Source organism: Carassius carassius, chromosome 8 (genome assembly GCF_963082965.1).
Source record: "Carassius carassius chromosome 8, fCarCar2.1, whole genome shotgun sequence".
NCBI classification, from domain to species: Eukaryota; Metazoa; Chordata; class Actinopteri; order Cypriniformes; family Cyprinidae; genus Carassius; species Carassius carassius.
In genome coordinates, this window is record NC_081762.1 from 22,201,645 (window position 1) to 22,455,685 (window position 254,041).

At 37.7% G+C, this 254,041-nt stretch overlaps 2 protein-coding genes and 2 long non-coding RNA genes across 7 annotated transcripts; 3 read left to right on the plus strand and 1 right to left on the minus strand.

Moving 5' to 3' along the window:
* Positions 1-24,416: 24,416 nt before the first annotated feature.
* Positions 24,417-32,505, minus strand: LOC132145544 (uncharacterized). The gene is made up of 3 exons (XR_009434476.1): positions 32,004-32,505; positions 26,393-26,584; positions 24,417-24,813 (listed from the first exon to the last, which is right to left on the minus strand). It is a non-coding gene; the product is annotated as an uncharacterized LOC132145544 (long non-coding RNA).
* An 8,812-nt stretch (positions 32,506-41,317) lies between these two features.
* Positions 41,318-43,271, plus strand: LOC132145545 (transcription factor SOX-4-like). The gene has a single exon (XM_059556654.1). The coding sequence runs from the start codon at positions 41,731-41,733 to the stop codon at positions 42,787-42,789; it is 1,059 nt and encodes a 352-aa protein (XP_059412637.1). The 5' UTR covers positions 41,318-41,730; the 3' UTR covers positions 42,790-43,271.
* Positions 43,272-47,218: 3,947 nt separating this feature from the next.
* On the plus strand, positions 47,219-172,623 carry LOC132145548 (uncharacterized). 4 transcript variants are annotated; one of them, XR_009434479.1, is made up of 7 exons: positions 47,219-47,388; positions 70,745-70,803; positions 86,752-86,901; positions 152,993-153,083; positions 157,947-158,106; positions 171,576-171,709; positions 172,199-172,623. It is a non-coding gene; the product is annotated as an uncharacterized LOC132145548 (long non-coding RNA). The 4 variants fall into 4 exon arrangements; XR_009434478.1 differs by lacking the exon at positions 157,947-158,106; XR_009434480.1 differs by lacking the exons at positions 157,947-158,106; positions 171,576-171,709; positions 172,199-172,623 and adding an exon at positions 153,670-154,901.
* Positions 172,624-239,725: 67,102 nt separating this feature from the next.
* nrsn1l (neurensin 1-like) lies at positions 239,726-244,924 on the plus strand. The gene is made up of 3 exons (XM_059556655.1): positions 239,726-239,850; positions 241,635-241,823; positions 243,177-244,924. The coding sequence occupies exons 2-3, from the start codon at positions 241,644-241,646 to the stop codon at positions 243,576-243,578; spliced, it is 582 nt and encodes a 193-aa protein (XP_059412638.1). The 5' UTR covers positions 239,726-239,850; positions 241,635-241,643; the 3' UTR covers positions 243,579-244,924.
* The last annotated feature ends 9,117 nt before the right edge of the window (positions 244,925-254,041 follow it).

The following is a 254,041-nucleotide window of genomic DNA, read 5'->3' on the forward strand; positions in this document are numbered from 1 at the left end:
AAATGATTTTCACACAGAGGCACATCAAGTTATTCCTGGCGATTCTGAAGCAATCTGTCTTCCTTGATTGTACCATCATTCCAATGTGAGTTCATGTCTTCCTCTTTGACATGTTTGGCTGTCCTCGGGCTGAAAAGCCAGCGATAAGCCTGTGTTTCGCTGCTCTATATGATCCCAGGGGTAATGTTTGGCCAATGTTCTGTCACTGTTTTCTGCAATTTTATCTGATGACCATGAACACTGTCCAATTTCCACTCTCTCTGAGATTTGTGTGCTATTTAGTGACACGTTCACGAAGGTAAGCTATGTCCCAATTTACTGATAATGTGCACACATATAGGCTATCTTGTCACGTGTAATGTAAAGTTATATATGATATAGGTCTTCTGTAGGTCTAAGAAGGGGACATGAAAAAAAAAAAATAGTTGGCCTGTTATGGTTGAATTTATAATAGAATTGGACAGGCTGTTTCTTTGTCCATTACCAAAACCCCAAATTGTCACCCTTCTCAACTTTCATATGGGCTGGGAATATGGAGCAATTAATTTTATGTAATTTCCCCTTTTCCTAGTGAATAATAAATGGGGGGGGGGTTGTTTTGATGTTAAAACATTCAAATGTTTAATGTTTAAAAAAACAATATATGTGTATGTGTGTGTGTGTGTGTGTGTGTGTGGAATATTGTTATTTAACATAAATGTTTTATATCTAAATAGATTTAAAAATACGGTTTATTCCTGTGAAGGCAAAGCTGAGTTTTCAGCATCATCAATCCAGTCTTCAGCATCACATGATCCTTCATTTGCTTCTCAAGAAACATTACTTACACAAAAGAACAGCATTTATTTACAATTTAAATATTTCATTACAAATGTCTTTACTGTCACTTTACTGTCAATAAATCAATCAATCAATCAGTTTTATACAGTAGATACATTCTCACATTCAGCAACATAAAATAATTTGAAAAAAAAGAGAAAAAAAAAAGAAAAAAAATATTATTATTTTCAATGTTTAAATAAAAATCATGTGATGCATAAAACAAATGCAGTGTAAAAAGATTTTTAAAATAAATAAAATAAAAATAAAACAAAGCCTTGGAGTACATTTCACTAGAAAATGCTATTTTAGTTTTTCCACTTCAAAATAGCACAGTTAATCATTGTGTTAACTGCTGTTTCTTTGTAATCATTTGAAAAGGTTACTAGCAATTTCTGAGTGAAAACATGTTTCTACACCATGTTTTGTGTGTACTGATTTGGGTCCTTTAGCAAATGTAGCCACAGTTATGCTAATCAAGGATACATAGTATTTTATAAAGTTCCAACAAGGTCACAGTTCTCCATCCACATCATAATTCTGCACTCTTTGACCTTGTAGGGAGGTGTCTGAGCCGGGATGGGACAGTCGGGGCCAGTGGTGCTCCCTGGTGTGCTCTTTAATTAAAGGCCACCATTAACAGGATTACTCACTGTAGGTACCCAGCATCCCCCTCTAACACCGTATGGGCCTTATCTGGTTCAGCTGCAAAGGTCCACCAGAACACAGCATCCTCAGCCATGCGGACAGAGTACCAGGGCTGCTTAGAGAACGAGAGTGAGCGAGAGAGAAAGAGAGTGAACTTCAGATAATCAAGCAGATGGAGAGATACAAAGAGAGAGATCTGGAGTGATGGTGTGCGACAGAAAAAGCCAGAGAGGAGAAAGAGAAGGTCGGAGAAGGGAGGGAGGGAGGGAGCCGGATTGCATCCTATTGCATCAGTCCTGAGTAACGAGATGGGAAGATGCTGGGCTGAGCCGCACAAATAGCTTTTTGCACCGGCTGTGTGCTGAGGAGCAGGAAGGGGAGGAGGAAGATGCATCTAACCCTATGACGTTATAACAGATCTCCACCCCGTAGCGACGTCCAGTTGATTCTGCCCTCAACAGCCCCTGGACTTCACTCAGATTTCACCCATCAGCGACTCTTAGACATGTAAAACCAATTAATTGATAAATAGAGAGAGGAGAGAGGCACTCAAAGAAAAGCCAATCATTTCAGACTCTTAAAAGGAATGTCTCAGACATGTACAGATATCTTATCAGACAAAAGATACAGAGCCGTCTAGGTTTAAAGAGTCTTGCAGGCGTATTGAAACTGCACCGCAGCAAGGTCAGGTTTAATTTGTGTTTATTTATGCTTTATGTTGCTTTCAGAGGATTTAAAGGCCATGATTTTTTCATTTAAAGTAGCGGTTTTCTAACAGGCTTCAAGCACCCTCAGGAGATTTGAGAGATAAAAAGGTTTTACCAAAGGTATTTGTTGGGATGTCAAAGTTAATAATTTTACCACATTTACATAATTTGACATTATACGCTTTCAAATTTCTTTCTAAAAATGAGATAAATCAAAACTAATTTATTCATTTTACAGCCATTGTTTTTTTTGTTTTTTTTACAATAAGCAATCAAAACCAAATCTGCATATTTTGTATCGTTTTAGAAAGGGATTTTGGCAGTGTGGTTTGTAAAGCTGCTTTGGAGCAATGATTGAGCTCATTATTTAAGCATCATCTATCTCGCTGTTCTTTAATAGTGGGTAGAAAAAAGAAACCCTGTCAGCCTTATGCAAGGTAAATATTTTTATTATTTAGGTAATATTTTTTTTTACATTGTTACTTTTCTTTAATGACAATATTAAAGATTTTCTAACTCTGGAATATAGTCTATGTAATATAATTATCGGTAACAGTATAGGGACCAATTCTCGCTATTAGCTGCTTATTAGCATGCCTATTATTAACATATTGGCTGTTTATTAATATTTATAAAGCACATATTCTGCATGACCATATTCTATATCCTTAATTATACCCCAATACCTAAACTTAACAACTTCCTTACTAATAATAAGTAGCAAATTAGGAGTTTGAGACAACAGTCGTAGTTGTAATGGTTTATTATCAGTGAGAATGGGACCTTAAAGTGTGAACCAATTTGCTCACACCATATAAACAGGAGACATTATACAGTACTGTGCAAAAGTCTTTGGCCACTAGTGTTTTCACCAACAAAAAATGGTTTAAAAATGTATATCTTTTGCTGTAGTGTGTCATTAGGAAACATTATTTTTGCCATTAATTGTAATAATCCAGTAAGATTTTTGTCTGACAGCAGCCAGTGCTCCACACAGAGATCTGATCTGATCATTATTCAACCTGTCTGGAATAATATGAAGAAACAGAACAAACTGAGACAGACTCAATCCAGAAGAACTGTGGCAATGTCTCCACGGTGCATCATGGTGTGGTAACACCAAATGCTGAATTTAATTTAGCTAAGTTAATAAAAGTTAATTAATAAAATCTATGTATGGCATTATTTTTGATAGCATCCTCACTTTACAGCATTTTTACACAAGTGCCTTAAACTTTTCACAGTACCGTAGCTTTATAGGTTTATTGAAGCATTACAATTAATGGCAAAAATAATGTTTGGAAATGTAAACTGATATTTAATACTGACAAACTAAAGCAAAACATAGAAATAATTGACTTAAAACCATTTTTTGTTGGTGAAAATACGAGTGGCCTAAGACTTTTGCACAGTACTGTACATTAAATATGTAGTATGTACTGTATACAGGCATGTATAAATATTGTCATGCAACGGGAAAATAAATGCATGAAGAAGATTAAGATAAATGCAAATAATCTTTAATAATCCACACGAGGGAACATCATCTCAGTGGTCATTGGAAAATACATAAAAATGGAATTAAAATCTCTGAATTAAAAGTATGTATTCTGTCTATATATTAGTCTATATTATTTGTTTTATATAACATATATATTATTTAGTACTGTTTATTACATCACTTAAATTATTTATTCCACAAAATGCTTTATTTTCATTATTAATATAATTACTATTATTATTGTTATTATTTTTTTTTATGTGGGACAGGAAAATATTGGTAGAATTGTTTTCTATATAATGACAGTTCAGTACACTGTAATATATATATATATATATATATATATATATATATATATATATGTATGTATGTATGTATGTATGTATATAAAATCCCAGTAAATTTTCAGTAAAAACGGTGGAACTGTATGCAATAAAATTACAGCAGCAACATTTTAAGTTCTGCAGACTATACCTATATTTAAACAAATACTGTGCATTTAACTTTTTTTTTTTTTTTTTTTTGTAAAATTACATGTCCCAGTAGATCTATATATGTTTGTTTTTGGCAGACATGGTCCTCAAAAAAAAAAATGCACTGGTTTTCCACAAAGAAATGACAATGAGTATAGACCAACACGATGCCAGAATTCTTATTTATATGTGCACTGTCTCTTTAAGAAAGCAGGCTAATAGTGCAGAATTGCAGTGGTTAGGGGGAATCTCAGTTCTTCTCTAACTTGACTTGGATAGCAGCCATGTTTTGTTGTGTGAAGCCAGGGGAAACTAAATCTGTTTTTCAGTATGTAATGTATTATTTTTCTGTCATAACAGGCTACCTCTTTCAGATCATATCTGCCTAATCCCTAGCAACAGCAGGGGTTGCTCAAGTGTTGCAACATCCTTCATCAATTAAAAAAGCACTCGCTGCCATTTTCCATAAACTGACAGAAATTACATAAACATGCATCATTAGTGAAAGCTGCCAAAGACCTTATTACACTACAGAAGCCCAGCCCATCACCATCTCCCCTTCCTCACATATTGATCCATTATAAATAGACCACAGCGCATTGGGACCCGGAGCCATTTGGTGTCTCTTGTCTTTCAACCTCTCCAATCATTTCCTCATGTTTGTTTTTACCATCTCCATCTCCTTCTCACAGATGAAGCTATTGATATTAATGAGATGCAAACAACTGAAAGTATTACCATCACATTTGTGAAATTTTATTTTCTTGAAATTGACTTTGAATTGTTTGATGTTGACACACCGCTGCTACATCGTAAAACACGATTTGTCAGCAGCAATCTAAAGTTTTCACTTCCTGTGAGCTTTCCTGTCAGAAGCTCTCCATCTCACTTTTAAATGTAAGAACATCTATGCCACCTCTCTTTCCTTCCAGAAAAAAAAGTGGGAATCGATAATCAAAGTCTTTTCCAGACCGAGCCCAAAGGCTGTACATTCTTCATGCTCTCTGAACTGTTTGGATCACTCAATCTATGAAAAAAAAAAAAAAGTTGTTTTTTACATGCTGTTTGACAGGAGGCATTCCATGAAGAACATATGAAGGTTTCACAAATCGTGCCTTTGTGGTTAACACAACATCATGAAGCTTTAAATCATTACCACTATATGGTAGAGTCGCTGATGAAAGGTATTCCACATTGTTTTTGTGAGAACACCTCCATACAGAACACTCTTAGAAAATAAAAGTCACATATGAGATTGTCTTGAAGGTTTTTTTTTCTTCTTCTTCTTCTAAATATCAATAAGAATAAATGGAGAGTAAAGGAGAGTCTAACTCAAGACATTTGCTTCTCAGGCTGCATTTATTTGATAAAAAAAATACAGTAAAAACAGTAAAATTGTCAAATATAATTGCAATTTAAAATATTTTTTTCTATTTTAATGTATTCTAAAAAGTAATTTACAGTATGTGATGCAAAGCTGTACTTTCATCAGCCATTACTCCAGTCTTTAGTGTCACATGATCTTTCACAAATCATTCTATTATTATCCAACTTTTATTAATGCAATTACTTATTTATTCAATGTGTGATACTTTTTTTCAGGATTTCTTTGATGTATAAAAGTTTAAAAAGAACAGCATTTATTCAAAATAGACATCTTTTGTAGTAATGGCTTATGAAAATTTGAATATGTATTCAAATAGGAAACAGTTATTTTAAATTGCAGTAATTCACAATATCGCTGTTGTTACTGTATTTTCTTTTTATTTATTTTTTATTATTGAGCATAAGAGACATTAAAATCTTAATTATTCCAAACTTTTGACCTCTTTAATATACAAAATCAAATACTTCCAACCCTTATTGTGTAAGCATTACTCTCCACATTAATTTTTACTCCTCCTATAAGCACTTTTAGGAAAAACACCAGAGATTAAATTTATATCAAGAACTTGGAGAGATTTGAATAAGCAACATCAGAGCAATAAAATGTTCCTCTGGGCAGTTGTGCATAAGCTTTAGCCATTCTTAAGAAACAAATTAAAGATCTTCTGCTGCTAATAGTTGGGCTTTTGGGAATTTAGCATAATGAGGCCAGATAATTTGGTTAGAGTTTTGGTGGATGGAAATAAATTTGCACAGTAAGTCAACCTCTGTCGAGGCGTGTAGTTGTAAAATATTGTTATTGTAGTTGTGAAATGTTATCTAAGTTTCTCTAAGCATAAATCCCAGGTGACGCTATGCTGGCTAGCACTCTCTTTATTGCTGCAGGGGTTAAACAACAGAAGCTGCCCACACTAGCAGGAGAAAGCATATGTAATGGTCGAACCACCGATGTACTAGTTGTCCCAGATCCATCTTTAAGAAATTATTGTCTGCATGCTGTTATCATGATACCTTAAAGACCTTACACGGATATGTCTATATTTTTGGACAATAATGTTGATCCAGGAACATGTCTTCAGTGTTGGGAAAGTTCACTTTCTACATGAACTAGTTCAAAGTTCAATTCACAAATTTTAAAATGAACTAGTTCAGTTCATAGTTCAAACTACAACATTTTGAACTAAAGTTCACAGTTCCAAAAATGAACTAGTTCATAGTTCTTTTTATCCATACGTTGCTGCGAGCAATTATTTTTCAAAATTATTGCCACAGCCCATATAGAATCACAGACAGCAATTATTTTATCAGTTTTAACAATGAAGCTATGCGTAAGATTTCATCTTCATATCCAATTTTGAATCCTTATCCAACCAGGGTTTACATTAGCATTGAGGGGACAACATTTCCCCATTGTTGCTTTAATGCTTTGTCTCCCATTCTCACCAACCTTGTCATAAACATCATGAAATTATTTTAAATGATCATACGCCTTCTTGCTACATGCTGCTGTCGTTTGCTGTTTTTTTTTATGACGCGTCATGCATGAGGCGGACGGCGGTGCGACACTGGTGGCTGGTGTTGCCAGATTGGGTGTTTTTCCGCTACATATTAAGACCTGTTTACGGTGTGTTTTAGCCGGGTTTTCGCCTGGAAGGCTCTATAGTAATCTGGCACCCTATTGAACGAAGTTAACCTGAGAGAGCGTGCCGTTCACAGACACCAGAATGAACAAGTTCACAGTAACGTTCATCAGGCATTAATACAGCACGTTCAGTTCACGTTCGCCCAAAATATGAACGAGTTCATGAACTATCATTCAATGAACGCGTACAGGCACAACGCTGCATGTCTTACATGGCAAAATCTATCTATCTATCTATCTATCTATCTATCTATCTGTCTGTCTGATGGACGGAGCAAAGTTCATAAGCAAATTGTTGTAATTCAGTACAGTTATCTATATCTATCCATCTATCTGAAGTATCTATCTATATGCCTGTCTGTCTGTCGATCTGTCGATCAGTCCATCCATCTGTTTAAAAAATGTCCCAGTTCATGATCACATTATTTTAATTCAGTACAGTTATTTTCATTGAGGGCCTGCAGTCAAACAAAATGACCTGCAGATACCTGATTTTTTATATGTCATCTGCATAAGTGCTGAATGTTTATATATTTGAAAATCAGTCACTGACTTGCACCCAAATGCCCCACAGTCTCTGACCTTTATTGGTGCTCGGGGCAAAGGCGAAGTCTAATCGGTGCATTACTATTCCAGGCATCTCCTTCCTGGCATTTGATCAAATGGATGTCCATTTAGACAAGCAGCCTTGGGACCCTGTGTCAAAATGTCAGCTTATTATCTGTTTGGAGACCACCGAGCTCCAATACAGGCTTTATTCATCCTCCACCTTGAAAAGGACATCACATTTTTTCATGCCTCTTTGTATTTGTTGCAGCATTCCTCTCGCTATAAGGACACTTTAACTTAAATAACTGAACCTGCTACCAGCTATTGACTCCAAAGTTCACCATTGTTACTTTTTTTCTCGTGAAGCATTTGAAACTGTTATCAGTTCTCTTCTTGTAAAGCATTTGACTTTGTCAAATGTCTTTGGTGTGCTAGCACGTGTGTGGGAGTCCATTTCTGTCCGTTTGATTTCTCTACACAGGCATAAACAAGCTCTCAAAGGAGAGCAATAGATAGCATCTTCCAGCGCTCACCTCTTCCCAGCTGATTTAGTTTGGACACAAAGCGTAAAGGCACTGACACTACAAACCAGTGTCTCTCTCCATTAAGAGGATAAATGAATCTATCTCTTCATGTCTATATTCATTCTCTGTTGTGTAGGAGAAAGGAAATGCTCATTTCTGTTTACCCAGCCAAGCTAAATGAAAGTGGATGGGGCTGAATTGGCTCTCCTGAACAGACCATCGTGCCCAAATCTAAAGGGAGATGCCACACACACGTGTGTGTGTGTGTGTGTGTGAGTGTGGTGTGAACCAGGGTCAGAAAGGCCCAATGGATTCAGTGCCGTGTTAGTATAAAGGAAACTAGATGAAATCTGACTGTGATGTCGTCATCTTTTTCATGTATATTAACCAGGTCCGTCCTCAGAGATGCTGAGTTGATAAAGCCATCCGATATAGCAGATTCTCCACCCATGCTGCGAGATAAGAATTATTTTGCAGTTTTTACACGCGCATGTCTCTTTGTGCGTATGTTTAATGCATTTTGAGTGACATTATCAACTCTATATATCATGGATAGTTATTAGAAGATACTGGAAGGGAAAGGGAAGGCGCCATTTCCCAATCAAATTCCCAAAATGCCACTTAAATGCACTTAAAGAGCATAAATACATTGTTTCTTACAGTAACACACTAGTATATATTTCTTAACACACTTTTTAATATTTTGAATATTGTCAAATTACGTTTTATTTAAAGTACTATTGGGAAATCTATTGGGAAGTACTTTTAACTTTAATGTGTCAATATTTATGGAACCTTGTTTCCACCATGGAATTAAAAAAAGGTAATTTGTGTCTGTGACGATACCTTTTTAAAAGCTCATTATCATCAAATGTTTCGAAATGTTTCTAAACTGTACACATCGAGACATATTGCTGGCAACAGTTTGTGGTTTGGTCTTAGTGACCTAAGAGTCCTCTTCACTACCCCTAACGTTTCACAGATTTAGGAGCTAGTTTTAGTGCTAAAACGTTTTTTTTAGCAAACATTTAGCTGAGCCTAAATTTAGGATTGAAATGCCCATTATTTTTAAGATTGTATCCTAAATCGGTGAGTTATGATACTTTTAGCCTTAAGATGTTTTGTGAATACGGGCCCTGATTTTTATGAGAGGAACGTCTTTTTTACAAGTTATTTTGTATTGTGATGATATTATTTTGTGTATTTAATATGAAAAAAGAGGTGTTTAATTTATTTCTTCTCATTCATGTTGGACTGGGTGACTTGGGACAGCAGGTTGCTTGATCTCATGCCACGCTCCTCAAGCATTTTCATTGCTTTCATGTTTTTTTGTTTTTGTTTTTTTTTTTATTATTTATTTTGTGCTTTAAACCTGTTCTTTTTGTTTGTGTTTATCATTCCATTATTTCCACCCATCTGTATTATATCCCACTCAACCATGGTTCAAAACAATGTTTCCATGGCCAAGGGGCAATTTTTCCAGCATTTCGGTGCCCTGCTGTCCCCATGGCATTGTGCCGTCTCGCAATGTGACAGGATTACAGTTAATTTACCTCTATACTGTATGTGGTGGCTACCTATATACTTCAGACCCCCTCCTTCTGTCTTTACCATAGTTCAGTGTGTGTGTGTGTGTGTGTGTGTGTGTGTGTGTGTGTGTGTTTCATGGAGATGCAGCCTCTCATTGAGTTGACATATATGGGCTCACGGGTGGTGTAATGAATTGTGGAAAATTGTTACTTGTGTCTGTCAGAGTGACAGTTTCAGATTAATATCAGTCCAGCTGTATCACTGCATGCTGAACGCTATTTATTTATTCCTCATTTATTTGAATTTCAAGAAAGATAAATGGGTTTTGGACACAATTTCATCGTTTTTCTCGACTAGACGCTCACAAAACCACCCAGCAGGAGATACAAATGTATGCATGATGTGTTTGTTTAGGTTATTTATATGGATTTCTGTCTATAATAGGATATGAAATGATTCAGTGTTTTCATTAGTGCTGTTGATAATTGCGTCATGTGTACCGCAGAAGTGTCATCCCCTGTAGCAGCTTGAGTTTGGCAGGCAGACGGTGAGAGAGGAGCTGTTTTTGTTTAAATTTGTGTTGAAGTTTCCCCATTTTGTTCTCCATATGCTGACCCAGGAGATAATAAACCATATGGCTGTAAATTATGCTAATTGTTTTGGAGTATGTTTATTAGTGTAACTGCAGAAAGAGTTTCATTTCATCAAGGAAAAGCTTGTTGGATTATTGGGCCTTACTTGAGGTTTTGTTGCATGATATCACATTTGTTGTTTGGTCTTTACTGCATTATTATTTGGTGAAATACTAGCTTGACTATTTCTTGACAGATGTTGAATAAGTGAATAAAAAGTCTCTTTCTCTGTGTCTTACTCTCTCAGTGTCAGTACAGCTCAAGGACAGGTCCATTTATTTGCTTTGTAAGTGTTTTTTATGTAATGTGTCAGAATATTCTGTACAGGTACATTGTTGTCTGCTTTTTGTGTGTGTGTGTGTGTGTGTGTGTGTGTGTGTGTGTGTGTGTGTGTGTGTGTGTTTCATTGTACTCTTTCTTTTATTGTATATTTTGATTTATTTTACAGTTTTTTACAATCATTTTTTGCTCTAATAACAGAAACTTCGTGTAATTTTTAAAAAACTCTAGACACATAATTCACAACCGATGATCACAATGCACATTTATTAAAATACTTTTTTCCAAATGCTTAGATACAGTACACATGAACCAAAGACCTTTTGTTCATTGAACTAAAATCACTGGTTCAAAATGAAACAATTTAACATCAAAGTATTGCTATTTCAAAATGCAACTCATTACATCTGAATTCAGTGTCTGTGTTTTAATTACAATGATCTCAATATGAATTTATACAACTGCTCAAAATGCTACGTAACTGTTGCATTACTCTTGAAGCATAGTTTTTATGAAAAATGATGAACCATATTAAATGTTTAGATTATGAAGGTGAAGCAACTGAGGACTGAATATGTTCAGGTATGATCAGTTTCAAGATGGGAGAAAAAAAGTCAATATCATTGTTATCAGAATTAGTTTGTCCTACAATAAATGTCTTCTTAGAGGGTGATAAAGCTGAATGCTGATAAAAACCATTCATATTTTTGGATGAAGTAGGCTTTATTGACCTTGCTTCAACTTCCAACCTTCCAATCTTGGTTCGGTGGTTTGTTTGTTTTTGTTTTAGTTTTGTTTTTTGGTAGTATGTCACACTCTTGTTTTTGTTGTTGTTTGTTTGTTTGTCTGTTTGTTTGTTTTGCTTTTTTGCTTTACCTTGCTTCGCTTTGCTTTGTAGTGTGTTCCATTCTTGGTTGTTGCTTTTTTATTTTGATTTTTGCTTTTTGTTTTGTTTTGCTTTTTTTGTGTGTTTGAGTGTATTTCATTCTTGTTGCTTTGTAGCTTAAATTTTCAGACAACTCTGAATTCTTTCTAATGGCACTAAGCAGTAGGCTTGTATGCTAACATTAGCATTAGCAGTGGCATCGGACCCCCACAAGTGGCTAACAGAAACTTTCCTTTAAATGCTGTGTGATGCATGGGCTGGCAGAGGCGGCACAGGTCGTCCCTGGAGTCTGTGTGCTGTATGTATGAGACGGGCGCAGTGCCAGCAGGTGTGATTGGCTTGTCCCCTCACATCAGTGTGAACAGGCGTCCTCATCATGCGTGTGTGTGCCTGGGGAGCCGTATGCCATCTGCCGCCCTCTCCTCCTGCAGTCATATACCCGGCCTTCATGCCTTCAGCTATGTATGCTTCACTAGTTTCACAAAGATCACTTCAGGACGTGAGTGCCGCACACTCTGCTGTCTATGACTTCTATTAAAGCATTTCAGGCACAAATGTTGCTGTTGTCGTTGTTGTGAGAACATGAGAATATTACATCTGATAAACTATTATCTAACATAAAGTTAACCTTGCATGAAAAGAAGCTAGTTTAACAATGAAAATATGAACAGTAGTCTAGTTCTTTTTGAAAGATGTTAATAATTTTATTCAGCAAGGATGCATTAAATTGATCAATTGTGACAGTAAAAGCAATTTATGTTTCGAAAGATTTACATTTAAAATGAATGCTGTTCTTTTGATCTTTCTATTCATCAAAACAGTCCTGAAAATCCACAAAACTGTTTTCAACATTGTTCATAATAATAAGAAATGTTTCTTCAGCAGCAAATCAGCATATTAGAATAATTTCTGAAGGACTGTGTGACACTGAAGACTGGAGTAATGATCCTGAAAATTCAGCATTGAATCACAGGAATAAATTATATTTGAAAATACATTCAAAAACAAACAGTAATTTTAAATAAGAATAACTTTTCACAATATTACTGGTTTTACTCTCTTGGCATAAATAATGATTACATACATATATATATATATATATATATATATATATATATATATATATATATATATATATATATATATATATATATATATATATACTTTTAAAATAAATAAAAACTATTTAAGATAAATAAATAAACATTTTTTACAATTTAAATTGAGGAACCCAAACATTTTTATAAGGTTTTTGTATATTGATAGTTATTGTATAAAAATATTATTATTATTATTATTATTTTGTATAATTTTACAATTGCACTTTTTAATATGTTTACTAATAAATTCGTATATGGATATTAACTTGTAATTATATATCCATATTTCTCTTTTTCATTTTTTTTCTAAATTGTATTTTATATATATATATATATATATATATATATATATATATATATATATATATATATATATATATATATATATATATATATATATATATATATATATATATATATATATATAATATTCAAGTTTTTGAATTGAATTGAATTGAATATATATATATATATATATATATATATATATATATATATATATATATATATATATATATATATATATACTTTTTTTCAGTATTTATTTATGTATCCTATGCATTTAGTTTTATTCATATTTAATGGTGCTAGAAAACTGTATGTAAACATTTTTGGTAATGATTAAAATAAAAAATAAAAAGTATATTTTATTTTACATGCACTGTAATAAAAAATAAAAAAAAAGTGGAAATGTCCTGGTAGAAAATTACAATTCAACGTTCAATGCAATGTTTAATTAAAAAACACACAATTCAGAAAAAAAATAAATACAGAAAGTTTTTTTTTTTTCTAACAGAGTACAGGCTGTATTTTTGAAGACTTTTCTGAGAGTGTGAAGCAGATGATCAACATTTACCTGAAAAGCAAGAACCTCTTTCGCTGACCATTTGCTGAAAAAAGAAAGTTTTATTTAGGTTCAGTAGGCTGATGTCCTTCTCAGAGGAGTTGTCTTTGATTCTCATTGTCCTTTACTGTGGTTCCTGCAGAAGCTGATCTTGGTTTTCTTTGCTGTGGGTTTGTTTGGATGGCTCTGCGTGAGGCCTGCACATGTGTCTGTGTTTGTGCTTGTCTGCTCGAGTCAGGTAGCAACCGTGTCTGCCGGCATTATGCTAAAGCTGGTCATGGCAAAGGCAGAATGAGGTTGCTGGACTATAGAGCAGCTTTGACCTTTTCAAGTGCTATTACACAGAAAGCAGGATCCCTCTCAAATCTAAAAGTAACTTACACATGGGGGAGCAATTCAGCCGAAAGGGTGACCTTATTTATTTTATTGCAAACTGGTGTGTAATATATGGGAGTGTGCGCGTGCAAATGTAAGTCTTCTTTTAGGTGGCTCATCCAATATTTGGTATCGATTTCCATTGTGTTTGAGCAAGCCATTCGTGTGTGTTCAAGTCTCCATGCTAATGCATTCAGCATCTGGTTCCTTTGTGTGCGTGTGCGCTCACGTCTGATTCTCCCATGCTGTGGATGAAGCTTGTATCCAGCTAGGTGGTATGATTAGACTAAGGGCTGATAATGAACATCAAAGCGGGTGTGATGGAGCTGGTTTGATCTTTGTCTGTGTTTAGGAAATAGAGATGAGTTTGTGTTCTCCGTGTGTGTCTGTGCGCTTCACTCGCTCATTCCAGACACACGCTTGCACCCTTTAATCTCAGACCGCACAGGAGATCTTCACTGTCTTTAACAAGCTCGTCCCTGCTGATAAACAGAAATTAATCAAAGATAATGTTGTCTCTGGGAGGGCCTTTGAAACAAACCTAGCGGTGGCAAGAGGTGAGCTGTAATGGCTCAGTGGTGCAATCCTAATTACAGGACTGATTCGACTTACTTTTCGAACATATTTCTTTAATTTGTGTTCGAACACTCATTTGTGGTGTTATAAAATAAATAGTTGCCATCAGGGATGATTTTATAAAAGCAGGTTCTATATAACCTATAAGGTTTTACAGAAAGCAGTATTCCTTTGTATAAAAAAGCAATCCTCATGTGAAAATTTGCTTTTAACAAAACCAAAAAAAAAAAAACATCCTGCAGGACTGCAGTGCATTTTTAGGTGTGCAACTGCATAAAAGAAGTATGTTTTTGTATGTTTTTGCTTTAATATCTATTTGAACAAAGCAAAGCAAAAGCAAAACAATACAAAACAAACCCAAACAAAAGGAGATGAGACAAGACAAAACAAGATGATGCAAGAAAGACAAGACAAGACATTTTTAGGTGTAATATTACGTATAAAAGCAATGCTTTTATATGCCTTCAACCAAAACAAAAGAAAACAAATAAACAAATGGATTGCAGTCCTGGATATTTTATTTTATTTTATTTTATTTTATTTTATTTTATTTTATTTTATTTTATTTTATTTTATTTTATTTTATTTTATTTTATTTTATTTTATTTTATTTTATTTTATTTTATTTTATTTTCAGAATTTTTTTTTCAATAATTAAAGTGCTCAAATGGAATAAGGATTTATTTTTTTTATAAAACAAATTTGTATAAATTGCATTTGTTTAACAAAATGTATTATTGAAACAGCACACTTATGTTTTTGTAATGTTATAAGTTTGTACGTTATATATTTCACAACAGTTAATTGGTAGCAGACAAACCTGGAAACATTAAATCATAATTTGAGATGCTAATGAAAAACAGATGTTAAATCAACACATATTAAATGCTTGTTCTCACCTACCTTATTGCTTCAATAACTCACGCGTTATATTATTCCCAGAATTCATCACTTCTACTACTGCCCACATTAACTATCCCTTGTTTTTACCCATATAGCACATTTTCACCCACATTGCATTAATGAGGCATTACTGGCAGGTGAGGGGATGAAGGCAGCGTGTAGGAAATAAGGGCCGAGTTTAGGGTGAGTAAAGCCCAGCTTTTCACATACAGCCAGAAACAAACAGTGCCAATTAGTCCCGTCTGCCTCACACACATAGAGGGAGGCCACGCGTCCCTGGAGGCGCAAGACTCTCTGTCTGTGATTCCCCATGATGCCTGTCCCTAACACTCCAGATGACAGCGGGCTCCAGAGTCCACCTGATACCTGTTGCTGGGTAATGGCCCTGTGAGGAGATGTAATTAAGTAATAAAGCTGGCTGGAAATATGCAGTGTATTGGCTGCCATGCTGTACTTTTTATATTTAGCAGATACATATTTTTTAATGATTGGAATCATGGGAGTCTACCGAGAACAAAACCATTTAGTTTGCTGCCTACAGTAATTCCTTTGTGACTTAAGGCCAGCATATTTGATTGTGTTACATGTTGTGTATGGTCATGTTAAGGGCCTGCACATTCACATCAGCAACTTTTCAAGGTTTGCACCTTAATTTCAACCTTTTATACATTTTTTGTTATTAGAAATTAAATTAAATTACATTAAATTAAATGAGAGTAATCTATATACCATTCAAAAGTTAGAGGTCAGTAAGTGTTTTTTTATGTTTTGAAAGAAGTTTCTTATGCTCACCAAGGCTGCATTTCTTAAATATATAATACAATAAAAATTGTAAAATTGTGAAATATTATTACAATTTAAAATAACTTTCTTTCTTCTTTTTGAATATATGTTAAAGTCCAATTATTCATGTAATGCAAAGCTGAATTTTCAGCATCATTACTCCAGTCTTTAGTGTCCCATGGTCCTTATTAATCTTATACTGCTGCTCAAGAAACATTATTATAATATATATAATAATATATAATAATATTATAATTGTCTTTACTGGCACTTTTGTTCAGTTGAATGTAAAATATTACCCCAAAATTTTGAACAATAGTAGCATATGTACTAATAAATAAACAAATAAATAAATAATCATTGTATTTAATTACAAAAATATTTGTCATCAGTCACCAGTGCACAGTATTCCATACAAAAAGTCCAGTTTTACATTATTATGTTTAGTTTTGTTTGTTTTGCTTTATTTTTGGATGATGCCACCTAGGCCCGAAAAGCTATTGGATTATGTTAACCAATTGACAAATAGAATTTTAGTCATATTTTTGGATAAAATGTGGTCCTTTTCTACATTTTATATTCATTATACATTCAGTTTCGCTAACGTCACGAGTGTGTCACATTACAGCTGAGTGGTTGTGAATATTGTTTCATGTTTAACATGACTAAATTGTTTTTAGATTATATTTGGCTCATCATTGGCTGGTCTGAGAGAGATAAACAGCAGTGCTGTTATGATCAGCCTATCTTGAAATTCTAAGACCATTGACGGTTTAAATGCTAGCTTGTTGCTGCCGCCAGATAAGCGTATTAAAATCCCAAGAGCGCTGCTATTTAGTAAGCCTCTAATCTGTTTATTTTTGTATTAAACATTACCAATACTTCCTCTCCCGCCAGCAGTCAGCCTGTGGTCAGTAATAATATCTCCTGGAATGTGAAAGGAAACTGGTCAATGCTAATATTATCTGTTGAAAGCAGGTTAGCATGGAAGATTGCAGATTATGCGTATTGCGGCTCATATTAAATTACATGGGAGATGTCTGGCTTCACTCAATGACACTTTATTTGAACCCTGTATTAGTTGAGATTCACATTATGCTGAAAATCTCTTGCTTTTGAAGTGCTGCTTTTAATCTTCAATCTGTGACGTTAAAGATGTATTGAATATCCTCAGGCAAGCTGTAAAATAAATAACAATGTGTATCTACACAGCAGATATTTCATATTGTCCATTTTTCAAATGTCAAAGCACGCCTCATGTATGACGTCTGCATCATTTGGATGATATAAACATCCAGGCTAAATATATAACCCAATGCACATGTGGGATTTTCAAATGTCAGTATATTTATGGGTAAACTCATGAGACAGGAGGGTCTTTCTTTTTAGATCTGCTGTTAAAAGAGAGAAATGGAGGTGTTTTGGTGGCGATTATTTGTTATTTATTTCAATGTCTTATTAGTTATGGTGATTGTGGTTTGTGATCTGTGACTTATGGTGTAAAATCTCTCAGCACTGAGAACAGAAATGTTTCTCATCTGTAGTAATGTATATATATATATATATATATATATATATATATATATATATATATATATATATATATATATATATATATTTTTTTTTTTTTTTTTTTTTTTTTTTTTTAATTAACATTAATAATGGAGAAGCAAAAAAAAATGTTTAATTGAATATTTTTAGACCTCAGAGTTTCATGCGGTTTCACTGTTAATGGAAGCAAATTTCCATTATTCAAGGAAATATATTAAAGAAACTTTAGTCAGGATAACCATAAATCTGAAGGTTAATAGTTCTTTATTCATAAGTACAGAGAGAATCTGATTAAAGGTCTTTTCATTGGATGAAAATTTCCTTCTTCTTTTTATTTTCTTCCATAAGTATAGCTCACCAAAGAATTGAAAAGTGACATTTTGTTTAATACAATGTGCTAGTAAATTTGATTTTCCAAAACCATTTGATTTATTTCATTGGCCTGAAATAGCAATATTGGTTGTATTGAAATGGCCATTAGGACAGAACAATGGAAAACAGATGAATGAAAACCTGTTTGGAAACAGACATTGAGCCTCATTCATGAAACACAGAATTCATTGTTGTGTGGTTTATAAAACCATTCATATGTAAAATGTTTTTGTGAATTTGGAAACAATTAAGTTTTTTTATAGCATACTGTAGGCTTAACCAGTAACAAATTAATTCTGTTAAAGAAAAAAAAAAAGAGAGAGCGAGAGAATTGTATACAACACAGTGGAGACTGTACTGTAGGGTAGGATTATTTAAAAAATCAATTTCAGGCAAGTATTGGCTTTAAAAAAACATCTATTGAACATTTCCAACTGTTATTGCCTAGAACAGAGTTACAGTTCATTTAACAAACATTGACCTATGACAGCATGGTTTAATAATAACTGTCACAGTGTGTAAAAATGCCTTTAAAGAGCATACTATACGCTTTTCAGCAAGTAACATATTGTTAACATAAAAAGTTTCATAAAACATGTTACTGAATAGTAATTCAAAAGTTTGGGGTCAGTACTTTTATTTATTTATTTATTTATTTTATTCAAAGAGGACACATTTACATAACATGAATTCTGAAGGCACATGGCATGTCTATGTGGTGGCACCCGCCCCCCATCCCCTGAAATTTGTCTGGCCACCCCAGATACACCCCCCCCCCCCAACAGATTTCTTGCGATAGGTTTGTTTTTAGGAAATTTCGATATGACAAATATCGAGAGTGCATACTTTAATGTTACATGATCCATGTAATGCGCAGATTCACTCACAAATTTAATTAATGTATTTATAATATTTATATTCTCCTATCTTCTTCTATTATACAAAATACTGATATACAATATAGTTCATGTCATTTTGAAGATAACTGTAATTGGTTTTATTATATGATACTATCTTGTTGGTCGCCGTCACTTCAGTGTTTGTTTGTTATAAGCACATTTTGTTCCTAAAGCAATTCCTATATTATATAACCTCTACATTCAAAAACAAGAACAGCACACATGATACCCTTGTACTCATTTATAGTAATTGCTTACATTCACGATACACATTCTAAGCCCATACTGCTCTAATCCATTGAAACTGTGGAATGCAACACTCTATTGGCTGAAATCCAAGGTAGTTTTTAAATCAATACTCCTTTGAAAATGTTTTCCCCCTCTTAAGCTGCTTAAGGATTTCTAGCACATATATAATGATTCTGCTGCTGGACATAAGTGATTTCTATTGATCTTCTAATGAATTTCCAGCAGAAGGTGAATACTACTGCATAATTGATAATAATGCTGACCGTAAACTCACGTTTGAGAAAGGAAGATGGCTCCTGGCTAAATATTGTTATGGAAAACTGCTAACGCACTGGGAATGCAAACTTTGTTCATTCTGTAGGTATTCATAAATGTTTTAATACTGTTATTCTCGTCATATAGATGGAGTTTCCTGAAAATCTCAATTGCCGTATGAGGTTCTGGATATGAAGCAAGATTTATGCATATTTTCCCGTCGCCATGGGATCAAAGCGTAGATTTGGGTCAAGGGGTTTGGTTTATTGGTTTGTGCGCACCTCTGCTTCTTATCAATCTATTTCAGATTACATATGCAAACACGGCAGCAAATATCTCGCTACAACAGTAATGCAATTGCAGATACAACTATTTTCTATCAGCTGCCGTTTTAATACCATGAAATATCTTCACTTGGTTAATACCTGTGGTTTCCAGAAGAAAAGACACGGGCAAAATGAAAGCAGAGATGATTTCTTTATTTGATTCCATTTTGATATACACAAGCGCTTATTCGGTTAGATTTAGCAATGCTAGAAGAAAAGCAAAAAGGCAGATCTCTGCAGGAGTGGAAGTGAAAAGACATCTCGATGGCTTTTGGATTCAAGGGCATGCTTTTCATTACATACTCTTTATTTCATACACCCAACAATCTGTTTGAGAGGAAGACGGTAAGATTAATGCAAACAGTATATATATATATATATATAAGGAAATCTAGTTATTGTTCACCATTGATATGTTACTCTTATCAGATTTTATATTCACCCAATTCCTGTTTTATTGTGGTGCTGAGTGAAGTTTATCACAAAAGTTGATGAAAAGCTTTTTGTGTGCATTTGAGGTGAATGATCAACCATTCCGGTTTTGAATAATCAGCTATTCTCAATAGTCCATCATGGCTACGCTAAAAGCAGATTTGCTACAGTGGCTTAGAGTGCAGCGATAACAGTGAAGAGTGACTGTAACCTTGAAGAGTCCCTTGAGAGTTTAGAGAAAGTCACTGAAACACAACGCATTGTGGGAACGCCGAGTGGAGGCATTTGGCCAATTAGAGGCGATAATCTCCTCAGGCAGCCCGGACCCAATCCCCCTCCCTTAGGGATCTCTCTCTCCTTCCTTTGCTCAATCTCTCTCGGCCTCAGTCACTCTCCCTCCCTTGACTCTTTCCATCTCCTTCCTATTCCAATGCGGTTTGGCTCTTAGTCTTAAACTCTATTAACTCTGCCTTATTTTATGCCTGTTCTTTACAACAGAGAGGCACAGATTGAGAGGGTTCAATCATAGTTGAGCCTGTATGGCTGGGAAGGAGAAACTTTTCTGTTTCAATTCAAAGGTCTTTGTGGAAAGGAGTTTCACTTTGAAATGCTGATTCAGTGGCCTCTGTAGGCCTGGAGTTATTGAGCTCCTTTAGGACCTGCAGAACATTATTGAAAATTGCAATACGTCTTTAAAATCCTCTGGCAGGATGTGACACGTAGGGTTATGTTGAGTGTAAGAGAGGGACTTGGTGTTAAGGAAAAGTACACTAGCATAGGGGATGTTCAGGCACATATCATTATATTATTGCCACTATTCCACAGTGGCAATGGGCTCTTTTACATAGACTTTTGTGTAAACTGCACAGAATTGTATTCTGTTCAGAGATCTTGTGTGAGCAGGAGCAGTGATTAAAGTGTCTTTATACAGTACCTCTCCAACTAGCTATGCCATTCAACAGTTTATATTAGCAACTTTTCTTTGGGAAGTAACTATCTAAAAGTAGTAATTAAATTTATCAGTTAGAGTACAGCAGAATATATTACATTTCTTTTCAATATTAAGGTAAATCCTACTGTTTAGTTGTGCAAATTAGATTGTATTATAGTTTTTACTTATATTTATTAAAATGTATACTACTGTTCAAAAGTATGGACTCAATATAATGGTTTTCATTTTTTATAATTATAGTTATGATTTTTAATTAATATCTTAATTCAGCAAGGAACCAAATGATATAATCAATCAGAGCCAGAAACTAGGTCAAACAGAGCACATGGGGGAAAAAACACAACAAAACAGGTCCATGAGGAGTGAACAACCACAGTGATTCAGTCCAGTGGTGTCTGGGAGGTCCACGGGGTGATGGTTATTCACCCCGATCTGGAACAGGGACTTCATGGTCTCGTCTTTGTACAGTGACGTGACGGCAAGCTAATCTGAGGGCAAACAAAACTAGAAAGTGGCTCTCTGTCCGATCCATAACGAAATAAACAACAACCAAAAATGTAAAAAAAAAAATAAAATAAAAAAACGCAGGGAAGAGGCACCGCTTACTATTTCTCTTCTAGGTCTGGTTTTCTGTCATGCTACAGTAAGATAAATGTACGAAGAAGATGATAAATGCAAATAGTCTTTAATAAATCGACAGGGGTAAATCCAGGACAGAACAGGCGGGAGACACATGTAGGGACGTAGTAGATGGATGACAAACAGCGAATAGAACACAACTAATATAGAGGAGCAAATGAGGATAGAAAATATTATTAGAAAATACGGAATTAGCTTCCACTGTTATGCTGATGATACTCAGCTATATATCTCAACGAGACCAGATGAAATTTCCCAATTATCTAAGCTAACAGAGTGTGTTAAAAATGTAAAAGATTGGATGACAAATAATTTTCTCCAATTAAATTCGGATAAGACAGAGATATTAATTATTGGACCAAAAAACACCAAACAGAATCTTGTAGATTACAATCTGCAACTAGACGGATGTACTGTTACTTCCTCTACAGTCAGAAATCTGGGTGTTATATTGGACAACCATTTTTGTCTTTTGAAAATCATATTTCCAATGTTACAAAAACTGCATTCTTCCATCTTAGAAACATTGCCAAGCTACGAAACATGTTATCTGTTTCTGATGCAGAAAAGCTAGTTCATGCATTTATGACCTCTAGACTGGACTATTGTAATGGACTTCCAGGTGGTTGTCCTGCTTCATCAATAAACAAGCTACAGGTAGTCCAAAATGCAGCAGCTAGAGTCCTTACCAGGTCAAGAAAATATGATCATATTACCCCAATTTTACAGTCTCTGCACTGGCTATCTATTAAGTTCCGTATCAGTTACAAATTATCATTACTTACCTATAAGGCCCTAAATGGTTTAGCTCCTGCGTACCTAACTAGTCTTCTACCACGCTACAACCCATCACGCACCCTAAGGTCACAAAACGCTAGACTTTTGGTAGTTCCTAGGATAGCAAAGTCCACTAAAGGAGGTAGAGCTTTTTCACATTTGGCTCCCAAACTCTGGAATAGCCTTCCTGATAATGTTCGGGGTTCAGACACACTCTCTCTGTTTAAATCTAGATTAAAAACGCATCTCTTTCGCCAAGCATTCGAATAATGTATCTCTTAAATTGTGAGTGTAGTTGCATCTGCATTTTTATTCTTTAGCTTGGGTTAAACTAATTTTACTTTGTTGGATCAGCAGCTATGCTAATGATGTCTCTATTTTGTTTCTATGTTTTGCCACGGGATTTACACAAGCTCCAGTCTGGATCCAGAACACCTGAGAAGAGATGATGCTGACCCTCAGAGGACCCCAGATGATCCTAACCTTGAATCAACAAACAGAACTAACAATTATTGCTACATGTGTGACTGCATCATATAATTACTATTAATTAATAATATTGATAGTTCATCGTCTAGCTGACTACGTCTTGTATTATTATTATTATTTTTCTAAAATCCTGTCAAACGTGCACAAACTACTAGCTACTACTAAATATTGTAGAAACATAATTTTCTGTAAAGTTGCTTTGTAACGATTTGTATTGTAAAAAGCGCTATACAAATAAACTTGAATTGAATTGATAGTTAACCAGACACACCTGAACTATGTGAGATAATCAAACAGAGACAGAATCTAGGTCAAACAGAGCACATGGGTGGAAGAAAACATGAGGTGTGACATGCACAAATGTTTTCAATCTAATAAGAAGAAGAAAGCTTTCTTGAGCAGCCAAACAGCATATATTTTAGCTGTATTTTTCATCAAATAAATTCAAGCCTATAAAAAATAAAATAAAATAAAATAAATCTTACAGACCTCCAAACTTAATCAGGAGTTTCTATGTTTGATATGTTTACTCTCATTGTACTTTCAAGCAAAAACCTTATTATCTGATTGATCAGCTGTATACAAAAGAAGATATTTTGTTTAAATATGTTTTTTTTGTGTGTGTTTTGTTTTACCATATAATGAAAATCAGTGGTTATCAAAACTCTTTGGCTCCTACTGATCTTCAAAACCCTGTGTCCGGCAGAAGAAGGAAAGTAATAAAGGTTTTGAACAAAATGAGGTTGATACACATTGACTATTTTAAATGTGTCTTACCTTGGCAAGCTAGTTTCAAAGTCAAACCAAAATTTATTCAGACATCTTCAAAATTTCTCATATTATCACAGTTTATTCTCTATAGTTCAGAAAATGGTTATAAAATCTGAAAAAAAAGAGGATATCGTCCTACAAAGTAGTTTCACTTTCACAATTGAACACATGGTGTCTCAACAACATAGCGGTGGCGGCAACAATACTACAGCGAGAATAAAAGTTACGCCTTCTTTCTTTGCGTGAACATTTGGCCGGTGTTATGCAAATCTTCCCACATAGTGATGTAGACATGTGGGGACGTATTTAAATGAGGCGTTTTAGAAGGGCGTAGACAAGTCTTAACTTTCATAAAGAATATCTCTTTGGATTTGAGGCTTTAGTCTTTGCAACTTTACAGATCCTCTTTATGCACCGAGAGCTTGCAACACTTCAAAGAGAAAGGTAACATTTAAATCACATAATTTACCCCTATAAAATACACAATTAAATAATACCAATTAAGGTCTACTAATTACCAAGCAATGCTTAATTTTGTACAGTCTGTGGTATAAAAGGTCATATTAGCAATTAAGGGAAAAAACTTAAGCAAAACATGGTTAGGTCAAAGTGATAATAATTTTTGGTCCCAAATTTGTTGGGTAGTCCCCTGTAGTAGAATTATTAGATATAATATGTCACAGTTTACTTTATTTTGCTATCCTCACTTAACATAAATGAACAAGTGTACTGCACCCACTAGTAAAAAAAATAAAACAATAGCAAAAAAAATGGTATCTGGTGTCTGAATAATTTTTGGTTTGAATATACATTTCTTGGAGAGACATTATGAATTTATGCCTTCATATACTACTCTGTGGACAGAACAAATAAAGGTATCCTTTCTCCTTCCAAAGCCCTGTCTTCTCCAATGACTTATGGCACACTGGAGCAGGATTTTCTCACTGAAATAAAGAAGAAAAATGCTTGAATATGAAAATACAGTCTGTCATCTCATGTGATGTAGCCTCTAGTACCATTTTTAAACAACAATAATAAACAAATGTCTTGGATATGGTATGTAGCAATACATCACTCAGACAGTAATTGAACCAGCTATGTATTACTTACATGTAAGTTAACAACACGGGGTGTAGTTCTATAGGTGTCAGTATGTGTTTATATGCAGAGTCATTATGGGTGACTAATGTGTTGCTTGTGCCAGCAGAACTCATTCTGTAGAAAACAGTTTGTCCTTCTTTCTGTTGATGGAGAGTAGGGAGGAAGTTTGGCCCTGCAGCTCGATTCATTCTGCTCCAGTAGAGCTGGGCTTCATGTACTGCATGGTAAAATCAAGCAGAAGGGACTGCTTTTGAGTTTGGTTTGATCGTGGATCACCTCCGGGAACATCAGCACATAAATAACAACCAATGAGAAAGACCCTCACAGGCCCTGCACTTCGATTACAGCATCACTCTTTCTCTTTTTCACTGGTTAGGTGACTATCCAATTCTCTTGTATCACAAGGCTTGTATAAATACTCAAAGTGTGAAAGAAAAGTGACATTTTCAAAGCGAACAGGTGCTAAACGTGGCCTTTCATTGCTTGTCTCTTCTCAGGAAGCTTTGAAGGCTTTCAGATTTATTGACTTTGCTCTCTTTGCCTGTTTGTACATGTTGTTCTTATGGGTTTGGAGTCTTTCCATCCTTCTGGTGGAGTGTTTATTCGTGCGCTGCAGGCCACCGGTGGAACACAATAACACGCCGAGCATCCTAGCGTGGGAGCAGCCAGTATCTGTTAGGCTAGACAACTGACTAATACCTTCGTCTCATTATGGAGTTGTTGTGTAAGCTATGCAACGTGGTGCGAGGTCGTCTGAAGGTTTGGCCATGCGTTACCATCCGCAAACGTGGGCATTCGACTGACCCGACGGTGAATATTAAACACCATAAGAATAGCAGTGTGCTGATATGGATAAAAACGTCCAGTTGCTTTCTAGGGTAAGGAAAAATGTGACTGTCCTCAATTAAAGGGCATAAGTTGGAACTTGCAGATACTTGTGAAAAAGAAGTATCAAGGAATAAAAATAAGTGTATTTATTTAAAGCACAACAAAAGATTATTAAAATAAAATAAAGCAATGTACTTTAAAGTAAAAACTGTTAAAAATAGCACTTTTTTAAAAAACGTATTCTTAAGTATGTAAAGAATCATTCATGGAAGTGAAATATCTAATATCATAAGTAGTCTTTATTTCATTAAAATGACATTATCTGCAAACACACTTTTGTGTGTATATATATATATATATATATATATATATATATATATATATATATATATATATATATACTTAGAAAATTTGAAGTACACTACAACTGCATGTTCAACTCAACTAAGCACACTTCTTTTTCACAAGGGCATCCTTTCTTCAGTGGAACTGTTTTTGGCGTGGCATGCAGGGACAGATGCCACATGGCCTGACAATCTGACATTGTACTAAAGCAACAGCTGCATCATGGCGCCCTTGGGATTTGACACTAACCTTGAAAGATATCCCTTACTTTCCCAGAGTCTCCTCCTGTACAGTAGCTTGTTGGTGACCGCCCAAAAACTGCATCTGCACAGTAGCACACATCAAAACACCACAGCGGTAGCAAAGCAGCAGAACAGCCTGTGGGTTTGGCAAGGCCTGTCTGACCAACTCACTTCAGCCCGCCTTTTATCCAGTCGTTTACTGTAAACACACAAACACAAACAGAGCGGTTCTCGGCTTCAGTGGGAATGGGTAATGATGCTGGTGTGTGTATGGACTGCTGTCAGCGATGAGCGGCAGATCGCACAGCATAGCCAAAGTGTCCTCGTAGGAAATACTGCTCAGATCTTAGGCCCTAATGCCTCGTACTGGATCATGAAGCGTGCGAAGGAACGCCAAGCAGCCTCTGCAGAGAGCTATTCTGGAGAAAACCGAATCGTGTTTATGCAGGCATGCTGTGTTGAGCTCTATCAACTCATCTATTTATATAAACAACATTTCTGGGAGTCAACTGTGAAGGAGTTTATAGTCAGCTGTAACAGAGCAATGTTTTTTGACTTTCTCCTGCATCTGCTTTTGGTATGTCAGGGACAACTGAGAATAAGCAGGTTATTATAAACCAAAATAAACCCCAAAATGCCCATCAGGGTTCAGATATGAGGTGGAGGTTATCATTTGTTATTAACTGTAATTGCGGTCAAATATAGCCTCCCTTTGTTTAGTTTAATCAATAGTTAACCTCATTCTAGCATTCCGGAATAGCATACTGGAAACTAGGAAAGGATCTATCTATCTATCTATCTATCTATCTATCTATCCATCCATCCATCCATCCATCCATCCATCCATCCATCCATCCATCCATCCATCCATCCATCGAATAAAATTGACAAAAGCACATAACAAAATTACTACAACCTAAACTAAATGTACATTAAATAGAAACTAAAAAAATAAAAATAATAAATAAATAAAAGCAAATTCAACATATTTACTACAACAGTACATAATAGTACACATAATAGTACCTATAATAACCATAATAGTACATAAATATAAATAAAATAACAATGGTTAAAACTAAATTAATGATCATGAAATATTGTTTTATTTAAGTAAATTATTTTGTATGCACAAACGCTACATAACACAGCTGTTTAAAACTATAGTTATGGGGCCATTATGCAAAAACATTTGGCCGCTAAATACCATGATTGTCCAATCAGAATTGAGCATTCAAAAGAACCGTGTAATTAGCATTCTTAATGGCTACAGTAAACATCTGAACTAGATTTCCAACAGTGTTACAAGTCATGATTTTTAATAAAAACAGTCTGTGTATCTGTGTAATTCAATTTTGATTCAGATATTGAAGCGAGTTAGCTTCAGGTGGTTATAAAAGGAAAAGCTCAGGGGAAATAACAGGCCCAGTGACCGCAGAAAAACACAGAGGCACAGTACACCCCATGCCAGCTTTAAAAATGGACATGAGCTCGGCTGAATATTACACAGCCATAATGAAGCCATGAAAAGCGCCCTGAAGTGCATTCCATGCATTTGCTTACTGTCAGTGTGTAATAAAGACAATAACAAAGCTAGTCAGAGCAATACTCCTGCTTATTTATGCATTCAAAAGACACTGAACTGATAGGAACAGCACGACCGGGCAAAAACATGCATTAATATAAACAATGCGCTGTGGTTTTAGATATAAAAATGCAAATCAGTTGCATGCTGAAATTGTCCGCCTCAAACAATTTAGCAAATGTCTATTTTTGCGCTACATTGCATTTGAAAATGTTTGTCCCCGGTTTTGATGGCAGCATATGATTACATGTGATCTTTAGGGTGGTAATTCAACAGAGTGCGTCCTCTGTGATTTCGCAGTTCGTGTGTCACTGACCCATATATAGAGCAGAGCAGTCTGTTGTCGGTTAGAAAACATTATCAGTGACATGTTAATGGCAGCTGCAGGCTATGGAGTGAACACCACAACAATGAAAAAGTGTATTTAGAGGAATGGACCGAATTTCAGTTAAGAGATTTATTTTAAGCTCAAACCGAGTGAATTTAGTGTGCAAACAGATTTGGGGAACTCAACAACCCCTAAAAATGTTTGAAAAGTGTTTGTTTCTTCTTGGTTTTTGGTTTCAATAATAATCCACAACATAAGGAATCCTTCTGGAAACCTGTGGATAAAGGGGTAAAGCTATTTACAGCTTGTTCGGCTGTAAATTCTCAAGTCAAAAGGACTTCAAGTGCATTCCGATGTGTGCTGTTTGGTGCGGCGGGTTGTGCGTGTGGATGGGTTGGCGGCTCAGTCATTTGAAGTCATTTAAGAATGATTGAAGGCAGTTCAGAACAAAGGAGGCTTCAGAAAATAACCAAGCATCAAAGCTGATGCTCAAATGCACTGTATTAAGCAAAAAGGGATATAATAACTGTACAAGAATGGAGGAGCTGGCAAACGCAAGTCTTGATTGCATTGAGGGAACATATGGAGATGAGTGGGGTCTGGCACAAGCTGAGATGCATGACCCACTTTCTGCTATGAAAAGCAAAGAAAAGCAACAGATTAAATGCATGTAATCCTGATATGAAATAATACACTTGCAATAAATGCTAAATTGGGAGTACTTAGGAATCTATGATGCAAACACTTAAGGATCAAGTAAGGAAACCGTGCTAATGTGGATAATACTCTCTTACTGTAAATCTGACTATATTCTTGACACAGTCCATGACGATGTTACTGATGCAGTGACACTGAATCCTGTGTGAAAGTTGGCATGGAGAGAAACGGCATTAAATAAGTCTAAAAATCTATTATTTATAAAGGTAAACCTAAACTCATTCACCACAAATGACTTGTTGATCGCAGTGACAGAAATGCTATAGCCACAATGACCAACTTTTCTTACTTTAGGCATCAAGTGGGGATATGAACACCACTGGTACAAATATACCAAAGCAAAGCAAAACGTTTGAGTCAAATACAAAGTTCTGTCATGAAACTCATGCTGAATTCTCAGAGAGTATGACAGAAATATGTCAAATGCATTCATTGCAGTTACGAATTGCAGGGTCAAAACACTGCAGTTACAAAACTATCAGTTTTGCAATTTAACTTTTAGTGCTAATAGAAATATGGAATACATTTGTTTAACTGGCACTTCATTAAGCCCCACCTTATAAATGTTACTGTCCAAAAATATGAGCCATAGGGCCAGATTTGCTAAAAGCTTGCACAAGTCTATGAAAAAGTGTGGACAGTCATTTTTGTGGCTGATGTTATTGGAGAGTTCCTTTCAGATGCAAAATTTATGGGAGGAGACTATTTAAATGAATCACGCGGTATGCTGTACTAAGGTTTGCAGTAGTCAATTTGCTGCTATTTGTACCATTATTTACCCCCCCCCCCCTTTAATATATACAAAATCTGCCACAAAACTTTCCATCGCCTCTTTTATTTTAACACTTTTAAAAATAAAGACTTCAAAAGGTGTTTTTCCCCTTAAAAGAACCACAGAAGAAAAATTTTGGGTTCCCCAAACTGAACAGTTCTTATATAAATGTAATATAAATAAATTCATTAATTCATTCATTAAAAAAAAAAATAGTATAAAAAATTTTCCACTTTAAAGAACATGTTAATGTTATTTCTGTTTCTATGAACGTTAAAGTTTCTTGATGGTACCATAGACGGTTATAAGAACCCTTATTTCTAAGAATGTAAATAAGTCTAAGGGAACACTGTGTATTTATCTAGTTTTAAATGAAATGTGAAATAATTTATTGGTTACACAAGATATCAAAAAAAAAAAAAAAAATCTTAAGAAGTGTATGCTATTGATTAACCTTTGTTCCCAATTACAATCTCTCCTTTTGGATCCCTAATTTCATGCTTTGGATGTAGCATTTCATGTAATCTTGGAAACAACGTCAATTAGGTATCGTAAGGTATCACAGATAAAAATGCACTGTTGATACTAATGTTCTTTTATAATTCCTAAAGTAATTCATTTAACATTAATAGCTTCTCCCTCCATGTTTGCCGGTTGGCAGAAAGAGTGCTATTACAGAAAATATGGGGGAGGAGCTAAGCAAAGAGTCAGTTGTCTCTTTACTCACTTTGATGTGATCTTTAATGCTTAATGCTTGTAAACAACAGTAATAAAATTATTAATATAATATAATATAATATAATATAATATAATATAATATAATATAATATAATATAATATAATATAATATAATATAATATAATATAATATAATATAATAAATAACCATTATTAAAATACTTCATATTTAACAAATAATTGTTATATATTATAGTAAGTATTCCATCATCCATAAAGTGTTTCATCAGCTTGAGTTAAACTACACCTGCATGTAGGATGACGTTACTTTATGCCCCCCATGCAGAACAGATGGGCCATCTGACAATGTTGTTCTGGTACCATGCTGTGCTCCCGACTATATTTGACACTGAAAGAGCATCACACAAGATTACAGAACTCACAGCACTGAAATGTAATACAACACCTGTAACTTTTGCCTGAGAGCCTCTTAAGAGAGAAATACCTCAAAGTACCTTTGAGTTCTCATCAATTACAGTGAGAGCCCTTACTGTGGCTCAAAGCGCAGGTGGATGAGACTGAAACTGTGAAGTTGTACTTTTCCAAGCGGTGACTAATAAGTAATTTGCTAGCCGAAGGAATCTGAGTGGACATGTTCGAGATATCAGTCTCCTGCTTATGGCTAGACTGTTGTCCCCTGTGATCAGCATTGTGTTCCTGCTGAGCGTGGGATGATTTGTGCCAAGAAAATTATTGAGGCGTTGGCGTATGTAACATAGTATTTGTTGCCAAAAGCAAATAAATAATAGCATACATTATACACTTTCACTTACTTGAACTCACTTACTAACACACTTAAAAGACATGCCTATCTTCGTTTAACTCTAAAAAAGGCTTTGTATTTCCAACTATACTGTAATTAAACTACTATCTAATGATTTTATTAACTGTTTTTCAATTTGAGAGGAATGTGCAATGCCAGTACAATCTACCAACTGCAAATTCACAATATTCCCAAGGAGTCTGCCCTCGGGAGGAGGGGGATGTGCTCTTGTTCACGATCTTGGATTTTAATGTGCATCAGATTCACCAAAAGCAAATAAACGTAACGCACAAAACCACCTGCCAGCCCTCACGCACTCAGACTAAGGGGTTCGCATATTTGGTTGTCGAAGACGAATAAGTGAATGTCTTACCTGGACCCAAAAGTGCAAACGGGGGAGGTGAGGGGGTAAACGACTCTGCAGAAATTTCGCTGTGCAGCAATGGTGGAGATCAGCACAGACATACGGTGAATATGAACACCAGCTAATGGAACAAAATAAAGCGGTGGTGAAAAAAGAGCAAGAGAGGGAGAGAGAGACAACTATGTCTCCCCCTCCCCTTATAGACTCCTTCGTTTCTCTCTATCCCTATAGCACAAAGATAGAAGCACAGCTACAGACAAGCTAATCTCATCTAAGGACAGCATCAGCAAGAACTGAATGCCAACGGATGGGAAACAAACTACATTTCATTATAGGCTAATTCCAAACCTACCGTAGTGTGAGTATATGTTCAAGTCGGTACGTGTGGGTCGCTCTCTCCCTCTCTCTCTCGCTCTGTCTTCCTCTCTGTCTGCCTTGCTCTGGCTGCGTCCAGACATGACTGGGGCTGATTTAGGTCACTGCGTCTGTCTGGCTGAGCTCTGCTCAGCTGCTGCATCGCTGTTTCTGTTCGCCTCTGCCCTGCCCTCTGGACAAGGACTAAGTCTAGAACCGAAAGCCACCTTAACCTTGAAGCGGAGGAGCCACTTTGGATGGTCGGCACAAATGTAAATGCAGATGGGCCCGACTGACTGGACGTCTCGTGTGGGACGGGTTTATGACGGGACGGAGAGGTGACGGACTGGAATCCAAGCTTTTAGCACCGACTTCTTAGCCTAGGAACCTGGTCTGGTGCTCGCAAACAATGGCGTCAGCAACCCCTAAAAAATTAAGATCCAGCTCGCTTCTCCAAATTTCCTGTCTACAAATGAGACCAACGTTAATTCCAGGTTGTTGGGCTCTACTATCTGCCCCAATGAAAATGATCCCTCAACGGCAAAAATAAGCAGAGCGACGGTATTTCGAGAGGAAGTGCTCAGTTCCTCTGCCTCCCCGAAACAAGCCAGTAGACTGCAGCTGTGAGCTCCTGTGCCTCCACTCTAGTCGTCTGGCTGTGCCGCAGTGCGTCTGGGAGGAAAAAAAGACTCTACGTCTGTAGCCGGAGCGCTGCCACTCGCCTAAAACCATTGCCGTGACACAGCAATCAGCTGACTTGTGTCAGCAGAATGATACGTCAACATTTGCTAGCAGAAGGGATGCTGGGAAGTTTTTGGTGTGATGTGCCACCTTAAAACCCTGTCTTAATACATATCTTAAGTGCTGGGCAGTAACAGCAGCGCTACTGATTAATAAATAGGACACTGTAATGCATCTTGTTTGCCCTTCACCCACCTTTATGTTCTGTCTGTTTGTGTTCTCAACTTTTTGCTATCTGACTTCCCTCTCTGTGTCCCTTCCAAACTTCCTATTTGCCGCTCTGTCTTTCTGCCTCTCTGTTCCCTGTGAAGTGCATAAATGAAATGAAAACGGCTTCCAAGTTTCCAGTTTCCAGTATGAAAAGGGTCTCTCATCCTTCAAATGTCACATTCTCCTCTGATGGAACAAACACAGACACATAAACACACTCACATGCCCACCCTCCCCACATCCGGATTTTCACATTTGTGCTATGGCATTCACAGTCTCTTTATCATGGTACAGGTACACCTTTGCAGTCCTTTGTCTCCACATGGCTGTTGTCATTAGCATAAACGTAATGTCTTTGTCCTCAAATCCATATGGTTGAGAGAGTTAACGGAGAGACAGTAGAAAGGGAGCCATTAAGTGAGCACATGATAAACTGCTGGAGTGATCTGCTTTCTCCATCTCCAACACTAATGCCCTGCTGGCTGCAGTTGTGAAAACAATAACTGTTTGGAGTCCAAGAAAAACACCTATCTTTTCCTCATTTCACCAGTCTCACTCTCTCTTTCTCTTGCATATGTGTTTATTAAATGAATAGTTCACCCCCCCCCAACCCCAAAAAATTCTCCTTATAGTGAAAAACACCTAAGCGTACAAAAAGAGTACTTATTATAGGAATTAATGCACAACTGAATGTAATGTTTCTTGGATGGTTAATTGCATGTTAGCTGCAATTAAATGAAAATGTATTACAGTTTCCATTTAAATTAAATGCTCTTGCTTTTTTGAGCCACTTAAGTAGGACTTAAGTGAATCTTCTTGCTTTTTTGAGCCACTTAAGTAGGACTTAAGTGAATCTTCTTGCTTTTTTGAGCCACTTAAGTAGGACTTAAGTAAATCTTCATATGTAATTTCATAATTCATGTTGTCTTTAATTCTATATATGGTTAAAATACTGCCAAATATACCGACAAGCATTTTTGGTCAAGTAAAATTTACTTTAATGTAATATCTATTAAAACTTGCATATCATGTATTTAAATATAGCCTACGTTTAATTACACATTTGTAATTATCAAGTTCCAATATTTTAAATATTTTAACTTCAAGTGAAATATCAAACAACACACTACAGTACAGTTAAAATTAAAGTCAAGTACTTCACATGTGCTTTAGCATGTTAATCGACCCATCAAATTCAGTTCACTTCTTTAAGTGCAAAAAACATATATAACTAAAAAATAATGATACTATACATTAAAGTATATTATTTATTTATAATGGACGTTAGAATAAGACTTTTAATTTGACATTTATTACATTTTAAAAGTGTACTTAGGTGTGTTAAGAAACATAGTCTTTCATTAATATTACATTATCTGCAAGTACAGTTTTAATTGTGAATAAATTATGACAGAATGTTTCTTTAAAAATTCTATGAATTCCTAAAAAACAAACAAAATAAAAACATGAATTATGTATGAGTGACCCTTGATCACTGTCTAAAGTGTCAATTTTTCTAAACTGAGATTTATACATCATGAATAAATAATCTTTCCATTGATGTATGGTTTATTAGGATCAGACAATATTTGGCCGAGATACAACTATTTGAAAATCTGGAATCTGAGGGTGCAAAAGAAATTTAAATACTGAGAAAATCACCTTTAAAGTTGTCCAAGTTAATTGTTAGCAATGCATATTTGGTTTTGATATATTAACAGTAGGAAATGTAAAAAAATATCTTCATGGAACATGATCTTTACTATTATCATGATTTTTGGCATAAAAGAAAAATAATATAATAATTTTGACCCATACAATGTTTTTTTTTTTGGCTATTGCTAAAAATATACCCCAGCTGCTTAAGAATGGTTTTATGGTCCAGGGTCACATGAGGGATTTATGTTAACATTTGTTAAATATCTCTTTTGCATGTGTTTGTGTGATCTGTATGGTGTTTGATACAGCACCTGTTCAGTCAGTGATGCATCCTCTTAATCTCCAACAGACAGGAAAATGGACTTGAGCCTGCCAACAAACACACACACACACACACACACACACACACAAACCAAGAGTCAGGTGTCAGCTAAACCACAACCTGACTGGACAAAACCTCCATTGAAGTACAAGGCTAAACATGCCTTTCCAATAATCACTCAAAACATACTTCACTTTTGGTACAAACCTTGAGCCAATTTCCATAGGTTTCAATGCAAAGTGGCCATTCACTCTTCATAACTGTATAAATTTAGCCATTCTTTCTTCACTTGCTTGGCTGTCCACAACAGCATTTCCTTCTTCTGTTATTTAAAAGCATAGACCACTTACAATAACCCAGAGAAAATCTACTGCTCAAGGTTGCTTGCAAAATATAAACAAGACCTTTCTAGGACTGAATGCACTCTGTTCATCAAAACACTTTTTGTTGCAAAACATTTGGTGCGCTATTTAGTTGGGAAAATCATTCTCAGAAGGTGCCGTTGAGTTTGCTGTTTACAACCCTACACACGCTGAAATATTAAAAGAAACATAATATCTAACGGTTCTGTAAAAAAAAAGATCAGAAAAGAAAAGACAAGATCTATTCATAACCTTGAGTAAACCCTCCAGTGTTTACTAAATAACAGATCAAGTTTCAGCTGCTGGAGACAAAAGTAAAAAAAAAAAAAAAAAAAACTGAATAATGGGTTTTTTTCCAGGTCACATTCCACCTGAAAATCTATGGGGGGGGGGTTACTTTATTTTGCATAATTTTTATATTTCACAAAATTAATATAATACATCTATTTACCTTTTACTTTTTTCCATAAAGAATAATTTACATTATTCTTAATGCTGATTCTCATTAGATTCTCATTAGATTCTCAGTTACAGTGATTTTATTACTTTACTAAAAATAATAATAATAATTCTTAGTAGGCAATTATGTACATCCAAAGCTGCAATGATACACAAACACTTTACAATTCAAATAATATCTCATTCTTTTTAACATTACAATAATAAGAAAGGGATTTATTTTTTTCTGACATTACACTAGTGACAATTGCGGGGAAGTGTTTAATTGTCATGCAAATAATAGCACAATGCAAAAATCTTAATGGTCCTAATGGGCTTTGTTGCTTTCGTTTAATTTCTTATGTCTTTTCCCTTTGGTTTTAGAGTGAAATAAAACTCAGGTTTTGTGATTCACCCACTTAGTAAACAACATGTAGCTGAAAATAAATGAACTGAAGTAAACACGTCTCTGGGTGAACAGTGATACTGGTGTCATTTTGTCGGTTGCTCTTTAATTAGCATCACTTCAGTTTACAATCCAAAGGTTGGTTACACTTTAAACAAATGAACATGATTATATCACGCCTGGAATCCTTCCAACAAACGCTGTTCAGTTTTCCTATGGTCTCTTTATCGAGAAAATACATCGGCTCATAATTAACGTGAAACTACTTTTGAGAATAGTTGTGCTGATGAAGTGATTGCTATAGAGATAAACGTTACTGTTCTTGGAAGCTCTTTTCACGTTCAAAACACGTGAAACCTGAAAAAGGAGGCGTGTCTTTGGCCCCCCTTCCTGATTTATTGCAGCAATGGGGAAGTAGAGCCGTGTGAAAGATAAGCCATCAGCCGTTCACTCCTGAACTCTTGTCCTTACCTCAGTGTTCAGCTCGGGGGGAAATAATCTGCTGAGCTGGACAATTGGCTGGAACCGTTTTGGCCGTTTGGTGCAAGTTATCTGGGTGACCTCACCACAAACAAGTTCCCACTAAAGCAAGAGAAAGACATCTGGGTGACCTTTTAGAACAAGTTCGAGTGAGACTGTGTGAACTTAAAGCTTTACAGATGGCAAACACAACCTTAAAGGCTAAAAGGAATACTTGCTTGGGTAAGGTTGGACAGTTACAGTTGAACACGAGCTCAGCCATCTCACACACTCACACACACACACACACACACAAAGGCTCCATTGTGCGACGGCAGCGCCACAGAGGGGCTGGAGAAATTAGCCTGGTAATGAGGAAGGCAGCAATGATGGGAGAGAAAGAATGTAATGAATAACTCAGAGGCACGTTCCTCCAGACCGTGTCATAACAGCTCCAACTACCATCTGACCTCAGTGCACACACTGCACTGTTCCTCGCGCCAATTCATCTTTCTGGCAAACTGCAGGAAGAGCTCATTTTCATAAACCCTCCATAAAACCCAAGCCATTTGATTGGCATCTATGCAAATCCATTAATATTTGTTTGTGTGTGTGTGTGTGTGTGTGTGTGTGTGTGTGTGTGTTTGTGTGTGTGTGTGTGTGTGTGTGTGTGTGTGTGTGTGTGTGTGTGTGTGTGTGTGTGTGTGTGTTTGAGATTGGCTGCAGAATTGATAAGGACGTTCCCCTCGTGTGGTTCAGCTCCGCTGGGCTAAGACTGGCGAGATCATGTACTTTCTTGTCTGGATGTGTTTTGAGAGCAAACAGTCAGGATTTCCATGGCAACACTAAGCCAAGCTTGAGGAGTGGGGTTTGGACTGATAGTGGGGAGTGAATGAGTGAATTAAGCATGCTGCCGTCGGTGCGCCGTGTCACCAGACCATTACTAAAGCTTCGCGTTTCAGCCTATGAGATCAAATACTGTCATTATGAGTGGATTTGTCCATCTTTGATCCTTCTGTTGAAGCTCTTTTTTTATGGCAACTGGATGAGAATTTTATCCTGTAGGTTTGATTTCTAAAACGACACCCCAGGTTAATGGTAAAAACAAACAAACATAATAATAATAATAATTGCATTTTTCTCCAGTTGATTTATTACATTAAGACTTTTTTTTCAAAGTTTTTCTGAAATGATTAATGTTTAAATATGAAAATGAGGAAATGTTTAATTAAATGTGCACTAATTTGCATACATTTCCAGAACAGAAAACTGAACATCGGATAACGGCAGATTCATAATATTTGTTATAGTTGCTAACTTATTAGTATTTTTTTTAATGTTTTTATAGAGGGAATTTTGTTTGTATTGTTTAATATCACTCCCGATTTTTTTTATATCAGGCAGAAAAAACAACTCATTCTTAGAAATAAAATGTCGCATAATTGGGTAAATATTATAACCCCTTGGCAAAATCCTTCAGCATTGAGATATTAATATGAAAATGTGAAGTTTGATGGATGTAAGTGGAGATTTCTGGCTCTTAAAAACAGGGTTATTACAGTTTTTCTTAGTCGCTTTGGTACATTTCTCGAATCATCCTTGAGATTTGCAAAACAGTAAGTGCATTTCTCAAAAGAACTCGTACAAAGAGCAAAACACCATGGATTACCTGGAAAAGCCAGTCTCCTGCTCAAAATCCTTAGTTCATCTCTCAAAAATAAATATCTGTGTAAATGAACATGTCAGTGCCATTGAATGACAAGTCCTTGTGTCATATGTATGTCATATGTCCATTTCAAAATTAGAAATTTACACATTACTGTATGTGGGATATTGATTGAAAGAGACTGGATAGAATTCCCAGTTACACTTTTACTAGTGGTCTGTCCCAAAAAATTATAATACTGTAAAAAAAAAAAAAAACAATGTCACTGTGCTATATAATGGAAAAAGAAATATGGGCACAAAGATGAAAATAAGTCCATTTTCAGAATGTGTAATTCTTGTGTTGTCCTCTGTCTATACAGTATAAGCTTTCTAACTGAAGATTCATGAGATGAACCTTTGAGCTATTTCAGAGAAATGGTTTATCATTGGTTTATCATCTACATTCTCTTCATTAGTCAAGATTCACTTGCACAATTCATGCCAAATTGACAAAAAGTCTAATAATAATTTGCAAAAATAAAAATAAAAAGTGTGCTTAGCAGTTTATGACAACTAGATGAACCATTTGGCATTTAATGACTTATACGATGAACTAAAGACTAGATGTTTTGAGCGGTAAGACTATTGCACAGAAAACTATATAATACATTTTGAGCAGCATGACATTAGCAACTGATAATGTAGGAAACCACCGATAAATGTGCGTAATCAATTGCATGAATGTACAAAAGCAATCTTTTGTTCAACTTGTTCAAAAGAATGAGAAACTGGTTTTGTGATGTGTATAAATGACTAGATGATGTGGAGGTTGTACAAGTAGTTTTGAGAATTTCATTTCTGAGTTGAGAAATGCACCAAAGTGACTGAGAAAAACTGTAAATACATAAAACTAAAATGAAAACTTAAAACCAAAAATTACATGCCAAACACAACAAAATGGCTAAACCTTTAACTAACATGAAAATGAAAATGGGAAATATAAAAACTGATTCAACAAATTAATAAAAACTATAACAGTATCTGAGGGATAGTAACAGTTTAAAATTAATTTTTAGAAAATGTCATTTGATGATGCATGCGTTTTGAATAAAGTGCAATAAATTAAACAGCAACACTTTAAAATAGGGAACACATATCCACTATTAACTAAGAATTCCCCCTCGATAAACTCCTAATTTGCTGCTTATTAATAGTTATTTCTTGAGTTTAGGTCTGGTGTCTCATAGAATAAGACATTAATATGTGCTTTATAAGTAGAAATAAACAGCCAATATGCTAGTAATATGCCTGATAATAAGAACCTAGTTAATAGTGAGAATAGATCCTTAAAATAAAGTGCTACCAAATAAACACTTTGGATGTATTAAAAGAAAGAACCCCCCCCCCTTTTTTTTGCAGTTTTCACAACATGTTATGAAAAGCCAAATAGCCCAAAACCCAAAATTCACTAGTGCATAAAAAAATGGTTTTACCTGTCTTAAACAACATGTTTACTGATCTACAGCAACTTTTGTGGTTATCCAGATTATAAGCAAATGAAACCATGTTAACATGGTGAGACAAATTCCAAATTTTACAATCAATTCAGGCAGGCATCAGTACTCACCTTTGACTCACCTGGAGAAAATAGTGTTTGTGTGGCCTATAGCTGTGTGGCCTATACTGAGGTGTAACTGCTAAAGTAAATAATCGTAAGTGTAGCAGGGTGGCCATCTGTCCCTGTGATGAGGCACGATAAGGTAAGCTAGGGTGCATTCTCTCCCAGCACACCTGTTTAAACAGGCAAGGGTGTTTGATTACTGTATTCAAAATCATATGGCCTCAGAACTGCCTTAGAGAATCTAATGCACACTGTGTACTTTTAGTGTTGTAAATGGTTAACAATTCATCAAACTCAGAATACTTCAGCTATGAGGTCACCAAACTATTGATTCCAGTTATATTGATTCAGGGTTTAGGAAGTCACTGTCTGCTTAGCAGAGATAGTAGAGAGATTCATCACTTCATCTTCACATCTCACAATAATGTGAGAATGGACTTGAGACACTTGCCTTTTGTTGATATTTTCTGTTCATGATAGATGACTTGATTACGTAATGCATATTCATATCTGTTTTATCTAGTTAAACAGTTCTTCAGAGCAGACACTTTCTGTGATGAATAACAACTAGTGCTTTCAGCCTTATTTTGGCTCTACTACGCCATCTAGAGGCATAAACGAGGGCGGAGTCCTGATGCCAAATGCTGTTTCTTCACCTCTTGCATTTGACTCCTGTGTGACTGCAGTCTGGTATCACCCTCATTTTAGTAGCTAGAAATACACAATTTGGAAGAATGGACTGTTTAAGAAACCATCGCTGAAAAATAGGCTATCCATTATATATATATATATATATATATATATATATATATATATATATATATATATATATATATATATATATACATACATACTTTGAAATCCGTCAACCAGAGCGCAGGCTACCAACACAAACAAGAACATGCTGCCTTTGAATGGAGAAGCGCGTGGCTTGTGGGCGCGCACTGTCTGTCTTTGTGTAAATCGCGCACGGCTCTGCGTATGTCTAATATTAATGAATGAGCGATTATGATTTTGTTTTAGCGAATTTACATTCATATCGCAATTAAATGTTGTAAATAATAATTTTACATATGGTTTCTGCAAGTCAAAGCAAATGCTTGATTGAGATTTAACAATCCTTGGATTTAATCCGAGTTATCGCTCATAATCGAACATTAGAATTGCTTATCCTAACTTAGGCACCCCTGCCAAATTCTGCTTGCGATCTAGGAAAGGGGGAGTACATAATGCGCCTTTAAAACTAAGTTTGCAGTGTAGATGGAATGAGGTCAGACAGAAAGCTTCTCATTGCACGCGCCGATTATTATTAGATACTATATTCAGCCAATGAACGGCGACGGGGCGTGGCTTTGGCTGAGGATAGGCTAGTGACAGCAGTTGATTGGCTGGATTCTCTTTCTTTATACCTTCGGAAAAGGATAAATCCTTGTGAGGCGGTTTAGCAGAAGTATTGAAAGTTGTGTAGGGTGATAGGAAGCTCAGAGCATGAAAAAGTGCAGTCGCCTAAACCTACCGCATGGTCGCACGACAAACTATGCTGAAGACACTTGTCCGTTTCCACTGAACGGCTTCAGATACTTCGCGTCCAGAGCGCACTCTGGGTTCGTTTTCAGTCGAACCGGCAGCTGAACGGCAGACTGTTGATTTTGACGACATTGCCGGGACTTGACAGAGCTCCTGACGGGGATATGCGCCTTTGTGGAACCAAGAGACTGTCGGCAGCAGCAACTTTGTTTCCACACTGACTAAATCATATTGTGAAGAAGAAACTCTTAGCGCTCTCCAAGCGTTTCAAACTGCAGCACGTGTAGGATTTTCGTGCGCAATTAAAAGTTGAGACTGTTGTAGTGAGTGTGCATGGGCACAGACCTGACTATGGTGGAGCAGACACACATCAGCAACAACAGCGACGTTCTCCCCGGCGAGTCCACTGATTCTGGGGAGATGGACCTAGACATGGACGCCTCCCCGACTCCCGGCTCTCCAAACTCGGCTGGGGATAAAATGGACATCGCCTGGTGCAAAACCCCATCGGGACACATCAAGAGGCCAATGAACGCCTTCATGGTTTGGTCGCAGATAGAGAGGCGCAAGATTATGGAACAGTCGCCGGACATGCACAACGCGGAGATCTCCAAGAGACTCGGCAAGCGCTGGAAACTTTTGAAAGACAGCGACAAGATCCCCTTCATCCGCGAGGCCGAGCGTCTGCGGCTCAAGCACATGGCAGACTATCCAGACTACAAATATCGACCTCGGAAGAAGGTGAAGTCATCCAGCGGCAAGACTGGGGAGAAGACGGAGCGCGTGAGCGGCAGCCCCGGCGCGAAATCTGCATCCAGAAAGAGCTCGAAAACTCTCAGCAGGACGCACAGAAAGTCCACGGCGCTGGAGCTGACCTCCCACTCCGTCCCGGCAGACCACCACACTCTTTACAAGTCCAGATCCGCCGCCAAACAGATCCCCGAGAAACCAGCAAAGCGCGGGCATGCGTTCGGGGGATGCAGCTCCGATAGCAGCCCGCCCTCTGTCGCCGTGCCGGCCAGCCCCACTCTGAGCAGCTCGGCGGACTCCATTGAGTCGCCGAGCCTCTACGACGACGGGCACGCGAGCGGAAAGGAAGACTTCAAGTACACCCGCGCGCCGTCTCCGACGCCCTCCGCTTCGCACTCGTCCTCCTCGCAGTCGTCCTCATCGGATGAGGAGTTCGAGGACGAGCTGGCGGACCCGAGTCCCGGCTTTGACAGCTTCAGCACCTTTGGCACCGCGCCTCTGGACAGAGATTTGGAGTTCAACTTTGAGTCAGGCTCCGGCTCGCACTTTGAGTTCCCCGACTACTGCACCCCAGAGGTGAGCGAGTTGATATTAGGGGACTGGCTCGAATCGACAATATCAAACTTGGTGTTCACTTATTGAGCAGATTGAAGAATGACTGGGGGGCTGCAGAATCCTCCGAGACGAGTCAGACAACAAGTCAACGACATGATTCCTCGTGTTTATCATGCATCAGATACTGTGGGTTCTCATTATCCACTGACAAGAGTGCAGATGAAAGTGCTTAGCTTGCTCGTTTGGTGCTGGAAGGAGGCGCGCTTTGGACGCAGACGAAGCATTGCGCGGTGGCGAGTTCACGCTGTGCGCCCTCCTCGACTTTAAAAAGGGACGTTTTTAAACAGAAGACAAGTCTGGTCATATGCTTGTTTCGATGGAGGTACTGAATGGAGAGCACGCGAGCGATGATTCGTTTGCTCGCGCTTGAGGTTGTTTACCAGAATCGTGTGTTAGACCAGCATCGCATGCTTTCATTACGATTTAAGGCTGAGAAGCGTAACTGGTGTTGATTCATTGAAACTAAATGGCAGCGCCATATGAGACGCAAAAAAAAAACACACACACAATCACCAGCTTTCCTGTCGTCATGACATCAGGATTCAGACGCAACTCAGATGATTCGACTCTTTACACTACAAATCAGGACCAAACTTCATCCGAGGAGCGTTTTGTCTCTCTCTCCTTCTCTCTCTGCCTTTTACTTTTTCATCCTTGTAACTTTTCAGCGCTGGCATTTTTGTATCGATGTATTTATAATGGCCAACGATTGCTCCTTTCCTCCCCTCCGTCACTTGTGTGCTAGTCAGTCTGTTGTGTGTATAGGCTACACATGCACATGTCCGTCTGTCTCGCGGAAGGGCTAGACTTGTTTCGTATTATTTAATTGATGACCTCTCACATGGAACGGAGATTAAATGTTTCATTATTTTCTGAGTGTATTTTTGTACAAAATATATCGAGGGGGTGTCAATCGGTGAATATCGCTGTTTGGATTTCCGATTTTTTAAGCCAGGGGGTTGGGTTGTCTCCAAAATCTGCCCCCTAAACATGTTTACAGTGTCAATCCAGAGGCTTCTTAAAGAGACAGTATCTGCATTTCAACGACCAATCGTTATTAGCCTACGATGCGCGCGCTGACTGAGGTTGTGTGTAGCTGCAGCAGCCACAGCTGCGATTTATCGCGTCCTTATTGGGGATACTGTACTTTTTGAATACCAATTTCTTTGTGCTTTTATAGTGACACGTTTCGGTTTGAACCACTGGATGGAATTACAGATACGGTCGAAATGCCTATAATTCATGAACAATGAAGTACGTCTTCACTCCATAATTGTACAAGGATATTTAATCTTTTCTACTTGTTGGCTAAATGTAGCTAATTGTTTTAGTATAATATGGCATGGCGAATAGCATTTTGTATTTCTGAATTCAGGTTTATGTAGAGCAGTTGTGTTTAAGGCAGAGGATCAACATGAAGATTTCTATGTACATTAAGTGTAAAATAAGTAAATGATTGCGTGTCTATGTCTGACGATGATATATCATGACAGGAACAAGAACATATATCTTTATACATCCCTATGTTTAAGAGTGTTGTTCATGATTTTTAGAATATATAGATATGTTTTATTGTTTCATTTTGTGCAATATGCTGTGTACAATATTGTTTTGTCTTGCCATACCATATCTCAACATTTGAGTAGTGAACTCAAAAGCCAGCCAATTGTGTCAAGTCACTGCCTGTCAGACCTCTGTACAGAACTTTGTCTTTTTCCAAGAAGGAAATAAAATCAGCTGGAACTGAACGTCAGTTGTACGACTCTTTCTCTTCATATTTATTTATTTTAATACAATTGTATACTACACAAAGGTAAAGGATATTTGAGAGCAGTACTGCCCCACAAAGGTAAAACACAGCAACTACGACAACAGTAAAACAGAAAATGGCTTCACAATTTTCTGACTGATTCAGTATCACACTCTGATTCACCACAAAGTAGCCACAGGACCACTCTTAACAATAAAAGTTATTTACTGGCATTAAAGGTTCTCCACAGAAACTTTCCATTCCACAAAAGGTTAATTATAGTGGAAAAAGGTAGTCTACTTAATTATATATATATATATATATATATATATATATATATATATATATATATATATATATATATATATATATATATATATATATATATATATATAACCATTTCCCACTATAATGAACCAATTCTTCACACTAATAAAAAAATTGTTCTTAAATTTGTTTTTTCCCTTAATGGTTCTTCTTTGGCATCACTGCTAAAAATCACTTTGGATCCTTTATTTTAGAATAGAGTTTTTTGTTTTACCTTTGCACAGCAGAGTAATAAAGAAAAGGCTAAGAGGTCAATATTAGTACCTTATTTACCCCCAAATGGTACATATTAATATTTTAAATGTGTATATTAGTAATTAAAATGTTCATATTAATACCTTTTGAAAGCATACAAACCCAGTGCTGCTTTTTTTCAGAGAGTGTATGAGTACTCAACAAAGTAATTTGTGTATCAGGATTTTGATGCTTTAAAGATATTTTACCCTAAAATAGCTGTTGATTAATATTATTTATTACTATATGTGAGACATATGAAGCGATGCATGGCCAAAAGATTGATAGTCAGGCCTACCACAACCTGGAGTCACAAGAAACTATCACATAATAATATTAAGACACTGTTTCATTCCTTTGGTTCATTCCTTTGGTCTTATTCCTTTTTCACAATAAGACACAGACATGTGTGAATACAGCTATCAGAGACGATCCAGACATTACAAACATGCAATAATCACATTACACGCCTGCAATATGCCATGTTTACATGAGGGGGGAAAAAAGAGATCAGATGGTTTGTCCGTGTCATTTTTTAGCATCATCCCAACTGATAGCGCAGGGTGTGAACCTAATGCCCTAGTCGAGTGTGAGCATGGATGCACACTGCAGCAAGAGGGTCTAGACATGGGCTCTGTGGGGGAGGAGTGTGAGACAGATGAGATGTCTCTGCCGGGAGGCTACATTGGGGGCGCTCAAGTGGATTGATTGTTCAGCAGGGATGACTGCTGAAACCAATTAATTCCTTCTGGGTGCACTGGTTTGTGTCGGGAATGGGGAGGGGGCTCTCGAAAGATTTTGTGTTAATCTGTTTACATCCCCCAAATGAGAAAAGAGACAGGAAGCCGTTTGAATACCACAGTTGTGCAAAGTTAAGATATGAATGTATCAGTCTGTCAAGCAGGCTTGGATGATGGAGTGTGTTGGTGTGCCGGTTGCAAGCTCATGTATCCATGTTTCTTGCAATGTACTGACTTGTTGTCTGGAGTCAGTGACACAGGCAAAGTTTGAAGCTGTGCGTGTGTGTGTGTGTGTCTGTGTGTGTGTGTGTGTGTGTGTGTGTGTGTGTATATATATATATATATATATATATATATACATACACACACATACACAAATCTATCATAATTACTTTAAATAAAAGGGATAATAAATATTGCACATTGTTATTATTTTTTTCTTATTATTACTTTTAGTAATGCCCTGAAAAACTATTCTACATAACACAAAACTTTTTTTTCAATATGATCAGTGTTGTTCTTATTTTGCCTTCTGAGAAACATGCAAATATCTTCTGTAGCTTTTCAAGTAGAGTAATAAATTACTAGGTTAATATTAACCTCCTTATAAAAAATAAGAGCATGAAGTCTTTTGAAGGGGGTCTTTTTTTTACTCTTTTTTTATATATTATTTTGTCTTGTGAAATGTGTAAATTAGTCTATTCAGGGCAATACAAAATCTTTATTGGAATTGTTTTTTTTTTTTTTACCATTTTGCAAGGTGAATGTACACAGTGTGTGTGTGTGTGTGTGTGTGTGTGTGTGTGTGTGATTGCATATATATATAATCCATAAACCTATTTATGTGTTAAATAAAATTAATTAAAAAGATACACACACACACACTCACACACACACACACACACACACACACACACTATATATAACTTTATAACATTAACAGAAGGCAGCACAGATGGTTCAAATTGGTGCACTTAGCTAAATTAGTAATATTTACACTTATCCATATACTATGGTTGGCACTACAGTCCAATAAGTTGTCATAAATGTATATTCATCTATATATTCACCCTAAGGCAGTTTGCTCAAAAACAAAGCCCTCAATGGACTCAGTGACCTCAAGTATATTCATTGATGTAGGCAGAAGGTGAATCATCATCACATCACATCTCTAAATATACTGTTAAGAAAAGATAAGAGTGCTCTGCTATCAAATGTATCATCAATAACAACAACAATAATAATAATAATAATAATATTATTATTATTATTTTTATTATTATTATTATTATTATTAATAAATTAATTTAAAAAGCAGACAAATTTCACAAACGTCTGTAGGTGTAATTCCGTTAAGTGTATGGTATTGGACAAGGGGTGGGGTCATGGGTGAAAGGGGCGTGGTCAAGCGAGCTGTCTAGCACGTGCAGACAATGCACTATCATCAATACAAACCAAACATCCGAACGCTTGAAAGTTTTGCGCTTTTGGATTATGACGACTAAACGGGATCAAGCCTCAATGGACTTTCACGTGTTTTAGATAAAACTCTTCGAGGATAACTTCCTGACATAGGTAAACGATTTTGGATTATTTTAGCGGGAGTTTTGCTACGTCTGCTCTCAAAGTTGAGCACAAAGGGGGAGTGGAGTATTCCTTTGTTCACCATGTTATGAACTTAACTTGGCCACGCAACAATGGGATGAGAACATAATAACAGAATGGAATATCATTAACTTACTGGATGACTTTTCATAAACCTGGCCTGATTTGGAATTTTATTTACTCACAATTAACGCGAGGAGTAATCAACAAATGAACTCACGCAGCCTACATTTTAGTCATATCTGTCTTAAACCGTATAATCATATTAATTCGGGGTTTTAATAATTAGAAATCATGTTATCAATATAGGTTTAGATGAGAATTAGGTTAGCAACAGGTAGTTTTTTAGTAAATTTGAGTAGCAGTTCTGATTTTTTTTAGACAATCTGCGATGTATTTCTTTTCATGATTGTACTTTGATATCTGGAATGATTCATCCATTTTAACTTGTCTCAATAATTAAAATAACAAGGCTATATATTTTTCGATTTATTTGTTATAATTGAAATACTTAATAATAAAGGTTATTATTTTAACATGTATTGCAATTGTAATCAGGAAAAAAATCAGAGAAAGGGGGAAATGGGTAGTTTGAAATATAAATGATCACAAAGTGAGTTAGATAATCAGAAGGTGCAAATTCAAGTTTAATTGCAGAGCAAATCTCATATTGCTTAATAAAATATTGAACCTTAAGAGTTTTTTTTTTTATTCTGCAATGTATTTATAAACATCAGGATCATTTAAAAATCACATAGAGGTCACTGTTTGTACAGTACAGTATATGATAAATGTGTGTTCTTGGTACTTTCTAAAGTCATAAAAACCATAGGTCACAATATACAATAGATAGCTTTTTTAATATTGATGGCACTGGGGCCTATGGAAGTGTCACAATGAAAACAGGTTGTCTTGTTTAATAAGAAAAGAGTAATGTGCAATACAAAGAGAGCTGCAGTAGCCAGATAACCCTGAGAGAAAGAAAAGAGAAATAAAAGCAAGGGTCAAAAGTGTCCTCACCACAGGTATAGTTTATAATGTTCCATTAATATTTGACAACCACAAATTTAAATATGCATAGCTACTTCCATACTGTATAGTAGGTAAAATAAGAAATAAAATAAAAACAATATGTGGGAAGAATAGTATGTCTGAATTTCCAGTGTTAATAAAACAACAAGCAAAAAGTATGTTATTGTCCTACTATTGATGAAATTCTTAAGTGTTCATTCTTTAAACACTGTGGTACAAAGGGTACAAAACCTGTCACTGGGGTGGTATCTTTAAAAAAAGTACTAATATGTACAATTTATGTGCTAATATGTACACTTTGGTTAATAAAATGTACCTTTTGATGGTGCTGCTCCACTGACAGCTTTTGTAGACTGTACAAAATAATCTGTAAAATATACAGTAAAAAAACGGCAGCTGTGGTTGCAAGAACTATACCGTAAAAAATACGGTAAAACCGTTTTAGGTTTAACAGTTTTACCTTAAATTTACAGTTTAATACTGTAATTTAACTGATTTAACTTATTGAAGTACTGAAATCTGTTTTGTACCTTTGTAATACACTGGTAACCACATGCAGGTGGTGATGAGAAAGTCACACGATGAAACAAAGCCCATCACAAGCAGCTTTTAAATAATAAGATGCATAGAAGCTGCACAGTGTCATTCACACAAGCATTAAACACCATCATGGTGAGACTCATTAAACTGAAATATGCAATAAACATTAATTTAACAACATTATATTTAACATACAACCCTAATAAATATTACAGCTCAACACAAGAAGAAACAGTTATTTCAAAGAAAAAACATCAAATTCAAACAAAATTTGAAATGCAACACAGAGAATTCTGGGAATGTTAAATTAAAGTTAACTGGTAAATTTTACAGGAAATTAGCATTAACCATTTAACAGGTTTGTACTGTAGCATTTTCACAGTTTTTTTTTTACCGTTAAAAATCACAGTCATATTTTTCAGTGTACCTTTTTTGTTTTTCTGAGAATGTAAGGCCACGGGAGCGGGTTTGTGTATGGCAGTGAAGCAGCACAACTGGTATGTCACATGACAATGACAATGCGAGTGATGTAGTACTTCTGGATTAAAATCGGACTACACACATTCATATAGGTCTGATTTAACAGTAATTACTAATTCAGAAGTTAACCTACTCAGAGTGTATGCGATTTCAGATGCAACCAAAGTGTCCAAATACTTTTTTCCCCATCATGCACTGCATTTGTTCTCTTAGCAAACTGTTTAGAAGCCGTCTGCCGGGGTTTAGTGCTGTGTGTGTGAGAGAGAGAGAGTGCAACAGACATGCTGTATTAATGTATGCCTGCTTAGAAAGGTTGCTACAGAGATAGCTGCGTTGCATTGGGATGTTGAAATGTCTTGTTTTGACATGCCTTGTCTTCCATAAAAAAGAAAATAGAAAAAAGACATTGCAGGCATCAGAAGACAGCACAGCTAATTAGTCACTTTTGTGCGGGAAGCGTGGTGAGATGATGTCACCGGCAGTGAAGTAATTACTACCCATAAATCATAGTGTGTGAGAGGTAGTGGTAAAGAAGCGAATGCTGCTGTTGGCAGCTCTATTGTCTTGAACTCATGAGCCCACTTCTGTCTCCTTAGTGGAAAGGTAAATAGACACCTTGCTCGCAGACGTACTTTATGAAGAGGCAGATGAACCGAAAACGCTTCACCCCCCCCCCCCCCCCAACGGTTCCCAGTGCATCTGTTCAGCACAAGGGTCTTTATTTCAGAAATTAATTTCAGATTTCAGAGGTTTTCTGGAGTAAAAGCGCTCCGGCTGCGCCGTGACATCAGGCATCATCCGCAGCATTAATTTTCTTCCCAGCATCGCAGCAGTTGTTTTGGCACACCCGTATGTTTTTAATAGTTTGGTATCATAGGGCCTTGTCAAGATCTTGGTGGAGGCCTTTGAAATTAGACTGAGTTTCTGTCAGCGTATGCTTTGATTTACTTTCTCCCCGTCTATCTCTCTCCACGTGGCCAAGAAAGCCTGATGTTTTACTGTCCCGAAACTGAGTGCGAATTTGCTGACGGTGCTAAACCGTAGGGATGTGCAGGCTGGGCTCCACAGGCTCTGCCCAGCCGCACCACTTCTGAAGTTCTCCTGCGCTCTCATGTGACAAGCTGTCGGTTTGTGACTGGAAGCAACTGGAATATGTTTGTGTCATGTTTATGTGCGGTTTGAATGCGTACATACACCGAAGGGTAGCTTTGTGTCACGATGTGCGCATTGATGCTTTGTTCTGCGAGAGTTTGTCATAAATTAAGTGTTGTTTTGAAGTAGGGCTGCCCTGTGTTTCTCACACTTTTGTGCATTTCGAGGGCCCATCTGGGTCTCCATAGGGTTTTTCAACGGAGCTGACAGGGTTTTGTGAGTGTGTTGGTCTATTTAATGTATATGTTTATCGTGCAGGACCTAATTAGGGTGAAAAAGAAAGGAAGCAGTGACTTGAATTGCACGTGAACCTGGTGCTCTAGTCACAGCTGAATGCAAATACAACACAGATGTTTCTCTACTGTACTGTGAAGTCTTCTTTCCTCTCTCTTCCCATCCTATCTCATGCTTTCTCATCAGAATATCCCTTTATGGTTCAGATTGGCACACGATACGCACAGCCTTTTCTTGCCTGTTTTCCATTGCTGCTCCTCATTGACACCCAGACACCTACACATTACTTCTGTTTTCTTGAATGTGTTCCTTTGCTATTCCATTTTCCTTATTAGTCGACTCCTGTGGAAAATGTAATTTGAGCTGAATGAGATAAATTTCTATGGTTTGGCACTTTGGCCGTTTTGTAGCTTGCAGGCTTGCGAGACTTCATACTTTTCTTCTCCTTTACAGTTTCCAGCAATCAATTCAGCTTGAACTGCTGTATTTAATGTCTATACAAACTTTGCAAAATGCATGCTTTGCAGGACTATATAGATGATTGAATCTAAAATATGAGATGTTAGAAGGTGTGATTTACAGATAAACAGAAAGGAAAAGGCTTGCTGAAACTTTCTTTAGGTTCTGTGAGTACCAAGCACATCTGTGAAAGCAATCACTGTATATTGCACTTGAGGATGAAGGTCAATGTCCTGTGACAGTTGGAGATTGGCTTCACTCACTGTGTGTGTGTTTAAGCAGTTCCACATGGTTCAGGGAAGATTGAATAATGCACTAAGGAGACCCAGGCACAGAGAGCCTTTCACAGGGTGGAGAGAGACTAAAATTCTTTACTGCAATCTAAACTCACAGTTTACAGTAATCATCGCTGAGTACAGTATTGACAAGGAACTGGGCCGCCTAAACTGGAAGGTGAGAGACATTTTCCCATGAGAAGATTTTAGTTAATGAGCAGTGGTTTGGAAAAGATGAGAAGACTCAGCACTCTGAGGATGATTGTGAGAGTAAGATCTGAAACGAGAGCTTTGAGGTGGGCGACACAAATGAGAGAGTGGCAGACCTTGGGAACATCTGCCAATGTGCCTGTGAATTATAGCAGATTCATTAGAGCAAGTAGGCGGAGGGTGTTTCTGAGTACTGACAGTTCACAATCCGCAGGAGGTCGCGCCACTAGTGAGGGTGTGGATTGTTCAACACTCTTTCCTGACCTCATCCAGTTGACTAGTGTGCTAGGCAGCTTAAAACCAAATGTGCATTATTTCTTTACACTAAAGAAGGTTAAATGGGGTCATAGCATTAGTATGAGTTATAGCCATTACCTGGTTTGTTGGAAGTGTCCCGGTCGTGACACGCAAAGTCTCTGAGACTCTCTGGCCATTAAGAATCACATATCAGAGATTACTCTTATTACTCTTTCAGTTGGGGTCAGTGGAAAATCCTTGTCTTAGGACTTATTTATTTCATAAAGACAGTGGTGCAGCCCATAAATGCTCATGCACCAAATACCCCATGTGTGCAGTACATGGCATACAACAACTTGAATGCACATATTCTCTGATGAGTGTGTTTTTAATATCTGAACAGCATCCCCAATGATAAAGAAAAGAAAAGAAAGAAGAAAAAATGCCTTAATGGGATGGTTCACTCAAAAAAAAATCTAAATTTACATATTTTACTCACCCTCATGTTGGTCCAGACCCATAAGACTTTGGTTAAAGTGTCCCATTTTGGATTTTTTAAAATGACCTTTCATGCACTGTGTAACACAGCTCTAAGTGAATGAAAACATCCTGCAAAGTTTTAAATCTTAAAGTGCACTGTGTATATACAGGTAGTTACTGTCTTTCAGAAGAAAGAGTTGATTCTGAATCACTGAAACGAGTCATTTTTAAAACGAATCCCAAATCCGAAGTCAACATGAAATATTAGTATATTGCCCGCCCACTTGTTGGTCTTTTCTTTTTGTCTGAATGAAAATGCAAATTCATTCTTTGCCACTAGGTGCCACTTTTTGAGTGGTAAAAATATGTTTCCCCAGTAATGCTGTACACAAAGCACCACTGCGCTCACAAATGCTGCTTTATCAGGCATTGCTGGTATGATGAAATGAATATGTGCAGGGGTGCACGATAAATATCGGCCGATAATTAATGCGCATCTCGTCAGTAAAGAAGAACTGAAAAACTGCCAAGCCATGCAAATTCACGTTCATTATCACCACTGATTTGCGCAGCTTGTCAGTTAACAATGGCTCTGTGTAGTAACAGCTGCTCTATGGGAAATCATGCACCTGATGGAATTTACTGCTGTTTAGAGTACCGCCTTTTCTGACGAGATGGGAATAGTGGGAGATGGAAATGCATTTTGCAAATTTTGCATTTTTTAATTCCGCCAAGCGCATTAAAAAAGTCATGTGACTTTGTGATATGGGATGGAAAATCCTGACTAACCAGTGGAGCAATCTTGTTCCACAGCATCTGAAATGTTGTTATGCTCATTCGGAAATGCCTGAGCAAATTCTTTCATTAAAGCATTTCTGTATAATTGCCTCACAGAGCTGTTAAATGACTGCATTCCAGCAGCATCCACCTCCGAAAGCGATAACCGCATTTTGTTTCTTCTTCTCATTCTGAGGTGCAAGTAATTTTATATATATATATATATATATATATATATATATATATATATATATATGACAATTATTATATTCAGTAGCTTCTCCTACTTTTCTTAGTGATGTATAGTGCCAGTTTATCAGGAAGTGACGATTTTGTTCTCTTTGACTCGTTGGATGAAAACGGTGCTTGTTTGCAAATGTTTTGTGAGATATTCCAATTGCGCATGAGTTAAATTCACAACTTCGAATAGAAACCCAGCTAATGAGAGTGTTTTTTGCCATGCAGGCATCTTAAGGTTGTTGGGGACTCCCAAAACCAAAATATGAACATTTTATTCCTCATAATAGGGGCTGTTTATTCTTTGAAACCAAAGCTGATATATTTTTAATGAAACCTGATATGTTTCTGTTATTGAATGTGCCGAGGCTAGTTCAAGTTAAATCAAGTTAAGTCATGTGATGCAACCCCTGAAAAATATAATGTGAGAAAAATATTAAAGAAAAATCTGAATTCAGAATGTATTTTGTTTGTAAATTTTGTTTTCATTTTTTTTATGTAATGTTTAAATAACAGCTACTTAAATAATACATATGTATACACTCAAATGTGTATAATGTATAAGGCAAATATGTTTACTTGGTTAAACTACATTTTTTGTCAGTAAGTGTGTATATATATATATATATACATGTGTGTGTATATATATATATATATATATATATATATATATATATAAATAGTATAAAAGATATTCAAAACCTTATGAAACCAACATAATCAACAGATCCCATAATATACTTAAATAGGACTTTCAGTGTGAAGTGTCATAATCTTTTTTTTTTTTTTAAATGCCCTGTTTCTCATATGGTGGATGGAAAAATTATGGGCCACATTCAATTGCAGTGTGAATGTTGCCTTAGCTGCTCTCTACTCATATAATTAAGAATTTGTATGTGTAAAAGTATGTGCTAAAGCTGTCACTTCCAGCGCTTGTAGTGGACTGTCAGCGGAGCCTTTTACTTTGGAAATAATGGTCTTAAGCTCTTAGCCTCTAATTCATTAGTGGCACCTAATACCTTCAGTTGCTTCATCAATATTCACTAATTGGTTTTAAAACTTCTCATGGAGTCTGAGCTGGCAGTATTGGATGGAGCTGTTCTTCAGTCGGCTTTAACATTTGTATTCCTAATGCTGCAGTTTTAACGACTTCTCTTAGGATCTGAAGAGTGTTGGTGCCATTTACCCTTTTCACTTGTCTTTTTTAATTAATCCCTTTCTAGCCGTGGTGGGCCAAAAAGAATCCTGTCTCATTAAGTGTCTAAATTCATGTTGCAGACTTGTGCTTTTACAAAAGGTACCAATCAAGGGTGTTAGGGTGGTGCTTCTTTTATTATTAGCAACTAATGCATCACGGTTGGCTTTAGCAAGGTGTGTAATGGCCAACTAACAACAGCCCATGTGCTTTGAAGTAAGTGCAGTCATAGCTGATTGCTTAGTTATCTCTTCTTAATCATATGCCACATAGGCCTAATACTGGAAAAAGAGGCCAGCGTAGTTTAAAGTGTGGTCTAATTCTCAGGCTGATTCCTACACACATCATAATCTACCATCGGGCTTAAACACACAGACACACTTCCACACTTGCAGCTTTGTAATTTAGCAAATGAAGTGTCATTTGGAGGCACAGCATATAAAAAAAACGCTGTTCTGGCCTAAAGACTTTCAGCTTTCAGTCATTCAACATTTCGGGCATGATGTAGTTGTTTAATACTTTTATATTAATGTTGAGAATGACCCCATTATGGTGCAGCAGAAACAAGAAAGAACCGTAGCCGTTGTATGATGATAAGTCAGCATTTATTTTCCTAGTGGTTTGATATATGGACTAGATGTTTGATGTATGTGCTAGGTGGACATGTTCCTCATTAATTCTGAAGGTATTAAAACACAGGCCGTTAGTGAAGTATGATGAAAGTCACCGTGGCCTTTTCCTGTCTGCGTGCAGATCCTAAAGCCGTCCAGTCTGGGGGTGGAATGCAACTTTTGGCAGCAGTAACAGTGGCAGCCTTTGACGAAACACACCCTGCATCTCGCACAGTTGCATTCCTTTCTAAAATATTTTGGTTCCAGTCAGTTGCCCGTTGTCAAACATGATTATTGATATGCAGCTTTTATTTTCATTCCGTCGCACTCTATACCTCCCTTATTCCCTCAGACGTATGTTATCCATAAGGCAGTGCTCAAGCGGGGAGGTTGCTCATTCAGCAAGCGTCCGCACGAGTAATGATGCCTTGATGTTTTTCTTGGGCACCGACTTTAAACAAAAATACACAACCTTCTGCTCACCTCACACATGCAAGGAAAAGAGCACACCCACCTCCTCTCACTTTAGCACATGCACACTTCTCAGCATGCTGCTGGTTTCATCTACCCCACGCTCATGGGTTTGATGCTAAACGAGGCTTACGTTTCTATCTGGTTCTTTTCCTGTGACAGGTCGTAAAATAATCTGTGACTTAAAAGCACTCCGCTTTCTTCATTTCAGCCTCTCAAAAAGGCCTTGTTTCATAAGATGACTTGGTGGTAAAAGGAGACATCAACAAACATGGCAGCAGCTGAGCCCAGGAGAAATTTTTATTCCTCAGATGTTGTGCTTTCGTAGCTTAAGAGACTTAATGGATTACTCGGTTAAGTTTTGACCTTTTCTCAGATGTTTCTTCTAAAATTCCTTAGGAGGAATAAAATGGATGCAAATAATATACTGTGTAGAGCTAAAAAAAATGTGAAAAGGTAACTTCGATCATTTGCTATTAAAAGTTTGAGAAGTGTTCAATTTCGTATTGAACCTCTTGATTTCAGATGACGTATATTTGTGGGCAAATCTGAGCTTGGTTATAGCTTTTCGAGAAATAAATAAAATAGTGAAGAATTGGAAGCATTTCTTCTCCATTTAATGAAATTTCTGTCTGGCCAGAACCTCCAGAAATGTTGTTGTTCTTGCAAATGATTTCTAAAATATACAGTCTATTTTTATATAAGCTTATTTATCCAGTTTGTGAAAATATTTAAGTGATATTTTAATGATATTTATACAATATAGTGTGACATTTATATTGTTACTGTTCTGAAGCCAATACAAATAATATATATATATATATATATATATATATATATATCTGGAGAATGTTTACTTTGTATGTGAATAGTGTATCTTTTTTCACCCACTGTTAAAGTGAAATAAGATATCAAAACATTAACACATAAATTGATAATTGTTTTTTGGGTATTTGAAATCTAATGCTCTCAATACAGTAAAATAAATAAATAAAATAAAATTTCACCTTATTTCTGACTAAAAAAGAAAAATGAAACAATGGTACCAAATTTGGGGATTGTGCTAAAAGAATGTTGAACTTTTAAACTGATGTTTAATATGGGAGGATTATTTTTTTTAAATCACATGCTTTTGTTGTTGCGCATAGATAAATCACACTTCCTGTTTGTCAATGTGTGTGTGTGTGCATGTCCCTGTATATGTGAGTATTTCACATATAGATTTGACCTTTACATAAATGTTAAGTCATTGGCTCCCCTGCGAGGCCACACATATCAAAAGGCAGTGGGTAGATTAATGAAAACTAGCACAGTATTCCTTGTTCTGTGCTTCCTTACCAGCCTTTCAGTCTATACATCTCTCTTTAGACACACTTTCTCCATCCTTTCCCATGACCCCTCTCTATTCTTCCCCTGAGAGCACCTGCATGGTTTGACGCACCTGTGTGAGCACACTATGTTTGGTAGCTTGTTGTCATGGTGACTAGTGAGCTATCTCGCAGTGGAGGGCCGCCTGATAGGATCGGCCAAAGTGGACCACCCTCAGGGCAGCATGTGAAAGACCTCATTGTGCCAGGAACCACAACCAAATCTATTTCTATTATCTATTTCGCTATGACTAAGCGTTCTGTACTTCTTTTTTCCCCTCTCTGTTCACATATGCTTGTCTGAGTCTTTCACTGTATAACCTGACTTCCTGTTCTTGGCATTGATTTTGTGCCAGTGCTTTTTAAAGAAGACTCTCAGGATCTGAAGTGGCCTCTAACTTCCTGTCTCACTCAGACACTTAGGTCAGAAACATATTTAACACAGTGACGCAACTGCAGATGCGATTGCTAGCCAACTGTGTCTGAAAGTGGTCTACTTCAGATAAATTCAATTTTTAATGGCAATCAAGTCAAGTTCAAGCAGTAATTAACTCCTGATTATCCTTTAATAATTTATGGCTGAAATCCATATTACCAGAAATCCCTTTCCCCCACTTTTTTTTTTTATAGAGAAGCAGTTCTGTTTGTCAGCAGACAAGTTGTAGGGATTTTGAATCATTTGAATATGTTGAAACAATTTCAACTCCGAAATTGCTAGTAAATTTCAATTACAAAGGAATGGCAAGTAACGCACTAAATTAACGAATAAGAAAAATGCATAGTGTTAATTGTTTTTACAGTGTGTAACTGTTTTAAAAGACAAAACAGTGTACTCATATGCTTGACTGATTAATTCAGTAACTTAGTAAGAAATAAATGAACACCACAACAGGTTATCTGCTATGAAAAGTGAGTCATTAAATTATTCACTCAGCGTAAGTTATTTGAAATGTTGGTTATTCTAAAATTTGTGTTTTCAAATTGTCTATGAGACCTCAGAAGGTGTTTTTAAAGGTGCTGTATATAAGTTTCTGACTCTACTAAAGCATAAAAATACCATAATTTTTGCAGATATTTAAGAAAGATGCTAAGTTAACATATTTGTTTATCTGAAAAACAATGCTACTGTCAGTTATTCTCCTTTGAAAATTTGCATTCCGGGCCGGAACGTCTGTCTCTGTTTTGGTTTGTGTAACCCGCCCACTGCCAGTTTAACTAATTGTATTTCAGCACCCCGGCTTGCCAGTTGGTGGAAAACACAGCGTATTTCATTTCAGTCATGGAAGCTGGCAAATGAAAGTGTTGGTGTCGTCAATCTGGCTGCGTGAGCGTCAGGTCTGAGGAGGAGGAGGAACCAGATTAAAAAAATAAAAAATAACCTCTCCAATATTTTGTATTTGGGCTGCAATACATAGTTCAACCATTCGGTGTCAATTAGGGCTGCTCCGATCACGATCCGCTGATCGTTATCCGCATCTCGTCAGTAAAGCCGGTTCTCTAATCAGCGGTAAATTCCCTCAGGTGCGTGATTTCACATAGAGCAGCTGTTACTACACGGAGCCATTGTTAACTGAGAAGATGCGCAAATCCACTTCATTTTCAGCATTTATTTGTGCATCTTCTCAGTTAACAACGGCTCTGTGTAGTAACAGCTGCTCTATGTGAAATCACGCACCTGATGGAATTTACCGCTGATTAGAGAACCGGCCTAACTGATGAGATGCGCATTAACGATCGGCCGATCGTGATTGGAGCAGCCCTAGTGTCAATCCTAAATACAGCTCCTTTAAGCATCATTAGCATCTTACCACAAATGACAACAAATTAGTCTTTAAAAAAAAAAAATAATTATCCAATTTTCTGAACTGGGGCAAATACTATGCTGTCTCTTCATTCAGTCAATCACCAGATCCTGTTTTGTTTAGTTCATTCACAAGCAAAATGCCTAATTTAATACCAGTCCAAGTCTCATTTTTACACAAAACACAGTCAAAAGCGTATTTGTATTAATGGTGGGACACATTTGTAATCTGATTATGTTTTATTCTGGAGTCAGGCTGAAACTGTTAGTCGACATTATCGACTACGTTTAATTGATGATAAATTGTATTGTTGATTATTTGTCTGATCTCATATGACCTAATGTAAGAGCCTGCAGTAATGCAGTTTGAAGTGTTTTTTTTTTACTTTTTATACAAAACTACAAATATATATATATCTTTCATTTTATTTAAGGCCCCAATATAATCATGACAAAGTGCTTTTTAGTTTTTTTGGTTTAGGGTAAAAAGGAGTTTGATATACAAGAGCAGTGTTTTACAGTTTGTGTACATCCCAACACTGCCGAGAGCAGCGTTTAGAGTAGATTTAGATTCTTCTCAATGACAGAATAAACACACAACAAACATGACATGGTGAGAAAACAGCAGTTAAGGAAGCATCTGTTCATAATGATGTGGATCGGCACTCAGTTAAAGTCACATCACCTTTATTTGTATTACTCTTTATGCAGTAAACTGCTTTAAAGCAAACAGTTTTACAGTATTAAACATGGGGGAAAAAAAGTGTCGAATTCAGTTAATTTACAACTTAATTTTCTGCTAAAGCAACTCTGCATGTAAATTAATTTGTATAGAATATGTATTACTGCATTTTAATGAATTGCAAAAGCAGAATAATCAATCAATCAGCTTACTGATTATTTAGCAAAATAATCAATGATTAGTCGATTAATTGTTGTAATAATCGCTAGACTTATCGACTATCAAAATAATCTATTCTTGAGGTCGTCATTTGATTCAAGTTTCAATTCAGTATAGTATAAAACTTTCAAATTTTTTTTGTATATTTGATTTCTGGATGATCAGTGTGAGTCTCAAATTGACCTAATCTTGTTAAAATGTACTTGTGATCTTTTATATCAAATCTTAAATTTTTTTATTAAATTAAAATAATAAGACACTACAGTGCCGTTACCAAAACCAGTGTCAACATGGCTGAGGCTTCAGTGGGAAAAGTCTAGTGGATGAGAATGATTTGTTCACAAACGAAAAGCTACTAGCTGAAACCGTGCCAGTGTGAAAGCACTGCAGTCATGCTGCTGCTTTACTTATTGCTTGTGCATGTGCTGTAAAACAGACCTTCGACTGTCCCCACACATGCTTTCATTTATTATCTTCATTTTCTTGCCTTCTCTGTTTCTTTTTTCTTTTTCTCCCACCATCTCTATCTCTCTCTCTCTCTCTCTCTCTCCCCCTCTAGGGTGTTAAATGAAGAACTTTTGATGTGTGTTTAACTCAAAGATGGCAGGCAGCTGGCAAGAGCTTCAAATCATGTGGCTTTTTTAGCCCTTTGCAGCTGCTTGCAGGATTACAGCAACTAAAAAGCAATGGATACACAACAGTTGTGAGGGTTAGCAGTGATGGACAGATTGTTTAGATGGAAAGAACGTTAGAAAAATATTGTTGGCACACAGACTGCAGACAATACTTTTGTTAAAATAGCTTGGCATCCATATGCTTATTCCTACGTAAATTGTGTCTCTTAGCGTTTGCAGTTACACTTTATGAAACTGAATTATATGTTGCTTTGTTTGTAATCATAATGTGCTTTTTGTAGTTAAAGATGGCTAATTAATTAGCTCGATAATGAGGTCAAGTGGTCTTTTTATGCACTCACAGGCCGTGTGAAGGAACTTTGAGAATGTGCTTCTCCGACTGTGTGGCGGCACAACCTCAGTGTTGAGTGCTGAGAATCCAGCATCAGTCACTGTAAAGAGCCGCTTTACTGCTAAGGGCTGGGAATGCATCATCGGCCACTTTTAAGAAGTGTTTGGCTGTTGTGCTGAGGGAATGTGGGCTGTCACAGAACTGCTTTGGTGCCCTGCTCTGCCTCAGCTGTTGACCGCTGCCAGCTTGGCCCAGCTCAGACGAGCAGCACAGCTGTGAACTCAGAGAACTGCCATAGTGTGTTCAACTTCAGCATATGTGGGCTGGAGATACTGCCAGTCTCTGATGGTTTTTATCTTGGACTTCCCTGCTGGAAAATCAAGGTCATAACTTCTAAAGCTGGTCAAGCTGGTCACAGGTTTTTTGTGTGTGTGTGTGTGTGTGTGTCTTATCCCTGCCTACATCATGCAGCTCTTTAGAAGTAAATGTTTCTTGTAGTCTAAATATTATGTGCAAAATCCAGTCATTTCAATACTAATTTCACCTGGTCCAATTTGACATGCAAATTCACTGCACCAACCAATAGCAAGTGAACTTTGTGTGGGCGAAGATTCATGACTTGTCAACAAAGAAAAATTGTGTGTGTCAACCAGTTTTATTTAAAAATCTATACCTCATTATTATAAAATGATGCATTAAGTGAATTTTTGTAAAACAGTTATTTAGGGTTAGTTCATTTGCTAGCCAGCAGAATAGCTTTGGATGTTTGTTTTGTTGTCATTGTTATTCAGTTCATGGTCACTTCCAGTCCTGTTTCCTTTTTCAGAGTAATGATAAATGTGACCTTACTTTTGGTTCAACTTCACAATGTCAAACTGTTAATTTATGAATTTTGTATTAAAAAAAAGAAAAAAGTTTTTTTTTTTTAAGGAAAAAAAGTAATCGTAAAAGTCTCCCTGTCTCCCTTAACCTAACCATCAAAGTAGTGTAAATAGATTGCATGAAAATGTACAAATAATAAATGTACAAATTTTGCCACCAATTCACCAGAATTTAAATAGTTACAAATTCCCATGGGAGTGTGTTGGACTGTCACCAGTAAATCTAGCTTTTAAGATGTTGTTGCTTATGCAACACTGCTGTAACTCTTGGTCCTACATTAATCTACTGGATTAAGTAGTTGACCATTTAAACTAGCACCAATTAGGGATCTAGCTAGATTGTTAGACCATCTTTCTTTTGAATCCCTCCAAAAACTGAAGCAGCCAGAAGTGTTTGCTGATTTAAGATGGTCTTCCAGTCTTGGCAAGCTGTGTTGAGCTGATACACCATATGGTCTTCTAGTCTGACCAGAAAAGAGGTTTACCAGGCCTAACCAGTTTGACCAAGATGGACTACCAATTCAGCCTGTTCCAACCAGCTGCTAATCTTGGTCAACGTCCTAATCCTGATTTGGATCCATGTAACCAACTACTACATTTAGCAGGTGGTAAGTTTGTGCTCAATCTAGAAACGGTTGAATTTGACATACTTCCTTGAGATAGAATCCTCTGTGTATGTTTATATCCAATATTGTGTTTGTATTTTTCAAAGTCTGTGTTTGGATTGAAATATTTGGCTGTAAGATTGGCCTGTTAAGGTGTGTAAGTCTAAATGCTATGGAGCAGCAACATACAGCACAACGCTCATAGCCTTGGTTATTAAGCTCAGAGAGAGATGATAAGTGTATAAATGTGGGGGCATATTCAAAAATAATTACCGGAGAGGCATTTTCACACTTCCTTTCCTACTATTGAGTCCTCAGAGTGCACTTGTCAGTGACTTGTGGATAAACTTAGCTAGTGCTGATAGGGAAGAGGTGGGAAAAAAATCAGCAGGCAATAGACAAGTGTTCTCTCTCTCTCTCTCCGTGTTGAGTCATGAGCTCTGCTACAGGGATCAGATGGGCTGAGGGGGAAAGTCCCGAGTCTTTTCCGTCTGCACCTGGACACATTCACATTCCACAGCCCACAGGCCTGAATGAAGGTCCTTTATGAGTTTGTGGATGGGTGTGCACTGCAGTTTCGGCCCTGAAATGTTAAGTATGCTAATGTTGTATGAATCCTGTAGTTCCTAACCACATGAAACACCTTGGAATGACATACATTTAGAAGTTCTCTGTTGATATTTTCATTTGATTTTTTTTAAAGGGCATGGTCTACCTTAATGTGTGTCTGACTCAAATCAGTCTGTTTATGCAACCTCTCACCTGTTTTAGCACAAAAACACTCATAATCATGCAACCATACACACACATTTACATATCTTTCTTACTGGGGACTTCCCATCAAGTTTAATTATAGTTACAGTAACCTTAATGTGAACTTTCTCTTAAAATATCAAATTTGACCTTTTTATGACAAGGCAAGCATAGTTCATGTTCTTAATTGAGCGATATTTGTAAAGTAGTAATTAATGATATTTGTAAAATATAATTTGTCTAGAGATTATTTACAATAAATACTTGCATCTTTTTGTATTGTTGGTGTTGTTGTTATTTCACTTGAAACTTACAAACCATAAAACAAGGCACATAATCAAATCGCTGAATATATTACATCTTGTTTAGCCTTTATTTAAGCATAAACAGTATCTAATCAAAATAAAACGACCAAATAAAAAAGTAAACAAACAAAAAAGTTATTTACTGACAATGTTGATGTGCACGCTAGGGGAAAATTATCTGTAAATAACAAATATTGCCACACAAAGTTGTCATATGGCTTTAGAAAAGTCATTTAGACTTATTTTAAGATTCTTTTATGATGCTTTTAGAATGTGAATTCTACAGTGCCTATTTATTGTAAGGGCATGGAAAAGAGTGACCAATACACTCTTCAAAATTTATGTTTTGTTGAAGATATGAAGTCTGGAACATTGTTTGGAATGACATGAGCGTGAGTAAATGGCAGAATTTTCATTTCTGGCTCAACTAATCCTTGGGAAAAGTCCCAAGACTCCCTGAGATTAGTCTCTAAAATTATAGCTTGTTAAGAAATGCACAGGTCTTTCTCCCTGCCTAGCCTTTTGACTGTTTGTGTAAGTGTTTGAAAGCCCAGAGCTTGGAAGGAATACTCTCCTTAAAATAACAGTTGGACAGGGTTTTTGCGCACACTGCAGGCCAGAAACTTGTTGTTTCCGGAATCATCTCTGACCTTCTCTCTATTGTCCACGCCACAGGTTCTTGTGTGGGAGCTGAGGCCTTTCCCAGACACAACAGAAAGCAGAGGCTGTGGTTGATTTCATGACTTCCTCCTCATTGTTTGCCTGTCTGTGAGACTGGAAACCGGCAGTGACGGACAGATGACTCTGGTCGCTCTTAAACCGGGCTTGTAGAGAAACTGGACCTGGCTTCCCTTTAGAAGTAGCCACTAATCAAGGCTGATGGCAGAGTGCCATGCTTTTCCCACACTTCTGAGGCAACATAACCTGTCATGCTGACCTTGTTGCTCAACTCTGTTTTCAGCTTGATGTCCAAATTATCCTAGCACACTGTTGCCAAGTTGCGGAAGTGGTTTACATAAAACCCTGTACCCAGTGGTCATTGTGAGTAGTTTGCTCTCCCCTCTATTTCCTTTCTTCATTCGGTTATGTGTGTTGTAATAAGAGTTTGGCTGAACAGCAGGAATACGCTGGCCATATTGAGGTCAAAGATGGGGATCTGGCCTCTTCAGCTGCACATTTAAAGCACCACAGTGAGCACTAACTTCGAAAAACAGGACTCGTAAATTGACAAGAGACGTTACAAGAGCACTGATAGCTTAGCCAGATGCATGAATGTCTGTATCCCATGCTCTGTGTGTGCTGTGAGCTGTGTCCTGAGTTGACGGCGAGGTCAGATGTCATTCACTCCATTAACCCTTTTGGCTATGCTCTTTCAGTACAAATGTAAACACACACAATGCACACTGAAGTGCGTGTGATTTATTTGTATGTAACCTGAGGCGAAATAGAAAAACGTGTTTGCCTGTCATTCACAATTGTTTTATCTTAAGGTGGCTTCAGGCTGTGTCATTACTATTGATTATTGTATACAGGCTGAATAAGGGAAATCTTAGTTATACAGGTGCATCTCAATAAATTAGAATGTCATGGAAAAGTTCATTTATTTCAGTAATTCAACTCAAATTGTGAAACTCGTGTATTAAATAAATTCATTGCACCCAGACTCAAGTAGTTTAAGTGTCTTTTAATTGTGATGATTTTGGCTCAGATTTAACAAAATCTCAACAAATTAGAATATGGTGACATGCCAATCAGCTAATCAACTCAAACACCTGAAAAGGTTTCCTGAGCCTTCAACATGGTCTCTCAGTTTGGTTCACCAGGCTACATCAATCATATCAAACATGGGGAAGACTGTTGATCTGACAGTTGTCCAGAAGAAAATCCTTGACACTCTTCACAAGGAGGGTAAGCCACAAACATTCATTGCCAAAGAAGCTGGCTGTTCACAGAGTGCTGTATCCAAGCATGTTAACAGACAGTTGAGTGGAAGGAAAAAGTGTGGAAGGAAAAAGATGCACAACCAACCGAGAGAACCGCAGCCTTATGAGGATTGTCAAGCAAAATCGATTTAAGAATTTGAGTGAACTTCACAAGGAATGGACTGAGGCTGGGGTCAAGTCATCAAGAGCCACCACACACAGAAGTGTCAAGGAATTTGGCTACAGTTGTTGTTTTCCTCTTGTTAAGCCACTCCTGAACAACAGACAACATCAGAGGCGTCTTACCTGGGCTAAGGATAAGAAGAACTGGAACTTTTGCCCAGTGGTCTGAAGTCCTCTTTTCAGATGAGAGCAAATTTTGTATTTCATTTGGAAACCAAGGTCCTAGAGTCTGGAGGAAGGGTGGAGAAGCTCATAACCCAAGTTGCTCGAAGTCCAGTAGGGGTGCTAACAATGGCTCTGTGTAGTAACAGCTGCTCTGTGTGAAATCACGGACCTGATGGAATTTAACGCTGATTAGAGAACCGGCTTTACTGACTAGATGCGCATAACGATCGACCGATCGTGATCGGAGCGCCCCTAAAGTCCAGTGTTAAGTTTCCACAGTCTGTGATGATTTGGGGTGCAATGTCATCTGCTGGTGTTGGTCCATTGTGTTTTTTGAAAACCACTGAAAAGTCACTGCACCCGTTTACCAGAAAATTTTGGAGCACCTCATGCTTCCTTCTGCTGACCAGCTTTTTGAAGATGCTGATTTCATTTTCCAGCAGGATTTGGCACCTGCTCACATTGCCAAAAGCACCAAAAGTTGGTTAAAAGAACATGGTGTTAGTGTGCTTGACTGGCCAGCAAACTCACCAGACCTGAACTCCAGAGAGAATCTATGGGCTATTGTCAAGAGGAAAATGAGAAACAAGAGACCAAACAGTGCAGTTGAGCTGAAGGCCACCGTCTTAGAAACCTTGGCTTCCATACCATTTCAGCAGTGCCACAAACTGATCACCTCCATGCCACGCTGAATTGAGGCAGTAATTAAAGCTAAAGAAGCCCCTACCAAGTACTGAGTACATGTACAGTAAATGAACATACTTTCCAGAAGGTAGGGTGACCAGACGTCCCGATAAATTTGTGACAGTCCTGAAATCTAACCTGTTGTCCCGAATCCCGAATCTGGCCCTAATTGTCCCGAAAATTATACTAAAGCAAAATCTTGAGTAGTAATTGTCTAATAAACATTAAAAACTGTCTGCGGAGGTTGAGTCGTCCTGCAACCAGCCCCCGCCGGCTGCTCATTGGCTGCAGAATCTTTTTTCTAAGTTCTAAAAAAATACCGTAGGCGGCTAGGCACGAATTTAGATATTAATTTATCTAATTAATCTATATGCACAAAGACAATATGACCTTTTTGTCCCCTTTTTGTTTTAAAGCTGGATTGATAAAGCTTGATGAAGAGAGCACAAGTTGCTGCAGCTGCGAGGAGGACAGCGATGCACGCGTAGAGTGATTGATAGTCTTTAAGCCACTGTGTACAAAAAAAAAAGTGTTTAGTTAAGGTTTGAAATTCATTATCTTTTATTATAGGCTACGAAGTCTAATATCATAAGCTCCCTATCCCATCACCCAAGACAGCAGACATCACCTTTACCCACCAGTCTCATCTGGTCACCCTACCAGAAGGCCAACAATTCACTAATAACATATTAATTGGTATTATGAAGTATTCTTATTTGTTGAGATTTTTGTTAAATGTGAGCCAAAATCACAACAATTAAAAGAACCAAAGACTTAAACTACTTCAGTCTGTGTGCATTGAATTTATGTAATACACGAGTTTCACAATTTGAGATGAATTACTGTAATAAATGAACTTTTCCACGACATTCTAATTTGAGATGCACCTGTAGATTGGTATACAAGGATTCACATAACTCTATATTTGAGGACTGTTAGTGAGTATAAATACATTTCATGTCATACTAAATGGTAAGTGGATGGGATTTGTTTGGTCTCTGAATGGTTGTTTACAGAAACGCTTTTTAAACGTAAAAAGTTTTGGTCGTTCATTTACAGCCGATGTTTTGGGAGCCTGAAAATGCTTTATGGTTTTGAAACTGTTGAAACTAATTTTTAAGTGCAAATTTTTTTTAACTATACCATTGTTTCTGATTAAACTACAAAAATGTGCATTTGTGAAAACAGTGATGTCGTGTGTGCATGTTACGTATTCACTCTATATGCATGTGTGTAGGCACATAGTGTTTCTTTACATCGCCAACTACTGGCCTAGCATGCATAATACAGCATTTTTTGTCCTTTTCATGAATCATTTCAACAATACTGTCATTTGTATGCAAAAAAAGTAAAACGTGTAGTTGAATTTAATACATAATTTTATTGAATGTATTTGTTTATTTGATTATTTAATGATTTATTTATTTATTTTTCATGTTGTTTGCATTGCATGATTTGTTCGTCATGAAACAATTTAAGATGTTTTGGATGAAAACCAGGAGGCTTGTGACTGTCCCATTAACTGCAGAGTAAATTACACTGTCAAGATCCAGAAAAGTATGAAAGACATCGTCAGAACAGTCCACCTGCCATCAGTGGTTCAATCGTAACGTTATGAAGCGACGAAACTGCTTTTTGTACGAGTAGAAAACAAAAATAACGACTTAATTCAACAATTCATCTCCTCTCTATCTCTCCGCATCACTGTTGAACTCAAACTGCGTAAGCTCTTCTGTGTCGTTATATTTGTTTTCTTCGCGTACAAAAAATATTTTCGTTGCTTCATAACGTTACGATTAAACCACTGATGGCAGATGGACTATTCTGACGATGTCTTTCATACTTTTCTGGACCTTGACAATGTAACTTACTTGCCAGTTAATGGGACAGTCACAAGCCTCCTGGTTTTCATGCGAAATATCTTAAATTGTGTTCTGAAGACGAACAAAGCGCCTTTTACAGGTTTGGAACAACATGTGACAAAATGACAAAGTATCCCTTTAAGTATCATTGAATGGTTTTGTGCAGCACAAACTGTGATTTACGTAACCAAGCAAAATACTTGTCCAAAAACATGTCCAAAAATTTTTTATTGTGCTCCGTGCTCTTCTTTCCTGTATATTTGACAGATTTGTGTTCTCTCAGCTGTTTGGAGTCCACTGACCCACTTGCTCACAATGACAGGGCTCTTTCTTCCTGGTTGTTACAAACTGTGTACGGGGGTCATCCTGCAGGCTTGGAGAAAGGGTGATGTATGGGACTCCCACCATTACTCTTGCGCTCTCTCTCCTACCATCTATTCTTTTGTTCAGGGGCCGCTCAGTTACCCAGCTCTTTCCCCTTTGACCTCCCCCACAGGAAGAACCAACGACAGACTCTGAAATGCAGCCACTCTCTAGAGACTCGTGTGTGTTACAGCTTCATCCAGGCAGTGTTAATTAGGCCCTTCCATGCCTACAAATACTGAAGCTATCGGTTTAACTACACATTTCTCAGTAGTGATATGGTATGGCTTTAGAAAATCTTTAATGATATCTGATATGCAAATAAGGCCTTAGAAATATTGAATGATATTTCATATGCAAATAAAGGATCATGTGATACTGAAGACTGGCATAATGATGCTGAAAATTCAGCTTTGCTTCAAAACAATGAATTATATTAAAAATTATAAAAAAAATTGAAAACCAACATTAGAAAATTCAATAAAATTTCAAAAAATTACAAATATTGTAATTTTTATTTTCTGTATTTATGATCAAATAAATGCAGCTTTACTACAAAACATTTTACCTGACTATTCTGGCACTCAAAGTGTCATTTTTTTTTTCTTAGAATTAAAGTTAGTGATATCCGATTCGCATATTCTTATTCGATTTTATTTACGATGTACTGGTCAAACATGTTAGCAAAACAGTATGAATCCGTTTACGATTCAGTCTGAATCATTGTGATGGCTCACTCAGGCACTGAATCATTTGAAGCCATTTCTCACACAGTAAAACAATAACAGGATTTAAATAACCATGACAACTTTTAAAGTTAGTAGTACATTTAGTTATTTAGGGGAACAGCAAAGGAAACGGTATTTAACTGAAAGCTGAATTGAGCACGCATTGCTGTTTCTCATGTCTAAAAGAGTTTCTGCATTTATAATGTTGTCTTCTGAAGACCATGCACAGCAGAAATTGTCAGCTCTCACGTCTCTCTCTTCCTCAAGCACGTACTGTGAATTAATAACATAAGAAGTGTACGATCAATAATAGATGCCACTATGACTTTTGCCCCCCAGACTAGACTGAAGACTATGAATTATGGAATGTTTTTTCATGGCTAGGGAGGTTTTTATTTTCTTGTTTTGCTTGTGAGATCACCCTCTTATCACGTATCTCTGAAGGGCTTTTTAATAAAAAAAGTCTTAAGACTAAGTATTTCATTGATAATCTTGAAAGAAAAATTGTAAAATGGTTTAAATGAATGTGAAGAGGTCTGTAGAACTTCACACAAGAAGTGATTTTAATTATGTACGGGTACTTCTGTCATTGCGCCTTTACAGGCCTCTATTGATTTCTTTTGTAAAGAGAAATTAAAATAGTTTTTTGTTTTTTTTTCAAATAACAATAACATAAATGACAAAAGTAGCCTATACACTTTATTCCATGTCATACGCTCTTGTCAAACCAAAATTAAAGTAATCATTTACTGAACTTCACATTCATGAGAGAAATATCATTGTCCCTTTTGTGAACACATTGTTCTGAGTTAAGTGAGTGATTTGATGTTGGCAAAACTTGCAATTCACCCAAAAATCATACTGAGCTGATTTATGGATTTGAATCACCAGGCAACTTAATGAACTCGGTGTATAATAACATAAACGTCTTGTAGAAAGCCTTTTCATAGATTCAGAAGACTTTGAATGTATTGCAGATTTGAAATGGAAATGAATGGGAAAAAAATTTCTTGATACTGCACCCAAACAGTATTTATTTATTTATTTGTTTATTTATATTGTTATTTTATTTTTATTTTTTGCGGTATCAACCTTAAAGTTGGACCATAACTTTTTAGACTGTATGGATTTGATTTTCTCATAATTAAAAAAATAAAACTAAAATATTTAAGATTTTTATATTTCATATAAAATTAAGTATTTTGTGAATTTTCTTCCACAATAATAAACTTTTTTTTTTAATGAAATTTTAGTTTATTTTTTCCCTCCCACTTTGGCAACAATCTTCTTTAAAAATGGTCTTCAAAAAGCATTGAATATTTATGTCAGTTGGAAGTTGTACATTTCATTTTCAGGTCTATGCTCAAAAAGTGGTATGCATAAATATAATTTAGTAACTAAATATTTGAAACCGTGAAATCTTCAATCCCCATTCATTTCATTTCCATAGAAAGAAGAGTTGAACATACAGTAAAAGTGAAAGGCATACAGATTTGGAACAACATGAGGGTGAGTAAGTGATAGTTCACTTTTTGGTGGCTTTAAGCTTGCATGCTTGGCTTTCATCAGTCTGCACTTAAGTTTGGGTTTCCATATGCTCATCAGAATGTTAAACATCAAAGGCAGGCATGTTTTAAAGACTATTTAGGAGAATTTGGAAGCCCTGCAAACAATAATGATCAAAGTTTTGCATGTCTTTCTTGGTTGTCCGGCATGTTTAGTCAGAGTGCTCCTCACTTCAAATGCTGCAGATTAAAAATGTGCTTGTTAGCGACTGCGCTGTTCATTGAGTCACCCACATGTTCAGAGCAACCCAAACACTTTGATTGAGGAACTTCAGGCATTTTCTTTTATGTTTTTTCAGCATGTGTATTCAGCGATCCTGGATTCCTAAAGAGTTTTCTTGCCACTTAAGTATTTTCCTCTGCAGCATTTTGCCTGCCCTGATGTGACTGACACAATACCTCCACCCTGCTCCCCACTCCATCACTCTCGTCACACTGATTTACATTCTAAGATTTTTGCTGAGTAAATTCTGTGTCATATCCAAATCCTCCTCTTCCCATCCTCCCGACACTCCCTCACTCAGATGGATTTATACAGATTTAAGACTTCTCTGGGTTTGTAATTTCTCTAAGCAGACACTTAACCAATGCAAAGCTGTGCTGACTAAAGATGGTTGGGAGTTAAAGAGTGTGATCACAGCCACAGGCGTTCACAATCATCAACACACACACTCATATGTGCATATCTATACAAATGCATGCACTTAAGGATGTGCATGTACATTCACGTGATATCTGCATGAAAGCCTCATGTTTAGTCCATCCATCCATCCATCCACAAAACAATTTTTATTTTTTAAATCAAAATGTTTATAAATAAATCGATTAAATGAAGTATTCATAAATATGTGTAACCATGTTAAAATCAATGAATATATATATATATATATATATATATATATATATATATATATATTAGTGATTGATTATACTGTGATTCAAAATATTTCATATTATTTGTGTTACAGTATGTATGTTATATAATTTATGTAACATAATTTTATGTTTGCCATGTGTTTTCACTTTCTTTCTTTTTTTGGATTATTGTTCCTTTTATTTATGGTGAACCAAAATATTACTCTAGTGACTTTTGTGGCTAACATATTGGTGGTATAATGTCATTGAACATAATTAATATATGAAATTGAATCATTGCATGGCTAAATAAAAGGATAAACCATAATCCAATTACATCAGTTTATCATTTCCTTTCTAGTTCACAAGCCTTTCTTCCCAAAGCTTAAGTCTTACCGTTCCACTGCCAAATAAACATGTAGGACAGAGGCTGTTATTTGGACATCTCACCACACAATTACTGATTCTCATTCCAGCTGAAAAGGCCACAGCGAGCCTAGAGAGAAGAACATTGCGTTCGTTCAGTGAAGATAAATGTCTTTATTTTCACAACCATGCAGAGGGCATGCTTCATAACTGACGAACCAGAAGTCAGTCTCAGTCTTTTAAAACTGATATTCATCCCATCAAACAAACAGACTGAACAGGCAGACGCGTCTCCACTCAAAGGCTTGTTTGGAGAACGGAGAGTTCCTTGTTTGTCAGCGTGTTTGGGGAGTTTGGAGGGAGAGGGAGCGGATGTACGTTGAAGTCAGTTCCTCTTTTTGTGCGGAACGATATGAGGTCTGAGTAGAGCAGTTAAGGGTGCACTGGTGCCAAAAGCATTATTTGGAGTGAGCTAGACAGTAGCCGTCAAAACAGGAAAGGCAAACATCAGATGCCAAGATCTGCAGCACGCCATGACTGTAACCTCAAGCCTCGGCCCTCAGCTCTCACAAACTCAACTTCCTGTTTAGTAGAGCAGAGGGGGATGACCCTGCGGTTAAATGCAAGAAGTAGAAACAACTGACCAGAATCCAACAGTCATCTGTAGCGTATAAATAGTGACGGGTGCGACCTGAAAATGTGCAGTTTGGGCTACTTTTATGTAGTCATTCTCTTCTGAAAAACAATAGTATCAGGTTTTTGTACATAGTTTTGATTGATTGATTGATTAAATTCATTATTTTTTTGTGTATATATATATATATATATATATATATATATATATATATATATATATATATATACACATATGTATTTACACACACACACATTTTATTAATACATAAATATTTAAAAGCAAATATCTTTAAAAATACAAACATTTTTTTATTGAAATCAGTGACTGTTATGTTTTTATATTACAAATATTTATAAATGTTTCTATTTAGAAATAAATCTGTAAACAAATAAAAAATTTTTTTTAAAAACAGTAAAAACGTGTCTGTACATTTATATTTTGTGATCAATAGATGTGTTTATTGATGTATAAATATATCTGGAAATTAATAAATATATTTAAAAAATACTGGAAACAGTAAATGTATGTATTTATAAATATGCATAATCTTTAGACAAAAAAAAAAACTATGTATGTATCTTTTATTTTTGTCTAAACTAATGTAGCCTATCAATTCTAAAGGCCCAAATAGTCTCCAAACAAATAAATACACCAGCCTTTTCTAACTTTAGCCAAATTAGACTCCCAGAATGAAAAGCTAAAAAGTGCCAAAGACTCAGTCAAAAGACAATGCTAGAAGACCAGCAAAGATCAGAAAGCCAGCTTTTTCAATATATATATATATATATTTTCTTTCTTCCCAACAGGGTGGACCAAATAACAGCCATAATGACCCGTTTGAAATCATGTAAAGTAAGCTATGACTTTGAGTTGTGTTTTTCAGCAGAATGTCTTCTCAAGACACACCAAGTTCTGTTAAAACATTCACAAACCCTGTTTTTTATTTATTTTATTTATTTTTTCTTCCCATCATGAGCTCTGCACATCATTATTGCTACACCCTAAGGCACTTTTGCGACTAGAAATGCAGTTATTACATTCACATCAGTGATATTATGTACTTGGCTCATTTCAAGTGATATGGCAGAGATGGTGAGTAAGAGCCCAGAGAAGGATTTGGGTTTGGAATGATGTGGTGAGGCTGGTTCTTATGGTTGCCCCCTGCTGGCAGGAGCAGGTGTCTCCAGTATTATTGTGCTCCCCTACTGCTTTCAGCAGGACAATGGAAGTCGGGTCTACCTCATTAGGAAGGGTGGCCTATAGCGAGCAAGAAATAGAGAGATCCTAATATTGCTGTGATCGTGTGCTGCATGGGCTTTTCATTTTTCAAAGCTTCTCTAGACACGAGAACTCTGCTCAATTAGGCTGTCGACTCATGAGTTAATGAGGAACCAGCCATGACGGCGTACTCTAATTCATGACAAATTGCCTAATTGTTGCTGGCTATTCACATGCTCTGGACTAGGTTTGTTGAATGTGCAGAACCACCATCACTGCCTCTGTAAGTGTGCATGGTTTAGCGGTTCTTCTCATCTACTGACCACTTTTTTGCGATGATCATTCTTCAAACTAACCCTTTTTTATTTTATTTGGGTGGCACAAACCTTGCATTAGTGTAGGTAGTGTTATCCTAGTTTGAACCCAGTGTCTTAAAGTTTTGGTGGTAAACCATATTCTCAATGCCCTGGTTGAACATTGCTGATTGGCTGCTCCTGGAGGTCAAAAGAGGTCAAATGGCGGGACATATGCATTAAATGAAGAGTTTATCATTATATTAAAAATTACATATTACACTTACTTGCAATACACCCCAAACACACACTCTGCTGAATACTGCACCGCACAATGCAACACTCAACTTGACATTCCATTTGCAATGTGATGAATGATCTGGAAATAATTGCATTTTTGACTCATTTAATTGGACTGCTAAAAATGTTTATTTTAGATGCAAAATAACTCATTGTTGCTTCCATATGATAGCTGGATGGCACTTGCTGAATTAAACATGCAACATCAGGACTCCAGTCAAAAAAATTGACTACAGAACCACTGGCTCTTAAAATGCAACATTTAGGAACCAAATGTCAAATTACAGAATTATTTTATAAAGATCTTTGTTCATATGATTCAATGAGTCATTACCAGTTCATCTGAACAATTCACTTATAGGGCTTGGGCGTCGTGATGTCATTACTCGACGTGGCCGCCATGTTGATGGCCTCCTTTACTGCTACTTGGACTACCCCCTCTCCGCCGTGTGTCTTAATTTGATTAATTAAAAATCTACTTCAACCATGGTAAACCGTTGCTGAATTGTGGGGTGTAATAGCGCAACACATAATCGCCATGGGGAAAATAAAATGAGAATGGATTAATTTTGCACCGCTTTCCTGCTTGGAGGCGCGAACACTGAGACCATGGCTGGACTGGCCATTGGGCATACCGGGCATTTGCCCGGTGGGCCGACGTGCTTTTTGGGCCGATATCTCATACTCATACTTTTTTTTTTTTTTTTTTAACGGCCCATAAAATTTGTACATCGGCGGCCCATTCGTTTTATTTTGTTTTGCTTAATTGGCGGCGCTGGGTTTGTGCCGGTGTAATGCATTGGTCAAAGTCAGTGTTAGTTTTTTTTTCTGACAGACCAGCCCATGAAACACGTAGATCAGCGGCCCATTGGCTCTTTTCTTGATTGACACTGGGCTGGCCCAATCACAACTTTAAACGAGTGAGCGAGCAGCAGCAGTGTCAGTGTGTATCTGTAAAAAAAATGGAGAAGAAACGCAAGGAATGTGCAGATGAATAGCGTGAAAAAATAGAACCAGGCCCTTAAAGCAGACACTGTAAACTGTGTCAAAATAGCCTATATGTTTTCTGACCTTCATCAGCTCCTGTGGCAGATGATGATAGTGAGGACGGAGGATCAGGATAGAGATGAGAAAGTGTAGAGCCTGCGGTAAGCATAACTACTTTCAAAACACTTAGGCCATGTCATGAGTGTAGATTATTTCCACATCTGCATAGTTGACGATTACCGCAATTCACTAGAAATTTAATAAGAGGCATTTGTAAACCATGTTTTCCGCCAAAATAAAAGCTTGATGCAGTTTGCGTCAAAATAAAAGATCATGTGCTTATCTCTTTCAAGTATAGAAACTAATTAAGAAAGTTTCCTTTATTTTTTTGTGCATTTTGTTTTACAAAATATGGCTATTACTGTCATTGGATTAATATTATAACTATTATTATGTATAGGTGTAATGTAAATAGACACTGTAACTAAAAGAGGTTTGAATTTTTCTTTGTTTAATTTGCACACTGAATATGGGTTGGAGCTTTTAATTTTGAACTCTCAAAGTGCACCAGATTAATGAATTTAACATTTAAAATGCAAAAAAATTTCTCGCGGGGGGCCATGCCCCCGAACCCCCCTAGGAGGACCGAGGACACACCACCATAGTTTTAACAAAAATCCTGTAAGAAACACTGGTATTGCTATGCCAGAGCCGCTTATAGCTTGTTTTAGGATTCACCGCTGTGGAGTATAGTTCAACTGTATTAATAAATATAAAATTTTGACTTATTTCATCTGTTAACTCTCACTCGTTCCTATACTCACTCATTACATGGCATTAGTGGTTTTAATGAATAGGAGTTGGTATGCATATGAGCAAGGGCGTGCAAAGATGGGTGGTGTTTATGATCATATAGTGGGCCGGTCTGGGCAAAAATGCCCGGGCCGATTTTTTGTCCCAGTCCAGCCCTGACGGAGACCATAACATCTGAATATTTACTTTATATATTTCAACATTGAACATAAGGGAAATTTCCCGGGTTACTCATCCAAAATACGGAAAATTGAAACATTCATCTTTCTGTTGCTATCCCTCTGCTGACATAAAATGTGTACTACAAAACTGCTGCATTAACTAACGTTAAGCGAGTTGTGAAGCTAGGTCTGACATGACTGCTTACAGATTGGCATGAAATCGTGCTCTCACAACAACCACGCTATCTTAAAAAGCCCAACACCATGCTAAGGTTGCTTTCAAATAGGCAAAACAATGCTTTGAAAACATCTGTTTCGCTGGAAGGTCAAGGGGCTAATAACAGGACAATGGTAACGTTACAGAGACTGACAGGTCCGACGGAAGGGCTAACGAGATATTTTACAGGAAAATACTAAAACGGGAAGACAGCGGGAAAAGAGCTCAAATACGTGAAAACCCCTGAAAAAAGCAGGACGGTTGACAGCTACTAACTACACTTTTGAAACCCATAGTTAAAAGTACATGTGTGAATGGTTGTTAGCACTAACTGTTACTAAACTAGCAGCTAGGTGGACCGCAGCTCACCTTTGTCCGTATTACTGTATTCCCACTGTTTGTGGCTTTATGATCTGCAGCTCCTAAACCCATCCATTTGTGAACTGCACATGAGACTCCAATGACTTGTAGCTTCGGAACTGTTCTGAAGTGTAGGCGCTCACAAAACAAACAAGGTAGCGAAGATATCTGTAATGCAAAAGTGCGGCAGCAAGTCGTTGTCGGTGCTCCACTCTTTGTTGGAAATTTCATATGGATCCAAACCGTTAATAGTGCCGTTTTTGTCCACATACCGGTCCGTGGCATCCCTATTTAGCATATCACTGTAAATCCCACAACCTTTTCGCGATTTTAACATCTTTTTTCTTTCTCCTAACTCTGCTTCTCGTTCAACTTGCTGTATGTTTACATTCACGAGGCCATCAACATGGCCGCCACGTCCCAGAATGCAACGCGGCGCCCACGCCCTATTGAGTGACTGATCAAACTGTTTTGAGTGAGGTTGACATCTTGTTCTGAAGGATTCATTCTTGCAACCTAATATCTTTAAAGCATTTACCATCCAGGGTAAGAGTAGATGAAGGGACCAAAAAACTTTTCCTTGGACCGCACTTCTGCATAATCTTGCCGAGCCAGTTAAGGAGGCGTCACTGTCACATAATTAAACCTGTACAAATAATCATGAGTGTGACGTCATCAGTTCTACTCTTTGAAATCTTTCAACCTTTGAAGTGGCAAGATAGGAGGCCATGATCATTATCACTCCAAAGTGCCCTTCAGAGGCAGATTTATCCCATTTGGAGACACAGAATGAATCTTTAAAAAAGAAGCTGTTCGTAAGAGTCATTTAATTGGGGTTCGGACATTGCAGCTTGTGCTGAAATGAACTCCAAAGATTTAATTAACTAACGGCACATCATGAGATAATAAAAACTGGGTAGGTGATTTGATTCAAAACTATTTTTTGCTGGTTGAAAGTCTTTTCACATTCAGATAGCAATCACTAAGGAAGTGGTCTAAATTATTTATATGTATTTATATCGTCTGTGGAAGTATGAATTGGCATACCTCCATGCACCCTGTTTGCAAAGACATGATACATCATCAGCGTGTTCCGTTACACTATTGCAGACCGAGCAAGAATGGATGATGTTATTATTGTAATATGCGCTTTGTACTATGTTTTCTCACTGGTGAATGAGCTAATCTGACAGCATTGCATTCGTCCCTAATCGTGTTTCTGGTTAGCCTGTGCTCTGCACGTTCATGTATTTTGGAGGAGGCGTGGCTTTGGAGAGTGATTTGCTTTCAATGCTAACTTGCTTTTGTTAGCCTCTCTGAAATCACCTACCCTAACTTTAATTATTGTTACATTTGTTGTATTTCGTACCAATTTAGTCACAGCCCTGTGAGATCATGTGATGACAATAGAACATACTGTACTACAATTTTAAATATTTCCATTCAAAATATTGCCTCTATATATTCCCTCAAAGCCTCTGGAAAAATAAATAAATAAATAAATAAATACATTCTGGTGATAATGATAAAAGTATTTGAGGAAAAACAACCACACAGTAAGAGTAAATTGATCTGTAGCTTACAAACAAGACTTTTAAAAAGTGTGCAACCACTATACCCATGTGTGAGGATATTGGCTCAAGCTGAAGGTCACTGCATGGCTGCAAAGCATTTCCAAACAGTCCATTGTTATGCTTGCACATTTCAGAGTCTTGGAAACACAGAGACACATAGAAATGTGTTTGCGTAACCCTTCAGTAGACCTGAATTGCTTTTTCACCTCATTGAACAATACCCTGAATTCTGACGCATTACCCGTGGCTTTAGTCTTTTTTTTTCACTCTTCTCCTTTCATGCACACATGCACATCAGTTAGAATTAAGCCCTTAAAGGCTCTCCCTGGCTCTGTTTCTGCTTATACATTCTCTCCTGTGCTCTGTTTCAGTCTTTGGCAGACATGCAGCCAAAAATCGCGAAGAAAGTTCTCTTGATCAGACACTCACTGGTACCTCCAGATACTGCTTAACCGCTCCCTGGCACCCTCCCCGCACACAGCTGTGATGGTGACCCAGTAAACTCGCAAATGAACCAGCGCTCATGCCATCTCATTGGCTGGATCAGAGACGCATGAAAAGCAAAGAAACACGACTCAGCCTCTCCGTCTCTGTCAGCTTTTCTTTAATCCCATTCCAAAAAATCCTCCTTATTTTTTTCTCTGCTATGCCCGCAGCAGATCCATTTCTATCACAAGGGGTCATGTCCCCAAATAATATCATTTTGACTCCAGACATGTGGCGATTTCTTCTAAATCTGTCAAATGAAACAACACAAGACGGATTAGTTCTCTCTGTTCTCATATGCTTTCCACTTTCCCATTGGCTCTCTCTCTCTCATTTCTGAAGGTCTGCTCCCTCCCTCTGTACTCTTACTGTAAATTGCTATTGTTTTTATTTATATACAAATCATGGGAGAGCAGAGTGCTGGGATTCTATCTCTCTCTCTATGTCCTGACCATTCTCATGAGCAGTGGGCGCAGTAAATGGAGGTCTTATTAACTGGAAAGAGTTTCCTAAGATTCTTTATAACCTGGCTGTGAGCCGGACACTCCTGTCCCAACAAACTTTGTGATTACATGGATGCTGTGTTTGTATATGATGATTACACTGATATATAATAATCATAAGTGTTGTATTTTTTTAATATTGTATAGTAAATATACACACAGTTTTTGTGGCCACACCCATTATGAGACTATATAGGCATATTATTTATATAAAGGCCAAAGTTGAGTCAGAAGACTTTCCAAGGCTGCATTAATTGGTCAAAATTTAGTAAAAATGTATTTATATAATGTCTAATTGGAATGGCGTTTGATGATAAAAATACAGTAAAATCAGTGAATTTAACTTTTTTCTGTTTTGTTAATTTATCTTTTTTATTATTATTTATTCCTGTGATGCAAAGATGAATTTTCAGCATCGTACTCCATTCAGTGTCACATGATCCTTCAGAAATCATTCTACTATGCTGATATTCAGTTCAAGAAACATGTCTTAACATCAATGGTGAAAACAGTTGTGCTGCTTCATATATGGAAAACATGATTCTTTTCTTTTCTAGTAAAAAGTTTAGAGCTAATCGATCGTTAGATTTAATCCCCATTGATAGCTCGATTTATTGTAATGCTTTTTTCCTCAGTTGGTCAGAACAAACGTGGCAGACATGTTACTTGTTCAGATGATAATATCCAGTGAAAATCCTTATTTGGGTCTCATATTCCAAGACACAGGTGAAACTCTGTGATTCTTAAGTAACGTTACAGTATCCACACCAGTGTGACTGACAGCTGGAGCCGTGTCACAACCCATGCAATGAAAATAATGAATAATAAGTAACTGCAATTGCAGGTGAAGGTTGAATTTGAGCTCGTTAAAAAAAAAAAAATTATTTGATGAAAGCTATTGCGAAAATTGATGATATCAAAGTATAAGTATAAGTTGTCAAAATGTGACCCATGGGACTACCAGGGTATTTTACTCTGAAACAGAGCTCTCTGTTGTTTTAGAGAAACAATTCAGACATTAAAGTGATCTCATTTGTGATTTTTCTTTTTGGTTGGGTTAGCTTTAGCCTTTTCCAGAGATCCAGATGCAACAAAACTGTTCATGTTCTCCCTCAGGTCCTGCTCCTCAGGAGAGGCCAAGATAGACTGTTCTATTTTCATCGTCTTGATATTCCACAGTCAGATCTCAGGGAGACAGTGAGCACTCTTGGGAGATTCAAGAGAAGATGCGTTTTCCTCTTAAACAACTTGTTGATATAAAAATGATCAGAATTGACATAATCTGAAGAAAATTAACACCAGTTCATTATTCGGGGGTATAAATATTGTTCCCTGCATTTTGAAAACTTAATTCATGCCCTTGATATGTAAATATTTAGAAAGGGGAAAAAACAGTTGGTCCCACTTTTTTATTAGGTGGCCTTAACTATGTAATTACATTTAAATTAATAATTTGATACAATGCGTTCTGTACATGCATATTTTTACATTGTACTTACATTTTAAAAAACCAGCATGTATTTCCATCTGTAATTAATTTCTGTAATTACATTTATAGTTACTCTGTTGACCCTTCCCTTACATCTTAACCCATCCTTAAACCTACCCCTACCATCAAACCTCTCTCTGACCTTAACCATATTCCACATCAGTAGTGTTTTGCAATACAATATAAACACAATAAGTACATTGTGCTTATTTTTGATGGAAGTACATATTACCTAATATAAAGCGGCACCAAACTGTTTGATTGGATTGCCACAAAGGAGGCTATTCAAAAGATTCTCCATGCTTTTTCATTACGTGTTGCTTGAATCTCCTCACTCTAAAACATAACAAGAACACCGTACTTGGTGAAATATAAAATAAAGTTATAATACATCATTAAAAGTCATGTGCCTTCACATTCATCTCGAGTCCTTTTTTGTGACAATACCCGACTGCAAGCTCAAACTCAAGTCATTTCCTCTATTGGATGGGAAGTTGTTTTCCATTGACTGAGGTCTCACTACTTCCTTTTGACGGCCAGTTAGAGATAAATGAGAGGGAAAAGGATTGACACCCCTCATCCTTCCTTCCTTCTTCCTTCCACGGGCTGTCACAGGCCTGTGGGTTATTCGCACATGCTCCTCTCCTGCTCCCTAGGCACGGTGACACATGCTCTTTGAGCATTGGTGTTGCATTTACCCATTTAGAGATCGCACCTATCTGTCCATCTTCTTAACTGTGAATGATGGCGGTCTAATAATAGAGAGGCTGTCAGCATGGAAATAAATGACATTTTTCTATTCTATTCTGATTCTCTAGTAAGGATGCAAGCCACAGGTCTGGTAGCTCTTGCGACTCTTTCTCACTCGGTGTTCTCCTGGCCGAAAACGGGTATGAAGATAATAGAAATAGTCACACTTACTGATTAATTTATGATCTCTAGGTGTGGGTCAAATGAGGTGAGGTATTTTCACACTAGCGTTGGATAAACCTGAGAGTTGTTCGTGGAAGACTGTTACAACTTTTTTTTTTTTTTTTACTCTCCAGATTTTATTACCATCAAGTATCATAACTCTTCTGAAAGACCTGATTAGTATAGCATGAATTTCCAAGCCGGGCAGGAACCTGCATCCAAAACATAGTCTATTAAAAGATGACCTGATTTCTGAAATTAAAACCATTTAAAATCACATTTCTAGGTTAGCGGTCAACATATAATTGAAATGACAGATTTAACTTAAAAACAAATTTTGACCATCTTAAATGCTGGACTGTCAGCATGTTTCCACCTCTGAGTAAATTTTTTTTTTATCAGATCAAATTTTAAATAAGAAATTGTCACATTTGAGACACACAGTTGGAAGTATGAAAAACAGTTGTATATTAATATAATATTATATAATATAATATATTTTCATATGTGATCATTTTATACGTTTGTATTTTTGTGTTTTAATGTTTTTGAAAGATGTCTATCCTCAACAAAGTTGCATTTATTTGATCAAAAATACAATAAAAACAGTAGTGTTGTTAAATATTACTACAGTTTAAAATAACGTTCTCCTATGATGCAAAGCTGAATCACTCCAGTCTTCAGTGTCAAATGATCTTTCAGAAATAATTTTAATATGCTGATTTGCTGCTTTAGAAATATTTTTTACAGAAGTCTTGTATAATTTTTGAATTTCTCAAAAAAGAATCAATCTTTCTTTCTTTCTAGGCACCAGTGAGCAGTTAGTTTTATTTCCTTTAATAAAACCTCTAACATCTCTGTGGTAGGCCATCAGCGAGCGACCGAACAAACACATGAACGCTAAACATCCATCATAGTTTCTTTTGAACTTAATTTTGAGACTAAAGACTGGAGCCTAAATCCTTCCTGAGCTGAGAGGCAGTAACTGCTACCACAAGCCTGCTGTAGAGTCACGGCGCTGATTCAAGATGTACCTCCTCATGCGCACATTAACTCCGGTCTCTGCCTGATCTGCAACACCACAAAATACAGTCAGTCATCAGTAAGTGCATAGCGCGCCTCTTCCAATTACCACAGCGGTGACATCATGAGCACATGTGCTCTGCAGCCCAGCGCTGAGTCTGTATTAAAGTTTGGCGCTCAGTAACCGAACACGTCTCATAAATGTGAAGCTGTGGCCTCTCTGGGTGCCGAGATAGTCACTCATTTCCCTTCAATCTTGCATCAGTTGAGTCCAGTATGAGGTAAGGCACAATAAACTGCCATGACTCTACGGATCTGGCCTTCTCTGCTCTCTAGTTAGAAACAAAGCCATAAAACCTTACGAGCCAGTTGTGCAACTGTGTATACAAATATCTATTGTATCTAATTAGATAATCACTACTTTTTTATTGCTTAGAGGTTGCCCGTTTTTAGCTCTTGAAACTTAATTATTGAGTTCTTGATTATATATTATTATTATTATTATTTTTATCAGATGTTTCTTCTGAAACTATTCAGGAACAATAAAAATAAATGGAACAGTTGTTGGCATACAGTAGGAGTATAAAGCTATGAAATTAATTTGGATCGCAAAACTCAGATAAACTGATCTTTGAAGAATTGAATGAGAAATGGGTTCGTTGAGTTCATTATGAAAGGTTTTAAGCGTTCACAGGGTTTGACGTTGCTGTGATCTCTTCTGAAACTCTAGAGGAAACTTGTGTTAGGTTACTGGGGACATATCTGAAATGCAGGGGACTTTAAGGGATAATTGACCCAAAAATGAACACACTGTCATCATTCACTCAACCTTATGTTGTTATAAGCACGTATTACTTTATTTCTTTTGTAGAACTTAAAGGAAGAAATATAAAAAGATTCAGGTTATGTCTTCTAAATGAATAAAGTATATTTCATTTCAAAATTAAGTTCACATTACATACAAATTATATGTATTTTTTTCTGTCTAAATGCATGTTTTAAATCAACCATGCATATTTTATTTTATTTTTTGTTTTAGTGTTTTTTTAATCAGTGTCTTAATTTAATCACTCAGTGAAACAACTTCTATGTTGTATAGTACAAAAGCTAGACTTTGCATTTATTCAACATAAACCTGTCCCTTTCTTACAAGAAAACTGCAAGCTCATGTTCACATTTGCCTCTTCCAATCAACAGCCAATGAAGAGAACCAAATTCCCATTCTGCATTTTTTCTTCACGTTCAATATTCCATTTCCAGTAAAAGATAATATGTACTTTAATTGCATTGCATCTGCAAGTATTCAAAGGGAATATTCGATACATAGGACAATCGAGAACATTAACTTTGAAGAGCAATAACCAAATTATATCATTAAGCCATGTTTGAGAGAACAAGAGGGTAAGGAATGAAAATGATCCCTTTCATCAAAAGTCTCAATTCAATCTCACTGCAAGATTGAAAGATTAAAGAGATGGCTTTTAGTGTTATAGTGTTTTAGGACACACAAGTGGGCTCTCTTCTTGACCTTCTCTAGGCCTTTGCCTGTGTGCAATGTGTTCCTGCATATACTTTCATAGACATGATCAGCTCTCAATGGGGTATGACCCCGTGTCGCCATCACTAGAGCAACAATTCAGTGATGTGTGAAATCCGGACAGCACACAGTGACTATAGAAAGTCAGTCAGGCTGAAACAATGGCTCAATAGCCTTTTAGAGAGGGTTAGACAGAAGCAGTGATGTATTAACAAGGTCAATTGCCTTGATATTTGGCTTTTGATGTGTGGCAGAGAAAGCAAGATCACTGTTTACGGAGGGCGTCCACTGAATGCATGGAGACAGGCAGCGTCTCTTCGTGGCTATCTGAGCTGAACCGTCATCCCCTCCAGGCACGTTTACTTCTGGTTTTGTTCTTTTTGCATGCAGAGGGATGGAGCCACCATCAAAATGAGGAAGTTTGTGTGTGAGCGGACAGATTATCATCCTCCAAACTAGGATCCTGAGGGTGTTTGTGACTGTTAGATAGAAGTGGGCTGCTTAAAGCACATCCTGGAGAGTCTATGTGTGAATTCAAATGCTCTGAGCTGTTTGTGGGAATGAAATCAGAAGGTGAAGTTGCCTGGGAGGCATTTTGGTTTGGCAGGCTGATTGTCTGTGGAAGCTGTATTGATGGGACAAAACATTAATAGTTCCTTCCAAATGTAATCCTCACAGAGCGTCTTTTAAACTAGGTTTGGAAGTATTTAGGGTAGTATTAACAGGATGATATGTTTCAATGCAAGTTCACCGATATAATGTTGTACATTAGTGGTGATGATTTTTAAATCACCTCAGTCACAGATTCGGGACTGGAAAAGGTTTTTAGATTATTGAATGTATGTTTTTTTTTCAATATACAAATCCAAATATTTGATTTGATGATTTGATTTCACAAATAAAGAGTTATATATTAGTGACCATTTTATTCATTGGGCGATTTCAGCAGGATTTTTTTTTTTCTTAAGTCGCTGACTCATTCATTTAATGATTAGATGAACAATGTTTTAATGAACAGATTCATGACACAAATCTTCTTTCTTTTTTTTGGCTTTTCTCCTAAATTATTTACACTTATTTGTTCACTGATTCTTCAGAACGGCCACATTTTTGTAGCAAATAGTTTGTTTGTATGCATGTGTTTGTGTGTGTGTGTGTGTGTGTGTGTGTGTGTGTGTGTGTGTGTGTGTGTACTTATGCTACAATGTGGGGACCAAATGTCCCCACAAGGATAGTAAAACCTGACATTTTGACATTGTGGGGGTTCCATTGTGGTGGTGTTTGTGTTTTGTAGAAGTTATTGAATCATTCACTCAATAACTTGTAACAGATTAACATCCGGAATAAGTTTTAAAGAAATAAAAAAATATATATCTATTTTGAATATACAAGTCAGATAAAGTTTTACATATTAGTGTTAATTTATTCGCCTTGGTGATTCAAATTTTATTTTATTTTTTTAAAGCGGTTCAACAAAAAGATTTCCTCAGATTTATTTACATTTATATTTAATCGTTTTGCAGACACTCAATTCATTCATTATTCATTTCTGCAGGTTAGTCATTGTCAGGTAACATTGATTAATTGATTGATGTAACAGATTAATGACCGAATCTTTTTGCTTTTAACCAAAATAAATGTTTTTGCCTGATTCTTTCAGTGTACCTTACTGCAATTTTTTTTTAAATAAAATAATAATTCCCCATTATTTATTTATATATATATATATATATATATATATATATATATATATATATATATATATATGCATAAATTCCGGCTCATTTACAGTGGGAAGATTAGTTGTTTATTTTTTATTAACATATCCAGGACCGTTGTCAGGAGGGTATGACCAAGAATGGACTCCAGGGCTCTGTGATTTAGAGGTCGTCTTTGTAGAGCTTAGACTTAAACTCATTGGCCCCAGGAGAGAGAGGGAGAACATCCATAAATATGCTGTCTCTGGTCCCGTGATTTTTAGTGATGACCCTGGCCGCTTTTCTGCTGACTGCACTTTTGATTTTGCTCTATACAAACACTCTCTGAAATCCACTTGAAACAAAAATCTCTCTGTCCTTCCCCTATAAACTCTCGAAGGGCTTTCTTTAAGGTGTTGACTTCTGTGAAACATCTGTGAGCAATGTGTTGTTCTTAATTACAGTTGGAGTTCAGCAGCAAAGAGCATCAAGGAAGCATTACCACATCACTTACAGTTCAGCTGTCTGGCGTTGGCCTGACCTCCTGAACCTTGACTTTACCTGACCTCTCTTCAGACTCTCGGTTTAACCAGCTCAGTGTCTCTCAGTATCAGGTCAGAACCTCACCACTTTCTTTTAAACCGCTACTCAATTCACTTATACATCTTCCTGTTCATATTTCCAAAGCTTTTTCATATTTATGTCCACTTTATCTTGGGTATTCACTCAGTAGAGGCTGTCAGGCATGATGTTGTAACAGATTCATGCAAAGTGAAAAGTCCACTTGTATGCGTTTCACCGCGCCAGATTTATTGGGTGTTGAGTTTCTATCAAATGGCTTAGTCTTGTATGGCAGGTCACTGAAGAGTCACTCATTCTAATGTGAAAAGTTGGGACTCGGTTTTGGCTTTCTGTTTTATTTCCTCGTGAAATTTATACAGGCATCTGAAAACACTTTTTGCTACTTGGAATATGATGTAATGAAGGCCTTCTCCTTATTCCCTAGGTAACTAAACAGAATTACAAACAGCTGAGGCCAGCATCTATTTAGTTATCTGAAAAAAAAAAAAAAAAAAAAAGTTGCAAATACTGATTTGGTACTAGCAAGCAGTTTTAACACTAGACAGAAGTTTCAATAGCATGATCCTCTTCAAGAAATTTGTTTGCACATCAAGTAGTTTGTTTGATAAATCTAGTATTTCCATAGTTTATTTGCATGTCTTCTTATTGCAAAAAAAAAAAATCTGCCTCAGTTGAGCGTTTTTATTTGAGAGATTTTAACAAAGATGATAGTTATTAAACCTGTTATACTGTATTATGCACACTTTTTTAAAACTAAATTTCAATACCGTGATAATACCGTATACCGTGATAAAAGCATTAGGAATGAATCACAACAGGAAAATTTGATACCGACATATCCCTATTTGTATACTTCTATAGGATGTATTAATATTTTGAAGTAGCTTTGAATGTTAAATTGAACTGTCATTTTAATTTTAATATTAGCAATTTTGTTTTGTGCTTTGGTTATTTTTATTTGAAATATTTAAATAAAATTAAAATTTTATTTAAGTTTTAGTAAATTTAGTCCTTCAATGTTGCCATGGCAACATCAGATTTTAATACAGTATTTTATTTCAGCTTTATTTTAATTAACAAAAATTATTTTCAGTAGTTTTACTTTTAGTTAACAGTAACAATACTGATGCAGTGCGTCTCCCCAAAAATGTTATATTTATGAATTCATAAGTCATGATTTCCATTTTTTATTTACACATATAATTTAATCATTTGAAATGCTACTATGGAATAGTATGAACAATTAAAAAGCGTATAAACAAATTATTTAAATTTGCAAATCGACACACATTCAAGATGAAAGGAAAATATGTTGTTACTTTTTACTTGATGGTAACACTACATGATAAATTCAGCTGAAACATTTTTGTGTTGTGCTTGAGAGATTTTTACCCTTTTTTTGTGGTCACTTTTACTTATTGACCCTCATATCTTTAAGGCTGCTCAAAGGAGGTAGCAGTAAATGCCTGTTACACCTATGTCTATGTAAAAGCACTGACATCAGTTGGCGTGTGGACTTGTCTGGGAGAATGACCTCAACGTTAGGCAGGATTAGGCGTAGTGTGGCATGGCGATTAAGAGATCTTCCTTTAATTGTATTAGTCTGTCAACAGATGTTCCACTCATTATACAAGGAGGACTGGGAGCCCAGCTTAGTGGCTGCTGTTAAGTCTGCTTTATCTTCTCCTGAGCAGGAACATTCGTGCTAATAGAGTCATACTGGTTGGTTGGTTGGTAGTCCTTTTGCCAATTAATACTTGGCTGCGTGATGTTTTTTAATTCAAGCTCTGACAAACATCAGCTTCATTAGGTTCTGACTGGTAACAGAATGCAATACAAAATCCACAACCTTTTGAGTGTCCGGAGTGGCTCTTTGGACAAATCCTTTTATCCGCTTTAGAGCACTATGGAATCCCAATGAGCTCAGATGACACGGGAGTAAAACTGCACAGGACGTATTCAGACAAACATCCCTACGCCATTCCTCATCCTCCTCTTCGGCACGTCGGACAGAGGATGTGGAGAGGACTGAGGGGTGAGGAATGCGAGAAGAGAGGAGGAGTGGGAACGAGGGGGCGGTTTGAGCTTCATCAGAAGTTGAGCTGGAAGAGGAAGCCGCCAATGTGGGGAAATAAACAGAGTCTGAAGTGGCTTAACCAGGTTTGCTAATCTGAAAATCCCCTTTGTTTAGTGGGATGCTGTTAGGTGTTTAATTGGTCCGGATTAAGCTCTCCAGTCATGTTTTCCATGAGAGGCTGTCATGTTTAAATGAGCTTTGAAAACAGATGACTTTGCAGTCGAGAGATGCTTATTTGCGCCACCACTCTGGGCTCTGAACAAGCTACATTTTCGGCATGGGATCAGGATGGTTGACTAGTCATCTGACAAATTTTGCTTCCGTATTTTTAGCAGCTAGTTTTACAGGGGAATTATTTTAAATGTAACTTCTCACAGAGGGTCAATCTGCTAATAGTAATTGATGTCTATGAAAAGGGCTTCCAAATTTACACTTCAGTTAACTTTTCTATTTTTTTTTTTTGCCTAAACTAGTTTAATAAATTAATTAATTGATTCAATCAAAGACTGTCTGAATAGGCATAGTTCCATACTATACAGCAGGCAAGACCAGGTTGTGAAATGAATGGTATGTCTAAATTCTTAATATTCATAAATAGTGAGTGAAAATCTACTACATCCAATAAGATTGTGAAGTGTGCATCTGGTGGAAACTTTACTATCCCATAAGGCCATGGGAGAGTAGGTGTGAATAGCAGGGAAGTGACTGATACCGAAAGCCACATGAGGAATGTAGTACATCCGGATTACATTCAAATTACACACAGGCACTCTATATATAAAATTAATGGTCAAGAATAGGGGTGCACGAAAAAAATAAAAAAAATAATAATTTCTGCCAAAATCAGTATTGTATCTTGTCAGTATTGAAAAGTAAATGTTTAGTTTTACGCCGAATACATATTTGCAGTTATTAGGTCATGCTTTCTCCCTTTTTTTTTTTTTTCAAACTGCGACAAACGCCAGTCTCCCTTTTTTGCAGAACGTGATATATCCGCTCAACCAATCACAAAGCACCATTCCAAGCACTGTAAACGGTAACAACCAATCACAGCGCACCATTCCACGCCCTCTAAACTAAAAGCGGCACTTTGAATACACCCTCATTTACTTTGTGATTTGTGATCAACAAACAAGTAATTCGCATGTGATTGTCATGCACATCTCGTCAGTAAAGCCGGTTCTGTGATTTTTAGTACCTGTAAATCTCCATCATGTGCTTTCAGATGGAAATTATTCAGATGCATTTAATACACAGAGCCGTAGATCACTGACAAGCTACGCTATATTGTGTTCATTAGATGAATCACATTCGATTATGAACGCAATATTGCATAGCTTGTCAGTGTTAATGTTATTATTAATGCCATTTATGTTTTTGCTAATAAAGCACATAGCACTAGTCAACTAAATGAATGCAATATGGCAAAGATGAATGCACTTTTGGAAGTTGAATGTAAGGGAAATGTCATTTTGGAAATTCTGTGGTCTAATGTGATGTTGTTCATGTTCTTGTTCATGATGAATTTGTATTTTATTGCTGTGATTTAATTTATAGCATTAACAAGATGACCTGTTGAATTCATGCTGGAAGCGATGACTGATGAATGTCTTTTTAGTCCAGTGCCTGTATAAAAGATTTGTATTGACCAAGTTTATAGGGTGTCATATGTGGATCAACTTACTATGTTGTGTATTTTCAACAGTTTCAATGTAAAAAATGACTTTATTGCTTTAATAGATTTATTGCATTTTGAGAAAAAAAAAGTATCAAAAAAAAAAAAAAAAGCAGTTTAACTTTAATACAGAACATCATCAAAGTTCACCCGGAAAGCAAAAACTGTCGTTATTTACTTACTATCTTCTTTTTTTTGGGTGACCTATCCCTTTAAGTCTGACTAATCCTTTTAGAAAATTTGTCTTTTTCTACATTAGATTTCAGTTTGTGAAGGCTATTCCCATGGGTGTGTGAACAAAATATAGCCCTATTAGCACGCTAAAAATGACAGCGTTTCTAATTGACAATAGTTACTTGAGATTTATATGTAGTTGCAGGAAAACAAATTTCTGCACATCTGGACTGAGTGGGATTTTTGTCTTTCCTGTATTTATTGTGGTTTGTTTTATTATGTATTTCCATCTTTTATCTCTCAAAGCCTTCAGCGTGGGAACCCCATATAACTGATGGCCGAGTATGGAGGATAGCCGTGTTCTGGTTCTGAATGATACCTTTGGGCTAAAGCGGGAAACCGTGGACATATCTCTCCATCTGCTTCCCTGTGACATCAAAGGAAAGCCTTGGATTCCACGGCCTATATATAAAACCTGCAGGAAGACATGTGTTATTCTGGCTCTCTTCCTGTAACCTAAGGCTGATCTTGAGCGCTCTTTTTCTCTTCCTCTCTCACTTGGTGTTGCTTTATTCTCGCCGGTCTCTGCTGGTTTTGACCCTCTGATGACTAAATGCAGTCATTTTCGTGGTCCTGTGGGTCTTTCATGTTGTTTAGACATGGACAGGACATCTAGAGGTCAAAGAGAAATCTCACCTAAAAATGAAAATGGTGTCATCATTAATTTACCCTTATTTAAGAAAGTACAGTTTGGAATGACATGGGTAAACAATGACAGTATGCTAACTTTTAGCTAAAGGATTCTTTGAATTCTACCCTCAACAAACTACATTTCCAGAAATATTGCAAATGGACACAATCTGTTTCTAAATTATCTTCGGCTTCCACCCACACAGGACCACAATGTTAATTAGACCACATTGTTTGCCATTCTTTAGCGGTATATGAAACCACTTGTTTGCTAATGACCTAGACAAATAGAGGAATATCTCTGACAAGGTGTTAAAGAGTTCCAGGCTCATGACAATTAGAAAGTGTGTGTTGTGTTTGTAAGAGCACAGGTGATGGATCATCATGTACGTGGCACTACAAGAGCGTAATTTGGTCGGTTCCAATTAGCTTAGCATGCCATGCTCTGCTGACTACAGACAGTCCACTTCTCTTGCTTTGTTGACACCGCGGCCTTTGCTGTCATCAGTGTTTGTGAGAGCTATTTGGAGGTATAGACTGGAACTCATACTGATGCATTCTAAATATTTTGCAAGATCTGCTAATGTTTTAAATTTTACTTTCATGTTTTTCATTAGCAGATAATTCACAATTTTAGTTGTCTGACTTAATTTTCTTTAAAGTGTTTATGAAGGTCAATATTCCAAATAATAATAATAATAAAATAAATACATATATTTTTACAATAATGTTACATTCAAAAGAGATCTCAGCATCTCGGATACAAAGATCCAGTGCTTTATGTCTTATGAAGTTTCAGTACTTTCTCTATTGGTCCACTTCCTTTACAGCAGACACTTTTTTTTCTCACGAAAGCACATTACTTAAGCTCTGGGGTTGGAAATTTGTTGACTCCCTGACTTGTATTCACACAATCACAATGTTAATCATGGTCTCCCTCGAGTCCTTAATTGGTCTTCCATACAGCTGTGCTGCTCCAGTGAACGTGAACATAGACTGCTCTGCGCAGCCAAACCTCATCGTTACAGCAGAGCTGTACTTAAACACAGAGGAAACATGTCTGAAAGATTCCAGCCCTCTTTCTGTCCCAACCACATACATAACAGATTTCTGAACCTTTTGAATGTATGGGTTATTATGTAATTTGGGAGTAGTAATTGTGGTAATTATGTAGGGTCTAGAGTTATTTTATCCCGTGCCCGTGAAATGGGAGGGTAAGTCTCCCTTAATTTAAGCACTCCCCAGTGTATTTGAAAGTCAAATGAAGCATTCAGTCTTGAGCTGTCTAGACGGAGACAAAGAGCATGATGCTGCTCTCTTGCCCCTCTTAGATCTATGACATCTTTGATAGAACTGGACGCTGAATAAGAATCCGATGTAGGCCTAAATGACGCATGTTATGGATGTGTATGGTCTTGTAGCTTTTGTTTTTATGAGTTCATGTGACTGTATGGTCTCCCATTTGATTGTTTATGATTCAGAAGGGTGCTTATGAATGCTCATGATCGTCACAATTGCCCAACAGTGCGTCATTCTGTGACAAGAGTTTGGGGCTAGAGGAGGACCACAAAGGCTTGGGAAAGGGCCTTAGATGTTGGAAGTATGCAAAGGGTCAGGTTTTAGCGGGTAAGCATGCTCCAGTTAACACCTGCTGTTGAAGTGCATTATTCGGATCCAAAAAGTTTATTTTGATGAAAGAATTGTTATGAACTGCAAGTGTTTCATTATAGTAAAGTTTTTTTTTATCAGTTAAATTTTAAAAGAATAAAATGGATTACCACACACTGAAAATTTGCTCACCTTCAGACAATCCATTTAGATAAGTCTGTTTCTTCATAAGAATATATATATGTAATTTTTTTTTTCATAACATAGTGAATGGGTGCCTTCAGAATGAGGTTTCAAACAACCCACCAACATATTTCTTTAATTCTATTTTGGACTGTTTTCACTTGTAAAAATTGTATGATTTGTGTATATTTCTCTCCTGATTTGGAAGAGATGACCTTTTCACTGTGAAAAGCTATAATATGGAAGAGAGCTCATAATTTATCTGGAAACAGCACGGTTTAATTATTTTTGAATTACATTCTTTCACAATATTTTGAAATGATTGATTTCTTACAAACATGCAGATTTTTCACTTCACAAGACATTAACCCTCTGGAGTCTAAGGGTATTTTTGGGGCCTGAAGAAGATGGACTATTGGTGTGGATTATTGGGATGTTTTTATCAGCCGTTTGGACTCTCATTCTGACGGCACCCATTCACTGCAGAGGATCCATTGATGAGCAAGTGAAGTAATGCTACATTTCTCCAAATCTTTATTATCATTTTTTTGCTTCATTTAATTTATTTTAAAATGTTTATTTAAAAATGTTATTTTAATATTTATTTATTTATTTTGGAGAAAAAAAAGATCAAAAGTGACAGTAAAGAATGTATAATGTTACAAATGATATGTTGCTATTAACTGCTGTTAATTTAAACTTTCTATTCATAAAACTTTCCTGAGAAAATGGATCATAATTTCTACTATTAAGCAGCAGAAACTCTTTTCAACATTGACAATAAGAACCTTTATTAATAATTCAGTAGCAATAATAACTGCGCACCATTTGACCAAAGCAGCATATTAGAATGATTTCTGAAGGATCATGTGACACTGAAGATATGTATTCTATTAACAGTTCAGTCTGCACTGTATTGATCAGCCTCGTTTAGAGGAGAGGCCTGCTCTGATTGGCTCAGCCCAGGTGTTAATTTCCAAAGCAGGCTTGTTAAGCTGATAGTGGTGCTGTTTGTCATCTGGAGAGTGCCGAGGATCTCTGTTTAGCTGTGCCTCTACTTGATGTCTTTTTGAGGATTGCTCTTAAAGGCCATCAGAGAAAAAATGCTCTACTCTAAGCTGCTTTGCTTTAGCACACTTCCAAGGCACATGTAAAGCTGTGTACACTCCACGAGCACACCTTCACAAATCCCCCTTTTTGGACACATGCTTAACCTGCTTTGAATAAAACTTGAGATGACATCAGACGAACGGGAACGTCAAAGAACCGTGGGGAGGTTTGAAGCGTTGCATATGTGTGAGTTTTAGATGTAAATGTCATTTTTGCGTGTGCGTGGAATCCTGCAGTTCCCGCTTCATGTTGCGAGAGGTGATTACAGTTTATCAGTCACACCAACCCTGCCTTCAAAACCAAAGTGCACAGATACACTGTCGTCATAGCAACAGGGCTAAAACTTGTCAATGGGAAGTGCAGTGGATTTATCAATGATGGCCTCATCCTTGGTATCGAAGCTGTCTTGAGCCAGCATACATGGTGCTTTAAAAGGGCACATGGATATGCAGATTTCACCGTCACCCGGTTTTATGCCACTGATAAATGGCATTTGCATAGAGCAGGACCTCGTCCCATATTTTAGTCTTCAAGACTTTAGATAGAGGTGAAGAGTATGCCCATCATTTATGCAAGATAATTGGATACTTCAGGTGATGTTCTTATCTCAGAACTAGAAATGACACTTCATAGTGAACCTGTTGACCCTTTTTGTCCAGCCCTTCCAGTTTTTCCCCAGGGCCGTTCATCTGGTTCGAGGGTAATGGTATTGGTAATTTTGCATATGACTTCATTGTAATGTCTTCTTCTGAGAAACATGACAATAATGTCTTCTTACACATGCGAAACATGACAATACACACTATATTTTTGCACATTAAAAAAAAAAAAATATATATATATATTAATGAATCACAGGATTGGAAGAAGGTTGCTAGCACTGTTGGTAAGCCGTGTCAGAGAGTAAATAAAGTAAGTAGTGAGTGAATAACATAACAGCATTCTTCGGTATTGTGACCGTAGTGTGGCTCTTTTCAAAGCAGGGGGTTTTCCAGTAATTTGCTGTGTTTCGTGTAATGTTTGACAGCTATGTTTGTAATGCTTTACATCACTACACCTGCTGAAAATGCCTTCTCTCTTCAGATTTATATATAATATAATTATATATTAATATGTATATTGACAAAAATAAATAAACACCTTCAGTGTATTAGATGCATACCATTTTATATGTATATACCTTTTTTTTATTTGCATTTTTTGAATGTTAAATCTGTCAGTTTTATAAAATAGCATCTAATACTGTGACAAGACAAGCTTAAATACAACAGCAACCAACTTACTGCATTTATTAGTATTTAAAAGTGTCGCCAAATCTACAACTCAACTGCATTTTAACCAGTTTAAATTGAGTAGCTTGTAGCTCTTCAAATTTAAAAGTAGTTTCCTTTTACATTGTCTGTATGTACAGAAGACTCCTGAAGTCTGAAATGATAAACTCAATTCACCAGAAGAGTTAATTACACTCCTTTGGAGCTGCTCCTGTTTTTGAAAACAAACACAACACTGTTTTACATTGAGTGATTGAGTGTTTTTTTTTATTTTTTTATTTTCATCTCCATTATTTTGAAGCAGCTGTACATTGATGATGATAGTTGCTGAATCCATTATTAATGTGTTTATGCTAGAGTTCCTCTGATGACTGTCACAATTTCAAAATGGAAAATTAAGCTATTAGCAGAGTCTGCATGTGTCTGTGTTTTTCGTTGGTGCAAATTTAACAACACAGTGCCATTTATATAATTGGAATAGTGAGCTGAATTAGTAATTTATTTAAATTGCCCTTTCTTGATGTACTCTTTTAGGTAATGCTTGCCTGGAGCACACCAGTCTCTCAGTATGTTAATGAGTTATACAAGGAACATGTTAAATATGTACACTCCTCATTTGCATACAAATTCAATTAACCTAGTTGAAGGAGGGATAAAAAGAGAAACAAATCTTTTGACTGGTGTTTTTGTGTGTGGAGATGTGTATTGACTGAGGGCGATACATCTCAATAGACATATTTTTTTGCTTTGATTGTCTTGCATAATGTCAAAAAATGAGACTCTTGATCACGAACGTCCTGAGAGTAAAACATCAGGTTAATCACAACCTCATAAAGATCCTAATGCGATCCTACTGTATTACAGTCAGCACAGTGTCAGTGCGTCCAATCCGTAATTTGACGATTTGCTTGGAGCACATACTCTAATTAAGGATGCACGTAATTGGGACATACAGACCTGTGCATATCAATGAAGGCAGAGTGGGTGAACTACAGCGGGACGTTGTGTCAATGCATGGGCGTCTGAATGTTAGCATGGCAGCGGCTTGGATATATGGGAGGTGGACTCTCCCAACATTTACATATTAGACAATTAACCAAATTGATTTCTGCTGCCTGTGATGAGAGGTGATGGCAGAAGCTGCTCTTTCTCCTCTGGGGGTTGGACAGTCTGGCTCTCCATCAAAGATGTCACAAAGAACGCCAGAGCTTCATTAGCATCCCACTAATTAGATGGTCACATGCACCCGCTAATTAACATATATACCATCTTTTGTTGACACCCTCAAAAGTTATGAATTTTCAATGTAATATCACCTTCATTCGCATGAGTGAGCCATTAACATGGGTTTAATTGGCTACAAATGTCTTCACAGACACTTTTATGCAAAGCTGAGGCCTACAGATGAGTTCATATGTTTAGATCTGAAACAAAATTACACCCAAATAAACATCTGAAGAGAATATTGGCTTTCCTTTTAGTGCATCCTCCACATGTTTTGAGTATGCTTTTATATTTCCAGAACAAGAGACCAGATGGGGTTAATTGGACACAATAGTGATCAAAAATGGTTTAGCAAACCCATTACAAACTTACAGCTTTCAGATCAGTGTTACTTATAGTATTATATTATTATGGTATTTCTTAATATTATGATTTATATATATATATATATATATATATATATATATATATATATATATATATATATATATTGGCTTTTTATTATACTTTGCATACATTTTTATATTTTCAGTTTTCAGTTGGTCAACGTGTTTTTTTTTTTTTTTTTTTTTTGGCAAATACTGAGAAAAAAATAATGTAGGATTTACTCAGAAATTGCTTGTAAATTTCACAAATATTTACAATGAAATAGCTCATTTTGGTTAATTTTGAATTAAAAGCATTCTCCAGAAAAAACGCAATGCAACAATTGCAGCAAAATTATTATTGTTTAAAGCATTTTAATTTTACAAATGTATTTTATTTCAGCTTTATTTCAATTATTTCCCATGCAATTGTAATACATATGGACTTCAAGCTTTAAAAAAAGATTCATAAGTACCATAAAAGTGATCCATATGATCTTTTGAAGTCATGCATTCAGTCAAATTGATGTCATAATTCATTTAAAATCTCAATGTTCACTCCGTTTGTTCTTGGCATGTTCAAGGGAGTTCTTGAGAGAAGCTGCAATGTCTGATATTGAGAGCAAATTTCTTTTGAGTCGGATCCTTTCAAACAATTGCTCACAATTAGTAATAATATTAATAATACAGTTTACTGATTCAATTCTTAAATTCAACTCATTCATTTGAATGGGTCACAGCGATAAACAGGTCGTTAGAAGGGAAGATTATCATTCAGTACCAACTAAAAATTAGGTCTGTTGCACACAAAGCTATTGTTCGACTTAAGTGTCTATGAATGTAGTGCACAAGTTCTATGGACTATTCAGATTTGTAACAACATAAGTGTGAGTAAATAATAACGTGATCTTCTGTTGTTTAGTTTCTGCTCACTGGTAATTAGTATTAGTCCTGATCGCCCTGTATCCACAATACTCTCACATGTGAGAAACCAGTCTTACTCTTCTTCTGTGAGTTCACAAATGGAGAAGCGGGCTGTTGTCCAGTGCTGGAGAGTCATGGGATAAAGTATAGTGGGTGGGTGTGTGAAATCAGTTCTCAAGGGCTGTGAGCAGACACTTCAGTTTTTCTGAGAAAGCCAGAGACACTCAAGAAAAGTTGAGTTATCCTTGGCACAGTCTGTTGGTCTGTTTGACATCCTCCTCTCCCTCATATGAGAATGATGGGGGTGTTTTCTGGGGGTAATGAGGAGTAAGATTTATGGAGCAGCATTGACTTTTAAGCATATGTTACGGCTCACATGCTTTCATAATTCAATAAAGCGATTTATTAATGTAGGAGTTCTCAGTTGCCTATATTTTGGGTTGTTTATTTAAAAAGCCTTGGACCGGCTTCAGGACCCTGTGATCTTCAAAGCTGTCTGAAATTGAAATGGGAGAGAAAGCATAACCTTCACAAAGTTAAAGTGAAACGGAACTTGCCAAACAATGGACTCTCTCCATCTCTTTTATTATTTGTATTTTTCAATGAGTTGATATGAAAGGCATTGCCATAATGTTGCACATTGTAAAACAGCGCAATATACTTAAATAAGAAGAAAGTAGGAAACAAGTGTGTTTAGCACCTCCTTATGCTGAGTGGCCACCAACCAAGACCAAACTGATGAGAAGCATTAGTCAAAGATTGTTTTCATTTACTGAAGTGCACTTCCTCTATAAACCGTTAACAGAGCTCAGTGTAAAATAGCACAGTTTTAGCTCCCAAAGCTCTCTCTTCCACAAGTTAATCACATCTTGTTCAAATATCCGGGTTTTCCCAGGAAGTATGCTTGTAATGTAATCTGTTTAAGCACGATCCTGTCTAGCTCACTCTCACTGGGAAAATCACATGGTGTGGTTCAGTTAAATCCCTCATTGCTCTAAGGCCTGTTTGCTTGATGCTAGTGCACTGCTAAACTAAGTAAAATGAACATACTGCAGATCTACATACTTTAAACTTTAAGGGATTTAAAGTATTAAAAAAAAAATCAGGAATATGGATTAAAAATATTGATGACTCATCGTGCAGTGCAGGGTGTATCCCCCCCCACCCCCAATCCAATCAAATATTGTGTAATTGTTTATTGTTTGGGGAAGATTGTTATTGAGGGAGGAACTGTCACGATCGGTGTTACAGAGAACACAGGAGAGAGAACCAAGTGCAGGTATGTGACTTTATTAAAGGGCAAATCCAAAGGGTTAAACAGTCCAGGCAGGGTCAAAACCGGTAAATCCAAACATAACATTAACAAGAAGGCAAGGCAAGGCAAGGCAAGGCAAGGGCAAGAACTGACGGACATGAATTAACATTTAACATTAAACAAGGACTCCGTTACACAGACTCAGACAGACCGGGTATAAATACACAGAAGGATAATGAGGGAACAGGAGACAGGTGGGGAACAATCAATTACTCAACAAAGAGGAAGGTGACCAAATAAGGAGACAGGAAGTGATAATATGATAAACACCGTGGGAACTGAGGACACCTAGTGGAAACCCAGGGAACACAACCCAGACACTGTGACAGTACCCCCCTTCTACGGAGCGGCTCCCAGACGCTCCAAGACAGACACAAAACAGAGACCAGGAGGGAGGCGGACAGATGGAGGCTCAGGGGGAGGGACGGAGGGCCAGAAAAGAAAAACATGGGGAACAGGCACCAGAATGTAAACAGAACACAAAAAGACCAGGAGGGAGGAGGACCGGAGGAGGTTCAGGGGGAGGGACGGAGGGCCAGACTAACGGAAAGGAACAGGGACAGACATTAACACAAAAACAAAAGGAAAAAACATGAAGCCCCCCAGGGCGGAGCAGAAGACCACCACCCCCTTCTGATCAAGGCCAGAGTCCTCCAGGGCGGAGCGGAAGACCACCACAACCGTGTAGTCAGGGCAAGCGCCCCCCAGGGCGGAGCAGAAGACCCCCACCTCCGTGTGGTCAGAGCGGAAGCCCCCCAGGGCGGAGCAGAGGACCACCACGTCCTCGTGGTCAATGCCAGAGTCTCCCAGGGCGGAGCGGAAGACTACCACAACCGTGTAGTCAGGGCAAGCGCCCCCCAGGGTGGAGCAGAAGACCACCATGTCCGTGTGGTCAGAGTGGAAGCCCCCCAGGGCGGAGCAGATGACCACCACGTCCTCGTGGTCGACATCGGAGTACCCCAGGGTGGAGCAGATGACCACCACGCCCCTGTGGTCGATGCCGGAGTCCAACAGGGCGGAGCAGAAGGCCACCCAGTGACTTGACCTGATTCTGACAGGTCCACGATGACTAGCCTTGTCTCTGGAAAGTCCATGGTACCTAGCCCTGGCTCTGGAAGGTCATCAGTGACTGGCCCTGACTCTGGACGGTCATCGATGATTAGCCCTGACTCTGGAAGGTCATCGGTGACTAGCCCTGACTCTGGAAGGTCAACGGTGACTAACCCTGAATCTGGAGGGTCCACAAGCACCTGACTAGCCTCTGGAAGGTCAACCGGAACCTCACTCAACTCTGAAAATTCAACAGTCACCTGACTCAACTCTGGAAGGTCAACAGGAACTTGACTCGACTCTGGAGGGTCAACAGGAACGCGACTTGATTCAAGAGGAACAACTGGAACATGACTCGATTCTGGATGATCAACAGGAACTAGCCCTAACTCTAGAGGGTCAACGGTAACTAACCCTGACTCAGGAAGGTCCATGAACACCTGACTCGACTCTGGAGGGTCAACCGGGAACTGACTCAACTCTGGAAAGTCAATGGGCAACTGACTAGACTTAGGACTGCCTGTGGAGACGTGAGACGCCTCGGCTTCAGGCACCGGGAGCGGCCTCGGGCACGGCATCGGGAACAGCCTCGGGCACCGCATCGGCCTCCAGAACGGCAACGGACACTGCCTCGCCATCGGACACCGCCTCGGCCTCCGGAACGGCATCGGGCACCGCCTCGGCCTCCGGAACGGCATCGGGCACCGCCTCGGCCTCCGGAACGGCATCGGGCACCGCCTCTGCCTCCGGAACGGCATCGGGCACCGCCTCTGCCTCCGGAACGGCATCGGGCACCGCCTCGGCCTCTGGAACAGCATCGGGCACCGCCACGGCATCGGGCACCACCTCAGCCTCCGGAACAGCATCGGGCACCGCCTCGGCCTCCGGAACAGCATCGGGCACCGCCTCGGCATCGGGCACCACCTCAGCCTCCGGAACGGCATCGGGCACCGCCTCGGCCTCCGGAGCAGCATCGGGCACCGCCTCGGCATCGGGCACCGCCTCGTCCTCCGGAACAGCATCGGGCACCGCCTCGGCCTCCGGAACAGCATCGGGCACCGCCTCGGCCTCCGGAACAGCATCGGGCACCACCTCAGCCTCCGGAACAGCATCGGGCACCGCCTCGGCCTCCGGAGCAGCATCGGGCACCGCCTCGGTCTCCGGAACAGCATCGGGCACCGCCTCGGGAACGTCCTCCGGGCTTTGAGGAACGGTAGACGCCTGTCTCCTCCTCCTCCGCCCTCTATGATGGCGAGTCGGTGACACCTTGTCTGGAGACTCAGGCGTTGAGTCGGCCATCTTGTGCTGTGGCTCCAAGCTGGCGGCCGTCAAAACCGGTAAATCCAAACATAACATAAACAAGAAGGCAAGGCAAGGGCAAGAACTGACGGACATGAATTAACATTTAACATTAAACAAGGACTCCGTAACACAGACTCAGACAGACCGGGTATAAATACACAGAAGGATAATGAGGGAACAGGAGACAGGTGGGGAACAATCAATTACTCAACAAAGAGGAAGGTGACCAAATAAGGAGACAGGAAGTGATAATATGATAAACACCGTGGGAACTGAGGACACCTAGTGGAAACCCAGGGAACACAACCCAGACACTGTGACAGGAACAGCTGCTGCTGACTTGTAATAGCAAGTAGGAAATCATGGTTCATGGCAGTGAAGTAAGCTAAAGAATACTGCCATTAAAAAAATACAAATCCTTTCCTGCTCAGTTTCCTGTTTCTTTGGGAAATATATCAGCACAGGAAAGAAAAGCGTTTATCAAAGCCATTTTAAGTTATTTAAATTATTTGAACAACATTGAGACTGAGTTTCTCAGGAAAAATGCAGAAGTTGAGCAAAAGATGCCAAAGTTTCTTTGGAAATTGCAGTGGTTTTATTTATTTATTTATTTTTTGGTGAGAAAAAAAAGTTTCTTTGGAAAAATGCAATGCTATTTGAGAGAGGGCAAAGTTTCATGGGAGAACGTAATATTTTCATGAGAGACTGCATAGTTTTTCGGGGAAAATGCTGTACTTTTATGAGAGAACACAAAGTTTATCAGGAGAATGTAGTGCACTTTCTTTTGAAAACCATATTTTTGCTAGGGAATGCAACGTTTCTTGGGAAATTGCGATGCTTTTGTGTGAAAAAAAAATACATTTTTGGGGTATTATTGCAGGAAAACTTTCTCACGAGATGCAATGTTTTTAAGGGAGAATACCAATATTTTGCAAGCAATGCCAAAGTCGTTTCCCTGATTCTTTTTTTTTTTCATCATCATATCCCCTTATGTGCATCATAGAATAGCGATCAGAAATATTCATATTTTCCTTCACCCATAATTAGTTAAGTGTGATAATATAATAATAATAATAATATAGTCAGAGAGAATTTTGTAAGTAAATCTGTGTTGTGGCCAGCTGTGGCATGTCTTGTTGCAGGTTACTTCTGTGCCACTAGTGGCAGTCCACAAAATTGAAAGAAAAAAAAAACAATCACAGTGTCGCCAAGACATTCCAAGACAAGGCATTGGTTGAGGTTATTAGAGAACCGCTTCAAAGTTATTTGATTGGTTAACACACACACAGGCCACAGTTCACAGGCCTGCAGAGCTGTCAAAGAAGTGGTATTTTAAACAGAAAACATTTAAAGCATTTTAAAGAGTTAAATATCCCATATCTGAGTGATTACATACATATTTAGTCATTCCATGGACATTCTTTTGATTTTAACCCTTTCCTTTATCCTCATTTCCCCTTGTCCATTCTGCTCTCAAAGCCTTACCTCATCTTTTTCCAACCATCCTTCGCAGTCTCACTCTCTGTTTTTTATATTTTTCTTACTTTTCCATTTACATCCTTCTCTTTATTTTCCATCTTTTCCTGTTGGCTCATGTGCGAGCGCTCAGGGCTGGTTTGAATTAGGATTACATCTGCATGTAGATGCTTTTTACAGCGCTTTGAAATATAGAGTATGTACAGTACAGTGCATTACACAGAGAACTCATGAACCCTGATGCCTATAGATCAAGTCAAATCAGGAAATTCCTGACTAGCATGATCAAACACGACTCTAGGAATCAAATCACAAAGGGATCCATGCACCCTGACCTTCTAAAACTTTTATCATGCCCATATTTTCTGTGTCAAGGCAGTGAACTTTCTTCCTGGCTAATTCCATATTCTGAAACTACCGTCTTGTTGCATCACTGAATCAATCTTCCTTCAAATTTTGTATTGTCTCTGAGGGGGGGTATAGTGTTTGGTTTAGGCTTGCAGAGATGCTCTCACACCCACACTCTGGCTGTAATGTGTTTGTACCACATGTGTATGAATTTGTGCATGAACTTTTTATGAGCAAAACAACTCAAATTTCTTTTAAAGTTACGAACAAATGTAGGAACAAAAAACCACACTTTTGCAAAAAGCACAAACTTCTGGGTGGCCTTATAATCTTAAAATGAAATTGAAATTTTAAAGCAGATGTCATTTAGAATCCTCAAAATTCATTACAATTAGAACAAGGGTAAGAACATGTATACGCACATGAATTTGTTGTGAATTAGGCTGAGATTTTTCAAATTTTCCTGCATGTACAAATAGGAAATAATTAATGTATTTATTAATGAATGAGACCCATTGTTTAACAAAGTAAATATATATTGAGATGTACTGATGTTTGTGAATTGTGTGTGTGTGTGAATATATATATATATATATATATATATATATATATATATATATATATATATACACACACACACACACATCAAATCAGTTATTTGTATGCATATTTGAACATATTTTATTTGCATCTGGGGTTTTGTGTGATCACAGATTATGCATTAAGAACATGTGGATGGAACAATATTTGATTCTCTTTTGAATCATGAATGCAAGCACAGACTAGACAGAAATGTCAGAACAATTTCAATTTATCAGTGTATACTTAATTTGATCTTTACTTCACACAAAGCTATTGCGTTGTATGGCTTTATGAGACTTGGAAAATAGCACATAAGTTGTATCTTTGCCACCTTCGTGCTCTTGATCAATTTATTTATTTTATTTATTTATTGAGAGCTGGATAAAGGAAATTGTAGCATAGAATTTCTGGCATATGGATTTGCAATGACAATTTACATTTTTGAGAGCACTGTCCCTTTAAATGTATCATCTTCATCTTATGGGCGAATATGTTTTCTCTGATATGTAAACATGGCTATATTGTTAACAAGGCATTTAGATGGCAAAGAACAAATACAAAAGTAGGAAGAATGGGCTTTATGATTAGTCACCATAACATCGTTTGAAAGAGGAAGTGTTATTGCAGTTCACACAGAAGCATGTGAGGATGCATCAAACCAGCAAGAGCTTTTAAAATTTTAAACAAGATTTTAATACTGCTTTTAATATTTTATCCACACAGATGCTTATATATGCATTGTTACTTACTGAAGGTACATTAAGGATTGTCAGCATGTTTTGTTAAGCTAATACATGTGTTCATTCATTCTGTTTATAACATTTAAATCCTCTGAGATGACTAATATTTTCCTCCCTCAACAGTGTAGAGCTTTTAACTATTTTTCCAAAGGCTTTTAACACATTAGGGCTACACATTTTCCCTTATATTGAGCTCATTTGCATACTTGATTACTCAGTTTTATTAAATGATTTCCACAAAGGAATATCAGTTAAAAAAAAAAATCCCCCACAAACTGCTGTTGGAAGCCAGTATGTGAAAACACATTAAAAACGAGACGCTCCTCTTGAGAACGGCGGCTGGAACGCTGCCCTGCCCCTTCACTTCATTTTGGCTCGATTAAGCGTGCAAATGTAACGTCCGCTTTTAAACATGTTAAAGAGTGAAATTACCTATCAGCCCCATGGCTAAGTGATGCTGACATCCCCATAATTATGTCCACGACATAGAAAATTAATCAGACGCACATCTGCGGAGACATATTTAAACATCTGTCAGTCACTTTGGCAACACATGATGGACAATTATTGTTACTGCTCTCCGTCAGACACTTGTTTTTCTACTTGGATATTTGATAGCTTGCTGTTTATTAAAAAAAGATAGCTCTGTGGCTGTAATGACTGTCTGCTCAGAAAGAGTATATCAAATGGATTTTTTATAATGCTGTTTGGCAAGCAAATACACAATCCATTTTCATCAAGGGCAAAAAAAGTGTGATCACAAGACTTTATGATGGATTCTGAGCCTTAACATTGATATGCACCATTATACTGCACATACATGTATGAAGCATGTAGAACAAAGATTTCCTTCACACTCATGTATTACAACATGGACGAGGTGTTAATTGCAGAGAAATTGTAACTTTGACACCCTGATTCTGAGTAGATTTAATAATCATCCTCGTTCTTAGATTATTTATGCTTGAGATGGTTTATAGAGTTCAAACTTGTTCACCATCTCCAGCGTCTCCCCAAGACGTTTGTCTATTGTTTTGTTGCAGCTCATGCAATTATTCACTTCGCCTCAGGTTTTTTCAAATGTCCACATTAACAGTGTCACCAAAAGCATCTCCTAATTATGCATGAAAAGCGATGTATGCAATTAACAGGATCCCAATTAAGCTAAAAACGTCCTTAAGGGACAGAGAGTTTCATTTAGATGACTCTAGTTTATAATGGTTCCCTTTGCTTCATATTCTGGTCGAGAATTGCTCACATAGACAGGAAGAGACTAGAGATAGGGCTACATAATTCAAAATCGAAATAAAACCGTGATTGTGATACGGTTTGTTATGATCTGGTGTTTTCAGTGTCTCGGAGTGGCTTGGTTCACAGTGAATGTGCATCTGCTCTGAGTTTGCGTTGCTTATAATGTGTATTTGGAAGTGCTGCTCGTGGTCAAACATCTTCCCAAACTCATAATGAGAAGTGCTTACAAACAGGCTGTTGTCAACAAACGAGAAGCTTTTAAGGGCTCCCTGCAGTTTACCACCAAAAAAAAAAAAAAAAAAAAAAAAAAAAAATATATATATATATATATATATATATATATATATATGTGTGTGTGTGTGTGTGCTTGTTTGTGATCACAAAATGGCAGCCACCTTGAGGGGAGACCACTCTCATGCAGAATAAAAATAAAGTGTTTGTCTCAGCATTATAAACTTCTTGGTTAAAGTACTATTCATTTCTTTTGTTGTAAAACTTTTTTTTATGTGAAATAATTGCTTGGTGCACAATAAATTCAGTTGTGTCCTCTGTATAACCCTTCTGTGGCACTAAACAGCCCAAGTTTTATTCATGTGGTCTTTTTATGTACTGTAACTCTCAGTGGTAACTGTATATCATCAAAACATTGTATCTTGTAATTTTCATAATTTACTTCATTACTCAACGCCTTCCTATAGTTGCACAGGAAAAAGTTTTTTTTTTTTTTTTTTTTGTGCCAGTTTGAAGTGACTTATGAGCTTTTGAAGGTACCAAGTGATGTTTTGTGCTGGGAGTAATTTCAAAGGATGTGGCTGACAATCTCTCTAATCGACTGTGTAACACAAAGAGACTCTTAAATAAAATGGCTGCTTATCCTGAGCTTACCTGGAGGAGATGAAACATGTCAAGATACGCTGCTTTGAAAAGCCAGGGGTCTGGCTTTGCTGTGGCCATGCGTGCGGTTAACATATGTGTGTGTACGTGTGGGAAGTTTTTTGCCTTTGTATGTCTCTGGCAATGCGCTGGACTCCCACATAGACTTTCAGATCACAGGAAAGATATGGGTGGCAGATCGCAGGCCTACAGATGTACACTAAGGAAGAGGAAAGTAGTCATGTGTGCTCAGCACCAGAGATCTGCACTATGTGAGCTCTGTGTATGGCATGATAGAAACTTCATGTCTATGTGTCTGTCTATATATATGGTTTATATGTATTTATGTTTGAAAGACGTTTCTTAAGTTTATCAAGGCTGCTTATTGCATATGCTTATTTGATTAAAAAAAAATACAGTAAAAAACAGTAATAGTGGGAAATATATTCAAATTAAAAAAAAATTATTTAAAATTTTAATGTCTTTAAATATTATTTATTCCTGTGATGTCACATGATCCTTTTTAAAGAAAATCATTTTAATATGATAATTTTCTTCTCAAGAATATTTTCTAGTTCTAATTTTTTTTCCGCTGCTTTTTTTTATTATTTTACATTTTTTTGTATTTCTTTCTTTATTTCGTATGATGTTTTGACAAAAAAAGCAGCAAAACTGTTTTCAACCAAAAACAAACATGACATAAACAAAAGTACACATTTTCCAAAAACAAACAAACAAAAACAGTAGTGTATTTGACCCAAAATCTAATAGAAGCTAATTATTGTTTGTACTTAAGTAAACCAATGTAACAATTCAAAGAGACTCAAAATATTGAAATATTGTACAGTGTGTCCAAAAAAGATTAATAAACAAGTTATGCTATAATATATTTGTCATACAAGAAAAAGTATTTAAAAAAGTTAAATTCATATAAAATGTCAGGAAGACAAATCTCTCTCTCTCAGGGTTCTTGGTGGGGGGTCTGTCACAGTTGGTAAACCGTGATCTCTGGGTTTTGCACTTTGTGGGTGAAGTCTGTGTGTTACGCGTCAGCACTGATTAGTTTGTGGGCGTCTCCGTTAATTGTCATCAGCAACAGCTGTCACTCATTACTCATCCTTATATATTGGCTTGTCCAGCGTCTTTTGTTTGTAAGAGCGTTGTTTCATGTTTATGACCTATGCTTTGCTTTCTTGTGTGTTTCTGCGTTGAATGTCCGTCTCTCCCCGGAACCCCGTCCACTCTACGCAACCCACCACCAAGCAACACCACTTACCTTCGGCTCCCTTCCCCGCAGTTCCTGTGTCACCCTCTCCTGCTGCCTACTCACCTCTGCCTTCCGGATTCGTCGCTCATCACCACCATCTTGGACTGTGCATTCCTCCCAGCATTGTTTGTGTCTCAAGTGTTGTCTGTATCATTGTCTTCATTAAATATCATTCATCTCGCACTTGCTTCCTGCCACTCCTTCACCCAGTCGTTACAGAACGCTCTCACCAAACATGGAAGCAGCGAGCACCAATTCACTGTCTGAATTCATTCACCACAGCGTCAACCACATGGATCAGCAGCAGGAGAGCATCGTGAACACCGGACGCGCGATCCAAGCGCTGGTGACACAGGTGTCCGAGCTCACCCAGCGGATTCATCAACTCACCTCTCCCACTGCGCCCACCGCACCGCCTTCGCCGCCCGTCCCACGGGAGACCTCCCAGGACCACTTCTGGCCAGAGCTGCGACTTCCGGCGCCAGAGAGTTACTCCGGTGAGCCAAACTTTTGCAAGACTTTCCTTAACAAATGTTCCATGCATTTTGCATTGCTGCCCCGCACCTTCGCAACAGAGGAGTCCAAGGTTGCGTTTGCTCTTACCCTACTCTCTGGCAGGGCCGCCTTATGGGGGACGGCGGTGTGGGAGAATCAACATCCGTGTTGCGCCTCGTTCCACGCCCTCTCTGAAGAGATGAAACGGGTGTTCGATCAAGCCGCGGCCGGCAGGGAGGCCGCTCACCAGCTCTCAGACCTCAAACAAGGAGATCATCGGTGGCATGCCAGTGGAACAAGGCGGCGCAGTGGGATCGATTCCTGCATGGGCTGGCCGACCGTGTTCAGAAGGAGATCTACCTCCTCGAGCTGCCCCCAACGTTCAACGACCTAATCGACCTGGCACTCCGGGTGGACACTCGGATTAACCGCCTGGGTAGACAAGTCAGTCCTACACGCCATTACGTCTTTCCGGAAAGGGGTCGCTCGAGTCGAGAGAACATGGTCGGTCCCAACGATCACAAACCCATTGAGGTGGGTAGAGCTCGGCTTTCCCGGAGGGAGAGAGAGGCGGAGGTTCCAAGGACTATGCTTATATTGCGGTGGCTCGGAGCATGCCATCCATTCCTGCCCAGTAAAAAGAGCCAGCCCGGTAGTAAGTTTGAAGCTACTATCGGGTGGAATCTCCGCCGGGAAGTCCTCAACCACATCATCGACTCTCCTTCCGGTGAAACTGCGGTGGGAGAACCACACTCACGACTGTCACGCCCTTCTGGACTCTGGGGACGAAGGTTATTTCATTGTCTCTCCCCTTGCACGTCACTTGAACCTTCCAGTCCTTCCTGTGTCTCATCCCATCCATGTCACCGCACACAATGGCCAGGAACTGCCACACGTCACCCACTACACTGAACCCATAACTCTGCTCACCTCAGGCAACCACAGTTAAACCATATCTTTTTACCTCATGGACTCCCCTGTAGCTCCCATTGTTTTAGGTCACCCCTGGTTAATCAAACATAATCCACGAGTGGATTGGGGTTCCAACACAGTCACCTTGTGGAGTGAAAGTTGTCATGAGTCTTGTCTGGTTTCTGCTTGGCCTGTTGTGCCTGTTTCTGTCTTTCAGAAAGAGACCATGGTGTTATCAAACGTGCCCGCAGAGTACTTGGACCTGAAGGAGGTGTTCAGTAAGTCCCGCGCTGCTTCGCTTCCTCCGCATCGTCCCTACGACTGTGCTATAGATTTAGTGCCAGGTAAGTCTCCGCCTAAAGGCAAGCTTTATTCTCTTTCTATTCCGGAGAGGGAGGCCATGGAGAAATACATTTCTGATTCCTCGGCATCGAGGTTCATCCGCCCTTCCTCTTCTCCAGCGGGGGCGGGATTCTTTTTTGTGGGTAAGAAGGATGGTTCTCTGTGACCTTGTATTGACTACCAAGAGCTGAACAACATCACGATTAAGAACACCTATCCATTACCGTTGATGTCTTCAGCTTTCGAGAGGTTACAGGGAGCATCCGTATTCACAAAATTGGATTTACGTAACGCTTATAAGTTGGTCCGCATCAGGAAGGGGGATGAATTGAAAACCGCATTTAACACCCCTAGAGGGCACTTTGAATATTTAGTGATGCCGTTCGGGCTCTCCAACTCACCAGGGATTTTCCAAGCACTCGTTAATGACGTGTTGAGAGACATGGTAGATCAGTTTATATATGTTTACCTGGATGACATACTGATTTTTTCTTCATCTCTCCAGGAACATGTTCAACACATCAGACGAGTGCTCCAGAGGTTACTCGAGAATGGACTTTTTGTCAAGGCGGAGAAATGCGTATTCCATGCACAGTCTGTCCCCTTCCTAGGGTATATCGTCTCGTCCGAGGGAATAAGTATGGATCCTGACAAGGTTAAGGCTGTGATAGATTGGCCATCTCCAGATTCCTGTAAGGCCCTACAGCAGTTTCTGGGGTACGCCAATTTTTATCGACGTTTCATTCGTAATTTCAGCCAACTAGTCTCACCTCTGATGGCCTTGACCTCCCCCAGTACTCCGTTCAGGTGGTCAGATGCAGCCGAAACTGCATTTACCAACCTCAAGAGCCGCTTCGTTTTGGCTCCCATCCTTGTAGCTCCTGATCCCACATGGCAGTTTGTGGTGGAGGTCGACGCATCAGAGGTAGGGGTAGGAGCAGTTCTTTCCCAACGTGCTGCCTTGGACGATAAGATGCATCCCTGCACGTTTTTCTCACATCATTTATCTCCTGCTGAACGCAATTATGACATTGGTAACAGAGAATTGTTGGCCGTCAAATTAGCATTAGAGGAGTGGCGTCACTGGTTGGAAGTGTCAAGGGTACCTTTCATTGTTTGGACCGATCACAAGAATTTAGAGTACATTAGAACTGCCAAAAGACTCAATTCCAGGCAGGCTTGGTGGGCACTTTTTTCGGTCGTTTTGATTTTACTCTGTCGTACCGCCCGGGTTCCAAAAATGTCAAACCCGATTCTTTGTCATGTCTTTTTGATCCCTCCGCCTGCCCGGTGACTCCCAAGTGTATTTTACCTAGTCAAGACTGCCATAGAAGGGGTAACGCCTCCACCCGGTTGCCCACCGAATCGTTTATTTGTGCCGGAAGAGTTACGGTCAGAAGTTATTCAGTGGGGTCACTGCTCTAACGTTGCTTGTCATCCAGGGATAAGCCGAACCAAGGGGTTAGTTAAACAATGATTCTGGTGGCCACTTATGGCTCGTGACGTCCACGATTTTGTTTTGGCTTGCTCAGTTTGCGCCAGTGGTAAGTTGTCTAACCGGCCTCCTGATGGGCTTCTTCAACTGCTGTCTGTCCCTTCGAGACCCTGGTCACATATCGCACTAGATTTTGTTAACGCCCTCCCGCCCTCTAATGGCATGACGGTCGTTTTGACCGTAGTGGATCGGTTCTCGAAGGCGGCACATTTCATTCCCTTGCCCAAATTACCTACAGCCAAGGATACAGCGGTCACTGTCCTAGATCACGTCTTTCGGTTACATGGCCTCCCGGTAGACGTGATTTCTGACAGGGGATCCCAATTCATATCCAAATTTTGGAAGGAATTTTGTAAATTGCTAGGAGCGACGGTTAGTCTGTCTTCGGGTTATCATCCCCAGAGTAACGGGCAGTCTTAGCGAGCAAACCAAGATTTAGAGAGAACGTTGTGATGTTTGTTCTCCAAGAATCCTTCTTCCTGGAGCCAACAACTCTCTATGGTGGAGTACGCTCACAATTCGTTACCAGTGTCAGCCACGGGCCTCTCTCCATTTCAGTGCAGCGTAGGTTACCAGCCACCAGCTTTTCCTAGTCTGGAATCTGAAGTCGCGGTCCCCTCCGCTCACGCATTTGTCCAGAGGTGCCACCGCACCTGGACCAGAGCCCGCGAGACTCTGCTCCGGATGAGGGAGTGCACTAAGGCCAAGGCCGATCGCCACCGGTCAAGCCTCCCGTTTACATCGTGGGTCAAAAAGTGTGGCTTTCTACTAACAATATTCCTCTCCGTTCCGTTTCTAACAAATTAGCTCCCAAATTCATTGGCCCGTTTACTGTCACCATTATCATTAGTCTGGTGACAGTCCACCTCAGACTACCTCCAGCGTACAGGAGAATAAATCCCTCCTTCCATGTGTCCAAAATTAAACCCGTGTTTTATTCACGTATTAATCCGCCTACCCTGGTTCCCCTGCCACCGTGTCTCGTAGATGGGGAACCGACCAATTCGGTTAATCGTATTCTGGACTCGAGACGGAGGGGGCGAGGATTTGTTACGGTCCGGAGAAGAGGAGTTGGGTACCTGCTAGGGACATACTGGATCACTCCCTTATTGATGATTACAATCAGCAGGTAGGCCCTTCTGGGAACTCCAGGAGTCGTTCTTAGAGGGGGGGTACTGTCACGGTTGGTAAACCGTGATCTCTGGGTTTTGCACTTTGTGGGTGAAGTCTGTGTGTTACGCGTCAGCACTGATTAGTTTGTGGGCGTCTCCGTTAATTGTAATCAGCAACAACTGTCACTCATTACTCATCCTTATATATTGGCTTGTCTAACGTCTTCGTGTTCGTGAGAGCGTTGTTTCATGTTTATGAGCTATGCTTTGCTTTCTTGTGTGTTTCTGCGTTGGATGTCCATCTCTCCCCGGAACCCCGTCCACTCTACGCAACCCACCACCAAGCAACACCACTTACCTTCGGTTCGCTTCCCCGCAGTTCCTGTGTCACCCTCTCCTGCTGCCTACTCACCTCCGCCTTCCGGATTCATCGCTCATCACCACCATCTTGGACTGTGCATTCCTCCCAGCGTTGTTTGTGTCTCCAGTACTGTCTGTATCATTGTCTTCATTAAATATCATTAATCTCGCACTTGCTTCCTGCCACTCCTTCACCCAGTCGTTACAGGGTCTAATTTAAAACCTAACAAACTTATTGTGTGTGTGTGTGTGTGTGTGTGTGTGTGTGTGTGTGTGTGTGTGTAAAAAATCTAGCTTGAAAAGTGTGCCTAAGATGTTTCTTTAAAATAAATCCCACTTGCTTTGATATTGTGTTATCTTAAGTAGCACTATTCTCAAGTTTTAAAGAATGGCTTAAGTGTGCAAATACATCTTGGAGCCACTGTATAGCTGTTTGAAACCTCTCTGCCAATCAAAACAGGCAGTTGAATGCCTACATGGCTAAATCAGGGTGTTAGCCAATCACAACAGAGCTGTGCTGTTAGTTGATCCTACAGAGCAGAGAGTGAGCTGCAGAGTGTATTTGGTTTTATTTATGCTATACTGTCCTTACAGGCCTTTTAGACATTTTTTAACTGTCCTGACTGTGTCTGTTTTCTCTCAGTGCATCAGGGTATCGATGTGGTGGGTCCTTATTTCCCTCGATTATAAAATCTAGGTTTTGCTGAGCAGGAAGAAGGAAATAGCCCTTACATATTGTATATTCTGGGTCTGTGGCCCTGCTATTCAGAATACAAACTGTCAAGAAAGCAAGCAGGATTTTTTTGGAGTTGGGTATCAGATGGCAACTTCCTGTCGACTCTCCACATCATGAAACAATTGTCCTGCCGAGACACTGTTTGATAAAAAATAGGCAAATGATTTTAAATGCTGTCCGAGGTGGATTGGAGAAGATTTATGTGTTTGTATGTGCATTTATATGAATAGCCAAAGGAATTCTTCCCTAAAATAAGCAGACCTAAATATCACATTCTTACAAACCGACACAGTTTTCACAGTCTGAGCTTGTTTATACCCTATTGTTTTGATTACGTCACGCATTTGCTTCCTGGCAAATAAATTAAAACCAGCCACCCACGCTAAACAGAAATAGCTCTTTTTCATTCTCATTCTCATTCTCATGTTAATAAATCTCTTTTTAATCTTTCCCTCTACATGCAACCACTTTCCTGTTGCCTGGTCTCTCACCCGCAGAGAAGTCTATCCAATCCATTTTACTCATCTGCCAATCTCAATCTTAGTGATCAGCTCTCATCTCCTCATCCCTCTAACTGTATCCAATCAATTATATTCTCTAATCAGTCCTTTACTGTCATCACTGCAAATCTGTGAGCAATCCACCTCTTTTAATGCGCCCTGTAATACCAGGAATGGGATTTAACTGAGATAATATACGCGGGAGGTTATGAAGGCATTCTTCATGGAATGGAGGATTTTACACATCAGCCACTGCAGAGTAAAGTAGGTAATAGAATGAGGCATGTGAAGTTCAAAGCAGATCCTATCAGGTTTGTTAAATGTAAGTATTAGATCAATTTTAAAAAATATGAATGAATGAATGAATGAATGAATGCATGAATAGATTGAATGTATTTAACTATACAATTATCTATTTTTTAGGGTCAGTTTTGAGTGTCAATTTGAGCAGAATGCAGCAGACTGTGACAATCTGCTATACTTTGCTGGGACTGTAAAGCACTGAATTACTCTTTAAATTGCAGAAAGTGTCTAATCTTAATATATGCCTGATCTCCATCACTTGATAAATTACTCTTGCCATAAATAATAGAAAATTTAAATTAATAGAAAATGTAAACAAACATCCTTTTTTTATATAGTTTATTGCCTGCTTTCTGTGAATGTTAATTTCAGCAGTCAAATTGAGCAGGGTTTTGTGAATAAGGAGCAATCTATAATGAGCCTAATTTACATAGAAAGAAGGCGTGTTCAGGCTGAGAAAAAAAAATGACAGCCTTAATTTAAAAAGTGATGGAACAGCTCAGTTCCAGCACATTTAGCACCTGGTTTAGTTGGATGGTGGTTAGTGAATAAGATGCAAAAGTGGTGCAACCGTTTAGTGAATTTGCCCCCTAAATATGTAGATTCTAGCTTTATGCATGGCCCTGTGTCATAAACAGTGCCTTTGTGAGAGATGCCATTGTTTATGTGAAGGTGTTTTGTTGAATCAAGGTCTCAGCACTACAGTAACCCTGGGGCCAGGATGTTATGTTCTTAAGGAGGGAGACTGTTAAATTTAATTTACATGTCCAACTGGCTGCTGATCTTCATTTGTTTTACAGTCAGACAATTAAGCTGCAGAACATACCAAAAAAAATCATTGTTAAATACCACAGTATGAATAATACATACGGACGACTCTTCCATTCTCTCTATCACAATGGCTTTATCACCGGCAAATGCGCTCTGTAAATCAACTGGGACGTTTGCACACAAAGCCCTGTTGGGTAAAACATTCCTTATTCTAACACTTTTACTGACCCATAAAGCTTCAGGGGCCATTCCAGCACAAATTACCCAGCAGAATGCGAACGCTAAATATGAGACAGAGATATCCATTGCGTTCTGGTCCCCTTGATTTAAGATTATTTTCATTCTGCCTGGCTTGACAAAGAGTCCATTCAAATTGTTTATGGAAGCATCATGGCAGTTCCTTACGGGGAGAAAGACTGTAATAAAAACAGAAGAACACCATTGTGGTGTTGGCAATATGTGAAATATGTAGATCTCTGAATTCTGTGGTATGACACAGAGTCGGAAAAAGTTGAATAATGATGCTATTCGCAAGCAAATTATTTTGGCAGTATGTTAATATTACTACTTAAATACATTCTTCTATCATGAATTTCATGAGTGGCATAATGGACAGTGTGCTAATTTCCTGGTTCAGCATTTGCTGTGAAAATAGTTGGTGAAGAGGATTGCGTGTGTGTTTGAGAGTGTGGGGATGTGAATTTCTTGATAAGAAGCTAATGCTGTCAGTCGGAGCCACTCAAATGGTGGTGACTTCATGGGGGATTTTTGTAGAAGCGGTTTCTCTGTTTGGATTGTGTCTATTTTTAAACTCTAAGCCGTTTTGGGTGGAGCAAACTGAGGGCAAGAGTTCAGTGTCTCAGAGACTGGGCTCCTGAAGTAACATGCTGGAGAAGAGAGACCGATAGAGATTGAGTGAGCGAATTCATGATTGAATGAATGAGTGAGACTGCACAAATGATTAAGTGAGTGAAATCAATCAGTGAATCAGTAAATGATTAGCTGGGTTTCCTTCACCCTGTTTTTATGCGCATTTTGAAGTATCGCATCAGAATCGAGTGATGGAAATGCTGAATTTCGAATAAAAATGCCTTAATTCGCAAAGAAAAAAAAGTGTTTACACTCGCTTGAGGTGGTTTTGACCTGTGAGAAAAGGGTTAATGTGAATAGTGGGAGATGGAAATGCATTTTGCGAATAAATTCATCCAAGCACATCAAAAAAAGTCATGTGACTTTGTGCTATGGGATGGTAAATCCTGACTAACCAGCGGACCGATCTTGGTCCACAGCATCTAAAATGTTGTTATATGGTCATTCGGAAATGCCAGCACACTGTCATCAAAGTATTTATGTATATAATTGCCTCAAAGAACTGTTAAACCACTGCATTCCCAAACAGCAGCATCCACCTCATAGATATACATTTATTATATAGGAAAATGATTATATTCGGTAGCTTCTCCTACTTTTCTTAGTGATGTGATGAATAACTGTAATAACTGTAAATAACTGACATCTAACAAGTAAGTGACATAATAGTGAATAAGTAAGCTATTTAGTAATAAAATAAGTGAATGAGAGATTGAGAAAGTGAATGAATGAAAGAGTGAGCAAGACAATAAGTGAACATATGATTGGGTGAGTGAGTGAATTAATGAATAAGTAAATAAGATAATACATATGTGAGTGAGCAAATGAGCAAGCAAATTAAAGAGTGAGTGAGAGTGTCCTTAAAATAGATAAGAAAGCAAACCTTGCATTAGCAAGTGGTCAGGAGTCCATCATTTTGTCTCCATTAAACTTCATTGGGAAAACACAATAACAAATGATGTCATAATGCTGAAACGTTAAACGTTCATGTCACACTGAGTTTGAGGGAATCCATTTTTTGCTGTATTTAACATGACATCATAACCTTGCGAAGCCACAATATGAAAAACACCCTGCCAACACAACAGGGCCACATCTAAACACACCTCTCCTAAATATAGATCCCAGATCTGCTCAAATAGTCTGTAGAAGTGCAGCGTAGCAGTTTTATTTCTGAAGCCTTGGCTCACATTGTTGTTGACTTTGTCTATTTTCACAGTGGCCTGAATTTCCAGTAGGGGTGTATTTATAGGTGCTTTACCCAAAATATGCCATGTGTAAACCATAAATAATTAGAGCTGCTTTCCTCACCACCATCTCCAACAAAGCAGGCTTTATTAAAACCATCACCACCATGGTCAGCTTCACTGCAGCCCAGTCCCACAAACCTCAGCTCTTGCCCTGGCGAACAGGTTATGAGAGGACCCAGACACGGGCGGGGGATCTTATTGGGAATCAACTGGAAAAATACTAGCACTAAATACTGAACTGAGTAGGAGGTGGCTACATTTCATGAAGTCCTGTAAGATTAAAACCATATGTTGGGTCAGAATTTTCTTTTTCTCAGTACTGCGTCTGGTCTTTCCCCATTAAAATATGGACTATGCAGAGTGGGTTGTTTTGACAACGTGTTATTGCCAGAGACATTTAGATAAGGACTGAGGAAGAGCATTTGAGTTAAGGCTGAGGTTGCGTGTGTGTATGTGTGGTATCTCACAGGCAGGAGAGAGAGGGATGTTGTAAGGTCAGTACAGTACACACAGCTCCATTAGTGAGTGTTATGACAGGAGCTGCTGGGGTCAGAGCAGGACAGTGTCAGCTGTATATCTCTGATTGCTCTGTTTGATTGCACATCTTCCATATTTACATTGCTCGCACTGTGAACGCTATTTGAATGTAAACATTTTTATTCTCCATTATCTGATTTTCTCTTGCTCAAAGTCAAACATGCTCCATTTTTATCCTTTTTTACTATAACAGGTCAGGGGAGTGTATAAAGGGTTCAATTAGTATGCCTCTGACTGCTTGCAACTGATAAAATTGATAGCATATATCTGACTTGTATTACAGTAAAATAATGAATGAATGAATGTTGATTTTAAAATCTGTACAATAAATTCAGTATATAAATACTGCCATGTTACAGTATATAATTAATTAATAGATAATTTAATAGATAATAGAAAATTGAATGGTACATATAGATTGAATACTACATTATTTTATTATTTTGTTTTCATTATGATAGACTTTTATTGTGTTATTTTTAAGTGCAATTGATCTGGATATGCTCTTGAAAGCTTTTTTAAAATTCATCCATAGAGAAAGCCGTGTGTGTGACATCCATTTTGCCACTCTACACATTTGCCTGCATGCTAGGCTATATGGTTTTCATAAAGAACTTATCTACACTTTCAGTAAGTTAACAAGTTTGCTTGTTAACGTCACTTTGAGTAGGAGATGTTTAACTGCAGCTTTCGTGACTGGAATCTACCCAGCAGAAAGAGCAACAAATGTGGTCAGCCGATTAAACTGTCATTATGTGTGCCCGCCATGAACTGGCAAAGGTGCCAGAAGGAAGCTGTGCCACCTGGCGTAACTTGCCAGAAATGACCCGTCATGGAGAAAAGCCTGGCGGCTCGCTATCATACCCGTGTCCGGCTGTTCAAATAAAAGGACAACCATGTGCACGCATGTGTGCTTGTCAGTCTAAATGGCCTCTTTCTCTCCGGCTTCTAGGCTTGTATGTGAGGGCCTGTGTGTGTAAGCATACGCTGTTAAAACTGTGTTTGGCTCTAGCGCAGCCGTGACTTTTGGCAGGGATGTGCATGTGGCTAGGTGCGTGTGTGTGTGTGTGTGTGATCTCTCTCATGGCCAGAGCTACTGCTCCCTCCTGGCCAGCTCTGTCAGTGCACTTTGGCCGATTGAGTTCAAATGTGAGTTTGACATCTCGTCCGGCTGTAGGCATAGGCCCGGGCGACTTCTTTTCCGTACGGCTGTCAGAGAGCTCTAAGTCAACCGTGTGGGCGGAAACCTCCCCACTGAGCTCCCGCCCGGTCGTAACCCCGTCCTAACCCTGTCATAACCCTCTCTGACAGCCTCGCAGATGGTGGGGAAAATGGGGGTTAAAACCCAGAGGCCACATCACCGCATCCCCATCTCCCCCGGATCCCCCTGAAAGTCAGAATGACCTTGCGCTGCCATTCTATCACGCACAGAGGGAATGATGGATCGGGGGATGTGAAAACCAGACTTGGGTCACATATGCACTTTAAAGATTTGGAAAATAACTATTTGGGGAGAAGTGATTTGGAGGATGTACATCAGCTCTTATCGGCTCTTAAATGGAGCATGCAGTTGCCTTAAATATGGATGAGGGTCGAGTCAGAGAGATGCAGTATTGGCTCCGGGGAGCGACCCGGGATATCTGGCAGGCTTAAAGTCTACGCCTGATCCACGGATCACAATTGAGGGGGTGCAAGGAAATTCTGAATATTCTGATTTACAGTATCTGCAAGCCTCATAACACAATCCTTCAAATATCTCTTGTGGTATTGTACTGTACATGTCTTTTCAGGCTGCTTAACAAGGTTTCTCTTTAAAAAGCTTTTACTGATCATAAATACAAAAATTGGGCACATAGAATATCAGGTTTTTCTACTGCACTATTATTGTGGCCAAATTAATTCATGATAATGAAATATTAGTCTGTAATATTAGTGTTTGAGTATAAAAAAAGATGTGCAAAGTTACAAAGCTCAAAGTAAGGAGATATTTTATTTAACCAAAATCACTTTTCAAAAACTACATTGAATGACTCGTTTGGACTACAATGCATATTTTCCGGGTTTTGTGATATCACAAATATTGAGGAATGGGACGGACCTGGTTGAGCTGCACTAGAGAAGGCAACGAGTGTTATCACTATGTCAGCTTTCCCAAAGCAGACGAACTTAGAGTGGCTACAGTCATCCAGGTTTAAATCGTGCTCAGATTCATAGGCGAAGGGTGAACCAACTCCTGGGTAAGGCTAAAAGCAGCCAAATGTATTTAACATCTTAAACCCGTCTTTTTAGACAAGAACCAGACATGGGTGTCATGTAGGCGAAAAAAGAATTATGGGATCGAATTTGTATTTAACGTGATTTAAATTAAATAAAAACGCCAGAAATGTATAATTATATAACGTTTCCTTTCCACAGTTATTCCAACAGCGAATTAATTATATATAGAAAGTGACATTATGATTAACATTGATCTATCGTGAGTTAAAGCACTCTCAAAAAAACAAAACTATCGTTGTAATCACTGAAGCTGTATACACTGTGAAATGATTCTCTTGCTTACACTGTACATACATCTTTGCTTTGTTGTTTGAGAGAATTGGCAAGAGTTCGGATTTCAGTCAGTGAACGCACGTGCTCTCAACAAAACTTGATGACTCATCTGAACACTTCTGATTGGCCACTGCATTCCCTCCTTTTTTTGATTGGTCAAAATACGCAACACTGTAAAAATGCCTAAAATGAAATACGGTGTATGTATGTATAAGTAAAGATACGGTGCCTGTATAATGTATGTGTGTGTGTGTGTGTGTGTGTGTATATAAATATGTGTGTGCATATTAAATGCACATATATTAAGTGCATATATATATTATATGCAATTATTTACATAAACAGATTCTCATTGCTGCATATTAAAAAATTATAATTTTCAAAAGGTTTTCTCATAAATGCATGTATATTAGATTAAATAATATTAAATCTAAAATTTAATATTCTAAATTTAATAAATCTAAATTTACAGTATAGTAGTATTAACGCAAAATCAGTATTTATTTTCTCTTTTTCCCCCCAGTTTTATTTTATTTTATTTTTTTATTATTATTATTATTATTATTATTATTATTATTATTATTATTGAGACCTTGAGATCATACCAAGCCAAAAAAAGAAAATAAAAAAATATTGGTAATTCAGTTTGACTGAGGTAGCTGCTGCACAGTGCTTCCATATGCATGCATACGCAAATGTCCGTCTTGGTCAAAATGCTCATCTTGGTGAGATATTAATGTAAACACAATCATTTTGTCTATGCTAATGTAAACAGGCAGTACACAAAATGTAATTCTTGTCAAATGATTGGATCTTTGCATTAAGCCTAGCAGGGCAAATGAATACTGTCTATGTTATTAATATTAATGTAACACCAATATTAACAGGAAAAGGTAATTAACTTATTTGCTCATTATTACTGACTGTTTACTTAATTACTTTGAAAATTAACATTAACAAATAATTTATAAATCTGCATGCCCTTGTATATATTTAATTTGTTAATAATTATTCATTTTCAGCTATTTAAATAATGGAGTGTGTTTGGTAGCATGCTTATGTTCAAATGTATTGAATTTGGGATCAAGCATTGTCAAATTTCACTGGTGTTGGTACTGAAATTTTTGTATTGTGACATCCTACTAGAACCATTTCTCATGTCGGTTACTGTGTTTCCAAAACTGCCACAGTTGATTTTTCTAAATTAGTTCAGAATTGGCTTTCACATCTCATTAGCAGGAGGCAATTTCTGGTCCATTGCTTTTGTGCAATGCATGTTAAAACCTCAACTCAAAAATACAGGAAAACTGATTGATTGAATCACTAGAAATAAGTGAACAATTTTGCTCAGAATGAACTTAATGACCCTGGCTGTGATAAAAATGCTCATACTGTTTCTATGGACTAGAAGGTTTGAGGAGGGGCCACGTTGGCTAATATGTGATGCAAGCTACTTGAAATCGAGTGGTACCCAACTGGCTTGTTCTGTATGGCCACCTCCACTTGTAATACCTGTCTGGATTCTGACAGTTTAAGCAATGGTGAAAGCTGCTTTTATAAAGAGCATCCAGCAGTGGATTCATAGGCTATTTAAGCCTATTAATATGATTTATGGTTCAGGTGGTGAAATGTTAAGATTCGCTCTCACAGGATGGAGTGAGTGAATGACCTACTAGTTGGAATAGAGGTAAAGTGTGTACTTTAACAAATTAAGAGACGGCCACTGTAACCAATGATGCAAAAGTAAGAGCTTGTAGCTGGGAAGTACCTTTGACAGCTGACAAGTTTGTCAAGTGTGTTTACACCCAACACACTCCAAAAAGGCCACGGGAAATAGTGGAGCTGAGGGTAGAGTCTCTTCATATTTGTGAACTCATAATTTATGAATGCATACAGTTCCCCTTCTAGATATAGATTAATGCACAGATAAATTCTGAACAGTAAATATACACTTTTGAAAATTGCTCTTCCAACCCTTCCAGAAAAAAGAACACATTTTTATTAACAATGTATGACTTGTTTATGTGGTGCCACTTTTTAGCACCACCCTCATATTTCTGTGGTTATGATTATGCTGTTGTTTGAGAACATTATTTATTTGTTATTCTGGCATTTTTGTAACGTTTATTGATATTCCAGAACATAATGGGGAGAAAACTCTAAAAGAAAATAGACTTGCAAAACTAAGTCAAATGTATTTACTTGTGTACTTATACATCCAAATTTATATACATTTTGTGAAAAAAAAAAAGAAAATAAATCAGGCATTTGAGATTTGCTATGAGGTATGTAATCCCTTTACATGAGTGTACTTTAGGTATTAGGGTCGCGATTTTAATCTATTCTCATTTTTACAGAACAATAGCATTTTGGCATTTTGCTAAATATATGCATCATATAACATATTCATTATAAATTCTACTGTTCTTTAATGTTTAATTTATGTTTGAATAAATCCATCAAGTTTTTATGACAGCCACCATTTAAATTTTTATAAAAAAAATTTTTTTTAAAATGAATTGAAGTAGAAATGTTATTATGTAATTGTAACTATATTATTTTAAAAAAACTTGTTTGTGTAATTTTAACAGTTGTACTACAAATCAGTTCATTTTAACCTTCAATATTATAGTAATGTTGTACCAACTGACTCTCATGTATAGTTTACAGCATTTGTTTTCCTTGACAAAATTTGGAATGTACTGTACCTGATATGCATTCAAAATAATCGATATTGAATCAAACCGAATCAAATCGGTAATCAAACCGTATCACAGTCTTGTGAAGGAGAGTTGAATCGAATTGAATCATGAAATTTGTGTCAAAACCCAGTCCTATTAGGTATGCAGATGAAGTTGTATATATATCCAACTTTATATATGGAGCTGTGCAATGATACAGTTGTGATGAAATCTAAACGATTACATAGCCAAGAATTGCTATATAATAATGTTTCAAAATGAGTGTACTATATGTGACCAAGCAAGGTTAGACATACAGTCAGTGTTGGGGAAAGTTACTTTTAAAATTAATGCATTACAATATTGTGTTACTCCACATAAAAACTATTTGCGTTACTTAGTTACTTTTAATGAAAAGTAATGCATTACGTTATTTTTGCATTACTTTTTGTCACCTGGGTTGAGCCTGCTTATTTATTTTTTAATTAATTTATTTTTTAATAATAATTATTTATTATTATTATTATTATTATTATTTACTTTTAGAGATAGGACAGCTGTCAGTCAATAAATGGAAAAACAAATTAACTTCCATTACTTATTTGAAAAAGTAACTAGTAAAAAGTAAAATTAATGTATTACTTTACTAGTTACTTGAAAAAGTAATCTGGTTACATTAAAGTAACATAAGTATTCTGATGCGTTACCACCAACACTTCTTATAGTAGTTGTGTAATTCATTATAAATTTGTAAATTCATTTTAATTATTATTATAAGTTATGCGTTGACATTGCAATTTTTTTCTCTCTCAATTTCTAATAAACAAAACCAGAGGTGTAAAAAGTACTCAAAAATTTTACTCAAGTGAAAGTACAAGTACTCAGTAAAAAATGTTACTCAATTAAAAGTACAAGTATCTGGTCAAAATCATACTTGAGTAAAAGTAAAAAATACAACTTTAAATTGTACTCAAGTATTAAAAAAGTAGAAGTACTTTTTTTTCTGACAGACAAACAGAAGAATGGTTAAAGGGAGAGAACGAAAAAAAAATGCAATGGCACAGGTCAAACATGTAAATTTAGTTCAACAACAACAATTAAAATGAAACCCAGCGGAACACCAAAAATAATAATAATAATAATAATAATAATTAAAATACAGGAAAAGGGGTTAAAAGGAAACTCTATCATTTCCACCCTCATGCCATCCTATATGACTTTCATTTATCATATGAACACAAACTAGGAGTTTTAGAAAAGAAAACAATTCTCTTTATATAATGCAAGTGTATGGGACATCCAAAAATGACAGTTCAAAAACTATACACAAAGAGAATATGACTAACTTATGCAGCCCCTGTTAATGAATCACTGTCTTAAGTGAAATGATGTAAGAAAAATACAAATACAGGTAGCAATATTTTAATCTTGACTGTCATGTTCACTTTGTGTGGTTTCTGAAGTGGTCCTGTCCCCTTGAATTATATGGACTAAACATCTTTGCTTGTGTTCATGTGAAGAAAGAAAGTCATTAACATCTGGGATGACAGAGGTTCAGTAAATGGTGAGAGAAATTTCATTTTTGGGTGAACTATCCCTTTGAAGAGCAAGATGTGATAGAGAGGCTAGAAATGTATTCCAGACCGAATACAAGAATGTGTTGAATTAATGAGGAGAGTCATAGAATTAAAACATACAACGTTAACGTTTTAAAGGCCACTTTATTTGTGTTGTCTATTCAACGTCACTGTCTAAAAGGACAATTAATCTTTTAAATGTTTATTTGGGGCATTTAGAGTTTTTTCCTTAGCAAATATTGATAAATAATTATTTGTGACCAATTAGATTAATTAATGAGAAAAGCATGTAATTATTAAGATTTAAAAGAAAAATATTCACTGACAGTCCTAATTCCTATAATGATTCATATAATGACATATTGTAAATGCGACTTATCCACCACCTGGTAAGAACATCACTAAACATGAATTACAATTAATTTAGCATATAATGTTTATTCAAACACTTTTTTGGAGATTTTTAACATTTAATAAAAATAAAAAAATCCCACAAAAATATTAATTGTATTTAAATTCTCATCACTGATTTTATTTGCACTCAATTGTGTGCATTCAGCTAATATATTACATAGCTAATGGCTTTATCAAAACAGAACAAAGAATGAATAAACTTTTTTGGATGGGAAAACAGAACTTTGCTACCTCAATATGCTTCCTCAGATTTGATGAACTTTCGAAGCCAGACATTTACCTGATGAAAGTCATAATTGAAGTAGAAATGTGTGTGTTTGATACATAAAAACAATGATCATTAGCTCTCCATCAGGCACACATGTTTGAGCTTCTGTTTACCATATATATAATGTGCAAAATATATAAAATAAAAATATAATGTACTTTTCAAGATGAAATAAAATTGTAAGGAGTAAAAAGTACTGTTTTTTTCTTAAGAAATGTAATCAAGTAAAAGTACAACACACTAAAAAAATGTTGGGTTAAAAATAACCCAACCTGTAACCCAACTATGGGTTGGTATAGCACCTTCCCATCTATGGGTTATTTCAACCCAACCCATTGGGTTAAAATCCTGTTGGGTTAAAAGTTACCCAACAGTTGAGTTAATTATTTATATTAATTAACATCAGTATTTTTTATTAAAAATTACTTAATACAACCATAATTTGAAACTACTTTTTTTGTAAATTACAGCTTTTATTTTAATATGCAAATAACACATTTACAAATATATTTTGAAATATTTTATTTAAATGTACAAGAATGTGTAAAAATACAACTGACATTTTCAAGATGATACAAATGTGTCAATTCATATTCATATCAAAACAAACAAATACAGTTCACAGCTGTGGCCTAATGGTTAGAGAGTTGGACCTGTAACACGAAGGTCGCAGGTTTGAGTCTCGGTGCTGGCAGGAGTTGTAGGTGGAGGGAGTGAATGAACAGCGCTCTTTTCCACCCTCAATACCCATGTCTGAAGTGCCCTTGAGCAAGGCACTGAGCCCCCCAGTTGCTCCCCGGGTGCTTGATCTATAGCTGCCCACTGCTCCGGGTGTGTGTTCACTTCTCACTGCTGTGTGTGTGCACTTGGATGGGTTAAATGCAGAGCACCAATTCTGAGTATGGGTTACCACACTTGGCAAATGTTATGACTTTCAAATAAAATGAACATAACATATAATAATAAAACAAAAAATAATCATAAAATAAATATACTAGCTGCTGGACCTACTGATGATCAATAAAATAAAAAAGTTTTTTATTGATTACTAAATACAAAGTTTTTAAGGAGAAGACAGTGTGCAGAAGAAACTATTAAAGACTGTGTGTTCCAAAAACTCTCAAATGGGAGCAGAGGACTTTGGGTAGTAGATGTCATATACAAAGAAAAGTTTGAAACACAGATCGACTGCTTGTAGTATCGCCTCCTGTTCCATCGCCTCCCCGTTTAAAATAATAAAAACTTGGAAGGAGTTTTCCTTGTCACCAAGCACCAGGACATGTGGATTCTGGCTGGTCTCATGATTCAAGTACAGCACTAATTAGTGCCAACCTTAAAAGAGTAACAAAAAAAAACAAAGTTCAGTTAACATGTATTGTGATGATATTTCATTGATACACAAACTTTACAAACTAGTGAAATTAAATGAGTTAAAAGCTATAGCGAATTTAAATTGGTTAAAGTGATAATTCACCCAAACATTTTAATTCTGTCATCATTTTTTTTTTTTAAATATCTTCTTGGAACGATTTGTATTGTACAACGTGTGTCTTATACAAAATAAAAAAAGGTGACTTGACTACACAGGGCACTGTAATTTTAAGTGTTTCTTTTACTTACAGGTTGAATGTCAATGAAGGACCGCTTCATTTCCGTCTATGATGTGCACACCATTTTTCCTTTTGTGTGGTATGGTGCAGATTGCAGGAAGGGTTTTAAAGACAATTTCTGCACGAAGGCCTTTAAAAGACAAAAGTACAGAGAAAGCACAATAATAAAAAAAAAAAATAAGCTCACAGTTTACATTTTTACAGTCTTTGTGGGGATCTACTATCATTTGCACTAAGAGACAGACTAAACCAGTGTTCACTCCCTCCAGAAAATTTGTGGCAATATTTGCGGCTAATGTGAGTAAATTTTACCACCCTTTACCCTCTGACTGATTTGGACTTGTAGGGAGGAACAAAAGTACACTGTAAATGAAAGGAAGCTTTGTTGGACGGAATGCAGCAATACACTTATTTCACCTCATTTGTCTTTTTTCATAATTTTTGGAAGTCTTAGGTCTAAGTAAAATTGAAAACTTATGTATCATTAATTTAAATAGGTTACTTACCTTGAAATGTTTCAGTTAACAGGCAGAAATTCTATTGTTGCAATTTTTCCTTCACGAAAAAGTCCATTGTCTAAAACATAAGTATAAACACATTTAGTACAACACATTTAAAAACATGTCAATCAATCTAGCTTCATAAGAGAAATTGCTGTAATTATATTGTATTCTAACAGATGCATAACAATATTCAATATGAATAAACCATTAAAACACTTCTACTGTACAATTAATTAGTGCTGGACTGGTGTGCTAAGACAAATATGGCTTCTGTTTTACGCTTCCCTCTTAAAGGTTGGTTGTAGGAGTAACGTTATGTAAATTTCGGGCACTGGTATAAATTTTCGCTGAAAGAGCGGATTGCCTCACGACTGCGTGCTTTTCTTTCGTCTTTTTTAACGTATAAAAAAATAATAATTAACGTATCAGACACATAACTTAATGTTATAACAGTTATATACATCATACGATTATATTAACAGTTACTTACCCTTCATAATCAGGCAGGCTTCCGCTGATGTCCGCTCTGAGTATCTGACTGGACCTTTAAACTTTGAACCGGAGTGAAGCGGGAAACATATTCAACCCAACAGTTGGGAAATAACTAAAAATAACCCAATGACGAAAAAAAATGACCCAACAAATTTTAAGATAACCCAACACATTGGCCCAATATGTGTAACCCAACGGTTGGGTTAAAAAACAACCCAACGTTTTTTACTGCGAAGTAGTCAGTTTAAATTGTACTTGAGTAAAGTACAAATCCCCCAAAATAATACTTAAGTACAGTAATCAAGTAAAATTACTCAATTATTTTACACCTTTGATTATTACTGATCTAAACCTGGCATTATCATACATTATCATAAGTTATTAGCGTTTTGGATACATACAGTGTGCACAATCTCCAGAGTCACAATGAAAAAATGTCTTAAATCTTCCTGATCTCATTCGTGGCTCATGTTAGTGTGAATTCAGAGCTGTATTATGGACCGGACTAATGGGACCAATGCCCTGAGGCCTCAGACTATCAGGGACCACCAAAGCCTTGAAGCCAGACTTCCAAAGGAAACTGGGCCCTTGGAGTATACAGTGTTAGCTGACCAAAAGGACCATGCAGCACAAGATAGGGCCTTCGGCTACTATTTTTAGTCAAGTAATGTTAGCCTATCAAACCACACATTTTATAATTTTTTAGCCTTGTCTATTAAAGTATGATAATGTGTGTGCCACTGGGGGGGTCTTCAAAGATGAGATGCCTCACAGGACCATGATCCAACCCTGCATTCATTATTGCCGCTACAAAAATTGCCCAAGCAGAGACATGGAGTACCTGCTCATTTTGGCAACTCGTTGTATTTTTCATTGTATGAAATTGTTATGAGAATGCAATTGACTACAATTCAAACATTCATCAACATGCTGCAGTAGCACGTTTTTTAACGTTAATCATTTCCCCACCAAAGGAAGCTGCCTTCTTCTGGTGTTTTCGCCGTCTGGCAATTAATTTGCATCTTGCATGCGCTGCTAGGGTTAAGCATATAAGACGAAAGGAATTATTACCACGCATTTGAATAGCATGTTGCAGTCTCTCCAGCCACCCCCAGATTGATCGATTGCTTTGTTTATCATTCATGAACCCATCTGTAATAAATCTATTTTCCCCCTCTCTTTCTCGTTCCATTTATTTAAGCATAATTATGCATTAATTGACGCATGGCTGGTTCTGATTGTGTCAAACGATCCATGCATTTAGTTGGAGATGTACAGCGAGCAGCCCAGATGCTCACAATGGGGAACGTGCTCATTAGCTGCCCGCTCCACAAAAGCCTCAATGACTTTCTTTTGTGTGTCTCTGGATGAGGCTCTACAGGGACTCTACAGGGACTGAGTTATCCTGATGAAAAAAAGGTGATCGGTGGTTAAAAAAAAAAAAAAGTGAAGTGACATTCAGCCAAGTATAGTGACCCATACTCAGAATTTGTGCTCTGCATTTAACCCATCCGAAATGCACACACACAGAGCAGTGAACACACACTGTGAGCACACACCCGGAGCAGTGGGCAGCCATTTATGCTGCGGCGCCCGGGGAGCAGTTGGGGGTTCGATGCCTTGCTCAAGGGCACCTAAGTCGTGGTATTGAGGGTGGAGAGAGAACTGTACATGCACTCCCCCCACCCACAATTCCTGCCGGCCCGGGACTCGAACTCACAACCTTTCGATTGGGAGTCCGACTCTCTAACCATTAGGCCACGACTTCCCTATATAATTATAATGTTCATCTAGACAAATGGTTGTGTGCCACCCCATTGTCTGCTCTCCCTGAGTTCTCCTGCCATTGCCTACTATTAATCTATATGCGAGCGCTACACAATGTATAGATAATGGTTAACACTTTTTAACCAGATGGTTCTGACAGTGATTTTGTATGTTGTAAAAAAATGTCTTCTTGTTCCGAGACATTTTGCTATTTAATTCCAACCTACATATCCCTATTATATTACGCCAAGTTCCTGACACTGTTATCTTTGTATGAAAAGTCAGTTTCATTCTCTAAATGAAATGGTGAGATTAAGTTTAACATTTAAAATAATGGCACAATGTCTGAATTATAAAGTCACAATTTTGAGATATTAAGCCACAATGCGAGATATAAAGTTGCATTTGTGCATTTGCCATTAGGAGTAACAAAGTCACATTGTGAGACATTAAGTAGCAGCAACTAGGACTTATTTATCTCATTTGTATGGTTTACATTCACAATTATGAGAAACAGTCACAACTGTGAGATGTAAAGTCACATTGTAAATAGTATACATTTAAAATGACAAGGTATAATGTCACACTGCAAGACATACCCCTGGATTCACAGACAAGGCTTAAGCCTAGTCCCCGACTACAATATACATCTGAGCTGTTTCAAATGAAAGAAACTTGCTCTAATTGATCTTGAAATATGTCAGTGTCCTTATTTTGTCTCAATATGCTTACCAGTGATGTTTTTCTAAGGCATGTTTATAAAAAATTACATTAAAATCCTAATTGAACTATGGCCTAGTCCTGGCTTAAACTTAGCCCTGTCTGTAAAACCGGGCCATAGTCCCAATTATGAGATACAAAGCCACAATTGTGAGACATAGTTGCAGTTAAAATGAAGTGTCAGTTGTGCAATATAAAGTCATTCACATACATAGTCACAATTACTAGGGGGAAATGAATTTGTGAGATTGCAATTGTGAAATATAAAGTTGGCATTAGGAGAAATAAAGTCACACTGTGAGATATGAAGTACCAATTATGAAAAAGCTGCATTGTGAGAAATGGTCACAAGAATGAGAAACAAAGCAGCAACTGTGAAAGCAAAATCACAGTTTTAAACTATAATGTCATATTAAAATTTTTAAGAGTCACAATTATAAGAAACAAAGTCACAATTGTTATAGGTATATAGTTACGTTGTGAATTGTAAAATTGCAATTATGTGAAACAAAGTTGGGGAATATAAAGCCGCAATTTTGTGAAATAATGTGCCAATTGCTAAAGTCTCAATTACCTTTTTTTTATCCATTTATTTTTTTGTAGGACTTCCATATTAGACACACTCCCATTTTGTTAACAAACTGTCTGACACTAATTTTCGGCTTCTCATTGATTATGCCCACTGGAATTGGTGCCAATGCGGCCTATACAAGCTAAAGTAGAGCTACCCTCCATGTAGAAAAGTCTTGACCCTGAGTAACTGAATGATTAATGTGAAGTGGAGAGTTGCTGTTTTGATGTAGAGATGTAATGAGAGGGGATGCGTTCACCTTGCCCTAGGCCTCGCTGGGAGGTAGATGGACCAAATGCACGTCCAATCCGATACCTCAGTCAATGTTTGGCTTTCTTTAAAGATGAATGCTCTACGAGACTCAAAACACACACCTCCCATTCCTCACCGGGAGTCAACATTTGATCATAGAGCAAATATCAGCTTGTGCAGAATTCACTTTAAAACTGAACGCCAACATACAGGTTTGGAAATACTGTATAATTATAATAATAATATTATTATTAATGTTATGGAAAGTTTGTGAGTTTGATCTGATATCCCCGGTTAGTCTTGCAAGACCTGTGTAGTGCAGGGTGAAATGTGTTTATTTGTGGTCACTGTTGTGTGGTCAAGTGTTGTTTTCTATCTGAGTTCATTTCAGTCCCTGGATGGATGACCTTGTTTTACACACATGTCTGTCACATGTGCAGACACAACACAGACACAACACGGTATGATTGAGCATGTGTGTGTGTGCTTGTGAGCATGCATTAAAGGCTTTCATTTTGACCTAGTTTGACTTGCCACTTGTGTTAGCTTCAAACCTACTGACCCCCATCACCCAGAGTAAATCTGCCACTGCCACTGTCTGCATCAGTCAAGGCTGTGTTTCAGTGCACATACACACAAACCACTCACTCAGCCTTCAATCCCCTGACCACAGTTCAACCACAAACGACAGACAAAACAGCAGCGTAATCCACACCATATTGGGAAAAGGGAGTTTAAACTTCATTCAGGTGTTTTTTGGTGGGGCCAAGATCAAAGAGAAGAAACAAGACTGAACAGAATATGTAGTCACTCATTAAAGGAATAGTTTACCCAAACAAATGAAAATATGCTTAACATTTAGTCACCCTCAGGCCATCCAACTGATTTATTTATTTATTTTCTTCATCAAAACAGATAAAGAGAAATTTAGCATTGCATCATTTGCTCACAAAGTGTCATCTGCAGTGAATGGGTGCCATCAGAATGAGAATCCAAACAACTGATAAAAAACATCCCAATAATCTACAAATAATGCAATTTAATTGCAATAATTGTTTTTAATAAAATCATCACAATGTTTTTTTTTTTTTTACTTCAAACCATTGTTTAAAGCTAAGATATGAGTCATTTGTCTGTAATATTGCTTACTGCAGTGAATCAGGAGAGAAATTTGCACAGATCAAGCAATGTTTACAACTGAAAACATTCCAAGACAGTTGTAAAAAAAATATATATATATATGTCGATGGATTTTATGTGAGAGGACAACAGGGGATGGAGTTTTTCACTAAAGGAAGTGTTATTATGGATAGAGGACTGGTGTTTTAGTAAGAATATGATTTAAATTAAAACGCCTTGATGAATTTGCTTATTACAAATACAGCTTTTCACTTCACAAGACTCTAACTGATGGAGTCTTACTTGTGAATAATTGTGATGTTTTTATCAGCTGTTTGGACTCTCATTCTGATGGCACCCATCCATTGGTGATCACGTGATGCAATGCTAAACTTCTCAAAATCTGTTCTAATGAAGAAAAAAAAATACCTACATCTTGGATACATTTTCCTCAGATTGTCATTGTTGTGTGAACTCTTCTTTTAATCTTCAACATTCTGGACATCGTCATCTTTCTGTTGTCAACTATTTCATAGTTATTTGTTTCTTCACTGGCTTCACGTTTCCATCTTCCATCTTAAATTCCCTATACACTTAATTAAATGATCACTTCTGTTTACATTAACAAGTACTTTGCCTCACTGACACCCAGCCAATGGCATGCTTAATGTGATTTACCTAAGCAGAACATGTTTCTGGAAAAACATCCTGGAATAGCATGCATACCAGACAGTCAGATTGCAGCATTGGGTTTAGGGCTGCGTTTAGGGGCTTCTACAGCATTCTTTTCAACCTAACATTGTATTCTGGTTGTGGGATGTCAAATCAATAACATACTTACCTACTTTATTTATTCATTTATTTTCTTACTTACATTTCTATGTTAATATTTATGCATTTTATTCTTCGCAGTTCATTTAGTTGTTTACCATACAATTCACTATATTCTCTAGATTAGTTGACCTAAAGCAGTATGTTTCAATGTTAAATTAGTGGTGATCAGGTTGGTTATTATCAGTTTGTCAAACTACCTTCAGCTGAATGTTTTTTTTTTTTTTTTTTTTTTTACTTTACAAGTTACAAGTTGTTTCTAAAGGCCTTATATATTTAGGACACTGGGACAATTGTACTTAAATTTTACAGATACAAATTGACCAGGTACCTCTTACTAGGTATTGCACTGGGATAAGTTTAGGGCTGTGATTGTTTGATAAGGACATTGTTAGAGGACAGGATGTTCATCTGAGATCATTTCCTATTTGGGTAAATCATGTTGTGCCCATTGGGCATAGTGTCACTTTTATAGCTCACTGATGCATAAAATTGTCACTGTGTTTTACACAGATGTTCAGTATATATAAAGTATGACAGAAGAAATTAACGATTATTTCATCACATTTGGCGTTTGCGTGACTCTTTTGTATGTCTAGAGGCAAGACATGATATTTGCATGTGGTGTCCTACATGTTTGCCATGTGCACTGTATGATGTAGTTCACAGACACTCTTGTTTCTTACATACATGCACATAAAGTTTCTGTAAACTTCCTCTTTCTATATTTTTCTTTCCTCTTGTGTTTTCTGTCTGGTTGGTTATGGTCGTTAATCTTCCTCTAATTTCTGAGAGTTTACTGTAGTCATGGGAGCAACTCCGCTCCTGTTTTATTATTTATTTATTTTTTTAAGAAGCCATTTCACCCAATTGCATCATAACTTTAGATAAGGGTCATTTCTCTGGCTCCCGGTATTCCCTTTGTCGCTGATGACTTTAGCCATTCATTAAAGTGACTTGACCTTCATCCATTAATAATCTGTGTGTCTCTCCGAAGCCCCAGTGTTGAACTCCTCCTGCTCGGGTCAGTTAGGAACAGACGTTATGTGTACCAATATGTAAATTAGTCTACCTGGAAGGAGTTATGAAATGAAAAAACTTTCTCCATGTTTACTGAAGACCCTAATATTTGAAATACTTTTCCCCTCTGTGTGTTACTGCAAGTGGAAGTAGGGATATTAAAGTTAATGTGTTTGGTTTTAAAACTCCAAAACTACTTCATAACCTGGTTACTTATTATTATTACTGCAATGAAGGCTCCAGTGATTTCTGAGATGCTGCTAAAACAAACCAAAGCAGATCTCCAGTGATCATTTGCTGGAGGCCAGACCCTACCCTCAGAGCATGTTTAGTCAAAAACTGGAGAACTTTATAAGATCATCCTGGAAAACCCTATGAGTATTAATAAACAATTAAACTTAAAGTCATCTGTAGAAGAAAATTGGCTATAATCGTATGGTCAAATAAATTATGTGTCAGTTTAGTACAATCAGTTTAAAAAGTGTCACTATTGATATATTGAAAATGTATCTAATTTTTTTTTGTAATGCCTATTCAGTTATTTACTTGTTTTCTTTTTTATTTTTAAGTAAATTTGTGAATAATTTGGGGGGTATGGACAAATCCCTCTGGAATAGCCGTCAGAGTACGGATAAAACTGTAAATGTAAATACAACTACCAAATTGTCAAAGGGTGACTTACTGTAATACGTTTAGTGCTGCATAAGACGTGACATAGCAAGGCCAACAACTATGATTATTTGCGAGAGCTGATCCTCAGCTGAACGCTCAAACTCACCGTCTGGAAAAGGTACCCTGCAGAAACACTCTTGGCCCATGTATATGACCTAGTAAGAAGGATTTCTGATCATGGCTAAAGTACTGCCTTTTGGAGAGGTGCATTTTGGCTGACATCTCTTGAAATTGCCTCCTCATGTCTTTCTTATCTAATTCAAAAGTCCTTTTCCAAGAGATTTTCTTGCAAAAAGCAGCCAACCAGATTTCTTTGCCAAATTGCATGCTCCATGCTTTTTAAGTCGGGGCAAAATGTCATGCACTTATTTTTTTTGGATCCCTACTGTAGTTTTATTGACTGGCTCTTATGTTATCAGAGCTGCACAGCCTGACTGCAACCCTCCAGAGGCATCAGGCATTTGGGCAGAGACTCTCAGGTACAATGCCGGCTGGCCCAGACAGTTCAATCAAATAATTATGGAGCTTTGCCCACTCTTAGCATGAGCTAATGAATGGAAATGACTGATTTGTATGCGGCCTGTACGCATGGCTTAAGTAGTACTGACCTGATAAGTACTAAAGCTCTCACCCCGCGGTGATGAACTTCTTTCACATTGGGTGAAGATGGAAGCATTGTTTGAATGAATGTGCTCCAAGACCGGTCTGCTTTTACAGGAATTTTAAGCGATACTGCTGAAAGGTGCACATCAATAATACTTACTGCTGATTTAACGGCTGGAAACATGTCGAAGCTCTGCCGCTGGGATTTGAAGTGTACGCTGCCTCGTATTTAACTTTTGAAGTATATGCATTGCCCTAAATTACATTCAAAGAGGTCACTGGTTTTTCTTGGAAGTGCTCCATAATCATTACCATAGTACACAGAGCTCAGATGACCTTTAAAAACCGTGGATAGTTTGTCCTCGTTTGTCAGAAGGAAACCAAATAACAGTTTCCTCTTGAAGCTATCTCAAACCTAGAGAGCTATTGGATGACCTCTGACCTTCTGAAATGTTATAGTCACCCAGCAGACTGAATCAGAGACTAAAAAAGAAAAAGCGTTCTTCTGGGATCCAGATATCTGATGTTCCGCTGCAATCAGGGCTGGTTGCAGTCAAAGCCACAAGTGCTGCATTGACCCTACTCACAGTACTAATGCTGTGCAGACCAGCACTTCTATTTTTAGAAATAAGGACACATAGCAGTGAATGTATTATTGGCCCCTGCATACATCTGCTGCGGAGAGCAGACTTGAGAGCAATGATGTTCCCTCTGTGAAAATTCTTGGATTTGAATAATTCAGTAATTCAATTTATATGGCTCTTTATACAGTACATGTTCATTCCAAAATCATAAAATGATAATGAATGAAATAGTGACTGACAAGGTTGGCTTGTTATAACAAATGTTGTACTCTAGAAAGACAAAAGTGTTAACTTTATATTGTATTGTTTAAATGTTAATATATTTCATTCACAAATGTTACATTTTGAAAGCAGCACTGCAGCGTATTATCTTAAAAATGATCAGTTTATTAAAAGTTGAACAAAAATTACGTTTAGGGCCCTATGAAATGTTTTTTTTTTTTTTTTCATTGTAACCAAATTCTGTTTTAGAATGTCTAATTATTTGAATGCATAAAACAACTTAATTTATTTAAAAAAAATCTTAAAGTAGCCTTATGATTTTTTCCCCCTAAGAAATTCTGCGTTGTGTATTTACATTTTTCTGGTTATCAATTGAAGGCATAAAAGATTAATTTCATTTATTTTTTAATTATTGAACATTAAGCAAACTCTAAATAGTGTATGTGCTCCAGCCGAGCAACTACCATTGTATTGAGATGAATGGGAATGCTGATGGATAGCTTTCTGCAAGCGTCCTTAAGTAATACTTATTCTAATGAATATTGTATTATTATTTATTTATTGGACAACAAATGTCATTATTTCAAATCAGTTTTAACTGTATAGACATTCTGAAAGGTACTTTATCTTTGTACTTTATTTACCCCTTAAACGGTACATATTAATGTCTTAAAGGTACATACCTGTGTTAATACTTTAAAAATTACATTTTAGTATGTCAAAAGTAAATATTAGTTACTGAAGTGTACATACCAGTAACTTTTGAAAAGGTAGGCTACCGCCCCAGTGACAGTTTCATACCTTTTTTTCAGAGAGTGTTTGTGGTTTTTTAAGGGAGGAAGTTTGTATTCCCTCGTTCTTTAAAGAGAGCGTATATGTTTGTGTGTGTTTGTGTGTCTGCCGTCTGAACGTGTCTGTGCATGTTTGTGAGTATTTATGCAAGTGCATGTGTGAGTGTGTGTTTGTGGTTTACTGGTTTGCTGCATAGATGGACAGTTAGATAAGCCCCTCATGTTGACACTAGGGTTGAGCATCTCAAACACACACAGTTAGTCAGATAAGTCCCTCGTGTCAGCAGGAAGCTACAGAGAGAACACACTGACGCACTGACATAATGGCAGTTGGGGGTGCACTGTCTCACTCTCAAACAGAGATAATCTAACTGAAAACAGACACACATGGGTCAGGGCCAGGAATACTTACCATAATGAATAATAATTAGTCCTCTGGTGCATTTTAAGCATCTGAAAATAAAGTTTTAAATTAGATCAGACTCTTTCGTAATAGGCTGTTTGTGTTTGTAAGGATTATGCAGGGTGTGTGTGACACATACAGTGTGTGATATACTGTAGTGCCCTGTGGACCAGCTAGACTTTCCCAGCCAAGTTGAGGGCGTCATATCACAAGGGATCATTTTTCCACAATCTTTTCAGATAACGGTTTATTGTACTGTGCAATAATTTTGTAACATTCAGAACTCAATACGCCCATCCCAAAATAGTTTCTGTTGAAACTATAAAAATTGATATTTACTACAACTCTCTGACACTGTGTGTAGCACCTACAGCTCTGCATTTGCTTCACACCTGACATCAGAAAAGAGTGGCCGAAAGTTATCTGTAACAAGATCCCTGATCATTTCGGTGTGCTCTTAACCATTTAAGCAGCACAGAATGATTGTGAATGTTGCAGTGTAATTCTAGCCTGGTACTACCAAACTCTGCTACTTCGCTTTGCTTCGTAGACAGAGTCTGGAAGGGCATAATTTTGCCTCCCCAGTTTCTCGCAGACGATCAGTAACAGTTGATAAATTCAACTTTTCCCAAAACCTGTCGGGAGTAGGGCCACAACATCACCTCCATTAAAAATGTGAAACAAGCACTCTTCTTGTTCGGGCTTCAGTTGGCAAATGGCTGGCATATTCTCCACAACAGAGCGAATAGCATCCCGTGTCTCCATGTCCACTGTTGTTTTCGATTTCCCTAACCTAAACTTCAATCTTAAATTCGCCGATTATGCTTAGTTTAGCGTCTACGTCACGGCTCTCAGCCCGCCCTCTGCTCGTTGATTGGCCAGCTGTTTTGGAGACGGAGGAAAACTGGGAGATACTTCACTATCTCAGACTGAGTACAGAAGCGAACTGAAATTGAGCGGAAGTACAAAGTCTGATGTAGTCAGGCAAGTCTAATTCAGGCTTTGCTAAAAAACTGTTATTGAAGGCCAGGGCAGTTAAAACCAGTATGTTGGACTTGAAAGCAAGTCTGCAACTTTCAAATGTGTGGAAAAGACAGGTATTTCATCACAAAACAAGCTCATGCAAATATGAAATGTGCTGTTTTCATTCTCACATATAATAAATTATTCACTAATCAAGATTCATTTTAACACTTTAAATTTAGCTTTTTGACTTTTTTTGACTCAGTAATTTTTTTTGTCCATTTGAACTATATTAATGTAATATTAACTAAATTTACATTTTATTTTAAAATACGCATTGATTTTCTTTTAATGGTGTGCATATAATATGCTTAAAACATCTCTGCTTATATTTCTCATCATGTCAATGTTGAATGACATAAATCACGTAAATGGTAGCCTGTATTTTCAATTAAAAATTTTGAAATTTGACAGAAGTTATGTAGTTTGCATTACTTTATATTATTGTTTGGTCAGTTAAAATGACTACCATTAAACAAATGTCAAAAAGTAAATGTTTATCTACTTATATATGACCCCACTCTTTACAGTTAAAGCTGAAGGATTGCACTAGAATTTATGTTTGATTTCTGTAAAGACCGCTTACTTTTATTTGATTGGCCATTTCAATCGATTTGACATAGAGTGCTTTTAAAGCATTGAGGCAGGCTGGTCTAAAATGTAACTTGCGCTCAAAAAAATTTACTTTAACTTTTGCCAATTTTACTTAATCCATTCATGTTGTGATTACTTAAAAAAAAATTTTTAACAATGTGAACTTAATTTAGTCTAGTTCATTCAACAAAAAAGTGTGTATTGTCAGCTTTACTTAATTTTTGTTCAGTCAACATAACATTGTTGCATAAAGGTAACAGATTAATAAAACCAATACAGACTTGAATCTCATTGGCTGAGGATTTTGCAGTGTATTATGGGTAATTGTTGTTCTGTCACCCTCTTGCAGAAGTGTAGCGTAATAAATGATCTAGTTTGAATTAATTAACTTCTGATATATTTTAGAACAAAATTGGTTCTTTCGGACGGTTCGTTTTAATAAACCGGTTGAAAAAAACGGTTCAGCGGTTCGACGTAATGACGTCATTGGTAACAACGCACCCAAATACAGTAACAGCAATAATGTGCATACGAGAATTTAAGTCTTGAATATATAAATTAAATAAATTAGGTGTCATCAGCTCTTGAATATATAAATTAAATAAATTAGGTGTCATCAGCGCAGAAACCATGATCCACTTACTATACATAATCCATTGTGATGTATTTTTTATTAAATGAATTTACGTTTTGCCAGATTGCCCTTCATCCAAGCCCTTGGTTTACCCGCGTTCATAACATTAGCACAGTATCAGTTCAGAATCAATCACCAAAAGAATCAGTTCGTTTCAGACGCTCTGTGTGTCAGTCTGGTTCACACTGAATCACGCATGCGCAGTATAATCAGCTCCTCAGTTTTCGAATCGGACGCGTCCGAAAGAAACGGTTTTCGGTTCAGTGTACTGATGATCCGAAAACCGATGCAACCGGTTCTTGACTCGAGAACGAGAATCACTCTAACCGGCACGTGCTGCAGTTCAGTATCATCAGCTGATCTACTCTTGTTCATGTTCTGTTTACTACAAACTCAATTTGTGAATGTATCATCATTAACTATAAATACAGTACAGATATTTATTTCATAAATCATCCCTTATTCCTATTAAACATATGGGAGTCTATAGAGTCTATAGAGTCTTAATTATTGTCCAACTTCCCTGAAAACCCCTTTGGCCTATACATTATCTACAATATACAGATTAGAAACATTCATCTTTAAAAAAAAAAAGCAAAATAATATAGTTATTTTATCACACTTTCCAATGTTTAACAAAATACTTAAAAAAATTACACGCATGCGCAGTATCATCAGTTCATCAGTTCTCAAATCGGATGCGTCCGACAGAAACGATTCTCGGTTCAGTGTACTGGTGAACCGAAAACCGATGCAACCGGTTCTTGACTCGAGAACGAGAACTGCTCCAGCAGTGGGCGTGTTCGTTCGTCATCTGGCTCGGCTCGGTGTTCATCTTCAGTTCTCTCTTCACAGCAGTTCAGTCAGTGTACTGTTTGAGTAAATGAATTACTCTGGGGGGATATTGGTTTGTCTTAACTCAGAGGGGGTGTCAGTCACGTTAAAAAAAGTTAACAGCTTAAGTCATTTGTGGATTAATGCTTATTGGAGATGTGAACGATTTCAAACGATTCAGTTCGATTTGGTGAACTGGTTCAACCGGTTCACTAAGAAGAACCGGTTAAATTGAACAGTTCGCTCACGAATCGGACATCACTAGTATTGAGCATTGATTGATTGATTCAGTGTTATGGAGGGTTAATTAAAGGGGGTGGTGTTTCTGAAGTGGCATTATTAAATTTTCTTGTCATCATTAATTACAATTTTCATGTGCAATTAACTCAATTGTTGTTTGTTGACTCTACTAAGGTTTGTTAAGTTAAGTTTACTTAAACTTCTTTTGTAAAATGAACTAAATTATTGTTTGTTGAGATTACTTAAATTGCGTGGAACCTGTTGACATATTTTTAATTAAACCCAACATTTCATTTTTTTGAGTGTGTAAAACTTTTTGTCATCCTAACAACAAACAGTTTGGAGCGTAATATAGTAATGCATATATAATTGAATGATCCCGACTATTTTTTTTTTTGTGCTTAAATGGTATTAACATTTTTTTGTATACATGTACAGTAGTTTACATCACCCTTGCAGAATCTGCAAAATGTTGGTTATTTTACCAAAATAAGAGGGATCAATAGACATTTAAACATTGTCCACAAGAGAAAATAATAGTTAAACTAAGGGGTAAGGATTTTGATTCTGTAGGTGGATGTACATTTTGTCCTCAACTGCAATAAGATACCCTTCACTGAAATTGGTTTAATGTATTTAGCAACATTTTATTTATAGTTTGTAGTGTATGTACTTCTTTTTTAAAGATTGACTTGCCTTGGTGACCTTCTTTAAATTATTGAATAGCTTACAGTTTTCTCAACAACAAAAAAGAAATAAAAAAAAACTTTGGAAATGGCATGTAGAACAAATCAGCAATGGAAAAAGAAATGGGCTTCAGAGGTGCCACAAAGATTTCCACAACATTTTGTGCAATGTTAAACTGTCAGACAGTTTGAAATGCAAGGTTTTTTCTTGTCTTTTCTTTATTCTCAATAACCTCTGTTACCCCAACATGTCTCCCATCTGGAGAACATTTCCCTGCCTCACCATGGCCCTGTTAAACACAATCTGTAATCTGTTTTTTCTTCTTCCTCCCTCTGTCTCGCTCTCTCTAGCTCTCTCTCTCTCTCTCTCTTTCCCTTCAACTTCCTCCTCAGTTTCAGTGACAGGCATATGTTAGGGTGGAGCGCCCGTGTGCTTTGCAGAAGTGCTGGACACTTTTTTAAGGCATGAAATGGCACCTTTTCAAATGAGCCAGGAAACAGTTTCATCCTTTTTGCAGACCTTTAGTCTATTTTTTAGTTAGACGTTTTTGCAAGCTTGCTAAGTCAGCTGGTGTTCTGAATATATTCCTCCAAAACAGAGCATGCATCTGGAAATCTTTTAATCATGCTTGTGTACACACTCTGAGAACTTCAGCCTGTCAAGGCTTACCCTTAAAGAGACAGTACACCCTTGTGTCCGTACACTGAAAGTCAAGAGAAAAAAACAAAACAAAAAACAATTATTTCATTAATGTATAAAAATGATTTTTCAATCTAATTATACTAATTACACTGCTATTTTGAGCTTTCCTTCCACCCATATGTTGTAACTTCATGACTATACCAATTGTATTGCACATTTTGAAAAAAAATAGTTACATTTATAAACCAAAATGTTAAAATCGGTGACAAATCACTGGTATTTTACTTTGTCTTTGACTTTATTTTATCTGAACAACTTCATTCATTTGATTTGAAGTACTTTGGTGCAGTGGTACTTTGAACGTGTATATTTACATAAGAAAACTGATCCATAAACATGAATAAAATGTCTTTATGTATGAACAAATAAAATGCAACCTTTGCAAAGGTGTATGTGTACATACTGTACACTGGCATTATTTTAACTGCTGAACATTTGCTTTTATGGTATATTTTTGTCAGATTTAGCTTTTTAATGCTTGTCTGTGACCTGGAAAAGTTTTGCCGTTTTCCTCTGGAACTGTTTTTCATGACTGTTTTACATTAGAGTCTAAATGGTACAGCTGTTAGGACTATCATGGGTTTAATCAACGCAAAAGAGGTTTTCTTAAGCTTTCAAACACGAAGCTTGCGTGACTACATTTGTTATTTAACAACATCAACCCTGACACACACACACACACACACAAAAGCACACACAGGGTTTGTGTCAGTTAATAGCTTCCCAACACGTCACGATCTGAAGATTATGCTCGCTAACAGAACACTTTGCAGCTGCACTTGTAGAGCTGCACATAAGCCACTGTACCACATGTACACAAACTCTCCTCTGAGTAGCTGTCAGTTACACAATCAAGGCTTTAAGTTAGACTTTGCTTGTGTTGTAAAGAATAATTCAACATGCACAGGTTTATTTCAACTCAATGAAACCTCATATTGGGGAAAGCTAAACCTGCCCATAAAGCTGTGCTGTACTGTACACACAGCAGAAGAGTGTGTGGATACTTGCTTTAAATTGCAAATGCTTGAGTTTTATTTCAGAAAATGCAAAAATCACACGATTTAGTAAACCATTGTAAAAATGTATATAAAAGTAAAAAAGTTTGTACTGTGATATTCTGATATGAACTATATGAAGAAAAAAATTCAAGTTTATTATATATTATTTTATATATGCATGCATGTGACCCTGGACCACAAAACCAGTCTTAAGTCACCAGGGTATATTTTTAGCAATAGCCCAAATACACAATGTATGGGCCAAAATTATGCCAAAAATCATTAGTATAGTAAAGATCATGTTCCATGAAGATGTGTGTGTGTGTGTGATAAAAAAATAATTTGCAAAATATATTATTATAAATATATTATATATTGTTTTTTCTTAAATGAGAATAAATAAAGAGATGTATAATAATAATAATAATAATAGAAAACAAATAAAATCATACAAATAATGAAGCAATGTATGGGCCATAAGCTTACATTACATTCCATAATATATATATATATATATATATATATATATATATATATATATATATATATATATATATATATATATATATATATATCTATACATTACACACAGGGTGGAGTGATTGAATTCAGCTTAAAGAGAAACATATGCAGGCTGACAGCACAGCTAAAGCATTCAAGTGTTCTCCATAAGCCACTGAGCTCATACTCACTGTTACACTATACTGAGATATCCTTTCCAAGCATCACACCAATCAGACGCTGTCAGGGATATTATGAAGCGAGTGTGAGTGAGTCGCTTGCGCCTCAATCAGATATGCAGACTTGATATCTTCACTTGGGCTGGTTATTGTTTCACAATAGCTCACCAGAGTCAGGTCAGTTCATCGCTTTTAGTGAATTGGTTTCCTGCATACCAGCGCACACACAAACGTTAGAGTTTATGCAAACAGGGTCCACCTGCAGGCCGTTTTAACAGCACACCGCAGAGACTGAGAGACAGACAGGCGAAGACTCTGGCCTGGAAAATCTGTCCTGTTTTGTCAGTCATTCGGTGCTTGTGGTTTCTCCAGAGTCTGAATCAACACGGTTGGTTTGTTGAGAGCGGCCCAGTCTGATTGATCCTGACATCTGGAACTGCCCTAGCTTATACAAGAAGTACATATGGACATTCACCCAAAAATGATAATTCTGTCATCATTTGCTCTCCCTCCTGATCCAAACCTGTATAATTTAATTTCTTCTGTTGAACATAAAAGAAGATATTTTGAAAAATGACAGATGACCGTAGCCATTGTCCTCCAAAGTATTGTCTATACTGTGGAAGTCCATGACTACAGTACCATCAACTTTCAAGAATTTAAATTTTTGGGTAAACTTTCCCTTAAAGTCTGTAGGGGGCCACAAACATGGCAGAAATTCATAATTATGTACTTGTGCCCTTTGTCAAAAAATTTAAATGCATTTATTAAATGTGCTTCAAGTCTTATGTAGCCATTCAATAGCATTGTATTAGTTTTTAAAAAAAAGTATGACATTATTCGCTGGAAATATTCAGTAAGCGGTTCATTTGAGAACTGCTGTAAATGGATCACTGAGTCTGTGAGTCACATCAGTGAATGAATTGTTCTTCTGAGCCAGTATGACTGAATAATTCATTTATGAATTAGTCTGAAAGATTCATTTATGATTCATTCGCAACTCAAGAGTTCAACTGGAACTCAGCAGCTCACTGCAGGGGAAGATTATCAGTGATTAAGATTTACATTTTACTTTGTTCCTCACAAAATGATAAAGACATGGACCACTTTCATATTTAGTTTTTATTCAATAAAATGAAATAATCTAAATAATCGTCTTCAAAATCATTTTTAGATGAATATCCCTCAGCTGACTCTTAATTTATCTCTCTGTCTCTGCAGAGTAACCCAGGTCTCGCTCTCTCCCTCACAAACACACGGTCTGTCCTCTCTTTCAATGGCTCTTTTGTGTTTTCTTGCTCTACAGTAAGTGAGCACTGATACCCAGTGGGACAGTTAAGAGTGAGAGAGGAGTTAATGAACTTTCCCTTTCAGGGTCGTGATCAGCACTGAGGGAAACCTCTCTCTCATTCTCACTCTCTCACTCAGGGAAAGCCCTCCCAAATCAAGCCCACTTAATCACAAAACTCATTAATCTACACAGACACAACACCAGATCTCCTGTAACGCAATAGGAGAGAAAGCCAATGGAATGTGACACAAAGGAGGAGAAGGTGTGGAGATAACAGGGAGAATATCACAAGAATTTTTTTTTTTTTTCTCACTTTTCTTCAAATTTCTTTTATATTTTAATTGGGGCCTTCAGTTTAACATGTTAACTGAATTAGTTAAGAAAAATAACCGCTCGCAGACCTGTACATCATCATGCATTTCATACAGCCAACTGTTAACAAATATGATTCAGGATGTCCTAATATTCTAGATATTGTGGCAAAAATAAAATAACTATATATATATATATATATATATAAGGAAGCACATAAAATCAGCATATTAGAATAGTTTCTGAAGGATCAGGTGACACTCAACTGGAGTAATAATGCTGAAAATTCAGCTTTGCATCACAGGAATAAACTACATTTAAAAATATATTCACATGGAAAACTGTTATTATGAACTTTAATAATATTTCACAATAATACTGGTTACGCTGTATGTTTGTTCAAATAAATGTAGGACTGGTGAAACAATAGGAAGAAAAAAAAACTCCATAAAGATTCCAAAGTTTTTAAATGTAGTGTACATCCTTTTTTTTCTGATTTATGGAGTCTATATTGCAAAAGATTGTTGATAAAATTGATAAAAAGTTTTACAGTGCATTTTCAGCTTTTGTTCTTCAGAGTTTAATGCAGTACATGTGGTGAAAATAGTCTCCGAGCCAAAACTCCAGTCACTCCTACCTTATTACATTCATGACATGCAGCTGCAGTCTCCTTGTGCAGGCAGTGTGAGTTGCAGTAACCTGTTAATATGGGTGCTGAAATAAATTTGCATTGCTATAGTGAAACAGACCTTAGAGTGATGGAAGTATTTCAAGGGAGTTTTGTCATGTAACTAAATGTAACTAAATGTCAACAATGAAACCATCCTTCACTCATGTGTCTTAAAAGTTTGCCAAGTAGCTCATTATAATGGTTTAATTGGTATGATACATTACCTATGTATTACCTATATAAAGGGCTTGGGATTCTTTAAGAGCTGAAGATATCCTCCTCTTGACATCTGACCTTTGAGGTGAGTTTACCCTCAGCTGATTCAGAATGGCAATGTGTCAATTAAGGTTTAATGAGAGATATTTTCATCAACTAGATTTATGGTTGCTGCATCTCAAGGGCTTTACTCTGGAAAAGTCATATATTTACTATTATGCAAAAGGCCCTTTTGCGCATCCATGCAGCAGAGGAGACTGGAGTTAGCTTTCACTGTTTCTGCTTGAGTAAATATTCAGAATAGGCTTATATTTTAAGTCAGTTTCTGTCTATAGATATGGTACTTCCAAGCCTTGGCTGTAAATTAGCCATTGAACATTTTCACCGTTATCATCAATAAAATACAGTTAAATGAACATGCATTGACCTTTTGTGATAACATACAGTGCCAGATATATAAGAGAGAACTATATTGTTCAAATTGTATGGGGTACCATTAAACATCATATTAATGAGTTTTCAGTCAAATTTAATCAGTAAAACATCCATTCAACATAAAAAATCAAAGTACAAATGTTAAAAAATACTGTAAACATATATAAAAGTGGGTGTTTCTGACCTGCACATTTTTATACAATTATGAATTCAATCAAATTTGAAAATGTCAAACTTGTACTACAAACCTGTTTTTTATCCCAGCCAGTTTGTAAGCAGATTAATACAGGGTTTCCATGGGTCTTAAATAAGCCTTAAAAATTCTTAATTTACTATTACACAAAATAAAAAATAAAATTAAGTGATACAAATATTTTTCAGCACAGGAAACCTTTTTCCTGTTTTTCTGAAGCTACATGCACATAGTTTTGTTCCTGTTTTATTCAAAAAGCACACTTTATTTTGACCAATTCTCTCAGAAAACAAGATGTATCTTGATTTAGAACAGCACTTTTTGTAGTTTAATCAGAAGTTACAGTAATAGTTATTTCTATATTCTAGTTAAAATTCATTTTAAAGTAGTCCCTAGACATTTACATTTAGGGAACATATTGGCCTGTTGTGTTCACTTAAATTTATTCCATACATTTTCTTTACTTGGTCTTAAATAGGTCCTAAACAAGTCTTTAAATGACCTTCATAAAGCTCGCAGAAACTCTGTAATAACTTAGAAGACTTTTATCATCTTTTTATGATAACAAAATGAAAACATGGCTTTTCTTTCTCTGAAGCGAACTCTCTCACGTGTTATTTCCATGTGGAATCGCAGGTGCTTTGTCCAGTGCAAAGCGCTGCATGTGCAATAATGTCTTATGAACTGAATCAGTCAGATGAAAGAAGCCCCAGTGCTGTCTGATCTAGGTGATCCAAGTACAACGCAGGAGTTTCCTATTGTTGCGAGTGATAAATGCTGTATATGATCCCTCCCACTGTACATTTGGTATGTTCCCCATTTGCCTCATAAACAACATTTTTGAGTGACCTTCAACGTGCCGAGCCAGCATAAAATATGCATTTAAAAGGAATTGCTGAAATAAATATAGGGGCCTAGGTGGAGATTGCTTCTTTTGTACTGAGTTAGGCATGTACATGCATCACTGTCTACACACGTGTGCCCGATCCCGCTGCCCTTTCATTTGCAGCCAAATTAAGTGTGTTCAGCACATAAATAAATGCAACCTGCACGCTGCATGACAGTCGCAGCTGCTTATTACACTGCAGCTTTGTCACATTGTTATCCGCACTTCCTGTAAAAAAAACAGCACAGCCGTGCATGCAACTTGAGATGGCGTAAAATGATTACGGCTACCTGAATCCCGTCCTCACCTCCGTCAGCGCTGTGTCTGGTGTTTGTCCATGGGAGAGACATCAGTCACAACACTGAGACCTGTCCTTGTCCGCTACTGAGTGCTTCAAAATCGGCACCTTCGCTTAATAGGCTTTGGGAATTGTGCTCGGCCACCTGATGTAGATGGCTGTTTAAATTTGTGAAATGTAATAAAGTCGGCAATTTTATTGGACGGTGATCCCTTTTGTGCTGAAATTGAGTTTTCTGGACTTGGCCCCTAATGCCCTCTTTTTCTCACAGTGATTTCATTTTGCAGGTGTGATATGTTTTGCGCTAATGAAATGCATGTTAGGAGATGTCTCCTGTTGGCCCTGAGAGATGGAGATGACTGCTATTGAGTGACAGGACTGGTGTTAGCTGAATATATGGGTATTATGTGCCATCCGCTGTCCTCTGTCTGCAGACTGGCTAGATTCACTGCATACTAAAAGTGTCTCTGCCTGAGTATTTGACATTAGAAGTCATGTGAAAATCACTGCTTCGTAACAATAACAGATTAAAAATGATAATAATAATAAAATCATTGAATAACGTCTATAACTCACTTTAAATGTCTAAAACGATACACAGATTTTTTTTCTTCGTCTGATTTGATGTTTTTGTTTTGTTTTGCTTTGCTTTTTTTGTTGTGTTTTGTTTCTTGGTTGTTTTTGCTGTTGTTTTGGGAGTTTTGTGTTTGCTTTTACGTTGCTTTTTTGCTGTTGTTTTATTTAGTTTTTCTTTCCTTTTACGTTTTTTTTTCTTTGCTTATAAGTTTTTGATTTGTTTTTGATTCTCTGTATTTGTGTTCTTTGTTTTGTTTGTTTTTGCTTTGCTATTTTAGATTATTTTATTTTTTTTGCTTTGATGTTTATTGTTTTGTTGTGGTGTTTTCTTTTGTGTTTTTCGTGTTTTGTTTTGTTGTTTTATGCTTTGCTTTTCTTTGCTTTGTTGCCCCATCAAAACAGTCACATATTCAAATATTAAGCACTTTTAATCCACCATGTAAAAAGCCTGAATGAGACTGCCACAGCAATGCAGCATTGCCTCCATCAGGTGAGTGACAGCCTTAGTAAAGTGGTTCGAAATGGCACGCAGCTGTTAATGTCAGCCAGAGTTTATGTCAGATAAAGAATTAATAATGCCATCAGTGGGTTTATTTGTGTGCAGAAATATTTCATTGCTCTTTAATGAGGCTGCATGTCACAAGTGTAAACTTAATTGATATGTGTTTAGGAATTTAGAACTCCCACACTAAATAGCTTTTATGGATCACATTCTCTCACGAAAGTTAATTACCAATATACTTTTATAATGTAACTGTGGGAATATACAGCATGTCTGAAAGAGACCCGGTGATAAAAGACCTGGTAAAACATTCCTTCCTGATAATGTTTTCTGGCAGTTGGTTTTAATTTGTCATTTTGACTGGTATAACTTGGAAAACAGTGTAGCGATGCATTTGCATTAAGTCGCTGGGTGAACATGCATTGATTTCGATGTTAGCATGTAACAATGATGGTGAAATAAAATGCTGCTGAAGGGACAGGTGTTTCACATTTGCTTGTTTAAGTCATTTCATGTTTGTGCAGTGGCAGATTTTGATGAGCTCCAGAATGTTTTTTTTTTTTTCAGTGTAGACATATGTGCATCTGTGTCTAATCATGGACGTTAGCATTTTATTTTCATACTAGTGTCCCCTACATAAGACAATAAGCTACTCAAGGTAATATATGTGTGTGTGTGTGTGTGTGTGTGTGTGTGTGTGTGTGTGTGTGTGTGTGTGTGTGTGTGTGTGTGTGTGTGTGTGTATTTGTGTGTGTACAGTCGTGGCCAAAAGTTTTGAGAATTACATAAATATTGGAAATTGGAAAAGTTGCTGCTTAAGTTTTTATAATAGCAATTTGCAAATACTCCAGAATGTTATGAAGAGTGATCAGATGAATTGCATAGTCCTTCTTTGCCATGAAAATTAACTTAATCCCAAAAAAACCTTTCCATTGCATTTCATTGCTCTCATTAAAGGACCTGCTGAGATCATTTCAGTAATCGTCTTGTTAACTCAGGTGAGAATGTTGACAAGCACAAGGCTGGAGATCATTATGTCAGGCTGATTGGGTTAGAATGGCAGACTTGGCGTTAAAAGTAGGGTGATGCTTGAAATCATTGTTCTTCCATTGTTAACCATGTTGACCTGCAAAGAAACGAGGGCAGCCATCATTGCGTTGCATAAAAATGGCTTCACAGGCAAGGATATTGTGGCTATGAAGATTGCACCTAAATCAACAATTTATAGGATCATCAAGAACTTCAAGGAAAGAGGTTCAATTCTTGTAAAGAACGCTTCAGGGCATCCAAGAAAGTCCAGCAAGCGCCAGGATCGTCTCCTAAAGAGGATTCAGCTGCGGGATCGGAGTGCCACCAGTGCAGAGCTTGCTCAGGAATGGCAGCAGGCAGGTGTGAGCGCATCTGCACGCACAGTGAGGCCAAGACTTTTGGAAGATGGCCTGGTGTCAAGAAGGGCAGCAAAGAAGCCACTTCTCTCCAAAAGAAAAAACATCAGGGACAGATTGATCTTCTGCAGAAAGTTTAGTGAATGGACTGCTGAGGACTGGGGCAAAGTCATATTCTTCGATGAAGCCCCTTTCCAATTGTTTGGGGCATCTGGAAAAAGGCTTGTCCGGAGAAAAAAAGGTGAGCGCTACCATCAGTCCTGTGTCATGCTAACAGTAAAGCATCCTGACACCATTCATGTGTGGGGTTGCTTCTCATCCAAGGGAGTGGGCTCACTCACAATTCTGCCCAAAAACACAGCCATGAATAAAGACTGGTACCAAAACACCCTCCAACAGCAACTTCTTCCAACAAGAATGGGTTGCTATCAGTCAGGATTTGGCCCAGAAGTTGATTGAGAGCATGCCCAGTCGAATTGCAGAGGTCCTGAAAAAGAAGGGCCAACACTGCAAATACTGACTCTTTGCATAAATGTCATGTAATTGTCGATAAAAGCCTTTGAAACGTATGAAGTGCTTGTAATTATATTTCAGTACATCACTGAAACAACTGAAACAAAGATCTAAAAGCAGTTTAGCAGCAAACTTTTTGAAAACTAATATTTATGTAATTCTCAAAATTTTGGCCACCACTGTATATATATATATATATATATATATATATATTATCATTGTTATTATTAAGGATAACATGAATCCTACAAATAATCTAGTTTAATATAATACTTAATATATCATCTACAGTAATTAAAAAGTGTCAAGTATAGTGGTCAAGCAACGTACAGTACAGTTATATATTGGCTAAATACTATTAAATTAATCTGTAAATGTAACTTATCCAGTTTGTTTTATGATGATTATTAATGACCATTGCATAGTTTATTCCCTCACATTTATTTGTAATGTATTTTCTAATGTAAACACTTAATATGATTGTCCAAATATAAATTATGCAAAAATCAAAATAGCACAATCAATATCTACTCTTGTGGATTAGACTCTACACAGCACTAATGATAATAAACAGCCTCTGTCAGAAAGAGCCAGACTCAAAAACTGCATGTACATGCATTTAGAAAGCACATCACAAGCACTCCACAGAGTTGCGTTTTTACATTACATAACAGTTGGCACAGGTTCACAGCCTCCAGATTATTTGATTTTCATATTTGCTGGTTTTGGAGCATAGGTTTAGAACCTTTCTCTTGTTGAGAAAGAAGACTATACATCCTTCTATTCTTGCGTGGTATGTAGAAAGCATCTCTTGTGGACTCGTACATGCACGATCACACACAAAGGCTCATTCAGTTGTAGAAAATTACATATCAAACACCTTGGATTATGTGAATGGAGGTTATTTCTGTGGCACGTTACAACCAAGAGCGAGTGAGAAAGAGAATAATTGAGGTGTATTAGACAAGCAGGTCCAGCAAGAAGGGTTAGTATGACAGAGGGCACTCTGAAGAGGGCTATGGTTGGACGGGCTGATGCACAAAAAGATAAGAGGTATATAACAAGGGATGTATATGAAGACGAGAAAGCCAGCCTGAGTTTGGCTGATCTCTTGATCTTGTCAGCTGGGTGATGCTACAGATGAGCAGCGTATCCCAGCGTCCTCTCTAAATCCTTCCTCCCCTCTCTGCTGTCAGCAGGCCATCTCCGCTGTTCTTATGGGCCTAACTGGGCTTTAGCGCTGGCATGGGAAGCTCACACCAACTGATTGCTGTGAATTAGGGAGTTCTCCTCTAACACCCCTCACTGCTGCAGTCTCAGTGACAGCTGCAATGACATTCGCCCACTGACATCCCACTGTCAGCCATCAACCAGCCCTGAAACTCAATGTTAACAAAGTGTTTAGATGTAACCGAGGAAGCGGCCAGCTGTTGTGTGTTTGCATTTGGGATTCGGATTTTAGGTATGTACTGTAAAATGAATGTGTGTGCGAGTTCTCCGGTGGTGCTCATTAGCAAGCCCAAGCTGATTCCGGCTGCTCCTCACCTGGTTCAGGCTGTCAAAAGAGGATTATCAAATATTTACTGGCTTATGTAGATCTGCTCTGCCTTTTTCAGATCTAGAGGGAGAGAGAGAGGGGAGCGATTGAGGAGACGCATCAGGATACCAGCCTGTCTGGAGCTGCACCCAAACATCAAGGGAGTCTGGGTAATGATCTGAACTCTGCTGTACCTCCCTATTCCACTTTCTTCTGCTCTGTTCCTTGTCGCTCGGATGTACCTGCCAGGAAAGTTTCCTCATTTGAGCAAAGACACATGAGCAGACATAAGCACATGGCAGTTTAGGGATAATCCTGCATTTTCTGGTCATCATGACTGAGCAGTGAACCATGTTTCCAAATGAAAGTGTACTATAATCCCCCCCCCAAAAAAGAGTCTGGATTTAGCATTCCTTCAACTCTTTCCCTTCCACTTCCCTTTTCCATGATGAGATGGAAACTTTAAGTGGAGAACACATGCCCCAGATCATAACTGGCACAGGTGCAGAGAAACATACTCAGCGTATGTGTGTATTCACTTTACTGTAAGCGTGTGCGTGTGTACTGTAATTGAAATACCTCTGAGGGCCCCTGGTATGCTTTCTAATAGTGGCACAATTAACATGAAAGTGACTCTCAAATTCCAGAACCAGCTATCCAATCTGTTCAAAAATCTAAACCTTTTCCAGAGGCAGAGGCCCTTAACAAACACATGTTTTTCCATCTCCCTTGCTCTCCCTTTTTTGTCTCCTCCAGTTAACTGGCTCTCCAGTCTAGTTTAGTATGCCCATCTAACTTGTGAATGGCCTGTGAATTGAAGATCCATTTTTGTCATCCCACCTGTATGGAACGTGTGAGTGTGTGTTTGTGGGTGCGTGTAAACGCTGTCTAATGACCCTCGCTCCACTGCACAGTCAGAGATGGAACTGTGATGCCATTTGTTTTGATGTCATAAATCGATGGGATTGAGTCTCCCAGGAGCTTCAGCTGTTCTCTCAGCTTGACGGCAAATTACATCACACTCTCATCACTCACCCGCAGATTTGTGTTTTTCAGCCACAGCTCTTTCAAAGTGATCTAGTCTCAGAATAGGACTGAAAATCTCCCACTGTATCAATCTATATCAGGTCCAATGCATCTTCCACTGTATCAGCGTCTGACATGATCTGTGAGACGCCACAAGCAATTGGTGTAAGGAATCTTTAGCTAGTGTTTGAATGGGTTCTATGGCCTTTTAATATTAATGTTTTGTGCGTGTGTATAATTGTTATATGTGCTTTTGAAACCATATTTTCTGCAAGCTTTCTCTGCTAAAAATACAGCTTACACCAGCTCGAAATCTGTACTGGCCAAGGCAGATTTTTGTGCTGGTGTAATGATCAAATAGTACACCAGCATCCCATGATGGTCAAGTAGTACACCAGCATCCCATGATGGTCAACCAGTACACCAGCATACCCTGATGGTCTGCCAGTACACCGGTATACTGTGATGGTCATCCAGTTCACTAGCATCATGTGATTGTCAACCAGTACACTAGCATCCTATGATGATCAGCCAGTACATCAGCATCACATGATGATCAACCATTACATCAGCATCCTATGATGATTAACCAGTATACCAACATCCCATGATGATTAACTAGTACACCAACATCCGGTAGTGGTCAAAAAGATAATCCACATCCCATGATAGTCAACCAGTACATCAGCATCCCATTATGATCAATCAGTACATCAGCATCCCGTGATAGTCAACCAGTACATCAGCATCCCATTATGATCAACCAGTACATCAGCATCCCGTGATAGTCAACCAGTACATCAGCATCCCATTATGATCAACCAGTACATCAGCATCCCGTGATAGTCAACCAGTACATCAGCATCCCGTTATGATCAACCAGTACATCAGCATCGCATGATGGTCAACCAGTACATCTGCATCCCATGATGATCAACCAGTACATCAGTATCCCATGATGATCAACCAGTACATCAGCATCCCATGATGATCAACCAGTACATCAGCATCCCATGAAGATCAACCAGTACATCAGCATCCCGTGATAGTCAACCAGTAAATCAGCATCGCATGATGGTCAACCAGTACATCAGCATCCCATGATGATCAACCAGTAGATCAGCATCCCATGATGATCAACCAGTACATCAGCATCCCATGAAGATCAACCAGTACATCAGCATCCCATGATGATCAACCAGTACATCAGCATCCCATGATGATCAACCAGTACATCAGCATCCCATGATGATCAACCAGTACATCAGCATCCCATGATGGTCAACCAGTACATCAGCATCCCGTGATGATCAACCAGTACATCAGCATCCCGTGATGGTCAACCAGTACATCAGCATCCCGTGATGATCAACCAGTACATCAGCATCCCGTGATAGTCAACCAGTACATCAGCATCCCGTGATGGTCAACCAGTACATCAGCATCCCGTGATAGTCAACCAGTACATCAGCATCCCGTGATGATCAACCAGTACATCAGCATCGCGTGATGGTCAACCAGTACATCAGCATCCCATGATGATCAACCAGTACATCAGTATCCCATTATGATCAACCAGTACATCAGCATCCCATGATGATCAACCAGTACATCAGCATCCCATGATGGTCAACCAGTACATCAGTATCCCATGATGATCAACCAGTACATCAGCATCCCATGATGGTCAACCAGTACATCGGCGTGCCATGATTGTCAACCAGTACACTAGCATAATATGATGATCAGCCAGTAAAACATCATCCCATGATCGTAAGCCTGCACGCCTGCACCCTGTGATTGTCAGTCAGTAAACCAGTATCCCATACTGGTCAACCAGCACACCAACATCGTATATGGTCAACCATTACATAAGGATTCAAAGCACAGCTTTCTTAACACACCAGATCCCATGCTGATTAACCAGAACACCACCATCTCCAGCATGCAGACCACAACAAATGTTGGTGACTGGCAATCCTGGTCTTTTCAGCAATATAAAAAAATAAATAAAGATTATTTTCTTTTTAATTATAGAATAATCCCTCTGTGGGTTAAAAGGCCTTGCAAAAGCAGTTATCAGGGGATCCATTGTCTAAGACCTGCGGTAAATACATTCTCAACAATCAGTATTCAGAATTGATGGCCTGCACATCCCATATCCTGTAGTGTTTGTTTTCAGCCCAGGGTTTGTTTGGATCCCCAAGAGCGATGCCAATTTATTCTGAGTTGTAAAAGATTTAGACTTGGACATTTCGGCAGTCTGGAAGTGTATCCTCATGGCCTATACACCTATGTGTTAGTTCTGTCTGTTTCACACACAAACTGCACTCACACACAGACATGCACAATCACAGGGACAATTACCTTGAAATCTGTTAGTCTGACTAATAATTAAGCAAGGCCTTTTCAATGTGCATTGACTAAATCCAGACAAGTTTATTCTCTCCCCAGCTATGTGTTGTTTATGTTTTAGTTGACATTTGTAGCATTCCATAGCCTTAAGTAAAAAAAATAGATTATATTCATAATTTATGTGCCATGTATTTTTATGTATTTAAAATTTTTATGATTTTTGACCTTCAAAGCCTGTTCGTAACAATTAAGGTCCTTTTATTAAACTTTGAAAATCTTGTCAGATTAAGGTCTATATTGAGTTTGAGACCTACATGGCAGAACAGTTCTCCTTTTGTATAAGCTTTGATCAGGAATCCCATTTTATTGGGTCTGAATATTTTTGCCTTGTAGTTAAGATAAGAACAGCTGATAAGAACACACATTTATACTGTACATGGACATGATTTGACTGTCCCCTAATAAAAGTTTGATTTCAGTACAATGCCTAAGAAGTTCATGTATTAATTTATCATTTTGCATAATTCAGACTCTTGCAGTTGCATTAATGCTAACTTTATTCTAATGGGTTTTCTAAAATAGTTAGCCAAGGGCCACACTAAACCTTGGGTAAAAGTATGTTTCACACTCACTGTTCATACTTGACTCTCGATTAGTAATTAATTCTGGGAGTTCAAGCTTCAAGATTTTCACTGTACATTTCTAAATCCAGAGTTAACATTCTTATTTACAGATTTAACAGGTCAATAACATTAACTGTAAAACGAAATATATATGGTTGTGCGACCTGTTTTAAATGTTTACCCATCTGTGAAAATGTCACTATGTAAAGTTATGTTCGCTGTTTAATGTCTTCTAAAGCATACATGAAATAAAACGTCAGTTTGTGTTTACAGTCACATCCAACATTCAAACTAAGTAACTCATGAATATTTAATTAGCTAAGCACTCTTCAGTTTGTGATTGGTGGTTTGATACTCTCACTGTTACTTTCTAACACTGCATAGATTTACACTGTATATCTTTGCCACCACAAAATGGTGTTAAGAGCTGCAAAAGTGTTGCTAGCAGTGTTCTGAATCAGGTTTACGTAACCTAGACTTCAAAATTACAAATGTGAAACTTTGCTTAACCCAGGGTTAAAAGTGTTCTTAATCAGGGGTATAAAAAGACAGTAACCCCCGATTTAAGTGCACTACAAAAAGCCCTAAAGAGACTTGAAAATTAATGCTCATCAGGAAAGATCAATAATGATCAACCTGTGGGAATGGGAAGTAATGTGAATCAGCTAGCTAATTTCCAACAGCAACCTCAATAACAGTATTGATTGCAAGTCACAGCTACAGGTTTAGAATGACAGATCTAAGCGAAGGACAGGAAGAGCAAAAAGAAAGAAAGATAACCTCTGACTTGAGGAGATCCCATCTCTTCAGCATACTGTGCTTCAGTTTAAGGTCGGGAAGGTCAAAGTGAAGCAACTTCTGAGAAGAGAGAAAGGCAGATACCAATGGAGAAGGTACGTTCCTTCCTTTAAAGACAGTATTGCAATTCATTCCCACCCAGTGAAAGAGAGTGCATTCCGCCTGTGCAATTTGATGTAACTCCACTCAAATCTTATTGCAGCACTGAAAGGAGATATTGTTTTCCTCTAGGCACGTGTTACCCATCTCGCTTGACCGGCCGACATGTGTGAGAAGTGCTAAGTCAAAAAAAGTGGTCAGACCTGCATCATGCAGTTTGATTGAATCTGCTCAGCAGCAGAAACCCCTTCATCCAGATTTATCAGCAAAGAGGACTGGATGAACTGCAGTGGTGAGCGTTATAGCAGACTGTGCTGTTATGTTCTTATTAGACAACTCACGTTGAGTATAGGTACCTTGGTATGTCTCTGGATGACCTTATCTTTCGAAGTTTAATAGTCGTGCAAATAGCTGCTTGTCAGGATTATATGAGAGAGATCCAAATCACTGGCCACACAACCTAGGTGGTCTAAGTTGCATCGCCTGCACTCCATGAGAAATAACCACAAACACACACAGGCATTGTACAGAATAGTCTGAGTATCAGAAATGTCCCTGAGGGTTCTTTTTGTTTGGAAAGATGGAGCGAGAGAGAGGGAGAGAGAGGAAAAGGCATGTGACCTGCTGTTGCTTGTTGTCCCCAATGAATAGTCATTTATCACACGGCACGCTGTCTAGTGTGTAAGGAATCTGTGTCCCTAATTACATTAAACTCACTTTGCCTCCAAGGGTGAAAAAGTTTGGATGTGGCTAAATATGATGCATTACAGCGGGATGCTATTGAAATTCTCATCAAGTTCTCGCTTATCAAAACTGCTCCACCCTGTTGGCAGTTCGAGACGCCTCTGAATTAGTTAAAACATACTTAGTATTGATGCATTATGGCTAGGCTGAGATGGAATATACAGCCTTTTTTCGCATTTCACATGCTGATTTGGGCAGAAAATCTGCAGAAAAGCTTTCAGTTTTGTAAATTGAAAGCAATAAACTGTTATTGATAAGTTGAATAAAATTAGCAAAAATATTTAATAAACAGACACAATATGGAGAATGTTTAGAACTTTTCAGATAACAAGTATTGCAGTTATGCTTTTTGGTTTGTTGAGTGGATCAATGATATGATGTTCATTTTGTCTATTAATAAATCTGCCGTCTATAAATGCATTCCAAAATATATTAAAATGCAATTCATATACAGAATGACTTGAATCCTTGAATATACCTGTTCTATGATGAGTATGTGTTACATTTCTGAATGTAAATAAGGCTTTACTGATTATTACTTTTTGAAAGGTTTTTTATCTGCCAAATTCAAATTCTACAGAAAATTATATAATAGAGACTATAATAAGCCAATAAGTCTTTTAAAGATGTAATTAATTATTATAATATAATATAATTATTTTTGACAAAGCAAGGTTAGTTCAGGTTGCAAAATGTAATTTGGTGCAACTCCCAATTAAAGTAAAAGTGCAAAAAAAAAATATTATGCAACATATAAAAAAAATACCAAAGTATACTGACATGTATTCACTGTGTGAAATATTTTATAATATATAATGATATAATAAATAAAAAATGTCTTTTTACTTTATTACACCACATGACATTAAACTGGGACTTTTATTTAAAATTGTCTAAAAGTCTAAACCATATGATATATATCCAAAAGCATATTTCTAAGAATTATGCCTTCTTTATTACGGATAGGATTATGTTGTTTACCTGGGTGACGATTCTGTTTTGGTCAGGTTATTGCAATCTTGTAAGTAAGCATAAGCTTCATAACAATTCTCAGCTGAATGCATAATATATCGTTGTTGTGAAGTTGAAATGCTACACATTTTATATCTATTGCTGCATTCTGATTAGAACGAAACCCCACATGGCTCATCAGAATCATGGGAAATATAGATCCAGTATATAGCAGTTGTTCCTAAACATCATCATGATAGTGCTGGTAATTATTGAACAGATACCGTGTGGGATGTTTCACTCTTTATGAATAATGGAGATTAAAATTAGATTGGATATGTCTTTAATGGCTCTCATGAATCAGCCAGTATCCAGCTGTTTGTGGTGTAATCTCAAATGTTTAATTCATCAGGAAATAGATTCTGGGGTGAGATATTACTCATTAGCTTTGATAGAGTGACATTTCACTGGTTGTCACATTTAACGGCCCTCCTTTCTGATTTTAGATGTATGTGAGGGATCTCCTCATAGTCTGCTATCACGCATCAGGCGATAAAACAGGACCTCATTACTAAATTAAAGCTGAGGCCATTCATTAATTAAGTAATGGCTTTCTAGGTGTTTATGGCGATGCCTTCGTATTCCCTGCTGTTAGCCTATAATGATTCTGTGTGGGAACTTGCATGAATATGGTGACCTGACTTTAGGAGATGGAGTCTTCTATTCGCCCCCCTCCACCCTCAAGTTCTCGTCGACTGACTCTCTCAGACTGCAGGTAATGATTAAAGTGATCATGGCCCCATTTTCATTGCTTCTTCTGAGGGATGTCACAGCCCGAGCCAAAATGCATTTCCAGCATGTCTAGAATTCATAAACCTGTTGGCGTTGCACTCTGGGCGTCTGTACGTTTTGTTTAAATTGGATGAAAAATAAAGTATTGACTGTGATATTGATCGGTCTGGCATTGCTGTAGGTTATAGTGCTCTATATGTACGCCACTGTATACAGCTGTAAATGAGCTTTGTTGCACTGGGCGTCCTCTCCACCATCCTCAGCACATTACAGTGAGTACACAGGGCAAAGGTCGCATTCGCCGCAGATCTTATGTGTGCATGGTAGGTGCTTCGAGAGCTTACTTTAACAACCTGGACTCCATTAGATGCTGACATTTCAGTGCAGTGCTCCTTCACATTTTTCATATTTGTTATCTCTCTCTCTCTTTGTTGAACTGCGTCCTTAGAGTAAGTGTCCACAAAGAGCTGTGTTTGCATATTACAATAAAGAGATACATGAAGGTTAAACTTTGTTTTCATTTGAATTTATTACAATAAAGTGTTAGCTCACCTTAGAATTAAAATCATTTATTTACCCTCATGTTGCTCCAAACCCAAATGAATAGTTTTTTTTCCCCCCATGAAACTCAAGAGAAGAAAATTTGACTGTGCTTTTCCACACAGATACAAAGAATAAGAATTTATCCTTATGCGCAAATCCTGTAACGTAATTATTGATTTACATTAGTTGGAAAGCTTCTTTGCTTTCAGCATTTTTTTTTTTCAGCTTTTTTTTTTTTTATTTCTCTCTTTTTTATGTAAGAAAGACACAAGTTTGGATTGACATTAGGGTGAGTAAACGACAACAGAACAAAACAGGGTTTCACTTTAGATTTACAATTTAATCTGTTTTAAGTTTACCATTATTGTGCACAGAAATAAGCTCTATTCATACAACACTGCAATTGTTTAGATTACTTGATTGCACTGCAAATGCAAACAGCAAGGACTTCAGCTTCTATTTATAGCTACATAGCCTAAAAATTCTGTTAAGCAACCACATGAGTTTCGTATAAGCACATACAGCTGGTTTTGCTGCATTAGTGAATGCTACTCATGTTGTCAGCAGTATTCTGTTAAACACACCTCTCAGTGACTTCTACATGAGTCTGACCTTGCGTGCATCTGCGAGCGATTCTCTGTAAACTGTTTACTCTCTCCATACAGGGGGTCTTCATTTGTTAACGCTCTGATGACATCTGACACATCAGTGATAGGATTTGGGCCCCGTATGCTGGATTAGCCCCATTTGGTTAGCAAGGCATTATTCCATTATGAGTCCTGAGAGCCCACCAGCTGATGCTGCGTCTGTCCCGCTGGCTGAATGCAGAAATCCAGAAGCGAACGCATGAATGGCATGAAGACAGGCAGCCTTGCTCTTCACACGTCCTCCAATGACCTTGCGGATTCTAACTCTGGAAAATAATTACTATCCACTTCACCTGATTTATTAGATTTGAGTCTTCTTGATAAAATATGGTTATGTGTCACTGTGTCTGCATGAATGTGAAAGTAATAAATTATTATGCAGTCATGCATGCTAAGACATGCACACTGTTGTACATTCCTGTTTTAAACAAACCGCTAATCGAAATATTATACATTTATGCATAATTTATCCCATGCTGTTTGTTACACACATGAATGACGACTGAGTGAATGACAACATGGGAGCCCACTTTCTTTCACTGGATGGACCGAAAAAAAAAAAAAATGAAATAAGCCTAAGCTAGTTGGCTAGCAGTATCAGAAAGTTTTTTTTTACCTAACATGTGTTCCCTGGGAATCGAACCCACAACCTTGTGTTGCTAACGCAATGCTCTACCACTTGAGCCACAGGAACATATTTTTTTCATAAATTGCACTGACTGCTCTAAAATATTAAACACCAATGTTTCAGGAGCTTAGGACACGTTTATTCGATAACTTTTTTTTTTTCTTTTTTTTTTTTTTGATGCCAGTGTCCTGTCATGCAAAGATTTGATCTCAAAAACAGTATCATATCTATTAAACAATTTCTTGTTAGGATATTAAATCTGTATTTATCCTCAAAGTAAAAACTCTAAAGTCATATTTTGTGGTGGCTGTCATTTAAAATTACAATATTATAATCTTAATTCAAGTGATGAAGAATTTTGGAAAGTTCGACAGAAACCAGTGTTGAGTAGGCTACTGCTGTTAACCCTGCCTGCTTTTAATGTTTGAAAATGATTAACAGTTAAAACCACTAGAAGAAGAAAAATGTAATCAGATGTAATCAGTTTTGTTTTAGGGGGACTTTTTAACAAGGGTCTGTCAAGGGTCTATAGATGAAAAGTAGCCTCTTTGGCAAATTGTGGCACATTTACAGCCATGTTAATTAATGTGCATTGCCCCTGTAAACAAATAAACTAAGTTACCTGGACATAGTTGGTTTGCAGGCTGGATTTAGAGGGGCTTTGACCACTTCTTAAGCTGATCAGGCTGGTTTTAGCTGGTCAAACTGGGAGACCAGCTGACCAACCAGCTAAAACCATCTTAACACCAGCTTGGCCGGGCTGGGAGACCAGCTTCACCATCTTAAACCAGCTGGTTTTCAGCAGGGGAAAGAAATGTCCACATTCAGTTAGGTCTGAATACATATACAGATGGTTTTGTCTTTGCATTATTTACAAATAGCTTGATTGCACACCCCTAATATTGGCTTTTGACTACTGAGCAACACCCTGGAAACCACTACTCAACAGACTATTCATTTTCTTCAGTTCATGTTAGTCTAGTTTGAGTTATTATGATGAATGTGATGCATCAGGAACATCAGGCTTAAATATATTTGCTGACGCCTGTGATTTGAAATATAATATTGTGGTATGCATAGTCCCGATTGAGTAGCACATCCATCTTGCCTCGGCAGTGTATGTTTGTTTAAACTCACATTGGTGTTGCAATGTCGGCACGATCAAAAAAAAAAAAAACCCCAATGCAGCACAACATTTCTCTTTATGAATCAGTTTTATGGTCCATCTATAAAAGTGTGAGATCTACAGGATTTGCACCTGCACGTTTATAGCAAAACACATAAATCTCTTGTTACCTTTAGCTGTCAGAGAGCACATCCCGCTATAGGAGTTCCACAGCTGGAGTCAGTCAGCTAAAGCAACGGGGCAAAAGAAAGAGAGGAAGATGGAGGAAGAGAAACTCAGAAGTCAGGTCCAGGCAGCAGAGTTGGCGCTTTCCTTCCTGTCCATTTTAAACACACTCTGTTATTTGTAAGTCTTGTTCTCCCTGAATAAAACATGCCATTAAATAATGCAAATGTCAGTGGAAAATGCTGAAATCTCTTGAGAAAGGTCAGCCGAGGCACAGGTTGCAGTGTTATCAGATACACAGGGACATGTGTACAGCACGCTGAATCCCTGTGATCCATATTTCATTTTGTTTGCAGTCCAACAACAGTGGAATAATTATTGCTGGCTGAGTGGCGTGAAATATTTAGCTCTGATTTTAACGAAATACTCATGAGGAGAATGTGGCCCATTCCTTCATAAGAGTACGGCAATATTTTGATCTTCTGTATGTTTTTATTACTGTGCTTTACATGGCTTTAGGGCCAATGTTTTAGTGATGAGGTTGTCTGACGAACAAGACAGAGGGAAAGAGGGAAAGAGAGAGGGAAGTGTGCGGACTCCTGTTCATAGAGTTCAGTGAGGCCTTGCTATGCCCTCATTAGAGTCAGGCTCTTCACAGTCTATACCATCATTGTGCGCTGTGTGTTTGGGGTCTCGCCAGTGGCAAAGGAACATTCTGAGAAAAAACAAAGTATCATCTGTAAGAATGATTCCATGACAAGAAGGTCCAGCAACATAAAGCTGGTGTACACTGCAAAGAAAACTCTTCAAAGTGCTTCAGTGATCCTCTGCAGCTTCTTAAGTTTAGTGAAGAACTCAAGCATAATTGCTTTATAGGGTTCTTGGGGTGACTACGAGATACAAGAGTGATTACAAGAGTTCTTTCAGTCACAATGAAATAGAAGTAGTGACAGATCCTTTCTTCTGTTTTCAAAATAAAAATTTGGCTGGGGATTTGGTTCAATCCATTGGTCCTTGATTGGCTTTTAAGATGTGGTTGTTACCTTTAGAAATGGAGGGAAATCTGAATGACAGCTTGCAGTGACTTGTGTAAAGCAGATCTAATCACAGAGAGAGTGTTGACAGCAGTATGAACTTATGGCACAATCTGTGAACTTTTAAGGTTATCACCTAAACTAGATCTAACCAGTCTAGAGCTGCCACAGAAACAGCTTTTTTCAGGATACCAATGAAATCTGTCTGACAGTAAGGACATTCTCAGAATGATATTCCAATAGCTTTATAATACAGCACCTTTATAATGTTTCTCGTACAGTATCAGTCTGTAAAACCTTTTCTTTTCTTTTTCTTTTTTTTTTGCTATAATTGAAACCTTTTCTAGAGTGTATATGAAGCTTGGCCAAAGCAAGATAATAGTCTGAATGTTTCTTTTAAAAATGGTAATATTAACCGCTGAGTTCAGGATTAATTATTCAAGATCTTGATCATAATAATGCTGAACATATTTCTTCAGTCCAATAATTGTGCAATAGGAAGCTTCCAGCATCAGGAACATTGTGTTAGGAGTTGAAAGTGTCTGTTTCATTCGAGTGAATGCTAAATCATAATCATGCGTTCCCAAACGTTTCTTTCCTAGTATCCTCCAGTCAGCCTGATTTCTGTATTAATGTGAGAAATCGGAATTGCTCCTCAGATTCTTAGAAAAGACATGTATCTCCACAAAGATTCCTCACATAATTCAATAGAGATTTATCTCAATTACTCGATCAATTTAATTACAGACGTTGCCCAAGGATAATCATACATCTCTTTTTATGTTAATCATCTTTTGCACACTGATCCGTTCTTCATCTATGAAAATCTTTAAGCATGTGAGTCCACGTGTGGTTAATAGGAAAGACACCCTAACCCAGTTTTTAACCGAATTTCGATTAAATTCAGATTTATTCTGTGAAATGCCTATAGCGTTTACCTTTCTCTCTCCGTGTGTCCTCCTGGCACAGTGTCTGGGAGCCGAGCCACTAAAGAAGGTGCGATCTATGCCCATAAATCCCCTGCCACCTGATAAATGCCTTTTTCGTTTACATTGCTTGGGCTGAAACAACACACTCTAATGTATATTTAGCCCTAGAAAAACCACTTCCTGAAAGCTCTGGGAGAGAGCAGTCTGCCTCAGCAAATTACTAAAGGAATGTCAGAAGTGAGATGAGGACACTTTTTCGGGAAAAGCCGGTTTATATTATGCAGGCCTGTTGGTTTGTGACCACCTCAGTGTCCTAAAACATAGCTGTGTGTTAATTTAACACACACATTCCCAACTCACTCCAAAAAAACACCGTTTATTATAGATAGATAACTTTCTCCATGCTGGTATTTATTTTCGTGTCATTTTTCAAAGTTATTGCCTCAGAAAATATTTGCAAAAAGGTGATGTCAGTGGGCCATCTGCCAAGTGTTTTTATATTACTTATAGTGAGAAGAAATGTTTTGAGAATATAAAACTCAAGGTTAAAAGGTTGTGGCTGTAAAGCTCTATACGTTGATTTATATAGATTTTAGAAAACATTAAGAAGGTTGCATTTGTTTGGTCTGGAGCGAGGCCACTAATAAATGATCTGTGTCCCTTCTTTCCACTGAGTTATGGTGTGATTATAGCGTTCATCTGTGTGGGTCATGTTTTTAATGGTTTTCTTTCACGTCGCACATCGTACTTTGCGAAACTGGAGAACACTCTCCACCAGAACGCTTTAAAACAAGGTATCTATGTGATTTAATTTTGAAGCTCCACCATTTGCCATGTTTTAAACAGTCGTAGATAAATGAGCCAAGAATTAATATTGTCATAATAACCCAGTGATATACCGAGCCATTTACAATAGCTATCATGCTACAGCACAGGGAGAATGGAGGCCGTTGCCTCGGCTGGTGGTTAGAGGAGAGGACATGAGCAGCATTTGAAAACACCTGTGGGTTTAGCCGAAGAGATAACACAAGAACTACTATCTGTCAAAACATGAGCCAGAAAAGCTCTCTCACTCTTCTTAAGCACATTCTTGAACTCCCACACCTGTCATACAACTGCCAATTGGTCTAAGAGACATAACAGCCACAGGAAAATATCACTCCATACATACACACAAGAGTAGCCAGACTTTTGACTCACGTCGTAGACACGTGCCATCATTTCAACTTATTCTGGCCAAGAACTGCCTAGATAGATAGGAAGACACCTAACTGAGATGTAAAGTGACCGGTCACAGTTTGTTTTGATTTACATGATTTTTAAAGGCAGAGTTATATGAAGCACATGATGCCATAATAATTGACTAATGAAACCACACACACACAATCAAATAGACAATGAATGTATATAGAATTTGTGATTAGAAATTCCATCTATCCAAAACTTTCTAATATGTACAGCTGATAAAGGTCACATTTACTGCTGTTCAAATCCAGTCATTTCAATAGGAATCCATGCAAAACTGTAATTTCTAGTGATGGTGAATGATGTTCACATCAGGTTTAAACTGTTCACAAAAAACTGTTTTTAACCAACAGAAAGCTACTTGGTTTGGACTTGGACAAAAAGGTCTTCTTTCCATTGTCAAGTCAGCAATGCATTCACATCATTGTCACAACATTGCCATCCAAATTTTGTAACCACGCATACAGTACTTTGTTTTGCACTAATCAGTTGTTCCACAAGGTAACAACACTGGCCCAAGCTGTTGTTTCACAGTAGAAAACAAAACTTAAGAGATAAAGATACAACAACATAGCAAAGACAGCAACAAAAACAAATGGCTGCATTGACAAAGGGGTAATGATACTTTAAAAGAATACAAAGACATTTTATCGATCATATCTTCTAAAGAAAAATATACCGGATGCCAGACAACAAATAAAGCTTTCTAGAGCTCATGTGTTGACCACCTGCATTTTTGTACACCTCAAATGGACTACAAATGGATACTTTGAAAGGCTATGCGTTCAACTGTGTGCACAATAGTGTACGCCTAAAAAATATATGTATAAAAATATACTTGGCAGTGGCTCAGTGGTTCATGTAGGTTGTCTACAAACCGGAAGGTTGGTGGTTCAATCCTCGGCTCCACCTGACCAAGTGTCGAGGTGTCCTTGAGCAAGACACCTAACCCCAGCTGCTCCCGACGAGCTGGATGGCGCCTTGAATGGCTGACACCGCAGTCGGTGTGTGAATGGGTGAATGTGAGGGAAATTGTAAAGCGCTTTGGATGGCCATGTGGTCTGTTGAAAGCGCTATATAAATGCAGTCCATTTACCATTTAAGCTGTACAAACCAGTCAAACTGGAACTGGTGATTTCAGTCAGGACTCTTCATTTTGGTGTGCAATATGCATCCAGACTAAACACACACATACACCTGTGCAAATGCACACAGACTCAGTCACAGATTATAAATATTGAACATCTCATGGACATTATATATCAGGATAATATCAAAGCAATTGCACATCCATGATAAATCACCGCTGCAGATAACATAAAGGTGCTGCACTACAATAAGAGCACAGATGAAAAACTCTTATTAGAACATCTCATTGTACAGCTCTTTTTTTATTGAGCATCTATAGCATGTCTCTATTATAAACTGCAGGTCCATTTGTCATTCGAGGCAAATCATTGGTCCTCTCGCTCACATGCTTCCTGACTTATGTCAGTCTGGTAAGAATAGCTCATTTAATGACTTCCGATGTGAGAGGACTTGGCATTCTTCTCTCACCATCATAATGCTCTAAAACTAATGTGCGACCTGATTATTTACAGTGCTGGACGCTTCAAGATGCAGTCCTGATGTTCTCTCTGTTTTCATGGTATTGATTTTTCCTCCAGTATCCATCATATCAATCCTTTCACTTCGCAAAGAGGCTACAGATCCTGAGAGATGGCGCCCTAAGTGGGGACGCTGAGACCTGTTCCCGTGACCATTTGGATGCTTGATTCATAGCTCCTGGTGGTCATGATGGATGGATTAGCCATCACGGGAAATTCAGTTAGCATCTTCAGGCCTGTAAGTAAGTGGGGGGGACATGTGGCGAAGTGGATTTGCTGTGTCCATTTGTGTCAGGATGTGATTTCATGTCCCACACTGACAGCCTTTGACCTCTGTTCTGTATGTTTGTGCTTGGCTCGTTTTTTTATATCAGCTCTCTGTCTAGGTCTTTGTGTGTTGTTTGGCAGTAAAGTGATAATGTTTTTTTTTTTTTTTTTAAAGGACATCAGGCTGCTTTTATGGTCAAGGGAAGTCACTACGGTCCTTCCCAATCCTTTTAAAAATGATTTATCTGAGATTGATTCATTGAGGATGTGAACAGTATTGGCCTTTAAAGTGTTCCAGTAGAAGATGGTAGCTGGAAATCTGTTTTATGAGTTTTATTTTTATTTTTATATGAGTTTTAATTATAAAGATTATGAGGTTTATAGCTCAAAAACTTGGTGTTTTTTTGCATTTATTTATTTATTAGAGGATGTATATATGTTATTACTTGAATGCACATTTTCATATTTTTGTAAGAAGTTATTTTTAAGGTCAAATATATCATGGCTAGTGTTAAGCCTTGTATTAGAACAATAAATTGTAAAATGCCATTACAATTTTTGAAAAGAAAACTTTGTTGTTGTTGTTGAAGAAACAGCAAAAAAAAAAAAATTATAAAAAAAATGAACAAAAAAAAACATTAAAAGGGACATCAAATATTTTTTTCCCGTAATTTTATAATTAATATTTTAAAATGTATAGGAAAATATATATTTCTTTATCATAAAACAAGTCAAAACATTTATTTTCCATTGACCCATAGACAGAGTCTCATGGTTATCATTAAAATACTGAGAATATCCCTGCTAATAAAAGAGTTGTTGAAACTGACAAAAACATTTGTGTTTACAACAGCCATGCTGTGCACTGTAATGACGAACTTACGACGTGATGGTGAACATGATAAAAAAGGCAATGACAAAAACCCACTGTCCCACTGAAGAGACCTCATGATCTGAATTTGTGTCCATGGCACCATGCTAATCTCTTCATTAAGTTTATGGCCGGTCAACCAGTATAACTCTTCACTGCGGCAAGCCTTTGTTGTACAGACTCAGTAGTATGTTTACCAGTCGCCCTTGTCCTGGGGCCACTGCCAAAGTGTGTAGGAGACAACAGAGGACAGTGTGTGCTTGTAAATAACACCACTCTCTCAGCATGCCTGCATGACCATGTTACTATATGACCACTCCCACCACACCTCAAAACATTAGCAGAGGACCCCTCTATGCCCAAGGACTCATAACCTTTGTGAACCCATTAAACTGGAAGATCCCTGTCCTCTCAAAGGGGGTCTGTTAGTCTCACTCAGCTTGTGTACAGCCAGTGCACAGCTCGGGTTTTGTTTCTCGTGTAAATTTTGTTCTTTAGCCCTATCCATGAACAAGCCCCAGTTGTGTGTGGCGTAGTCGAGAGAATGGCTTGGTGACCAAAGAGAAAGAAAGAGCAGACTGTGATGCACTCTGTCTTTGTGTGGACTTCTGCATTCATGGGCCCATGTGACTTCAACAGCAGGGCCTTTGGTTTGGCAAAGCACAACACCACCTCATTGTAAATACCTAAATGAGTTTGGACGCCTAATCTCTGGGTTTATTTTCATTTGGGACTGTCATGCAGTAGACTTTGTCATAGTTTTAAGCTTCACGATTTTTTTTTTGTTTGTTTGTTTTTGGATGGATGGACAGTAAGAATGTATGTATAGATACATGGAGTATGTTAATAGATGGATGGATGGATGGAGGAAAGGAGGGATTATATGGATGAATTGATAGAGTGGATGGATGGATGGATGGATGGATGGATGGATGGAGGAAAGGAAGGATTATATGGATGAATTGATAGAGTGGGTGGGTGGATGGATGGATGGATGGATGATTGATTGATAGTGGATGAATGGGTGAATGGAAAGATGAATGGATTGATTGACAGAGCGAATGGGTAAAGTATATACAGTAGATGGATGGATGGATTGATAGGATGGATGCATTCATGGATGGACAGACGATAGACAGATTGGATGGATTGAAGGACAGTAAGAATAGATGTATAGATACATGGAGTGTGTAAATGGATGAATGGATGGAGTCTATGGATAGATTTATAGAGTGGAAGGATGGATGTATGGACGTAGGGCTGAACAATTTTGGAAAAGAATCTAATTGATTTTTTTTTTTTTTTTTTTTTACCAATATTGCGGTTGCGATTAATATGCAATTATTTTTTAATGTTCTATATTATTCAACCAAGGCAAGTTATAAATCATTGTATAGTATGACCAATACAAAATTAGATAGATTAAACATAAATGTTCTTTTCTGTAGGCCAGGCCTACTGTATATGTTACAATGAAATTAAGTGATGCATGAATTGATATGAATGACATTTTTAACAACTACATTCACAGTAGTATATTGACTGATTTGCTGAACTTCAACCTTGTAAGCATGTAATAATTATGACAACATAAAGTGCTGACACATAAGCCTGGTGTCAAAATTAATATGAAAGTCAGTAACAAATCACACAATTAGATAGTTACATTTGTTTTTTTTATAATTACACTTTTCTTTTATGCAAAGTTTGTAAGTACAGGATGAACAATTTAGTTTTAAGTCCCTCACCTTGTAGTATGATAAAAAAAGATGAAATCAAACAGCGCAAAAGAAGGTCCGGGCTGCCTCGACTCACCTGCAGCAAATATGCAGTAGCAGATTTGGGATCTGGCTTTGTTCTGCCGGCTTCTTTGTCTGGCTCGCCCTGCGTGTTGTCTGAGGGCTAGCTCTGCTTTAAAACAGAAGTCCTACTGGGCTCCAGTTAAGACCAGCAGAAGAATTAATGATCAAGTCCTCCAAGTCAGCCTCAGCTCTCAACTGTTCTATTTATCAGACTGCTCAGGGGGACACATGATCTCAATTCAAACCCATAATTTCTGTCTTCACTAAATTAAATATGTGTAATTTATGTTTTTATAAACATAGTTGACCTTGCCATCAGCTATAGAAGTTCTATAGTCATTTAAATCTTTCTCATTTGTACCCCTCCTCACTTTTTGTTCTTCTTCATTGTATTGCATTTCATTTCCCAGCATGCCCATGAGCCATATTCAGGTTTCTCTACCAACTATAAAATCGGATGGTTGGAGGGCAACTGGGAGAAGAGAGATGTTCCGCAGAAACGCATGCTGTTCAAAATATCGTTCAGAGAAAAGAACGTCAATAGGTGAAACAGACTTTGGCATTATTTCTTTCTTTTTTTCCCTCCCTGAATAGCTTTGGAAAACAGAGATATTTCATTTTTTGTCACAGCAAGTTTGAATGTTTCAAATGTTGGATGTTGTTTTCTAGCATGACATGCACCAGTGTGTTTAGACAGGTTCCTTGGGGGAAAACCTTGAAGATAGAGATAAAAATGAAAGTAAATTAAGATTTATGTTTGTGATGATACTACATCATCTTCCTTTGAAAACAAAACATTGCTTTTAGATTCTCTGTGTTTGCTTGAAATTAATCTTGGGACCACAATTATTATCATGAATATTCAAGTTCTTTTTCTTCTACTTCTTCTTGAAGCTCCAGCTGCAAACACAAGCATGAAAAGTGTGTATTATCTTGCATGTGCAGTGTTGTGGTCTGAATGCATTTATACCTGTCCTCTTGTGTGCAAGGTAACATTATTTAAAGTCACTAACTCACGCCCTTTACCTTTCAGGTTTCAGCATCTTGCCAAATTTTCCATCAATTTAAATACGCATGTTGTTTTGTAAACCGAAGCAAGCGGTCCAGAGCACTCCTCCCAGAGACGGAGTAACGTAGAGACCCTGATGAAGACAGATCCTATCATTAGCATTGCACTCACAGAGGGCCCCATAGGGAACCGTGTAAATGATACTAGCCTTTTCTCTTAATGTAGGTGTCTCTGTTATAGATTGTTTGCCATTTTGAAAAATATGCAACCTTGTCTTTTGCCATTTTTTACATCTTTGCATGAGGTACCACAAAAGCTATGTATGTATATAAGTCACATTTGCTGATACTCGCTACCTGAGACTTTTACTTTTATAAACATATTTAAACATATTTTTGTGTCATATTCATACCTGCCAGCTTTAGTTTTGTGCGATTAAGGTTATGATGCACACATCACAAATTTACCTGCAAATAAAGCTATGACATTGTTAATGAGCATGTTTATGGCAGCAAATAGCAAATAGCATACATAAGGCAACATATGGGGATCAGTGTTTTTAAAGAAATCAGTTAAATGCATGATTCAGTGACTCACTCAAAAAGAAAGTCATTTGTTTCATTTTGTGACTAAACCAATCATTTTTTTAACAATTCAGTAGAGTGAACAAAGCAATGACTCATTCATAAAGATTGATTATAAAAACTTTAGTTATGAATGAACCTTTTTTTGTGAATTGGTTGAGTGAATTATTCTATGACTCATTCATCAACAGTCACTTACATTATTGAATAAATCAGTGATTTCGAACAAACCGATTGAGTGATTTCCAAATTTATCATTCAATGACATGAAGAGACTGAAGTCAGAATAGCTCATGTAAAATATATTGCAGAAATGAATTTAGTTAGTCACTTGTTTCGTTCAAGATTAAAAGAGTGTTTGAACGATACATTATATTGGTGGAGTTGTGTGAATGTCTCATTGATTCACTCATGAAGAAAGTCACTTAAAAAAAGTAATCTGCAGAAACAGTAACTGAAAATTAACACAAATACATAGGCTTTTAACATTGTTATATGGCCAGTGCTTGCAGTCCCTACAGAATCCTGTATACCACTAACCCAAACCCTACCTATTTATCCTAGAAACCACACCAATCACTGCGGTTTGTGTCAAGCTGTCAGATTTCCTAGCAGTAAAGAAGGAGAAACACAAAGAAAAAAGAAACCATCTCTTGCCTTGTGCAAAAAGAAAGCTAGTGTTTTTGTTTGTTTGTTGTTTTGTGTTCAATCAATACAGCCGCTTTTTCTTTACATGGCTGTCAGCACTCTGTCAACAGTAGACACCTAATATTCTGATTTCATTACCTCCCCTTGTGCTGGGCCTCCAAAGATGGACTGCTCGATATTGGCAAACAAAGCTCACAATGCCCCTCATTCATATTGGGACACGGGTTGGGTTGGGTAGAGGGCTGTTCTATAGCTCCAAAAAAAACCTGGTTGCTTGTTTTAGAAGCCCTGAGTCGTAGAGAGAGAGAGAGAAAGATGAGGTAATGCATGAGGAGCCAAGCACCTGATAATGAGCTTCTCCCTCCTCTACGCTCTCCCTTTTTCACCCTCACCCTCTGTCTTTCTTTCATTCTCCTCTATCTCCAGGGCACAGACACAGGTAGAAAAGAATCACAAATTGTTTTTGGCTCAGTCCCAAGTAAGCCAATCACTGTCTAACCGGAGTGATCTCATTCCTATTAAGACCATTTGTTCCGTTCTAAATCCAATATCTGTACTGTCAGTAATAATGCAATTTCAGAAGGAAGCAGGCGAAAGGACAGAGGACAGAATAACTGGGAATGTAGCTATGGTGCTTTGACCAATGTAAGCCTGGAAGCAATGCATTGTGGGCTGTATTCAAATTTGTGAATGATAGAACAGATATGACAAGAATAGGTGCCCTGAGAAATTGTACTTGTCTTTGATGGCCTTTGGTTCTTTAAACAGCCAAAATAGGCAATTTAAATGCTAACCAATCAGAAAGCACCTTCTGGCTGTCAGTCATTTTGCACGTTTGAATTTTCTGACACTAGGTTTGTTGACTTGTCCTTAGAAATTTATGGTATTTTGGAACCCCAAGATCAGTGTTTAGCTGGAATTTAGCTTCGCAAATAACTCCTGGAGAAATCTAATGTGTATTTGTTCCCTCAAACTTGTTAAGCACAAAACCCTGATCCAGATCTATTCTGAACTGATGTCAAAGGCAGAACACAGGTAAAAATATATATATTTGTAATATATATTCATAAAAATATTAGGGTATTATATTATCACAGGTAAAGTCTATGTTTGTATTGTGCACTGGTAAAGCATCTACTATTATACTAATGAAAAATGTTGCTTTCAAAAAACTTATTTATTCAAAACACTGTACACATGGCTACACTCAAGTGGCCATCAATGGAGGAAAAAAAATGTGGATGTGTAGTTGTGATTGACTCTTCTAAAATTGACAGTATACAAAGATGGATGCTAATGCTAACAGTTTTCCTCACTTGGCTTCTTAAGTGGCAAAGTCAGATGGAATTTAACAAAACAGCTGAAAATATAGTTCAAATCAGTAAACAGACTTGATCAACATGTTATGTGTCGTGAATATAGGTGTTAGCTGTTATATTTTTCAGTTAAGTGTGAGTCAATGATCTTTACTGAGCTGCCACAGTATTAATATTTCATTCTAGCAGTCACTCATTGTCAACTATGTACAGTAGCAATCCCTAGTTGTTGCATCAACATTTTTGCTTTAATGTATTTTCATTTTCTTGACATTTCTTCAACTTATATTGCTGTTTGTGCACAGCTGTAACTGCAGGTATCTCCCATGGTGCCGTGTTAATTGCGAGTAGCTGGCTCATATCTACGCAATGATCAATAGTGATTTCCCAGAGTACCTAGTAAATCATGAGAAAAGTCAAACAAACATGTGTCTAAACAAACTCAGCAGTACTCAACTCCAACACAGCACATGTGATTTGGGTTGTCTATCTCTGAGGACCCGTTCAGAAATAATGCTTTTGTTGGGAGAAATTTTGCAGATACGCCTCCGGACCTGTTTATGAACTAGGAAGTGCTACATTTTGATTACCTGCCTGTTTTAAGAACAGTCCTGATGTAATTTGATTAAAAAAAAAAAATGCATTCCCTCAGCATTTGTACTGTTTAGAAATGATTGGTAGCTTATCATGTTAGTATGAAGTGATGCTGGCTCTTGTCTTGGGACTACTCAAGCCACGCTAGCCTTGAGCAGCTCTTTAATGCTGTTGCTGTGGCTCAGTGACTCACTTTTCCCTAAAAATTGCAGTTTAACATGTTTTTGTCTGAAGCTTGTTAGTTGTTGACAAAAAAGTCATATCACGTTTTACATGCATCTGCATCAGGTGGTGACCAATCAGTTAAACTGAACCTGGTGAAAATAGCTAGCTATTAAATATATTTGGTCACACATTCGTTTGGGGATAAATTCTCACTATTAACTACAAACGACCTCAATAAAATCCCAATTTTCTACTTACTAACTTAATAGTTAGTAAGTAGTTGTTAAGTTTAGGTAAGGGGGCAGGATTAAGGGAATTATGGCTAAAACAAATTGTCGATGAACTGTGCTTTCACACAGAACGCGAAACGATTGTTTACCTTCTGCTAGTTCAGGCCTGCATGCTAGGTGGTGCCAACCAACAATGCATTTTTCCTCAGATAGGTATCTCGTAAATAGATTTAACATCACCCGCTGCTCAATATACAGCATTAAATTATGATAAACAAGGTTCTACACCAGAAAAAATCTATCTATATTGCTTAGAAGAATAGGCTACATCCTGAAATCCTAGCTGGACTTACCATTGGGCTTGAGGGTCTTGTAGGGGGCCCGCCTTTGCCATTTATGTTTTTTTGATTTGTTCGTTATATGCCAGTCAGAATTCAGAATTTAATAGCTGCATTTCCACTGCGCACGCAGTGTTGCCAATTCCGTGATTTTCCCACGGAACGGTTTCTGTGGGTTGTTTTTCATGTCCGCTGGTTTAAGCAACCACAAGAATGGGATATTTAGCCCCTAAAATGCAATTTACACCGAAATGCGATTGGGCTAGTTTAGGCTAGTTCTCTTACGAGAGTTCTCTCGTACTGCGTCTTAGCTAAGACGCTGCAGGAAAAGTCTCTTTTCACGATACACTGAAGCAAAAAATTATCCTTAATTTTGAATTATTGTAAAACGCATTTGCAGCAGCACACAGCCTTAGGCGAGACGGCTCGCTCGCTCATTGGCTGCTCTGCGGCAACTGCATAAGCCTATGGAGCGCAGGCTGATGCAACATCACGCGCCCTCCATGCCACTTCCCGCCGAAACGGGTGTGGCCTAGCCCTATAAAAGGAGCTCGAAAAGGCTGACTCACCTGATTTTGCATCTCTTCAGAGAAGCTCACGCATCGTTGGATCACGAGAGGAAGCAAGCGTCGTCCGATAGCATCTCAGCGGGACGAGCCATTCCTGAAGCCGCTGGCCAACGCCGCCTTCCACTGCCGTTCCTGCTGCGCTTTCCGGCGCCTATATCCTTTTCATTGGTTATCCTTGTGTGTGTGTTCGCCCTGCGACACACACTCGTAAAAGAGCTGCGTCTTATTAAAGATGCCTTCTTGCGGCTCGTGCAGAGCCCCACTCAGCGAGGGAGACCGTCACGTCATCTGTGTCTCCTGCCTGGGTGAAGATCATGCAGCGCTCGCGCTCGCTGACGGCAGCTGCCCTCACTGCGAGCTGTTGCCAATGGTGACTCTGAGGACTCGCTTGGCATTTTTCTCCGAGCCTGCATTCTCCGCCGCGCTGCAGCGCCGTAAAAAGCGCCGCTCCCAGCGAATTCCGGAACCTTCTCCAGCTCGACTGAGCTCGTTCCTGGCTGGATGGTAGTTTTCTTCCGGGTGAGCGTACTTCTCCGAACTCAAAGCCCGCCCCATTTCTTCCTGAGCTTCACAAAGAGGTGGCAAAGGCTTGGAACGCTCCATATTCAGCACGAACTCGTTCGTCTGTCTCACCAGCATTCTCCACACTGGATGATGCTAAAAACCAGTCACTTCCGCCGGTGGAACAGGCGATAGCGACGCACCTTTGCCCGACCTCTGCTGGACGGCGGACGAAAGCGGTGTTGCCATCTAAAGCCTGCCGCATGACGTCATCTCTGCTTGCGCGGATCTTTTCTGCTGCTGGGCAGGCTGCGTCTGCACTACACACCATGGCCACGCTGCAGATATTCCCGGGTGATCTCCTCCGTAAGTTGGACGAGATGGGACCTGAGGCTATCTGTCTCGTGGATTTGTTGCCCGCTTGCCTGCACACAAAAGCCGTTATCACGGCTACCCAGATATTTCCCGAAAAGAGTGTAATTTCTGGTGTCCCGGCCACGGCCGATGGTGCTATAAATGTAGTGACGATGCCCACTGCTCAGTGCCGATCTCCACATATAAGCACAGCCCTTCACACAGGGCTCGCGCCCATAAAAGCGACTCAGGTCGATCGCGCGCACTACATAGTAAACGTGCCCACTCCTCAGTGCCCACAAACACTATGTCACACATGTCATGTGGTTTCTGTAAAAACGAAACCCGTGCACATTCGTTCTGCCCAGGCAGACAGCGAGTCAAAAGCAGTAAATGTGCACGCTTACAGCCCACAGTTACTCACAGACAGCACGAGTCCCACGGGACTCGCTCAGCCCTCCCTCACTCGGTTAAGCACCGTGGCGGGGTCGAGGACGAGTGATCTGCCCGCTGTGGTCAGCGCACTCCCCACCTCAAATGTCACAGTAACGCCCAGTTTACAGCACATCGAAGCACTGCCGTTGCCCAGACAACAGAGCGCGCTTCGCATCCAACCCTTAGCCATTCATGCAGACGCATGGTCAGCGCTTCCAGGGGTTTCGGATTCGTATTTTCAAATACAGATAGCGTCACGTCACAGGCGATACTTGAGATTCGCCTTCGAGGGCCAGACATACCAGTATACAGTCCTGCCGTTCGGCTTGTCCCTGGCTCCTCGTACATTTACAAGGTGCATGGACGCAGTCGTCCAAATAGTTCAGCACTCGCATGCCTTTGAGTCTGAGAGGAGCGAGTGCTGAACTATTTGGACGACTGGCTGATTCTGGCTCAATCACGATCAGAGCTCGTGGAGCACAGGGCCATTTTACTCGATCACCTCGAGAAACTCGGTCTCAGTGTCAACTGGACGAAGAGTTCGCTGAACCCCAGTCAAACGATACTGTTTTTGGGTATAGCTCTGGACTCACAGTCCATGATGGCGCGGCTGTAACCACAGCGCGCGTTGGGCATTCAGCGCGCAGCGAGCTCTCTCCGCTGCGGCACGGCCGTTTCGCTCAGAGAATTTCAGAAGATGCTAGGTCTCATGGCTTCAGCATCACCAGTTCTTCAGTTGGGCCTGCTCCGCATGCGCCCCTTGCAGTTCTGGCTGAAAGCGCGAGTACCGCGCAGAGCTGTGTTACAGCCTTGAAACCCTGGACAGCAAACGACTGGTACCAATCAGGTGTAAGCCTGGGGACTTCCTCGAAAGTGAAAGTGGTGTCGACGGACGCCTCCACTTCGGGATGGGGAGCGCTGCTCAAGGGCAGACCGTTCTTTGGCCTGTGGGCAGAACGGGAAAAGTTCCAACATATCAACTGTCTGGAAATGCTGGCAGTGGAGAACGCGCTGACGCCAGGGCGGTCTCAGGTCCCGAAACCTGTACAGGTTGGAGGAACGCCTCCTGGTTTGGGCTCAGCGCAACTTGCGCTCTCTGAGAGCAGTTCATGTGCCTGGGCTACAGAATCTGGGTCCAGACAGACTGTCCAGGAACAACATTCCCATGGGCGAATGGTCTGTACACCCACAGACAGTCCGGCTGCTGTGGGAGAGATTTGGCAGGGCGGAAGTGGACCTCTTCGCGTCCCAAGAAAACGCTCACTGCCCTCGAAAGTGAAAGTGGTGTCGACGGACGCCTCCACTTCGGGATGGGGAGCGCTGCTCGAGGGCAGACCGTTCTTTGGCCTGTGGGCAGAACGGGAAAAGTTCTAACATATCAACTGTCTGGAAATGCTGGCAATGGAGAACGCGCTGACGCGCTTTTGTCCCCGAATCAAGGGCCACCACGTCTTAGTCCGTTCGGACAACATGTCTGTGGTGTCCTACATAAATCGCCAGGGCGGTCTCAGGTCCCGAAACCTGTACAGGTTGGAGGAACGCCTCCTGGTTTGGGCTCAGCGCAACTTGCGCTCGCTGAGAGCAGTTCATGTGCCTGGGCTACAGAATCTGGGTCCAGACAGACTGTCCAGGAACAACATTCCCATGGGCGAATGGTCTCTACACCCACAGACAGTCCGGCTGCTGTGGGAGAGATTTGGCAGGGCGGAAGTGGACCTCTTCGCGTCCCACGAAAACGCTCACTGCCCCGCGTTCTTTTCCAAGAACGAAAGCGCGCTGTCACGGAGGTGGCCGTGCTGCCCGCTCTATGCTTTTCCCCCCGTCTCCCTCCTTCCGCAGGTGATAGAACGGGTGAGGGAAACGAAATGCTCAGTACTGCTTGTAGCACCACTTTGGAAGAACCAACCATGGTTTCCAGATTTGATGCAGTTAGCGGACGCTGCCCCGTGGCCAGTGCCGTTGAGGAGGGACCTCCTCTCGCAGGCCAGGGGCTCGATTTGGCACCCTCAACTGGAGTTGTGGTCCCTCCATGTGTGGGCGCTCAATGGTTACCCGCTGATCTCTCAGTGGGAGTGCTAAGTACTATGACTCAAGCTAGAGCTCCGTCGACTTGGCAGCTGTATGCCTCGAAGTGGTCAGTGTTCTACAGCTCAGGGAAGTACACCCCTCGATTGTGAGGTGACGGAGGTTCTCTCCTTCCTACAGGAGCTGTTGGATAAGGGCAGAGCCCCCTCCACGCTCAAAGTTTACGTGGCGGCTATCGCAGCGTTTTCTGAGACAACGCTCGGTCAGTCAATGGGAAGGAACGGTTTGGTCATCCGCTTCCTTAGAGGAGCTAGGAGGCTGAATCCTCCCAGACCTCCTTCAGTCCCTGTATGGGACCTCTTGACGGTTTTGGAGGCCATGAAAGGTTCCCCTTTCGAGCCTATCCAAACGATTAGCCTCAAACATCTGTCATTCAAGACAGTGTTCTTGTTGGCTCTCGCTTCAGTGAAGCGTGTGGGTGACCTGCATGCGCTCTCGGTGAGCCCAACGTGCTTGGAGTTTGGGCCTAATGACTCAAGAGTCATACTCAAACCTAGGCACGGTTATGTGCCGAAATCCCTCAACACACCGTTTCGGGCTCAGGTTATTTCCCTGTCTGCCCTGTCGGTGTCAGAAGAGGATGGAGACTCAAGTCTTCTTTGCGCCATTAGGGTTTTAAGAACATACGTGTCTCGCTCTGCTGTCTTCAGACAGACTGAGCAGCTGTTTGTCTCGTTTAGTGGACGTTCCAAGGGAATGGCTGTTTCGAAACAGAGTCTATCCAGATGGATAGTTGACGCTATAGCATTAGCTTACACTTCCAGGGGCCTTCAGTGCCCACTGGGTGTCAGAGCACACTCCACAAGAGGCGTCGCCTCATTGTGGGCATGGTCTAGTGGGATTTCCTAACAGGATATATGTATGGCGGCAGGATGGGCCTCGCCGTCTACATTTATCAGGTTCTATAACCTAGAGGTTCCCACACTGCAAGCAAAGCTGTTGTCGGTATAGTTGAATCAGTGTCCTGATTGGAACTCTGAGATCGCAAGCGCGATGCGCTGCCGACTGTTATATGGGCAGTATTGCGTAAGACCCACATTCCCACATTGGTCAGGCCTTGCCTTGAATATGTGATGTCATATTGTCGCGTCTATGGACGCTGCTAGATATGGGACGGAGGGTTCCCCCCTCCTGTTCTAGGACTCTCTGTGAGTCCCTCTAGTGATTGTGCACTGTAAATCCTGGGCGTCGCTTCCAGGTTTATTGGTGTGTGATCAGGTTTATTGGTTTATTGGCTTAGCTAAGACGCAGTACGAGAGAACTCTCGTAAGAGAACGTACTCGGTTACTAATGTAACCTCGGTTCTCTCTAGAAGAGGGAGAACTGCGTTCTCTGCCGTGCGTACGATTCACTCTGGTTCGCTTCGGCGATGAAATAAATCAGGTGAGTCAGCCTTTTTGAGCTCCTTTTATAGGGCTAGGCCACACCCGTTTCAGCGGTGAAATGGCATGGAGGGCGCGAGCGCCCTCATTGGTCTGATGTTGCATCAGCCTGCGCTCGATAGGCTTATGCAGTTGCCGCAGAGCAGCCAATGAGCGAGCGAGCCGTCTCGCCTATGGCTGTGTGCTGCTGCAAATGCGTTTTACAATAATTCAAAATTAAGGATAATTTTTTGCTTCAGTGTAACGTGAAAATAGACTTTTCCCGCAGCGTCTTAGCTAAGACGCAGTACTCGTTCCCTCTTCTAGAGAGAACCGAGGTTACATTAGTAACCGAGTAGGTTTTAAGTAGCAATTGGGCGGGTTTTGTTGTGAAAACCTGGCAACCCTGCACGCAAGATCTAAACAGGCCAGCCGAGGCTACAGGTACAACTACGACCTTTGATGCCACAGTCAAACAGAATAAACTGGTATTTATGATTATTTCACATAGAAGGACACTGTATCACGTCTGCACTGATTGATTTATCACATGGCTACTTCAGCTTCATTAAGCCTTTAGCCCCAAAGAGCTCTCATTTATAAAGATGATGCATTTTTAAATGTTCACACCTCATTTCTTTACAGAGGATGATTTTATATTACTATATTAATGTTACACTAAATTATGTGATCATCTGATGAGTTTAGAGCGCTCTCTCCTGCCATTACACATAGTGGGGAAGAAATGTCTTCAAAATGATTTTAAATAAAAAATAGCAATTTAATGAGTTTCTGTTTTTATAACATAGCTATGCCTGTGACTCAGCCTAACACACAAACAAGTCCTGTTCTTTTTTTTTTTTAGAATATCTTCAATATCGCGAATGTACAGTAAACAAGAACTTACAGAATTCCGTTTTGCTTTGACAGAAAGAAAATAGAACATTGACCAGCAAATGATTCAATCAGGCTATAAGTATGGTCGTTTGCAAAGTTAAATGAATTTTGTCACTTGCTGCCACCTACTGGCGATTGTAGTTTCATATAAAAAAAGTATCATATTTTATATCTTTTGCAATTATTATATATATACTTAATATTTAAACTTAACATGTATGCACAATCCATCTATGAATTTTGTTTATAGTGATTTGATTTAATTTAATTGTTAATAGCCAGAATGTCTTTTTATTCGATTGGTTTTATTGATTAAATAATAACCTGACATAAGAGGACAGAGATGTGACAAAAACTTTTATAACACTAATAAGCCAACATCTCTATTTTTGTGTTGTTGTTTTGTTTTTTTTTGCTCAAAAGTTATTTCAGGGTTTTGATCTCTCAACTGAGAGAACACATCCTGTTTATTATATTATAATGAATATTTAATATTACTTTTAAACTTTGACTATAGCCTAGACATGTTGCATATTAATTGTACTGTTTATGAACCTCAAAGCATGTTCGTGCATTTTGTGTTACTCCATAATGATGTTTCTTTTTGAGGGCATTTGTAGTGTAGGTATAGGGCCCAAACATAACCTCAAGCCCAAAGTCCTGCCATGCCTGAAATATAATTATAAGTAAAATTAAAATCAAGCTACACTTCAAAATCTAATTATTAATTTATTTGCTTACCCACCTAAACCATCAATGAGTACTTGAAATAACTTCCAGTTGTGATCTATAGTTGATTTTGATTAATAAGGTGCAGACACATGCACTCTTTGTATGTTTAATAACTGTACACTGCTATTTTTTGTCATAAACATCGTTTATTGCTGTAAAAAATACCATGAGCTGCATACAAGCTCTGACTCATAACACGCGTCACGCACGTGGAAGAAAACCGACGGTGCTCTCTCTACAGATCACATAATTCAGTGGACAATTAATAGAAATGTTGTTCTGTGTAAAGAACATGTGAGAATAAATCTGTTTTCAAATACCAACAATAACAAGAACTCAGCATCCACTCTCTTCTCTTATCTGAGATACTTTCTGTGTTCAAAACAGCGGCACCACTCTTGCCTTTTTGTGCAACAACATCTGTTCCTGTCAGGTGATCCAAGCTTAAATCTTCTTGGATGGCCCGTGTTTTCGCTTTGCGAAATTAAAAAGATTTGTCAGACTGGTTTGAAAAAAAATATATATCGGCTTGAGGCAACTAGGGGAAGTCGTGGCCTAATGGTTAGAGAGTCGGACTCCCAATCGAAAGGTTGTGAGTTCGAGTCCCGGGCCGGCAGGAATTGTGGGTGGGGGGAGTGCATGTACAGTTCTCTCTCCACCTTCAATACCACGACTTAGGTGCCCTTGAGCAAGGCATCGAACCCCCAACTGCTCCCCGGGCGCCGCAGCATAAATGGCTGTCCACTGCTCCGGGTGTGTGCTCACAGTGTGTGTGTGTGTTCACTGCTCTGTGTGTGTGCATTTCGGATGGGTTAAATGCAGAGCACAAATTCTGAGTATGGGTCACCATACTTGGCTGAATGTCACTTCACTCACTCACTCACATATAAAAAAAAAATAAAAATGGGCATTTTCGGGGCCTGAATGTTAGCTGGGTTGCACTTTATTTTACAGTACGTGTACTTACATGTACTTATACTGTACTTACAGTGTATTTATCTAAGAAAGTTCTGGTAATACAAGGTAACTACATGGGGTAGGGTTAGGTTTAGGGGTAGGTTCAGGGTTAGTACCTAGTTGTTACATAGTTATTGTAATTACTATAATAAGTACATAGTATGTACATGGGGAACAGGACTGTAAAATAAAGTGCTACCGTTAGCTGTCTATGTGGAAGCATCCATAGAAATCCTATTGTTTTATTCCAGCGCGTCATCTAGCCCGATATTCATTTCACTTTTTCATGCTCAGTGTGGAAAGGCCTTAAGGCATTAAATCCGTCCCACTTTATATTAAGTGGCCTTAACCACTATGTTATTATATTTAAATTAATAATTTGATACAATACACTTATTGTGTGCATATGTTTAACATTGCACTTAGCAGCAAAAGTGATTTGCAATACAATATGAACACAATAAGTACATTCTAATATATATTTTTTAATGTTAGTAGGCTACATAGTAAATAAGGCCACCTAATATAAAGTGGGACCATATGTGCTTTACAGTAAAAGCACTAATAATCAGCAAATATGCTAGTAATATGCATGCTAATGAGCAACTAGTGAGAACTGCTCCCTAAAGGCCCGTTCCTGTGAAGGCTAATGGATAGCTTCCTCCAGGTATTGCATGCATCATTGAAAGACAATACTTTGTTAAATTATATTAATTAAATCACAATTATATTAAACCTTAATACAATATTTATATATTTGATCTTAATAAAAACCTAATATAATATTTATTATAATCATGATTTAATTTATGCTGCAAACATAAACTATTGAATATGTTAGACTTTTTCTCTTTTTTAGGTGGAGTTTTTTTTTCTTACATTATTGTTAATTGATATATTTTGAGAACAAAAGTACAACTACTTTTCTAGGTAACTAACATGTTTAGTCTAGGTTTTATACAGTATTATCTGTTTGGAGACACACTTTATTTTAAGGTCCAATTCTCAATATTAACTATGACTCCTAATTTGCTGCTCATTAATAGTTAATAAGGTAGTTGTTAAGTTTAGGTATTGGGTTGGATAGGATGTTATTATATGCTCTAATAAACAGAAAATGTGTTAATAAAAGGCATGCTAATAAAAAATTAGTTAATAATGAGAATTGTTCCCATACTAAAGTGTTACCCTGTTTTATGCAATAACTGTTTTGCAAAACTTACTTCCATCGAAACAATGCTTTATGCATTGTTACATTACACCCTCCCCACATCCATTTCTTGTATCCTCACATGAATACCATGCAAAAGTAAACAGATTGATCTTTTTAGTTCATTTCATAAGTTTAAGCACTGAAGATACTTACGTCTTTTAAAGCAAGTCAGTCCCAGTGGATGAAAAAGTTATTTTTAAAATTATTTTAAAAAAAAAAGGCATTTGCCCACTTGGATCCTCAACTGGCTCCTGAAAGGCTGAATAGCTCTAGTCTAGAGAATAGCAATGTTCAGAACAGTATTAAGCTGAATGATTTGCACACAATGAATCATAGGTGGCGTAAATGGCCTGACTGGTTCACTGAATATAATGTCATAGCAGAGCGAGGACTGCTGCTTCATAAAAGCCATTGATGCTGGCTAAAGTCTTTATAGTCATCTTTTACGAAACAAGGCTTGGCTGGACAAGGGTCATCTCGAATGAATTAGAAGGCCACGCTTGATTTATCTGCTGCCATGGACAGCCACTCTCATGTGTGTTTGGCTGCTAATTAGCACCGGCCCTCCTCTGGAGTGTCACCTCAGCAGGCCCACACAAATGGACAGTGCTTCATCTTGCCTAGAAAAGAAGGGGTTGCTACAAAGAGGGTCTTAAATTACGGCTGTCACTTTAAACACGAGGTCGCCCAGGGCCCGCTGCATGCTGGGAAACCTTCAGGAGGCCTCTCTTTGTCTGAGGGGGAAGGCTGGTCACAACAAACAGCAGTTCCTTCACGCTGGCTGCTTTGAATTCCCCTCTCTCGACCTCCCGTACGGACTCGGCTTGAGGCACAGCATGATTAGGAGTAATTCAGGCTCCCTCCGGGTGTATCACCATGCTGTAATCTATAAATGCATGACTGTCCGAAATGAAAGAGACGGTGACACTGTAAAGAACATGGTAGAAAGGAAGCAAGGGACGCAGGAAGGAAGAGATAAATAAAAGGGCAGACCTCACTTGTGTGGCCCCAGTGTGAGGCCGCGACTGAGGAGAAGGATACAAGAGATGGGGAAACCGTTCTAGATGTGTTTCCTTTTCTGGTTGGACTTTTGGTTCTCCCTCTGTGTCAGTACGTGTTCTTTTCACACCGCTGCATGTGCCGACTAAGAGCAAGAGATGAAGTTCAAGACTGGATTTTACGTTTCAATGAGGCTTATAGTGTGGAACCTGACATTGCGGTGGTCAGAGTCCCCCTCCCATGCTCCTGCAGGTGGGCATTAGGTGAAAGAAAAGAGTTTTAAATCTTCCCTCACCTTTTCTCACATCTTTTGAAGCCATGTTCATGCAGATGAATCTCAAATGCGGCTTCCCTACCTCGCACACCAGCTCCAGATAATGTATTGTCTCTGTAATTGGTCTTGAAGTTCCCAGGAACTTGCTCTCTCACTTTTAACAACGATAAAGACTCTATTGCAGCTGGTAAGGTTTTGAATCATTAAGATTCTCCTTTAATCTTCTGTCTACGTGCTGAAGGTTTTAGGTCTATGAAGGAGGTGTGCTTCATTGTGAGAGAATATACTCCTGGTGGTAGTGCTCACAGTTCATCTCGAGTTCACTGTCAGACCTGTTTCTCTCATCACGTCTCTTCTCTAGAGGGTTCTCATGTTGCAGAGGAGTTTTAACTTTCGGATTCTCATTCTTTAAAATCAATATTGAAGTGTCATTAATCACTGGGATTTTGAATAATACACTGGCTGGCTACGTCTTATGTTAGTTAGTATTGGAAAATGCCCTGTTTTGTGATCTCCCACAGCACATTCATCAACCGCACCAAAGTTGAGCAAGCAACTTGGCAATGTAGAAAGCTAGAGTCAACGAACTTGTGGTGTCAATTTATAGTGTTTCATAAACCCATTCAGACCCATTTTGCTAACTACTGTAGTTTTAATAAAAGAAACGGACTCAAAATAGTAAGTAGTCCAGGCCAAACTGTTCTCCAAAAACTGAAGCATGATCAATTGTCTTGTGCAGGGGCGCTCAATCCTGCTTCTGGAGGCCAGGTGTCTTGTATAGTTTACCTCCAACTTGCCCAAGTGAGTATAAAGAGCTTCATTAGCTGGTCCAGGTGGGTTTTACTTCTTCAAAGTTTTCTTCAAATTATTTGACTTCCCCTGCTCCTACTACTACTACTTCTTCGACTTCTTCCTCTTCAAATTTGTATTCTTATTCTGACTTCACTGACTTCTAATACTCCTTCTTTGGCTTCTTCAACATCTTCTTTGACTTTCCTTTAAATTTTTTGACTTTCATTTCTTCCTCAACTTCTACTGCTTCTTCGACTTCTTCATTGCTTCCTTCTTCCTTGACTTCATCAAATTCTACTGTTTCTTTGACTTTTTCAACACGTTCTTCTTCGACATTGGCTCTTTCCCAAATGGCACCCTAAACCCTCACAGTCTTCCTCTGAGTCTGGACTTTCATGGCGTAATGTCGCTTTGACTGTCGGGAAGAAGTCTGCTGCGGAGCTCGCCCCAGTGCGGACTTGGCAGAAGTGTGGATCGAGGGCACATATTGGCTGCAAAGGGGCCACTCACAAGCACCCTTCTGAATGCAAATATGACAAATGGAACACCCTGCGGTCTCTTAGACTTAACGGTCATGCGCATGTGGCGGCCATTGTAAGTCCATAAGACCGCAAGTGCACATGAAGTCTTCCATTTGTGATAGGGCCATTATCTCCAGCTTCATCAAAGGTTGTTCAACTGTTGTGTTGAAGTATTTCATGGTCAGATAATCGCTTTGTGTCCATCACAACCTTATCCACCATAAAGCTCAAAACCTGCACACATTCAGAAATTTTCATTATTCACAAATGAAAATCTAAATCATTTTGAAAATAGCAATGCTAAGAGAAATGCATTGTAATTAATCTAATAGCTTTGCTACTTGTAGTGACACTTCTGTTCAATACTGCAAATTTTAGTTTTTTTTTTGTTTGTTTTTTATGCCGATTTCAGGGAGCTGACTGTATAGTTGTGTGTACATTCATCAGCATTTTATTTCATTAGTGAAAGAGCCTATTCTCTAAGCCCTTTTTGCTATAAAGAGCATTTGTTCTGTGCTCCGTATGTAACACGAGCCACTGTAACAGTGCTTGGCAGTCTGAGATACTGGCCCTCTTCCCCTGTAGTGTACAGTAAATACCACGTTCAGCACATTAGCGCAGCTATACCTGCCCTCATCGCTGGCAGATGTCTAAGTGGAATGCAGATAATGAGGAGTAAATGTGGGACTGTCGAGTGGGTGATAATACTCTTGGGAGGGGAACACGGTTAAGGAAACCAGAGACGGTCCCTTAGACGGACAGCGATGATGTGAGTCCTGCACCCTAGCAGAGTTTTCAGCATGTGGGATTTTGCAGTATACGCCCTACCCAGTGAAACAGGCTTTACACTGAGTGACATAAGGGCACATCTGCCTGATCGAGAGGCAGTTCTAGAGGAATTAATTGACATTCTACACCTGATAAGTGTGCAGTTCACACATCCCATTCACAAATGCTCTGAAACTGAGTTATTTCTAGAGTCACTCCCATTAAGAAAATGTAAAGTATATAAACTTCTCTTGGGTTCAAAAAGTGTAATAATTACTTTTGTGAACTAGGGCTGGGTGGTTGTACTTACCATTTATTACTTTACAAACAGTTAAACGGTTTGTGAAGTAAACGGTTTAAAAAATGTTTATTTACCGGGGTTTTTTTTACCGTTATTTAGATGGATAAATAAATGGTTATTTACTGTTTATTTAATATAATTTTTTATTATACAATGTTTTCATGCTTTTGAAAGATGCATAAATGCATTTAGCTGAACTTTTTTATTGTGGTTTGACTTAATTAGGACTTAAGTACATGTAATTTCATAATTCTGTTATCTTTGAAATATGGTTAAAGTGTACTGCCACATTCACTGAAAAAGCATTTACAGTAAAGTAAAATATACTTTGATGTAATTTCTGTCAGAACTTGTATGCAATAAATTGAAATGTTTAAATTGAAACATTTGCAATGATTAAGTTTAGTACATTTAATATATATTAACTTTAAATGTAATTTACAATAACAGACAATGATTTTGTTAAAGCACAATTTTATTTTATTTTTTTTAACAATTTAAAATGTACTTTAAAGTATAATTTTTGGTTCGACAGGTGTACTTAGGTGTGTTAAGAAACATATTAAAGTGTACTAACTTTAAGCACATTAAGTGGCCTTTATTTCCTTAATATTAATGAAATATATTTGCAGATACAAATGTTGTATTTATATCAGCAAATGTATTTGTGTGTTAAATAAGATCTTAAGTATAAGTGCACATTCAATACACACTTCTTTTTCACAAGGTATAGAGATATATAGTATATTGTTTATGGCAATCAATTGGCTTTACGGTGTTTTGTGATAATGATAAAGAGTAGTGAAAAATACAGAGCCGAAACAGGTTAAGTAGTTTACTTAACAAAATGTGAAGCTGTTTTAATCAATATTTATATGCAATTATGTCTTTTGATTATTGTTGTTCAAATTCCAAATAAAAATAGAAAGTGGTCAAGTGAAAAAGTATTCTTTATTTGTGAAGTACTGGATTCGCTGGATTCTATATATATATATATATATATATATATATATATATATATATATATAGAATCCAGTACTTCACATATATATGAAGGCATTACCTTTTTTTTATTAAATCATAAACATTCTTTTTAATGAATTTCCAGCATAGTTAACTATATCATGATATTTACAGTTACAGTGATATAAGATTTTGGTTTTTCCACCCACTCCTGCTGTGACCAAATAAGGGAACAAATTTAGCAGCATATCAATTTTTTTCTGAAGCCACTGTTGCTTTATGCCCAAAATAAGAGCAGGGAATGTGTGCAGTAAAAGAAAGTCAGAAGCGCTTCCTCATTCATGTAATTTATTTGCTGCTGGGACTGGGACGCTTAGTGTCTGCTCACTGGTTGTGTTTCACAGCTCACTGTTGCCCCCTATGGAGACTAGAGCGACACTTCCTTACCAGATTTTCTTCATCCTGCCAAAAAGATCCAGTTCCTTCTCAGTAATCTCTCTGACACCTTGGCTGGAGATGATTAATTGGCATTAAGCACATTAGCTGGGGTCTAAATTACCCCCTCCACTCATTAACGGTGTGGCCGTTCATTTTTCAGTGCGTTTTTAGACATGTGTGGAATCTGTGTGACACAGGCGGACCTGGGCGAACGCTCTGCTGGGGTCTCACTGGGCCCTTCATCAGCCACTCCATCTACTCTTTCTCATCAGGCAACGCCACAGAGCATAAATGGGATTGTGATGGTGTCCCGAGCACGTCTCGATCTGTCTGTCTGCCCACTGGAGAAAATACAAGGACTTGCTGGACCCGAAAGGTTGCGGCATTAGCGTACGTGCGCAAAGCGTGACAGCTTATTATAAAACTGTTTCCTTAGATGGATGAATTTCAGTAGCCATATCTAAGCACTCAGCTAATTGTTAATGGACATCCTGAGAAGACTGAAATTAACACTTGCACTGAACTGTGTTATTAGAGTTACTGTGTAGTGTCTGCTTTCGTACCCTTTGAATAATTTTCACATTTTGGTAAGCACAATAATATATAAATGAATCAGGTTCTTTAACTCTGAACATCTACATTTGTTTCAGTTTTGTGAAGTCACTAACTAAAAGTAGCAGTGATACAAAAGTAACATTGTTTAGCAGTAAAACAGTTGGTCAGTTATTTGCTTACAAACCACTTTTTCCACCAAACAACAAAAACTACAGTAAATGTTGCATAACTCTTTGCGATATTACATTTTATTGTGCAAAGCCAGACAAGCTAAGGAAATCAAACCCATTCTCTTTTTAAACTCTTTCTCTCATATTTACTGTGGAAAATTATTTTAGTGTTTTTTTGTTTAGATGGCTTACATGAACTTACCAATTCAAAAACAATGGTTTATGTCCCTGTAGTATTTCACATTATCCATTTAAAGCATAATGGTTAGTTAAATGCAGCTCTTTGTCATTGTGTTTTCAGATAAGGCTAGATAATTGCAGATAGCTTTTTAATGTAACATAACTTATGGTTCAGACTAGTGAACCTGAATGCAGCTGGCAGTTAAGAAAGAAGAGACATGAACAAAATCCTGGTGAGAAAACTAAAAACCATACACTAGTCAAGTTTAATATCGTCACTCTTACTGAGATTCATTCATTAATTCATAAACCCTTCAGTGTAATTAGATAGTAGCTTGTAGTGTAGCTACTTTTGAAAATAACTTGGTCACACCGATTGAAAACTGAAAAGAGAAAAAATACAAGAAAGCTAGTTATAGTTTGAAAGGTAAGTGTAGTGAGATGGTTGAGCTCCAGAAATCCAATGGTTTTGGAAGGATTTTCAGATTTAAAGAAAAAAAAAAAAAGAAAGAAAGAAAAGAACCCTAGACTCTTAAAGGAACAGTTCGCCCAAAAAGACTGAAGACTGACATGGAATGTCATGTCATTATTATTGTTTTCTTTGCAAAAGTATTCTCATAGCTTCATAACATTACGGTTGAACCACTGATGTTACTAGTTTAACAATGTACTACATTTCTGGGCCTTTTACGTCTCAGTTGCACTGCTGTCTATGCAGGGACAGAAATCTCTTGGATTTCATCAAAAATATCTTAATCTATTAATTTGTTTGTTATTCTGAAGTTTAACAGAAGGTCTTATGGGTTTGGAATGACATGAGGGTGAATAATTAATAACAGAATTAAACATTTTTGGGTGAACTAACCCTTTAACACATAACCATTTTAAAGCGATTCGAACTGTTCAAGAACCGTCTTTTGTAGAGTGTAGCTTCAATGGAGCTTCACTAACAGTGATTCGTATATCCGGTTCTTGAAATCCATTTGTTACCTCACACAAACAGCACATTTCCAAGCCAATCAGTGAAAGCAGTCTTCTGTACCACACTTATTTATCTTCTTCAGCCGTCCATTCCTCTTTGCTGGTCCCCCTCCACTGGCTTTCACTGGCACTTAATTTCTATTAATGGCTTTGCATTCTCAGGTTTAAATAAAATTGAATGTTAGACGGGGCGCATTCGCTGCACATGAGGAAATATGCATTGGCCATTATCGCCCATAATGTGTTGGTTCACAAGTAATTCCATTGTGTTCACTGTATGTTTGAGTGAATCATTTGAATAGGGAGATTTATCAGTCTGTCTGCATATTTCAGGCCTGCGCTGCATTATATGCTGTTGAGTTTATGACCTTACAACCAATTCAGACAAACGCATTTTGTCTCATGTTGTGTTTTGTGACCAAAGACACTCTGAAATAGTGTGGTACATAAGTTTATCTCATGTCTCCTTGCTTAAGGGACATCCTAAGCAAAAACTTGTCGTTCTCCCCAATGTCATGTCTTGTTTTTGGAGTGTGTGAATTTGTTCATGCACTCCAGAGAGTTCTGGGACTGCCCAGAATAGAAATGGGTCAACTCCATACTAACACAGTATTTTAGGAGTGTTTCCCCTGGTGCTGTGCAATGGCTCGACTGTAATGTTTGACTGATTGCTGTCTGCAGCACAGAGACTTTGACGCAACAATACAGCTATTGTTATTGTAAAAATACAGCTTTAGCTGACAGCAGGTCTTTTAACCCTCTCTCAGTTTCCCCAGTGTTTCCTCTCTATGCTTCTCCCTCAACACACACACACATTCACATACAAAGGCTATGTGTTCACATATTGATCTGCACACGCAGCACCACACAGCTTTTAACAATTTTATCATCAATTTGATTTTAACCTCATTCTTATATTTTTTCAGTTAACTGAACACAGGCAATACAAACAAACTTAAATCCTTCTAATATCTTAATTGTTTATCCAGTTGTTTCAGCTATATAATTTAGCTTAAAGGTGTAGTTCACCAAAAATATCTAAATATTTAACTAGATAGATAAATGAATGAATGAATGAATGAATGAATTAGGTAAGTAAATTATTTTACCATACCATTGCATCATGTATCTCAGTAGACATGGGGTGATTACTATTAATATCTAAATTATGAGCATTTTTGATAAACAAAAACATACTAAAATTATCAAAAAAAAAAAAAAAGCAGCTCAGGAAACAAATAATAATAAATTATAAAATATTTTAAAAATGCATTTCATGACCATTTTCATTTGATGCATTTAAAATCTTAAAAGAATATTTAAAAGAAAATAAAAAATGAATTGTGGATAACATAGTATTCAAGTAATGAAAGGCCACTTAAATGTAGCCTACTTAAGGAGAGTTCACTTTAATTGCTGAGAATATGAATGAATTTAAACCATTATGCATTTTCATCTAATTGCAAATAATTTGAAATGAAGAGTCCAAAAACATTAGTCAGTTAATACTTTAGTATATTATTTCTGTAACAAGCACTCTTTTAAAAAGTATGTTATCACAAGGGCATCTCTTTAAATATCCAGCTCCTCAAGACCCCAGTAATATTAAATGTCCTTGCAAAACCAATCAACTGTACTTTGATTGACTGAGATACAAAAGTCTTAAATTAAAAGTCTATTTAAATATAAATAATTTCAAATCAAAGTATCATCCTTTCATAGATCAAACTCTGCTATGTTAATTCTATAGCTTGATGTTCCTATTTTATATTTTATTAAAGATTTTATTAGAAACATCTGTGACAAAGTTGATACTGAGATGCAAGTTATTGAGAAGTCTATTGAGTTTTCCTCTGCATGTACGGTTTTTGTGTAATTTAATTGATAATCAGAAAGATAGGTCATTAAATTAATTTATTCCACATTCAGTATTTTTCAATATGTGGAGAAAAAAAAACTGACATTCTCTGAGAAGCTCAAGTCGAGCGCCACATGAAAACACACAGATGAATATTCTCAATCACCATCAAGAGATATTGCTTATCCTGTGTATTATATTTACAGTTTCCAGCCCTGCTCAGATCACTCACTGGTGTAATATAATGTTTGCAGGGATAGGCAAAATTTGTATTTCATTTTTTTCCAGTCCCAGGTGTGCTAAAAATAAGTCAAGCACATTGTGTCAACTCTGAGGCGATTTCGGAGAATGATGTTTTGAGTGGAACCAGCTCCATGAGATCCCAGGCTGAATTTCATTGGAGGCAGTGAAGCGTGTAGAAGGATGTTTGAACTGTCTCTCCATAGCCTTTGCATAAGGATTAAATTCACCTCTCCAAATTTATTAATCATATCAGATATGAAATTTACTGTCGTAGAGGCGGGTGTTTGTTTGAAAGTGGTAATTTGAGGCCGGTGAGAAAAGGAAGGAGTCAAGGAAAGGTTGCTGTTTCTCATATGAGATTGTGGGACGTTTGGACTTTGCATTTGGAGAAGCCCTCTCAAGAGATCCGGCTCTGTTTTTACACCGCGGCTAATCTATGTCATTCAATATGAGGTGGTATTCTCTCAGAATGAGTTGCTCGTGCTCCCGTCGCAAAAGCAGCTCATGCAGGCACATTTCAGTGAGGGTGTCACATTAAAACTTGAACATGGTTGGATGGGTCTTACGAGACAAAACCGAATATGGGCTTTCACTACTCTGGTAAAGCTGCTCTGACAATATTTATCCGGCTATGCTTGATGGCCCTTATTTGTCCACTGAGACATGATACGCTGAGGTAAGAAGGTCACGGTTACATCAATGCATTCACTGTACTTTTACCCTTCCCATGTTGATGTCAGAGAACTACACTCCCAGTCCTCCCATAGGAATCTCAATATTTCACTTGGCTCCTAGACAGCACTGAGATTAAATGTAGAGCAAATGGAGACACAAAAGGAGATTTGGAAAAATGCCTCTTTTTTTTTTTTTGGTCCACACAATAAAAGTCAGTGGTGGCCAGTGCTCTTTTGGACCCCATGGACTTTCAAACAGAAACATGAAACAAATCATATTTTGTGTTCCACAAAATGAACAGAACTTTACATTCTATCCCTGTAAGTCTTCATCTTCTCAAACGTTTCTCCTTAAGACTTCATTATCTCTTTCAGAGTTTTATGATAGATCTTAAAGAAATGTCTCACACTGTGATCACATTTGCTCAGAAGTCTGCAATAAAAAGTCAAATGCAGTGCTGAAGAAGATACCATCTTATTTTGATCCAGACCAGAAGAGGCTTGGGTCTGAGTCAAGGCAGAGTTCATATGATCCTGAGTCCATGACAAAACCAGGATCATTAAAATATGGTCCTGCTTTCTTAAACATAAAGGTTTTTTACTGGCATCATCTTCTGTTCCATGTAGAACTTTCAGCATCCTTGGAACCTTTCCATTCAACAAAAGGTACTTTATATTCGGAAAAAGATTTTTAGAATTTTTAAATGTTCTTCAAACTAAGTGAAAATGGTTAATTTAAGACTTGTCAATGAAAGGGGCTTTATGGAACCAAAAACGGTTCTTCTATGGCATCGCTGTGAAAACCCCCCTTTGTAACCTTCTTTTTACGATTTTTAGGAGTCAGACTGAAGATGGACTTGAGACAAAGTCCAGTTTTGAGTACAACACTAGTCAAAGATCTTAAGAACTTAAATATGTCGCCTTATATTTTCTAAGACTAAATAAAAAAAATAAAAAATAAAAAAGGATTAATTGGCATCTATGGTTTAACAATTAACAACCACAAAACCATTCAACGGACAAAAGGTACTTTACACTCTTAGTGTGAACAACATTTTAATAATCTAAAGAATACTTTTTTCATTATAAAACACCTTTTCTATCAGGACCATTATCATCAAAGATGACTGAGAATTAGTATACAGTTTGGATTAGTGGTATGGTTCTGTTCTGGGCAAGAACTCCCTGCACATCCATGCATGAGAATAAACCCCCAGGGGAAACAGAACGGAACCAACATAAATGTATTGCAGATATCATCAAATTAAATAATGTAACTTTTAATTTAAATTTAATGTAACTTTTAAGAAATAAGTCTGGTTCAAAGGAGAATCAGAAGGCTGAATCCTGACTAATGAGAGAAGGAGATGTGGATGGAGGAGGAGGAGGGTAATTAGCCATTGAGCAATGCGAAAGCTGGTGATTCTGAAGGACCTTATACAGTATATGGGTGCTGTGTTAGGTGTCTCATCCCTATAGGTAATGTGGATCAGCTGAGAGTCAGCTGATGTGAGCTTGACTAACGGTACCTGCCAGAACTAATTTATTTTTTTCTTTTGTGATGAAAAATTATGTTTTTTTCATATTCCATGGATGTTAAATATTCTTCATGTAACCATCAATGCCAATTAAAAAACTTTTGCTTTTAAGTTTGTATAGTGGAAAAGGGTTCTTTAGTTTACTAACATTGTCTTCACAATAAGAGAAAAAAATGAGTCTTTTAAGATCTGTTCACTGAAAGGTTCTTTGGAGAACCAAAAATGGCTCTTCTAAAGCATCACTGAGAACACCTTTTGGAACCTTCATTTTTATAAGATGAAAGAACATTAAAGAATTATAATAATAATACTTTTGCGCAATGGAAATGAAGTCATCAATGCAAAGAACCTTTATTATTTTTAAGGGTTTATTTCACCTATTGTCTCATCTGTGTCCATTTGTGTAGAACCATCTGAAAGTTTAGACTTGAAACATAAATGAGAACTACAAAATTTGTAGCAAAAAACAAACAAAACCTCTGGGATAACGTTATTTGGTAAATGGCCTGAGGTAAACCAGAATACTGCATGCATCAGCCTTGAGCTCCATTTCAGCCAGAGTCCAGTGCCGGTGAATGTACGACTGATTGGGTTTTCTATTACTTTCTATTACATTCTATTACCTGATACAGCAGTTTACACACATTATGGCAATTATGAAAAACAATCATCCTAGCAGACTACCAGCTACCAATAACCCTTTTATTATAGGACTATCGACCATTCGTCCTCAGGGAGGGAGTGGACAGTGACATTCAATCAGAAGTTTGATTGATGATTTGTTTAGGGTATATTGACTGAACGTCACGCAGTCTGCAATGGCCTGTAATTCACACATTTCTCTCCATCTCCGTGACATTAGGGCATAAAGCGACACCCTAAAAACCCACCAGATGCCCCCTAAAACCACGATTCACCAAAAGCCATTTTGAAGCCAGTAATAACGCCTTTTACAGCAGAAGAGAGTATTACTGAAAGTTTTTACTGCATTAGAGCCATGATGAGGTGCGGTGTTAGTGTGTTTATTGTGGGTTGGGAGGCTAATGGAGGCCAGCCTCATTTTGTTTACTGTCCATTCTCATCATGATTTCATAGCTGAAAAAGTCGAGCAGGGATATCAAGTGTGAAGAAGACTTTAAGACTCAGGGAGCGGCAGATAATAATTCTCTATCACATCACCTTACATAGGTGAGACACTGGGCCAAATTTGGCTCCAGAAGACTCTCCGACATGTAGGATGCTACTCTTTTAGGACTAAAGGAAAAAGATATGTATAGGCAGGGCTCGAATAGAGGTGGGATGAGAGGGGGTGGCATCCCCCTAGTGGAAATATATTTTTTTAAAAGCATCCCCTTCATGAAACCACCATCCCCCCTAACCATCCCCTTTTTTATTGTGCAAATTAAATGTTAAAATCTCTACTTATGATAATTCACAAACTAAATAACAGCGATTGTCCAATCAGAACTCGGTACTGTAACAAGCTGCGCACAAGCTGAAGCAACTTTCCGTCATTTTTCATGCAAATGGTTCAAGCGCAACTTTTGAAGTTCTTTAAAAAGAAGACAACAGATTACAGAAGGTATGATTTTTCCTTGATTAGAATTTAAAGACATTCCCCGACATGATGTCATTGTGCTGTATGTGATATTGTGAGGGACTGAGAGATGACAGAGCTGACGAGTGTCACCAACTTTGCAAAAATGTTTAAAAATTCCTTCTTTAGAGTCCAGAAGCATTCACTGCGTGATGAAGCCAATTAGAATGCAGTTAGAATACCCTTATAATTTAAGCAATGAAAGAAAAAAATACCCATTCATGAAAGGAATGTACTTTTCTGAATATCAATAATTTTATACAACAGTGTAGAGCAACTTGTTTTTTCATTCCTTGAATGAATCTGTTTTTGAACCAATCATGTAATTCAACTGTCCATTCACTTGTTTCATTTCTAATTGAATCAGCCATTTTGAGCGAATCGTTAGATTTGAATGATTCAATAAATTATTTATTAAAACACGGATTTGCTGCCACCTACAGGCGGTTTAATTACCATCTTTATTTATCCAGGACAGTCCTAAACCAGCCAATGTGCCAGCACAAAAACACATTCAGCAAAATATTGTTTAATTAGCAATATTGACCCAAATTACTCAATTTCAGACCCCAGAAGAAGAAAAAACAACCTTAAAAATAATAGTTTGTTCTATAAGGCAAACTTTTCATTAAATAAATATTTTTAGACAAATTTTGTAATCATTGTGTAAAATTAGCTACGGGTCAAAACCCCATCCCCCCGATGGGACCCGACGGGTTTGGTCGGGTTCAGGCTTAATTTATATCATCTTACGCGGGCTCAGTCGGGCTCGGGGTTGCTCTCCGGTTTGCGAGGTAAACTAGTGGTCCTGTGATGTGTTTCGATTAACGCGAGAAAGATGCGAAAATGGATGCTGAGTAGGTGAAACGGAGGCTTGCCTCTGGCGAATACGTTTTGGTTGCACCAGCAACTAAAGCAAAGTCTGAGGTGTGGAAAAGTTTGAGAATAATGAGTGAATAATGACGCACCATCAGTGAGCGCAGGAACGCGCTGAAGCCATCTACAGTGAATTCAATCATTTTCCAAAACATGTAGGCTTAGCCTAATCGCTGTGAGTAATAAAGTTTTTTTAAATGAAAACTAAATATTCATTGAGTCTTAAATGCATAATGTGGACAGAGTATATACGCTAATGTTGGCATTATTCTTTTATTAAATGTCAGCTGCTAGTGGCGATGCAAATCCGGAGCTTTTATCTTAATTTTGTTATTGCCAAATACCCATCTTAATTTAAAATTTATCTTAATTTAATTTGTTAAAAAATACCCTTTTTTATTGGTGCGTTGGTCTATTTATAGGCTAAAGGAGCCTATGTCTATTTAGAGTGCTGAGATGTTAAGATGTCACAGAGGACTTATTTCTTTATTCCAACTTCCAAGTGGTGTAGTCTACGTTAGTTATTAATAAATTATGTTAAAATACGAATAAATGACTAATTTTTGACAAAGGCAAAAGAGCTGTGTGCGTGTGCACATTTGAATAATGTCGGGCTGTAAATGGGTTCGGGCTTTTAAAAAGCTGTCAATCAAAATTTACTTGTCGGGCTCGGGCCGAAACCTGTCGGGCTCGGGTCCTGTCGGGCCTAACTTTTAATTAAGGCCCGATTACAGCTCTAGTTTGCATCACATAACCAGCTTCGCATACATGGCTTTTCTGCAATAGTAAACTTGCTCTGTAGCTCACCTGGTAAAAGTGCTTGTAAAACACAAATCATGATAAAAGAGCTTAAAGTAGAAGCAAGCTAATATGGTTGTTTCGAATGTAACACTATTGGTTAGGATTACAGCATGGTTTAGTGTAGGTGGTATGTACAACCCGAATTCCGGAAAAGTTGGGACGTTTTTTAAATTTTAATGAAATGAAAACTAAAAGACTTTCAAATCACATGAGCCAATATTTTATTCACAATAGAACATAGATAACATAGCAAATGTTTAAACTGAGAAAGTTTACAATTTTATGCACAAAATGAGCTCATTTCAATTTTGATTTCTGCTACAGGTCTCAAAATAGTTGGGACGGGGCATGTTTACCATGGTGTAGCATCTCCTTTTCTTTTCAAAACAGTTTGAAGACGTCTGGGCATTGAGGCTATGAGTTGCTGGAGTTTTGCTGTTGGAATTTGGTCCCATTCTTGCCTTATATAGATTTCCAGCTGCTGAAGAGTTCGTGGTCGTCTTTGACGTATTTTTCGTTTAATGATGCGCCAAATGTTCTCTATAGGTGAAAGATCTGGACTGCAGGCAGGCCAGGTTAGCACCCGGACTCTTCTACGACGAAGCCATGCTGTTGTTATAGCTGCAGTATGTGGTTTTGCATTGTCCTGCTGAAATAAACAAGGCCTTCCCTGAAATAGACGTTGTTTGGAGGGAAGCATATGTTGCTCTAAAACCTTTATATACCTTTCAGCATTCACAGAGCCTTCCAAAACATGCAAGCTGCCCATACCGTATGCACTTATGCACCCCCATACCATCAGAGATGCTGGCTTTTGAACTGAACGCTGATAACATGCTGGAAGGTCTCCCTCCTCTTTAGCCCGGAGGACACGGCGTCCGTGATTTCCAACAAGAATGTCAAATTTGGACTCGCCTGACCATAAAACACTATTCCACTTTGAAATAGTCCATTTTAAATGAGCCTTGGCCCACAGGACACGACGGCGCTTCTGGACCATGTTCACATATGGCTTCCTTTTTGCATGATAGAGCTTTAGTTGGCATCTGCTGATGGCACGGCGGATTGTGTTTACCGACAGTGGTTTCTGAAAGTATTCCTGGGCCCATTTAGTAATGTCATTGACACAATCATGCCGATGAGTGATGCAGTGTCGTCTGAGAGCCCGAAGACCACGGGCATCCAATAAAGGTCTCCGGCCTTGTCCCTTACGCACAGAGATTTCTCCAGTTTCTCTGAATCTTTTGATGATGTTATGCACTGTAGATGATGAGATTTGCAAAGCCTTTTGAATTTGACGTTGAGGAACATTGTTTTTAAAGTTTTCCACAATTTTTTTACTCAGTCTTTCACAGATTGGAGAGCCTCTGCCGATCTTTACTTCTGAGAGACTCTGCTTCTCTAAGACAAAGCTTTTATAGCTAATCATGTTACAGACCTGATATCAATTAACTTAATTAATCACTATATGTTCTCCCAGCTGAATCTTTTCAAAACTGCTTGCTTTTTTAGCCATTTGTTGCCCCCGTGCCAACTTTTTTGAGACCTATAGCAGGCATTAAATTTTAAATGAGCTAATTAAGTGGATAAAAGTGTAAAATTTTTCAGTTTAAACATTTGCTACGTAATCTATGTTCTATTGTGAATAAAATATTGGCTCATGTGATTTGAAATTCCTTTAGTTTTCATTTTATTAAAATTTTAAAAACGTCCCAACTTTTCCGGAATTCGGGTTGTAGTTATTTTCAAACGTGAGAGTGAATTATCCTTTTAGCACCATTTCATTTCTGAACTGCCACTGCACAACAACCAACATAAAAAAACACTCGTATAAAAACTTGTTTTAGTGCCACTAACTGGAAATTTTACTTTGAGAGTGTTGTCAAACATGCAAGAAGCAGTGCAAAATCATTCTGCAGAAATGTTGCCGAAGAAATGTTTTTCCAATGAGCCTATACCGATCCATAACAGTCATTATGTAAAATGCTATTAGTACCATTGGTCACACTTTATTTTAAGGTCCAATTATCACTATTAACAAACCATTAGCTGCGCCTTTGCCTCAGTAATTTCCTAATTTGCTACTTATTAATAGTTTAAGGTAGTTGTCAGGGCCAGCCCGCGGCATAGGCGGTATAGGCAAATGCTAAGGGCGCCACTCATCCATAGGGGCGCCAGAATGAGTGAACGGGTGAATTTTTATTTTTTTTTTTTATTTTTTTTTATAATAGGCTACTATTTAAAAACCATTAATTCGAAATACTACCAAATAAAGCAAAAAAAAAAAAAAAAAGTCTTGCTCTTCAATCTTCCCACGCCCATCGAGTGCTTGAAGTGCGTCAGAAACAGAGCCAGTGTTGCCAGACGTACGATAATTATCGTATTTTTACGATAATTTTTACCTCTGTACAGATGTACGATCAATAATGAAAAAAATCCTGTAATGTACGATAATTTCAGAATTTTATGAAAATTTAAATGATGGTAGTTGCAGTCATAGGGCTTTACTCATACACGAAATCGGCTCATTACAGACACTCTAAATGCGTTCGTGTGCACCTGAGGGTGTGTTAAGAATGTAGGAGAGTGCCCTGCTTTAAAGCCAACGAGCACTAGTTGCGGTACATGACAGCAAGAACCCCTTCAACATCTGGCAACACGCAGGATTCCGATGACAGCAGCTCAGATGTGGAGTTAACTGCACCACGCAGCAACAGCTAAATTCCTTCTTCATGGGACACGACAAAGCAAGTGTTAAAAATCATTTTAATATGTTTTAATATGCGCCGTGTCGCAGACAGTAACTGAAAATAAAGGGATAGTATTTTGTCTCACTGCTTCCGTCCAACAATACGCCTTGTTATCTATTGTGGTAATTTGCAGGTCGTGTCAAAATGTTGTTGGTTTAGAATAGATAAATAACTCTTTTGACTCGTGTACGATAATTTTCTTCCAAATACGATAATTTTGAACTTCTGGTACGATACTTGGACATTTCCAATCTGGCAACACTGAACAGAGCGCGCGCACGATCAGTTGTTGGTAATTTGTTGTGTAGCATGCCCGAGGCCGCATCCAATGTAGACAGCACTGCTTTTGTTAACACACAGCTCGTATAAACGGGCCTGGCAGCTCGCGCCAGTTCTAGACACGGTGAAAGTTTCCTGATTGTGACGGAAGTCCGAATTTACATGACACATTATAAATGAGCATAGTCTGCGATAGATACAGTGCCACAAAGAAGAGAAGAGGATAAAGACAGAGGTAAAGATATGTAGTGAATGAACAATTTATTGCATAGGAGTAAGATACTATAATTTCATGGCAGTTATTTTTACCTTAAACTTAATGTTAGCAGTTGTTCTGAGTCCCCAGACTGTGATTTTGTACGATCATGTCAGTTTTAACACGCATTTTTTATTATCACTTTTTTATTAATGTTTTACTCTACAGTTGTGCAGTTTTGGGGGGATACAGTACAGGCCAAAAGTTTGAAACATTACTATTTTTAATGTTTTTGAAAGAAGTTTCTTCTGCTCATCAAGCCTGAATTTATTTGATCAAAAATACAGAAAAAAATGTAATATTGTGATATAGTATTACAATTTAAAATAATTTGTTTTAAATTTATTATACTTTAATTATCATTTATTTCTGTGATAAAAAGCTGAATTTTCAGCGTCATTACTCCATTCTTCAGTGTCACATGTGACATCCAACTATCACATGATCCTTTAGAAATCATTCTAATATGATGATTTATTATGAGTGTTGGAAACAGTTCTGCTGTAATGTGTGTGTGTGTGTGTGTGTGTGGGTGTATATATATATATATATATATATATACATATATATACATATATATGCTAAATCATGAACACAATGACAGGGTGAAATGGGCTGTGATGCAAGGGGCGCCAGGTAAAATCTTGCCTAGGGCAGCAAATTGGTCAGGGCCGGCCCTGGTAGTTGTTAAGTTTAGAAATTGGGTAGGAATAGGGATGAAGAATATGGTCTTCTAGAATATGTGCTTTATAAGTACTAATACACCACTATTCTATTAAAGGGATACTCCACCCCAAAATTAAAATTTTGTCAATAATCACTTACCCCCATGTCGTTCCAAACCTGTAAAAGCTTTGATCATCTTCAGAACACAATTTAAGATAGTTTGGATGAAAACCGGGAGACTTCCCATAGACTGCCAAGTAAATAACACTAACAAGGTTTATAAAAGAATGCTGCATATGCTCTTCTGTATCAGCCGAGCCACAATGATGATTTGATTTGAAAGAAAACAGTCTTGTAGCGCGTCTGATACAGAAGAGCATACCCAGCATACCGTGATATGATTTTCATTTTGGGGTGGAGTATACTGTACCTTTAATAGGCATGCTAGAAAAGCAACTTTAACAGTGAGAATTGGTGCTTGTACTAAAGTGTTACCGTACTATTAGTTGCCCAGTTACTTAATTGTCAGAAAAGAAATCTCAAAGCAACCAAACTGAATAATTTACAGTAAACTTTTACTCACTGATCTATTTTATTTGCTTAAAATGTGCATGACAACTGCATATCTGTGAAATGGTGCTGTAGATCTGAGCAAGTTGGATTGTTGATTCTATGTGGCATTTTATTGCTTTTTTCAAAGTAGTGAGTTGATAATTCCAGCTTTCCGAGTTGAATGGAATGCAGCATCAGTTATCTGTTTAGTTCTGGTGGACTTACTGTGTATTTTCTGCCATGTTGTGTTGACTCACCAAGTTGCATGCAGGGTCTTAGTATTTTATTAACTGGCTGAGTTGGGGAATGCATGGACTTCTGCATTGACCCGTGGATAAGTTCCAAAGCACAACGTCAGCCCTCTGTCAGGGACACGCATGGAACCTCAGGAGAGAAGTGACCGATGTAATCACATTGAATCTGCTGCCCTGCATCGTACAGTCTAGCAAAACAAAAATCAATCCGTCTCGGCAAGAGAGAAAAAAGAAGAAAGAAGGAAAGAGGGAGAGACCGAGACAGAAAGCGTAAATCTATTCAGTGGTGGGAAATATTGCACGGCATAAGACACAATTGAAGATAAATAAGGCGCAGGGCATGACTTTAAAATAGTGCATTAAAGGAACTCCTCGGGGGATTGAAATCACTGCCTGTGAACCCAATCCTAAAACTAAATTACAGATGGGGTAGGCATGATTTCATGGTTCACTACCTAATTTTCCAACACTTTTTTTTTTGCTCTCTCCACCATTCGGTTTCTTTTTCTCTGCTCTTAAACTCCCTCCGGGACAAACGTGTTTAAAAAGTAAGCACAGCATATGTTAGTTTAGTTTTCTTCCAGTGGCTTTCACTTAAGTCAATACTGTATCTATTGTTAGCATTGGAATTTTTTTTATATTCACATTGGGCAAAGAGACTGTAACTAGCATAATTGTTTTTTTTTTTTGTTTTGTTTTTTTTTTTTTTACATGAATGCCTTGCTCTCGGAATGATTAATGTTCAAAAAGGGAACACAAAATCCTGAGACCACATTGAAAATCTGTATCTAATATCCAATTTGAACTTGAAGTGTTATTTTTTAACTTGAGCCAGCATGTAATTTGTAATTCATTATTTTACATAAAAATTAGACATTTTTTTATGATTTCATTTGAATTTATATTTTATAGACAAGATTACCTTTGCAAAATTCTTTGTTTTACTTAGAGTACATTCAGTATTTAATTCAGTCAGTTTATATATATATATATTAAAATTAGGCTGTTTGAATTGTTTTCAACATAGTTTAACTAATGGCATTTTTAATGTAATGTAATGAAAAACGTGTTAAATTAGAAAGTGTTTTAAAAATGTTACATGTAAAAGTATTTTTAAATGTCCAATAAAAGACAGGCACATGTCTTGTCTGTCCTCCGGGCAGAGAAAGACAAACAGAGCGGGGAGAGGGTGGATAGTCTTGCCCTGGATGTGGGCATCCTGTTGAACAGCAGTAATGCAATGTGTTTCTCCCCTCAGCAGGGGTCAGAGAAAAATAGGAGGGAGTGTGTCTGTCCACAACCATCAATCTTTAACCCCGAGCACCTCCCACGGCCCAGCGCTGGTCTCTCTCATCCCTCACACACATCTCCCCAAACACCTCACAATCACTGGAGCGTAACCACTGAATGCATTTCAACTCAATAACACCCTCAGTGTAAACACACACACTTACAGACACACTGAATCTCAAAAGCAGCTTCTGTGATATATATATTTATTTAAATTACAGTGTATCAAAGGTATAAAGAGATAACAGTGATACTCAAGCCTTTGGAATTGGTTAAACATGGGTGACAGACTGTAACACTGTGGATTGTCAGATACTATATATGATTTGATAATATTGTTAACAATAGTTCAGAGAAATTGTGATGTTTAACTCTTTAAAGTATCTGGTATCTAATTGAAGACTTATTGGCTTGTCAGCTGATTCATATACAAAGAACTGAATTTTATTTAGATGGACCGAGATATTATCTTTCTAAATGCTGGTCTGAAATTATGTTCAGCCTAAATTATAGCGTATTTATCAGCAGGATGGAGAATATAAATGAGAAAAACTTTTTGTTCGCAAATTTATGTAAATGAAGTTCAAGTTCTCTGCATTCTTTGAAATGTTAAATTTAATATCAGTGAAGTGTAACAGTAACATATTTCACTCATTTAATGGTGTGTGTGTGTGTGTGTGTGTGTGTGTGTGTGTGTGTGTGTGTGTGTGTGTGTGTGTGTGTGTGTGTGTGTGTGTGTGTGTGTGTGTACTAGCACGTAATTTGATGACCAAGTATCCCTAACTTTTGACCTTAAAAAACAAAACAGCTTATAAATCAAAAAGAATGTTTGTTGTTATTGTTGTTCTTGTTGTTGTTTTTATGTAAAAAGGCAGAATGTTTTCTGTGAGGGTTTATATGTATGGGGTAGATTATACAGTTTGTACAGTATTAAAATCATGGAAAGACACCAAAAAAATGGAAATCCAACATGTGCCGTATCTGTGTGTGTCTACGTAAACATATTTTTTTACCCAGAAGTGAGTTAAGTCTTACCAAAAATAAATAAATAAGAAATGTGAGGGACAATCTCATTTAAAAAAAAAAACTTAATATTTTATAAAATTTTATATTTGTACTGTATGTATGTATTTATTTGTTTATTTTAAAATGCAGCAATTTTTCAATTAGTTCATTCAAGACATGGATTTTAGATTTGTGTACATTTTAGATGCAGTCCATTGATTGATTCTGTACACTTGTACAGTGTGGATATAAATGTAAAATAAATAAACTAATAATAATTATATGTTGGTACAGGCCTGTATTTATTATACTCGAAGACAGTTGGGAGTTGAAGTAAAAAGCTAAGTCTCTCGTACCCCTGATGGTTTCAGCAGTAATGGGCTGTGCTTTTAAGACTCCTTTATTCAAGCCTGATTGTCTCCACCAGACAGCATGTTCATTTGACGGAAGATGAATTCAAACTTCTCACAATGCCTTTCTAATGACTTTCTCCGAGTTCCCCTCAGTAGATGAGTGGAGGAGAGATGAGAGACGGCCCAGTTCAGTCCCTGACTCGTCACTGAGTGAGGGAGTGTGTGTGTGGTTAACCCTCGGACGGGTTAACCCCTTAGTCAAGTAATCTCGCTGGGCTAATCCGATCCCAGACGGACTAGCCTTTGCATCACCCTGCATACAGAAGTAGTCGCTCCACACAGAGAGGGAGTGAATTCAGGAAATCGCCCCCCATCCCCTGTTATATCTGCTAGCCTGAGGCTGTGGGGATAAGATGATTGAGGTGACACTGGAAAGAGAGAGAGAGAGGGATGAGGAGGAGGGGGAAGATATGAAATGGAAAAGAGGAAGTCCAACCTACCGTAAGATAGAGAATGAGAGAACGATAGGGCAGGACGATGGGAAAAAAAGCCATATATTGGTGAGGGAAAGTGTGAGAGAGGGACAGGAAGGGAGAGATGAGAAGGAAAAGAGATTGGAGGCTTAGACTGCTAGACTGGTCTGTGAATGATAAGGGAATTGAAAAAAGTGATTGACATCTAATCCATCAGGTCTAAATTCACACATTCAAACACAATAGAGCCCAAGCGGAGGATTTAGATCATCAGCGGGAGACTGGATGATTATCAAATGTCATATGTGTCAGTCATGACTACAATTTTTAATCCAATTAATTTCCAAGCATGGCAATGTAATTGTGACCAACAGGAGGTCCTATGTTTAAACGTAAAATTAAAGGCATGTTGAGTTTGTTTCACTGCATTTATGGATGGAAGCAAAGCAAGTTTATGTTTCTATGCTAATGGCGCTACTTTGCAACTGACATATAATTAAATTCCAAAACGATTATGCGTACAAAAAAAAAAAAAACGCTACACATTCACATCTGGTTATTTCAAATCATAATGTTTCTCGCACATAATTAATATTTTATTTGCATTCACACAACCTGAATACCTCCCTACATCTGTCACTTTGTCATGTTGTGTGTGCGTGCACTCTTTGAATGTGCTTCTTGAGTATTTAAATCATCCTCACCACATGCAGTCTGCATTCATAACTACACCAGCCACCTGGGATCCCTTGAAATTCACAAACACAAATATTTCAGTTCTTTTTTCTTTGTACAATAACCTCATTAGGTGAATATTTGGTTGACTCGTGTCAGGAATCACTAAAATTACTGTTTAATGTGTCCGTAATGATATCCCTGCTGACAAGACCAGCAGAGACAGTGGTCACCAATATGTTTAGATAGAAAACCTATAGCAGGGTTCTTAACAGCCATATAGTATAGTATAGTATAGTATAGTATAGTATAGTTTAGAATAGTATAGAATAGTATAGCATTCTTAATTTATTTAAGATTTATTTACATTTTGTTTGTTTGTTTGTCTTATGAAATCAATATGATTATTAAGAACACATTATCTCTAGATATAAAAAATGCTGGGTACATTTTTTACACATTGTAGTCATTTACTTATTACAGATTACATAACTTAAATTGTAGTTAGTAATATAATCTCTGTTACTCATTTTAGGTAATGTACTATAACTACTTTTTAGATTACTTTTTACACAACCCCCCCCCCCCCCCATTCATGAACATGGATCACAAAATGATTCAACATTTACATGGCCATTCTACTGTGTATTTTGAATTGAAGCTAAAAGGTATGACACACAGTCAGATATTAGAAAAATTAGGGAGAATCAATAAATTATGAATAATTTACTGCCGTTTTGTAAATAATAATGGTAACACTTTAGTATAGGGAACAATTCTCACTATTAACAAGTGGCTTATTAGCATGCTTATTGAAATATTGGCTGTTAATTAATACTTTTAAAGCACATTCATGACCATATTCTACATCCCTAGTCCTACCCAATACCTAAACTTAACAACTACCTTATTAACTATTAATAAGCAATAAATTAGGAGTTTTGTTAATAGTAAGAATTGGACCTTAAAATAAAGTGTGATTTTGTTTGTTCATTTGTTCCTCTCTCTTTCTCTCTCTAGATATATACATTGTTCCATTATGTTCTTAACAGTAGTTAGTTAGTTAGTTAGTTAGTTAGTTAGTTAGTTAGTTAGTTAGCTAGTTAGTTAGTTGGGTAGGTAGGTAGGATAAATGTCCTTTTGTGAAATCAGTTGTTATTAAGAATATATATAATTTCTCTCTAGCCAGTAGAAATGATAACTTCCAATACCATAAAATTATAGCTTATCATGTCTGTCTGTTATGCAAATCGAGGCTCAACACATGGCATGATCAGACTACTGTTTTAAAAGCAATTTTTTAAAACACTTTATTATTCTCAGAAAATGGTTTGCAGTAACCAAAATGCATTATAATTTATAAAGTATACCATAGCTGTTAAAAATCTTATAAAGATAAAGTTCTGCACATACAAGGCTCTGGTTAATTTATAAATCATTTTTATGTGCTGCTTAGATAACAATGCTTTTGGGAAATAGACTGAGCACTACTAACGAGTGACTAATGTTTTGCTTTTTGCTTCGGTAAAGTCATTCCAAATAACAATTCAGTTTGTTGTTAGTAGAGCAGATGGTATTCACCTTTTAATACACAGCTGAATGATATAATATTTTAGAAAAACCTCATGAGCCGGTATTTAGCAGCACATGACAGATGAACTCAGCCACTTCACTGAGCCTCAGCTTCGCTTATGCATCTTAAACAGCCAGTCTTCTCAAGTTCACTTTGATTTTCACACCTTCATTCACCTGTTTGTTAACTGAGAGTTTGGTGAAATTGTCTGAAAGGTGGTACAGGGAAGCAGGAAACCTCAATGAACAGGGTGAAATCAGCCCTGCCTGAAGCCCCTGAAGAAAATGGGTCATTTCACACACACATTCTCCCCGTCTGAAGAATCCTATCAGGATTGCTTATTTCTGAAGAGTCATGACAAGCAAACCCCTGGAGGCCAATAGACTTGAGAGATTCAGTGTTTGTGATGGACTGCCAGCAGTGGACAGCAAACCAACTTTAATATTTTCTACTATTGCTCTTCTTCATGGTGAAGGAAATGAGGTGTTTTAAATGTATAGTTTCATACGATTGCTAGGTGGGATTTTCAAAAGAGCTTTCCTGTGTGTGATTGGTACCATTGAAGATATTAGGCATGTATTTGAAGTGTGTCTGCATTTGAATGTGAAAATCTTAAGCGCTCACCTGTGAAAAATACATTTTAGACAAATCTTCTTTGTGATCATGCATACAGATTGAAAAAAATAATGTGTGTGTGTGTTTGATGTATTCGCCACTTGCAAATCAGTCATGAGCAGATGTCTAAAAACATGTAATCACACATACCTAAAATGATATTTTTGATTAATTAAGCACTTTCTTGCTGAGTGCACATCCGTGTTCTCACATGTTTCATTAGTTTCATAAGAAGGTGACATGGGAGACTGTGAGTGGCACCATGGCAACGCTGTTTGGCACCACAGGAAAGCTGGTATGGAATTACTTCCATGTGACTTGACTTCAGTAGTGTTGGCAGATGCTTTTTTTCACACATCAGAAACGATAAGAGGTGGCGTAATAATATGTCAGTGACAGAATTTTAATGTAATACAAAAAACTCTTTGTTTTACAGAAGTAATGCATTTTTATTGGAGGGGATGATGGTGTGTCAAAAAATCTGATCATTTAAACGTAAAAAATACAAAGGAAAAATGGTAAACCATGCTGGGTAGTAACTGAATACAGTACATGTAATCTGGATTACATTATCAGATTCCAAAAATTACGATCTTGTAATTAGATTATATTACATTTTAAAATACTTGTAATCAGACTACAGTTACTTTTTATTGATTATATGATTACAATATTATTCACATCGTAGCAGTACATTATTCCTTAATTTATTTGTTTATTGCCCCAAATTGATCTTTTAAATTTCCCTTCTAAAATATCCTACCAGTCTTTCAGATCTGTGAACATTTACACAAGAAAATTAAGAGGCCACTCAGCATTTGTTTACAAAAATCTTTTACATTTTAAGTATTTTTTCAGCATTTCAACATTGCATCAACTGCTGATAATCAAACGCCTCTGTTACATACAATATGTAACCCTCGTTCCCTTTTCAGTGGGTCACTACGAATTCGGATCCCAATTCCAGTCAGTAGTGACCGACTGAAAGGGAACTGATTTTTATTTGATTTAACTTTCAGTGGGATGTTTAACAATGTATTACTACAGTATATCATTGGAAGGCTTTTGTCTTTCAAACACATTCAAATGCACAAATTCACTTTATTTACATGTTATGCAGGCATTCACATACTTTTTAGTCAGCCGATCCTCTTTCAACTAATATATTTACTTCAAGTACCTCCTGAGATTTTAAGGTAATAAGTTAATAATGAATTAATACATTTGCATGTCAATGGTTCTCTTGTGTTGATCACATGACATGCAATTAACAAATAAATATTTCATATTTTAATAAGTGATTGATTGACTGTTGTTATGTTAAAATAGATTCAGAATCAATAATTTGGAATCAGTAGCATACTACATTTATTAAGGAATCTACTCAGCAATTATGTTAAATTATGCAAAATCCAAAACTGTCCCTGTGGCCATATAAAACCTTTTGATTGATAGATTTATGTATTTTCCAAATTTATTATTGGCACTTTCATAAGGCATTTTGCCATTTGACTCTTTAATAAAGTGTATTTCAAAGTGTAACTAGCACAACTTTTTTTTCCTGTATGGGTCTGGTTCTTTTTGAAATCCTTAATAACAAGCAAGTCTTTTGAAATGTTTGGTTTTTAAGCAGTAAGCAAAGTTGGCCCTTGTTTTGAAGCTTCAACCATTGCAGCTCTAAAAGCAGGAACATTAACTCATTCTCTACCTCTCTTTCTCAGTAGGAGGAGGTGCTTCAGTAGATGAAAGTTCCCCCAGTCCTACTTTGAATTAGAATCACTCTTTGAAGTCATCTATGTTTGTGTTTGTGATGGAAAGCACATCATCAAAATGCAAACACCAATTGAGATGAAATCCCAACAGACTAGCTGTCTGCCTTTGTCCTCCAAACTAGCCTGTTTTATCTATTTGTTTGTATAGGATATCAATAACTTTGAACATGCTAATGCATGTGAGAACACAATTATTTATTTCAGGGCAATTCACATTTGGACACCAGTTAATCTCCAGCATCGGTTCTCTTGTTGTGGTCCAAATCAGCAAAAGCTACTATAAGTTATCGAGAAAGGGTTAATTTCCTTTCTTTCTTTCTTTTTTCTTAAATAATAATAAAAAAGAGAATATAGCACAACAATGCTTAAAATTACACAAATGAAAATATGAGAAAACACTATTATTATTATTATTATTATTATATCAGCTGTAAGGACTTTTAAATTCCCCACATGTAAAATCTTTAAATAATCTTTAAATAAATCTTGTAAAAAGGTGCATAATCAGTGCACTTTAACCTTTAAACTTATTATAAATATTTGTAAACAACTATGACATAAAGTAAAATACTAAAACAATACTCCTGTAACACCAAATATAATATTTTATTTTATTTTTTTTTTAAATTCAGTGCATGCTGAGCGACTAGCAAACTTTCACAAATCAGGAATACTCTTCAATATGAAAAAAATAGATAGTCAAAGAATGGTACATATAGTAGTTAGCATGGTAAATTAAACATTTATAAATAAATCAATAAATAAGCAAAATTAATATACAAATTTTATTAAGTGTTTCCATTTCATTTGTTGCTGATGTCAAAGACTGCGCATCTAATGAAACTCTTCAAGACTTTGGCACAAATTCATCAGTAACTTTGTAAAAGAAAGTTTAAATTTGACAGATGTTCTGTCTTTATCCTCAAAAAAAAAAAAAAACAGACCCTAACAAAACAATAACAAAACAACAGAACTGAACAAAACAAAACTGAACAAAACAAAACTGACCAGAACAAAAACAACAAAACAAAATGCCTATGATGTTCAAGGTAATATTTTTACAGCTAAACCAAAAGACAAATACATTGATTGATTGATTGATTGATTGATTGATTGATTGATTGATTGATTGATTGATTGATTGGATACTGTGTTAGGTCATCCCACTGCATGATGTTTCACAACTCAGCTTTAAAGCTTGTTTTCACCTCACCTTATTTTCAAGCAGGTGTGGTTTGTGGGCGCTTGTGTAACCTGACATTATTAGGAAATTGCAGCTGCCGTGAGCTGTGTAGCAGGGATCCGGCTCAGCCTCCCACAGTCGGCGTGTCGACTGTGATTACAGAGTGCACTGTTATCAAACCATGTGCTCATAACAGCCCACTCGCAACTCACATTTCATAACAATGCTCTCAGGATGGATACGTGTGCTGCCCAGCCTCCTCAGTCCAGCACGACATCAACTACCCTCCTCTATGTGCTCCATTTGTCTCTCTCTCTCTCTCTGGGTTTGGGCATCGATAAATGCCCTTTTAGCCCTTGCTCTTTCTGCTCTTTCCCACGCTGGTCACTTAGTCAGGCCCCTGCAGCGCACATCTGTCCACACACACACAAACAAACACATGTGACTTTGACGCACTTCTGTGCTCTGTGTGTATCTCTTATCACTTTGTGTCCTTTGTGGTTTTGAGGCGCATCTTCCTGTGCAGGATGAAGGATATTTTAACCACAGACCTTCCCCTCTGTCCTTCCCCTTTCCTCTCAGGCTCACCCTGCTGCTACTGCTAGCAGCGCTGTGCCATACTAACACACGGCGGGACATTTACACTCTCAAGAGGAAACAGTAATATAACTTCTCGTTGTTGTTTACAACCTGCAAAGTCTTTTAATAAAAACATGTGTTTATATTTATATAACATTACATAACATACTGTTATGCTATTTAAACTTATTATTTTTCTTCTGAGACTAAATTTCCTTACCCCTGATGTCTAGTTTTGTTGCTATATCTTTTCAGACTGATATCTTTTCTTGGCTGCTTTTATTTATTAAATTGTTTGTTTGTTTATTTGCTTTAACAAGAATCAATATTTAATGAAAACTGTGCAAGGTTATTTTACATGTGATTTTTCCATTTCTGCATCTAAACATCTACGAACCTAAAAGATTACTGCTTAAAATGTCAGTTGAAAAATTAACTCTTAAAGCATGACATAAGATACAGAATCAGTGGATTAGAGTTAAATGTGGGTATATTATCAATAAAGTAATCATTAAACATTTGTAATCATCCAAAAAAATTATAATTAGCCATTTATATTAATGTGATTCAGAGATGAAGCCCATAATACTAATGATGTCCACGCGAGGCGCGCCACAGGATAGCAAATCCTTCAAGATCACAGTTCAAAGACTGAAAATAATTTAAGAAATTAGCTTTTAGTAATAAATTGTATATAAATAAATTTTATTTTCATTAAGTTTAATAAAGCCGGATATAATAAGTGTGCATTAAGTGTTATTTTGCATCCAGCTAGCCAACTTTGTTCAAGCTCTTTGGCGTAGCTTAATAATCTTGTTTATTAGAATAGGAAAGAGTCCATAGAAAAATTGTTATGAAAACTATAACTGTTGTGCTGTGTTTTTTGTTTGTTTGTTTTTGTTTTTGTTGTTGTTGTTGTTTTTATTTCTTTATTTATTTTTTTGGCAGCAGGGCAGCTCAAGAACGCTGGACACACAAGTACTCTGGCTCTTTTGTCTCAAGGCTGCTCAGGCTGGCTTTGTCAAGCCAACATCAAGGTTTGTTTACAAATTTTTGCCTCTAGTTTTTACTGTATTGCATCATCAGTGACATAAGTAGCTGTGTTTATATAGACCCTACTAATATGATCATAATAAGACTAGAAGCAAAATCAGAATAAAAAGGTCACATGAAACCACGTCAAGGGGCGCCGCCGGGGGTCGGGGTGGGGGTGGAGTTTGGACGATTCTAAGGGCCCTAGCACTTTTGGGGCTCCCAAAGATCTGTTTTATTAGTAGTAGTAACTGTAGTATATTTGTAATGTAATAGAAATTATAAATGTATCTACCAAAACATTACAAATAAAACAACATAATGGCTTATTTCTGCATTTCTGGCAAAATTATCTCCTCCCATTCACTGCATGGTTTCCTCACGTCCTACGCAGAGTCACTATGTAGAGTACTTCAGATGGTAAACTGTCAAATTAGAGATGTCTTTGAGTTCGAGGGGAACAAACCGAGCTGGACAATTTGGTCAGTCGCACTTTTACCCACATTTTAGTTTTGCTATAGAATATCTACAAATTCTTACATTGATTACACAGAGCAGCAGCAGGAGGCGCGTGAGGTTACCATGGCAACCATATACACTGCACGCAAATTACAGCCGCACTTCTATTGTACCATACTTAACTTAGCCATAAACATGTTGAAAATAATACACATAAATATGTCTGTCAAATCAATCTGAAAGGAGGCTTTTATTAGGCAAATCAAGGAGTGAATTACTCATCCACTGTTTAAAAATATACTTTAGCTGGGTTTCCACAGGCAGGGTCACAATTATCTACAGTGTATAAAGGGTTTTGGTTTAAGATTCATAATGTAGAATTTTTTTATTTGTTTTTTTTTTATACATTGTATGCTGTATGTGCATGGTCACCGTGATTTTGCCAAGTAAGACATGTTTCTGGATCAACATCTTTTGATGATCCTGGATCAACATTATTGTCCAAAAATATAGACTTAACCCAATCCCTACCCCCTAAACCTCACCCTACCCATAATTTATTCCTTAAATCAGAGGGAAATGATAGCTCATTAACAAGAGTGTAGAAGCACCTAACCCTGATTTTAAGCCTAAAACAGATATTTCCTGAAAAGTTATGTCTCAATTCTGATTGGTTGATTGGAATGTTGTTCCAGGATCAACAAGGATGTTGATCCAGGAACATGTTGTACTTGGTGAGATAGATCTTGTTGACATTGTCATGTGACTTACCAGTGTCAGTTGTGTCATGTCTTTGCTATTCATATATTCTCTCCCGTGGCCTCATTGAATCAAATCAGAAGTAGTAGGTCATCCGGGTACTTTTTGCCTACTTCTTTATGACTACTGTGAATATTGCTACTATATAGTAGGGAAATATTAAATTTCAGATGCAGCCATGACTGAAAATAGTGTCCACTGTATCTGAACACTTTCTGGTTGTCAAATGTTAGTGGCTCATGTTCATAATTAATGTGATGAACTGCACCTGTGGTTACTCTAATACTCTAACACCTGTGAGAAGTGACTTCATATAGCCACTAAAAATCACTTTGGGACCTGTTCAAATTGTAGGCTACTTCCAAAGTAACTGATGGCCTTTTTTTCTTCTTAAATAGAATGACAGTCATACTCCAAATTATTTTCTCTTAAAAGGCCACTTTTACTGTACACCACAGGGCAAATGCTTAAAGGAGCATCAGCAGAGACTTTTAACAGAGAGCATTTTGAAGGACCTGATTTAGGGCAGTGTCACTGGACATGAATGTTTTGAAATGACTTACCATCTTAATAGACTAGATGCTGATGGTTATAACTCATACATTATTTTAATATGAGTCACTTTATGCCAAAACGTTATGATGGACAAGGCATTAGATGCCGTCAGCCCTGTCATTGCACATAACGGCAACAATTATAGCAGTGCTTTCCAGCTTTATCTTGCTAATGTGAAAACATCCTTGTTCAACATCGGCTAAACAGCTTTATTCGAACACGCATCTGATAAGAGAGGAAATGTATGGAGTTGAGAGGAAAGATTGGAAGCTTAATTGCACCCAGCAGCAGCTTTAGGAAAACGATTTGCGCTTATGGATGGAGATAAAAGCAAGGCTTATAACCGAGCTCATGCCTCACGTCCCAATTCCTCTGTGCTGTGTGATAAACAGGTTTTCCCTCTTTTAAAGTTGTGCCACATAGCAGAATATTTTTCAGTAAGTGGCCAAAATTTAGAATCTTCGATGATTTGGCCGTTGGGTGGATTTGTTCAGCTGTCGGTGTAATTACTAGCATTAAAGTCTATGAAAAACTTGCGCATGCTTCCCGTATAAAAGCACGATTTAGATTCTTGTGAATTGTGCTCTGACTGTGCTTATCTGTGGTGTTATATGTCACATTTACCATGCAGTTTTAGCTGGAATTGTGAGGAGTTTTATCTCAGAATACTTAGTTTGAACCGACATGCCCTAAAGGGCAACCAAATCCATAGTACGCCTCGATATGATATTTTGAAAATAGGCATGTATGGTGCACACACATCCGTGTTCACTCCAAATGCGAGTGTGAAGTTTCATTTCTTGGTCAGGCAAACTAATAAAAATACATTAAAGAGCTTTTGAGGTGATTTACTTCAACATTTCACCCTCCGACACCAAAGAGATCCATTTAATCCCCCTTTCTAGCACACACACACACACACACAATCAGTCTATGTAATCAGATAACCACCCTGTGCACATTGGTGCCCAACCAACTGAATATTCTCCATGGTTGACAGGAACTGGGATGTATTTGGTTTCAGATAGGAGATAGAAAACCCATTTCCAGTTAGCTATCAGAGTATACAAGTAGCCACACACACACATATGCTTATAAAGACACACAAGCTGCTTTTAAACAGACCTCCCCTAATCACAAAATGCTTGTCAACAGCAGTCTCTACGTACACAAGAACACAAATGAGTAGTGGTACAACAACATAGCCATGGTGATAATGAGTTCTTATGCTTGGGTGTGATTACAAACACACACACACACACAAAACCACTGTATAAGCTCCCAAAATGCGTTGCAACAGTGCCCTCTGTCATTACCAAGGCAGCTCTTTGGGTCTCCACCTATAGAATTCAAACCTCTTTCCATTCAACTTTAACATAAAGAGCATGAACGTAGCGCTCCCCTTCGCTAAATCTCAATGAACCCAGCGCGGCAGCTGCAACCTTTGCTTCACAATCAGCTTCATCACAGCCATTTCTCTACTCAAGCGCAGACATAAATATTCATTTGATCCCTCTCGCTGCAGTTTCTGTAAATCTCTTTGTCTGTGTTATGTCTGAGAATTAAACCGGCACAGGAGGTAACTGTATATTTTTCACAAAAGCCGTTTAATGGGGTTATATTAGCCGTTATCATTCTCGCCGGGCTTCAAAGCTGTAAAAATATTTTGCGGGCGTCCATCATTATTGTGTCCATGTATTATTTACACGGTCACACAATACCAGGCTATTCACAGGAGCACTTTGCATGTTCAAAGAGCTTTCTGAGAGCGGTAGAGTATCTGTGTCTCTGAGGCCGTTCCTGTGTTTTGCAGCCACAGCCACATGCTGATGGTCTTTCTCAAGTATATTCCAGCCAGGAATATTCTTCCCCCGAAATTATGTTTGGATGTGGGCTCTGTCAGGTGTTAATGATAGACTAACAGATGGTTGACAGACTCAGAACGTACATGTTTTTTTCTTTTTTTTTTCTTTTTTTATTGGGCACACGATGCAGGAAGGAGTGTGAATTGTGCTCCACTAGGGAAACAAAGAGCTGGTGGGTTGAGATGCAGATGCACACTGTCCATTTACTGGTGGGAAACTGTAGTAATAAGTTTATGTTGATTTAGCTCAGATGAGATTGTGGGGTGGGAGATGGACACGCAGAGGGATATGATCGTTTTTGGATCTCTTGTTCTCAGCAATCATTGATTAGAAATTCTAATCTTAGATAAGTGGGTATCAAAGAGTTGAAAAGGGTTTGGATGCACTCTCAGCCATCTCCTGAATTCTAAAACGAATGATGAGACACCCCAAGAGACCTCAAATTCACATTAAATATTCCATTTAAGATCGTTTCTGAACCTTACATGCACTATTTTCCTAAAATGTATAAATGTATAAAAAATATGGTTGCACTTCAGTTTAAAATATGGGTGTCAGTAAACATTTTTTAATGTTTTTGAAAGAAGTCTCTTATTTTCACCTGGCCTTCATTTATTTAAAACTCATTTCTGTTTTAATATATTTTGAAAATGTAATGTATTCCTGTGATAGCAAAGTTATGTCACATGATCAATCAGAAATCTGTAAACTGGTTACAGTTGATAAGTTATTAAATGGTTGAGACATATTTTGTTAACTGAATGAATCCTTTACCTAACACTAGTGTTTCATGACAAAATGCAGTTACACTTTAATGCATTTTGTACAGAGCACAACAGAAACACATAAGCCAGTTGCACTGTAATGTCAGACCTTATTTCATGTGCAAGAATGTAGAGGTGCGTGTATGTGAATGTTCTTTTCATTTCATGGATAACAAAAACATATTTTTCTTGAACACAATTGGCCCACAGAATGCATTAAGAAGTAACCTAGCATCTTGGCACTATAATATCCTTAGAATGTGTGGTCACAAAAATGCCTTTGAGTGTGGTATATCCAATCTGTTGTATAACACGATTTTTATGTCAGCTTGATTGCAGTCACTATAGTCCAGTGGGCACATATAAGAGTCAAAATAATACAAAATACTTATATTATGCCAGAAGCAAATTAAGCCCTAACCACACAGAGCATTAACTTAAACATAAGGTAAAACAATTTTTGTTCCTGACTGAGTCAAACTGAGCAAACAAGCTTTAGGTGATATATGAAGTCTAGGCTTTATATTAGCAGAACAGCGAAGACATTTGATCCAATGCCATCAAGGCTTATTTCACAATAGATCACAATTCTCTCCCCCCCATCACAAATGTCCTACATGAGGCCTTGCTTATTGGTTACATATGAATTGGCATAAATGTCTGTTATACTGCAACAAACCTTAATTGAATTGTGCTTGTTTTTTTGTACTTTATCTTCCACTTAATACGCTCTAACAAGCTTTCAAATTCAATCAGACCGTTGACTCAATTTAGCGCATGCTCTTGCCTGTCCGTGCACATCTGCAAGCACAATAAGTCACATCACTGTGACGTATTAGTAGGCAGCTCTCAGGGGCATTCGCGATTACTCTCCACCGCTGAATGCATCATTAGCATTTAAGACGATTTTTAGAGATGTACGTACGTAATAAATCAACATGCTTCCCTTGGCGTTTCCTGGGTAGTGTGTGATTGTGATTGGGCTGAGATGTGGAGGTAAAGGCAATCAGGGTGGAAAATATTGAAAAAAGGAACGTGCAGACAATTGCATATCATTCCCACACCGCAGGGCTTTTGCCCACTTTTGCCAAAAGGATTCGGTCTATTACAGGCGCCTACATTTGAGGCTCAAACACACGTTTGTACATACAAATACACACACACACACACACACACAGTGCAGCAGAAGGCCCTCCTCTCGCAGACTGGCCTTGTGCCTGGTGAGAGCTTGTTAAGTGTAGGGCTGAATAGTTAAGGCAGCCCCCCTATCTGCCTTCAGAGTGCCCCTTACTGCACCAGACTTTCTGTCCTCATCTGCAGGCTAGCCAGACACCCTATACACACCTCATATACACACACACTCACACACACACACACACACACACACACACACAGAGCTCTTTGAATGGCTCCTAACCCATGTGCACATTCACAGCCGTGTTTTCTTACACACACAGAATTCACAATCAGATTGAGGGCAAAACACACAGAGCAACACACAGTCCACAAACACAATTGGACCTCTGTGACTAGGGCTGGAAACTCAGAACTGGGTATGAATAAAAACAGTAGAATTAAATGATTTTCATGGCATTTGGTTTTGGTAATGGTTCCTGAACATTTCTATTTTCTATGATATGAAGAGAATGCCATAACAAAGCACCTTAATAATGTTTCCTGCACCATATTCTGTGACAGCGTCATCATGGCACTAAATCTACAGCATCGTGGCAAAGGAAATAATGTTTGCTGAATTGGATGTGGGGAGAGAGAGACAACAGAAAATAATACAAAGGATATTACATCAAAATATCTTTATTGTATTTAATTTCATTCAGCGTGCTGGCTGTACGCAACAATTATTGCCGCCCGACCCGACCAGTACAGTCTGATTCACAAATAAATGACTCTTATGAATGAGCCAGTACTTTTTAATGAATCAGTGAGTCATGAATGAGTTTTGAACTTCAAGAGTTATTGGTTTGGGAACTTAGCCACAAGCAGCCAATTCTGTGTATTTTTGCCCTGTTTACCAGCATTGTGGTGGCTGATGAATCTTGGCTTTTGACAGTAAATGCTGTTGTTTTGTAAGAATGACTAAGTTACTCATAGTTTTATATAATAAAGTATAGAGTATACAAAGTTTTTTTTTCACCTTTTCTTTTAATACTATTTATTTCAGTAAAGTATTTCCAAAAGTAGGTAAGGAAGTCTACCACAACAACTTTAATAGTAGCCTATACAAGTCTCTTATATGCTCACCAAGGCTGCATTTATTTGATTCAAAATATAGTAAAACAGTTATATTGTTAAACAGTGGTCTTCAATAGGGGGTCTGCAGTGGTACTGCATGGCGTCCGCCAATTAATGTTTGATCACAAATATTTTATTGTAAAAAAAAGAAAAATGTAAACATGTAAAAAAAAATACCTAAAACAATAACTCTGAAACAAAAGCCTCAGCTGATACTGTAATGATATAACATTATTAGTGAAACAGATTTAGCAAATGCTCCTTTGTGTTTTTGAGTTTGAGCTCTGACAACATCAAATGTTCTTATTCACAGCGTGTTTTTTGCAGCGGTGAGAAATATAGCCAATCACAGACATATCTGCTGAGCTCTTGAATGCAATGGCCAATCAGAGGTGTTTAAGTTAGAATCCACCCAACACTCATCTGAAACTCTTTGTTCAATGCTGAGTTATGCTTATTACAAACAATGTAAGAGATTCGTTATGCAGTGTAGACAACTTCATAGTAAAGTAAGCAGTCTTTCACACTTTAGCAGCTACATAGCAATAATCCACTGAATAAAAGTATTGTTTTTTATGCTGTTAAGAGGAAATTGTTAAATGTTAATTATTTGTGTGACGGGGGGGGATGGAGCTTCCTCAGAAGTACTAAAGGAATCGCTAATAGAATCGTTAAGGCACCATAATCATTAAATTCCCTGCGAATCCCCATCCCAAACTGTGATGGATGCACATGCCCGATCAAGACCTCTGTGAAATCTCAGGGTTGTCTGCTTTAGGAGAAAGTTCCTCAGACTGAGTGCATGTCATGGTCTAATGAGGAATGACGTTGGGGGTTTTTTATCTGCCGTATTGGATTTTATACGCATAAATGTTTCAGGATCTGCTAAAGTTCATTCACATGGAAACTGTTTATTTATTCAGCGCAAATGAATCTTCTCTCTCTTTTCAACCACTGCTGTGCGTGTGCGAGGGGGTTGTGTGTTGAACATTCACTTGAAGCTGTCTAATGATACCCCTGCCTGTGCATACTTTTTTTTCCCCTCAGTTCCTCAAATTCAGCGTATCCTCTGCCATCTTGGATTAGTTCACAACCAATACGTTTTCACATGGTAATAATGTAATATCACTTCGGTCTTATGGAATCAGAATCCGTTGCATGCTTGAATTACTCAGTATTTTATTGTGACCTTTGAATGCTCCTCTCAGCGTGTTATTGTCCACACGACTCTCCTGCAGTCCATCTCCCCGTGTGTTTGTCTTTATGGCAGGGCGCTCTGTCTCATATTCCACCTATAGTCTTATCTGTAGTGGTCCAGTGGCTTGTAAAATGGTCTGGGGAGAGTTTCGTCTTGGGAGCAGCAGTGACGGATTGAGCTGAGAGGAAAGGCTATTTGAGCGTTAAACCAGCCAGAGCAACTTGATGTTCTTTGTACGCTGCTGCCGCATCTGTCAGGGGAAGATGTGTGTACAAATGATATATGGTGTATTCATATGACCAGTTGTTCTTGTTCTTCAGAAGTCTACTGGATTCATACTGATAATGTTGATGTTATTGATCCGCGAAGGTCACGCTTAACATTCTGTATACCACTGGTGCTTATACAGTATCATGAAAATTGGGAGCATGTGAAAATCGGACCAATCTGGTGACAGCTAGATCACAAAAGAGCATAATGAGATTTAATTAGAATGCTTTGGATTTGTATCCATGCGGACAATCAAGCACATTTTATCCCGCTTGTACATGAATTGATTTCACATTTCATAATCTTCAGTGGAACCTTTTGCTGTGGTGGATAATTAGATGTTCATTCAGATGTTCATGAGCACTGTACTGAAATACTCTGACAGTGATTTCTATACTGCTACTGAATCTGCAGCATTATGGCAAACAGAAGGTATTTTAGAGCTGGGAGCTTGCTGTCTGAATTGAGTATGATGAGAGAGAAAGACTGGAAAGACATTTTCTGCTTCCTAATCACTAGTAAGAGAAGCTCCGCTCCAAGCGATCATGGAGCAAAAGAAAACACAAACACTCTGACTTTGATAATACCTGGTTTATGCTGCAGGGCAAACTTTGCACTGCTTTCAGTCTACACCGCTAACAAACTCTGGTCTGGAACGCAGTGAACACAGAAAAGCAGAATGTTACAAACGGAGCAGAAGCAAAGGGACTTTTCATTGTTTGTATCACTCCACTCAAACAGTCACTGTTCTCCACTGGAGCTGCTCCTATTAGTTTTGCAATGTGTGTGACTCAGGCTTAAAGGATGTTGTTGGTTAATTCCAACCAGCTCTCATGAGATATAGCTACCCACCTTTTTCTTGACGTAAAAATTACTTCCACGTGGATAGGTAGCTATTTTACGAGGTGACAAAAACATGATTTAAAAAGAATTTATAAATAAATTGGGTCACACTTTATTTTAAGGTCCAATTCTCACTATTAACTAACCATTAACTATGACTTTTGCCTCAATTAACTCCTAATTTGCTGCTTATTATTACTTTATAAGGTAGTTGTTAATTTATGGTATTGGGTATTATTATCAATAATAATTACTATATTAGTAATCAAAAAATAGCATTTTTTATCTTTGTTATTATAAACTAGAACAAAGATGTAAATAAACATTAGAATGAATCTAATATAAGAAAGAAACAAATTAAATAGTGCATTACTTTTTTTCATCTTACATCTAAAAAGCATTCAGATAAGAAAAACAAATAGGCTAATCAAATGTAAAAATCACTTTAGTGTATTCATTACAAATAAACTGATTAAAACTACAAAAGCAGATCAGTCGAGGGCAGCAAGTGATTCCCTACTTTCTTTTATTGATAGATTAACATTAATGAGACAGATGGCCAATATATTAAGACCCACTCTAATGCACAGATCTAATATAATGTTACACATTAGATGTTTTTCCCCAACATTTAACCTAACGCCAAGATATTGTGAAGTACTGTAATTCTGTGTATATGTGTATAGCGGAATTGGAGCTGTCTAAGAGATGCATCTTTATGAACATGCTTCGAATGTTACAGTTAGCACGATCGATTTGTTTACATCAGCATGGGTTTGAACATCTCATTTCACTGGTTCAGACTCATGCCATCAAGAAATTCACTATAAATACTCACTAATCTGGAATGCTGTGTTTTAAAACTATACCAAACTTGTGCTGAGGGAAACACCAGTCATCAAGAAGCGAGCAGAGAAAAAGGTACACCTCTCAGAAAGCATACAAATAAAGATAATTTTAGATGTTTAATTAATTACAGTTTGAAGTATTGGGATCGCTAGAACTCATTTTTGTGAAAACCTCAAATTCAACCAATATTTATTCTTTTTTTGCCTGTAGCTCAAAATTAGCCTATGCGCATTCCGACTCATACCTCCTGCGAGTCACAAATAGCTAAAGGGGTCATGAACTGCTTTTTTAAAATTATTTTGTACTGTTCTCTGTGGTCCACTTATAATATTTTCAAGATTTTTACATAAAAAACATGATAATTTAGAAGTCATAGTCTATTTTCTCTCCTGTTTTGAGGCCCCTCATCAGAACACTGTGTGGCTTATTGAAGGCTCAGAAGTAAATATCCCCACTGCTATGATTGGCTAACAGCTGTGTATGTTTTACAGCCTACATCCTTCACAGATGCATGCTGCTGTGATTTAGGTTAAAAACACATAAATATAGTGCATATCAAATTATCTGTAATAACAGACAAAGCCATAGTGACCACGTAATAAAAACATAAGTGTCGGATCCAATATAGTTGGCACAGAATCATCTTTTAGTTTCAATCTTTCTGAAAATCCTGCATCGAATTATGCCTTATTTGTAAACGAATCTGCGGTAATATTAAGTGAACAAAGGACCGAGTTCTTACTGATGACATCTGATGTTTAGCCACACTATTACGTCATAACGTGGCACATTCCACAACCTGTCATTTTTGGTAGATTGGCTTCAATATAAGCTATTTATAGACTAAAAAAGGTTTGAGTTCTGAAATTTACAGGATGTTTTTATGGTACAATGACCTCATGTATGTCAAAAGATCAAGGGAATTTTGATTTCTCAGTTCATGACCCCTTTATTGCCGTGAGAGTGTGTTGGTGAAAATGGATAAACTTGGACCTAAACTGAACTTCTGTCGTTTCAAATGTGATTAGACTTTACAGCTATTTACATTGCCATCTTTGATAATACTTGTCATTTTCACAGTAACACTTTATTTTACAGACATCTTCCACATATACATATGTACTTATGATTAAGTTTATTATGATAACTGAATAACTACTGTAGGTACTAGCTTTGAACCTACCCCTAAACCCTAACCTACCTTATATTATTAGCACTTTATTAGGTAAGTACACTGTAAGTACAGGTAAATCCACATACTGAAAGTGTAACCACTTTCACTGCATGAACATTGTCATGAACATTATACAGGTTTACACATATTACTTATTAATACAGAAAGGTCTCAAGCAGTTATCATGTAAATGCATTTGAATGTAGCCTAAAATTTAAGTTAGTCAGTATTAAGTTCTTCATTGAATTGTTTCATAAAAGCGATATCACACTCACAATCATGTTGTCAGTCTGAATATCAGCAGGGCTCTGATTACCTGCGGCCTCAGCCGATCTGATATTCAAAATAGCACTTTTGCATGTGGGATAATGCTTAAATATCTAGGTCAGCCCTGAAACTCTAGATTGCACAGAATGATAGGCCTTTTACATGCAATCTGTTAGTAATCACATCATTTGCTTCATAGGACAATCTGATAGGGCCTCTGCTGCAGCCAGGAAGATGGCTTGCTCAACATTTAAATAGTATGGTTTGCTTTAAGCTGATACTGCAGCTCAATCAGAGTTCCTCTGAAACCCTCCACCTCCCCCAGCACCACCTGTCTAGATCTGCTGTGGGATTTATGTCTGACCATTCATGCAGCAGTAGCATATATTACATACTCACTGAAGCATGCCTGTGTATGTATTGGCAGTAGCATATCCAAACTTGCTCTACAGATCTGGTTTCTCAGACCAAATACATTAACATTGCAATACCTATTATGCTAAAACTATTCTCGGTGTTGCCATAACTTTAATATAAGCATACTGTTATTAAATCAATTATTTGATTGGTCCTTTCAAGGGCACTGTCCACGGCCTGGGTACCAAAACATATAGCCATATCACATACCCAGGTAAAGAACATAACCACTGGCGAAGCACTTTAATGTATGAAAAGATGTTTATGTCATGTGAACAAAGCCATGGAACCTCTTGACCTCTGGTTGATTTCCACTTAACCCCACCCTGACCCATGATGAATTATTTAGTCCAGAGCGATTATGATAGGCCTCTATGATGACAATGCTGCTCTTTTAAACCTATGATAAGTGGCATGACTTATGACCACTTTCCAGTCATGTTGATCTTGTATGAAAAGGTTATCTGGATGGATGTGCTTTCTAGATGGAAATGTTAATCGCCCCCCCAAGGGAGAGGAGGTGATGGAGGGGCCACTGTGGGAGGCTTGACCACGTTCCCCAAGGCTTACCAACGCCCTTTAAACAGCTTAAAAGCAGAGCTTACATATGGAGAAATGGAACATTGCTGGTTTAAAAACCTTTGAAATGACAGCGATGGGTCAGATGTGCAGTGGGAGGGTTTGATGGGTGGCTTTTGTTTGCGTAGCATGTGTATGGATGTAATTAGAGTGATGTCAAGCGGTCACTGAGGAACCGAGGGCTAATGTAAAGGGTTTGTGGCTACTGGCCACCTCACAGTTAGGAGGGAAGGCGTTCCCCAGGTGTTTTTCTCAGAAGCCGCCTCACATGACCCCAAGTTTTATTTCTGCCGGGAAAAGTGATAAACTAGAATAGAATGACATTGTTTGGACTAATAAAATTACCTTTAAAAAGCTAATGGGATGTGATATCCTTTCTGCTGTACGGCCTGTCACCTCGGCACTCAGTTGCAGGGCTTGGGTTGGCATATTTGTTTGCTCAAGGAGGTTTAGGACAATAACCTCTCAGCCTCAACGCGAGCGTTTACATGTGACAAGCGAACATGGTGAAAGGTAGGTCATTACCTCAGTCCAGTGTAATGTTAACTGTTTGAGCATTTACACATGTATATGCACATGTGCACACACACACACACACTTTTGCTCGCTGAGCAGAAGTGCCAGTGGAGCTCAGATTAGCTTAGAGCAGTAAAGTGCCTCTCTGCTCCTAATGGGCTATAAATCAGTGCAGTCGCAAGCCTGTTTACTGCAGCAGTGTCCTGCTCCTTCACTTTACAGCCCGTGATGGAAAAACCATTTAAATAAACACAGGACCTATTACATCTGAATCACTGCCACCTCAGCACAGGGAGTCAACATAAGCCAGCACATGCTGCCAAGTTTGTAACCAGTTACCCCTGGATTTTATTATTCTAAGTGAATTTCTGCCTTAGACGTTGTTGTGATGGAGCAGTCAAGCATTAATATTAATCTCGTATAAATGAGACAATCAGACACGAGAATGGCTCACATTTGCTGGAGATGTTTGGATCACTGTTAGTTTTTATTAGTTTAACACCAAGATGATGTTAGGTGGAAATGCACGTCATGTTTTATGAATTCCTACATAACACATTCAAGGGGTAGTTCAAGCAGAAAGAAGATTCTGCTGTTGTTTACTCACCTTCACGCCAATTCAAAGGTGATTGTGCTTTTCCAAAAGAAGTTATTAGGAAGGATTTCAAGCTTCTGCTTTCTGTACAAGGACTGTGGATGGTCATCAAAGCTCTAAAATCTCACATTTTTCAAACAAATCACGCCATGATTGGTCAAATGACACTAAAGAACCACTGGTGTTTGGTGTCAGTGTCATGAAAAACATGGAGTTACAGATAAAAATCTATTGTACAGCAATATGTTCTTGCAAATTTATACTTCTTACTTGCTCAGGCAACTTTTTTTTTAATGATATACATGTTGTAGGATTTTCTTCATACTATCAGTGATCTTAGTGTTGTTAGTCAGATCTCCCTCTGATATGGTGATCACAGAGAACTCCTTGCATACCACAAACCAACAGATGCATAAAAATGTAAAAATATTCCTCCGCATGTTACTTGCAATTTTGTTGATAGACAGCCCAGAATAGTGTTTGCCTTTAAAGAAGTACAAGTTTCAAAATATAGGTCAAGAAATGATTTGAATAAGATAAAACATTAATACAAACACATACTGTGCACATGAATATACACTACCAGACAAATGATTGGGGTCAGTAAGAATTTATTTGATAGAAATCAATTGTTTTCAACATTGCTAATAACAAAAAAATTTACATTGAGCAGTAAATCAGCATATTAAAATGATTTCTGAAGGATCATAGGACCAAAAGTACATTTAATTACATTTATTATATATATATTAAAATAGAAAGCAGTTAATTTAAATTGTAATATTTCACAGTATATTTATTATTATTTTTAAATCAATTGAATGCAGCCTTGGTGGGAACAATAGTTTTGAAAACATTAAACAACCTTACAGAACACACACTTTTGTATTATATTTATTCACTTTGTGTGTCTGTCAATGATTGTGTTTGATGCAGCCTTACACATGGGACAAGCTAGGGGGAGAAAAACTTCAATGTACATGTATAACATTTGTAAAAGCAAAAAAAACTAAACAAAACAAAAAAAACCTATTCATGTTTTATTCTCTTGGCAAAACTACACCAACACCACAAAGGAGCGAAAGTAAAACTTCTGAACACTGCAGTCACTGTATATGTCCTGTGAGGTGAGCGTCTCTGTGTGCCAGTGCTCAGCTTGAATCTTTCTATTCTGAAAGACACTGAGATCAAAACACTCTGCGTCTTACTCCCTCTCTTTCCCTCTCTCTACCATTTTTCTTCTTTTGTCCGTTAGGAAACAATAGCTATAATGGAGAAACAGAGAAGAAAGGAGCAGGAACTTTGCCCAGACATGTTCCACATCTTGCGCACGACAGGAAAATGCTTTGACAAACTGCCACTTTAAAATCCAAGCATCATTTGTATTAATAAAAGGATGCATAATCCTCGCTCTGCATTAACAAGCAGCTTTAGTAGCTCCAACTAAATGAGAAGAAATTCTCCACAGAACTTTTCCTGCCTTATGTTACATTTCATGCTGAATGTTGCTAATTGTTTTGCACTGCCAGTATGGAAATATTGAACGTTTCTTGGCAAAATGGTCCTTCCTAATATATGCTCTGTGAGTTTCCTCTCCTTGGCTGGTCTAATTAGCACCAATGGAGGTGTTGTCAGCCCACCTCCATCTCTGCAGATTGCAGCAGCTGTTTTAATTCCAGTGAGAGCGATGCTAAATTTCATTAAGACCCAAAGCCTCCTCATTACATGCAGACAGGTGCAGGAAGTGCAGTGGATTCAAACCGCCGTGAGTGATGCCTCCTCTACATTTCATGTAATGTTTCATTGATGCATCACATTTTTTTGTTCTCTCCACATTATGAGAAGTTTCTGAAAATCGCACCGCTCAGGGACGGCGTTAGCTGAGCAAAAAGGTCAAGCTAACGGTGATGACCAGCAGAATCATCCACACGGGGGCAGATTTGTACCCCAGTTTGTCAGGATCCTTTATGAGGGCTGACAGATCCTTCTACTCAGTGGGGAGATGGACCCACGTAATGCCAGGCATGGATGTGCAGGTAATTAAGAGAGTGCTGGAGTCTTGTCATTGACATTACCCTGAGCAGCAGCCTACATCCATTACTCATAGTAAAGCTCATTACAGAAGCACAGAACTCTGCTTCTTATCACTACATTTCAGCCTCTATGTATGGAAACGGAGCAAGATAATTAACTCAACAGACCATCTTTCAGTTGAAAATATGGATTGATATAAAAAGAAGTCACCATGGCAGTTATGTACATGAACATATAGCCCATGATGTTTAATTTCCACTGACGACTTGCCAAGAAAGACACTGAAGGCGAAGAACTGAAAAAAAAAAAACTTAAAAACTAAAATTGGATAAATTATTTTGCTAATTATTAGTTTCGCATAATTTTTTCAATTATTTTTAATATATATTATATTAATTTATAATTATATGATGTCACAATATTGTTAATTTTATATCAATTTGTCTGTACAAGTAATTTAATTCCAAACTTTTTAAGTTAAATTAGAATGACCAAAAAAAAAAAAAAAAACATGTTGAATTTAAAATCGGTCAAATTATTTTGAAAGGTTAAACCACAAACAAATGTATTATAATAATTATTAAAATGTCATATAATTATTCAGTAAGTCATTTCAACTACAACTTTCAAGTTTCATATTTTTTCCAACTTTCAACTGTTATGTTACATTAAACTTAAAGAAAAATCTATTTAAATCTCATATAACTTAAAAAAAAAATTATTTAAAATTTCTTAAAGTATTTGGATGTGTTAAAGTAATGGAAAAGCATATGTTGTCGTGACTTATTGATCATACCATTTTTTTACAAGAATAAAGTATATATGAGACTAAAGAAAAAAAAAAAGAGTAATATCAAAAGGGAAAACCTGGAAATGTGCCTACTAATAGTCTCATAATGTTATTTTACACATAATCAAATTGGCTGAACAAGTCATTTCAATTCTAACTTCAAGCTCTTTTTTGAGTTATATTAAACTTAAAAAATGTGTTTGAATTTCATATTTCAACAATTAATTTAAAATTGCTCATTTTAATGTGTTAAAGTAATGGAAAAACATATGTTGACTTACTGATCATATCATTTTTTAAAAAAGAATATAGAGACTAAAGTCATAATACTATGGAAATAAAATGAGAAAAGTATTATCAAAGGTCCTACTTCTAAAACATAAAAATACTTAATGTGCATAGGGAAAAAAGTATTATCTCATAATATTACAATTTTATCATAATGAAATTGGCTGTGCAAGCTATTGCAACTAACTTTTAACTATTTAACTAATTCTTTTAACCTTTTTAGTTACATTAAACTTAAAATATATATATATATATATATATATATATATATATATATATATATATTCAGGAAAAAGTCAGAGCGTTACATGCTCTCCAAAAATGGAAAAAGTTTAGCTGAGGTTATGGAGAGGAATGGGCAAGGTGCCCAATAAAAGCATAATTTATGCAGCTGCGTTCAGTACAGTGAAGGCCTCTACACAAAGATGCCCTGTTCTGGGGTTGCCCATAAATTGGGGGTCTATGAATGGCTAGCTGTGCAGGACTATCGGGGGCCTTTCTCTGTCGCTCCTCCAGAGAGGAGAGTCTGAAAGCTATTTCCCCGTTAACTCAGCTGATTTGTGGGACGCTAATGGCCAATGTTGACGCAGACCTCTGTGCTCTTTTTTTCCACTCGTGGCGTCTCCTGGAGGGAATATCATGCCACTTTATCACATCGTTCCCACAGAGGCTGGAAACTCAAGGCTGTGTGCTGGATAAGGCCTGTCTTGCTCGCATCCACGCCGGGTTAGATTAGACACGCTGTCATCATTCTCCCAACACTAAGATGTAGTGTATCCTCCAGATGAGGAGGACGTGGTCATCGCAGGGAGGGTCAGTGTCACAGACATGTAGGTAAAGACATCCCTGAAGAATCATGGAAGGGGGAGTGTGAGAGATTTTCTTTTCACTAAAGGTCTTTGTAAGAACATGTCATGTACCATGAACACTGCATAAAAAATCTTATCTGAACACTTCTAAACACTCTTAACAAATAAGTTAACTTGATGACAGTGTTTTAGTGCCATAATATATATATATATATAATCACGTAAAATCAACTCAAATCTGTAACATTATGAGATAAAACGTTGTATATTATGAAATTAAAGTAGTGGAAATTTCGTCAAATCATAATGAAGTTGAATCACAATATTATTTAAGGCCTATCATGACTTTATTATCATGAGATTTTTGGTACTTATTTTTTATGACACAATTATTTTTTGTCTGTTTTTTTGTTTTGTTTTGTTTTCTTGGACAATATGTCTTAAATTTATCTTTCTACTGCTTTTTTCCTTCACATGTGCTGGGAAAAAAAATGGCTCAATATATTTTGCAAGTAATTTTATCTTGTTGTAGGGGTGTTTACATATTTTTACATAGGAAAAAATATTGATTCAAAATGATTTCAGCAGTGTGCTGAGTATGTAGACCACATCAGGTAGAAGTTTAAGTGTATTTAAATATTTATTGGTGTGAAAGTGCCTTGAATAAGCACCTTCGATTAGCCCTGGTCAGCGGGCCTGCAGCGCAGTGGGACCCTCTGAATGTTTTATTACAGTCTGATGCATTGGGCAGCGTCAGTGTTTGTCATTACCGGCTCTCAGCAGTGACCACAACAGAGCCCGGGCCTCAACAGAGAGTCGTCGAAGTCCACATCTGCTCCAGCACACTCATCAATACCACATCTGCAGAATGGCCAACATTCACCTCATGGTGAATGCATCTTTGTTATAAGTCAGACTGTCGTAGAAAGGCATTTCTGAGCTTAATGGCCCTTAATGTAGATTTACAGGGTTAAGAACCAAACTGGATTTGGCTGCTTTCAAAGTTTTTTCATCCGGTTTGACACAAGGCCTTGGCATCCCGGCATCCCACACTGTTGCAGCCGAGTCCATTACGTCTGACACAAAGTTGTTTTTTTGCCACACGTTTTGACATTTTTCTTGGGAATGATAAAAAATGAATGATGACCTCAATAGTCTTTTACATCTGCGTGAAGATCAATACGGTGTGGGCGAGTAGGTTAGGGGGTCTCCAGAGGTTGTGGGGAGAGAAGGAGGGGGCTTGCTCCGCTTGTACTCGGGCTGCCGGATTCTCTAAGTACTGTGTTTAATTGGAGGCCCGGGCCGGGGCAGGCAGACGGGGTGCTGAGCGGGGCTGTCAGTGCGAGTGGTACGGCAGAGAGGCAGCAACGCTGGAGCCCCTCTCCATAGAGAGCCCGGGAGTCCCATACATTATTGATTGCTCCTGAGATAAAAGAGGATGCTATGCCGTGCTCCCTGCTTCTCAGGGAGGAAAATGGAAAAGGGAGACACTGGGAGGAAGGGAGAGAGAGAAGCCCTGGCTTCCAGTGCAGTGTCGAAGAAGAAAAACAAGACCTTGAGAGTTTGATTCTTTCCCTTTACAGTGTTAGAGTATCAAAGTACATCTAATATTATTATTATTATTCATAGGTAGGCTCATCACAAATGGGTATTCTTTCACAATGCTGCGTCTTTTTAAGCACTTCTTGTACATACAACAAAAGAATAGCAATTCCCGCAAGACATTTTTAGACATAATGAAAAGAAAAGAAAATGGGGGGAGAAAATGGCAAAAGTATTGGGACTCCCCCTTCTAATAAAAAGGTTTGACTACTTTGGTAATTTCGGTGTTTACAAATCTTAATGTTTAAGCATGTAATGATATTCTAGGGAATCGTGTGCTTCTAATTTTATATCAACAGTTTGGACAGGACCCTTTTGTATTTGTATTCTAACATGGCAATAATGCCTCTGTGTATAAGTCCAGGTTCAAAAATAAATGATTGATTCAGTCAGTGTGGAAGAACTTTGGTCTGCAGAAAGCAAGGTCCTAAACCCAGCTGAACACTTCTGGTGTGACTTTAAATGCAGACCTTGAATCAAAAACCCATCACCAAACACAAATGACTTTTTTTAATGGGACTAAACCCAGTTCAAGGTACAAAAGTAAACCACTTTGGTTACGCTTTATTGTACAGTATGTATACTTACAGTGTACTTACCAAAGAAATTTACATTTATTCCAGGGTGATTTTTTTATACAATAATTAATCAATGAATTCATTTTGTCTCATTAAGTCAAGTCACATTTATTTAAATAGTGCTTTATACAATACAGATTGTTTCAAAGCCACTTCACAATAATAAAAAAGTAGCAGAGACGATGTGAGCTTTAAATATCATACAAATTCGAATCTGCTGTCAAGCAGCTCTACAGAAGGCAATAGTGTCATTATTCACCTCAAGTCACTTAAATATTGATTCAGTTTGGTTTATTAGCACTGTCGATATTGCGAAATACATCAATTATGAAATGAATTTGAAAAGCAGCTCTATAGAAAGTGATAGAATCATTATTTAGCTCCAGTTAGGTCAGTGTTGGTTCAGTTCAGTTCAGTAAATGTATAAAATAATCAATTATGAATCAAGTTCAATTCATCTATAAGCAGCTCTACAGAAGTCAGCAGCTTAGATATTCAGCTCAAGTCAATATTGATTCAATTTGGTTTAATAGCAATGTCGATGTTGCAAATTAATTTGCTATGAAACATTGAATAGCAGCTGTACAGAAAGCAACAGTATAATTGTTCAGATAAATTGCGTTGAATGATTGAATATCTTAATTGTAATTTAGTTTGATGACTACTAATTTGCATCTTAATAATAGTAAGGTAATTTAGGATTAGGGATGTAGAATATGGTCATGCAGAATATGCTTTATAAGTACTAATGAACAGCCAATACATTATTAATAGGCATGCTAACTAGTTAATAGTGAGAATTGGTCCCTATACTGAAGTGCTACCAAAAAATTTTGTCATTGCAGTCAAATCAATACAAGCAAGTGTCTTTTAAACCTCTACACACAAAATGTATCTGTATGCCAACTGTCACGCTTCACAAATTTTAATATTAATTCAGGTCAAATTGACCTTACAGCCTAACGAGCAAGGCAAATGGCACAAAACGCCTTCCACCCTTCACCCAGAGGAGCGTGAGCGGCGATCGCTGACATGGGTCATGCTCTCAGACGCCACCACGATGCGGAGGAGAGACAGTAGTACCCTGCAGGACACTGTGGCTGCTCGGCCTCTGCCGCTGTTCTCTGGGACCCAGGGGGCCTCTGCATCCATGCAGCCCACGGAAGCAGCAGATGTCGGGGCTGCTGTGCCACCGCTCCCCCTGCTCCTGCCCTGGGGCTGTGTGCAGAGCGAGCTGCGTGTGTAGGACACTGGGACAGATGGCAGGGGTGTGGGCAGGGCTGAACAGAGGATGCGAGCCGTCCACCGTGCCAACACTGGATTCATAGGCATGTATGACATGTTTACCTCTGAGGATTGAAACCTATAAATGTGCCCTTTATTAGTGATGGGTTTTGCTCTTCTGGACTGTTAATGTGGCGCTGCAAGCATTTGACTGTTAAAATCAAATCATGTCTACAGAGATTGTTTTTAGGAATTGAAATAGTGAAAGGAATATTTGTGATATAGTAACAAAAAATGTAAAATAAAGAACATTTGTTCACATAGTGTACATTCCTGAGGAAACGTGTCTTCAAAATGTAACGCTGCAGCACTTGGCACTTTTAGATGACTAAAGTGTGTGTCTCATGGACAAAACAAAGCCGAGAGCTGCTCTGTCATGAGCTGTCTGGGATGATAGCGCCATCTAGCGTTCGGGTTATCTGAGACTTTAACTAAACACATCTCCCAAGTTGTCAGACTTCATCTCTCAGACACAAACCTCCATGTGTGAAATGTAGGCCACTGTTTCTGAAAAGACAGAAAAGGAGAGAAACCAATATCCTTATGTAAGCAGCGATGACAGGAAGGTGAAGGATTGGTGAATATAAACCCTAAAGACAGAAAGGAAACTACATTATCTGGGCAATAAGCTTGAATCGTACTGTTTTTCCTGCTTATGATGTTAAAAAAAACTTTAAACTTCCATAGTTTGGATACCTTAAAGCAGACACTCAAACAGATGAAAGGTATCTGCTGAATTAAATAAAGAGCTTTTTGACCGCTGACAAATAACATTCTGTAGGTATACAGATATTCGTCTTGCATGCTGGCATTGACCTTTGACCCAAATGTTTTTGACTTACTAACATACTATCAATAACCACAAAAATAATTCATTTGGGTATTGGTAGTGAAATTAAACCTAAGTTACCTTATTTGTTGCCTATGAGCATATTATGATGTGATGATTGCTTTGTAAGGGACCCCCTTCCTAATTTATAAAGGGAGATATATTTATACGTACACTATAGAGATTTCTTTATATAGTGAGAAAAAGAGTGGTATTAAAAAGACAATGTTTCCAGAATAAAGTAATTAGCTTTTTTTATTGTCATTATATAAAAGCCTGAAGAAATGATGAAACTATTACTTTGTATTAAGTTAACAGTGTGTCTTTTTTCAGGCTACTATTACAGTAATGTTTATTTGCATATGATTAACATAATAAATACCATTCTAAAGCAGTTTAGTGCCACAGTGAGCAAGACAAAGGCCACAGTGGTGAGGGGGAACTACTAGATATACAAGATATACAGCACAGATGCAAACTATTCCTATTTCACCATTTCACTTTACTATGAATTATAATAAAAATCACAGTAATCTCTTGCATGATTTCCAACCAGACTTCAGAAAGCAGAATGAAGCTGTAATAAAGTCAAATTTGCAAATGTGTTACAAAAAGGAATAGTTTAGCCAATAATAAAAAATTTCTGAAAATGTATTCACCCTCAGACAAATCAAGGAGCTTGTTTCCTTATCAGAAAAGATTTGAAGATTTAGCCATTTAGACATTACATCACTTGTTCACCAATGGATCCTCTGCAGTGAATGGGTGCCGTCAGAATGAGTGTCCAAAGAGATGATTAAAACATCACAATAATACACAAGTAATCTACACCACTCCAGTCCATCAGTTAATGTATTGTGGAGCAAATAGCTGCATGTTTGTAATTAAAAATCCATCATTAAGTTGTTTTAAATGTAAACTGTCGCTTTTGGCAAAAATATGAGTCCATAATCCACAATGTTTCCTCCAATAAAAAAATCTCCATCCTCTGTTGTCCTCTTACATCAAAATCCACAGACATATTTATTTAGTGTGGTTTTTTTTTTTTAAACACCTGGCTATGCGTTCTGTACTACACTAACGGAGACTTGTCATGGCACTTGTATACAGTTGTTGTTCTCTTGTTGACCTGACTGCTTCTATTGTTCTCAGTTGTAAGTCGCTTTGGATAAAAGCGTCTGCTAAATGATTAAATGAAAATGTAAATAAATGTTTCTGACGGCACCCATTCACTGCAGAGGATTGATTGTGTGAGTAACTCTGTTCCAATGAAGAAACAAACTCATCTATATTTTGGATGGCCTGAGGGTGCGTAATTTTTCAGAAAATTTTGGATGAATTATGATACTTTGACAACTCTAATAAATGTATTCTATGAAATTGTTTGCAGTACTCTTCTAGACCCCTTCTAGACTTCTTACACTTAAAATGAGCTGTCTCCACCAAATGTTTATTATTATTATTATTATTATTATTATATATATAACTTCTCAAATCTAATGGTTTCTCAGCTTCAGTTGCCTCATATAATAGCAAAATTCACTCTGGTTGCGCACAGGACTGTTCACTATCCGTATCATGGCCACTTCTTCGTATTCTGACATCCATTTGACATACTGCTTTTGCATACTATTGCATATTCGGACGCGGGGTTTACCTCAGCCCTCATGAAACAGGCTAGGCTTAGGTTGAGATGGCATGTATTATTCATCGCAACGCCCCATTGTTTGACCATTAAGATGATGTAACATCTCCATTTTGGCACGCGGGCGAACTGTCTGGGTCCCGCTACATCAGGAGGCGCGTCTCTTGACTTTTTGAACTCCGTTGGCTTCTCTACACGACGCCAGCCGTGTAAGCGCATCGTATATCACGGGTGAGAGGGAAACGATGGCATTGCCATTGATAGCGTTTATGCTTCGCCGCCTCACCGACATAATGAGCACATTATCTGCGCGCTCTAGGACTGCCGCTCGCCCCCGCACTTTAAATATTCACGTCCTGTGTGTACGGAAAAAAGGTAGACAGCTGGTGAAGAAAGACAGCAAAATGACTGCATCGTGATTTTTTTTTCTTTCATCAATGCGTCTGCAACAACTTATAAAATGTGTGCATTGCTAATATTCAAATCTGCTTTACAGTATGCATTAGTGGAGATAGACAGCTGTCAATCTGGAGCTTCAGCACCATGGACAGCTCTAATTATCTGTCCCATATAAAATCTGACAAGATTCTGTGTTTTCTCAGTATGCTGCATAAAGCTGTTTCATTTATAACCCAACATACTTTGTACAAAAAGACACACAACAAATAATTTGATGCAGTGCTTGGTGAATGGTAAATGGTAAATGACAAATGGTATGTGATTGGTTCGAAGACATTGTTTTCATACTTTCACTGACATTTTGCCACATTTGAAAGGAAATATTTAAATCTACATGGAAAATGTAAGCTTTTTAGAGTACTGAATGCTTCTTCTTAACTGCTTGTGTAACCATGGAAATTACACTTATTGACTGAAGAAAGGAGAGTGTGTGTTAACATAACCTGTCATGTGAGGACATGCACTTTTCTAAGCATTCCAAACCACAAAACATATCCCAAGGTTAGTCATAATGAGCAGGCATAGAACTACTTGAAGAGTTTGTGGAATTTCTACAAAAAATGTAATTTCCATCATTCAGAGCCTCATAATGGATGCACAACCTTGAACATGGCTTATGGTGTCGCAACATTGCTAACAAATGCCCTTAAAACTTTGAGGATTATTATTAATTTTTTTTTTTTTTTTATCATATCTCTCTCTATATGGCTCTCCAAGTCGAGGGCATGGAGCGAAAAACAATTATATTTTCTTAATTATTCGCAGCTTTAGGCTGAAATATGTGTTATTGACACGTCCTGTAATAGCCTACAAATTAAATGCTACCAACAATTACGACACTATATGCTTTATGTTGCGTCCTGACAACACTTCTTGGTTTTTTTTTTTTTTTTTTTTTTTTTTTTTAAGTAGGCTAGATTAGTTTTGCAGGTTGGAAGACATGCATCTAAAATGTCATTGCATTACATATTTGTAGTTTATTTTTCATTTAATAATTATAACCATTTTACGTAGATGTCGCAATTTGTAAATACATCGAACGAGAAAGAGCACATAGCCTACAGTGTGTAAAGGCTGTGGAGATCAGACGCGCATGCGCATTGTGCGCACTCCAGCAGACGTAAACCTTGGCTGATGAAGACACGAAAACAAGCAACAAGGATCGATTACTGAACATTCGGTAGTAGCCTAATTTATTTGAACTATTTTATATTAAAAACAATAAGATACATTTGAACAGATGCATCGTTTTGCATGGCAGGCGCCTTATCATAAACCGACTATGAAAATGAATATAATATGAGGGATGTCATTTAAATGAGTTTTAATAGCGACGTATCTGCAATATCCTTTGCCTGTGGCGTTTTAATGTTCAGTTGCCATTGTGATTTATATAATTACGCAGACTCGTTAAATCCTCTTTACTGACATTGCGTTTATTGACATGTTTATTGCTGTCGCCGATATTTCAGCATCTCTCCGCTTGATTTAATCGCAGTAAATGTAACGATTCCGTACAGCACGATTTACATAAACGTGTGCTTAAAAGACAGTGGGTTTCATCGTGTAGATATAACAGAAAAATATCCGGAGTGTTTTGAATTTCACGGAAGCAGAGTTGCGTCGATGATTTTTTATTTATTTATTTATTTTTATGCAGATGTATTGTCAATAACCATGCAGTAGTGGGTTGAGTCATTCTCATCTACACTTTGTCATACTGTAGAGGGTTGTGTTTCTGATTAGCATATTTTAAACATTTGTGATATTTCTCGATTCCAAAACATGGGCTTCTGTAAAGTGCTTACTTTTAAGGTTTTGTGAGATATGAATCCTCTTTATGGTAATAGATAATGACCTATTTTATGTTCGCTGATATAATTGTCTGATAATGATCTTGCGGTCTGCTGCTGTTGCTATGGCTACCTTCTTCTGGGTGACCATTCACCGCTAAATATGAGCTCTGAGCAATCATTGTTTTGTAATACACTTTTTTTTTATAGAAACGTGTGAAAATGTTGTTGAAGCATACGTTCATTAAAAAAAATAATAATAATAATAACTTTTTTCTTTTTTTTCTTTGCGGGTGCTCCACCAAAAACTGGCGTCCTGGCATGCATATAAACGACTAATCTGCAAAATGATTTATTAGCTAATTTGCATTTGCATTACTCTCTTTTTAAGCCTGTGTGTTCATTATTCTGATATTCAGTTTTAGCTAATGAAGCATTTACAGTGCCTCCCGAGTATTCAGAATATGAAGGGCTTGATTAAACTTAATTATAGAGCAAATAAACTCTTTGTTTAAACTCCATTTTAATCCCAAACTAAGGGTATAAGATATAGTTTAGTGTACAGTTAAATGGTATCATTGGGTATTACTATAAACGAATTTATGGAAATATTGGATGCAAACTATATTGTATATAAATTCAATTATTTACAGTATGATGCTCTTGAGAGTGTAGATTACAGGAAGTGGAGTGTTTATGTCTCTGAGAGTGTGTTTCATCAGTGGGTGGTTTTTCACTTTGAAGAAAACATCAACTATAGTAGACATGGATACAGCTGACATAAAAAAAAAAAAAAAAAAACAGTAAACCGTGCAATTATTAAACCTGTGTGGATAAAGGGATAATTCATCCTTAACAAGATGGAATTTTAATCAGAGTTGGTTGTCTGTGCAATAAAATTAAATTAAATTGGTGCTACATGACTAGAAAGAACATGAGGCCGTGGTGAAAAAAAGTGCACTATTGTAGCCTATACTTGGTCTAAAACTGTGAAAAGGCTGAAAAAAAAAAGATAAAAAATAATAAAAAGTTAGATGAATTGGAGTCACATTGAGAAATGCAGTAAACTGTTGTATAACTCCAAAATATGACCATTAAAGCTGAGAAGGTTAAGAACTGCTTTCTTCAATATTTTAGGATATCTTTTAATGATGTGTGATTGTAATCACAGCTCTGAGAGATGGCCTCTTGCTCTGAGTTTTGTGGGTCTGGTCACACCGTCGACTCCGGCTGTCATGTTTTCGGAGTGCGCTCCTATTTACATCACTTCTACGAGGAGTGCACAGCCTCGATGAGGGAGCAGCAGGAGGACTTTCAGGGCCAGAGATCACCGCTGCGGTGGAGCTCTAGCTTCTGGAAGGTATCGAAGAGGACCAGATGCTTTTAAAAAATAAAGGTTCCAAAAGGGTCTTTTGGCAGCGATGCCTTAGAGCAGTGGCTCTTGTAGGGCCAACATCCTGTAGAGTTTCACTTCAACACACTTGCCAAGACATTTCTAGTAAGTCTGAAGATCTTGATTAGTTGGTTCAGGTGTGTTTAAGTCTAAACTCTACAAAACAGTGGCCCTCCAGGGACAGGTTTGGACAACCTTGCCATAAAAGAACTATTCCGAGTTCTCAAAAGAACCTTTCAGTGAATAGTTCTTAAAAGAAAAAAAAAAATTCTAGCATGACGAACATTTTGAGAATCTAAAGAACCCTTTTCCAATCTTGAAAAATAAAGGTTCAAAAAGCAGTTTTCATCAATAATGCCATAGAAGAACCATTTTTAGTCCCCGAAAGAACCTTTCAGTGGACAGTTCTTAAAAGAACAGTTCTTTTTTTCTTAGTGTGAAGAACATTTTAATGATCTGAAGACATTTTTTCCACTATTAATAACTTTTTTGTGGCATGGAAAGGTCCCACTGATGTCAAAGGTTCTTCATGGAACCAATGATGCCAATATAGAAACTTTGTTTTTAAGAATGCGCATCTGTGATAAATGTTGTATTTGTTATTTTAAGATTTGCATGTTTGCTTAAGTCCAAATCCAAATTCAATTGATTCTACTTTGGAAGTGTCAAATTGTTTTGAAGCCTGGTACATTTTTGAAATGCTTTTGTTATCAAAATGGATACCACTGAAAATATGTGTGGTGACCCTAGACCACCATAAGTCGCTGGGGTATATTTGTTGCAATAGCCAACAATACATTGTAGGGGTCCAAATGATTGGTCAATTTTTTTTTTTAATGCCAAAATCATTATGATACTAAGTAAACACCATGTTTCATGAAGATATTCAGTTAATTCCCTACAGTAAATATATCAAAACTATTTTTTTTATTAGTGATATGCATTGCTAAGGACTACATTTGGAAAACTTTAAAAGCTTTTTAAAATGTTCTCAATATTTTTATTTATTTATTTTGCACCCTCAGATTCCAGATTTTCAAATAGATGTATCTCAGCCAAATATTGCCTAAACAAACCATACACCAATGAAAAGCTCATTTATCTATTTATTTACAGATGATGTATAAATCTCAGTTTTAAAGAATTGACACTTATGACTGGTTTTGTGGTCCAGGGTCACATATGCATAATCAGTAGTGATTCACCATCAGATTCACATCCACATCTGTCAATCAAATCAAGCAACTGCAACATCTTTCAGTGTTTACTGGTCTGTTCAGCAGGGTTATTATAAACTAAATCAAACTTGTTCACCCTTAGGTCTCACTTGCCGTTGGTGTCGTGCTCCTGTCAGTCGGGCTGGTGGTCATGACAGTGGGCTATTCCATCCCCACTCGCATTGAGGCTTTCGGTGAGGGCGAACTGCTGTTCGTGGACCGACAGGCCATGCGTCACAATCGCTCACTTCACATATGCGTGCTGGTCGGGACAGGGCTTCTCACTCTGGGTGGGGTTCTGATGGCAGGTGGAATCCTGATGTCTGACTTCTCCACAACACCCACAAAACAGGATGACTCAAGACGAGAACGGAAGGGGGGAACCAGAGTCCCGAGTGCAATAAGAAGCCCAGCAGACCCTGTAATGAAGCCTCCCAGCCCAGTCTCTAGTGACGGAGGAGTATCTCCTCACGCTAGGGATGATAAAGTTCAGCAGTGCTCGTAAAAGAGCTGTGTGACAATGCCTGTTCAAGAGTGCGGTTGAAGCAGTCAACAAAAGCTCCTTATATATTTCAATGAGAAATTGGGGAGTGTCTTTTTTGTGCTTGACAACTATGTGGTAAGAGAATTAAATTGGCAAGTAACTGTGCCATCTGTTGTCCAGCACTTGTATAATTATCATCAAAATCATTTTTGTATTTTTTAATATAACAGTATTGATCAAATGAAGAGTCACTAAGTGGTTGCAAGGCAGCAAAAGAAAGTTCTGAATAGTTTGGCGTCAGTAAGTTTTTTTTTGTTTTTTGTTTATTTTTCTAGCAATTTAACCTTTTTTTACACTCTTAAATTTATATTTATCAATATATCATGGTTTTCTCAAAAATATGAAGCAGCACAACTGTTTTCATTACTGAGAATATTTTTTTTTTTTTTGAGCATCAAATCAGTATATTAGAATGATTTCTGAAGGATCATGTGACACTTAAGACTGGAGTCTTATGGAAAATTTAGCTTTGCGTCACAGGAATAAATTACATTTTAAAATATATTAAAATATACAACTTTTAAAATTTAGAAAACTTTTAGAAATTTAAATTGTAATATTTCACAGTAGAACAATTTATATTGCGTTTTTGATTAAATAAATGCAATATTTGTGAGCATAAAAACAACAACAAAAAAGCTTACCAAACATTTGAACAGTAGTACATGTATAAAATATAATATATTAAAAGTCACCAATAGATAATTATATATAAAGCATCTTCTGTATATATCTTTTAAAGTGTAAAGATGGTTTAAGAAAAAAAGAAAAGAAAAGAAAAGACCAATCACAATTTAGGATGCAAATATGCAAATATAAAACCAGTTGAAATTTAGAATGTTGGAATCTGAATGCTGAAGGTTCTAAACACAAGTTTGAACGGAATCTGATGTTACATTGTTCAGTTTCACTTAATTCAGGATAAGGTTTAGATTTTAGCTTATTAGTATAACAAACCCTCTCCAGAATGTTTGAGCAATATCAATACAGAGCTGCCTTGCAAACACTGTAGAAATGCCATTCTGTCTCAATGATATGCACAACCTACTCACACTGTCTCTATTTCTGGATCCCTGTTATCTTTTCTTTCAGATATTCTGCTCTTGTGCATAAAATATCAGATAACAGATATGTCTTCTTACTCCATTTTTGCCCTTTACTCTTTCATGAGCTGCAGTTATGTGAAAGACCAAATGGGATTTACTGTACACAACACCATGATTGTCTAGTCTTATTGTCTCATTATGTCAGTGTATATAAATGTTCTTCTCTAAAAAAACCCAATAAATCAGTGTCAGCAATCTCAATCCACTTGGCTTTTTGTGTGTTATTAGTAGTAGTAGTATTCTAAAAGATCATGTTCATGGGCATCTTTTCATTCACTGGTGGTGTGATTGAAAGAAAACCATACTCAGTAAGGTATGATCATTTGTTAAAAACAGCCATCTCTTTCATATTGTCTATCAGTAGACAGGTTGAGTGACTGCAAATAGATGCAGGAAGCAGCAATGACTCATCCCAACCCTGCTCCCTGCTTCCACTAAACTGCTTTCTCCCTCATTCTCTCGCGAGGGCTCGCTGTGAGTCACCTTCCCTCATATAACAGTCATAGCTCACAGTACGTGGGCTGTTAACAATCAGTTAACCAGCGCTCCACACGTAGAGCCATCATCAAGAATCGTTCACTCCTCTGTGGCTAGACGTATACAGAAAACAAGAGAGAGATGGGAAGAAATGTTGTTTGTCTTCAGCTTTAGGTCATGCCTGTAATGTGTTGGCAGTTTGTTAACACATGTTTGTTTAGAAAAACCACACCAGATGAGTGCTACAGCGTGTTGATGGGTGTCTGGGTGTACTGAAAATATGCGCTCAGGATGATTTAACCATATGCATTATTTTTATGTTGGGGGTAGCCATGGTATCAATTGTGGCAGTACATCCTGAATGTTTGATATCATACACTACTCACATTTTGGATTATTTATTAATTTTGCAGTGGTAGTACTTTTATATGCCTAAAGAGATATTTATCCATTTTGTATTTATAAATGACAGTTCACCCAAAAATTTAAATTCTGTCATCATTTACTCATTCTCTTTTGATGGACTGATTCAAATATAGGTCTTCACTCTCATATTATTCAAACACTGCATTCAATCAGATATTGCAAACTATAAATCTCATAACATCAGTGAAAAAGTTCATCTCCTGCTGTCTTTTCACATCAAAATCCACCAAAAGATTTGTTTGGAACTGTTTTGGACAGTTTTTTGCTTATTAATTGTATTTTATCTGTGCATATTTCTCTACTAATTCATCCAAGATGACTTTTTCATTGGAGAAAGGAATATTATGAATAGTGGCAACATTCCTCAAAATATCTTCTTTTGAGGCCAGCAGGGGGTGCTCACCCTGTGGTCTGTGTGGGTCCTAGCGCCCCAGTGTAGTGATGGGGACACTATACTGTCAACAAGCACCGTCCTTCGGATGAGACGTTAAACCGAGGTCCTGACTCTCTGTGGTCATTAAAAATCCCAGGATGTCTTTCGAAAAGAGTAGAGGTGTGACCTCGGCATCCTGGCTAAATTCGCCCATTGGCCTCTGACCATCATGGCCTCCTAACAATCCCCATATCTGCTGATTGGCTTCATCACTCTGTCTCCTCTCCACCAGTAAGCTGGTGTGTGGTGGGCGTTCTGGCGCACTATGGCTGCCGTCGCATCATCCAGGTGGATGCTGCACACTGGTGGTGGATGAGGAGATACCCCCCATACTATGTAAAGCGCTTTGAGTGCCTAGAAAAGCGCTATATAAGTGTAAGGAATTATTATTATTATTATTTATGTTCAACAGAAGAAAGAAATTCATATATGTTTGGGAAGGAAATTATGACAATTTAGGTGAACTATCCCTTTAAGGGCACTGACTGAGCTTTGGCCTTTTTTAGTCCTATGAACTTCCTGTTATGTACACACACACTCATGTGACCAAGAATGCAAGCATGGGTACTGGGACAGGCTTTTGGGTTTCTGCTGATGTGTGTTTTGGTTTTCAGATCTGAAACATTCTTCTTATTTCTTTGTGTGTGTGTGTGTGTGTGTGTGTGTGTGTGTGTCCAGCAGAAGAAAAAGAAACATGCAAGTTTGGAGTGAAATGAAGGTGATTAAATGATGACAGAATATTCATTTTTGGGTGAACTATCCCTTTAGGTTATTTTGAGCAGGTAGGTCAGTTTTTCACTACATGTCAATGTCAATGTCACCTTTATTTATATAGCGCTTTAAACAAAATACATTGCGTCAAAGCAACTGAACAACATTCATTAGGAAAACAGTGTCAATAATGCAAAAATGAGAGTTAAAGGCAGTTCATCATTGGATTCAGTTATGTCATCTCTGTTCAGTTAAATAGTGTCTGTGCATTTATTTGCAATCAAGTCAACGATATCGCTGTAGATGAAGTGTCCCCAACTAAGCAAGCCAGAGGCGACAGCGGCAAGGAACCGAAACTCCATCGGTGACAGAATGGAGAAAAAAACCTTGGGAGAAACCAGGCTCAGTTGGGGGGCCAGTTCTCCTCTGACCAGACGAAACCAGTAGTTCAATTCCAGGCTGCAGCAAAGTCAGATTGTGCAGAAGAATCATCTGTTTCCTGTGGTCTTGTCCTGGTGCTCCTCTGAGACAAGGTCTTTACAGGGGATCTGTATCTGGGGCTCTAGTTGTCCTGGTCTCCGCTGTCTTTCAGGGATGTAGAGGTCCTTTCTAGGTGCTGATCCACCATCTGGTCTGGATACGTACTGGATCCGGGTGACTGCAGTGACCCTCTGATCTGGACACAGACTGGATCTGGTGGCCACGGTGACCTCGGAACAAGAGAGAAACAGACAAATATTAGCGTAGATGCCATTCTTCTAATGATGTAGCAAGTACATAGGTTGTTATGGGAAGTGTTTCCGGTTCCGGTTTACCTAATTAATGCAGCCTAAAAATCCTTTAACGGATTTGGATATTAAAGCATATTAGTATGTTATGTGTATGCCAGGTTAAAGAGATGGGTCTTTAATCTAGATTTAAACTGCAAGAGTGTGTCTGCCTCCCGAACAATGTTAGGTGGGTTATTCCAGAGTTTGGGCACCAAATAGGAAAAGGATCTGCCGCCTGCAGTTGATTTTGATATTCTAGGTATTATCAAATTGCCCGAGTTTTGAGAACGTAGCGGACGTAGAGGATTATAATGTAAAAGGAGCTCATTCAAATACTTAGGTGCTAAACCATTCAGGGCTTTATAAGTAATAAGCAATATTTTAAAATCTATGCGATGCTTGATAGGGAGCCAGTGCAGTGTTGACAGGACCGGGCTAATATGGTCATACTTCCTGGTTCTAGTATGAACTCTTGCTGCTGCATTTTGGACTAGCTGTAGTTTGTTTACTAAGCGTGCAGAACAACCACCCAATAAAGCATTACAATAATCTAACCTTGAGGTCATAGATGCATGGATTAACATTTCTGCATTTGACATTGAGAGCATAGGCCGTAATTTAGATATATTTTTGAGATGGAAAAATGCAGTTTTACAAATGCTAGAAACGTGGCTTTCTAAGGAAAGATTGCGATCAAGTAGCACACCTAGGTTCCTAACTGATGATGAAGAATTGACAGAGCAACCGTCAAGTCTTAGACAGTGTTCCAGGTTATTACAAGCAGAGTTTTTAGGTCCTATAATTAACACCTCTGTTTTTTCAGAATTTAGCAGTAAGAAATTACTCGTCATCCAGTTTTTTATATCGACTATGCAATCCATTAGTTTTTCAAATTGGTGTGTTTCACCGGGCTGCGAAGAAATATAGAGCTGAGTATCATCAGCATAACAGTGAAAGCTAACACCATGTTTCCTGATGATATCTCCCAAGGGTAACATATAAAGCGTGAAGAGTAGCGGCCCTAGTACTGAGCCTTGAGGTACTCCATACTGCACTTGTGATCGATATGATACATCTTCATTCACTGTTACGAACTGATGGCGGTCATATAAGTATGATTTAAACCATGCTAATGCACTTCCACTGATGCCAACAAAGTATTCAAGTCTATGCAAAAGAATGTTGTGGTCAATTGTGTCAAACGCAGCACTAAGATCCAATAAAACTAATAGAGAGATACACCCACGATCAGATGATAAGAGCAGATCATTTGTAACTCTAAGAAGAGCAGTCTCAGTACTATGATACGGTCTAAATCCTGAATGGAAATCCTCACATATACCATTTTTCTCTAAGAAGGAATATAATTGTGTGGATACCACCTTTTCTAGTATCTTGGACAGAAAAGGGAGATTTGAGATTGGTCTATAATTAACTAGTTCTTTGGGGTCAAGTTGTGGTTTTTTGATGAGAGGCTTAATAACAGCCAGTTTGAAGGTTTTGGGGACATGTCCTAATGACAATGAGGAATTAATAATAGTCAGAAGAGGATCTATGACCTCTGGAAGCACCTCTTTCAGGAGCTTAGATGGTATAGGGTCTAACATACATGTTGTTGGTTTAGATGATTTAACAAGTTTATACAATTCTTCCTCTCCTATAGTAGAGAATGAGTGGAACTGTTCCTCAGGGGATCTATAGTGCACTGTCTGATGTGATACTGTAGCTGACGGCTGAATGGTTGCAATTTTATCTCTAATAGTATTGATTTTAGAAGTAAAGTAGTTCATAAAGTCATTACTGCTGTGGTGTTGGGAAATGTCAACACTTGTTGAGGCTTTATTTTTCGTTAATTTAGCCACTGTATTGAATAAATACCTGGGGTTATGTTTGTTTTCTTCTAAAAGAGAAGAAAAGTAATCGGATCTAGCAGTTTTTAATGCTTTTCTGTAGGATATGTTACTTTCCCGCCAAGCAATACGAAATACCTCTAGTTTTGTTTTCCTCCAGCTGCGCTCTATTTTTCGGGCTGCTCTCTTTAGGGTGCGAGTATGCTCATTATACCATGGTGTCAAACTGTTTTCCTTAACCTTCCTTAAGCGTAAAGGAGCAACTTTATTTAAAGTGCTAGAAAAGAGAGAGTCCATAGTTTCTGTTACATCATCAAGTTGTTCTGAGGTTTTGGATATGCTAAGGAATTTGGATACATCAGGAAGATAACTTAAAAAGCAGTCTTTTGTGGTAGAAGTGATGGTTCTTCCATACTTGTAACAAGAAGTAGAATTTACAATTTTGGCTATATGAATTTTGCAAAGAACTAAATAATGATCTGAGATATCATCACTTGGCTGAATAATTTCAACACCATCAACATCAATTCCATGTGACAGTATTAAATCTAGAGTATGATTTCGACAATGAGTAGGTCCTGAAACGTGTTGTCTCACACCAATAGAGTTCAGAATGTCTATAAATGCTGATCCCAATGCATCGTTTTCATTATCAACATGGCTATTAAAATCACCAACTATTAAAACTTTATCTGCAGCCAGAACTAACTCGGATGTAAAATCACCAAACTCTTTAATAAAGTCTGTATGGTGCCCTGGTGGCCTGTATACAGTAGCCAGTACAAACATAACAGGGGATTTATCATTAACATTTGTTTCTTTGGATAATGTTATATGAAGTACCATTACTTCAAATGAGTTATACTTGAAGCCTGCCCTCTGAGAAATCCTGAAAACGTTGTTATAAATTGAAGCAAGACCTCCACCTTTGCCTTTTAGACGTGGCTCATGTTTATAACAGTAATCTTGGGGGGTGGACTCATTTAAAATAATGTAATCATCAGGTTTTAGCCAGGTTTCTGTCAAACAGAGTACATCTATATTATGATCAGTGATCATATTATTTACAAAAAGTGTTTTCGTAGAAAGGGATCTGATATTCAATAAGCCAAGCTTTATCATTTGTTTATCCATATTGCTTCTGTTTTTTATTTGTTGAACCTCAATTAAATTGTTAATCTTAACTTGGTTTGGACGTTTTTTGTATTTTCTAGTTCGGGGAACAGACACAGTCTCTATAGTGTGATATCTAGGTGAAAAAGTCTCTATGTGCTGAGAATTAACTGACCTCTGTGACGGGAGGCAGCTAGCAGACGGTCGGTTTAGCCAGTCTGTCTGCTTCCTGACCTGGGCCCCAGTTAGTCAAGTATAAACACTAAGACTATTTGCCATATTTCTAGAGAGAAGAGTGGCGCCACCCCAGGAGGGATGAAGACCATCTCTTTTCAACAGATCAGGTCTGCCCCAAAAGCTCGTCCAATTGTCTATGAAACCTATGTTATTCTGTGGGCACCACTTAGACATCCAGCCATTGAGTGATGACAATCTGCTATGCATCTCATCACCACGGTAAGCAGGGAGGGGACCAGAGCATATTACAGTGTCTGACATCGTGCTTGCAAGTTCACACACCTCTTTAATGTTATTTTTAGTGATCTCCGACTGGCGAAGTCGAACATCATTAGCGCCGGCATGAATAACAATCTTACTGTATTTACGTTTAGCATTAGCCAGCACTTTTAAATTTGCCAAGATGTCAGGCGCTCTGGCTCCCGGTAAACATTTGACTATGGTGGCTGGTGTCTCTATATTCACGTTCCGTACAATAGAATCACCAATAACTAGAGCACTTTCATCAGGTTTCTCAGTGGGTGCATCACTGAGTGGGGAGAACCTGTTTAATGTTTTGATCGGAACAGAAGAGCGGTGTTTTGACCCACGACTACGCTGCCTCACCGTCACCCAGTTGCCCTGCTGCTGGGGCTCTGTTTCCGGAACCGAACAATGTACAGGAATCCCTGAGCTAGACGCATCCAAAGCCGTATCTAGAGCCCTAACATTCTTACTGTCCTCAATTAAAGTTTGGATGCGTGTCTCTAATTCTGAAATCTTCTCTGTCAGCCTAACTATTTCCCTGCATTTATCACATGTGAATCCCTCATCAGCGACAGAGATAGATAAACTGTACATGTGGCAAGAGGTGCAAGAAACAATGATAGGTGAAGCCATTACTCACCGTGCTTGATGAAAATTCTTACTGCGGTTGTTTGATGAACTTGTGAAAAACTGGAGCGAGGGAGAGGAGAAAAGAAAACAGCGATAGGTTCGAATGAAAACGCTAATGACAAGCTAACGAGTGCTAACGCTTTGCAGGTGTACTGCACTCATGCACTCATTTTATTTTATAAAATAAAAGTGAACGATCAAAGTTAATCTGATAAGATTGATCGATAATATCAGAAATATGGTGTGAATTAAGTTATATTTTACCACTTTAAAAAACAGAGAGTGATAGTAAGATGATGATTCTAGAGAAAAAAATAAAATAAAAACAGCTACACGGAGCTACAATTAGCTACAGAAGGCCAACAGGAAGTAGAGAAAACACTGTCCAACAGGGACACCCGCAGGCAGTCCAATAAAACTAATGAGTGATGACTACATCATCACTCAGGTGCCTTACAATGTCACTGACTGACAACTCACTGTACGTGTGCTTGAGTATCTCAGCTCAAACTGCATGGAGTAGAGAGACAGGAGGATGGAGGGTCTGTGACACCAGAGCGGTCTGTTCGCTGTGAGGTGGGGGATTGGAGAAATGATGAAACTGACATGCTCCATTGACTGAGCTGTGGAAAATGACTCGCTGTTTTGAGAAACTGCACACTGCAGAAATTCAATGAACCTATGAACTCTTGCCACTGGTGAGCGAAGCTGATTTGCTCAAGGTTTCAAACCACAATTAAGAGCTTACTGCTGTTTATCCATGAAAGACTCTAAAATGATGCATTACTAATACTAAATTATTTTTTTTAAGAATGGGAGATAATTGAGGTCTCTGACACCTATTATCCAAATAAGTATAACGATTAACTGATGCGATAGCATGTAACTAACAAATACAGTGTTATTCCAATCATATATTTTTACATTTTTATTATGCTTAATATGGAAAATCTGACAAGTGTTGGTCCTTATTTGATTGATGCTGATTCTTCAGTAATTGTACAAATTTTGAGCAAACTTGACAATTTATTTTTGTTGCTGCTGCATTTTATTAAACTTTGTATTTATTGAATCATTATCCTATATATATTAAATAGACACATTGCTATGTATAATATTTTTTTTATTATTCATTAAATCATTCATAAACATTAAACATCTAATGTGAACTGGGGTTTTTATAGTTAACTAAGATAAAACATTAAGATAAATAAACAAACAAAACTAATTGTATTAATTAAAAATTAATAAAACATTAACCCTATTAATATTTAATTATATATATATATATATATATATATATATATATATATATATATATATATATATATATATATATACACACACACACACATACATACATACATAAGAGATTCACCGATGGTAAATTTCTCAGCCGATACGATAGTCGATTGTTTAGAGTGTTATTGGCCGATACCGATAATTTGGTAAATTTCTCAGCCGATACGATAGTCGATTGTTTAGAGTGCTATTGGCCGATACCGATAATTTGGTGGTTCTGCATTTTTTATCTTCTTTTAAATTAATAGTAATCCATAATAATTTTCACAGTGACTGGTCTCATAAACCGAAAACACATTGCTCTAATTAACATTAACGCATTAACAATTTTTTTTATGTTATTAAAAATATATAATTTTAACATTGACTAAAAATGTCTTACCAGTCACTGAAATCTGGTGTCTTCCACTATGGAGAAAGGCTGATCATCAAGTGCAATAAATTCCATTACTTTCAGAGTAATTTCACGAGCTTTCATGCTGTCAGATTTTAATTTTCTGGCATTGTCAAACACTTGCGCGATAGACAGAGTCATGCTATAGCCTTTGTTTGGCATTTAGCTATTGTAGTTAAAGTGGCCTCCGCTTTTGCGACAAACTCTTCATATTCCTTGGCATGTCAGCATGTAATCAGCAGAAGGTGTGTAATCAGATAAGTTGCGTTAAAATGGGCGATGGCGCGAAAAATTGCTTCTATGTTTACCGATACATCGGTGGACCTCTAATATATACATACATATATATATATATATATATACATATATATATTGTATATATATATATAATTCGTAGCAATATGAAAAAACCTGAAATGAAAATGAAAACAGAAAATATAAAAATATATCTAATTCTAAATATTATTATTATTTTGTATAGCAATATAGCATTCCAAGATGTACCTCATGTTGAAAGTAAATGAAGGTAACTAGTAAGCTAGTTTTTTGGTCACTACAACACTTCCATATTTCCATTTGTTCCATTTCTGACAACCTTATTTTGTGGAAAATGATCATAATTAAAGCGGTAGCCTAAGTGTGTCCAAACTTTTAGTGCATATGTATTTTTCATGAGCTAGTTGTGATACGCAAAAGAGGCTCTCTTGGTTTAATTCAAAATATATTACA

Coding starts and splice junctions, on each gene's coding strand:
- LOC132145545 (XM_059556654.1), top strand. CDS start 41,731: ATGGGCACAGACCTGACTATGGTGGAGCAGACACACATCAGCAACAAC.
- nrsn1l (XM_059556655.1), top strand. CDS start 241,644: ATGGCCTCTTGCTCTGAGTTTTGTGGGTCTGGTCACACCGTCGACTCC. Junction 241,824..243,176: donor GGAGCTCTAGCTTCTGGAAG/GTATCGAAGAGG, acceptor GTTCACCCTTAG/GTCTCACTTGCCGTTGGTGT.